Genomic DNA, 288,358 nt, shown 5'->3' on the forward strand with positions numbered 1-288,358 from the left:
ATTTGTTATCATTTCTTTTACTCATAATTGATGATGATTTTATTATTTTATTGTTTTATTTTATTCTCAGATTTTTTTGGTCTGTTGTGCAGTTTAAAATTGTGGTGTCATTCTACGTTTATTATCATTATTATTATTATTATTATTATTATTATTATACACCTCACAATTAATAGATTACTGAAGAAAATAATCAAAAAACTAGTCGACAATGGAAATAATTATTTGCCACCTATATGCAGTTTTTTTTCACAACATTTTCACTTGTTAAAGTAAAAAAAAAAAGCAGCTGTTACTACTGATTACATTGAAGTGTTTTTGAAATCTTTTTCATGTTTTTTTGCTGTGAAATGTCACATGCTGGGCAACAAAAATGCCACTTCAACCAAAAATAGCAGCTTAGTTGACAGAGACAGTAGCGGTTCACTTGTAGGACCAGCAGAGGTCGCTGTCGGCTCTCTGCCTCTGACAAACTCTTGTCTCAGCGCCTCCAGGCCTCATGAGGAGACCTCACTCTGACACTTTGACGTTTTGTCATGTTTCTGCAGAAACTCCTCCCCTTCAGAATAAGACACCTCCAAACACTACATCTCCAGTCACCGTCTGTGTGTGTTTTCCGTCCGCTCAAGTGATTGGAGAGGTTCAATCATGTTTCAAGTTTATAAATCCAACGCTGCTGTTACCATGACGACTGTCCTTGAATGTCCTGCGTGTCTGTCGGAGTCTTTAAGATCCTCATTTTCAGCTGCAGAAAAGGGGGATGTCTTGACCATTATGTTGTTGGGTTTTATTACTGTGTGCTTTGCTTTAGGGGAGCTTCTCTGTCTGAAGTGCTTTCCACCGCACGTGTCCTCACATTTCTACTCCTCGGCGCTCCTTCTTCTTTTTTTTCTTTTTCTGTTTTTTGTGTTGTTTTTTTGTCAGACACTAGCTGACTCAACAACAGTCAAACTGCACTATTATCTGCTGCAGGATATGCTTTTGTGCAATCGATTATAGGTGCGTTTTCTCCTAAAATATGACATTGTTCTTCCATTTTATTCTCAGATTTTCACTTTAAATATTAAATTCTACAATTTTATTGGCAAATCTCACTACATTGTGGGTGAAAAGGGCTCAGTTCCCTTTAGAGTATGGAGATTATGGACAGACAGGACTGACTAGTAAGCAACAAACGTAACATTTTCATTATAATGTCTGCAAAACGTAGAGAAAAATTAAATTTTCACAATCACTGTGTCCCAATGGGTTACAGTCATTGATTTTTAATGAAACTAGTATTAAATTGAGCTTTAATTTTCAGTGTTTCAACCTGTCTTTTGCATTTAAATTAAATAAATATGTTATTACTGCCAGTTTATTGACTTATTTGTTGCACATATTCATGAATCTAGTAGCAACTCACTGAATCTTTACCATAAAGCCCTGATAATAGTCATTATTTACAGTTATCTACGATGTTTTTCTCTGCTTGTTGAGGTGCAGCACAGTGGAGAATTGATATGAACATATTTTCATACCGCTTTAGGCTGAATGTGCATTATTTGAATAAAGTACATGATGTGTGTGTGTGTGTCTGTGTGTCTGTGTGTGTGTGTGTGTGTGTGTGTGTACACGCAGCCAAAGCTCCTCACGACTCTTGAAAGTCGGCTCTATTCAGAAGCTCTGACTCATTGCTTCTTGCCCAGGAGCTAGCCCAGGGGATTGTGGGAAATCAAGTCTGTGGGCAAGGAGAGAGGAGGAGATTTAGGTCAGCGGCAGGACAAGATAGAAGCAGGCTGCTGGACTCATTGCCAGGCTCGCCACCACCACTGTTACATGCAGTGTGTTTAAAAATAATAATAACGCTGGTTTTGTTTCATTCTGAATGAAGCGTCGCCTCATTTTTCCTTCCACTTCCTGGTTTCCCTGCTCCACCTCCCCCTTCCTGTTGACGCTAAAACATCTGTAAAGTTCATCCATCACACACCTGCGGTTCGGCTGTGTCAACTCCAGTGTGAAGCGGCGACTCATGTCCGCATACAGGTGAACTGTACTGTGCATTGCATTAATCTTCAAGTGATCTCATAATTAGGAACCCCTGCAGGTGAGTGGAGCAGCAGCAGAAACCATGGCAACCGAGGGAGGGAGGCACCTGATGCATAACGGCTCTCCTTGATGACAGACGACATTTTCCATCAAGACTGAGCCCTGCTGTGATCTCCAGGTGCTGCTGGCTTCACTCACCTCCACACCAAACGCATTTACTGGACTCCTAGTCTAGACGAGTTTGTGTAACCATTAGACTGTATATGTCGACGTATTTAGTATGTTATTGTCATATCTAATTCTGGAAAAAAATATTTATAGTAGTAAACTTGAATTTGACACTGTCATCTGTTTAAAAAAAGGAAAATATTTGTGAAATTTTACTAAATGTGCAGATGTATTTTAACACATTTAATGTCGAAATGTTTCAAATTACTTAAAGAAAAATCACAATTTTACAATTATTCAGTTACAGTATTTTTTACATTAAACTTCAGCCTTAAACAGTTTCAATAATTAAATTAAAAAGCAATATATGTGAAATTATGCTCAGTCTATAAATATTTAAACAGAGTTTTAATGTCAAAAAGTTTCAATTAAAAAAAGCAATTTTATGGTTATTCACAGTTACTGATTTTTGTTTCACATTAGCCTTAGACAGTGTCATCTATTAAATATAAAGGAAATATTTGTGAAGTTGTGCTAAATTTACCAACAAATTTAAACAACATATTGCCTTCATCTTTAGTCAGCTGGGATAGACTCCAGCCCCCTAATGAGGACAAAGCAGTGTATCGATGATGGATGGATTATTGGTCCTGTTTTGGTTTTGGTTATGTCAAATTAGCATCAAATTACAATCATGGCTGTAGGAAGATTTCCACACATCGGTAAAGAAAAGCACCTCCTTGTATTGAACATTTAATCCTCTTATTACCTCATTCTGTGTCACATCAATAGATCCTATAACCGAGTTTCACCAGAAAACGGTGTTGAAGACAACAAGTCTCATTCACAACATCATTAAACTGTGACTGTGTTCCAAATCTCAAACTTTGCCTTTTGTCATTACAAAGTGCATACTGCTTTGTGCAGTATGCATACTTCATTATTATATTGTAATATTGCATCTTAAACTTTGACCATCTTGCTTATATATCGCCTGCAGGCTGTAGTGTAAAATAGGCTGTCATCTGTCTTTGCACTCTCTGCAACTCAAACCCATTTATACTTGCACCAATCACCATGATGTAAATGACATATATCCTGCTCTGCAGAGGATTGTGGGTCACAATTACTGGATAAGCATGCTGGTTTACATTCTGTGAACAGTATGTTTTTGGTTGTTTTTTTTGCATACTGCGCTGGGACATACTTTTTTATTTCTGGCATGTTATCTGGTATGGTAGTACAGTTATCACAAGGCACCCCTGAGCATGTTCTGTTACTGTTTTCATTGACAGATCCCTAGTGCCAGAAACATACTGTGTGTTTAAAATTGTGCAACACAGTCCAACTTATCTGGTAATTAAATCGCTAGCTTGGAAACAACAGATTTGATGCCATGTTTTCGATTGGTGAAATATAAAAGCATCTTTCTTTTGCTGGTGAATATGCTTCCAAAAATATTTCACACAGGCTTCATGTTAAATATGGGTATTGCATGTCAGTATCACTTGCATGAGATAGCTGAATGACATTTTGATGCGTTTAAACCTTTTTGCTGACAAAAAATATTCTTTTTCTTCACTCCATACATATTTTTACATATTTATTTATTAATATTGAAAATAACCAGCCCTGTTAATCATGCTGCTTCAAAACAAACCAATCAAATCTGTTAAATATAATGTATGAACTGAATTTAGCTCATCACCATCCATCATGTCATCTTTTCATTTCCACATTATTGCCACATAGCTACATGCTTTGTTTCCCAGTACATATTAATGGGGGGGTATATACGGTGCCCTCTGGTAGTTGTTGTTTCTCTGTCTGTCATTAAGAAGCCATGATTTATTGCTGCTATCGTGCTCCTTCAACACTGAGCTACAAGGCTGGGAGTCATAAACAGAGACGTCTGCACACAGCTGCACGGCCGGCCACATGTGCAGGCGCAGATATAAACCGACTCCCACCTCGCTTCCACTCTCTGATTGCTTGGGATTGATGAGGTGATCAATGACCTATTCCCATCTGTCTCTGGAGAGAATACTGATTCACACAAGGCTGCCGGGTTACGTTCAAGGACTTGGTAAATCATCAAGGGCTGCCAAGGCGCTTTTGGTCCAAACATCCCCTCCGTGGCATTATGAGTTTATTAAAGCTGCAGCAGCATTTAGGAGATCACCCAAAGGCCTGTAAAGACGGTGTTTTATGTACAGCCTCCCTGTTAGCTTTATTATTTGTATGTGTACGTGAATTCTCCTTCAGTGTGACTCATCTGTGTGGCATCTAGCTGAACATGAGGGACTTACCCCCTCACTGCAAAGCAATGACGCTCCAGTCTGTGACGCACTACCTTGACAACAGGTGTGTGTTGTTAATGATTCATGGACTGTGTGTGTGTGTGATTGGCATTCAGAGCCGCATTGCTTTGACATTATCTCTGCTTTCTAAAATGAGCGTTTCCCCCCCCTAAAGGCCTATATTCCCGGCCCTCTTCAACGACTGATGAATCAGCCTATTAGATCCCAGGGCAGAATTAGTTAAGATGTCAGCTGCTGTCAGTTCACCAAGAGAAATGAAAGAGGCACGTGGAGTGAGAGTGGAAGAGGAGGAGGAGGAGGAGAACGCAAATCCATTATACTGATGAGCCACGTTTCTGAAGGGTTGTTCACAAATGTCACATATCTCTAAAGAAAATTGCAAATATAAGGGAAATGAATGGCATGAAAAACCCAAATCAGCATCTATTCTCTGACTGGCTTAGATGCATTTGATAAAATACCATCGGAGGCCAAACACCGCTTAGATTAGACATTAATAATGTAATTATATCAGAATTTATAGTCATATTTTGATATGCATGTAGTTCTTGCATGTTTGATCTAAAAGTTTATTTTTTAATATAAAAGGAAAGGAGTAGTTAGATTTCGGAGAAGGCAAGAATTAAAAAGAGGAAAGCTCTGGAAACAGATGCAGCCGAATGTGCAGAAATTGGAAACTTTTTCACTAAAGCTCGTGCTTTGAAACGACAAATGAGGACGAGGAAATGGATACGGACTTTGTTGAGCTTTGCAAACCACCGTTCAAGTTAATTATCAAGTCAATTAATTGTGTGTCATTGTGGCATAAAACAAATCCATATATAATTCTTATATAATTTAAATAATAGTATGATGCGACCACATAACTGGGAAACTTTGTCCTGTAGCCCCTCAGAGTCAGAAGAAAGATCCAGCACCAAGCAGCAGCCAAGAGCTCACAAGAGTGGGAGGTAGGATTGTTCATTGAATGAATACAATGAAGAGTCTGGTGTAGACCTGCTCTATATGAGAAGTGCCCTGAGATGTGAGATGATTCAGCTCTACATTCATGAAACTGACCTGACGGCTTTGTAAAAAGTGGAGATTTGTGCTGAGAATTTTGACCATTTTAAAAATGTGATTTAGTGTCAGAGGCAGAGCCAGTAGTGATGAGAGGATTACTGCTGTCAGTATGGAAGGAACAGGTGAGCTGTTGGAACAGAGTGAACAAGCAAGCATTAGTTCCAGTGCTTTCTATGCCTTAACGATAGTAGTGACCCATTTTATTTGTTATCATTAAAAGATAGTAAATACACAAAGCCCACAATTGAAAGGGAATAGGATCTGTCTCAGCTCGTTCTGACATTCAGCTCTGAATCAACAGCAGATCCAGTTGATGGTGATCCATGCTGTGGAAGTCTCACATCTCCTCATTTAATGGAGCTGCTTTGCACTTTTTACACTGTTTAATCACCAACACTTTATTTTAAAAAAAAGTCCCATCTAGTTTTTATGAGGAATGTGATGTTTTAATTTCTCTGTGAATAACTGCAGTCTAATGGAACAGCTGGAGTTGTAACATCTGTCCTGATATTGATGACAAAGTATTGATCAGAATACTTCTGGTTAGCAGTCATCCCTGAAGTTTTACATTAAAATCTTTTGTTGTGAACGTAAGAAGCAGAAACTTTAGCGTTGCCATGGATACATGAGTGTTAAATTCTGTCCATGTTTCATTTTGGGAAATGCAGTCCAGCAGATGAGTTAGTTTTTACTGACAGCTACAATTCAGTCTGAGATACTAAGAATAAATAAATGTGCATGATGTGGAAATAAACACATTCTATTTTTATTTATTCCAACAGCTGCTGCTGGTAAAGTTCCAGAATGTGAAGGAATTTATTCTCACAATCACAGACAATAAATATTATGTGAAAGTCGGGTTATTGTTGTTCATCAGCACAATACAAAAGATTAATGTCAGAAATATTCCCGTTAAGACTGTAGAATATCATGATTTATGTAAATTTACCTCAATATCATGAATGTTCAGCTTAAGATTATGCAGTGATATTTATTGTGTGAGTTTAGCTGATTAAATTCTATGACTCTGCACTACAATATTAATTATTTAAATTGACATTATTATAATATTTCGGGTCAGACTCTACAGTATTGAGATTAAGAAATCAAATATTCTATAAAATGTAAATACAACAAACTCATTTAAATATATTTAAGTGAGACTCTACAATATTATTTGACACAAATCTATCTAAATCAAAATTTTAATCATTTTTGCTCCAAACATTTTCTGGACTGATTTAAATATTAAAATCACTCCTTTCTAATCCTCTGCTGTACGTTCAAACCTGAGGCCTGAAATAGAAACACACAAGTATCTGTTTGGAGGAACTCCTGCAGAGTCCTGGTTCCAGAACATGATGATAGAATTATAGACAAACTTTAAGAAAAGCTGCCTGAGAGTTTACAGGTTTTATTTTAGATTTCTTCAGTAATTTAATGAGAGTTATCAGCAAAAATCAAGTGTTCATTTGATGAACTTCATTTCCTAAACATCCACAATTGGAGCTCATACCTTTGGCAGCTGTAAAGTTTCTGCTCCTTCAAAGTTCACAACACAATGAATGAATTCCTGAAACACTCTCAGTGCTGGAGAGCGTTTGTGATGCTGAAGCAGTGACCAGTTTTTCTCTTTCTTCTCTAGAGATGCACAATGAGGGACGTCTGCAGCGACTGAGAAAGAGTCTCACCACATCCTGACATGAGGAAAAAGACTTTATTAAAGACGACAATGAGAAAAACTATCAGACAGCAGATGGGATGCATTCAAGGTGAGCTATTGTAGACCGAACATGCAAGGCTAGAATTACATGATTTTAATAGTAATAGGTCATGATCTAAAGTGGGCCGGTCTGAGGCATGAAAGTCCAGGGCTGAAAATGAGTCCCACTTTGGCCCTGCACACTACCGTCCAAAAAAATTGGGATCACCCAGACAATTCTATGTTTTCCATGAAATCTCACACTTTTATTCATGTGCTCACATAATTGCACAAGGGTTTTCTACTCATCAGTTAGCCTTTCAACACCATTAGCTAACACAATGTAGCATTAGAACACAGGAGTGATGGTTGCTGGAAATGTTCCTCTGTACCCCTATGGAGATATCACATCTGAAATTGCTTTTCTTTTCAAAAATAAGGACATTTCTAAGTGACCCTAAACTTTTAAATGGTTGTTGAATTCGGGCTGTTTTCCCATATTTACAGTTTCTTTGCTAAGCTCATGGTCACTTTTGGTATCCAGTGAACAAATATAAAAACAGTACTGATGCTCCAAGCAGAGCTCTTCATCCATCCATCCATTCTCTGTACACCGCTTTATCCTCACTCGGGTCGCGGGGGGTGCTGGAGCCTATCCCAGCTGACTCGAGCAAAGGCAGGGGACACCCTGGACAGGTCGCCAGTCTGTCGCAGGGCTACATATACAAACAATCACATTCACACCTACGGGCAATTTAGAGTAAGCAATTAACTTCAGCATATTTTTGGACTGTGGGAGGAAGCCGGAGTACCCGGAGAATACCCACGCATGCACAGGGAGAACATGCAAACTCCATGCAGAAAGATCCCAGGCCCATCCCAGGATTCAAACCGGGATCTTCTTGCTGCAAGGCGAAAGTGCTAACTACTACGCCACTGTGCAGCCCTAGAACTCTTCATGTAAAACAGTATTTATATGTAAAACTGTAAAACTTTACATTCAAGAAATAATCCATATATTTACATTGGAGTGGATGTCCATACATTTGTCTCTTTGCTGTTTTCAAAGGGCCATACTGCACAAAATACAGCTTTTCATTGTTTTACCTCATGATTATATTGTACGTCCCCACTTTGTTTCGGTACTCACTAAATATGAGAAAAGACCATTAATTTGCTCCTTTCATTCTCCATAGATGAGAAAAAGTGTCAAAGCCATTCAGGTTTGCAGCCTGTTGTGATGTCACAACAGGAGAAGCCCTTCCCCCTGCTGGCTCCTCTCGACCATTCACTGAACAGAGGTGGTAAACCTGCTGTGCAAAATGTTTGTCTCCCCCTTCTGGTACAGAGAGTAATTACAAAAACACTATTGATGCATTCTTACGACGAATGTCGAATTTCTTTTTTATCCAGAGAATAAGAAGCTATTCTTGAATTCCTTGTAGTTTTTGTTTTTCCATTGCTTTTGCCACACTCCTAGAAGCCGTAGCTGACTTCAGTCATTGCTGGTTCATGTAAGTGTACTAGCGTGGGAATGTCACCTCTAAAAGTATATTTAAAACGCAGTTGAGAGATTAGCCTGACACTGACTCTGGCTTTATCAGCATTGTGTAAACTTGTTTTTCAAGGACTTGATTGGGCATTTAAATAAAGCTCCAGATTTAAAAAGGGAACATACTATGACCTCATTGGACCCCAAGTTTAGGTGGTTTTTCCTCCTGAAAAATCCTCCAAGTGTGTCTTCACTTCAGGCTGCAGCTTGTGTGTGAAATACGCTGCAGAAAACCTTGTTCATTAGCATGAGCCGCTGCCTCCATTGAACAGACATAAAAATGACTGGTATCCTCACAGGAATTCAAACTTCCAAGGAACTCGACATCAGAGTGCTGTCACACTGACTGATCACTGAGAAGTGCAGCGAGAATGAGCGCCACTGAGCACAAAGTGAAACTGTGGCTAGTTAGGGTGTTATTTGGATACATAACATCAGATGTTCACAGATGTTCAACGATAGTTATTCCATATTTCCATCTCACTGTTATTTGGCAAGAAGGAAAGGCTGCTGTTACATCAATCAGCCATTGGACGAGTGGCTTTGGAGATTGGCTTCCAGACAATGACCAGTAAATCCTATTAACCGTCCTGTTACCGGTTAAAGTCTCCTTCCCACGCCCTTCACCCCCACACCACAGCCACCTTGAAATTAATCCTGCAGACATTCCAAAAGTTATCATCTTTATCACCGAGAGCTAAGATTTGATTGATCTGGACAGACAGGAGAGCTGAAGGTGAGTGCAGGGATTCCTCTGTGATTTCATCCACCTTTTAAATCCACTCTGTCATGACAGAGAGATGAGGGTGAGAACAGGTGACGTAGGCCAGAGAGGCCGCTAAGTCTTGAGAAAGTCCACAATGTGTGATCTGGTTTTCAGCACATGCTGCTGACATTTTACACATTTCACACCGTAAAATCTCAGACGTTTTCCAGTTCAACACACACGCACACACACATGCATTTCTTTGTATTTGTGCTGCTGTGTGTATTTGTAAGAAACAAAGGGACTTATATAACTTCAACATTGTGTTGCGTCTCTGAATCAGACGCCTTTGTGTGTCTTCAGGGAGCGAGGAACATTATTCACTGAGAATTTCGCTGGAGGGAAGCTGCCTCCGCGTGCTCCGAGAAAGACGTTTGTCCTATTTCTTAAATACTGCAGAGCAATCATATATGTTTCTGTATTTCTGCAGTTATGTCATCCACTCCTATTGTTTGCGTTCAACAGATGATGGTGTCATGGCTTCTTAATGCAGCTTTGAAGGCATTTGCGAGGGAAGAAAAAGCCTTATGAGTGTAAAATGCAGTTTGCTAAGGGATGAATAATTGATGCCGGAGCCTTTTTTCTGCTTGTTTGTTTTGTTTTTGCAGTTGATTGCCAGTCGGTTAGCTTGACCCTCCGGTACGGCAGGAAGTTCCAGCAGGATGGTGCTCACATGCACTGTGTTTACAAGAAAACAGCTTACAGTGCAGAGCGGTGTGTGATTGGCCTATCTTCCAGGAGAAAAGAGGATTAGGGGGGGCTGCTTATGGCTGTCTTTGTCTGTGCGTTTGAATGTGTGTGTGTGTGTGTGTGTTGGCAGCAGGTGCGTTCGAGCACGCCTACCCGTGCACCCGCCTGAGTGCAGGTCGGTGGCAAGACGGAGTGAAGAAAGCAAAGGGAGCCTCTGTGACTTTAAAAATATTTTTAGTCTGCTGCGTCTCTGTGGTCAGGAGAAATTGTCGCTGAGGGCGGAATTTGACGTGTGCCAGGACTTTTAATAGGGATGAGGGAGGATCAGTCCTAATATACCAGAAATTAAACGTCACTTGCAAGTACAGCGTCACCTGGGAGCCGCCTCACCTCATCATACACCAACTCTGAGGGCACAAGCAGACACACACTCCTGCACATTAGCACAGGTATGTAACTTTTATTTGCTATTCGGAGGGGATTATGGAGTTAAAGCTCCACCAGGAAGGTTCTAGTAGTTTATGTAGTATTTTCAGTAGAATTTAAATAGTATAGTTTTAAAGATATCGATGTGGGAGACCTATCTTACAGAGTCAACCTGTTGTTGTGCTTTCAAAGCTCCTTTTAGTGCATTAAAATTGAGTTTTGCAGTGAAACTTATCTCTAAAGCAAACAAAATTGCCTTTGTTGGTTTCTTTGCCTCATACCCAACTGAGTATTCAAATTTAATGAACACAGCACGGCATGTGTTATCTGGTTACCAGACTCAAGTTACACTGGCGAAGCTACACAACACAAACACACATATTGATGCAGTTCCAGTCTGTAAATGTACAGGAGGGGAGTTGAGAGAGTTCATGTGGTGAATTAGTGCCGAAGTACAATTTAAGTACAGTTTTAAGGTGTTTATTTCCATTTTATGCTTCAGAGGGAAATGTTATACAGTTTAATCCCCAACAGCTATAGGTACACTTATATTAAAGTTTCACATGAAAACACATAAAAAAGTTAGAAAACTAAAAAGCCTTGTTAAATATTAAATCAGTGGTTGTCCTGTACTCAAAAGCAGCGTCTAGTTGGAGTCTCTTGTAACATTTAAAAAAAATAGAAGATGCTTGTACTCTAAACTTCTCAGATGTCTCATTTGAATAACACTTCAATCCCTAAAGAGTGCTGGACTTTAACTCAAAAAGCCATATTTTCAGAGTTTGTATTGATACATCTGCTTTAAAAAAAATTGAGAAAGTGGTTTATTTGTGCAAGTTTCTGTAGTGGATAAAAGTTCTATATTTTGGGTGCTTTCTATAACAGACATTTGCCTGAAGGGCCCTGATAGCACTATACTAATGAGTGTACTCTGTGTACACTGTATGCAGGTGTGTGTGTGTCTGTATAAATTGTTGGGTTTGCACATGTCTCAGAGAGTGCTTGTCCCCAGGCCTGTGTTTGATGTTGTGCCTTTACACCTGTGTGTGTTTGTGTGTTTGTTTGTGCGACTGTCTGCCTGTCCGTCTGTGTTTCTGGGTGACTGTGTTTGCTTTGCATGACTGGATCCTTCAGTCACTGTGTGTATGTGAATATGAGGGTGAGATATGCAGGGAGAGGGAGGGGGGAGAGTGAACATGCATGTATGGGCTGCTTCCGCCTCACAGCGTAGAGACGATCAGGCCATGCTTCAGCAGTCAGTGGGAAGAAGGGGAGGAACAGAGCAATCGCTACGCTACCATCGTTTATCACCGAAGACAGACACCGAAACTCACCTCGGCCCACACATACGCTGAGGTGAGGAGGAGGGAGACAAATATATATATTTAAAAATGAGGCATATCTATGCATAGCAAGAAGATGAGGTAGAAAATATGGTTCTAAAGGGCAGGAAGAAGGACTGAAGGCCAGCAAAAAAAAGCAAAGCTTGAAAGGAAACCGTGTGAATCTAGAATTTCAGCCCTGTCTGTAACATGCTCAACAGCAAATTCACCTAAAACCACTTACCGACTTCCAGCCCTGCATTAAAAACAATAATGTGATGCTTTGAGACACGTTTAATATCTTGCTGAGATATAAATGACAAGCTTGACGACAATTTGAAGTGACAGCCAGGACAGTATTAGCTTAGCTGAGCATAAAGACCGGAAACTAGGAAAAGAGTGAACTGATCTCTGTGTCAGGGTAATAAAATTCCATGCATCCTTAAGGCTCACTAGGTAACATATGTTTTAGTTGTTCAATCTGAACAAAATGACTTACTATGACTGTAATTCATTAAACTGCTTCTTTGTTTGTGCTAAGCTCAGCTAACTGTAACCAATAGTTAGGTAGATCCTTTCCTCCTTAGTGCCTGCTGATTCCGGATGAACCATTCAGAAAGAGTGTCTGTTTCAGTCCACCAGATTTATTTACTTTCTAGAGCTGCTTCTGCTAACTCTGAAATGTCTCATGGCTCACCAAATGTTCTGCAAGAGTGAACACAATAGTCTTCATACACTCCAAGCACCTGAGGAACTGAAGACCCAGTAAAACTTTTGATGGCAGTATCACCAAAACAACAGGAAAGCCCTTAGCTTTAGCACAGTGTGTTGCTAATGTGGCTCGATCATTTCATATTACCTTTCATCGTATATCCCAGAGGTCTGTGGAAATTGTAAAGCTGAGGAATAGTCAGAGATGGTAGAAACTTTAAGACCAATAAACAAGGACTGGATTTTCATGTGGCATGTTCTGCTACAGCACAACCAAAACTCTTGTTTGCTTTGTCGTAGTTTTTTATTAAAAGAAAGAACAGCATCAGTACAGACAGAAGATGTCTGGAGGGAGCCCGCCGATTGATTCCCCGCTGAACAATGGCCAGCGATCAGTTTTTATAGGTTTTCAACATATAGTGGGGGGGTCACAACTTATGGTTCTCTGTTGCCTACCATATAGGGAAGCAGGGAGCGTCGTCAACCAACCCCCCAAACTGTACAGCTCCTGAAGAGCCCCTAAATCAACGTTTTGGACAGAAAAACACTTATAAGGACTCCTCCAACAGGAGAACACATTCCATTCTACTAGGACACATTTGTTTCACTCAGATACCAACTCCTATCAGATACTAGAACAGGACAAACAGATTCTATTCTACTTAAGTAATACATGTCTCAGATCAGATACTACAGCTTCTCTCCTGCTCTCTGTGCTCTCATATACTGCATTTTTATGCAGCAGAATTCCGAGTGATGCTGTTTGTATTTATACTTTTCTTTCTGTTGTCATACACCTGAGCAAGTATGGAATAGTGACTGAAACACAACCCATTAAGGCTGCATGTTAACCAGCAGTCACTTCAGAACCATTTCCAAGCTGCTGCTAAATGACCAATTTTATTATCACAACACTGTCTGACAAATTGACCATACACAAGTTAAAACTACAGCTGTACTGTGGATTAAGTGATATTTCCATATGGGTGACTGCTCAGAGGGAAAGTTAGGATTGTTGGCTGTTGTGCCGTCAACTTTTTTTTTCCTCTGTGCTGTCAATCCCAGATGCAGAGAGAGTCTTCTTCCTGAAGGGTTGTGGACAGCGACTCAGCTGTATTTAAAGCTATAGACATTGAAACAGCACATTAAGATCAGGTGTAAAACGTGAGGCTTACGCAGTCATGGAAAAATGACTTTGCAGTATTTTGAGCTGAAAATTTGGGTAACGTGACAGAAGAATTTGCTGAAAGTAGGCACAATACAGGACCTTTAAAGCTCAATAGTTAGTGTGTCGAGTGATTTCCTTAAGTCCTCGAAGTCCAGCATGTAACCCCTATTAAACCTACAGTTAACCCTTTAGCCCTGACTGCACAGGATTTAAGATGATATTAATTAGTGAGCTTTAGAGGTGGATCTTGTTACTTTTGGCAGAGCCAGACTAGCTGTTTCTAGTCTTTATGCTACGCTAAGCATCATCTGGCTTCAGGCAGACGTGAGAGTGATACTGACCGTCTGGAAGGGAAAACAAATCAGCTAATTTCGTGAAATGCCAAAATATCCCTTCAGACAAACACACAAACCTTTTCTTTTTGTGAGTCGCCCCCATGATTTGGGGATTATTTTTTAAATCATATTTGAACCAAATTCAAATGATTATACTTTTCTGTTTGGGCTTACAACTGACGGTACATAAAAACAAAGATATATACACTGAACATCCATGTACAGAGGCTGCATCACATCTAAGACCTGGTTTAAATGAGGATCTGTGGTGTTATTCGGAAGCAAACACAGAAGCACTGGTCTCTGCCTTTATTCCACTTGATCCTGTCGCCCAGTCTTCCCCTCCACCCCTGTGCAGGTACTCAGGGCTCTGAGTCGGGTGCATCGAGGACGCATCTGCCCCACAGCTCCACACACAACAGAGCAAATGAGCATTTGCTGTCATATCACAGCACATCTCCTTGACGCACAGCAGAGCCGACGTATTTTAATATGCTACTTTCTGGATCTGGTGACTGCTGGTTCATATTCAGCGGAAAGTGGAGCTAAATGGGTTTGATTTGAAGCCATTTGTGGGCCGAAGTAATGCAGTTTGGTCTCCAGGTTCAGATCAGTGTGTGCGGTGTTGCCTTGTTTAAAAGGTGCTGCAGCGTCTGTGTTGTCTTTTCATTACGCTGCTTTTATATTACACTCATTTGATCCCATGCTGTGTTCTCTGTGATAACAGCAGCAATCAAATCTTCACAAGAGGAGAGGAGATAAAGAATTCATTGCGACTTATCTGGCAGCAGTCAGTGAAACCTGATTTTCCCACATGCTTCCGTCAGCCTTCATCTGCACCTTAATATGTCTGAGGATGTAAAGGGTTTAGATATGAAAGGAGGCATCCTACAAGAAAACAAAGCATTTGAGACATTATCCATCCTATTAGTCGTGTGTAAACCTGTACAGATGTATGTTTTTGAATATTTTATGATGGCGGATTCCACTAAAATTAGGTGAATTTTTGGATTCACACCCCTCTGATGTTTCTGTAGCTCTGTGACCTGAATGTCTGCTGCTGGATGGGTGCAGACACATTACTTATTTAGGATAAAGCTTGAAAAGCGTTTTTTTTTTCTTATCCAGAGACTTTGTATGTGATGGGGATCATACAGTATATATGAAGCAGCCCCAGATACTTGACCCACAAACATTATTTACATCTGTCTCCTCTGGTTTAACCTACTTATCTAACAGAAATAATAATAATAATAATAAAGCAGAGGATCAGTGACCCCTCTACTCAGCCTGGACTGCTTGGACATCAAACCAGACACATTTAACTGAGTTGGTCCCCTTTAAAAACATATTTTCCTCTGCTGATGTCTTCTGATCACCTGTCAGAGGCGGAACATGCGCGGTGAGCAGCAGAGGAGAGAAGAGAGGCTGCTGGAGGATGTGCGTCAAGATGAACACAGTTACACAGAACAAGACAGGAATTAATGGATTCTTCTCTTCAGTGTAAAAGCAGATAAAATATGTTGCTGAAATATATTTTAATAACTAACCTAAATTAACATCATAAGATTAGACAAGCTAATATCAACTCTGTGCTGTCAGTCATAGATGCAGAGAGAGTCTTCTTCCTGAAGGGACCATGAACAGCTGCATTTAAAGCTATAGACATTAAAACAGCCCATTAAGAGCAGGGTTAAAACCAGGGTTTATGCATTCCTGATAAAATTAAGCATATGTGCAGTGTTTTGCGCTAAAAATTCGGGGAACATGTGAGACCTTCAATAATTTATTTAAAAGGGATACAATATGGGATCTTTGTAACTCAGTAGCATGTAGAAATCCCTTCATAAGCCTAAAGTTAACCTTTTAACATTTTGTCATTTATTTCTGTTTGATATTTAAGCATAAAAATTCATCATAGTCAGGTAAAGTTGTCTTTTTTTGCCATCTTCTGTAGAGTTTTATGCCTTAAATGATTCGCCTAAATTCACATCATAAGTTAACATCAGAGGAGGTAAGCCTTTATTATTCCCAAAGTGGGTGAATCTGCAAAGCTACAGCATCAAAAGGGATAGAGCAAACAAGGAATGTGGTACAAAAATACAAAATAAACCAAAAAATATACATAAGTATTAGTTGTAGAAGTAACGGTATTGGACATGTTGGTGATGTTGCATGGATTCTTTCATGAACAGAAATACTGAGAGAAGCAGTAATATTGCACAGATTATTATCTATACTACACAGTTCTGTTCTTAAGTAGAAAAATAACACTACAGCACATATTCTGCAGAAAAGTAAATATTGCACCGGGTTTTGTTTTTAAATAGTATAACTTTGTAGGATCTTAAACTCCATCATATTTTCTATTTGAAAGCACTTTTGCGCAGTGGGTGTTTTAGATGGATTAGATAGGTAACAGTGACCAGATTCGACTGTGTAAATACCACTTAATTGGGGATTTTATTTTGTAAAGTCGTAAGGGAAGTTCTCTTTGCGTCTGTGCGCGGAAGTCAAAACGGAGACCCCCCTTCCACGGAAAACTGTGGTAACTGTGGTGTTCGGCTGCAGAGATGCTAGACACAGAAAAACAACGAGAAACGCGGGCAAGGGAAAGACGGGGAGACACGGAGGAGGAAGGAAACCAGTGAGAAACAGAGGAAAAAAAAACACTTGAGATGTTTCCACGCACCGAGGAGCACTGTCTGCGCTGCGCTCTTTGGAGATAAAAACGCGCAGAAGGAGCTCGGATCGATCCGAATTCGAGGAGGTGGTGGTTATTGGGGGGCGGTGAGGAGGAAGGAGGACGGGAGGGGTCGATCATGGGGAACGAAGCGAGCCTGGAAGGAGGCGAAGGGCCGCCGTCTGGGCTACCGGAGGGGCTGGCACCTGACGGGAAGGGCGGCTTCGTCCGGGTCTCCGACGGGACTCCGGTCAACCTGAGCGATCTGAGCGAGGAGCAGCGGAGGCAGCTCGCCGCGGCGATGTCAAGGGCGCAAAGCAGGCAGCCCGGAGGCGCAGCAGCTGCACGAAGGCAGGGCTTTTACACTGAAAATCTACCATGCACTTACACTAAAACAAGAACATTATACATGAGAGAGAGAGCCCTGAGTGGTTGTTTTACATGCAGCAGTCAGATCACACCCATTTTTGTCCCATTGTAAATCCTGCCACCAAGAAAACGATCTAATTCTCAGAGCTGACTGTATTAATGGATAATCAGCGACATCTGATGATCTGCATGACCGATCGCTGTCTTTCTGCACCGTAGCGGCATCTCTGAACATTCTGTATCTTCTATTAGCCTCATTTGAACTCGATTAATTTCGGTGTTTGACGCTCAAAGAAGGGATCGCTCAGCTGTTTGTGCTCCACTGTGAGATCAGTGAGTAAAAAGGGGAGACACACCTCCAGTATTTGTGCGAAATTTTCGAAATGCCTGCTGGGTAAGAGAATCTGTCGTGCCCAGTGTTTTTTTTTCTTCCTCCATTATTTGAACGACGCCTTATAACACCTCAGCTAAAGCAATCAGCTGCTGTGATCTCACCAACTATCTGTTTGCTGCTAAATTTCTCCAAATTGGATTTTAATGGTTGCTGCTGCTGTAAGATACAGAGAGAAAGCTGCCAGTGGAAACAACACACCGCCTGTTTCTGCCTTTCTATGCTTCAGATTTCCAATCCTGTTCATGTATTTATACATGTAATGGTGAACCAATCCTCCAGAGGTGTCAGATACAGTGTCATTATGTGCGTTTGCTGCTAATTGGCTCCAACTGAGGGGGGAGAATTGTTATTTATATCTGAGCCAGAGATTGGGGGGGGGGCATCAATATTAATATGACTATAAATAGAATCTCAAGCCTTAATGTCATCTCTCATAGACTTTCCCTCCTGCTGGATTCAGTGTTTTCCTTTTGATTTTGTTCTGTGGAAGCTGGATGCTCGCTGTCCGTGGTGCTGAAACACTCTGCAGTGGACCGACTGAGGCATTGCTACACCACTACTTGTGTTTTCCTCCTGCCCTGTGCAGTCACTCACTGTAAAAAAAAAAAAAAAAAAAAAAATGTATTCATTACAGCAGCATTAAACTTTATTGCCTCAGAATGTAATTGAATAATGCCAGAAGCATCAGGGAGCCTTAAAACTGCAGCCGAAGAAGCCAATACGTCCACATGTTGTCATCACAAACAACATCCATTCGTGCGTTTTTCTTCCGAAGATCACGTTGAGTTTGGTGCTTAGTGTAGTATGTTGCCTCTCAGCCCGAGCTAACAAAGACGTCTTAGCTTTCCCCCCCTCCTCGACCCCAATGGAGCCTGGCGTTTCTCTCTCTATCTCAACAATCTACACTCGGTGTCATTCAGCGGTATTCACTTTTCTGTCAGCTTTACCCCTGGGCTGCTAACTACACATTCTATGCTCACTGATGTGTTGAATGGGCCTAAGAGCTACTGCTATGGTCTTAGCATTTATTAGTAGTGCAGAGATGCTACGTTTGAGGCAGTGGAGTTAGTAGGCATTGGAACCAGTGAGGATTTAAAGCAGGCAAACAGTCCACATACAAAACAAAGTGGTGATAGTTATCCATATAGGCAGCACCATACTGGATTTTGGAAAAGACAGACAGTTTGTTTCTATCAGTGTGCAGCCTATGTGGAATTTTGTGCAACAGTTTTAGCTGCAGTTGCAGTGAAGATAGCAACACTTTTTTATTCTTAGTTTATTTCAGAAGATGTTCCTGAATAATTCAGCTCAAACAGTATAAAGTAATTATTTTTTAAAGATAGTGCACATTCACCAGGATCACTATAATCTGTGGCCAAAAGCTAGTTTTCAGCTCCTCCAAATGTTAAATTGTCCGTTGAAATTACAGTGATTAACAGAAAAGACAGGTGGAGATGGATCGAACTTCAGAACTTTCCGGATATTAAAGTCGTGCTCACTGTTAGTTTGTTATTTTTATTTTGGAGCTGCTTCAGCTGAGAGTTGCTGTGAACTCGGCTAATAAGATTTTCTCACACTGCCAATTTAAGCAGACAATACTAATAACTGATATTAAAAACTGTCTCTGTGTCCCTTTTTGTCTTTTCCAGAATTTCAGAATCTGATGCCCAGCAGCGTTCCCAGCAGGTAGGGGCCTCCAGGGGCCCGACAGGTCTCAGCAAAAGCCGAACTGTTGACGCCTTCAACCAGGGTCCACCTGGGAAACCCACGCCGGGCCGCAGCCCCTCATCTCTCAGCCTTTTTGAATCCAGATTCCGGCAGGAGCCTAAAGACCCCGAGGCCAAGTCATCCGGCATGTTTGGCTCCAGCTTCCTCAGCGGGGCCAACCCGCTCAACGCCATGTCGTCTATGACCTCCTCGGTTTCGTCCTCCATCACCTCCATGGGCGATTCTGTCAACATCCCCAAGTTTGGACTGTTTGGGGACGAGGAGGAGGGAGACGCACCTGCAGCACCTGAGGCCAAGCAGGGAGGGAAACCACCAGCGAAGGGCCCCCAGCAAGGGCCGGGGCCAAAGGGACCACAACAGGGAGGGCCCCAGAGACAGGGCCAGGGTCCTCCTGGACAGGGGCCAAAGCCTGGGCAAGGACCCCCTGGTCAGGGGCCAAGGCAAGGTCAGGGGCCACCAGGCCAAGGACCACCAGGTCAGGGGCCCAGACCAGGCCAAGGACCACCAGGTCAGGGACCACCAGGCCAAGGTCCTCCAGGCCAACAAGGACCCAGGCCAGGCCAAGGTCCACCAGGTCAGGGACCACCAGGCCAAGGCCCTCCAGGCCAACAAGGACCCAGGCCGGGCCAAGGTCCTCCTGGTCAAGGACCCCCTGGGCAGGCCCCCAGGCAAGGTCAGGGACCACCAGGTCAAGGCCCTCCAGGTCAACAAGGACCCAGACCAGGTCAAGGGCCACCAGGTCCAGGAGCCAAGCAGGGTGGTCCTCCACAGCAAAAAGGAGGCCCACCACAACAAGGACCTGGGAAGCCTGGACCCACACAGCAGGGACCACAAGGCCCTGGGGCCCGTCCTGGGGAGCCAGCAAAGAGTGGTGGGCCTCCTGGTCCGCAGGGAGCCGGAAAGCCTGCAGGTGGACTCTGTCCACTGTGTAAAACCACTCAGCTGAATACTGGATCTAAGGAGCCGCCAAACTACAATAACTGCACAGAGTGTAAGAACCAAGTGTGCAGCCTCTGTGGCTTCAGCCCCCCAGACTCAGAGGTAAGACTGTTGTCACTTTCTGGTGGTTGTTGTTGTTACTTTGTTCTGCTTGTTTTCCTTACATTTTTAGAATTTTAGAAAGGTTAATGATGACTTAACCGATAATAAGTTAATTTCATGTCAGCATGTTTTTTTATACAGCTGTGAGCCATCCAGATATCTGATTGTCAAACAAGACTCCAGTCCACAGGCAGCAGACTGGCATTTATCTGATAATACACCAGACAGTCCATGTTATTGATTGCAGAGGGTGGAAAAGGTCACACATTATTATATTTTCTATGTGAAATAACAAATTTTCACTGCACTGCACACTACACTGCAAAAATGTGATCCTAAAATGCATTCACTCTTATTGTTCAGAATTAAAATGATGTTGTTTTAATATTCTGCGAGTAAGAAGAATGATGAGTCAAGACTTCTCTTGTCCAGATTTAAATGAGCATCATAAAATAAATTGTGAACCTGTTTGGAAACAATGGAAATGAGCTTGGCATGATTCAAATGTTAGATAAAACAATGCGCATGAAAAATTCGACACAACAATGAGTTAAGATGCACATTTTCCAGTACATCGGAATCCAGCACTAGTCTGCTAGCAGCATATTGCTGTTCTGTGAGGCTGGCAGAGGGAGCACATCTCATAAGAGTGGCACATGATTTGAGAAACAGAGGGACCATATGGACGCAGGGAATGTTGATCAAGGTGACTCATGTCATGGCCACAGGAAGATACTGTGCCAGCCAGCGAGGACACTCAGATACACATGGGCTGTAAATGCTGCTGGGCCATGACTGTAGCACAACAGAACGCTGCTTTTGTCTGCAAAAATACAATATATTGGCTGATCGAAGTGTTTACATTCATGCAATAAGCACAATTATACACAAAAAATACACACATTGAAGTGTTCTAGATAGCGATCAAACTGTCAACACCGGACCTTTTACACGTTGTACTTTGCGCACAGTGGAAACCAAGGTGACGTCCAAACACTGACATAGAGCTCTGTGGTGTAGCCTGGCTTTATTGGGAGCAGCTCTTGATAGATTCTCTATAGTCAGACAAAATACAATTAAAAAAACACCTTGAATATGAACATTGTTTGTTTTTCTGACAGATTAGTATTCATGTAGGTGTTGCTATGTTTGAATTCTCTCATGTAAGAAGCAGTTCGGCTGGGGAAAACAGGATTCAGCATCATTTGACACACTATTTACTGGATGTGTCTTTGGAATTGTCTTTGTTTTACATTAAACAAAAGGAAAAGGGTTATTTTTTGGGTTTTAACTGGCTATGCTTGCTGGTGTGTATACTGTAATTGCGCATGCCATTGAGGTTTGTGCTCACAACAGTGTGGAAATGTGATCTAACCTATCTTTTGTTTCACGTACAGGGTAAAGAGTGGTTGTGTCTGAACTGTCAGATGCAGCGAGCGATGGGAGGAATGGATCCTCCTGGTATGACCAAACCCAAGCAGGGCTCGGCTCCTCCCTCGCCGCAGAGACAGGCGTCTGGCAAACCTGGCAAGCTACTCATAAAGCAGCAGAGCACCAGCGACCAGGGGTTAACACCACCGACCACACCGAGGCAGAAATCTCCAGGTCCCACGTCTCCAGGGCCGCTCTCTCCGGGTTCCTCAATGGGAGGATCCCCCAAAATCGACCCCAAAACAGGTCGCCCCATCCAGCAGAAGTCCAGCCCCCAGCAGTCTCCAGCTAAACCCAAGCAGGAGTCCAGCTTCTTCGGAGGGTTAGGGGGCATCAGTTTAGGAGGCCTCACAGATGCAGCTAAGCCTCCCGCAGCTGCTTCACAAGCTGCCGAGTCCGTCACAGGGAAGCTGTTTGGCGGCTTCGGTGGCTTGATGGATTCATCGAAACCTCCAGCGCAGGCTGCTCCAAAGCAGGAGGAGTCGGTGACCGGGAAGCTGTTTGGAGGTTTTGGAGGGTTGACAGAGTCGGCTAAACCTCCCGCTGCTGCTTCTCAAATGTTTAGCTTCGGATCGTCCCTCTTGAGCTCAGCCACCAATCTGGTCACCGGGGAGGACGAGCAAGCGGCTCCAGCTGGGTCACCGCCGGAGTCTCCAGTTGATTCAGGACCAGGTTCTCCTCCGGATTCTGACCCCGGCTCACCACCCGACTCACCCTTCTCTGCTCCTGGGTCACCGCCTGATTCAGACTCTGCTCCTGACACTCCACCTGCTAAGTCTAAGAAACCCCCCAGAACCATTTCTGTGGAGAAAGAAGAGAAGGTCCAAGCAAAGGAGCTGCCTCCAGCTGCCGCCAAGGCTAGCTGTCCTCTCTGTAATGTGGAGCTGAACATGGGATCGAAAGATGCACCGAACTACACCAACTGCACCGAGTGCAAGAAGGCAGTGTGCAATCTGTGTGGATTCAATCCCACTCCTCACTTAGGAGAGGTAAGAAACCCTTTTGTTGTTGCCGTAGTCTTAAGCCCCACTGCACCGACCAGTAATTTATGCATTCTGTTGTATATAAATAGAATGCAAACATCCTCTAGACGTTTCATTGAAATAGGTCACTGTAGAGATATAATCAGGAGTTTTCAGCTGTGCGATTTTTCCTACTAGCAACCAGCAAAGCGCTCTGAGAGGATGATACCATGTTGTTAGTTGTGCTCAGGACAGTAGTTTATCTCACCGTGTAATGATATCTGCACATATTTGACCACTGAATGAATAGATGTGGTCAGTTATGCTGCATTTCAAAATCCGTCTCATTACAATGATGCTTCCTTTAGTTGAGAGGGTGGCCAGAAATGCGAAGATGAATTAGCTGGTTTAAATGGAAGGTCTCGTCATTGTAGAGCACTTCAAACAATTGACACTTGACTCTGAAACTAAACACCGTGTGTACACTATCTGTGAGTGGGCCATGTGGTCGTGTGTGTAGAACGCACAGTTTCTCTCCTGTTGGGAGTGTCATTTTATTGTGAAATTTGGGCGCACGCTTGTACGAAAATATGCAAATAACCGTGCAAATGTTTGCTCGTTTGTGTGTGTGAGCGCGTGGAAACCAAACACTTTTGGCCGCCTTATCTCCTGAGGTGTGGGTGCTGGGTTGCTGGTGTTCCCACAGTGTGTCGTCTCATGTGGAAGCACCATCACAAGACTGTGTGTTGAGCTCCACAGAGCAGATGGTGCTCGATGGTGTAGGATCAGTCTATTATGGGAACAGAGGGCAAAAAGTGTTTGCGGTTGAGCAGCTTCTCAGGATGCGGGACTACATTTATTATTCCATGTGAAGCCTCCTAGTTATTTCCCTAATGCTGCATGACCCATAATTGACAGTTGCATTACGCGTTGTTAAGCTGAGTAACTAAAGCCGCTGGTGACTTTCAATGTTCGATTTTACCCTCTTGACATGGTCATGCGATTCAGGGCACATCACGTGTTCGTCAACTCGAAGCTCTATCCTCGCTTCACGTGTTAACTACTTTATTTAGCCGCTGGTTTAAGCGTGTGTTTGGTAATCTGCTGTGTATTTCTGGATCTCTGAAGAAGCCTTTTGAGGCAGTGAGTGGAACTTGGCTGGGAAGCACCTCTGACCTCCACCATATCCGTGTCCAGGAAGTGCTACGCTTTCAAAGAAATTTAATTTTGGAAGAATACTGATTTGCTTTACTTTACTTTCCACGAATATTTTTCAGATAAGAAAGGGGCACCTACAAAATGTGATGATACACACACTTTTCATAGGTCAGTAGAGTCTGCTCTGACATTTTGGGAAATATCCTCAGTTGCCCTCTTCTGGACAGTTAGATGAGAAAATTAACACTACTCACATATCTGTTATAGCTGGGTGACGCAGTATTTTTCATCCATCACTAGGTAAAACATCCAGACTAACCTTTCAGCTACATGTTCTAATTCCACTGGTGTAAGGGGAGACTCGACTTCTGCATCTCCTCTTCACTTAATAATAATAATGAAGTTGAATTTCTTTAATCTTTTACTTTACAACAATTGAAAATATTGAAATCAACATACACACCATTTACCAAGTGCCCACAGGTGTTCCTAATACTTGAGAGAAAAAGAATCAATTTCCAGCTACAAACAGCGTGCAGTTCAGTTAAAACGTAACTGAATTTTTTGTCATGCGACCATTGGTCAGAGCTCAGCCAGTCATGGCTTCTGGATTTCATCAAAAAAGTGCAGAATTTTTCATCATGAGTTCTTCTTTGAAAACAAAATCTGGTTGATGATGTTGATGAATTATCACAACTTCCAGCTTAGATTTTGTTAAGGTTTCTGAACCAATGGCACGTCGCAGATTAGGAGTTCATAGACCGTCAGATATTTCAAAATCTGACAGTTTCTGACTTTGATAATTGATCATCTGATCATTAATTTTGATATTTTAAAAGTAAGACAGCATGGTTTTTGGGTTCAGAATCTGCAAAACGTTGATGTTCTGGTTAAACGGGTTAAACAAAGAAAAGAGAGGTTCAAACTCTGTGAAGGCACAACCTAACGTTTGACTACTGTTGCATGTTTAAAGTGTGTGTATATACCTGTGGTTGTTTGGCCTAAGGACAGAGAGAAGAGCGGAGGGTGGCTGTATTTTGAAATTCTGTATTTTTATTATGTTATATATTCATTTGTCCTCTCCTAATTTCTAAACTAAACTAAATTCTACAGTTCACAATTGAGATTATCTCTGTTTTGGGTTTTTTTTCATTATTTCTTGATCCTTCACCCTATGGGAAAGTGAAGACAGACAGCAGAATGGGAGAAAGAGTTGGGAATTAGAGTAGCAACCTCCTGGGGACCAATCCTGGACCAGCCTTACAGCAGGGAACTGTTGGTTTTACTTTAATGTTTCTCCACAGACTAAATAAATGAGATGGAACAAGTTATTTGGCGAGTTTTAGTAGGTCCTGGTAGACTTGTTTTGTTACTTTGTGGTGGCATCAGACTTCTTTTTGCCCTAAGCTGTTGGACTGCTTTCTGTAGCTTCATATATGTGAACATTTTCATTTGGAAAGAAAGCGAATAGGTGTATTATTTCCTAGCTAACTGGACAAAAAAACAAAACAAAACTGGAACAGCCGTTTTCAAATTAATATTTTGATCTTGCTTCATATAGTTCAGTGTAGCTGCACAAAAAATATGAAACTTACAGTGATGTGACACTTGAGATTGAAGAGTATTTATTTGTCCTAGAGTATACAGCGATGAATGTCTGACATGTTCTGATGAATCTGTCCTCTACCACACTGCTAGTATTCCAGAACTAGATGATCCCTAGTAGCTCAGAGCAGTGACAGTGCGATTAAAGTTTTGTCCACTTCTGAAGCTCTGCTTTTCTAAATGCACATGCTTGCTGGGATAACGAAGAGCCGAATCACTTAATTGAGGCCAAGCACGAGGGAAAATGTAATTATGAAGGAGAGATGGGCACACAGGCCACTGATGCTCTAATTGGATATAGATTAGTCCTTTCAATACCCTCTTGTCTTGAGGCCAGAATCACGAACTTGGTTTTGTTTTTTAAGTGTTGTAACTTGAAATTAGTACAAGGACGATAGATCACTTTTTTTCTGTCTTGCAGGACTAAATAAGATCCATAATTAAGCAAAAATAATGGGATTGGATGTAAGTAGATCTTGAAACAGCAGTCCGGTGTGGAATATTTTGTACAAGACACACACAACACCTTGGTTGAGTCATCGACCCCCTACGTCGAGTGCCTTGCTTCTGTGTCATTCGCTGTCATAATGTCGGCTGTCAGCAAGGGTGCTTCTGCTGACGCATGTGAGTGGGTCACAGTGTGTGAGTGTGTGTGTTTCATTTGTAAGACTGTAGAGTTACTGAGCGTGACATTAGACAGGGCAGATTGGTGTGAGCTTCAATTTGTAGGTGAGTATCTAGTTTGAATGACTTGAAGAATTTCGACTTTTTCTGGTCCGTTTAGGTGAAGTTCTATGTGTCATTTAATTGGAACACCGAAGGCTGATCGTGCATGTGCAGGGTTATGTGTCAACACGTGTGTGCATGCATAATCTCTGCCTCCTAAAGGGATTTAAAGGCCAGCAGGAAGCTTGTCATTTCTATTGGGGCTTGATCCTAGACTCAGGTGTTTCTGCTTAATCCCCATCAATATGAGTTGTGAAAATAGGCACCCCAGAAGGAAAAGCACTCACCTTAATGTGTTTTCTCTTTCTTCTTTTACTTTCTCCCCATCTCACCCCTCCATCCTTGTTTCCCTGTCACCTTTTCTCGGAATCCTTTTATCCTTTCCAGCCGCTTCTTGTCTTCTTAGTATCTGTCAATCTGTTTGTGTCTCTTTAAGACTTTATAAAGTCCTGTTTTGTTTTGGTTTTGTTTGGTGCTACATCCTTCCTTTAAACACAGTATTTTCTGGGTGTCAGACTCTCCCTTAGCGGTGCTATCCCTCTGCTTCTCTTACCGTCGCTGCCTTTGATGTAGGGAAAGCCTGTGTTTCGACTGCTGCCGAGCGATGCTACTGTAGCTCAGGCTCCATGTCATGTTGCCCTTATCGGTAATGAGTGTGCTCGTTGGAGAAGTCTTACGTAAAATGGGAGCGGCACCACTTTGCTAACAAGCACAAATCAGAGGATCCGAGCTAGGAGAGGAGCTGTGTGAGTTACATCCTGCATCACCTGCACCAAGAAAGAACATCTCTGATTGACAGCATGTTTGCCACAAAACCGTAACCATAACCTGATAATTGGGCCATGAACACCAGGGTGCTGAGCTAATAACCTAAAGCGCAGTACTTGTATGGACTGCAACAGTGATGTGTTCACCTACTGTTGTACCCACTAAAGTGCATTTGAGTGATAAAGTTTGGGAAGGAAAGCTCAGTCAAGTAGGGACGTGGGGCATTAAAGGTCTTTTATAACTCATCAGTATTAACTTTAACTTAAGCCCAATCGTTTCTTTACATCTCTTGTTGCCCAGGTGTTGCGGTGGAAGAGCACAATTTGTGGCAAGACATTAATACCATAGATCTTATTTAAAAGTTGACATAAACCAATAAAAATCAATTCAGAACCAGTTCTATGTACCTCCGAGATCCATAAATGCAATCTGAGTCAATCCCAGTTAGTCTTGAACACATTAGCTCTGGTCAGAATTCTTTTAGTTTCACCGGAGTCTTTGTCATGGTGGCCCGTTGCTAACTGCACCCCCGCAATGCTCTCTGCTTGCCCAGATTAACATCTGTAGTCCAAGTGACAGCCTCTTCGAATCACCATGTTAAGAACACAAATTACGAGTAATTTTCTTGTTAAACAGTAGACATAATAAATCAGTTGTAAATACCTCTGAGATATGTGATTGTCATCTCAGTCAACCCCAATTTGTCTTAAACACATCAGCTCTCGCCAGTGGTCATTACGCATCACAGAAGTCTTTGTCATGGTGGCTGCTGCTAGCTAAACCCCCACAATGCTCTCTGCTTTCCAAGATGAACTGCCCATTGTCGGGTGACTGCCTCCTCGGGTTGTTACATTATTAAACAATAAGAGCTTCCAGCCTTGAAACCAGTAACTACAGCAAATCTACAAGACATTTTCTGTCATTCCTGGAGAGATCACAGGTTTTAGCATCTTTTGGACCTTGTTGAGCGGCACATAGTTTACCTCTGACACTACATTTCTGACAGTACCCCACATGATCACCTATGCAACATAAGGAAACAGCTTAAATGCAGAGATGCTATTCTTAATGCATTGCTGATCTAGTGTTTTTGAGCATATACACTGGATTGACTTTAATAACTTTATTGTAGTTGAAGTTTGTATTATTTTGGAAAATGGTAGTGAATTGGGACTCGATGTTGGCAGATAAGAATTAAATGACTGAGTCGGATTGGATCTGGGGCAAAAAAGACTCAAGCGATCTGAATAAATCATTGGCGTGAGCAAAATGATTTATGATTTCCACAGCGTACATCCAGCTTGTAACATTCAGCAACTAGAATACTATTTATGCTTTGGTATAACTGATCAAATGGTGTCCCTAGTTTTTAGTCCTGCTTAGTGAGACCACTCTGTAGGACATAATGTTCTGGCTGCACCACAATATCATTTTTCTGTAGGGGAATAAAGATGTTGTGGCTTTTTTGCATTTCTTTAACTAATCAAAGTTGTCTTGGGAGGAGTTAAGTAAAGCATGCAGCTTTGGTGTTTCCTCAAAATAGTAACGGGTGGAATAGTTTGGATTCAGGGAGGCAAGGGGGTTAAAATTAATAACCCACAGAAGAGAACAGATCAAATCCTGCTAACTTGATATTTTCAGTGTGGTAGATTGGTAGCCTGGAGCTTGTTGTTATTACCTGAAGTGAAGTGCATTTTGAAAACTGTAACACTCAGGTAGTGGAAGGAGAGGAGAAAGCAATCTGGCATGAGTGGGCCAGTGGCAGGCTTTTATCCACATCGGGCATCCTACTTCAGTGATACACATTTAGAAATTATTTGCATGAAAATAACCCATTCCTGCTTGAAAATGACTTGGATGTTAGATCACCCATACCTGCTCACTGCAGCTAAGCACATCAGCTCATATTCAGTACTGCTCAAACACTGTAAAAGGAATCTAGACGTCATTATGCTAAAATCACAAACCAATTCTGAAGGAGGATAGAACTATGGAAGCTTTGACCCTGTAAGTAGATGGGATTGGATCCTCAGATTTGTTGCGTATTAAACTCCAGAAGTCTGAATCCATGTTTTTGAGACTGCCATCAGGACACAGCATCGGCACGGTATGTCTTACTGCATATAAAACAAAACCCCATATGCACCAACCACCAGAGGGATTCATTAAATAAACAGGAGCTGAAACTTAGTATTTCAGATAGAGGGGGAGGAAAAGCCTTGCAGCAATATAAATATGAAGAAATATAATGTGTTTTTGAACATTATACAAGCAAACATATTCTAGTAGACCCCAAACCTGTGAATGTGCATAATACAGTATTGTCTCTTTATCCTGAATCCTGAAAAGATCCTTCAAAACAAAGTTAATAAAATGGCCCTAAGCTTTGGGAAGCAGGTCATTCCCATCTGCTGTCAAACTGGCATTCAGGTTATACTGTTTCACTTTCATCTTGTGGATTTGTTTAGCCTCAAAGACTTGAAACAGAGGAAAAAAGTGAGCGCTAAGCTAGCAGTTTCTTCTTCGCCTACTGCATTTGAATGCGCTAATATGTTGTTTATTGACCATCTTGTCGTCAAGCTCTGGGTCAGACAGGGAACAAGAGTACTTTGCATTCAGTTTTTATTTGTGCGTCTGCGTGTGTTAGTGTGCACATGAAATTCTAAAGATGACATTTATTCATGTGTTGTGGAGGCTTGTAGATTTCAAAAAAGTTGTGTTTTTAGTTAATTTAGTGTCTGAAGTGACAAACAGATGTGTTGCTGCAAATGTGTGTTTGCATATGCACGTCTTTGTTTGCACATACATGTTTTTCTTGTTTGTCACGTCTCTGAGGCGAACGCTCAGTCACTGCGTGGTGTTTCCTGTGTCCTCCTTCCTCATTGTTATTCTGTGGTCGTGCCCACACCTCCTCCCACAGTCTGAACCCTCCTGAGTCTGCACTGGCAGATAAAGCCTCGCTCCATGGTCATACAGACACTCATGGACATGCAGAATACACTCTGGCACAGCCTTTGGTATCATCCAACTGTCATACAGAGAAGGCCTTCTCCAAAGCCCCAGCCTGGGATGTTTGGCCCTTCTTTTTTACATCCCATCTTACACCCGCTTATTAGCCGAATCTGTTGCTCACTGCACTTTGATTCCTGTTTGTGTGCAACTCCGACTAGTCTATATCTGCTCCAGTTGCCTCACAGCTCTCCCGTCACTTGGCCACGAGGCTGAAGTGTACAAAAATAGTCACAGCCACAAAAGCGAGCCACAAAAGGGAGAGAGGGGAGAACACAAGAGACTGCAGGGCAGCTCTTTTGTGTTCCCTCTTTCATATTTCCTCCTTTAACAGGGTCTTGCTGCTGCACCAGGCAACCCACAGAGTCCCCCTCATGGCCATATTGGAAAGCATGAAACGGGTGGTATTTTTAGACATTAAGGTGATGCTGTGAGCTTGTCGGTTGGAGAGGTGTTTTTGCTAATTTGCCAGTGCGAATGCTGGCATTTGAATGGGAATATGCTGCAAATATTACATTCACTTTTTGCTTGGGTGATAAATCTGATATTCTGCTGGCTTGTTCACCATATTTGCCGGTTTCAGGACCTTGTTTGGACCGAATAGATTGAAATGAACTGTCCTCTGTTCTCCTTTTTACGCCGCTCTCCCTCCACCTCTAGTGATTCCCAGTCATCCACTTTCTAATTCATTGGTTTTTGCAGGCTTAGCAGGGGCAACATTTTAGCTACTGAGCCTTAGGTGCCAAGAGGGGTGAAAAGAAGCCAAGGCGTCAAGTGTGCCAGCACCGAGCCCTCATCAGACGGAGAGGACGATGAGGCAGGCAGGCAGAGACACTTGAAAACACACATTCTGGCACCGGCCTCATCTCGTTAGCACAGGCTGTTGTACCTACATCCTGACTGTTGCCGCTCGCTCTCTTTTACTCCAGTAACAGGAAACTGTCTGATGTGAGTCGAAGCAGCGAGCGGGTTCTGTTGAATCTGGAGTGTCTGACTTCTCCCCCTGAAAATTGATATTCAGTAGGTGAGGCCGACACCGCAGCTCGGATTAGGAGACGGTTTCACTTCCAGAAATCATTTTCGTACCCTGAAAAAAAAAAAAAAGAGTCAAGTGGATTTGCGTTTTTCCACATTTAAAGTAGCGCCTTTCATCCTGTTAGGAGAATGTCGAGAAGTGGCAAAAGGGAGTACAGCTGGACGGTTTGATTGACAGATTGTGAGAAACAGACGACGTCCTTGTGGCAAAGCGCTCCTGTTCATTCATAATTAAATGGTGGAATGTGAAATTGTGCGGAATCCGGGCTGAAAACTGTACATTTTTATGATGACGTAAGAAAAAGATGTGATATGAATAGCAAACACAGAGACAGATAACATTTCAATGCAAAGAGGAGGAGGAGGATCGTAACGGAGGAGACAAGAGCGATGGCCGTGACAGAAAGCGGAGTCCGACATGGGAGTGGAGGAGGAGAGGGGTGTCACAAAGGATATGGGTGCCAGCCTGTGCAGCCCGAAGCAGTGCAGACCATGACAACCTGACTATTGTGGTTTGTTTTAACACTTGTGACTCATGCTTCTGAGTCACATTAACAGCACCTATAGGCAAGATTTACTATCTGAGGAAGCAAGAACTGTAACATCAAAGAAGATTTGGGGAAGGTGAAGGAAGTCGGCCAACACGGGTCACAATAAATATCAGTGTTACTATGCAGCATACTGCTGTGTTTGGTCTATCTGTTTAGCGTCTGTGAGGCTCAGTTGTGTTTCCTTTTTTGTTTTGATTTTTTTATAAGGCCTGAAGACGATTTCTGTAAGACTGAGACTAACAGAGTTTGTGACTTCTGTTATGCTTTGCAAAGTGCTTCATTGTTAATACCAGGATTAACAGTTTATGGAATTGTAAATACAATTTTTCTGATCAGTATTGTGATTTTAAAAAAGGGAAACACGTTAAACATTAGTCTTCTTTAGACATACAACTTTGAAATATTTTTAAAAAAAAATAATATTAATATACACTAGCATTCAAAAGTTAGGGGTCATCTAGGCAATTTCATGTTTTCCATGAAAACTCACACATTTATTCATGTGCTAACGTAATTGTACAAGGGTTTTCTAATCATCAGTTAGCTTTTCAACACAATTAGCTAATTTAATGTAGCATTAGAACGCAGGAGTGATGGTTGCTGGAAATGGGCCAAGCATCTACATTTTTTTTTCCAGATTATATTTCAGTAGTTCATCTACTTTTTTGAATGCCATCTGCATGATATAAGCATAAATCATCCCATAATAAGCCTTGCAGTATTTGTCAAACACAGAGACTATGTGGTGCTGTTCACAATTATATGTTCATAAACATTTAAGATTTTTATTTCATGTCCAATTTTACACAGGTTCTGAATATGCTGCCCCAGTTCAAAGCTTGTGCACCGCATTAGCTTGTCATTTTCTCACTCCTTTCGTATTAGCACACACTCTTTTCTCTCAGTGTGTGTCTCCACCTCTTCACATCACATCTCCTTGAAACAACAGCAAGCATCCAAATGCCCACAGCTCATTAGGCTTAGTCTTTACACTGAATGTCTGATTCTTCCTCTCCTCCTCTGGTTCTCTTCTCCTGTCCACGTGCACTGCTAATGGCAAAGTGGGAAACAAATGTGTTTATTAGTAGACAGTGAAGCAATGCACATCTGATGGAAACTAGTATATTTAGGTGAACTATAACCAATAAAATGGTGTTTCTAGTTAAAGCTGCAGCAACTGTTTTTAGGCTACATGAGGCAAAATAGGCCCATAGGTACATATTGTCACCTTTTTTTAGGTGATACAAACAGCAGATTTTACAGCTGTGTTTCTGTCACCCAATGATTGCAACTGCAGGTCTCCTCGTCCTTCTGAGAAAACATCTAGGTTTTATCTAGATTTTTCACTAGTAGAACTGGTAAAGCAGCATTAATACAATATTTTTGGAGGGATAGGGTGGGGTGGGGGGGGACTTAAATGCAAGTCCAATATAAGTGTTGACCAATTATTGGATTCAGTATCTTTTTGCATCCCATCAAAATACATTCAACTGTGTTGACTCGAGCGCTGTCCCGCCCACCATGCTGTCTGACTGGTTAAGCATCAAAACAAATAGTCAATCTAGACTGCAGGATGAATGTTCAAGTTTTTTTTTATTTTAAAAAATGCAGTATGTAAAACCTACATAAACAAAGCCATATCAGAAAAATTTGTGTTGGAGCTGACGGCAAAATTTCCGTTCTAGGTATATGGATTCCTGATGTCATTTATCGGCTTCCTTAATTACTAATAAAAGGCGTTAGTATCAGCTCTGGAAAGAAGAAAAACATGTCAGTTGGCCCATATTCCAGTATTTACTCTCTTTTTTTAGACTGTGTTTCAGCATCTTCTAACTACAAAGAGAGTATCCAGCTCTGTAGCTGCTAAATGGTATAATTAATATTATAATAACCGGCTAATTGCGAACTTCATCTGTCTGCTATTTTGTGCCAAGAAGATAGTGAACATTGGAGCATTTTTTGCTGAAAGGAGAGTAAATATTGTAGTCAAACACTGTAACTACAGCTAAGTTGTACACTGTAAAACCAAAACAATGAGCTTAATGAATGTTAAACCTGACATAGAGCTGAGGGGAAGTGCGGAGTTTTGCATTACACATAGTGTTTTATTCCCATAAATAGTATTAATTGTTGCACTTTAATATCAAAAAATAGTGATGAGTGAAGTTCCTGTGTTAGGAAGTGACTTCTGTTTGACACAGAACATGCAGTGGACTGGCAACGTTTACTTTAAAGGTACTTAATAATCATTTAAATAAGAAGGAAAGGAGTCTTAAAATCCTGCCGCATCATAAGCAAAACCCAAACTTCTTCTATTTCAGATGGGAAACTGAGACATGTAGACAGTTTAGGACGTGGGTTGTAGATAAACAAACACAGATCCAGACAGAAAATGCCCTGAAAACAAAAGTCTCCCACTCCTTACTCCCTGAGCTCAGAGTATATATAGACCCTTTCTCACACCTCCTCCTTTGTGTCAAATCCACTTTAAAAACCATAAACTATTCCACACCAACACACACTTTGTCTTTCTGTTTGTCTTTTTCACTCACTTGAGATGGGAATATCAATCCACAGTAGAGTGACATATGCTGACACTTGTCAAGAACAGAAGCATTGATGCATTTATCTGTCATGTGTCAGCTTTGAGTCGGGTAAAAGATGTGTTTTCTGAATGGGATAATTAACTTGTTCAACCTTCGGGGAATATTTTTCATCACAGGACTCATATTTAGTTTCTGATCAGTGTAGCCACAGTCTTTTAAAGCTGGTTGAAAAGGCTTCTCTCAAAATCTTTTTGACAGCAGAATTTATTCAGCTTCCCCAGTCAGGTTTTGCTACTTCTTTAGGGATGAAAGCCAACAGTCTCCTGGTCTTGTGCCCAACCCTTAAGGCCATTACCACTCATTTAGTTCCATGATTCAAATGAGAATTAAATGAACACATGTGCGTGGAAATAAAAGGGTGAATTCGCCACACCGAAGCCAAGACGGTAACATCTCGAAGAGCGGGACATTTATTAGGGCAAAGATCTTTTTTGGCTTCTGAAGCAGCTGATGCTGGGATGTTCCAGTGCATTATAATTAAATTGGCCACTCAGCAACAGCCATCAATGAGAAAAGGGCAGCGGCTAACAGACTTTAATTTGAGCGAAAGCATTAGCATTGAAGGTGAGGTGAGCTGTGGTGCAGAACGAACTCCAGTCTCTACTCTTTGTCATTTTTCATATAATATGGATTATTTTGTATTTTCCAACATCTGAGCATAGCATTGCTAAGCCTTTTCATTTCAAAGTGATTACAAAGAGTATATCGTTGTATAATATGGCCACAAATATGTCATAACTTAAATTGCCATTCATCAACAACATTTCTCATGAGCGTTAGCCACATAAACATTGTTGAAGCCACATTGTTGCTGTAATTGTTGCCAGTAGATAGCTAAAATATAGATTGAATCCACCAGTATTGTGTGTAAAGGAAGAGGTTTTTATTTTGGAAGACATTCTTATTTGCTCTCTTGCCAAGAATTAGTTAAAAATATTTCATATTTGTGTGTTAAATATAAGACAATCCCAGCTGCTGGGGAGCTTAGCATAAGGACTGCATGGAAACATTTCATCTGGCTCTGTTTGAAGCGCGGCTGAATGATTTGCTGAAAATATCTAATTGCTATTTTTATGACCGATATTGCAAATGTGATGGGACCTGTGATAAATATGTAAGTCGAGCTTCAGTTCAGCCTTCACTTTGTAAAAGATCTACAATATATTAAACCGTCAAAAGGATAGCTGTCGCACAAGGAGGATGACATTGCTTTGTGAAACCGCTGACATGACTGATTAAACTCAGATGCTTCAAATTCCAATTTCAGTTTGAAATTGATTAGTTGCTTGGCCCTCGTCTCAACGTAACAAAATGTGCCTGCCAGCCTTCCTCTACAAAACTCACAAATGGACATATTGCTAAATGATCTACTTTCCATTTACTTGCGGAGTTTATATACCACATTATTTCTTGGACAAGTGCTGCTTTTGAGCTTTGACGTCTCTGTGAACTGGCCAGAAAGCCAGCAGAGACTCCAGGTGGTGTGCAGATTTTGCTACCTTCACACAGAATAAAGCAGGCTGTTTCCCTCTATTTTCAGTCCTAATGCTAAGCTCAGCTAACCAGGATGAGAGTATTATCAATTCTTGCACCGAACTCGAAGGAAGGTAGAAAAAAAGCCCAGCAATGTTGAACTTTTTCTCCACACTTTTCTGACAAACCGATGCAACTAAAAAAGCCCTCATTGTGCAATAATGCTGAGCAATCAAAGCCCATTAGATAACCTTGATGTGGGGCAGGACTTTGTGCCACTATATGTGTAAATGACGTCAAAAGCAGTCTGCACTGTAACATTTTAAGGCCACTCTTGGCAACTGCTTCACCCTTTCCCTCACTACATTTATGTTCCTTTTCTCCTCCTGTCTTTAGTTTGGTCTGTTTGTGATTCTCCCTACTTATCTTTCATCCTCCTGCCTGCTTCTCCTGCCTCTCACACCGTTATCACCCTTTTTTTCCTCACATCCTCACATTTCCTCTACCCCACTCCTTCTCCATCCTCTCATCTGTTTTATCCATCTGTCCCATCCTCGTCTAGATCCTCTGTTTAAGATAAGATAACAGTGTATTGATCCTTGTGGGGAGAATTCAGACATCACAGCAGCTGAGGAGGAATCCGTGTACATATAGAGAACAAAAACGAAAGGATAACATGAATTAATATGAGCCAGGATGAAAATGATGCAAAAATAAATAGAAAGTATATGTGCAAGAATAATATTTAAAGTGGATTACGAGGGAAGAGAGAGTGCCAGGCTCCGTCTAAATTTAGATGAGCAAAAACCCTCACAGGATCCCTCGTCTTAATCAAAGAGCGGCACCGACCTTCACAACACTCCAACTCCCTGCTGGAAACAATAAGCTAACATGGGTACGGCCCATCTCATCCCAATATCTGGTTCCCGTCTGCGGTTTTGTCTTCTCTCCGTGTCCTTGGAGGTAGCTTGAGGAAGATGGAAAAGTTTTGCAGCGCTCCCTATGAACCTGCCCTTATTCATTCATGGATGAGCTTGTATTTGTTAGAGAGTGTCGTGTAGGAAGAGAGAGCGAGTTGTTCTTGCCTTCCAAGTTATTTCATGACTTTAATCGGAGTGTATGTATGTCATCGGCACTGTCACAAACTCATCTCCGTGGGTGTTGGTTTGTGTCAGCTCTTTGGTATCGGTGCCCATGTGAAGTGAAAACGTCCTTGATGGTGATGTGCGTGAGTGACTCCCCTGCTTTTATGAATCATCCATGCTGCTGTTTACAGAGCAGACACAAACCTACAGAGGCACATCATGTTTATTTGAAAGCTGCAATATGAAGAACCATTACATAAAGCTACACCTGTTTCATTGGGTGTTAATTACAGGGTGAGACTGCAAGAGAGGAGTGAGCCATCCCATTAATTGATATGCTACTGCTTAAACCCCATTTTTGAAGTTTGTGATGGATGTGATGGCAGTTGTGAGGCATCTTCTCTGATGGCAGAAAAAAGCAAAGCTTGCAAGTCCTCAGATATTTCCTCCACCAAGGAGCGCGGTGGAGTTATGTGACGATCGGTGTTCGTTTGTCCATCTGTCTGTTCACAACATTACTCAAAAACAAACTAACGGATTTGGATGAAATTTTCAGGGAAGGTCAGAAATGACACAAGGACCAAGTGATTAGATTTTGGAAATGATGCGGTGTATAGTCTGGATCCACAGATTTGTTAAAGATTTCTGTATCATTGCAAGATAGCGGCATGGTGTCACTGTAACTATGACAACAAGTGAATGCTACGTCAGCTGCCTGCTACATATTTAGGTCATACAGTTCGGTATCTGTACACAACGTACACATGCATAATGCACGCCTGTGCTCAGTGCAAGGTCATTTTGTTTGTGGGTACATCTATATTAAATGACCACATTCTATAGTGCCGGGATTTCTGATCACCAATAACTAATGAACAAATGCTGCATTTCTGACAATGCTATATGGGGGAATGAATGGACTTGGTGGAGTACTGCACTCTCTGAGTGCTTTTCTTGTTAAGATAGGTATTCAATTTGCAATGATGTTACACAAAAATCTTGATGTATTGATTATAAAAATGATCTGTACATTGACTGATTCACTAGTTTCCAAAGTAGGTTTTGTGACTCTCGAAGGCATTGAGTTAAGATCATGAGGTGATTTTCAGAAATCAAATAAAATGTGAACACTTAGAAATAGCATATTTTAGCCAAATTTTTACAAAGGATGAAAAGTAGTAACTAAATCGATCAATTATATCGTTTTTTTTACTGTGTTTTGTGACTATTTTGTTGCATGTGTGAAGTCAAAACTATTAAGATATGGCATCGTTTACTTTTGCTATTCACTCCTGCTCTCTGTGCTCACATATACTGATTTTTAATTCAGCTGCATTCCCAAGAAAGCTTTTCTCACTTAAACATTTTTCTGTTTTTGGTGTCACACAAAAGAACAAGTCTAGAAAACGTGATGGAAATGCAACCCATTTAGACTAAATGTTAACCAGCAGTCACTTTAAAGCCATGTCCAACAGAAATGTTGTGTTAAAAAGCTGTGTTGTAAGTTCAGCAATATTTCCATGTAAAAAAATCTGGTCTTACACGCTTATCGATGTCTTTGTCAACTGCAGAGTGGTCAAAAGTTTTACATCATGCAGAGCGTCTTCTTCCTGAAGCAACTCAACTCTATGAAGCAACGACAGTGAAACAATTGAGCTGAAAAATTGAAAGACACATGCTGAGGACATATGAGACTTTCATGATTTTGCTGAAAGGGGGCACAATATGGAAGCTTTAGACTGAATCACTTCTAGGAAAAGCAAATACCTCACCTAACTGACGGACAGACTTGCTTCAACTGTGCAAAGCAGTCCTCCATATTCATATACACACGTGGACAAAATTGTTGGTACCCCTCAGTTAAAGAAGGAAAAACCCACAATTCTCACTGAAATCACTTGAAACTCACAAAAGCAACAATAAATAAAAATTTATTGAAAATTAAATAATCAAAATCAGCCATCACTTTTGAATTGTTGATTAACATAATTATTTAAAAAAACAAACTAATGAAATAGGGCTGGACAAAAATGATGGTACCCATAACTTAATATTTTGTTGCACAACCTTTTGAGGCAATCACTGCAATTAAACGATTTCTGTATTTGTCAATGAGCGTTCTGCAGCTGTCAACAGGTATTTTGGCCCACTCCTCATGAGCAAACAGCTCCAGTTGTCTCAGGTTTGATGGGTGTCCTCTCCAAATGGCATGTTTCAGCTCCTTCCACATATGTTCAATGGGATTCAGATCTGGGCTCATAGAAGGCCACTTTAGAATAGTCCAACGCTTTTCTCTCAGCCATTCTTGGGTGTTTTTGGCTGTGTGTTTTGGATCGTTGTCCTGTTGGAAGACCCATGACCTGCGACTGAGACCAAGCTTTCTGACACTAGGCAGCACATTTCTCTCCAGAATGCCTTGATAGTCTTCAGACTTCATCGTACCTTGCACACTTTCAAGACACCCTGTGCCAGATGCACCAAAGCAGCCCCAAAACATTACTGAGCCTCCTCCATGTTTCACCGTAGGGACAGTGTTCTTTTCTTCGTATGCTTGGTTTTTGAGTCTATGAACACAGAGTTGATGTGCCTTACCAAAAAGCTCCAGTTTGGTCTCATCTGTCCAAAGGACATTCTCCCAGAAGCTTTGTGGCTTGTCAACATGCATTTTTGCAAATTCCAGTCTGGCTTTTTTATGAGTTTTTTTCAGCAGTGGTGTCCTCCTTGGTCGTCTCCCATGAAGTCCACTTTGGCTCAAACAACGACGAATGGTGCGATCTGACACTGATGTACCTTGGCCTTGGAGTTCACCTTTAATTTCTTTGGAGGTTGCTCTGGGCTCTTTGGATACAATTCCAACGATCCGTCTCTTCAATTTGTCATCAATTTTCCTCTTGCGGCCACGTCCAGGGAGGTTGGCTACTGTCCCGTGGGTCTTGAACTTCTGAATAATATGAGCCACTGTTGTCACAGGAACTTCAAGCTGTTTAGAGATGGTCTTATAGCCTTTACCTTTAAGATGTTTGTCTATCATTTTTTTTCCGATGTCCTGGGACAATTCTCTCCTTCGCTTTCTGTTGTCCATGTTCAGTGTGGTACACACCTTTTCACCAAACAGCAGGGTGACTACTTGTCTCCCTTTAAATAGGCAGACTGACTGATTATGAGTTTGGAAACACCTGTGATGTCAATTAAACGACACACCTGAGTTAATCATGTCACTCTGGTCAAATAGTTTTCAACCTTTTATAGAGGTACCATCATTTTTGTCCAGGCCTGTTTCATTAGTTTGTTTTTTTAAATAATTATGTTAATCAACAATTCAAAAGTAATGGCTGTTTTTGATTATTTAATTTTCAATAAATTTTTATTTATTGTTACTTTTGTGAGTTTCAAGTGATTTCAGTGAGAATTGTGGGTTTTTCCTTCTTTAACTGAGGGGTACCAACAATTTTGTCCACGTGTGTATATATAAAGTGATGCATCCTACCTGGCAAGGTAAACACAAGTATGACGTACAGATATCTGAAATCTCTTGGTTTCTACGTTTTGAAGTCAAAGCTGCTTAAAAAACAAACATTGCCTTTCTGTGGTTAAGGAAATCCACTAAAGACTTATTAGTCCGCTGGCCTTTCAGGGTGATTACTGTAAGGCTTGTCAGTAGGAAATACGTCAGAAATAGCCACTTAGCTGTAGTGCAGAGTTATATTAACACGTCTGCTTCAGTGGAAAGGTTACCAGTGGCTTAAAAAGATGTGACTCAGTTCTCCTGACATGCTGTAACAAACACATTAAGTGTGTTTGAGAAGGCAGTAAAATCTTCTGGCGTGCCTGTTGTGATGTCTTGATAACGTCAGCAATAACTGGCTCTGAAGAGGCTGACCGACTGTCTGACTGAGCGGCTTTTCCGCATTTCCTATCGACGGCCATCTCTCCAGCTCTCAGTGGCTGCTCTGTCTGGTTTAACTGATGTAGCTGTCAAGATGGAGAAACTCCCCTCTCAAAAGTCCTGCCAGCAGGGACTGGTAGAAGGGGTCAAGTTGGTAACACTGGCACAGACACACAAACGCACCAGCATGTGCACCGGCATCTGTCCATCATCAAGTCTGAGGATTCACTGGAATCCTCAGACAAGTCTGTCAAGTTGGAAATATGCGTCAGCAAACCGTTGTGATGGGAGGAGCCCTGGCACCTTCATACATTCTCTTCTTCCAGATAATAAAAGCAGCACTTTCATTATTACTAACTCCATCTTCTGAGTCACAGTTTCTCAAACACTCTAAAATATTTGCCAAAACCCTTTTTGCTGCCTTTTTAGGAGTGACTATGTCTATGCCAGTGATTCTCTCTAAAGTGTGAACCTTCTACTGTTTGTGCACGGGCTGAAACATGGCGGTTCATGCCTTATTTAATCTGACTTTGCTGCTGCCACATTCCCTCTGTCATTTCCTTCCACCCCCCTCCTGTCACCCTGTTTCTTTCTCTCTGTGGTTGGAGAGAGGTTGGCTTGTCTGCTGCATGGCTTAACATGCGGGCTGCGATCTCCTCGGAAGTTTAGCATAAACCCAGATGTTAAGCCAGGCGAAGGCATTCATACGAGGGGGTCACAGAGGAATGTTGGAGCACTTGGCGAAATGTGAAATGAGGTCTTTGTGTGTGTGACTGTGGTTTCCATAATGCATGGTTTGGTTTGGTGTCATTGCAGTGAATAGGTGGGTGTGTTTGCAGTCCTCTCTAACCCTAGCATGTTGATTGTTTATCTTTTTCACTTAAAGCAAAGCAACACTGGATATTAAACTCCAATAATACCTGCAGCTCTTGAATTATAGCTCCCAGCATAGCCTTAAGTCTTGGTATGTTGCTCTTGAGTCCTGTGTTTAAGTGAGTACCTGGGAATATACAGTAATAATAGGACAACCATGGCAGGGAAGATTTAGTAGAGCTGTGAGATAACACATGAGAAGAATTGTGCCAACGAGTGCTTATCCAAAAACTACATCCCAGTTTTCTAAGGCAGGAATTATGGCAAATTATTGTATTTAAAGAAAAAACTGTGCTGAATATGTTCTTTAAATTGGCTTCTGATGGGCTTCACCATCTGAATAGAAATGTAATCAGAACTAAATGAGATGTTCAGGGAGCAGTGGGTCTTGAGAAAAACAGCTACAGTTCACTGACTCACACAACTGTCAAGCAGAGAGTCCTTGTTTTTTTTGGTTTTTTTTCTGTTGTGAATGTTTGAAGCAGTTGAATTACCACTGTAGGGTAAAAAACTTCAGCTATGAACGCATTTTATTCACAAATTTCAAGCATATCTGTGTATAGGGTGTGTATATGCATGCATACGGTCATAAAGACACAAATACACATTCAGACACAGTCTCTCTACATGAAACGTCTGCATAGGCCACCCAGACCTTGCTGGCTTGCCTCGGTAAACCCCTGTCCCATTACCATGCATTATGCATGGCTCTATCTCTTAAGTCCCACAAATGTAAAAGCCTCCCTTGAAATAGAAGAAGTTATGCAGTCACAGTGTCGTTTTAACTACGTAGAAGCTTGCTGTTTAATATAGCTGTGTTATTATGAGTACAGGGTCAGTTATATTTATTTGTGTGGATCTTTACGCAATTTTGTCAATCCATGCAAATCAAACAAAGCATTTTACACATACTCTGCATATACAGTAAAATACAACAGATCTGTGCCAGCTTTTATTTAATATACACTGCTCAAAAAAGTTAAAAGAACACTTTGAAAACACATCCTTATTTCAATGTGGGGAAAAACAAACTGGATATTAGCATTGATATGGACTGGATAATGTGTTAGGAATGAAAAGATGCCACATTGTTTGATGGAAATGAAAATTATCAACCCCCCAGGAGGGCTAAATTCAAGACACCCCAAAATCAAAGTGAAAAACTGATGTGACAGGCTGGTCCATCTTGCTGAAATTCCTTGGCAGCAACTCAAAATGGTATTCAGTAGTTTGTATGGCCTCCATGCGCTTGTATGCATGACTGACGATATCGGGACAAGCTCTGAATGAGACGATAGATGGTGTCCTGAGGTATCTCCTCCCAGAACTGGACCAGGGCATCACTGAGCTCCTGGACAGTCTGAGGAGCAACCTGATGGTGTCAGATGGAACAAAACATAATGTTCCAAAGGTTTTCTATTGGATTCAGGTCAGGTGAGCATGGGGGCCAGCTAATGGCATCAGTTCCTTCATCCTCCAGGAACTGCATGAGTTCTCTTACTACATAAGACCGGGCATTGTCCTGCACCAGAAGGAATCCAGGACCACTGCACCAATGTAAGGTCTAAAAATGGGTCCAAGGATTTCATCCTGTTACCTATTGGCAGTCAGAATGCCATTCTCCAGCCTGTAGAGGTCTGTGCATCCCTCCATGGATATGCCTCCCTACACCATCACTGACCCACCACCAAACCGGTCACACTGAACAATGTTACAGGGAGCGTAACGTTCTCCACGGTTTCTCCAGGCCATTTCATGTCTGTCACATGTGCTCAGGGTGAACCTGTGAAAAGCACAGGGCACCAGTGGTAGACTTGCAAATTCCTGTGTTCTATGGCAAATCTCAACCGAGCTCCACGGTGCCGATCAGCGAGCACTTGAGGACACTGGACCCTCAGACCACTCTCATTACATCTCTTTCTGATTGTTTGATCAGAGACATTCACACCAGTGGTCTGCTGGAGGTCATTTTGTAGAGCTATAGCAGTGCTCATCCTGTTCCTCCTTGCACAAAGGAGCAGATACCTGTCCTGCTGATGGGTTGAGGACCTTCTACAGTCCTGTCCAGCTCTCTTAGACTAACTGCCTGTCTCCTGGAATCTCCTCCATGCGCTTGAGACTGTGCTGGGAGACACAGCAAACCTTCTGGAAATGGCACACACTGATGTGCCATCCTGGAGGAGTTGGACTGTCTGTGGAACCTCTGTAGGGTCCAGGTATCACCTCATGCTACCAGAAGTGACTCTGACCCTAGCCAAATGCAAAACTAGTGAAAACAGTCAGAAAACATTAGGAAGGAAAAAAATGTCAGTGGCCTTCACGTGTAAACTCATTCCTGTTTTGGGGGTTGTCTCATTGTTCGCCCTCTCGTGCATCTGTTGTTAATTTTATGAACACCAAAGCAGCTGAAACTGACTAAAAACCTCCTCTGTTACTTACTAGTATCCCACATGTTTGACTAACTTGATGCAATACTTAGATTAAAAAGTGTTCCTTTAATTTTTTTGAGCAGTGTATATTTATATTCAAGGGGTTCATAATACGTACTAACAATCTGTTTTGTCTTTGTGTTACAGAAAGAATGGCTTTGCCTCAACTGTCAGACCCAAAGAGCCATGTCAGGCCAGCTGGGAGACATGCCGCCTCCATCCATGGCTTCCCCAAAGAAGCAACCACCTGCTCCTGCTCCTTCCTCCTCCCCTGCCCCTGCTGCTGTAGATAGCAAACCTGTAGTAGAAGCAGCAGACCAACCCCCACCAGCCTCTGAGGCCAAGGTAGTACCTTCAACTGTTCCCACAACCACACCTGATAGTGCACCAATTTCACCTGATCATAGTACCCCTCCTCCTGAGGACATCCCGCAGGAAACACTGCAGTCAACAGAGCATAGACAACCGCTAGCAGATAAATCAGTGTCAGAGAGTGTAATTCATCCTGAGCAAAAAAATCCAACTTCAGATGATTTAGCTGATAGTATTCCAGCAGCCCCACCAGTTGAGCAAGAGCAGAACAGCAGTGAGAAAATAGCAGAGGACCATCCTCACCCCGAGGCTCAGTCATCTGATTCTGATCAGCAAATGCAATGTACAACTGTCAGTGAAATCCCAGCAGTTGAGCAACAACAGAAGGTAGCAGAGGACGACCCTCAGCCTGATGCAGAGGTACCTAATGTAGAGCAACAAGCGCAGAGTGCACCTGTCAGTGAAACCTCATCAGCTCAGCAACAACAAAAGGTAGCAGAGAACCAACCTCAACCTGATACACAGGCAGCTGATTTTGATCAACAGCTGGAAAGTGCAACTGTCAGTGAAATCGCAGCAGTTGATCAACAACAGAAAGTAGCAGAGGACCATCCTCAGCCTGATGCAGGGATTTCTAATGTTGAGCAACAAGCACAGAGTGCACTTGCCGGTGAAATCCCAGCAGTTGAGCAACAACAGAGTGGCTCTGAGAATGTGACAGAGAACCTTTCTGTGTCTGTGGAAGGTGAGATGCAAAATCTGTTGACTAATACAGGTTTAGACAAGACAGCAGTCCCAGCAGAGGTAGAAACTGAGCCAAATCCCACGATTACTCAGAGTGGGGCTGCAGCTCCCCAGACAGATAATGAGAAAATAGAGCCCGCTCCAGAAAAGCTTCCAGAAGTGACAACAAATTCAGTTGAGCCAAAGCCTCCTGCCTTGATCCCTGAGGAAGTCACACAAAACGCTGGCCCTGTTCAGCCTGATTCTAGAGCTGCAGAAGTAAAAGAGGAGAAAGTGATCGAGGTCACAGCTGAGAAACCTCCAATAGATGAACCCCAACATGCTCCGGCAGATCAAACTCCATCAGATACAGTAGAAACAGCTGTCAATGAGGACAAAGCAGACATTACTACAAAACTTGAGCCTGATAATGTGACACCTAATGTTGAGAGTAATGTTACCGCAGAAATAATAACAGAAGCAGAACCAATAGCTCCTGTTGACAAAGCTGATGTCCCTACACCTGACAAGACTCAACAAGAATTAAACTCTGAACCAGAAAAGTGTGTAGAATCTGAGAGCCCTTCTGTGCAATCAGAAGCAACTCCTGCCTCAGCTTCAGAGGAGAAAAGTCAGGCAAATGCAGTGGAAAACAAATCCACAATAAAAGAAAACGAGCCTACTCTACCTAATGTGGCAAATAATTCTGGTGCTCCACTTGAAGAAGAAACTAAAGCCGTGGAAAAAGCAAATGAGGAGAAGGCTGTTGAAGATAAAGTTTCTCAGAATGTTGTTAGTAACGATGAAATAGCTAAACAGATACTACCTGGGAGGGCTGATGAGGAAACATCAGTCGAGATAAAAACAAACGCAGCTGCAGAGAGGGTTACTGAGGCAAAAGCTGACGAAGGGAAAGCTTCTGAAGAAGAGGCGGTTGAAAAGAAAACAGTTGAGACAGCAAATGACCAGAAACCTCTGGAGGAGATGGTTAATAAAGCAGAATCAAGTCCAGCCCTCAGCTGCACTGAAACAGAGAGCAGTTGTTTTGTAATAGAGAAAGAAGAACCAGAAACAGCAGGGGAGCCAGCTCCAGCTGTCCCTGAAGAAATGCCAAAAGAAAAAATTGAGATAAATAAAGAGATAGAACCAGGGACAACGTGTGAGCCTGCTGGGGAAAGCCATGTTGAGACAGTATCAGCGTCAGAGAAGTCGGAAGAGAAAGAGAAGCCTGTGATCGAAGTGGAGAGTGTGCCAGAGAAAGAGGAAAAGCAGACACCCGAAGCAGCTGATAAATCTGAGGAAGCAAAGGGTATCTCTGTTCCTCCAACCACTAACTCTGAGGAACAAGAAAAGGTCAATGTCAAGGTGCCAGAGCAGAGTGTTGAGGTGTCATCCTCCACTATTATTAGTAATACTCAAGTCAGCGATAAAACCTGTGAGGAGAAACTCCTCCAGGATGAGACAGAAGCTGGTTCACGAAGCACTAATGCTGAAAATCAACATGAAGTAGAGAGAGAGGAATTAGCCGTGACAGGCAATGATGAAAAACAGCCTAAGAAAGTTGCAGAGCCGTCGACCAGAGAGGAGGAAGCAAAACAGGACAAAAAAGAGGATGAGTCACCACCTGTTGCTGGCACCATCCTGGAAACTATTTCTGTATCAGAGGCAAGCACAGTGTGTGACAAAGATGGCACTGCAGAGCTTGATGGAGGAGAGAGCACAAGATCAAAGAAGAATCAAGTATCAGAGGCAGCTTCTGAAAATGAAGGTGCTCCCATATCAGTACCTTCAGTCCCTGTAACAGAACCTGAAATACTAGTTTCTGTAGTTAGTGAGCAGGAAGAAGCCCCAAAGGAGGAGAACATGGTGGAGAAAAAGGAGGCTGAAGCTCAGCCTCAGGAAAAGCTCAGCGGTGAAGCTGCTGTCTCTGAGGTGACTGTAGAATTTAGCGCATGTAGCATAGATCATAGAAGTATCCCTGAGTTCCATTTATTTGCTTAACAACAGAAATGTTAAACACATTGAGGGAGCTAAATATTACTGACTAAATATTCTGCTGTGTTGAATAATATTTATATCTAAACACTGAAATTTGCATTTGAATGATTTCATGACCGACTGTATGTATCATGTTTCTGAAAAGTGGAACCTACTGTTTGTGATAATTGTAGTTTTCTTCACTTTGTCAACATCAGTGGTTTTCTAGAAATAACTTAAAGTAATTAGCTTTTGCTATCGCCTAATTATTGTGTTTAAATAATGCACCACAATAGTTAATTGAAGTAATTAAAGTTACAGAATGCTTGTTTTAATCTCAATTTGTCATTCCTGAATTTATATGCACATAAACCTTGTGCACATACAAGCCCAAAACTTCTAGTTTAGAGAGTCAACTGATTATACCCGATTGCATCTGATACTCATGATTTTTCCAGTCATCTGTACCGTTATTCTTATTAACCCAGTTTTGATGAAGTGAATGAATTTTAAAATGTACTACTTTTGTTCTGATGCAGTCACCTCTCCTTATCTGTAGTCACCACTGTGTGCCCTGAGCAATGTCTGCCAGCAGTACAATCTACTCAGTTAAATGTCACAAGTAACAGCCTATCGACACTGAGGGACAAATGTTAAAAAATTCTCTTTTAATTAACCATCTGTGAAACACTTTTATTGCAATAAGTACTGAAAAAATGTTGTTGTCTTTTCAATCCCTCAGGTAAAACCAGTGGAGATGTTGAAAGAGCCTGGAGTGAAAGAAGTGGCTGCCAAAGAGGGTAGTCCCACCAGCCCATCAGACATAGCAAAGCTGGAGAGCACCGTCCTTCCCATTCTGGAGGCCCAAGCAGGCACAAAAGAAGAGGAGAAACAAACGGACACTCTAAAGAGCAGACGTAAATTAGAGGTCCTTCCTCTCTCTCCTGATTCACCAAGTTCAGAAGAGGACAGAGAACTTTTTGAGAAGAATGCCAAAGGGACCACAAAGAAAAAGCTGCTTGTGCCCATGGATATCAGGGCGGATTCCCTGGATGATAGCAGTGAAAGCTTTGGAAAAGAAAGCCCAGTGTCAGGAGATGATGAGGACTTTATCAGAAAACAGATCATAGAAATGAGTGAAAATGAGGATGCTTCTCCATCTGATGAAGAAAATCTAGTGCGGCGAAAAATCAGAGAGGAAGAGAAGAAACAAACAGAACAGAAGAAATCAGAGACTGTGGAAAAGAGTACATCAGGTAAAGTCAGACGACTTACCAAGAAAACCACAATAAGTCCAGATGATGAAGATAAGGAACTCAGAATGTCACTGGATAAACCTGATACAGACAAAGAGGAGGGACCAGAAGCAAAAGAAAAGGAGCCTCAGAGTGGTACTGCAGTTCGCAAATTCCAAACTATGGAACTGAATGCAACCAGCAGCCCTATCCGTATACCTAATGATGATGGCGAGCCTGAAATGGAAAGCCTGACAGACTCTCCGGATGATCGATCTAGAGGTGAGGGGTCATCCAGTCTACATGCATCCAGCTTCACTCCTGGAACATCCCCAACATCCCTCTCATCACTGGATGAAGACAGTGACAGTAGTAGTCCGAGCCATATCCGTTCTGGTGAGGGCAAACAACACAGGAAAGCCAAACACAGGCAACCTGGTCAAACATTGCCAACTATCGAAGACTCTTCTGAGGAAGAAGAATTAAGGGAAGAAGAGGAGCTGCTCAGGGAGCAAGAAAAACAGAAGGGCTCAGGAAAAAAATCAAAGAAAGACAAAGAGGAGATTCGAGCCCAGAGAAGGCGAGAGCGTCCAAAGACACCACCAAGCAACCTTTCTCCTATTGAAGATGCCTCACCAACTGAAGAGCTGAGGCAAGAAGCTGAAATGGAAGAGATCAGACGATCGTCCTGCTCAGATTTCTCCCCGAGTATTGAATCAGATCCTGAAGGGTTTGAAGTCCATGCTGCGAAGATTGCAGCAGTCCAGAAAACATACCAACTGCCTATATCAGTATCTCTTCACTCCCCAACAGATGATCAAAATACTGATAAATCACAGAAAAAACCTCTCAAATCTGCCGATGAAGCTTATGAAGAAATAATACTGAGGGCTAAATCACCAACACTTGACAAAAGTGAGATTCAACCAATAAAAGAGTCTCTTTATGGAGGCATGCTCATTGAAGACTATGCCTATTCATCTCTTATTGACAATTCAACAGCTGATCTAGGGGAGCCAGAGAAGATTGCTGTTCCTGCACAGCCCAAAAAGCTAAGATCACCAGATGAAGTTTATGAAGACATGATAAAAAAGAGGAAGGAATTCATGCAGCTGGAGCAGGAATACCAAAATATGCAGCCAAAGAAGGAAAGCATTGCCCCAGAAATTGTTCTACAACCTGCTGAGAATATCATCTCGAAAAGCAATACAGTAACGTTAGGCAAAGATGGGAAGCCATTGTTGGATGCTGAAACTGCCTATGAAGAGCTAATGAAAAGAGTCCTGACTCCTGGAACAAGTCCAACCCAGCAGGGGCCAGAAGTGGATGCCACTGCATCTAGAAAGGCACTCCACCCCATCCCAGACTTAAAAGTGACCCAGTGCTCTTCAGGAGAGTTGTCTTCTGATGATGAGAGTATAATTAAAAAGGAAGAGGAGATAACAGCAACTGACACTAAGCCTGTGAAAGAGATTTCTGAGCCTCCTCCATCATCCACATCAGATCAGCAACCTCACACCACAATCACAGCACCCCAGGCTGATGCTGTAGACTTGTCTGGTGCACTCACAAAAACATCAGCCCCTGTGATTACTAGCGTACCACCCTTGCCCACAGTCCCACAGTACACACCGAGTATACCCAGTGTAGTGTCAACTGCCCCACCTGTGCCCCCTAAGCCAAATGTCCTGCGTAGGGCTAACTCTCAGGAAAAAGCAGAAGAACCTGTTGCACCACCACTGCCTCCGCCCACCCCACCAAAACCTACTGTATTTCCCAGGAAACCTCCAGTTCCACTTCCACCTCAGGCTTCAGCAGCTCCAATAAGGCCAGAGACAACAACCCAAGGACCACCTATAAGACAAGTAGTTACTCCAACATACAAACCTCATGTTCCGCCACCTGTTCCCCCAAAGCCATCCATTCCTGCTGGGATTGGGGACTGCCACAGACCAGGATATGGTGTCAAACCACCAATTGCACCAAAGCCTGGCTCACAGCCTTCTTCACCTGCCCATGCTCCATATCCAACAAGGCCCACTGTACTTCCCACAAGTTCTAATGAGATCGTCCTGAATCTGAGCCCATCCTCTGAGAGCAAACCATTTCAACCCTCACCAAAGTCTCCTTCTTCTCCAAGATATGCCAGCAATCTTCGTGACACATACGTGGTTATCACACTGCCATCTCAGCCTAGCTCTCCAGTAGACAGTGTCACAACTCAAGCTACGTCTAGCCCTGGCCCAGCATCTCCTTCACGCCAACCACAGGATGGGAGTTATCACCAACCACCACCTCAACCTCAGTCATATTCACAGCAGCATCAACAACCAACTCATCCTCAGACAACCAGGGTTCCCCTGGCATACACACGAGTCACAGAATCCATTGAAAATCAAGAGATTTGTGGCCCGGAAAAACATGTATCCAGTTCTTGTCATATAATTGAGGCTGTATCTGCCTCAGCTCAGGCACCTGTGGTTTTGCCAAACCTCATCTCACAAGTGGTTACCACAGAAGTCCAAAGGACCACTGTCTCTGTTGTTCATGAAAGGACTTCACCACCAGTACCAGCGCCTAGGGCAAATGGAGTTCCAGTCTCGTTGGAGAAACCCAAACCCCAGTTGCATGCACAGAATGGTCAGACCTTCCAACCTTCTGAGGTGGTGGATCTTAGGACTATGAAAGTGGACCCCGAATCAGACATGAACGGTGTGGATCTGTCTGCTGGCCCAGACTCAAGACGTCAGTCCTTTGCAAGTGATGTCAGTCGTCATAACAGTGCAGTGCAGTCACCTGTGGTCAACCTCAGTGCTGAATCATCTACTGTTTCTATAGTGACGGATAGCATCACTATTGTGACTTGTTCTGCCACAATCCACCAACATGACAATGTGGACAGCAGTCAAGCATCTTCAGTGCCCCTTCAGTTAACAAAAAATAAGTCCTTTGAACCAGTTTCTCAAATTATATATCGGCCAATTGACTCTCAGCCCTTCACTCATGCTACCACAGAGATTCCTATTAACCTCTCAGTCGGATCAAGCACAGGTGGAGGAACTTTCCAGGCTATCCCTGTCACTATTGCGCCCACTTCTATTGCAAATTGTGTCGCCAATGGATTACATACTGGTACAACCTCAGTGGCAGGAGCTGTTGACCTCAGCACAACAAAACCTTTCAACACTGTGGTATCAGTGGATGCTACATCTGCAGAAGTGGTCACAGCTGTAATCACAGATGATGGCAAACCAGTGGATCTAACTGCAGGAAAAAGAGCTGTATGCTGTGATGTTGTGTACAAGCTCCCATTTGCAGGAAGTTGCACGACTCAACAACCTACCACACCTCTACCCGAAGATCGTTTTGGATATCGTGATGACCATTATCAGTATGATCGATCATCTTATGGCATGAGAGGGTTTGGAGGGATTAAACCATCAATGTCAGACACTAATTTAGCAGAAGCTGGCCTGTTCTTTTACAAGAGTAAGAACAGCTATAATTTCAGTGGCACGACAGAGGGTGCAGTAGATCTTACCTCAGCAAAGATTTCTGATGCAGGTCAGTGCAGTGACATTGCAGACCTGTCACTTAAATGTCACTTTGAACTGCCTCCACTTATTCATGGCTAATGTGGCATTTTAATATTTTTTTGATTTGTTTTTATTTTATTTTGCATGGACATTTTTTGTTTTTGTTTTCTGTCATAATGAGATTTTTGCATGTGCCTGCATGCTGTTATGCTTGTTGCACCTCAGTATTGGATTTTTTCCCCCTTGTTCCACGTTTTTCATAATTTGGATAAGGCATGGCTTGCTTCAACATTAAATAAGTCTGCAATATGGGACTGAACTGATATTTTTGATTTTTGACAGGTGAAGCTGTTGACTACTCCAAGAAAGGGGCTTACGCAGGAATGACTATTCCACCTTATTCTCAAGCCAGAGTCACAAGTGCTGCTGGTACACTCTTTGGTACAAGTAGTGTTTTAAGGTCTTCGAATGGAGTGGTCTATTCTTCTGTTGCAGCACCAATTCCATCTACATATGCCATTACTACCCAGCCTGGGTCCATATTTAGTACAACATACAATACTCTGTCAGGTATGCACACCAGCGACACCATGCCTTCCCTGTCCAACCTCCAAAACTTGCCACTTACACGGTCCCACAGTTTTCTCTCAACCATCTCCACTAGTGAAACAGAAGAACAAGGAGATGCCCCACTTAATCTGGAGATGTCTAGAGCAGGTACTACTGCTGTTAATGCTGCCACTACTGCAACAACCTCTTTATCCCTTGACTACACTGATGCATCCCTGGAGGCCATAGCTGCTTCACTGGAGGCTCTGTCTTCACCCATGGTTCCTGGGGATGGCCAATATCAGGCAGAGCGTGAAAGGCTAGAAATGGAGAAACTCAAGCAACAGCGCCTGGCTGAAGAATTAGAATGGGAGCGGCAGGAGATTCAGCGATTCCGTGAACAAGAACAGTTCCTGGTACAGAAGGAACTGGAAGAGCTGCAGGCCATGAAGCAGCAGATATTGTCCCAGCAAGAGGAGGAAAGACAAGCTCACCTTATGATGCAGAAAGAAACGTATACTCAGCAACAGCAGCAGCTTGAGCAAATTCAGAGACTCCAAGAGCAACTTCGTTTGCAACTGGAGGAGCAAAAGCTTCGTCAGATGTATCCTAGTGGGGACATGCCAGGGCATGGTGTGCAGGAGGCACTTGTCTTAGGACCTGATGGCACAGTACTAGCCAGAAAGATTACAGATAGTGGGTGCCAAACAGATGAAGAAGATGAAGCAGTCAGCAAAGCTTACACAGCAGGGAGAAAGAAGAGAAGTGCTAAAAAGAGTGTTGATAGTTGTGTACAGACCGATGATGAGGATCAAGAGGAATGGGAGGCTCAGACCAGAAGTCGACAAGGCCGGCCACGTACTGCCAGGGGTGATCGGGGTGGGCAGTCAGAGATGTCTCTTCAAGCCCACACTGAGATTTCTATACAAACAGATACAGAGGGGAACATTATAATGGACACCAGGATGGAGCTGTCAGACTCTGAAAGAACATCGCCAAAGAAACGACCTACTCCCCTAGAAATAGGTCAGTCTCCTAACCTCAAAGCTGATTCTTCTACACTTCAAGCCCATCCTAAATCCCCCAAAGTACTCTATTCTCCCATATCCCCCTGTATATCACCGAGTAAATCCCTTGAGTTTGTGTCCTATGATAAATCCCTAGGTGATACAAGCCCACAAAAGCAAAGAGGAAGTACGGATCCATCAAAAGCCTCTCCAGCAAGTCCCAGAGGGTCAAAATCCATGCAAAGATCCATGTCTGACCCGAAGCCCATGAGTCCAACAGGAGAAGAAAGAACAACGTCCGGCACGCAGTATGGTGATAGTGTAAGTACTATCAGTTTACACAAGTCAGTTCTTCAAGTATGTAAAAAAAAAAAAAAAGGATGCACAAAACAAAAACATTGGTTTATTTTCACTTTCACAAGATGAAGATGTGATTTGTGTTTAAACTTCTTCTTTTTCCAATAACATTTAAAATTTATTTAGATGTTTCTGAAGAGGTGTTTCCAGCTTGAGCCCATTTCTTGATAAAATACCGTGGGGTATGGAAGTCAGTTTTCTGCCTGAGCAATTCACCGTTGAGAATCTCATACATACATAACCAGATGGAAAACAAGCTGAGCTTGCAGGAAAATACTGAGCTGTCAGAGATCCATAATGCTTAATGCGAATAAATTACCTCTTTTTAGACTAAAGAGTGGATGTTAGTGAGTAGGCTGTAATACCTATAGGCAGGAATACATATCTTACTGAGACCCAGAACAGGTGGTCAGTCAACTGTATTTTTAATAGCCTTATATACACACACTACAAAACACCATGACCCCTTTTTAATTTTACAATGTAAATCGATTCATACAAATTATAACAAGTATTTCAAGTTAATGTTTTCTGGGTAACATGTTTCAGAGACAGTCATTCAGATTCTGAGGATTACACACCCAGTTGGCTGCTTTATTTTAGGGCTTCAGTTCCTATAGTACTAATATTTTTTTACTTACAGGGGAAAGGCTCAGGTGGTACACCAACAGGCACTCAAAAGAAGGTGAAGAGGACTCTCCCAAATCCACCATCAGAGGATGAGTCAACAACGACTGGCCAGACAGCATACAGCACTGGTTCTGCTCGCCGAAGAATGTGCCGTAACTCCAACATGGCACGTGCAAAGATCCTACAAGACATTGATCGTGAGCTAGATCTGGTGGAGCGTGAGTCCTCCAAGCTCCGCAAAAGACAAGCAGAATTAGATGAAGAAGAGAAAGAGATTGATGCCAAGCTTAGGTACTTGGAGATGGGCATTAATCGTAGAAAAGATGCGCTACTAAAGGAGAGGGAGAAGAGAGAAAGGGCCTACCTACAGAGTGTTGCAGAGGACAGGGACTACATGTCAGACAGTGAGGTCAGTAATATACGAGAGACAAGAGGTGGGCATGGAGGTGGTGAAGATGAGGAGATTGAAGATCATGGTCTTGAACGTCCCAGGACAGCTCCTCAGTCAGAACTGGACGACTTTGTCCCACCTCAAACCAAGCATGAATATGGCAAATACTCTCAGTACCAATACCCTCAAAGCCAATACCAGCAGTCTCTCTACCAGAATCCCCAGTCCTACCAGTCCCATTCGATCTACTCTTCTGTCCCATCACTCACTAGCTCCCAGCAGCAAAGTTACCACCAGATGCTCTTGTTGCAGCAGAAAGCTGCTAGACAAGCAGCCCTTCTCTCAGAGCTGGAGTCAACTAAATATGATGTCATTAGCCGTCAGCCTGATCCCACATCATCACCTTACCTGGGTGTCAAATATGACAAATATGGCAACCACCTTGACCTCAGAGCCTTGGAGGTGGGAAGTATGGCAAGTAGTCCAATGTCAGCTGTCTCTGACTCCTACTACACAGATGTAGAACACCACACACCTCGGAGTTACATGCTGCTGGAAGATGCTGCAGAACTAGCTAAAGGTTCCACGGGACTTTCTTCGTCTTATAGTCTGGCTGAGAGGGAGCTGGCTAAAGCAGAGAAGTTGTTGCGTAGAAGTGCTGCAGATCTAGGCTCTACAGACTATCTGGGTTCCACCTCCAGACTCCATACTTTTGGAAAGACCCCTGATGAAGAGGATACAATGGAGGAACCATATGAACTGAAACTTCTGAAACAACAGCTCAAGCAGGAATTTAGGAGAAGCACAGGTGGAACAGAAAACTTAGAACAACTGACAGGTCTCTCACAGCACTACTATACTCCAAGCTCTGGTATGTCAAGTTATTCCCAAAGACACTATCCAAAGTCAGAAAAGTACAGCATCAGTCGACTTACTCTTGAGAAGCAGGCAGCTAAACAACTCCCGGCATCAATGTTGTACCAAAAACACAAGACCCCACTGATAGATCCTAAAATCTCCTCCAAGTATTCCTCTATTACAGACAGCAGAGCTTTGGAGACAGACTATACCAGCTATCTTGGGTCTACTAGTGCATCCCCAAGATCAAGCAGGCTCATGCAGGATGAGATTACCTTTGGTCTTCGTAAGAATATTGCAGAGCAACAAAAGTACCTTGGATCCACCTTGGGTGCCAACTTGGCTGGGTCACTAAACTTGGGCCAGAGCTTGGGCTTGGACTCTGCTTATCCTAGTGGTAGCCGCTCAAGACCCTCATCCAGGCCCACATCTTGCTATGGTCTGGACTTGTCTATCAAAAGGGACCCTTCCAGCTCTTCACTAAGACTTAAAGGAGATGGAGAAGCATCTGGAGATGTACCAAGTTATCAGACCCCGTCTGGTCGCACCAAACCCACTAGCCTTCCCATTGTGCAAAGTGGGCGTGGCCGAATTCCCATAGTGGCCCAGAACTCAGAAGAAGAGAGTCCACTGAGCCCTGTTGGGCAGCCTATGGGCATGGCCCGTGCATCAGCGGGACCTCTGCCCCCCATCTCAGCTGATTCAAGGGACCAGTTTGGTTCTTGCCTGTCTTTGCAAGACTCCCAGCAGCAGCAACATATCAGGGAAGAGCCAACCAGGGGTAGGGGTTATGTGCTGCTGGATGACCTTCAGGGCACCATGTCAGATAGTGAAGGTAAAAAACAGACTTGTCACAGTGTTATTCTTTTCATATTTAATGTTTCATCACAAAGAGGTTTGGGTTATGGTGTATCTTGCATGCATTTTGTACTAATGTGGATAACATTTCGTTTTTGTTTATTAATTGAAACACTGCATGATTGTGTTAAGGTTTTTGTGAGTTTTTTTATGTGTTAATCTTAACTTTGGTGAATGTATCTTCTTTTTTTTCTTAATCAGTACATTTGGTCAATGTGTTGAGATCTGGTGTGCATGCATGCCTTTATACATTTTACTCCTATCTGCTTGAATGTATCTCTGCATGCTCTGTGTTTCCATCTGCATTCCAGATATTGTGTAACATTTCCTATATTAGTTCACTGCATGACACTGTAAACTCTAACTTCCTGTTTCTGCTATACTATGTGGGAGGCCTCCTCCATCAAATAGCACTTGCTCACTTATAGCAGTCTGCATTTTATTTCAAGCATGTTGTCATTTGTAGCTGTTTCAGCTCTTAGAGAAGATTTTCATAGCCTTTCAAATCCTGCTTGTTAAGCATACAAGGCTTAGAAAAATCCCTGAAAACTTAGGTCAGATTTATAAAACTTTCTCCCAACAAATGATACACTGAAAAAGTGCCTCAGTCACTTGCAAAATTTACCCAATTGGTTCAGTATTCTGCCAATTTAGACAGTTCTCTTAATATTTCTCTTCAAAATGAGAGTACATTGTCCGTAATTACATAGCCATTAGTACATGAAATATATTTTTGGATAGTTCATGTGAAATGTGGATACTGGATATACTTGGTGTATTTCATGATCATGTTTAAGTGTCTAATTATATTTATGGGTTAAAATATTATAACACCAAACTATAAGATAGATAAAAATGTTACCACAGTATAATGAGGGTCCTAGAAAAAATACTTTGCAGCAGGATGCTGTTGTCATAGTAAAGGGACTTTCATTATTTTTTTGAAAGGCATGTTATTTGGTTGCAACTCTTCTGTGTGTAATAAATATACAACTATAACTTGCATGTCTTGTCTTGAATGTTTGGTTTTGTGTATTGTGATACACCAGTGACTTTATGTTGCATGAAATACATTTATGCCATTTATTCTTTCTAAGCAGTTACTTTATACTGCATTTCCTTAAAGGTATCACTGCCTCACTTTATTCACAATAAACATGCACCGTTAGTTTTGCCCACTTTTTTCAATACATTTTTTATTTAAAAAACAAACTAAACAAACAAACATAAACATAATAGGAAATAATCCAGTGGAAAAAAAATCGATCAGGAAAGACTACCACTGAGACTGTTATTTAAGTTAACATGTGTCAACATGTGTTAATTATTTTGTCTGCAGTTTCGATTACTGAAAGTATATCAGCTGTCAGCACCAGCCCAGATTAGTAAAATAGCTGAACAGTGTTCTGTTACATCTAGGAGGAAAGCCACAAAACATGATTAAACATAAAGATACTGTCTGTGACTAAACTCTGTTCCATTATTTCATGTGTTTTAAAACATACATACTTAAAGCAGCATGGAACTGGTCAGTTTCCAAGCTGAAGACAGTGCTTTCATGAAACAGGATGCAAAATTAATGACGTGCTATTGTTTATCTTTCTGGTTTAAATGTTTAAAAATGCCACTTCTGAGTTGTCTTTAGTGCAGCATAACTACATGTTCATAGTTTCATATGAATCCCATTATTGTGCAATGTAAACCCATTTGCCTTGATTCCAGCCCTAAGTGATTCCCTGATGGCTTTGAACAGAGACGATGCAACCAATGGTAGAGTATTAGTTCAGTTCTCCAGTCATCCATAAGCTAATATATTAACCTGTTCCACAAACAAGCTGTATGTCACCATAAAATGATGACTAAATGTTGGGTAGGTTTAAGACATTTGTGGAAAAAAAAAAAAACTCTCTTAAATTTTAAATTTAAAACTCATTTTAATGGTTTTATAATTTCTACAAATGTCTTATGACACCATACATATGTTTTGGAAGAATCTTATTCACACTGAAGATTAATAATATATACATATGTATACCCAACATTTACATTCACAGAAAATGACTCACACCAGAGGTTTAGATCACACTACTATACTTGACCGTATTAATACTATTTTACTCACTCACAAATTGCCTTATTTTTCTGCATTTTTTTTATTTTTATTTTTTACAGTACCTGTGAAAATGTTGTGTTGCTAGATATGCTTTACCTATTTGACGTGAAAAAATACGTGAAATAATCATGACTTTGTTTGGCCCTTGTGCCTTTGTCATATGTTTTTCCTAATCACTAATTAAATTCTTGTTTTTAAAATGGAATTTTACTTGACGGCATGTAATCGCCTTTAAATAACCTGACACCCATCCTCTCTAGTAGGATGCAAAGGTCCAGATTCTCAGATTGTTTTTGAAACAGTGCTTGTTTTTGTCCCTGAAGCCTACCACCTTAGACGAGAAGAGACAGACTGGTTTGACAAACCAAGAGACGGACGGTCAGAGAACGGACAGGAGAAGAGACAGGTGAAACAGGAGCAAACATGCACATACATACACTTTCGTAAAGTTCCTGGATGTGTACCATGTACAAGTAGTAAAGAAATACATCCAGCCACACTCAATCACCTGGATATGTATATGTGGTATGTATGCACGAGTCGCTTGACATCTCACCATTGTGTATGGGTAACAGGGAAAAGGTCCATACTACCCCTTCCCTCATCTCAGGGTCAAACTGCAGAGGGATCCCAAAGACCGCAGTGTCTCAGGTAAAGTACTACATTTTACTATGGCTAAGTTCATTAACAGCTGCAGCATGATATATGTAGGAATGATAGGCATTCAGGCAGACATGTATTACATACAGCTAATGTGTTAATGACTGCTGTGCATGCATTAAATTGTATTGTGCCCGTTGCATCAAATGTGCACTGTTTGCAGCAATGACATTATTTTCTTTCAAATGATTATCAATCAAATAGTCAGAATTATTTAGAGAGCATAAAGAAAGCGAAATGCACACACTAATAGGGACCTTATTATTTAATTGCATGACTAGTATGCTTTACACATTTTATTTACTTGATACTCCTGCCAGATTTCAACAAAACTGGCAAGTCACTTCCGCTGCTATTACGTTCCATCACACCATTCCTCCAGGCTCAAAGCAGGCAGACATTTCATTTCCTGGCTTCCCTTTTGATTTGGCTCATCTCCACGCTCATCACTCATTGCCATGCTCAAAATGGCGTATCCCTCACACTCAGGATTATCTTATGCAATTAACAAACAGCCCACAAAGGAAGAATTTTTGCTTACGAGTGCCCGGTGCTGAACTGAGTCATTTTGCCTCAGTTATTTTGCTCTCGCTTCCAAAACCTTGGAAAAAGGTTTCATCGTGTAAAATGAGTAAGGGTCAGATTCTGTGCAGTTGAAGGCCTTTTTATGTATGAAAGGATGATGGACAGAGGGGTTTGCATGTGTGCTGGTGGCTTTAGTGTTCCACAAAGGCTTTGAGCCACTGAGAAACTGGTTTAAGCTGACCAGAAACTGAATGACAGGTTGCAACTTTTTAATGTTCCCGTGTGCTGCCATATAACCCACCAAAATTGACTTTCAACAAAAACAAACTATTTACTGACAAATTTGTTCTTAAACCTGTCTTTCACATATTTACATATATGATTTAAGTAACCTAACCACACTAAATTCCAAGTATTTCAAAGCCAAGATGACATCAGATAGCAACTTTTACCTGGACCTTAGCTGCATTTTCTCATCATTATTGGATTTAGCTGTTCACTCACTGAATTATTTTTAAAAAAATCAACTAAGCTATTAAGATAGTGTTTTTATGAAGAGGTCATCATTTAAATAGATGTTACAGCTGTGTAGAAATTAGTAAGTACATGGAGTTTCGCTAAAGTTACCTGTGGCTATCTCACCTGCTAGCTTTCACTTGCTCAGCCTTTCTTGGTTTGGCGAATTAACTAATTTTACATGCTATCTCTTGGAAATGACATATTACTTGTCCAAAATAATTTTAATATGATAAATCTGATACAGAAATGTTGTTGCTTAACGCAGTTTTGACCAAATCTGTTGTTCAGGCTTTACTTTGTAGGCTAGTATTGTGCCTCCACAATTTCTTCTTCTTTGACCATTTTGTTGAGTGTGCTCTGGTTATACAAAAGAAAGCTGGTATTTAGTGCTAATGTTATAGATTATGAAGTCATTAAAAATGCCGCTCACCGGTGTTTGTATTTGGGCAAAACAGGAAATGGTCTGGGTATCCGAGTGGTTGGAGGGAAGGAGGTGCCTGGCAGTAATGGAGACATTGGAGCCTATGTTGCCAAAGTCCTACCTGGTGGAGCTGCAGAACAAACAGGGAAGATTCTCGAAGGTAAAATCTTTGACTGACTTGAACCTCTCTTTGTGCTAGAAAAAACATGTTGCAGTCATCAAAAATTGTAGGTGTGGAGACATTATTCACAGATTAGATATAAAATTAAAGCTGTTTAGATGGGATTATTCATTCCATAATGTTGTTTTTGACAGCACTACCCCCACAACAACATGGAAATCCTTATTGTTAGTATGCTGTGTGACTAAGATAGCTAATGTTACCATTAGCTTTCACTGTATTCCCACAGGTCAAAAATCTGTGGAAGCTGTGGTAGAAACTTGAAGAACTATTTTAAATGAGGACTGGTTCAATTACTGTCTTCCTGTCAGCTGTTGTGCTGCAGTACAACCTAAGCTTGGCCAGTGTTTACTTCTCTCCTGCTCCCTGTGCTCACACTGCACTTTATTACAGCCAATTTCCAAATAATTTCTTCTTGTTAAAATATTGTTTTTAATTTATTTCAGAGGAAGGCAAAACAAGTAGAAAATGCATGTTGAACAGTCACAGAGACAAACTTGCCATATACATGAGTTAAAAACGCTGTTCAGTAAATTTGGCGATATACACACGTGGACAAAATTGTTGGTACCCCTCAGTTAAAGAAGGAAAAACCCACAATTCTCACTGAAATCACTTGAAACTCACAAAAGTAACAATAAATAAAAATTTATTGAAAATTAAATAATCAAAAACAGCCATTACTTTTGAATTGTTGATTAACATAATTATTTAAAAAACAAACTAATGAAACAGGCCTGGACAAAAATGATGGTACCTCTATAAAAGATTGAAAACTATTTGACCAGAGTGACATGATTAACTCAGGTGTGTCATTTAATTGACATCACAGGTGTTTCCAAACTCATAATCAGTCAGTCTGCCTATTTAAAGGGAGACAAGTAGTCACCCTGCTGTTTGGTGAAAAGGTGTGTACCACACTGAACATGGACAACAGAAAGCGAAGGAGAGAATTGTCCCAGGACATCCGAAAAAAAATTATAGACAAACATCTTAAAGGTAAAGGCTATAAGACCATCTCTAAACAGCTTGAAGTTCCTGTGACAACAGTGGCTCATATTATTCAGAAGTTCAAGACCCACGGGACAGTAGCCAACCTCCCTGGACGTGGCCGCAAGAGGAAAATTGATGACAAATTGAAGAGACGGATCGTTGGAATTGTATCCAAAGAGCCCAGAGCAACCTCCAAAGAAATTAAAGGTGAACTCCAAGGCCAAGGTACATCAGTGTCAGATCGCACCATTCGTCGTTGTTTGAGCCAAAGTGGACTTCATGGGAGACGACCAAGGAGGACACCACTGCTGAAAAAAACTCATAAAAAAGCCAGACTGGAATTTGCAAAAATGCATGTTGACAAGCCACAAAGCTTCTGGGAGAATGTCCTTTGGACAGATGAGACCAAACTGGAGCTTTTTGGTAAGGCACATCAACTCTATGTTCATAGACTCAAAAACCAAGCATACGAAGAAAAGAACACTGTCCCTACGGTGAAACATGGAGGAGGCACAGTAATGTTTTGGGGCTGCTTTGCTGCATCTGGCACAGGGTGTCTTGAAAGTGTGCAAGGTACGATGAAATCTGAAGACTATCAAGGCATTCTGGAGAGAAATGTGCTGCCTAGTGTCAGAAAGCTTGGTCTCAGTCGCAGGTCATGGGTCTTCCAACAGGACAACGATCCAAAACACACAGCCAAAAACACCCAAGAATGGCTGAGAGAAAAGCGTTGGACTATTCTAAAGTGGCCTTCTATGAGCCCAGATCTGAATCCCATTGAACATATGTGGAAGGAGCTGAAACATGCCATTTGGAGAAGACACCCATCAAACCTGAGACAACTGGAGCTGTTTGCTCATGAGGAGTGGGCCAAAATACCTGTTGACAGCTGCAGAACGCTCATTGACAAATACAGAAATCGTTTAATTGCAGTGATTGCCTCAAAAGGTTGTGCAACAAAATATTAAGTTATGGGTACCATCATTTTTGTCCAGCCGTATTTCATTAGTTTGTTTTTTTAAATAATTATGTTAATCAACAATTCAAAAGTGATGGCTGATTTTGATTATTTAATTTTCAATAAATTTTTATTTATTGTTACTTTTGTGAGTTTCAAGTGATTTCAGTGAGAATTGTGGGTTTTTCCTTCTTTAACTGAGGGGTACCAACAATTTTGTCCACGTGTTTATCCATGGAAAAGGATTAGTTCGAAGCAAAACAATGTCCTCGTCTCTCTCACTCATTCACGTCTATGCTGGCTGTTTTGCTCTGCGCTGTCACTCGCAGATGCAGAGAGAGTCTTCTTCCTGAAGGGTACGTGGATACCAGCCTCTCAGCTACATTTAAAGCTGCAGATACTAAAACAGCTCATTCAGAACTGGGAAGAAACAGAAGTTATACCGTCAGGATGAAATTCACCATCTGTGCAGTGTTTTGAGCTGAAGGGTCACCATGTGGGACGTTTTTAACATAACTCTTTGACATTTTGATAAGCAAAAGTCTTAATATTTGTGATGAGAGTTGGACCATGTCTGTCGTGACATAAATGTAAACTACCACCTGCAATAGGCTGCTAAGTTAGCTTAGCAAAAAGACTGAAAGCATGGGGAAATAGCTGCACTGGCTCTGTCCAAAATTAACAACGTCCACATGCCAGTATCTCTATAGCAGTGTTTGTTGTATTTGTACTACAGGCAAATAGACAAAAGCTATTCCATGTTAAATAGTAACCTTTATCGATATTAAAGAATTTTGTCAGCTTTGAACAGAGCTAACTGTTTTCTCTTGTTTTTCTGTCTTTGTGTTAAGCCTAGCTCACTATTGCTGGCTGGAGTTCTATACATGTACAACAAGAGTGGTTTTGCTTCTCTTGTATTTCTGAACCAAAGTACTCCTTTTTAGATTCTTGGACATGTCATTGTATATCTATGGTCATTCATACTTGATAGGCTGACAGAATTGAACATGCAGTTAGAGTGGGAGAAACAGGGCCATTACAAAAATAGGTCTTAATTTGCATTTAATTTTTATCACCTCCCGGCAATAGGTCGTGGTCATGAGAACTGAGAACAAAAAGATAAGCTTATGAGTTAGCACTTTTGTTCTTAGTAACATTAAGTATAGTCACCAACCTTTTGATGAATTCTAATGCAGATGCAACCTAGTGACTGCACCAAGAAAAAAGTCTTTATTTCACCACAAATAATGTATTATCTGATGAGGTTCCTCTGATGTGTTGTACTACTCGTGTTTCATATTGGTGGAAGCTGCAACAGCTATGGTTAGCAATTTAAACACGTCACCAAGTAACCATTATGCACTAACCCACAGATGTATGACCTGTGATTTCATCCTCACACACCTCTCACTGACACCACCTGCGGATGAATTGCTTGCGAGGTATATTAACAGGAACACATTTCATGGGGTGTTATTGATTTCATATGGGGGAGTCTGAGAACAATTAACCTCTTCACCCTCCTACTCTATCTGGATACTCACTGTCGCATTGAGGGTGTCGGGCAACTGTGGCCTGAGCCTGTTTAAAGCTGCCAAACTGGTGATGTGTGGACAGTGGAAAAAATTGCGACACCCACTTTGGACCTGAACATTGAGTGTGATCCATCTCCCCGTGCTCTGTAGATGTGTGGACATGCATCTAAGCGTGGCTGCTTTGTGGTCCTGTGTGTGTCGCCTTCTGTTTCCTTTTTTAACTATTGCATGGCTGGTTTTCTTTTCTGTTTCTCTCTCCACATCTTTTTAAGGACATTCTAAAAAGCTTCCAGTAGAAACTGTGTCATGAAAAGATAAAGATAAAAGATTAACGTGAACAGCGGCTGTGCGGTCTGATCTTTTTTTTTTTTTAACAGAAAGTTGCTAGAAATATTACTATCAATAAAATATTGTAAAACATGAATACTTTATTATAAAGAAGGGTGAAATGAGTGCAGAATGCTTAAAAAGAAGGCTACGGATCTACAGCTATGCTATGCTAGTGCCTTTGTGGGTCAGTAATCTGGAACAAAGGTTCTTTGATGCTGTAGTAATAATCAATACTCAGAATTGAGATTAATTATCACAATGGAACACAGGATTTTACAAGTATAATAACAGATGTAGTCCTGGCATGATGCTCACAAAAAAAGCTAATTAAGTTTTTTACAGAATAAATAATCAAGTAATTAAAAAAAGTGATTTTTGTGGTTTCGTATGGAGGATGACTTCAGTAATCTTCCAGCCTGAGGACAGAAACTGGTTTGACGTCTTGCTGGTACAGCAGCAGCTACTTCTGTATCACTTGCCAGATGGCAGCAGGGTGAACAGGCTGTGACTGGGTGGGTATTGTCTGTGAGTCTCCTTTGGGCTCTCTGCAGACACCTCATCTCACTGAAACCACTGATGCTCGGTAGATGGCTACCGGTGATGTTCTGGGCGGCTTTAATCACCTGCTGCAGAGCATTCTTTACTTACTCACCAGCTTGTGATGCTTCCAGTACGGCTGCTTTCTCTTGCTCCTTTGTAGAAGTTAACATGAATTTGGGATATTTCTTTGTTGTTTCCTTAAGAAATGCAGTAGTTTCTGAGCTTTCTTCACGAGGGTGGAGAGGTTTGATTGTCGTGACAGGTTCTCCGTGGTATTAAATTACAAAGAACAATGCTAACATGCTGTTTTTTGGCAGGTATTACGAATCAACCAACATGTGCTATTTAGGACTGATACCTATGTTGATTATTGGCAATAAGGAAAGGCAGATAGCTGATATTTGGACTTAATATACACTAAATGTAATGTTTTAACAGCATGTGACTAGGCATCTTCTGTGACTAACTGTGATTAAATTAGGACGCATTCTTTTGTTTATGTGGGATTAGCTAACATTGATTAGTTTGATTCCTGTAGCTACACCCCCTGTCAAAAGTTTTAGGCCACTTTCTCATTCAAATAAAGTAGAACCTGTCCTACAACTTTTGACAGGGGGTGTATCTACCAGATTTGGTACACATATGCAGCACATCAGGCTTAACAAAAAGGTCAGTGACAGCCACATTCCAAACCCAACAGGAAGTGAGCTATTTTGTGTTGAATGTCAGATTTTGCCCATTTTTCATTTTTTTTCTAGAGCGAACTCCTCCTAGGGGGAAACTCCAATTCACCTTAAATTCGGCCAGTACATACAGGAGGCCTTAATGATCCAAATTTATTAAAATCTTTTTCCAAAGTCAAAGGGCGTGTCCATGGCGGCCTCTGGAATTTTGATCCTTCGCCATGAAATTTCAAATGCTGTGTAAATGCCCTGAACATGCTCCAATCTGCCTGAAACTTTACATGTATGATCAGAGTCCTGCCCTGATCACATCCATATGATGAAATACACCCCCTGTCAAAAGTTGTAGGACAGGTTCTACTTTATTTGAATGAGAAAGTGTCCTAAAACTTTTGACAGGGGGTGTATATCTGCTGTTCTTCTCTATTTTCTTAATCTGTCACTGTTCTGTCACTTCTATTGCCCATTGATGTCCATATCTTAAAGCATTATTAATTATTGTTGTTCAGATATTATATCAAGCTTTTTTGTGGCTGCCATCTCACTTAGCCATTAGCGGAGCTTGAGAGACATTTGTGAGACCACAGAGTTACTACAGACATAGAGGAGGCTGCATCAGACCTGAAGTACAGCATTAAATTAATCAATATTTGGTTAATAAAAACACAGATAATCGAGACAATGCCAACTATTGACCATGATAATCAGCCAGGCCTATAACCGGTTTATCCCTGGCAGCTCTAGTGCTTAGTGTACACCCCCTGTCAAAAATTTTGTCTCAAAACTTTTAACAGGGGGTGTAGTTAGTTTAAAACTGGTTAATGGTGCTAAAAGAGCAATGCCAGTAGTGTGGCTACAGCATCAAAACAAATACCTCAAAATGAATCAGCTTTGATAAGCCTTGAGACCTGATCTTTGTCTGAAAATCTTGCCACATTTTTAAATGTACCCAGGCTTTTAGTAATACTGTTCAAAAGGCAGCTCTTTCTCCAAACACGACAGATTTAGATTTCCATATCCGTTGCTGTCAGCTCTTTCTATACAGTACTTTTCTCATGTATTTTATTCCAACACAGACAAGTCTACGGTATAGGGCATCCCTGTTGGTTATTGCTCAGTCCCAGACTCAAGATGCATCTGTGGTGTTGTTAGCCTCAAGTACAACTCAGCCATGACAACATCCAAGACAAATAACAAGTACTGTGGTTATGCCAGTGGGAACACGGCGCCCCAATCGCTCTGGTGTGAATATGGAGAAAATGCTGTTAGATTCAAGAGGTGTAGAGGCTTCGTGTCACAGAGGGACAGAAACAGAGAGTGTATATGAATGTGTGCTTGGTTGTCTGATCATTGAAATTCCACTTTCAAAGGCTACATTATACAGTGCAACCGACTGGATGACTAATATCAGTTTGAAACTACAGTGCCGCTTCCATGTCACTCACACTTGCAGCTCGAGAGTATCGTCGCAAACAGAAGACCCTCCTGATGAGCTGTTTCAATCTGTGTAAGTCCTGCCGGTGTGCAGGGTGCGTTTTGCAGTGGTTTTGCCGTGCTTAATGGATTCCTATATGAGCCTTCACTGCTGAAATAAATCTAAATAGATGGTCAGCCCTTTCTCTGAGACATTTGTCATCGCTTGAGTAGAGAGGACAAAACTGTGTCTGATTGGATTTTGTGTTCTTTTCAGACCTTAATGCATCATGTCTGAATTGTTTTCCTGCAAATTACAGTTTCATACATGAAATAACATGAGGGCTGTTTTGGGTTCATTTTTTACCTTGTTTTTGTGCCTGAGCGCTCCAATGAGCTGCTCTGTTGCACAGCTGCTGTTTGGGCTGCCACCGGCATTTATCTCTCCAGTTCTGGCTTGCAGTTTGATGCCCTTGTCAGCTGAGGAAGAATCAAAGCTTGCTCACCGTGTATTTGACCACAGAATGGATGTTAAACACCGAACTGGTCCCTCATTCTGGCCACCATGCATGGACTGATCCCTTTTATCATTTGAAGAGCTTCTTAAGGCTCACTTTGCCTTCTTTTTGAGTTTGAAGTGAAATGTTTGTAACATATTGCATATAGGAAACAACACAATACTGCGTTTCTGGTTGTTTTACTGTGAATCTGTGCAAATTGTGTTTAGGAATGCAAGTCCTGGAGTGGAATGGTGTTCTTCTGACGGGGAAAACCTATGAAGAGGTACAAGGGCTCGTCGGACAGCCGTGTAATGAGGCTGAAGTGTGTGTCAGACTGTGAGTATAACCTTTACCTTTCCCTGCTGCAATAGCTTGAGCTTTCTGTACTTGTTGTTCCATTCTGTTGTTACTCTGCCAAAAAGGTGGAGTTATGTGACGAACAAACGTTTATCTGTGGGCAACATTACTCAAAAATGGACCAACGGATTTGGATTCAATTTTCACGGAAGGTCAGAAATGACACAAACACCAAGGGATGCGATTTTGACAGTGATGCTGCTTATAGTCTGGGTCCACGGGCCATTGCAAGATAGCGGCATGTTGTCCCTATAACCATGACTACAAGTGAACGCTACATCAGTTGTCTGCTGATGATCACATGATTGCGAATGATACAAAGAACAATTGATTAAATTGTGGGGGTGTTTCTGAGTCCATTGATTCCCGCTGCTCGCTACATTTACATGACACCATTTGGTATCCTTACATAATGTACACATGCATAACACACGTCTGTGCTCGGCGCAAGATCATTATGTTTGAGGGTACATCTATATTTAATGTCCACATTCTATGTTTCCGTGATTTCTAATCATCAATAACATCTAAAAAAAATCTACAGAATCTACAAAAATATGCTGCATTTCTGATAATACCATGTGGGAGAATGAACAGCCTTATCAGAGTAATGTGCTCTCTGAGTGCTTTTCTTGTTTTATTTTTGTCTTCATTTCATCTTCCAAGTACATCTATGATCAATCTTCTTGACCTCTTCCTAATCAAAACCCTTTTATATTTCCTGCCTCTTTGTCTCCCTGACGTCCTCATCCACTCTTCTCTCTTTTTTCCAATCACTCTCATGACTGATTTCCCATCTCAAATATTTAAAGGCAAGTCATGATTGCTAGCTTTGCTGTTCCTTATCCAGCTTTTGTATTTTCAGTCCTGTTTTTGTGCATCTGCGCCAATGACAGATGTAGCCGGAGGGACGACAGTATGTTTTTGGATGGTCTGTCAGTCAAGCTGTCCGGTTATAATATTCTTTTGAATGCAATATCTTAAAATCAAAATTAGAGAATTTCTTCTAATCTGGTACAAATGTTAACTTAGATTTTAAGATTAACTGATTAGATTTTGGTGGTCAAAGATCAAATGTCTCATTGACCTCAGGTTTATCCTTGTAAAAGCAATGAATCAGGAATGCCTGGTAAGAATTTCTTCAAATTTGGCACAAGTTAAACTTGGATTTAAAAATGAACTTATTAGAATTTGGTGGCAACTGGCAACCCAATAGCCAATTGGTTAGGGTAGACACATAATGTGTGCAAATACTCTAAGCAATGGGTTTGATTCCAGGCAAGGGATCTTTTTCTGTCACTCTCTCTACTCTCTTTCCCCACAGTTCCTTTGAAATGAAATAAAGGGAACAAAAAAAATCAAAGAAAGAATTAAGTGGTTGAAGGCCACTGTGATCTCACCAAGCATGTTTTTGGCTATGACTCAAGTAATCACACATTAATTGTGACAAAATTTCTCCCAAATGTCTATGAGGATAAAATGATTAAGAGATGCTATTTTATATCCAAAGGTCAAATTCACTGTGGCATCATAATGTTCTGCAAAAACCCTGTTCTGTTTGGTATTTAACACCATATTCAGGAACAGAAGGGGAGATTGTGACATATTTGGTTGGACGCTGAACTGGCGAAACTAATCATGGTTGCACAGCTTGAAGCAAGTGATTGTATAGATCTTTGGGTTGTTGATGTGTCTGAGGGATGCACTTTTCTTTTTTGTAGCTTCTTTGCAGCAGCGTCTGTTTGAAACATTGTCTACTGTCACAGCTGCAACTGTCTTCTCTCAGAATCAGTCAAATCAAATCAGTTATTTATAAATCTTGAATTCACTAAATCACAAATGTCTTCACAGTCTGTATCACAAAATTCTCACTGGAAATTATTCACTTTAAACATTAATTCAAATACACTTAATATGTTGTATTAAATTCCTTCAAAGTCGTCACTGTATATTGTATATTATTTTACTGTGAACAGACCTGAATGGAAACAGAACTGCAACATGACTAGTTGGTAAATGCTCTCAACAACATGTTTATTCTGGCTTTTCTTGCTGCTTCTTTTCTCTCTTTCCTGCTCTTACTTTCTTCTTCCTTTCAAAGTTAAATGAAACACAATTTTCCCATCTGTCAGTGATCTCAACATGCTTGCTGAGTCTGAGAGTTCCCATCACCTGGACTTCCAGGAGCACAGCAAAAGTGAGTTTCGGTATTTTTATAATTATAGCCCTACCATGCCGATTGCATTGATTCTTCCTCACCACCATCCCCGCCTCCTCACGATTTCCTAATTAACCTTTTGTCTCTTGTAATTTTCAGACTCTACTCTAATATCACTTGATATCTACGGCTCCTTTTTTTTTCAGATTCAGTCATGCATTAGTTGTGGCCTATTTCCTCTCGTGTTACACAGAACCATTCTGGGAACATTAGATTGCTTTCAAAGGCCTCAAATCATGTGGTTCTGTAATTTTCGCTTGCGGTTTTCTTTTCATAATATCTGTTGTCTGCTCCTTTTCAAAAGAATGTGACCTAGAAGTTAAAGAAGCGGAATGATAACCAAAACACTGCTGATTTTAATCCCTGTGTGCACTGCAGGAAAATGTCAAGCATGTTTCATTAACTTTCCTTTGATGATTAAAAGAAAAAAAAAATTGCCTAATTTTTTATTGCATGTGTTGTGCGTGCTATTGTCCACATGCATGGGTTTAGTTGATGTGATGATGATGATTTGTGGTAACGGCTGTATGCGTTACTATTCAAGGCGACAGGCCTCCCAGGTCTCCAGGTGTTGATCCCAAGCAGCTGGCGGCTGAGCTCCAGAAAGTGTCACAGCAGCAGGCTCCCTCGTCCACCTCGTCCTCCGGCCTGCCCGCCACCACCTCAGCCACCTCCAGCCCCGGTCAGCCAGGATCCCCCTCTGTCAGCAAGAAGCGCCACAGCAGCAAGGCGAGTCCATGAGGCTTTCATTAGACACAGTTCAGAGCATAGAATCTTTTAGCTGATATCTCACATGGTCACGTTTTATAGTGGTTAGTTTTGGTCTACATATCCCCAAAGTGTTCGTACCATTAACCCTCTAAACCTTAAAACCAACATGTAGATTTGAAAGGCCTGTCATCTTTTTAAAAAGTTGTAAAAATGGCACAATTTATTGGCCAAAACATGTAAATAGAAAGAATCAGATTTTCAACTTTCAACTTTCAACTTTCGATCATTGAACTACTCATCTGTGTTGTGTTGTTTCATCTGAAAATGTTACCAAATCTAGACGTAAAAATGTGATTTTTCATCAAAATCACTTTATTCTACTCGTCTCTTTTACAAATTTGCCCAGAATAACTCCCTTTATGCAGGCATGAGGCCATTTGTGACTCAGCTATAACCAACAGCTACATGACAAATTCAGGAACTTTTCAGCTGAACTCTCGGTTGTGCATGCAGACAAATTAAAATTGTAAGTTGTAAAATATCTATAGTATCTAGAGCCACTATTTTTTCGAGTATTAGTAACAATTGTGGGAAACACTTGGAAAAATGTTAGACATGCTGATTCGAGCTTTTAAAATTTTGTAAAATACATTGTTGTTGTTGTTTTTTGTGTTTGTTTATTTTACGATTATATAATTACAACTGTGCAAAAATGTACAAAAGACATTTTTTAGTTCTCTCTCCTGCTAGCTAGGATTGAGGTTTTTTCCATAGAGGTGCAAAACTTTAGATTACACTGAAAAAGTAGTCCACAGTGATTTAAAATGCCCAGAAACCACTCAAGATTCAGCAGGTTAAGCTCACAACAGGGTTATGAGAGAACCATGTTTAAACATACAATTTGTGGAACACACTAAAGTAACACTTTGCGCATTTTTAGCTGCTGTGACTCATCAAAACGAATACTAAAACAGATGCACTGATTGCAAGAGTTGAGCTTATAGTTTAGACTCAAGCACTGCATAAAGTACAGCACAACATAGTACATAGTGTTCAGAATGAACACCCACTGGTACAAACAAAGTATCCACCTACAGATCTTTGGTGGCAGTATCTAAGCTTGTTCCTTTCATCTCTTGCAGACTTCAGAGGGAATGAAGACCCAGTCCCACCCCATCTCTGGAGAGATACAGGTCTGTGCAAGGAAAACAATCAACTCTGTAGTCATTAGGTACAAATATTAGATGTAGAAGATGCTACAAATTAGATGTAGGAGTATAGGATGTGATCAGATGAATGTAAGACAATGCCGACTTGTTCGTTGTTTCTGACATTCTTTCTCTCCTCAAATGCACATGAATCCATCGTAATTAAGTTGTGTCTCCGTTTGCAGCTTCAAATCCACTACGACAAGCAGCTCGGCAACTTGATCGTTCATGTCCTGCAGGCCAGAAACCTCGCCCCGCAGGACAACAACGGCTACTCAGATCCATTTGTTAAAGTGTATCTCCTACCAGGGAGAGGGTGAGTCAGGAGGGTGGAAACTGTAAGCTCACCATAATTAGTTCAGAGCAGGAACAAGATTAGTTTAAGATACATAACACAAAATGAAAAAAAAATGTAAGTATACCTAATTCTGTTCATTTAAAGAGATATAGGTGTGTAAGATGTGACTGTTGAAATCATGTACTGTCTTTTTCAGCCAGATTTACTCATCTAGGCTACTCAGGCAGCCTGTTAGTTAAGCTCAAACCTAATTTCCATTCATTTTAAAATCGATTTACAATTGATTTTGGCTTACCATGACATCTTTCAATGTGCAGCACATGACCTTTATTTGATATCAGTTCCATAGCACCGACACACAACTACACAACACGTCCATCAGGTGTGTTATAATGTAGCTCCAAGGCCTTCATTTGGAATGAACTCCTTGTTACAGGACTCATGTGGCCCCTTATCACAGCTGAATGACATGAACACTATGTAAATAATCTGAGGTTGATAGAGTATTTGTGTTGGCTCTGTTGATGGCTGTCCTACTGCAGGTGTGAGTGCAGTCAAAATCAATAGCTCTCATATTTACTCGCAATACGATCCACACGCCCTCGTAAGTCCACGGCTCCCTTCTCACTGTGATTGCGATGTAATGCAATTGACTCTCCCACCTTCTCTTCTGTATGAGATGAGGTCCCTCGAGAGAGTGTTTTTTTTATTTTGCCGGGAATCATTTCAGATAAAAAGCAATAATATATAGCTGTGGGCTTTTTAGCCACCATATTCGCAGGATTTCAACTTGACATAGATGCAAATACAACTGTGAGTTATAGACAGAGAGATTGGGGCTGTTCTAAAGAGAATGGCAGCCGCCAGCCCAAATGCCACTTTACAGAAAGTGGTAATGGAAACATGCACACTTAAGCGCATGTGTGCACATACTCGTGTATACGCTGTGTGTGTATACATGGACTCTCACAGCTATCAGCACCAACTGCGACCCATACGACAGAGGCTTTTCAGTTGCATCACTGATCTCCTGGCAACCGCATGGAGCTCCTGCAGTGGCTGGAAAACAATACACAGGTAGAATGAAGCTTCTCTGGGCTGCTGACCTAGAAATACACACAATGCCTGCCTTTGTGTAGGTTTGCAAAGACTGTTGTGTGTGTACCTGCAGAAGAGTTTAATTATTGTACATTTGTGTTCAAATTTGGATTGTTGCTCTGCATGAATCTGTCATTCCAAGCTCTGCTACTTAATAAAATAGTGTATTAATCCCTTAGTTTTCCAAATGTGAAAAAATATGTAGCTTTCTACTACAAATGCGGTAAAATAATGTTCTTTTTTTTCTAGCCAACAAGTTATGTAGACAATAAATAAGTAAAAATTTGTTTTTACGTGCAATTAGAATATATTTCTAATTGCATGTACTGGCCCCAGAGTAGTAAATCTCCATTACGGTTGCCAAAGGATGCATAGCATAACCTGAAAGTCCTCTCGGCACACATAGTGTACATGCAGCTCATGAAGCACTACAACACAAGCTGAGTCCACCACTGCAGCACAACACACCTCCCTGCTTTTGCCCCCATTCCTACATGCACACACTTAACAAAGCACGCACTAAACCTACTTTTGCAGTCAATCCCCCCTTCCCACACATGCACTCACAGTCCACAGACACTCTTTGACCCCCACCCTCCCTCTGACTATTGTTTCTGTATGTTGTTCTCTATATTTAATGCATGCTGGACCCCCTCAGTCAGGTCATGGTTGTCCAGAACGCCAGGTATGTGACTTGCCCACTTTGGCACTTTGGTTCTGTTTTGGTTGAAAAACTGGTTGTGAGTTTGGTCAAGGTAACAAAATGGCCTGATTGGAAGCTTATTGATAAAAGTCAACTAGTTCAGTCCTACTAACCCCCTTCACTCTGGAACAAATTGTGCATTTCCCCCCCGAGATCCCATACTCTCATTATGTTCCCTTCAACTTTCCGAGTGTCATTGCATTGTGTTCAGAAGGAGATAAATCCCTGAATCTTAACCTATTACCATCTTTTTAACCTAACACATGTAAACAACGTGCTAACTGTTGCCTTTTCCTCATAGATGGTCTGTATTTGTTCCTAACCACTGTAATTTGAAACCCAAACATTGAACCTGACACCCTTTAGCTTTTCCCTGTTTTGTGATTAAAACCCCTCGGTAACGTCCTACATTGTGCCCCGACATCGTATTGCACCCTCAATGCCCTTCCACATTTAGTACACACTCCTTTAATAGTAGTCCTTATCCATGCCATTGTTTTCCAGTATAGAGTTGATTGTTCTCGTCTTTTCCAAACTAACTTTTACAGACTTAATCATGTCCTAAAATCTTAAACCAAACCCTGCACACTGCAAAAAGCATCCATCCTAACAAGTCATTCACTCTATTCCAGTAAGATTTATAAGATGAATAATATTTTTTCTTATGTAAACTGACTTCTTTAAAGATTTTTTAAAAAATTATTTTGTGTAATGTGTTGCTCAGCGGAATTGGGTTACTGGCAAAACCAAAATTTTACGAGACTAAATGACTTGATGGACAAAATGGACTTTTTTGCAGCACACCCTGACATCGTACCCTGCCGTCCATGCACGTAGGCCCATACATTGTTCCCATCCAAACAATGTGCATCACATTCATTCTCTTCCCTCTACTGTCACATTGTGCCCTACTCCAGCATCTTGTGCTCACTACAGTGTGGTGGTCCACTAACCTGCAGGGCATTAGCATGCACGTTGACCTACTGTATATTGTTGTGGTGTGTTCCCCTTCAGTGCCGAAAACAAGAGGAAGTCCAAACACGCTGGCAAGAGTCTGAACCCTGAGTGGAACCAGACTGTCATCTACAAGAATATCCACCTGGAGCAGGTACTGTGTGGTTTTAGGCATCTTGGCACACATCTAACATCATTATCATTGTTAGCAATACCAGACATGGCTCTAGAGCAGTGTCTCTCCTGTCAGACTGAAATATCTCAACAACTACAGACTGAAATGTGCTGTCAAACATTCTACAGACATTCATGGTTCCCACAGGACAAACCCTACAGATTTTAGTGACCCTCTGACTTTTATTTAGTGCTGCCATGAAGTTGAAATCTGAGGTTTAGAGTGAAATATCTCAACACCTGCTCAGTGGAGTGCCAGTACATTTTCTACAGATGTTCGAGGTTGGAAATGGATAACTTGTAATGACTTTGGTGATCCCCTGACTGTGCTTTTAGTGCCAGTAGGAGGTCAAAGTTTACATTTTGTACATGGTTCTCGGACAATGAAAACATGAGGGTGTCATTATTGGCCCTTAGAGGCAACTCTGAACAACATTTGTGCATCTACATCTTAGAATCTGTAGCTTCTTTGCAGCAGCATCTATATTTGGAGCACCGTCTACTGTCACTGATCTGCTTTTTGACCAATAATGTGAAGATACAAGTAACTTGATTCTGTTTTTTGTTTCTCTCCATGAACTCACACACCGATACAGCAAACATACAGCAGAAGAAGGTCAACAAAGTTTGGCAAAGTCAAGTCAAATCAGAGCTACACACACTTTCTGATCTCCTGACACAACTCTCTCCTTCGCTTCCTCTGGTCCACGTTTAGCGTGGTACACACCATGTCACCAAACAGCACAGTGACTACTTGTAACCCTATAAATAGGCTGACTGACTGATTACAAGTTTGTGGACACCTGTGATGGTAATTAGAGGACACACCTTGATTGAACATGTCCCTTTGGTCACATTATTTTCAGTCTTTTCTTGGGGTACCATGTTTTTTTTTTACAGGCCTGTTTCATGAATTTGTTTTTTAAAATAATTCTGTTTAACCACGTTTCAAAAGCAATGTCGGATTTTCATTTGTTAATTTTCATAGAATTTTTATTTATTATTACTTTTGTCAGATTCAAATTATTTCTGTGACCATTGTGGGTTTTTCTTTCATTAACTGAGGGGTACCAACAATTTTGTCCACATGTGTATTTGTTCATCTTGAAATCACAAATCAAAAATTTGCCTTCACAATCAATGCTGTATTCATGTTAGTGTAGTGACAACTTGAATTTTCCCAAAAAATACACTTAATACCGACTATTCCTCCAAAGTCCTCCCCATATTTTCTATATTATGAGTCTGTACAGACATGAATATAAACTGAACTGTAGCTTGACTGGCTGGTAAAAGCTCATAACCACAAGATGAGAATTGTAGTCTTCATCTAAAACCATCTTAATTTTGTTATTTTAGTCATTTCTTTTCTCTTTTTAGTGCCAACAGCGGGTCAAAGGTTGCATTTTGTACATAGTTCTCAGATAACGACAACATGAGGCTGCCATTATTGGCCCTAACTGATGAAAGGGTCACCATAAAATGTTTTTCTTTATGTGTACACATGATGATCTAGCACCATCACCAGGGCAACGTTTTGGTTCGTTTGTTTGGTTTATGACTGAACACGAACTAGTTTTCAGTTTCCACACTGAGCTGATGAACATGGTCATCTTTATATATTTCCATCTTCTGAGCATCGCCATGCTAGTGTAGTTGTAATGAGCATGTTGGCATGCTAATGTTAGCATTTAGGTCAAATCACTGTTGGGTCAAAGTACAGACTAACAGCACCACTAGCTTTACCATTACTGTGAATGCAGAATCTTGTTATAGTGTTGAATGCACAGAAGCAGCATGTAAACCAACACGATGAACCCCAAATCAAAATGCATCTAAAATGCTTGAGTAATTTCAAGTCTGTTTAATTAATGTCCCAAAATCACATGAGTACGAAATTTTATTTACTCTATAAGTCAATATATGAAGAAGATAATGAGGGAACCCTGGATTTTTCAGGTTTCTTATTAAAATGACACAAACACAAAATATTGTTTTTCTCTGTTGGCATGCAAACTGTCATTGATTTTTCAGCAGAGCAGATGGAGATGCCACTGGGATTTAATTATTTCATCATAAATCCAATTTTAGATTCACTGGGCCTTTATCAGTCACAGTAAACTTTGCTTCTGTTTATCTTTTCAGGGTTTCTTTTTAGCTCTATGAATGTTTTACCTGCTTCATCTTTCAGCCCAGATCATATTTTTTTTTACCATATTTTTATTGTCCCCTTAGCCAACATGAGTTACTAAAAAAGAAACGCATTAACTCTCAAATTGTGTGTGCATTCCAGCTGAGGAAGAAGACTCTGGAAGTGAGCGTGTGGGACTATGACAAATGCTCCTCTAATGATTTCCTAGGAGAGGTAAACTCCTTTTACGGCTTCAGTTTTAGTTCAAAGATGAATCAACAAATAAAATTTCATTTGCATCTGTTAAACTGCTGTGTTTGTTTCCAGGTTCTTATCGACCTGTCCAACACCGCCCAGCTGGACAACATCCCTCGATGGCTGCCGCTGAAGGAGCAGAGTGAGGGGGACCACCACAGACGCTCCCACTCAGGCCAGGGCCGACACGGTTCCTCTAAACCCTCCTCACTGCACTCCTCCCCCAAAACCACTGCCTCCTCACATGATAATCAGGACTCCCCCAAGTCATCTGTCATCAAGAGCCGAAGCCACGGGATCTTTCCAGATCCGGCCAAGGGTAGGACACGATGAACTCCCCTCACTTGCTTGACCCAATCATCACCATCCCCTAACAACCGTCTGTACTGTTGCTCCTCTTCTATTTCTCTCTCCTTCCTCTCTGTGCTCTCTTCTTTCTTGTTTTCTTTATACGCACTCTTCCTGTCTCTGCTTGTCTATCTCAGTGTCTGCCTCTCACCACCTATTTCTCTCTCGGCAGTCTTGCCACCTGTATTACCATCACCTTCCTCTTCCCATTTTTTGCGCCCATTGTAGCTTCTGCTCCATGCTTTTTGCTTTCTCGTGGTCTGTTTTCTTGGTTGCCATGATGTCACCCAGCTCAGAGGCCAAGCCTTAGCTTCCCTCTATCTTTCTTCTAACACAGAGGGCAACAGGGCCGTGGAAGGCTTTGAATGATTCCCTAATTTAGAAAAATAAACGTCAAATTTAATGAGGATGCTATCATAGACTTATTAAGGCAGTTACCATGCTGGCTAGACTCAGTATCTCACTAGCCAGCAGCTCATTCACCATGAGTGATACAAAAGAAGTAACAGCCTCTAAGTTCACTAAAGTCAAAGATAGCTTTTTTGGTAATTTGGTGAATCTGGTTGTTTTAGATACACAGGTGCCCACTATCGAGAAATCTCACAGTAGTCCTGGCACATCGAAGCCTTCCCCGTCCGAGGGCCAGAGCCAAAGCCACAGCCACGGACACAGCCAACACTCTCGCTCGCACGGCACTTCACGCTCCAGCAAAAGCGCCGCACGGCAACACCATCAGGACAACAGCAATGGAAGCAGCGGAGGCGCTGCCATAGCAACGGGCGATGCTCAGCATCAGTCACCGCAGCAGCCGCCACAACGCCTCCAACCAAGTAAACCAAGACGCAAATAAAGCCCACGCAGCATGGCCTCCTCGCACTCATCTGTTCTACCTTCTCCTGAGTTCTTTCTTTTCTGTTCCTTTTGTTTCATTTTCTATTCTGAGTTTCCCTTCTCCTCTTACAAGCTCTGGTCCTTCCCCTGCTGTATTCACAGTGTGTCAACCTTTCATCGCTTCTCTTCTGTATGTATTCACAAGTGTCTAGAGCCAGCACCTCACCTGCACTGTAGCACACTGTCTTTGACTTTCCTAAGTTTGAACTCCTTTAGTGAACCCAAAGAGCCGTAATGGTTGCTAACAGAATGCAAGTTCCCAAGTTCCTTAAGCTACTTAAATTTGTCTAACCATTAAATATATAAAAGAGGCTTTAAATCACATTTTCTAAATCCACTTCAATGTGGCATTAAACAGAAAAAAAACATTTTTACCTCAATTGATGTTCGTTTTGATGTTTTCATCAACAATACTTAGGATGAGTCGAAATATGACCATCTGGAAAACAGTAAAAAGTGAACAAGAAAAAGCAGATGATATTCTAAAGAAGCAAATCCACAGTGTGTACCAACTAATGTCAGAACACAGTGACGTTTTCAGCTTTCCCAAATCACAGCAGTAGAAAATTATAAACTCTATTGGGAAAATGTTTCTATATCTGAGATTTCTGCCGTGAGCCAACAGCTAAATATTTTGGATTGAATAATCCAACTTTAAAAACAGAAGAAAGTTGCAGTCCTGCTCCCATCCCCAAGATATCATTAACCTCTTTTGGTATTTTTATGATTTTATTTTTTGGAGTTATTTATGATTTCCTTTGTTTTTGTTAACAAACAACGACCAGCTTTTCTGAAGCTCCTCCACTGAGATGGCTGTGCATGCAGTCTGCCACACCCCCTCCACTTCTTTTGTTTTTATGTCAACAACATACCGGACCCACATTGCACCTCAGTAGATGCTGCACACCGCCCCTTAGTGATATGCGGGAGGGGCACATGTGCACTGCACACTGTGGCTGCATGTGATTGACAGTCAAACTGGTTGCCATGGTGAAGATAAACCGCTCTCTGAATCTCCATCTTGCTCCTCCCTCCTTCCATCTTGAACTGCGACCCCATGACCTTTGTTACCTGGCGTTGACCCCCTCCCCCTCGACACCTGACCTGTGAAAACAAACACGTCCAGGCCAAAGAGGCCGCCTCACACTGAGGCACCAGAGACACAGCGTAGTGGGCGTGCTCACCATTCAGAGAGCCCAGTCCGATTGGCTGCCCGCCCTGCCGTCGGTCGTGTCGACCAAAGGGAGCAGAACAGACGGCAGACTCTTGACCCTCAGGAAAGCCGTGTCAGAAGAGAGGCCGCAGAGCATCGGAGGTGAGAGTTTGCCCAAGAGTCTCCACTCTGTCGTGTGACTGCAGCACAGATGGAGCAAGGAGAGAAAGAGAGAGTGAAAGAAAGAGAGGATGCGATACTAACGCACACCTGCAGAAAGCAAGAAAGAAAGAAAGAGGGGAGTCTTACAAGCTAAAAAAAAAAAGAAAGAAACATTAAGACAGAGAGAAAGTTGCACTCAGCCACATCAACAGAGATTCATGCAGCGAGACACATTTTCTTAATGGCCACCAACACAGTTCACTAATACCAGGAAATCAACGTCTCAAACTGTGATATGATTCAATGTGAGTTAACACCACATCTGCTGCATCACGACTCTCCCATTGCTTCATTGAAATGTTATTAGGGAGGTTTTGCAGTCCATCAGTGATATCGTGTTGAGGGGCCTGAAAGAAAAACGTGTCGGCATGGATCCTGTTCTGCACCGCATCCACGCATCTTACATCATTCATACTCTGTCACACTGCCTGATCAGCTGTCTGACAGCGAAGTGTTGAAATCTAAAACATTTAAAGTACTCTAAAATATTTTGCCTTTAAACAGGGTTGATTATTAAATCTGTAAAAGGCACAGTCATAAACATACTTTAAAGTCCTTCAGATATCAAACTACAGCATGTTCATATAATCTAACTGTTTAAACTAAACTAGTACTGAGCTTAAGTAAGACAAACACGATTAATATTTCATATAGATGACTAACAATGTCAGTAGGGTCTTTGTGCCTCTTGTTTAGTCTGCATAAACATATATATGTGATACTTCTCTGGATTTATTTGTCTGTGTTTTGTTCAACTTTGTATGTGACTTATTACTGTCTTGTCTTTGTCGAGAGAAAGATTGTAAATACACTGTTCATCCATATGCTTCTCGCTGGTCCTTGATGTTTGTGTGCTCTTCATTACAATCCGGTCTTGTGTGCTTTAAAGTAGCTTCTCCTTTTGACTGTGGCATAAATTATATGGAAAGTTTATTAGAATGGATTTCAGTTTGCTGCAGATATTAACTAATGCTTCTTGGCCCTAGTTTTTACTTTCTTGGACCCGGCAGAGGTGCAATTTTTCTTCCTTTCTCTTTGTCGTGATGGATGTGGTCGTATCTCTGCACAGCTCGGTCGAGCTACAGATCCGGCGACGCCCCGGTCACCGCGGCATCATTGGACAGCGGCCTGAGTGGCAGCGCCTACAGCCTGCTGGACGAGGAAGGAGAGATGAACGAGGTGGACAGTGCCATCTTCCAGGTGCCCCGATTGTGAGTCACTTTATTCATTTTAAAGGGATTCCTAGTTTTGCCAAATCTCACCACTCTTAGACACATCTGTCTCCACTGGAAACAGGAACACTGATACATAAAGTTAAAGTAGGTGCTTTATGAATGATGCATCCGTTGTTTGTGACCACGATAAAGTGAAAGAAACTTTGTCCACTGCAGTGTATCATCTATTCGTAAAACTATGACTAATATGAATACGAAAACAGATGAAAAATGATCTCTGCTGCCTGCTTTTTTAGCACTATGGAATGCTAGGATTGTCATTCCGTTTTGCTTCATGGCAGTTGGCATCAAGAAATTTTTTTCTGATCTTTAAGTGAGTAAAGTTTATCATATTGTGCCACCACAATTCACTGGTGATGGCAACAATATCATGCATGTAAATTATAGATGAGTTGCTCTCATGCATGAACACCCATCAGTAACACCCTAATTTTACACATGATATGTGATGATGAGGAAAAACACTCACTGGACACTTTATTAGGTACACTTTGCTAGAAAAATGTTGGACTCCCTTTTGCCTTCAAAACTGTCATAATTCTTCGTGGCATACTTTCAACAAGATGATGGAAACATTTCTCAGAGACATCCATGATGCCAATCTTCTGTTCCAACACATCCCAAAGGTGTTCTATTGGGTTGAGATTTGGTAATGGTGAGGGCCACTGGGGTACAGTCAACTCATTGCCGTGTTCAAGAAACCAGTTTGAGATGATTTGAGCTTTATGACGTGGTGCGTTATCCTGCGAGAAGTAGCCATCAGAAGATTGGTACACTTTGATAATAAAAGGATGGACATGATTAGCAACAATACTCAGGCTGGCAGAGGCATTTAAATGATGCTCAATTGGTACTAAGGGGCCCAAAGTGTGTCAAGAAAATATCCCCGCACCATTACACCACCACCACTAGCATGAACTTTTGATACAAGGCGGGATGGATCCATGCTTTTATGTTGTTTACACCAAATTCTGACCATCTGAATATCTCAGCTGAATTCGAGACTCATCATACCAGGCAACGCTTTTCCAGTCTCCTATTATCCAATTTTGGTGAACTCAGTTTTCTGTTCTTAACTGACAGGAGTGGCTCCCGGTGTGGTCTTATGCTGCTGTAGCCCACCTTCTTCAAGGTTGGACGTGTTGTGTGCTCAGAGATGGTGTTCTACATTCCTTGGTTGTAACCAGTGGTTATTTGAATTACTGTTGCCTTTCTATCATCTCCAACCAGTCTGCCCATTCTCCTCAGACCTCTCACATCAACAAGGCATTTTCGTCCACATAACTCCTACTCGCTGGATATTTTCTCTTTTTCAGACCATTCTCTGTAAACCCTAGAAATGGTTGTGTGTGAAAATTCCAATCGATCGGCAGCTCCTGAAATACTCAGACCAGCCCATCTGGCACCAACAACCAAGTCACTTAAAACCTCTTTCTTCAACTTCAGCAAGTTGTCTTTACCACGTCTACACGCCAAAATGCATTGAGGTGCGGCCATGTGATTGGCTGATTACCTATTTGTGTTAACAAGTAATTGAACAGGTGTATCTAATAAAGTGGCCGGTGAGTGTAGATGAATAGCATGGCAGTAAATATTATAGAAATTTCCCAAATCTTGTTTTCACTGTGCCAATGTGTTCTTAAGAGGAGCCAGCCTCCACCTGCTGTAGTTCACATGCTTATATACTGTCGCATCAGATGCTGTGTAATTGTATAATTTCAAGAATCTTTCCCCCCCCTCTCTTTTCAGTGGAAAAATCCCAAATGGAACAGACGTGATGAAATCATCAATGGGACACGGTGACTCCGAAGGTTGGTCAGACAGTATATGTGTGTTTTTGTGTATTCATAAGTGTGTCCATTCATGGAAGTAAAATACACAAATACAGTGGTATGAAAAAGTATCTGAACCTTTTGGAATTTCTCACATTTCTGCATAAAATCACCATCAGATGTGATCTGATCTTTGTCAAGATCACACAGATGAAAAAACAGTGTCTGCTTTAACTAAAACCACCCAAACATTTATAGGTTTTCATATTTTAATGAGGATAGCAAGCAAACAATGACAGAAGGGGGAGGAATAAGTAACTGAACCCTCTGCCTAAGGAGACTTAAAGAGCTATTGAAACCAATTTCTACCAAACAATTTAAGTCAGGTGTGTGCCCAATCACTGATGAGTGGCTTAAAGCTGCCCTGCCCACTATAAAACACACACCTGGTAAGAATTATCTTGATGAGAAGCATTGTCTGATGTGCACCATGGCTCGCTCAAAAGAGCTGTCTGAAGACCTGCGATCAAGAATTGTTGATTTGTATAAAGCTGGGAAAGGATACAAAACCATCTCTAAAAGTCTGGATGTTCATCAATCGACAGTCAGAGAAGTTGTCTACAAATGGAGAGAGTTTGGCACTGTTGCTTCTCTCCCAAGGAGTGGCCGTCCACCAAAGATGATGCCAAGAGTTCAGCGCAGAATACTCAGAGAGGTAAAAAAGAACCCTCGAGTGTCTGCTAAAGACTTACAGAAATCACTGGCACAGTCCAATATCTCTGTGCACACATCAACTATATGTAAAACAATGGCCAAGAATGGTGTTCATGGGAGGACTCCACAGAGGAAGCCACTGCTGTCTAAAAAAAACATTGTTGCTCATTTAATGTTCGCAAAAAGGCACTTGGACACTCCACAGACGTTTTGGCAAAATATGTTGTGGACTGATGAAACCAAAGTTGAATTGTTTGGGAGGAACACACAACGTCATGTGTGGAGGAAAAATGGAACAGCACACCAACATCAACACCTCATCCCCACCGTGAAGCATGGTGGAGGGTGCATCATGGTTTGGGGCTGCTTTGCTGCCTCAGGGCCTGGACAACTTGCAATCATTAATGGAAAAATGAATTCAAAAGTTTATCAGGATGTTTTGCAGGAAAACCTGAGGCCGTCTGTCAGACAGTTGAAGCTAAAAAGAGGATGGATGCTGCAACAAGACAATGATCCAAAACACAGAAGTAAATCAACTTCAGAATGGTTTCAGAAGAACAAAATACACGTTCTGGAGTGGCCGAGTCAAAGTCCAGACTTGAACCCCATTGAGATGCTGTGGCATGACCTCAAGACAGCGATTCATGCCAGACATCCCAGGAATCTGACTGAACTACAGCAGTTTTGTAAAGAAGAATGGGCCAAGATTAGTCCTGATCGATGTGCCAGACTGATCTGCAGCTACAGGAAGCATCTGGTTGAAGTTATTGCTGCCAAAGGGGGGGCCACAAAATATTAAATGTGATGGTTCAGTTACTTATTCCTCCCCCTTCTGTCATTGTTTGCGTGCTATCCTCATTAAAATATGAAAACCTATAAATGTTTGGGTGGTTTTAGTTAAAGCAGACACTGTTTTTTTTCATCTGTGTGATCTTGACAAAGATCAGATCACATTTGATGGTGATTTTATGCAGAAATGTGAGAAATTCCAAAAGGTTCAGATACTTTTTCATACCACTGTACATTACATCACAAACAGTTTGTTGCACTGATCAAAACTGAATTACCGGATTCAGCTTTAAATATTCACATTAAAGAAAATTTAAATTCAAATGTCCAGCAGTAGGGAGTCATAAAATGACTGATTAACACTAAGATTAATCTTTAAATATGTTCTTCATATGTGTATTTGACAGTAGATTTGCTGTAACTCATTGACATCAAACATCAGCCTGTCTACATGTGACTTCCATCAGTCTATCTTTGCTCATTTCTCTTATTCCTCCCTTGTTCTTGTGACGTTATGAATCATGTAATTATGACTAATGCAGTGGTGCAAAGATGACCTTAAAAAAGCGAGACAGACCTGAGATTTGTTATCTCACTCTAAGAATTACTGCAAAGTGTGAGACTGGAGCTTAGGACACACTCATTTATTTACACCTCCTCTTCATCTTTTTAGCTCTTTATCATCTGCTCTCAGTCTTTTTGTGTCAGTGTGTTTCTCTCTCGGTAACACACACACATTCAGAGGCTAAAGCTATTGTTTGCCAGGGTCTTGTTGACCCAGCTTTCAACTGTCATTTCCATTCAGTTGTCAGGGCAACTCGAGGCCAGGCAGGACTCATCATAACTTTTCATCATCTTTGTTAAACAAATAAATGTGATCGCCTGATATCGCTCGTCCTGTGGGTACATTTGGTGTCCAGTAGAGGGCAGACAGAGCAGATGCTGCATTTCAAAGATGGAGTGACTGGGATCAGACTAAAGAGGAATTACATTTCCAGTTGATAATCTACCTGAAACCCATTCATAAAGTATGCTTGACTTCCTTTGTGTGCATATTTAGGTAAGACCCAGGTAATGGGGGAGATCAAGATCGCTCTGAAGAAGGAGATGAAGACGGAGGGTGAGCACCTGGTCCTCGAGATTCTTCAGTGTCGCAACATCACCTACAAGTTCAAGAGTCCAGACCATCTGCCTGGTAATGAAAAATGTCTGATCTGTGCACATTACTGAACACATGTGTTTATACGCACAGAATACTTCACCCACCATACATGCTGTTATGATTCACGATAGCATGCATGGATGCTGAGGTCCACAACATAAAATTATTAATTCATTTCCCTCAGATCTATTATGGTGTTTTCCCACTTCTCTCCAGCCTCTTGTTTATGATCTGTCGCATTCAAGGAGCTCAAAGAGATTTTCCATGATACATATCATTTTTTACATTCGACAGCTGCGAAGCCCACACAAACACTTGTTCTGGCATCTGAAACACCACTAAGTGTTTGCCAGTTTTTTATAGATGCAGAACAACTAGTGGTGTCATAATGTTTCCCAGCCCACATTCCCTGGCAGAGTATTTACTTCTCCAGTAGTATGTACTCTATATATACAAGGCTAAAAACACTGTTGACACACGGGCAGCTCATTGATAAACACATGAAAATCGTCACAGCATGGCTATTAGTGTGATCTGTCACCATGTGCGATGATTACCAGCTGTGAAGTTCAACAATGTTTAGAGAGAATGAAAGAAAAATCGAGATAGAACTTAGATGAAACACACTGTATCTGTGTTTGACAGTTAAAGGCGGCTGTATACGTTATTATTTAGACAGACTGCATGCTAGCCTGACGGTATGAACGTCTCTGATGTACAACAGCAACATCATCTCTCTCCTTCGGCAAAACACAGATTGCTGCCCACCTCGCCTCCTCCTGTAATATTTACATCCCAATGCCCAAGCTGCCTGCCACTTGTTTGATTTGCATTTGCTTCCAGATGGGACCTGCACACAGAGCTTTTATTTCCATAGACAATATATGGTTGTTCTGCAGTGACTCATAGCACTAACACTTTGCTGTTATGATGGCTGTGTGCATCTGCTGCTCTTCCAAGAGTTAGGATGGTTTGATGTTTCTTTTCTGCATGTTGCTGACTTAAACACACCTTTTACTTTGTGTTTAAGTCAGTGTGAAGGTTTTCATACTACTTTATGTGCACACTGACTTTGCATACTGACATACTGACCGAAGAGGCAAAAGTTTGTATTGCAATTATGTAAATACACATGCGTTGCCTAATGTAGTGATTTTTAAATTTATGGTGTCAATTGGAGGATTAAGAGTTAATTTATGGTAAATGACCTAAATCCATAAAGTGCCTTTTTAACTGTACTGAGGTCCTACAAAGCGCTTTACAAAATTATTCTCATTTACTTAAAAAAACAAGAAAAAAACCAAAGCATTCACAGTCTAATGGAGCAGCAGATGCCCATTTGTATGCTTCTCAAACGAAACTGCTTTCACAAAATTGCAAACCGGCATGTTTTTATTTACTAATAAAAAGTTATTGATGTTCCATGAAATTAGCAGTGACAGCAACAATACATAAACAACATAAAAGGATAAAAATAGCAATGAACAATCTGCTGTGCAAAAAAAGTCATGCTGACACTAATGGTTATATAGAAGGCAAGGCTTTCCCTGCAGATGGGCTACTTCCAGACGTTCCCTGTGAACTGTGCCAAAATCACACTCAAACAAATTAAATACTCATTGCAATACAATACTGACTACACATGGATGTGTATCTGTGTCCTCAGATCTTTACGTGAAGCTCTATGTCGTGAACATTGCCACCCAGAAGAGGATAATCAAGAAGAAGACCAGAGTGTGTCGTCACGACCGTGAGCCTTCCTTTAACGAAACCTTCCGCTTCTGTATGAACCCAACCGGACACTCGCTGCAGGTGCGACCGCCTTCAGTAGCTTATATACACACACAAAAGGACGTTGGCTCCACAATATTGACAGTCTGTAATCATTCATACATTAGCAGCTGAAGAATGTGAACAGGAAGTTGATGTAGAGATTAAACCCACTCTTTTGTATGTGAAGATGAAGTTAGAAGCTTAGCATGAAGACTGGAAATCAGGAAAGAGCAAGCATGACAAATTAAAGGTTACCTCCATCTCAAACCATCAAACGTTTTGAACAATTTCTGATTTGTCCTAAAATGTTTACAACTTAAAATATGGATATTTATAGAGGCATTCGTACATTTTCAGCTTGTTATATTGCGCACTTCCCAAATTAGACAAAAATAACTTTCTTTTAATTTTTGGAACCTAGTTTTTTTTGTAACCTAGATTTTTAGTTTTAACAACTAAATATTTTATATGTTTGGTTTTATATTACTTACATTATTTATATTGTAAGTAATATGACATATGGCTCAGGAAATATTATTTACTGCATTATCATTTTTTTGTTCCTAAGTGCTGCAAGATGGAACTTACTCATGACAGCATACATTTTTTTTCATATTTCACCCGATCTTATAATCAGAGACTGAAAAATGTCTTTTATCTTTAATAGTTAAAATGAGTTTGTCATCCAAATATAGTCGTATGTTTCAATGTGCAAAAATATAATAAAATGAAATGGACAATTTAAAAAAAAATCTTGTAGCATACACTAACAGTCAAAAGTTTGGACACACCTTCTCATTCAGTGCTTTTACTTATTTGTATTAGTTTCTATATTGTAGATTAATCCTGAAGATTAACACTTTTTTATTTATAGCATAATGCCATATGTATTCTTTTATAGTTTTAATGTCTTCAGTATTAATCTACAATGCAGAAAATAATTAAATAAAAACCATTGAATAAGATGTGTCCAAACTTTTGACTGGCAGTGTATATAAAATGAAAGAATTATAGATACTGTTTTAAATATCAATAGTTTGTTATAAAAAAGAGTTTCAAGCTAATCTGAGATGATCAAGCAGAAGGCCCCCGATAATTTGCGATAGAGTAACCCAAAAGTATTACTTCTGATATATACCACTTTCTTGTAAACCTGCTGTATTCCTTTAAATACTCACTCATGCTTTCTTTTGTTTTCACACCAGCTGTTCCTTGTGTCCAACGGTGGCAAGTTTATGAAGAAAACTCTAATTGGGGAGGCCTACGTCTGGCTGGACAAAGTTGACCTACGCAAGCGAGTGGTGAGCTGGCACAAGCTGCTCGCCAGCACCGCCCAGATCCACTCATAGGAGGAACTAAAATAAACCCGAGAGGCAAAGAGGCTTCTACTATCTAGGGAAACTTTGGTCTAACATCTGTAACACTGATCCGCTTCTTGGGGTCGGGGAAGAGGGTGGTTTAGGGAGCGGGAGGGGTCCAATATCTCTTTCTTCAACCTTTGTTTCAGGGCTCGGATAGGTGGAGTTTTTGGAAGATGCCTTCAGTGGAGTTCTGATGATGACTTCTGTAGTGTTTGGAGGGAGTAGTTATGTGTTTACAGGAAATGAACACATGTTTACAGGACGTACAGTGTACAGTAGTGTAGCCGGGGCTGAGGAGAACACAGGTGCTGAGTTCAGAGGTGAAGCGCGGAATCAACCAGGTATTACACACTTTAAACCACAAACACACACATACACGGTTATTTTCGACAACTTTGCACACAGTCATTCACACAGAAGAGAAACCTTAATAGATACAGGGAATGGACACACTTGTAGATTCAAATTTATTTATTTAGATGTTTTATCCATGAAAGATTCTTTAAAAATGGGCGCTCCTCATTGCTTTATTATGAACAGCAAGATTTTATTGATTTACAGAGCATTTTTGGGAATGAAATATTGAAGACTCTGCTACAGAGACCTCTTATTTATTTTTGTATTATGATATTAGCCTAGAGTTCTATCATTTGTCTTCTCCTCAATTATTTAAGTACCTTAGAAATCTATCCTGGGAAGGAAGTATATTTTCTAACACACTGCCTAGCATTCCAGTTCACGTGAAAAGAAAAAAAAGATAGCAGCAAGCATGTTTTTGAATTTATTAACAAAAACTACTTGTTCCCCACCCTTTCGCCTGAGTTTTATCAAATGAACGTTGTTGTTTGATAAAGAATCAATATTAATATATATCAAATTGGACACTATATGTTGTGCGCATGAGTCTATCTATTTGGTATGCAGTGCCACATGTTCTGCACACACAAAAAAAACACTTCTAAGGTTCACTTTGTATATAGTAAAGTGTCATAGCTGGACATTAATTTTAACATATATAAATAGATATATATATAAATATCTCTATCACAGACAATCGAGTCTTGATGATTGTGACTTAGAAATTTTATTTACCCATGATGCCCCTTAGATCGTGAGACATTTACCATATGAGATTTAAGCATTTCATGTTTTTCTTTACGAGATCCCAGCGCAGTCTTATAATCAGTCTGTTCATGAGGGCAGTCAACTCAACAACGCACGCTTTTCTGGTATTTTGCACTTTTTCTGCTTAGAATGTAAACCTGTCATCATCATCATTATCATCCTGCTTAAAAGAGAGATTTTATTTTCAAGGTGAGGAAAGTAGAGAGGTAAAACAAAGCAGCATCAGGAGATGTTGTGGCGAACAAAAGACAAATGTGCCAGAATCTATCCATGAAAAAGCACTACGACCATCCTAAGATACGACGCCGCTATTGCAGTAGCATGTTGATGTTTTGTCCAACCTTTTTATTTGTCTTGATATTACCACTTATACTTTAATTTGTCAGTGTTGTCTTCAAAACGCTGTTATGCTGGTGAGAACCACGTGCTTATATGGGGGTCAAGAAACAGTACAAATGGTTCATTTAACATTTTCAGTCAAACTTAGCAGCGAAACTACACTTAATATCTGAGTGATTTCTATGCAACATCGACTATATAAAAGGCAGTGACTGCATCTTGACTTGCCCGAAATGTGACACTTGGTGGGAGAGGAAGCATTTATATTGATTTTTAATTTTGCACTGCTGTGTTTTCATGCCCTCCACGAAATGGTTACTGCTTTAATATTTTTTATTTTGATTTAAGGTGTGATTTTGTATTGCTCTATGAATCTTTATTTATTGCCTGTGAGACTGTTTCATATGTTGTTTTATATTTGTTTACGGTACATATCAGGTGTACAGCAAAAAAAAAAAAAAAAAAAGTTGAGAAATTTTGTTTTTATACACAATGTAGTGCTTGTTTACAATGTTTAGAGGGCCTGAAACTCAGAGAACCAACTTTTTTGCCCTTGTGCACGAACACACACACACGTGTCAATTCCACGTAGCTACGAATCAAGTTAACAGAAAAGAACATTCCTATTCAAACCATCTTTTTATGCACTTCCCCTTTGAATAGCTTCATTTTCCAGTACATCTATGAGAAATTACCAAAAAATGGCAACATTGTAATCAGTAGACATTATACCTGAACCGATAGTAGATTTGAGGTCGGCGTGCGTTTGTTTTTTGTTTTTCTTAATTTGATATCCACATGCTTCATATCAAGTCCATGCATGTCATTGGCTCTGATGCATTTCTCTTCTTTTAAGTGTTGTCTGTCTAAAAATATCAAGTCTAACAACTCTCGTTAAACACAGTGACTTACACACACTCACACATACACACAGATGCCATCTCTCTATTTCCAACCTTGTAAATACATAGTTTTTTTATGCGGGGGATTGGGGAGCAATAGGTCTTTTAGCAGACAAAAAAAAAGGTGTGTGATCATAGAAGTAACAGGAAGTTGTTTTTCTTTTGATCACTGTACAGTGGATAGACTGAGAAAGGAGCTTCTGTCTGTCTATAGGGACCCAGATTTACCCGACCCTTTACACCAAACAATAAAAGTTTACCAGAGTCTAACACGAGAAGTCTATCTTAACAACTCAAGTAGTTGCAGGAGAATTTAAATGTGCTCACACTGGATGTTGCATGTTTCGTTGGTGGTTCATACTATTTTTGTGTCCAGATATTATTAAAGAAAAAACAAGAATGAGGTAGAGGAAGATATAGAACAAAAATGTTATAGAGGAGGAAATTATGGAGAATAAATATTGATGATGTATGCTGACTGTACAAAGATTATGCTTGTAAAACCTGTCTGGTTTTTCACTTGTAAGTAAACAGAAAAAAAAAATCTACTGTCATGGTTTTGTGATTGTATACAGGAGGTATTGATAAATTATGCAAAATGTGCTGTAAAAATGGCTGTTGCCCCATGTCTAAATATTAAATATCAGTACAAATGAAGCATCGTTATTGTGCTTTGACTCTTCTGGATTATCTGGAATTTTAAACATGTTTGTGAGAATTTTAATAGATGAGTTGCGGATGATGGAGTAACACAATATGGCCAGAAGATGGAGCCATGTCACCTGAATGTTGGCCAGGGGATGCTGCATTCGATGACTACTGGGGACTCTGGAATTTCTAACACCTACAGAAGTCCATGTCTGCTATGTAAGGAACTGGCACAGGTGTGGGAGCAGGAGGTTGCTCCCTCTTCTGCTGCTGCTGCTTCTTCTTCTCCTCCTCCTCCTCCTCCTCCTCCCTCTGCTTCTTTTCTTCTTCTCCTCCCTCTGCTTCTTCTTCGTCCAACAAATAACACAACTTCCGCATTTTCCTAAAAAAAAAAAAAAATGCCGTAAGTACAACTTTTAACTCGTTCAATGTCTCAAAACATGCCACAGCATACTTCTGTACCTCTGTTTGCTCTTCTGTTTCTTCATTTAAGTGAACTATTCGCCTGCTGTTGGTATTTCATTCGCAGAAAAGCCAAAACGAACGAAAAGTGAACTAAAATGACACCTGGCCTCCACCTGTGACATGCATTGAGCAGCATGAGATAGGAGTACGTACACAACCTTATTGTTGTTTACGACCCTGAAGTTAGCTTCCGATTCAGCATTTACGGCTTATTTTGGCTGTTTCGTCCTCTTAAAAACCGTGTGTGAGTGTTCAGACGAAGCTTGTTGCCAGATTCTTTTGTAGTGTCACTTGGTCCAGTGTGTGTGCAGAATTTTTATGCTCACATTTGTTGGTTAGTTTGTAAAAGGGGCTCAAACGCTTTGCTATAGTGCAGATAATGTTTCCGACGCTCCATGCCTTCAACATGCCTGTAAAAAAGCTCTAGATTTCTGACCAATGTTGGTCCATTACTTGAAAATAATTGAATAATCATTTAATTATAAGTTTTAAAGTCAGCTTACTGTTTTTTTGGCCTGACTTTACTCAGAAATATGTTATTAATAGAAACACTGGCTGTCATCAGATGCTCCTAGACCCCTTTGACATCGAGTCCCTTTCTTTTCTATGGCCTTCTCGCGTTTGAGACCCGGAGGTCGGTGGTTCGAATCCCGTTGCGGCACTGATTATACAGGCGTACTATGATTATCGGGTTTGTGTGTCTCAGCATTTTTAATTCATATCGGCGGTGTTTCTGACAATAAGCACAGCTGCCTGTGTGTTTTTTTTTCTGTAGTAGTGATAGTGGTAGTGCTTGGCTAAAGCACACTGCTGAGTGTGGGTCTTCTTGTATGCACTGGGAATGAAATCCGTTTACTGTGTAACATTTAAAGTTGTATTGACTTGTGACTTTAATACACAGTTAAAAATGTTGTGGTTTATTCTCAGGGATTTATTTGTGACTGGCCCGAGTCCTCGATTCTCTGGCTGCACTGTCCATTGGTGCATACATTTACCAGGTGCTTTTGGAAGGTCTGTATTGGGAGAACGGAGGCGTGAGTTTAATTTCAGCAGTAAGGTTTTTGTTGAAATGACCAAAAAACTGGAGTATCGGATGTGAACAGAGCGGACTTACCCCAAACCCTCACGTCAGCAGAATAATTTCTTGAATTTCAGTAGCATTGCAAAGTGAAAATGCATTTTTTAACTGTGTTCCACAAATAATAAGGTCACACAGACTTCTCATTATTTTTTTGCCTGTTTAGAGTCAGTCTTCACATTTTTTGCAGGTGCTTTTGAAAGCTTTGTTGTGCAAGCTAACTCTACATACTTACATAATTTTTGAGGCATATAGAATTTTCCTTTTTTTTTTAACCTAAATATGATCTAAAACTTCATCAGATTTCCTTTTCCTGAAATCAGTTACAAAGAAGACAGTTATACAAATACTACAACAACATACTTGGTCATTTATTTATTCACAAAAAGATGCAATAATACCCAAGCATTAATGGCAAAAGTATGTGAACCTTCTGGATTAACAGCTAATATGAAATTGAAATTAAACTGTTGTTTTTCGTCATCAGAGTGACAATCACGTGCACCACTCTCGCAACCGGAGGGTTGCGGTTCGATCCCCCGGCCCGTCGTGCTCATGTCGAGGTGTCCCTGAGCAAGACACCTAACCCCTAATTGCTCCTGATGGGGCGTGGCATGCTTGGCAGCTCCCGCCATCAGTGTGTGAATGGTGTGTGTGAATGGGTGAATGTGTGTGCTCCAGGGGCGCTGTACCGCGGCTGACCCTGCGCTCTGACCCCCCCCCCCCCCCCAGATGGGGGGATATGCGAAAATCTGAATTTTCAGTCGTGGGATTAATAAGGGATATATATATATATATACATATATATATATATATATATATATATATATATATATATATATATATATATATATATATATACAGGTCTAAATTTGAAGTCCAGCATTTACACAGCTTTGCCAGCAGGTGGAGTCAGACACTCATTTTGCAGGTGCACCCTCTGGTCTGATTTTGTTGTGGATTTCTGTTAGATCTTTGACCTGAAGTATTCCCCCTCCTCGTTTAAGAAAGCGATCCAAAATAATCCAGATGCAGTGAATGAATTTTTATTTACTGCTGTGTTTTAATTTTCAGTGACTTACTGTGTGTGTGTGTGTGTGTGTGTGTGTGTGTGTGTGTGTGTGTGTGTGTGTGTGTGTGTGTGTGTGTGTGTACACAGCCTGTAGATGGATTATGTGTGTCAGCACCTGCCTATTGTTGACTCTGCATCTGCAAGAACCACCTGCTTCTGCCTGCTGAGTCTGCCACTAAATAGAAATGGGTTGGAAAGCTAGAACTTTTAAATATACACCACCTCAGCACCTTCTTCAGAGAAATATTTTAGTTTGGGTATGATATAAATCTTCAGCCTGTAGTCTACTGTTTATAGATTAGTAATCTGTTACCATCCTGGAATTTACGTGCACTCAGAAAGCATCAGCTACCATTGATCCTGATAAAACAAGGGATAAACTTGCAGTTCCAAATAATATATGTTTGTTGGATAAATGACACCATACGCAATAAAATTAGCTCTCTTGAAACATTCTAATCACAAGTCAGCGGTTTGCTTTTACTTGACAGTTTTTTTTTATTCTGTAGTCTTCCACCACCCACTGCAATACAATTTAAGCAGTTCAGCTACATTTTACAATTTAAATTTGGAGGCAAGTATTCACATTTGCAATTTTATGGATTTTACAGAAGTGCAGGATTACAAATGCCATGATGTGTTGCAGAGTCTCTATGTCATAAGATGTTCTGGAATAATGGTTTCTATGAAACTGCTGATACGAAGCTCCTCAGCGTGTATTTGTGCCTTTAAAAAAAAAAAGCACCAGAGCTGACCAGTGTCCAGTCACCATTTCAGAATAGAGTTGTCTAATTCAGTTCCTTCAGATGATTCCCTTGGCCTGCTCTTACATGGTGATGAAGAGACGCCAATCCGCCAAATGAGGCCAGATGAAGACTAATATAGACTCTTCATCATGGCTGATGATGTAATTGTCATCTTTGTATGGACACCTGTTGCAGACACTATAAATGGTTGTGATCACTGTATGAAGCAGCAGTAAGTCTCGTCTGTACTTTTAAATAGAGAGACACTTTAAATATAGCAGAGCACTAAGCTCTTCCTGCAAGCTACAGTGTGTTCATTGAGTCTGACAGCTGCCTGATATTCTCAGAGTCATAAGGTTGAAGAGAATTATTCACAATTAAAATTCTGCATATTTAAAAGACGAATTTGTGAAAATATGTGTATTTTCTGGCTTGCCGAAGATCCATCCATCCATTCTCTATACACCGCTTTATCCTCACTAGGGTCGCGGGGGGTGCTGGAGCCTATCTCAGCTGACTCAGGCGAAGGCAGGGGACACCCTGGACAGGTCGCCAGTCTGTCGCAGGGCTACGTATACAGACAATCACTCTCGCATTCACGCCTACGGGTAATTTAGAGTAATCAATTAATCTCAGCATATTGTTGGACTGTGGGAGGAAGCCGGAGTACCCGGAGAAAACCCACGCATGCACAGGGAGAACATGCAAACTCCATGCAGAAAGATCCCAGGCCCAGGCTGGGACACGAACCGGGGATCTTCTTGCTGCAAGGTGAAAGTGCTAACCACTATTCCACTGTGCAGCCCGGCTTACCGAAGATGATTTACAAAAATCTTTGCAATGCTAAGCTAACCTAACCAACTGCTAGCTATACCTTAATAGTAGCTTCATAGTTGATCAATTATGAACTGAAAAAGAAGCATGACTCTACTTAAAGGTTGAAAAAGGTCGCTGCTGTCCTTCAAATTTTATGCTAAGCTAACAGCCTGCTAAAAAGCTTCATATGTTGTAGGCCTAGCAGGTATTGCCATTGTCGAATAATCTGTTGATTGCTTTCTCTATTAGTTGTTTGTTCTGTAAAATATTAGCAAATGGTTAAAAATGTCGATCAGATGCAAAGATGACAAATAATCAAAATCGTTACTGATTGAAGTAATAGTTTACAGCTAATTGATAAATCATTGCAGCTTCAGCATTTAGCAAGCAGATATAAGCGTGAACAATTAATTTCTTTGTTTTTTTAATCTCTGAACTGCACATACATAAGATATCAAGTTACTGTAATTTCACTTAGTTTACTTTTATCCGTCTTCTAGGACTTTTCTAGTGAATTAACTGATAAAAGACCTATGATCCTACACCTGCCTGTATTATTTCTTTTTATGTTCGTGAGAGAAGATTGTGGAGCATTAAAGGACATAGCTTGATTAACTTTTCATGTGTTTCTTGCTGAAATCTGATCAAAGGATGCCAGGCTCTCCCTTCCAGAGCCGACTCTGTTGTCCACATTAGTCCCCTCTGTCTCCCCTTCCTGTTTTATGTTCCCTGTGTTGTCTTTTATATTCACCCTCTCCATGCCTCTTCTCAGTAGCTGCCCCTCTGTTTTCTCCCTCTCTGCTTCTAATAGATCCCTCTGATCCTTCACTTCTAAAGACGCGTTTGCTCCCCTCTTTTGCCTTCAAAGATGTGGCCTGCGTCAGACAGAGGCCTGGAAACACACCGCTGTCGCCCTGCGTCTGTGATTCAGTGAGCGATGAGGTGGATCAAAACGACAGATCAGGCGAGGCCACATCAGGCAGCGACGCCGGCTGCATCAGTTTATCCACGGCTAGACGAGGGTCACATTTCCAACTAACATGGCATGGTCTCCAAAGAGGAGTCCACTTGAGAGGTCAGCTGGAAATATTTATTCTCTGTAAAACTTTGTTTATTGCTGTCGACAGATTGGCACTGAATAAGAAATGCGATCAAACATGATCACATCCAGACTGAAATATTTCAACAACTATTAAACGGCTTGCTATTAAATTTTGAACAGACATTCATGGTCCACAGAGGCTGAATCCTCGTTATCCTGGGACTTTTACTCAAGAGCGCCAACACATCAAAGAATTCACTTATTCTGTGAAATCTCTCAATAGATAATAATTGTATTGGCTTAAAGTTAAGTATTCATGGTTCTCAGAAGATAATGACTTAATGACCCACCATGTTTTTCTTCTTCTGCCACCACGAAGTTGACAATTGTGATGTTTAGTAAAATTCAACTTGGTTAAAATATCCACAGGGTGGCCGTGAGTCCCTAAAAAGTTTTTAAATACACATTTATTAACAAAAGACCTTACATCATGTTAAATTTATTTACAATAACTGTAGATGTTAAAGGTTTTTCAGTCACGTCAATGAGAATTTGTGATACAATTGTTACAGGCCCTGCAATTTTTGGAAAGCAAATCAAATTTCACAGAAGAAGACCCAATCTGATCTACACTCCAATTCAGAAAACGGTGGTTGTGAACCAACAATCTGTTCTTCAACTGCTAAAAACATAGCTATAATATTAGGAAGGCAAACCTCAAAATTTAACAAATAACTGAAGAGTAATGATTACTCGTGATGGTTAAAGGAGGCACCTGGAATTGCTGATGAAGCTGCCTGCACTGTATGTCAAAGGTGTTTCAAACTTGGAATTATGGGGATGATAGTGGTGGTACAGGAGGCACAGAATTTACAAGAATCTACCAGCAGACTCCAGTTGGCCACTTCTGTTCCACTCTTTGCGCCACAAGCAAAATGTTAGCATGGATGTTACAAATCCAGAGCCAACAACATCATCATCTGACTTGCAACAATTTCTGTGCCAGCACTCAGAGTACAGATGATTAATGTTGAATGTCTTTACTTGGAAAAAGTTTGGTGTCTATTTCCATGGCAAGCTTGGTCTGAAATTTCATTTAAACAGGTTTTAAAAAGACTCAAGTTTAACTTCACCCATCCATGGTTTTGAAAGGAATGATATCTTTAAGAAATTACCAAAATGATGCTATTTATCAGAGTCAGGAACTGTAAAAACAAAGAATCGTGAAGTTTTCTATCGTCCGTGGACTACTTACCTGTGACATGCTTTTGTAATGAAGACACAACCAAATCTAACCTTAAAATCGTATCGTGGTATTTCATCGAAATCCTTTAATGAACTATTTAAGTATTCTTCAAAAAAGAACTCTTTGCTCTAACCAGATTCTATATAAACTAAAATTCTTAATGCAACTGTTAAATTATTATTGACCCGGCTGTCATAAACAGGTACAAGGTAAAAAGTCAGACTTTTTGGCTGAACTGTAGGCTGTGCTTACACAAAGCAGAAGGGACACAAGTACAAAAGCAAAATTAAAATGAAAGTAGTAAGATATTTCTAGTATGTAGAACCACTGTTTCCAGTGTGGTAGATGATGATTCAAGATTTATAAAGTATTTATAAAATAAGTCAACTTTTGAATTTCTTTCAAAAGTCAATATGTGCTTTATATACTGTATAGGGAATGCTAACATGCAACTCCTTAAAATGAAATAGTGATCGTAGTGGACATTTTACCTGCTTAACATCAGCATGTTGGCATACTAACATTAGCATGTAGCTTAAAAGCTTCACTGTACCTATGTACAATGTTAAAGAGCAGTGTAAACTCTCCGTCTTGTTGTATTGCAGCGGTAATTTTTAGCTTGGATTGTAAAAGTTTTAGATTAAGATGCAGTTCCTGAAAATTGTTTGCACACAACACAGAGATGAGCCTCTTGGATACAGACCAGTACAGCAGAAACCATCTGGATTTTGATTGAACAACTATAATCCTTTTCCTGTTTGGCAAAATTTGTTTTCTTGCTCCAAAATTGACATCTGGCAAAGCTCAGATGTCTAAATGATACACAGTCAGGGATGTGCTGCCTCTAACCAGTGACTAATGTCAGGGTCTTGATATTAGATGAAGCCAGTGTCTGGAAAACATGAAAGTGAATTAAGAAAGAGTGCCTGGCAAACGTCAAAAGATAAAGCTGTAGATCATGAAGTTCAGCAAAAGTGGATACATTTAAAGCAGGAGGTATACACACGTGGACAAAATTGTTGGTACCCCTCAGTTAAAGAAGGAAAAACCCACAATTCTCACTGAAATCACTTGAAACTCACAAAAGTAACAATAAATAAAAATTTATTGAAAATTAAATAATCAAAATCAGCCATTACTTTTGAATTGTTGATTAACATAATTATTTAAAAAAACAAACTAATGAAATAGGGCTAGACAAAAATGATGGTACCCATAACTTAATATTTTGTTGCACAACCTTTTGAGGCAATCACTGCAATTAAACGATTTCTGTATTTGTCAATGAGCGTTCTGCAGCTGTCAACAGGTATTTTGGCCCACTCCTCATGAGCAAACAGCTCCAGTTGTCTCAGGTTTGATGGGTGTCTTCTCCAAATGGCATGTTTCAGCTCCTTCCACATATGTTCAATGGGATTCAGATCTGGGCTCATAGAAGGCCACTTTAGAATAGTCCAACGCTTTTCTCTCAGCCATTCTTGGGTGTTTTTGGCTGTGTGTTTTGGATCGTTGTCCTGTTGGAAGACCCATGACCTGCGACTGAGACCAAGCTTTCTGACACTAGGCAGCACATTTCTCTCCAGAATGCCTTGATAGTCTTCAGATTTCATCGTACCTTGCACACTTTCAAGACACCCTGTGCCAGATGCAGCAAAGCAGCCCCAAAACATTACTGAGCCTCCTCCATGTTTCACCGTAGGGACAGTGTTCTTTTCTTCGTATGCTTGGTTTTTGAGTCTATGAACATAGAGTTGATGTGCCTTACCAAAAAGCTCCAGTTTGGTCTCATCTGTCCAAAGGACATTCTCCCAGAAGCTTTGTGGCTTGTCAACATGCATTTTTGCAAATTCCAGTCTGGCTTTTTTATGAGTTTTTTTCAGCAGTGGTGTCCTCCTTGGTCGTCTCCCATGAAGTCCACTTTGGCTCAAACAACGACGAATGGTGCGATCTGACACTGATGTACCTTGGCCTTGGAGTTCACCTTTAATTTCTTTGGAGGTTGCTCTGGGCTCTTTGGATACAATTCGAACGATCCGTCTCTTCAATTTGTCATCAATTTTCCTCTTGCGGCCACGTCCAGGGAGGTTGGCTACTGTCCCGTGGGTCTTGAACTTCTGAATAATATGAGCCACTGTTGTCACAGGAACTTCAAGCTGTTTAGAGATGGTCTTATAGCCTTTACCTTTAAGATGTTTGTCTATAATTTTTTTTTCGGATGTCCTGGGACAATTCTCTCCTTCGCTTTCTGTTGTCCATGTTCAGTGTGGTACACACCTTTTCACCAAACAGCAGGGTGACTACTTGTCTCCCTTTAAATAGGCAGACTGACTGATTATGAGTTTGGAAACACCTGTGATGTCAATTAAATGACACACCTGAGTTAATCATGTCACTCTGGTCAAATAGTTTTCAATCTTTTATAGAGGTACCATCATTTTTGTCCAGGCCTGTTTCATTAGTTTGTTTTTTTTAATAATTATGTTAATCAACAATTCAAAAGTAATGGCTGTTTTTGATTATTTAATTTTCAATAAATTTTTATTTATTGTTACTTTTGTGAGTTTCAAGTGATTTCAGTGAGAATTGTGGGTTTTTCCTTCTTTAACTGAGGGGTACCAACAATTTTGTCCACGTGTGTATATAACATAAATAGTAGGATAGGACATTTATTAGAGCTACCTGTTACATATGTTCCAGTTTACTACTGCACGTGTCCTGTCACTGTAAATTCTCTTGAGAATTAATATCAAATGAAAAAAAAACAGATCAACACAAAAGCAAAACATTTATTTTATAGGAAGGAGTCAAGATTTTGTAAGTTAAATACAAAATAGAACAGGACAGCTAAGACCCTTCATATCCAATCACCTCAGTTCCCCCCTGAAGAGAGCTTCCCGTCACTGGATGCCTGTTTCACCCTGAAGCCCTCCTTCGCTGGGCCATAACTTCTCCTCCTGACAGAATAGCTTTCACTAATAGTAATGTGATCAGTCAGTGCACAGAGGGGACCGAGGCTGCCCTTGTCCCGAGTCAGACATCATATCACACACACTCGCCATCACTTCTCTTTCACTGAGTCAACAAGGTGTAACCACGCCAACCGTCACCAAGGAGGAGACTGTGGTGCAAAAAACAGATGTAGGATTTTTTGGGTTTTTTTTTTTTGTGGTGACCTATAAAAGTTGTGTGTGTCATTACGGATAAAGTGTCAAAGACAAAAAGAGGATAACCGGCAGAGACAGTGAATTTGCAAAGACACAGACCTGAAGGAAGGAGAAATATGTGGTTTAGATCAGTCTTAAAGGAAGAGGGTTGCATTTTGGGGAAATTTGCTTATTCAGACACAACCAAATCTAACCTTAAAATCGTATCGTGGTATTTCATCGAAATCCAGTGCATTGTTCTGCTACGAACCTTCGGTCCTGGCATTCATATCAATGTGTCTTTGACATGTTCGACTCATCAAAATATTGTTGCAGACAAAGCACACACCCCCCACCATGGCAATGATGCTTCCTGCACCTTGTTGTCGAGGAACACGACCAAGAGCCTAAGCCATTCCCGGGATCCAAATTATACAAATCCCAATCTGATCAGGCACCGAAACAAACCTGATGCAGAGAAGCCCCATGCGATACCACCAGAGCGACCATGCCCAGTTGTTTTGGTGGCACAAAGAGGATCTTCACATATTTGGCAGGTGGTTTGAATGTTGTGACTTCTCTGTGGATAGAATGGAGACCTGTCCAGGGTGAACACTGCCTTCGCCATAAGTCAGCAGGGATAGGCTCCAGCTCCCCCTTGACCCTACACAGAGGATGGATGGATGGATGGATTGACGAACGGATGGACTTCTCGGTGTATATATATATATATAAAGCTAAAATTGAGTCCAATGTGTTGTATTTTTTAGATTATCTAAACGGTGTTTATCTAAACAGCACCTGTTTAGCCTCCTGACCAGGGTTATGTGAAACCATGACTTGCAGGTGGATGGATGATTGCACAAGCAGATTCAGTTCAAGTGAATATGTGGTTGTATGATCGCAACTCTGGGCAGAGGAATTCGTAGATCAATGGCCAGGGTTACAAGTCCAGTATGGACACTGCAGCTGCAGAAGGCTATGGAGGACCACTTCAGTATTTATTCCCAGTACAACTGTGAAATCCAGTCAACGTCGGTTTAAGTTTATGATCTGAATAGAGCCTTCAGGGAAGGAGATTATCTATGTTTTTTTTTTTTTTTTTAGAACACTTTGGCTCTGATGCAGCTGCATCTCTCTGTCATCACCACTCTGTGGTCTCAACCAGTGTCCTACTAACACTATCTGAGTGGTTACATGTCACGAGTAATGGCCTATCAACTCTGATAGATACATGCTGAAAAGTTTGTAGTTTTCTAAATTGTGACAGTGATCTTATACTGTACATGTCTGTTGCTTCCAAATATTGGTTACTGACCTCTTTAATTATTATTTGTAATTGCTATTGGTATTGGCCTTGTTAGCACAGAAAAAGGGAGTTGCTAGCATGGCTCTATCTGAAGGTAAAAAACATCTGCCTACCAGCTCCCTGAAGCTCAGTCATGTCCTCCTGATTTCAGTCTTTAAGCTAAACTGCGCTAACTGGCTGCAGGCTGTACCTTCATATTTAATGGACAGACAGAGTGGCATCGATCTTCTGAGTTAACTGTTGCCAGGAAAGTTAATTAGCCTGTTTTTCAAAACGTTGGACTGTACCTCCAGAACAAAGTGAACTTCCTCAAAAAAAACCCCACTAAACTCCAACTCGAATCACATCCAAATCGCCTCTTCGAAGCCTTTTGCGTCTTCTGTCGTGTTCCATCTTTCCTCCTTAACAGTTGGAACTGAACTGACAATGAAGAATGCATCCATGTCAGCTTATGCGGAGATAAAACACATGTCCCACCATCTTTGCCAAGAAGACACTGTGCGGGGGAGATGGTGATTAAACTTTAAACTTGGAAATCATTTGTTGCCACGGTAACACACTTGCCCAGAAGAATTAATAAATGAATTGCGCTTGGCAGCCTGTGGGGGAAGAGCGGTGGCGGTTGGGGGGGCTTATACAGTACAATGCAAGATTTTTGCATGAACGCACTTTGTTTGAATTTTTTGCTCTTCAGTGAATACTCAGCAGTTCATACATCAATTTGTTTGTCTTGCAGAATACAGAAAAATAGAGCGGTGACATTTTAACTTCTCAAGACAGGAGTCGGGTTTGACAGATGCTGCATCACATTGCAGCATGTGATGTCGCCTGGACTCCTCTCCGAATCCACTTACAACCAGCAATTTTTCCATTGATGTCAGCATTAGAAAAAGTAGCAATAAAAACGTCCAAGATGATCACAAACGTAGGAGGTAGTTTTTCTAACTTTGACTTTAAAGTGTAGACTGATGTGGAAAATGGCCATAGGTGTATTTGGATTATTATTTGAATAAGATGCAAAGGCATTTGCCCTGCAAATGTGTTTTAATGAGCTCCTACATTTTTAGAAAATTAAATCTTATTATTAGGCACCGCTTCCTCATCTCAGCTCTCGTGTTAAAAATGAGTTCATTAGAGCTGGCTGATTATTCATAGAGTCTGATTTTAACATGAAAAAGGATGTGTTTATATTTTTTTAAAGGTCAACCTAGATAAAAGTGTGACTGGAATCATAAACTGCCTGCTTAAAATGTAAAAATTCCAGCTTATGAAAAGTAATTCTTATTTTCTGTATTTCCTCTTGTGCTGCTCCCAACATGAACACGCTCACACGTAAGATGTGCACTCACTGGTTGGGAAAACAACAGCGTTGTTGCTCAGTTGTGAGGAGTCGGCGTGGAGACAGCGAATGAGTTGCTAGGCGACGGCAGCCCGGCAATTCCCTGGACAGGTGGGTGGGGTCGGGAGCTGACGATAGAGGCCACACCTGCTGCCTGCCAGGCACACAGACACACACAAACACACCACTGTCACTCTGTGTTACACACACACTTGCATTGATTTTCACCTCTTCTGCTGCTCTTTTCTGGAAACATGACCTGAAGCAAACTGTACTTTAGCGGTCAACAGGTTAGAGTGAAAGTGCAGTGAACCACATAACTGAGAACCACACAACCTTTAGACAAGGCAGAATCTGAAATGCCCGGTGAAAAGCATTTTTGGTGTCTGTGTCTATATTGTAGCTTGTTTTTTTCCAGTTATTTTTGTTATACATTTTTGCATTTGCTCATTATGCTGACTGACATTGTCACAATTGGTGAGAATTATTACTGGCCTAGAAAAAATAAAAATAAACTTCATGAATTGATCTGCGAACGTGATAGGATACAATGTTTACACATTCAGCAGATATAAAATAACACTAACCTTCAGTTCTAAGATTCCATATGATGAAAATGAATTTTATTGTGTTCCGTTTGTGTTTAAAATTTTGAGGTGTAAAGTAAAAGCTCTTAAAATATAAAGACGTTTACTTCTGCCATTTCTCAACCACCCCCACAACTAGATAGCCTCACAGCTTTACAAGCCAGTGAGAATTTCACTGAGCTGCTGCATTCCAACTGAGGAATCAGTGGTTGTCCAGCTCAAACTTTGTATAATTCTGCCCCCTCATAGCTCACTGTTTCCAGTTGAGCCACTCTTAAAAGTCGCTGCCGGCCGCAGTCCAGGATTTTTTTTACTTTCTAGAGATGCTTCTGCTAACTCTAAAACGTTTCAGCCACAAAGAAAGCACCAAATGTTCTGCTGTTGTCTACAAGAGTGAACACAAGAGTCTTCATGCACTCCCAGGATCTATGAAGCTGCATTACTTTTATTTCTAATGGTAATGTCCTTACAACAAAATGAAAATCCTTAGTGTCAGCACATGGTGTCGCTAATGTTACCATTAGCTTTGATCGAATCCCCACAGGTCTGAGCTCTGGAGAAATTGTAATGGTGAGGGACATTTAGAAATTTGTGGAAACTTTAAGGCTGATTTGAAACCATTAACCTTCTTGTCCTCATTTACAGGCATCAAAAAAAATATTGTTTCCTTTTCTGAAAAAAATCCAAAAATTCAGCAAAAGAATTCCTCAAATTTCTGAAAATTTGCAAAATCTACAGAAAGAAAATTCCAATAATTCCTTAAAAATTTCCCTTAAAAGTTTTATTTTGAAAAATACCCCTAATTTGGCAAGAAAATTCTTGTTAATATTTTCAAAAATGACAAATAATCCTAAAAATATCTAAAGTGATTTCATATATATCAGAAAAACGTCTCATATTTTCTTTAAGAACATTCACAAAAAAATGAGGAAATTTTTGAAGATTTTAAAGATTTTTTTGTGTGAATGTTCTTAAGAAACATTTTTAACATTTCTTTTTTTTCCACAAAAAATGTTCCAAGATTTCCCAAAAATGTTGAAAATGTGGACATCAGAAGTTTCACTGTAAAAATATTTTTTTTCCTCCACATTTTCAAACTTTCAAACGGGTCACTTTTGACCCGCAGGACGACGCAGGCTTAAACAGGCAATGATTGTGGATTACTGTGAGTTCTGTTGTGCTTCACTGCATCATAAAATCAGCCAGTATTTACATCTTTTAGCTCCTCTCTGTGCTCACATATACTACATTTTAATTCAACAGGAATCTCAATTAGGCAGTTTTCATTTACATATTTTTCTGTTTCTGTTGTCTGACAACTGAACAAGTATACATTAGTGACAGGAATGCAGCCTACTAAGACTGCACGATAAACAGCAGTCACTTCAGAGCAATTTCCAAGCGCACTTTTTAGCTGCTGAAAGCTTGTTTGTTTACTAGCTAGGCACTGACTGGTCCTGTCTGCTGTTTGGTGCAGGCCAGATAGCATACATTCATTTGTGAGAGCAGTGAGAGTAAACTAAAACATTTAGTGAGTGAGTAATCAAACCGAAACAATAAGCTAAAAGATGTTAAAATACGGTTTATAACCGAGATGAAGTGCAGACTTTGTCATTTTATCATATGTTGACATGATCATGCTGATTATGGCACCTTTAAGAATGAACTGTACACTGTGTGTCAGTAATCTGGTCATTTATTCAAATGGGATGGGTTTAGTCAAACTGAATTTGCTGTTTTTGAGAAGCTTTTGTAAGACACAACTAATCCCTGTGAAAATCCCATGTAATCCTGTTTAAGAGAGTGTTGCATTCGCTTCCCTGTGTCAAATACAGGAGCAGCATGAGGGATTGGTGTTGGACTGTTTGTTTGTGGGAACACATGGTGCATTTTTGTTCTGGAAGATGTCTTCAGACTGCATATAAATGTCATAATGAATGCTTATTTTTTTATTTATTAACTGATTGTTAAAGTGACTTAAAGATGTTCATCTTTCATCTCTGTATCTACAGTCTATAAAACATACCTTAAAGCCATCTTTCCTCTCTGAATGGCTGACACTCTCTCCTCTTCAGCGTTGCTCTGTAAATACACTCCTCTCCCCACCTCCAAGCCCTGCCTGGCAAGAGGTCCCAGAGGAGCAGCTTTTATATGAGTTGTAGTGAAACCTGAGAGTGGGAACGTGGACAGCTATTTGCACAGTAAATCTGTTTGTGTGATTCACATAATAGCAGGTGAGGAAAACTCTGCCTTGTTTGTCTGCTGTGACCCTCAATGGCAGTCACATTGAACTTCTATACACGCACACATCCATATACACACAAACAAGCAGGTAAAAATGAAACCCAGAAATAATAACTTTGGGGTTTCATAATAACTGATGAGCTCAGAGGAAATTAGTCAAAGATTAGGTTTGTATCTGACAAGGGGCTTTGGAGTGAAAAACAAATTACAAATTACAGTAGATTCTTCTGGTATTTACCTTGCTGATTGTCCCAGCAAAGGGAAATGTCACTTCATATTAAGTTTGCCACAGGCCTTGGAGCAAGCTGAATTTATTACCACATTTCTGCATAAGCAGAAGCACTGTGCTATTGAAAATTAAATGAAGGTTTAGTATGATATACACAATAAAGTCTTTATGAGATGAGAATTGTGAGGAGTTTGTTTTTCCTTAAGATGCTTGGGTGAATCTGACATGGACTGCAGCCAGGCTGAGGGCAGGAAATGCTCTCAGCGACACGTGACCAGACAGTAGCAAAGTTGTCCTTAAAATCACCTTACTTGGGGTAAGGAGAATGCAGAAGAGAGGGAGAACAAAATCCATCAAACAACCGTTCTGGAGGGTTTAATTTGGAGAGCGCAGCTCATTATAGGAGTGAAATTTAAAATGCTTCTTAATAACAAAAACAGTCTGACGAGTTTGTAGGCTGTGGAGAAGTGGAAAATGTATTCGTTTTTAACATGGTATACAAAAACAAAAAAGCAGGGATGTCACCTTCCTAAGATTGGAATCGGAGCTAATTAAGCCAATTTTTTACTAATTGGAATCGGCACAAAACGAAACACAAACCTTTCATTACTTTTGTTCATGTCCGCTCTCATGTAAATGTTGGATATTGACTAGTTTTCTTCATAAGTGCAGGATTATAAATCAGTATTGGATTAATTTACAATGCAAATTAAGCACACTAGATATTTACATTATGCCCATATGCTTTCTAAAGCCACAGATACATGATACAAGCTATGAACAGTCTTCGTTGCATATGTCACTTGGATATACAAGCGCTGCTGTCATAGTTGAACTGCCCCTCACCCATGACATCATCAAGATGTCACATGCTCATACAATACAGGCAATTAAAATCAAAGTGGTTGTTTCATACGACTGCCGAAGAACAACAGTATATAAAAACATTACTTAAAAGGAAAGAACAAATAGAATTGATTAATGTAGTAAAAAATGTCACAAGTCAGCGTGAATCTTAGATTGTGAGAGTTAAGAGTCAAAGAAGTCTTTGTCATGGTGCCCCTTTACTGGCGCTCTACCAACACAGAGCTACCAGGCTCTTCTCATTGCCTTAGTAGTAAAATATAACAAACTCCATCGAGTGTAACCATGACAGCAAAATATTAATGGATTGTGGCTCCATACTGTCACATACTAGATATTAAATCCATATGGATTGGGAACAAAAAATGATCAGAGCACCCCTAACAAACACCTAAAATGACTCTTGTTTGTATTGGTTGATCTTTAACCATCAGCTGGAGGCCATAGAGGGTTTTATGGGGCTGATAAAGAGAAACCTGCATATTACTCTGAATGGACACTGAAGACAGCAGACAGGAGGGTGACTGCATGTTGCTGAGAGATGCCGAGGCGGTGTTTGTCCGGTGCTTGGTGAGACTCCAACGGAGAGAGAGCCATGCGTAATAGTTGCTGCCTGTGGTGGTTAGAGAGGGGCCCGGAAACCCATTTGTGCGTCAGGAACGCAAACATTAAAACACACACTGTAAAAAATGTCTTCTACATCACTCTGCACTTCATAGTTGTCCATACTGTGTCTTCTAATATTATTTTCACGTGTTTTTTTAATAAGGGGAGTTTGCGTAATTGGCACAAATCGATCGACTTTTTCCCCTTTTTCCTTAAAATATGTGAATTTCTGTTGAAAGCATACACTAACAGGTAGCTTCTGAGCCATTTAGAGATTATGACTGAAATATTTCTTCCATAAAGGGTTAAAATGAATAAAACATGACAAGCTCAAAACCGATTTAACACACTTTCCCACGTGTTTAACGCAGCGAGCCGTCGGTTCGGATATTTCTTGCAGTGTGCGGAGTGGCACCGCTCTGCCGGGCCGAGCTGAAAGCTCTCTCTATGCGCCCTCCCCCTTTTTTCTCCTTTTTCTATTTCTTGACACACGCTGTAGATCTGCTCTAATAGCCTATCGCAGTTTGAGACACTCACTTAACAGTCACACACACTCTCGCTGAACCCAAAAAAAGCACACTCCTCAACTCCACCGGTGGGGGGGAACATAGATACCAGATGAGATTTGTTTCCAAACGCGCACCGATGGCGGTGTGAGGCGTTTGGCTGAGAAGTACGCACAGCCGCTGTGGATTTGTGAACATTTTTTTCCCCCTTATTATTGTTTGTGCATCTTCCCTCCTCTCTCTGGATCCTGTTTTAGGGGAAATTAACAAAGCTATGGATTACTCATTGTCTCTACTCTTACTCTTGACAACCATCTCGTCTGTGTCGACTGGACAATTCCCAACAGCGCAGATGTGAGTACAGCTTCAAAACAGCCTGTTGGCTTTTCAAAGTCCTGGGTGATAGTAGAAATGACAGCTTTGGCGTTTTCGAGAGTGTAATTTGACAGAATCAAGATATATTTAGATGTAAAATGTGTGGAATCGCTACAAGATTCTGCATTCAGTTTTAAGTTGGCGATTTACAGTCGGTGGAAAATTCTTTGAAGCGACTCAGCAGGAGCAGAAAGCGCCTTTTTCCCTCTTCTTCCCCAAGTGGTGATGATGATGATGATAATGATTGCAGATTACTGAGGCTGCAACTTCACTTTGTGAAACATGATCTTTAAAGCCACTGTCCTTTTATTACCAGCCTGCAGCAGTGTGACATGTGGCTGGCTGTCACATGAATCATCCCAGCAGAGCTCTGGATGTCTGAACTTTTTCTTCCCCATGTCCACACACAGTTCAGAGGGAGACACGTCTGAGCTGTTGTTTGTAATGGATCTGATTTATTTTAACAGTGCATGCACGTGGAGACTCCAAGAACGCATGCTGTTCAAAACCGTTTGGTCAAAAATGAAATAGAGTTGAAGTTATTAGTTGATGATTGAATAATCATTTGACGACAAATACTTCAGCTTTAATTAGAAATATTGATGTTTTTCTTACTTCTGTGATTGAACATCTTTGACCTTTGGCCTGTTGGGTTTAAGTTGAGGTTGCTTAGGGCTCTCTAAAGTTGTGATGTATGTTTTTTGGACTATTTTTAGGTGTAAAGTTTAGTTGATTTGTGAAGACATTAGCTGATATTTAGTCAAAACTTACCAGATGGTTTCTCAGCAGGCAATTGTTGAGCATTTTGCCATAACTAGGGACTGACTAACAGCCTGATTGATTATCAGACACAACACTCAGCATTTTTTCAGATTATTGGCACTCTTTATTGACATTTTTTGAACTAATTCCAAACAAAAAGTTAATTGAGGAAATGGGCTCCTATGACTCTGATGCGTCACCTCTCTGTTAAAGCACTGTCTGATTGGTTACACAACATGAGTAAAAGCTCATCAACACTGAAGGATAAATGTTGAAAAGTTCCAACTTTACTTTTCTGTTAAGTGGCCACACCATTTACATAATCAACACTGTCTCTGTTTCATCAAAAAAGACATTCAGCTGGGGATTTTGAAAGAAACAATTGCAGCTACAACCCAAAACAGTGGTAGAAGAAACAAACACACCTGCTTCATCTCATTCCTAGTTTTCTTAAGACATTTCCTTCCGGTACAGTCAGTTCCAAATGTCCAAATTTATACTGCCAGTGTACATGATAACAAGCTTTTTAAGAGGAATTTTAAAACTACTGAAGCTAATCAAACAATCAAAGAAGGAATTTCAACAAACAACAAGATTTTAATTATTAATACAAATGTATGCATGTTCCAAATATCAGCTCCGATATTGATATTGGCAGTTGATCTGTAGTTGTACCTTGTGCTCCATTGTCACAAATTATGTAACATCCCCCTTCTCCAAATGAAATTAGAAGCACTTGTCACATCCAACATGCAGACCAGTATTTCAGCTCTGCTCTGTTCTTCATTGCAAACGTCTTCATGGTTTGCCTTCCAACTATGAGGTGATGACTCCTACAGGAGATTAACTTGGATCAGAGCAGAGCTATCAGTGGCACAGTCGAGGTTTCACTCACCCCGTCTAAACTTGACTCCCACCCTCTATTTTTGCAGCACAGCATTAATAGGCGATATATCCACGGTCACTGGAATACAGCTCCCAAATGAAACAAACAAGTCGGTGTTCGAGGCTGTTCGGCCACCGTGCTGCACCTCACACTTAATCAACAGGTTTAAGATTTTCCAGATGGTTCTGCGGGAGCCAGGATGACGGGGTTTGGTTTTTGAATGCAGTCCAAGTACGGTCCCACAGCCATGATGGCACTTAGCCTAATGGCCGAGCACAATGATGTCAGACTAGCAGAGTGGCCTGCCCACTCCCTATATTTCATGAGCACTAAGTGGATTGATCTGTGGGCTGTGTACATGGTATTCACACAGGCTTGGCAAACAGCAGGGCCACAGTCACTGATGCTGTTGACTCTGTTTGTTTGAATTATGAGAAGTCAATTTAGGAGAACGGATGGCAGGATCAAATATTGCATTCATCATTGTTGTTGCGGTTTCCTCAGCTCTGACAAAAAGCAGACTAAATTTTCCTTTTCCTTTAATTCTCACTGTTTCATCGTGAGCAGACAGTCTTAAGTCTCGGCTGTCATGATGGTGATTTTGAGTGACAAGCTTCACATTGACTCCTCAAGGTGAAAGTCACCGAGAGAAGACAAGAAACTAGAAGGGGCAAGGATGGCGAGACTGACCTGGCGTGTTTTCCTTCAGGATATTTAGGAATGTGGATGAAGCGAGGTCTTAAATAGCTCGTTGTTTGTGACTGAAATAAGACATTTACAGACAGTATGTGACTGAATCATCCCAGAATATGTACAGTATATTTCTTTCTGTCTTTCTTTCTCACCTCCCTGTCTCATGGCTTAAAGTGTGACTATCTCTGGGCTTCATCACTAACCTCACATGCCAGCATCTGTCTGTTTCAGATCTTCATGTCCCCTCTCCTCCTCCTCCTCCTCCTCCTCCTCTCAGCCCTCCCTTCATCCCTTCTCACTCTCTGTCTCATTGCTCTCCATTTCCGTCTTGTTCTTTCGCTGTCCATCTTCTCTCCGTCCAGCTCCCTCTCTTGTTCTTTTCTCTCCTCCTCTTCTTTTTTTGCCACCCAGAGGCAGATGATTAACATCATCGAATCTGAAATGCAAAGTCTGATGTCATAGACTGCGCCCCAGAGATCTTGGCGCCATCTAGCACGCCGAGAGATCATGAAGGTTAGAAAAAAAAAGATGGAGATGAAGAGAAAAAAAGGACTGCTTGGCCTGCTGGATCCCATATGTAAATTGTATGTGAGCATTTTGATGAATGAATTCTGCTCGCGTGCAAAAACCCAAGAAATGCCCAAATCTTTTTGTCACAGTGTGCCACAACGTTGTGCTGAATTCTGCCCCCCAATCCAAGACTAGCTTCTTTCTGGATTTCAGACACAGTTTGTCACCATTGTTTCTTTTTCCACCGTTTCTGTCACCCTCTGCTCTGTTTCTTCCACTTGCTTTTTTTTTTAAGGCTAACTAGATTTCATGCTCAACCAGCTAAGAGCCATGCTTCTCGTGTTTGCGGCCTCGTCTCCGGCGATCAGTGGGCATAATGTGAGGAGGTGCTTTGTCGGAACAGAGAGCAACATGGGCAGTTATGAATAAGTCTATACAGAACAAGGTCAAGTTTCAGGCTCAGAGGGAAGACATCAACATCTTTTCTTTTTTTACTTTGAAGGAATATTTTGACATCTTGAGATTTATGCTTATTTCCTTTTGAAACCAAAATGTTAGCATTCCAAATTATGGTTTCAGGGAAGGATACTTATGGAGCGTAATATAGTAAAGCAAAAAAACTTTAACATTATTACACTCTGTTTTGGAAACAGAGCAAAGGGGATTTTCATCGAAGGCTGTGGCTTGATTTCACTTTCTACTTTTTACCAAGTAGTGCACTTTTTATCCCAAAACAAAAGCATCATATTCACCATTTTCTTTAAGTTAATTTATTGTAGAATTTTGAGCTTTTTAAGCATATGTAGCAGCTACAAGCACAAAAAAAACTCTCTCTACTTATGAATAGATGACACTTACAGCATGGACGTTTTGTTGTGCATCTTCCAAAAAAATTCTTGTATGTCTTCTCAGGTGTTCATACATTGTGCTGTGCTGCTGTAATTCACCATTAGAACCTTACACAGAGTAAAACCTACCTTTGTGTTTAGTGACAGTTTGAAAGTATGCAAAATGAGCATTTAATTTAAGTTAATCTTGCTGTAGTAAACTGTACGTCCATTATCCATTATTTCTACACAGCTTAATCCTCACTGGGGATGTGGGAGGGCTAGAACCTATCCCAGCTATAAACTGTATGTCATTGTTTTATTGAAGCATTATATGTAAAAGGAAAACCCCAGCATGATAAATAAATAGAAAAAAACGGTTCATTACTTAAATCAGTAATGCATTTCCAAAAATATCTATTAAACACCTTAAAGTGAAAATGTTCAGTTTGCATATTGAACAAAGGAGTCATTCCATCTCATTTCAACAAATCTGAGGAAATTTTGTTGCATGACCTCCTCTGATCATCTCCAAACTTTTTTTTTAACTATCCCAACATAAGAATAGATTACTTGCAAAGTTTTAACATCATATGATTGCTATTTGCTAAGTTATAAAATATTTAAATCCCTATTTTTCCACTCGGAAATTGATATGTTAGGTAGAAAGGCTTGATTTAGGAAGATAATACTGGGAACTGACTGATGATATAGACTTACAAGTGATCTGAAGGGTTCAAACACCTTAACAATAGAGCAGGAAAAAAAAAATTTGGAATGAATATACCCATTTCTCTGTGGTACAGGGCAATTTAAAAATTTGGCGAAAATGGCATTTTTCAAGAATTTAGGCATTTTTTTCACAAATTTTAATAAGTAACAAGGTTCATATGTTATAAAAATCTCAAAGTACCTTAAAAGTTCTCTCTAACCTAAAAATATCCAAGAGCTAGCTAGTCTCCTTAGACCTCAAAACGATGCCTATTTATGAAACAGACTGAAAAACACCATACATATATTGGCACAGAAACCAATGTGGGACATGGAGTAGAAACATGAAACTTTGTCTGTATAACAATAAACATCCGAATAATTGATATCTGAAGTATCAACATTGTTTCTTGAATCCTTCATGGCCAATTTAACCAAGAAATGCACTATGTTTTATAGGCGTTTTTTTAGGAATTCTAACTAATATATTGCAGTTAAAATGAGTTATATTGCCTTAGGTCCCATGTAAAACATGTAATTTGTCCCCAACTTATCACACCACTATTTCTGTCCTTTGAACTGCTTGAATTTCTCTGAAATCAGGCCATCATCTGCACCAGATATGTGGTACTGTCCACCACGGCGTGTTGAAGGAGCAGTGATTGGACAGAGGATGTGGGCTGTAGGCACCCACACTACGTCATCCTTTCTAGGCCATGTGAACTTCTTGCTGGGACCTTTTGGGTGCATGAATTTCACTTGCAAATCTTCAAATTCAGCTGATAAGTCAAATACGATACCGAGGCTGTCCTGAGAATGCAGTCTGGGAGTGATGCCATTTCTTCTTATTCAGTTACTGTATGAAAGAAAAAACAATGTCTATATAATAATTAACTTCAGATATGCCCTTTGTAACTTATACTACGATGCTGATGCTTCAGATTCATCTTTCATCTTTAGTTGGTCATGTAAATGGTTCCTAAAAACAAAAACGAGGATCAAAATGTATAGTAAATTGATTCAGCAGTTGCTCATCTTTGGCACAAGAAACAAATATGAAAGTAAGTTCACACATACTTCACACATACTAGTTCCTCCAAAAAAAATTTGAACCGCGTACCATGTATCCCACATGCACTTTTTAATGCCTAAAGTTAGGCTATTTTGGGTCTACACCTGAGTTCAACAGCCCATAAATCAATAAATAAGCTTTATTTTAATGTTTTAAAACTTTTAGCTTATGCAACTTTCATTAGTAAAGAAGAAAATTCATTCTTTCAATGTCTTTTCACAAGAATAAGTCCTAAAATAGAGGCATGAAAAACCCAAAATAAAGTCGCCCATGAAATAATAAGGATATTTTGGGAAATTCCACAGTCCAGTATTTTTTTATTTTCATTCATTTCTATACTTTTCTCACCAGAAGGGTAAAAGTTTTGGAAGGGGAAAAAATTCTGACCATGTAAAAGGAGTATAAATTGCTTTTTTTAGTAGTTTAAAACCCTAAAATCATAGGCGAGGATTAAGTTTGGACTGACTATGGGTATTAGATTAGATCATTACTGCTTATACTGTATGTTTATAACCATAATACTTTGCATTTGTTCATAAAATTACCCAAATAAAGCCCAAAAAATTTTTTGGGAGGATCTGAGAAAGTGGTGCAACAAGCATTTGTTGAATTGACATGGAATGACTCAAAGTGCAACACGGATACGGTGGATATTTTAAAAGCCAGCCAAAGCAACACCTTTTCTCCTTATTGTTTGAATTTTATTAAGATACATCTGAATGCACAGCACAGCTGTTGTCTTTAATTTATATGTAGTGAGTTTGTCAGACGATGTTGTGCTGATAAAATCAGGGTTTTAGTGGTGATGAGCAGCAGCTTGGAAGTGTGTGATGGTTAATTTGTCGTCTCAATGAGCCTCATTTCACTCTCTTTTTCATAATCATTCCGTTGTGTGGTGACAGAAGCATAAAAATATGTAAATAAGAACAATTTTACTGGGATTTCAGCTCTATTAGAATGCAGTATATGTGAGCACAGAGAGCAGGAGAGAAGCGAACAGACATAAAGCGCCTCCTGTGTGTTTTATCTGAAGGTGCTCGTGCTTTTCACAATATACAAACCATCGTTTTGTTCTCCAATAACTTGAAGTACTCACATGTTTTTGGAGCCTTGGAAACTTCTACATTGATTCCAGTTGAACACGCCAGTGGTCACTATCGCCTAAAACTTTAGTGCCAAGTGAAGCTGCCCAATGACTGGAGTCAAAAATGAGTGCTGTTATGATACAATGATTACATAGTGATATACAAGGAAAAAAAATGTCACAGTAAAGTGGAATAGAAACGTGCTTTAGCTAAAAGTATTGATGTCAACACATTTTTAACGTGGATGTCGTCAGTTTGCTGAGTTGTGGGTCTTTGGAAACTTGAACTGAATTGGACTCCACCGTAGCCTACATTTCCTACAACTGAGTTCCCTCAAACGATAAGTTAAGACCAAAACAGCTGACGTCATGACTCCACAAACACAGTCTTGTACAGAGTGAATAAATAAATTGACAATAAACTGAAGAAAGAAAAAATTTACAACATGCTGTAATTTAATATATTGATGCAGCCTCATACCCATCCATGCATTTTTTGCTATATTCTCTTATTCTTTTTAGGGTTGCAGGGGTCAGGAAGCTGATCACAGCTGACACTGAACAAGAGCTATGGTAGTTTCAAATAAATACCCTACAAATCAGATAGAAAATGTTAATTAGTGAGGTGCTTTTTTGTCTTCTTACTGTGATATTTTCCTCTGTTTTCTTCTTAAAGCAGTCTCAGCTAACCAGCAGCTTACTCAAGCGTCATATTTACCAAACAGATATGAAAGTGGTACCAGTCTTTTCATCAAAATGTCCACCTATTCTTTTATTTTTTCATGGGAAAATGAGTCATCCGTGTCATCGTCTGTTTTCGGTGTATCTTTGAGAATTTTCTTGAATCGGGTGTAATTTCTTTGATAGAGGTTTAATTTTCTCCCTTCTTTGTATTGTTCAATGTCTTTGTATTTTCTCGATACTTGTTTCATCCCAAGTGACTGGCAGCAGCAACAATGGCCTGCAATGACGACGCCACAGTTTCCACATGCAACCACACATATGCCTTGTTTCGTGACCAGATGTCCTCTGGATTCCACAGACTTTGCACTTACTGCTGCTAAGGAATTTATTCATAAGTTGTAATGTGGGCTACAACAAAAACCCTTTTGAATATGACGATCATGTTAATCATGACTTTAATGTGCCGTGCTGTGATCGGACACTTGCGTCATGATCTAAAAGTTTAGCTTGCAGCAAAGGGAACTTGCTGATGCTTTTACATTTGCTTCACGTCATCATTGTGCTAGAAAGGTTTAAACCAGAAAATGTGCATAGATCCCTGGAAAATCACTCTGGCTGCAGTCACGGTGGCCAACACATTTGTATTTTCTTATTATTATTTTATTTTTACAAATTCCATTTTATTTTAGTCAATGGAAAAGCCTCCAGGCTGTTTTTTGATTGAATCACGGAGCCTTCGACTCTTGTTTCTTGCTTTGGCAGAGACAGAGGGATAAAGAATGTGTCATCTAATATAAGACAACGGGAAAACCAAAAAAAAAAAGAAGATTTCTCTTCGGCTTTTATTCCGGTGTCACACCTAAAGTGGTAATATGGGGAGATTTGAAGAGGATAAATCGAATGTAATGAGCGGCAGATGGAAATGATCAGCTCGAGGCTGTCTAGGGTTTCCTAGGCTGTGATTTGCACCTCTTGGCCATAAGGGAGTTGGTGCTAGCAGGTATATTTCAGGAGGCATGCTCCTGCCCAGAATCAGGCAGCTGACGGTTATATCTGTTACACATGCAAGTATGCAAAATGTGTTCTGATATGGATAAAGCTGAGTTTTGACTCTCACTTTTACCTTCTTTTACCCATTCTTTCAGTTTTTTCTTTTGCTCTTTTCCTCTCACATCTCTTTTTATCATCCACTCTTCTCTCGCCTTCTCACCCACTCCTTCCCCCGTGCTCCCCCTTTCTCAGATCTGGCTATATTTAGCTAAGGCCGCTGTCTTTGGGGAAGGGGCGTTTAATGTCCTGACTCAGACATACAGATAAAGATACAGGACAGAAGGGGGGGTAATGTCGCTCATAAATCTCCCCTCCACTCGTTCACTGAAGTTTTGTTGACCCCTTCACTTATGTATGGCCTCTGAGTTTTCTTTAGTGTCCGGTTTAGGTTTCTCAGAGTACGTTCCTTTCAGAAATAAGATACTTGTACACAGTCTAACGTATGTGAAGAGAAGATTTGGAGGGAGGGTAGTGGGAGACGCAGCCCCAGTCCTGTATTATTTTGCTCGCAATCCTTTGCCACATGGAAATTCCCAAGAATTTTCCATTGCACCGTTGCCCAGGCAACCTTGGGAATAGCTAACAGCTGTTTGGACGAGGGCCCTGTTTGGCAGCACATCTGTATACCAAAAATGAAGAGCTATAGGAGTGAACTTTAAGGCTGCATTGTAAATCGAGCTCCCCTTAGGTTTATTTATTCATAAGCTTTTGTCACACATATGTAGAGAGCCAATAAAGTGTGCTGTAAAGTACTGGGAAGCCAAAAAGAGCAGAAGATACACAAGAGCAGAGAGACAGAGAAATGGAAGAAGTCTCAAGAATAAGGTTGTGTGTGACTGAAAGTTGGTTATTAAACACTGAGGCTCCTGTCACCTGTGGTTCCTGAGTATTTACATGGCCTGGATGTGTGATCGCGCTACAAGAACAACCTGATCATTTTATCAACCCTCTGTACCCCAAAACCTGCTGTCATGGAAGGCATGTTGTTGCACTAAATTTATAGCATTTATCAAACCCAGAAATGTTCAAAAACAGAATCATCAGACTGTTTGTGCATTACTTTTCATGTGCCATTCCAGTGGGGAACTTAACCACGCCTACACTTAAAGTTGTGATATTTCATCAAAATCAATTTGCATTCACCAGTTTCTGTAAAAAACTGAAAATTCTGCACACTTTGGCGCAAATTTTAAGCCATTAGTGACTCTGCTGTGACCAACAGTCACATCAAAAAAAATCTGCAACTTTTCGACTGAGCTACAGGATGTGTTTATGCAGACTGGATGGAATTAATTGACCATTTCGTAAAATCAATAATTAAAGAATTTCAACTTCTGTTTTTTTTTTCTTTTTTTGTGATTCATAGCTTCATAGCTTTTTCTAATTCTCTGTGCTTCTAGCCGTGGTTGTGCTGTTTCCATAGAAGTGCAGGTATTTATATTGAAGGCAGAAGGTTGCATGTTCAAATCCCTGCACTGACCAGCTGCCACTGTTGGGCCTTCGAGCACAGTGACTGACCCCAGATACCTGACAATTTGGGGTGCGTAAAGACTACATTTTGTTTGTGCAGTGACAATAAATTATAATCTTGTGTTATATTGTGGTGAAAAATGTGATGAGAAAAAAAAACGCCCCAAAACTGCTTGGTGTTGAGAAGTTTAAACAAATTCACCAATACAAATGATTACTTAAATAATACAAAAATATCACTACAGTTTAAAGACTAACCCTTAGTATTTTTTTTAAATATAAGTTTTCCATGAATAACTAAAATTGTGGTTGAGGACTAGGTAAGCCAGTTTATCCTAATCACACACTTGAGGCTTCAAGTGCATCAAATATCCGTGGTGAGACACCACAAGCCCATCTGATGTGTTATATTTTGAGAGGACTAACAAAAGTGGACCCATGATGGCCTGAGATGGCTTCTCTCGAGCCCTTTAATGGAGCTGCGTTGAGACATAAGAGCTGTTAATGGCAGTGTTCAGACTACACTGGACAGTGTGTAGCCATCAGGGAGACTAGTACTGCGTACAGCACTAGCAGTAGTCTGCTCGTGTAGGCGTCCAGATTGACGTTAATTGGACATTTTGGCCAGAGGGGGTTCTCAAATCTGTCTATTTATAAACATCATCCAAGACTGTGTGTGCGTAGCGAGGCTGAAGGGCAGGGCTGATGTATGGATGGATGGGTAGAGAGTTTGCGAAGAGAGTGCGAAAGTGACAGGAATGTGGAGGTTTAGTCATTTGAGCAGAGTTCAAAATGACATGTAGCAGAGAAAGACAGCTGCAGGGGTGAGGATGAGCAAGAAGGAAACACAGCGAAACAGAACTGAGTTACAGTTTGTTGTGTTCTGTGAATAATTTTAAAGACTAAGGGATTCAAAATTGTATATATATATTTATATGCATCACTGCATACCCAAACCTTCATTCTCTGTGAAGTTCTGTCAGGCTCCTGATGTTAAAGCTTTTTTATGCTTGAGATGACAGGTTTAATAATTTGCTTAAATAAGTTTTTTCTTTAATCTAGATGCTTCTTCAAGGAGAACATCACCAACATTAATTCTGTCAGACACAACTTGACCCATATTCCAAAAGGAAGAATGAGTCATTCTAAACTTTGTTGCGAAACTGCATATGCGTACACTGGAAGTGCCATATTAATTGAGTTATCGCTCTATTGCGACGGAGTCTCACCAGCAGGTGAAATTGCACTGCAGTGAGTGCAAACACTTGCAGGTGTCACAACAATTCTGTTTCCTCGGACTTAATGTGTCCGGACACCTGCGGGGAGAGGTGATACAATGGGAGCTGTTAGTTCTGTCAGGATGTGTATGTCGGTTTACGTAGAGGGTGTGGAGGAGGTAGACTTGGCGTTGGGGCGACGTCAAGTCGGTCCCAGCTCCAGTGGTCCAGTGTGCGAGGTCAAACGTGGGCAAGGGTAGAAGGAATGTGGACCCCAGGCTCTCTGTGGCAGTCTCATGTTTCCTGTGACAGACTGTAGCAGCGTTCACATAACCAGAATGAGCTGGATTAACTTTGTCTTGGCATATTTCTTGGGAATTTCTGTGAATAAATGATTGAAAGATGCTTTTAAAAATGTAATACTGTAAAATTACAGAAGAGAGAAGGCAGAATGTGCACTATTGTTCAAAAGTTTGGGGTCACTTAGAAATGACTTTATTTTTGAAAGAAAAAATGTTTGTTTTTTTCAATTAAATTAGCATTAAATAAATCAGAAATACAGTCTGGACATTGTTAATGTGGTAAATGACTATTCTTGCTGGAAACAGCTGATTTTTAATGGAATATCTCCATAGGGGTACAGAGGAACATTTCCAGCCACCATCACTCCTGTGTTCTAATGCTACATTGTGTTAGCTGATGGTGTTGAAGAGTTAATTGATGATTAGAAAGCCCTTGTGCAGTTATGTTAGCATGTTAATAAAAGTGTGAGTTTTCAGTGAAAACATGAAACTGCCTGGGTGACCCCAAACTTTTGAACGGTAGTGTGTGTAGAAAGACAAACAGAAAGCATGAGGGAAAAATTTAAAATCTAACCTTGAAAACGTGACATAATTAAAATGAAACTACCACATGTCTACATCAGAAAACATAAAAACAGTTTATACAATCACATGGCTTAAATTGACCTTTTGAACTCCAAGCAGTTTCTGGCCATTTTTTGCTCCTGTCATATTTTCACTCACTGTGGCTTAATTTCTCCTGCACCTCTATGGAAACAACACAGTCGTGACTAGAAGTAGAGAAAACCCCAAAATGTCTTCTGTGCAGTATGACACAGGTGCAATGTCACAAATAAGAAAAAATCAAAACTAAATTTCTTTCATTCCTTATTGGATTTTTTTTAACCCTTACAGGGCCATGTTTCTGAAGAAGTACATATACTAAAACATATACTAAAACCACCTAATCCATAAAAATATCGATCAAGTCTTGCGAGGTCGCATTGTCGTAGACGTTCACTATATTGAATTTCGGCTGGTACGCGGCCCCGATAAGAGCTTCATTATAACGGCTCATACGGCTTTATCATTTGAAATAAGCAAATTTGGGGCCAATGTTTAGATCGACTTAAACATATGGGTGTGTGCATATTTTATGTTAATTAGCAATCATAAACAAGTCACACATGTTGAGCCAAGAATGTTCGGTTTCGGCTGTGTGTACGAGTAAGCGTGAACCGTGTATACTCGGTCCCGGCTTTTTAAGGGTTAAATATGTGCAACATTTTCCAACTGTCCGCAGGTGTTAGCAGTAATTATACAATGGTGACTGTCCATATGCTCGTTTTTTTTTTTTTTTTTTAACATTTTTCAGCTGCTTCCATACCCGTCTCCTCTTTGCTCTGTGTAAACACAGCCTGCAGTTCATCCGAAAGTCCATGAATTTTTGTCACACAGCTGTTAGTTGTACCTATGTCACTGATAGCTTCTTGGTTGTGTTTAGGAATGCAGATTTTTTATTTTTTTTTGCAGAATCCCTGAGAACAAATTGTAATTTTTTGTTATTTTAAAAGAGCGCTTTAGAACAGAGTCACTTTGGTGAAATATCATGATTTTTGGCTTTAATTTGATGAATTCTCCTAACATCACATATGAGTAGTTCAAGGACCATCGGCAAGTTATTCTCTCTGTTTTTACAGTTTCTATCAGAACGCCGATTATCAATAATGACCACCTTAATTAAGGCGGAGTCATTGATTCTAATCCAAGACACTTTCTGTCAAATTTGGTCCACTAACTGTCTGTTCTTTGTGTGCACTGGGAAAAAATGCCCTTGAAATGCTCTTTTGTGTTTAGATTCTTGATGTTCTGTGCCTATTTGTATGATACACTAAAATACATCAATCTTCACTGGGAATGCAAATAAGTTTACTTGATTTTCAAGGATAATCTACTGATAAAGTCTGCTTCTTGTCACATTTAGAGTTGCCTTAAATGACTCTTTTCCTCATTGATTATTCTTTTCAACACATCTGTTTTAATTAACAGTATAAAATGCTTGCATGTCTAATTGGTAGTCAAAATTATGCAAAACAAAGAAGACCATGCAGCAAATCCTCAGGTTGGAGAAACTGGAATAGTGCTCCATCTGATAATTAATTATCAACACGGCTATTTTGTTTCTGTCTAGTAGCTGATAATTATTTAATACTTTTATAACCGTTTCAATTTTGTAACTTTCCAGCATCTTCTTACCACATAAACGTGTCTTCAGACTGAATACAAGACAAACACCTGGCACCGTCATGTAGAAAGTTTAGTTTGTGACACAAGTGAATGTGAACAGATGCCACTTTGCCTGAGCTGGTGTTTATTTAGGAAACGCTCATCATTTTCTACTTTTTGCTTGATAAAAAATGATAATTTTTAAGAACTGGCTCATCATGTTGGGGAAATCAATATCAAGCCAAGGAAGAGAGTCCTCATGAGTGAAGTATTTCCTGTTGTTAACCCTTTGATGCACAACATGGGTCAAGAGATCCCCATTTTCCATTGAATATGGGTCACTTCTGGCCCATGTTGTGCATCGAAGGGTTAAGATGAAGCAGCAGTGTTTTAAATCGACTTTTGCGTCTGCGAATATCAAAGTTACACTGTCCTCCCTCAGAATTAATTTCTCTGACAGTTGGCATTTTTCAGGCTGTCTTTTTGAGCTCGTCATCTGTGACAGCCGTAGTTTATGGCTGCCTGACAGATTTTCTTCTTGGTTAATTTTTGCAGGAAGGACACTAGGAGATGGTATGAAGTTGTTTTCAGCAATCATTCATTCATTTCTTCCGTGGCATTTCATTCTGAAACTCAGAAAAATCCTGTAAAGTCACTCGAAAACATGTTGCAACATGGCTACACGGTACTATCGGACATGAAGCACTCCACCTATCGTCCTCTTAACATTCATTTAACACTAACTGACTGCCTGTAATGTTGCTAGGGAGCTAATCTGAGCACAACAAGTCAATACGAGGCTGTTTATCTTTGCCTGTGTGTTCATCTGTCAAATCAATCCCGGTGGAATCGGCTTCTTATAACCCACACCTGCTCAACTCACCCCATTTTGTAGAAAAATAAAAGATCTTATACAATGTCAAGTCAGCTCCTTCGCAGTTGTAACACACCCTAACATCAGTGCCTGATAGAGAACGGAAAATACAGTTGTCAAGGCTTCACTTAAACATGGCTCTTTAGATCTAGGCGGGTGGAGAAGGTGGGTGGGGGGGCAGCTGTGGTAAAACGCTCCGACTGACTTGCTAAGAGGAAAATGTAGAGGAGAGGCAGAAACATCAATAACGTCTTTGCCATTGAGGATAATGAGGCTGAGAGACATTTACAAAGCCTGCAATTATGGTGTTATTGACCTCAATAAAGGAGGAGATATCATCACTCGTCTCCTTTTGTGCTTTGCGGTGATACATGCGAGAGGAGGGAAAGGAGTAGTTGGAGGGGCAAAGGGAGGAAAATCCTAGCATTACGAGTTTATTTACACTGAAACGAGCAAAGAATAGGCTGGAAATGAGGATATTGATCATGCGGAGTGTGTAAGATGAGAACATAAGCTTGCAAAGATGTAAAGAAAGCAGTCCAGAGTTACGTAATTACACCCAACAGAAGATAGAACAAATGAAGAGGAAAGACCTGGAATAAGAGCAAAAGAAAAAAAATGAGCAATAGGTGGTGGAAAAGGATGGAAAGAGAGGCAGCAAGTTGGCTTCTGTGAGTCTCCACTGCTTATTAGATGCATCGCCTCATAGTCAGAGCTCTTATTTGCTATCCCCCAGTGGCTCAATTACATCCATGCTGACATCCTCAAACATCCCTTATCTTTTTTTGTGTGTGTCTCTTCTGCTTCCCGTAATGATCTCAGCTTTGTTTCCCTCTAAGAACAGATTAGAAGCCCAAATTACTACTATTAGAGGAGGATTTAAGGTTTCAAACTGTCTCCCAGTGCTGGAAACTATAACTTCACGACTTGATAAGGCGGGAAAAAACTGGAAGAAGGGCTGTGTCTGTGTGTGAGTTTGCTGTCGGGTGCTTCTTCCGTGACGGTTTCGATGGAATTAAGAGATCAAATGTAGATCTGCCGACTGGGTTCTGAGTATAAAAACACGAGGATGTTTACACGGCGAGAGGGGCGCTGGAGTGGAAACTCTGAGATTGGATATTGAGCCCTGGATTCTCGTGGCCATGTCGGGCCCCTGAGCTGGTGTGAGGCTCACTTTTCAGTGATTCGGTCAGAATGACGTCCAACGTTGCTGGATCAATATTCCAGACTTTGACTTGGCTCAGGGTGTTTACATGGTGTCAGAAAGCAAAGAGAAGCAGAATATAGAGTTACAAGGCAATGGAATTAACATGGGTGCACTTTCCTGCTGCTGAATGTCAACGTCAGGTCTCGGGGGCGGGGGGGGTAAAATTATGTACTTCTTGTTAGATCTACTTTATTTTCTTCCCCTGCTGATTAAGGAATGTGGCATGTGTGCTGCATGAAATTAGACTATTAATACCATGGGCTTCAGCTGAGATGAGAAGACTTGGCTGCTAGCAAGCTACTAACAAGTGAGATGTGAAAAAAGTGTTTTATGACAAACTGTTCCGATACTTTGACAGCCCACAACATAAGAATACAGTCTACAGGGTATTTATTTAAAGTTCTCCCTGCTGCTTTCTTTCTAGTAAGGATATAGAAATAAGTTTGGTATTAAAGTACAGAGAGGGAAAAAGCTTGAAGGTAAAGTCTACCCATGAATTCCATCTGGGAACCGTCTTTTAATGCTGGATTACAAACTCCTCCAAACCCCTTGAAAAAGCCCGGCTGTGAGTTTTTTTGGGGTTTTTTTAATTATAAAAAAAATTTGAATGAAGTTACTTGTGATTTGAAAGTTAGACACAAAGTCACATTCAAGGACAGTTTGAGGCCAGTTTATATCTCAAGGATGATTCCATTGTAATACGCCTGTCTTATTTTCAACTTTCATTTTCATTAGCATAACAGCACGTATTGAAGTGCATAAATCTGTAAACAAATGTTCAGCGATGGGAACAGAAAGGTTGAACAAGGCGAAAATTTAACCAGACAATCATAACCGATTATTTAAAGGAGCATTACCCAAAATGTTGGTTTTAATCCACAATTTTATAGTAGATGCCAAACAACTGTGTGCACATAAGTCCAATAGGTCAGATAAACAGACTGTTAACCGAGATAGATGAGTTAGATTACAGCAAACATTGGATAATTACAAAAAAAAACTACTCAACCAGATGGAAGCGGCATTTGTCTAGTTGATGTGAAATTGATTTGCTGGCTTATAAATTGAAAACAGAAGTATTCTTGATCTTGGAACGAGCAGTTCAAAGGAATCATCTTCCGAATCAAACAGAACAAATACTGAGAGACCTTGTGTGAAGGTGTTTATCTTTACACTGATCAGCCACAACCTTAAAACCACCGGCAGGTGAAGTGAAAAACATTGATCATCTCATTAGAATGCAATGTTCTGCTGGGCAACCTTGAGTCCTACATTCATGTGAACACTACTTTGAAACGTACCACCCACTTCAAACATAGCTGCAGACCAAACACCCTTCCATGGCAATGGTACTTTTCACTGCCTGTCGCCTCCTCCAGCAGGACAATGTTCCCTTTTACTCTGCGAAAACTGCTCAGAAACAGCTCGAGGAACATGACAGAGAGCCCATTGTCTTGATACAGCTTCAACACTCCCCAGATTTCATTTCTGTGAACTGGACGCGTTACCTAAAGGATCTTCTTTTAGCATCCCAGCATCTCAGACACAGCAGGACTCCCCCTGTACATGACCCATTGAATCAGAGCTGCTTTGACAATAATAGTCAGGTGGTTTTAGTGTTCTGACTGACTAGGTTATGTCAGCTGTTACTCAAGGTCAAGAATCATCTTTCAGTCTTTTTGATTGTCTCACTGCTTGTATTTCTTGTCTCACTAACTTCTTTCATGACGGAATAGTGATAGAATGACGACCAAATCATCAAAAATAAGATCCAACCTATATTGCAGTGGATTCATCCTTTTAAATAATTTAATCCAATATGTGAATTGGAGCTGCTCTTCCTGTAACAGTCTCGAATTTCGTTCAATCTAAAAGGGTTCCTGACAGACTACTGGACTCAAGAGGCTTTAATAGTGAGTACTTTATACACCCTGCCGCACTTTCTCTTCCTAAGCTCGCTGTACAAGTGTGTTATCTGGCTAAAAGTGTATTAAACAGCTGCACAGCATCTAACATCTACGGGCTGTGGGTTTAAAGTGTACAAACAGAGAGAGAGAGAAGAACATAAACTGCCTCCTCCATAGTCACACATAACTAGACCGGAGGGGTTCATGTGGTCAGGAGTAAGACAGCAGTGCTCTCACGCTGAGTCATGGTCTCTATTCTGGGATTGTGTCCATTTCCGCGTGTTCACCCCTCGAATTTAACAGTCTGCTCCTAACTGGCGGAGCGAGGCTATTTACTTTTCATTAAGTCTGTAATGGTGAGTCAGGATGTTGGAAATCAAGATTTTCTTTCACCTCCTTAAGTTTTTGCTTTGCTGTTTTTCAGTTCTTTTTAGCGTTCTGAATCCCAAAACCCGCCTCCAGATTTGAAAGACATGTTGTTTTTTTGAAAAATGCCAAAATTATGCCATTTATCTGAGCCAGAAATGGTAAAAACTGAAATAATTATCAGACTTTCAACTTTATCTTGCCACTTAAAAAATATTCCAAAGATTCAAACAGACTCCGGCACACTGTCTAACTTGCTAATATGCATTTATTGGTGTAATGTTTGAGTCAAATTTCATCAGGAAAAAAAAAAAAGAACACAGATGTACAAAGAGTTCATGCGGACTTTTTATATAAATGTTTTAATGGTTTAGGGTGTTGTAGCTGTTTCATATGGTAACTTTATTTTTCAGTTTCCTTCTATTAGTCATGGTTGTGCTGTTTCCATAGAGGCACAGGACTTCATATTTTAACGAAAAATTAACCTGGAATGAGCAAATGTGGCGAGAGCAAGACTCCTGTAATAACTGCTTGGAAACTCTTACTTACTACACTAACCTCTTTACTCCTCTTCACAACAAAGTGATGTTACCCACATGTCGTAGTCTTTACTTCTTAGGTCACATATTTCAAATTAGACTGAAGAGCATCACATCACTAATAGATCCTAATAGGACACCATATATACAATTAATTAGTACTGCATTCTTTTTTTGCTCTATGCTCTAAGCACAACATTGTTAGATAATAATCTTATGGTAATGCAAAGTCCAATAGTCTTTAGTGAGCATTTCAGCCGCCATGTTGTTGTGCTTCTTGTTTCTACCAAATTTTTAGGCAAATATTTGTCCCTTTAGCTTCCAGCTTCCAGATGCTCCACATTGTTTGCACTTACTTAGCACTTGGTCCGCCTGTTCTGAGTAGAACATTGGGCCGCAAACTTTCTCCACTGCAATCGGTCCTGCGCCTGCGCCTCGGCATTGTCCCAGGTGATGGTTGTTCCAAGTTGCCAAGTTGCTATTGCTAGGTCTGCTTGAAATGTCCGTCTCCAGGTAATCCTTGGGCATCCTCTCTTGCACTTTCCTTCGCTTGGAACCCAGGTCATCGCTGTTTTTGCATGGCGTTGTTCAGGAAACCTCAGGATATGCCCAGCCAGCCTGACGCGAGGAAGTGTTATTGTTTCGTGTAGTGGCTTTGTGTTGGTTCTCTGGTGGATCTCTTCGTTAGTTATTATATCTTGGTAGCTGACTTTCAGGCTCCTCCACAGGCATCTTTGATGAAAAGTGTCGAGTTTCTTTTGGATTTTTGAAGTCCTTTTCCAGGTTTCGCAGGCATACAGCATCGTGGGTAGCACAACAGTGTTGTACAGCTTGAGCTTGATGGCTGTTGTTATTGTTGATGTTGACCAGATTCGATTAATTTTTCTGAAGACAGCGGCACCTTTTCCAATTCTGTAGTTGACGTCTGCTTCTACGCCTCCAGACTTGAGCTTCTACCGCCTCCTTCCTTACGCCAATTTGTAGTGGTTTCGTTGTTTGTGGTTTCTGTAGCAGTTTGAGCTTTTCCGGGAATGGAGTGCTAACCCATAGCCCAACTCGCCTTCTTTCTCAGCTGGGCTTGGGACCGGCTATGGCGGAGTTGTTCACATTGTTCACAAACGTGTTGCTATTTTTGTACTTGCAATCACTTGATGCTCAGAAGTGTACATCTGGTTTATCAGATCCTTTTGGCTGAAAACAGCTGCCTGCGACTGCTGATAAGAAGGTTTATGGGAGCAGTTTTGGCGCTGCAAACCACAACAAAAAAGCCAAAAGGTGCTAAAATGGAAAGAGGAAATACGGAGTCAAATGATAACGCTTTGCTGATTTTTTTTTTTTTTTTTAACCACAAATGTCACCTGTTACACTACACACAGTCATTCATGGTTTATATATAGATACTGATGAGTTCAGTGTTCATCTTTGAAATCTTAGCTGCTGCCTTCAGTGTTTCATCAGGTCCATCGCTCTACATGGTTGGTCAAACAACACTGATCCTCCACAAATGGATTACATGCATTTCATTACATTAAGACCTTATGCAAAAAAAGGTGCACCTGTCTCTTGGTGACCCCTGACCCCGTACATCCCCCTACGCCCCTCTGACAGACCCAGTGCTCTGATTACAGACAGACTTTGACACACATCCACACACACACATACACATGACAGCTGTCCTGATGGAGCCAGCTTCTCTTCCAGTCATTAGAGTGATGGAGGCTAAAAGGAGATGGGGGGGGGGGCACAACTTTATCGCCCTATTGGCCACTATACTCAAGGCCACGGGGTTCAAGCACAATTTAAGACATAAGTGGTCAATAGTCTGTTCAAGGAGTTAGCTCATTTAACAGTCAGGCAGTCTCACATGCTTCCTGACATGTTCACTGTGTTTTTCGGAATTGGTAGTGTGGTACGATATTGACACTGCTGACACTGTTGGCCAGCGTCTCATCTAATTTCACACCATTTAACTCGCTCATACATTTCTGGCTCGAGCTAAGGACATGGAAAGAACTTGATGAAGTTTTAATGCCATCCTTTCAGAGCTGGAGCATCAGACGACCTGTTTGTCTAAACTCCAACCAAGTGTGTCACCAGCTCTCAGTGAACCTGCGATGATCTGTACTGTGCACACACCGAGTCACATTTCACTGTCTTAAATAACATGCTGGAGGAGACAGGTATTAAAGCTTCTTATTTCATGTCAAACAAGTAGGAAACCATTCCAAGCCCAAAGTCTGTGCATGTTTAAGTCAGTGGCTCACTTCCTGCTCGGTACAGGGAAATCTGCGTGTTTGTGATATCACATAGTGACAGTGATATTGTGAGTGACCACAGATCAGCAAAGTGATATGCAGACTGATCAGTGTTTCCTACCTGCCTGATAAAGCTTACATGAATCTACCTTTAGTGAATTTTCAGTGCATTGCTGCTGTTGGATAGTCTGAAGAAGACAGTTTGTCTGGCTGCTGCCATTTCAGCTCATCTGTGCTGCTGACAGACAGCTGGTTCTGAGGATAGAGGTGCTCAACGAGGTCGAAGTCATTGTGGATGGACTGATCAAATGCTTCAGTAGTGCTTAAGTGCTGCTCACAACTTGCTTTTAGTGTAGACTCCCAGTGAGAGGTATTTAACTTTATTTGCCTGTCCTTTTAGTACAGTCACGAAAGAAAAGAATGGCAAAAAAAAAAGCACTGGTAAAGCTTCAGAGTCTGAGCTATCCTAGTTTTGCTTTATCAGCTCATTCTGTAGAACATAAAGGTCTGGGTGCACCTCGCAATCATTCTTTTATGGGGTAACTAGAAAACACTCTGGCTTTTTTGTATCTCTTTAAACCAGTCCACAACAATGTGCTTCAATGGTACCTCAAATTATGATTGTGATGACTGGAGCTTTTGTGGTGAAACATTTGCATGGAGGCTGCTGAGCACTGTAATTAAAATGGATAATCCAGTGCATAAAAAAACTAGCAGAGGTGCATTACTTCATGATCCAAATCCTGAGCAAAATCTTCAGCTTCATTTTCAGCGTGGTAGGTTGCAGCCCAGAGCATGTTGTTCGCAGATAGCAGAAAGGAGGGACAATGCCAACTGAGATTACCAGCCAATGATAGGCTTATGCTTGCAGTCTACATCCAGCAAGTCAGACTAGAGTTATCCTGACTCTAGTCTTAAATACAAGTCAAATCCCCAGAACATGGGGTGCTGCATTTCCCATAATGCAACTTCCCTACCTAGAAATGCAGGTAAACTTGGAAAACCTGGAACTCCTGCTAGAGCCACACAAGACGGTTATGCATCCGTTTTGATAGGCTGAGTAGTACTTGGTGTGGAAGATCAATGGACTGTACCTTTTAATTAAATCATCACCAAGCCACAACCTCAGGGGCTAAAAAAATTAAGCCAATGCTCAAGTCCTAAAAACTGCAGTTCCTCAAATGACCACTTGAGACTGGCTAAAAAAACAAGTCAGTGTCCATAGAACCCCATGTTAAAATGCACAACTTTACAGCACAAGTAAACATATTTACAGCCTGGTGCAATAAACAGTTTTGGTCTCTATAGCTAATTTCCCCATTTCTGACAACCATAAAAGATTGAATTTTTATACAAATCACCCATTTAATTTGTATTCATTTGTCTGAGCATTGGGTACCATCCCAGGACAATCCATGCACAAAAACTTTTGCATGGTCAGCCTCAGCACCACTTTCTACCTTGGATATTAATACAGATTATACAGTTAAGCTCAGAAATGGCCAGGTCTCACATGCTCTACTGGTCTGCACTCTCTCACACTGTCCTTATTCTTAGTGACTCAGCTGGCCAAAAGAACAAAAGGAATTAAGCAGGAAAAAGGGGGCTTCAACAACTGCCTGTCATAAAAACAGTCTGCTTCATAAGTGGGTGATATTAATGACTCAGTGAGACAAGTGTGAGAGGAAAGAGGCTTGCAATGCCAGCAGGTCTCACACTTGGCTGAGCTTCACATGGTTCCTCTCATTTCTAGCCCCGCAGTCTTCGGCCGCTGCAGCTGAGCGGCTCTGCATAGCTCACCAGCCATTTTGGATGGTTCCTTCCTTTCCCTGTCGCCCTCCTCTGCGATTTCCCCAAGGAGCAGGACAAACAGAATGAGAGATTGTGCAGAAAAGGAGTCAGAATGGGAGGGGATAGTGATGCTATCAAATTTTTCCGTGTTCTGCTCCAAGTTTCCATGCTGATTTGTTTTCTTTTTGCACATTTCTTTGGTGAGACTGACTTTCAGACCATATCTGTAGTCTGCTTCTCTATTTTAAGGGACATACAGTTAACTCAGTCTTCGCTTTAGAGGAAGCCACACATCCTGGTGTTACGCAGGGAATGCATCCTCTTTACTGATAAGAGGAAGATGCTTATTTGTGGAAGTGGCTAATCAGAACGCTGCTTAGCCTTTTAGCTGGTACTCGGGGGACTGTATTAAACCAAGATCAGAGAGATTTCAAAATAAGTGGAATGAGCCATTAGCGCTGAGTTTTATTATACGATGAGCTGACCTCATCCAGGGGCTCTACGGTGCTGCAGAAGCACGAAGGAACTAGCCACTTTTAATCACAACTTAGGTATTTTCCGTGGATCGTATTGTATTGTTAACTGCCCTCTCCTTATTAGAATCATGAAAAGAAGCGCTGCAATCCCAAGATTAGTGCCAGCTAGTTCATAAGCAGAGCTGTCTGTGTCTTGGAGCACGATGTTTAACATGGATAAGAAACTTGTTCTGAAAAAGTAAATTCCTCTCATTTAGTTTTCTTCAGAGGGATTAATAATTATCATGTTAATGGAGTTTGAACATTGAATTTTGCTCTGTTGTGTATTTGCAAAGCCAGAAACTGTTGAAAAATGTGCAGACAATGATGCTCAGTTCTTTGCCGGAGCACAACTATACCCCCACACACATGCCTGGTTTTCCCATTAGACACCTGTTGTCATGCTCCACTCTTCGTGCTTAAAGCCAACTTGGAAAAGTCACATGCATAACAACCTCAATACACACCTGCTTGCTGTGGTCAATGAACCTTAACTTCACCTCAGAGTTGAGTTCATGCAGACCTAAAAACTGTGACTCTGAAATATGAATCCAGTTTGAGGTCACTTGCAGGTGATTATTATGGGAGATTGTCGTATTTTTACATAAACCTGCAGTTTGTGTGTGTGCGGCTATGCGTGATTGTGTTGTGCAGGTTAAAAAGAAACCAATGTGTTGACAGAATGTCCATTCCATATTTGCCCTCAGCCACTAGCAGCTGTCTCTCTGATGGCTAAATATATTATGTGGCTGCTATGTCACACATTTCCAGGGTGAGCTCACATTACATTGTATTTTTTAAATCAGGTAACATAGACGGTGTTCTTATGTCAAAGGCCCCTCGGCGGTATGGGAGGTGAGGGGAGGTCACTTTGCACTGTGGGGGAGAAAGTGTAATTTTCTTTATGGATTATGTCATGTATTTTTTATTGACTGTGGTACAGGACAAAGGGGAGTGTGTCTAGGTGTGCTTACAGTGTATTGTTTTTAGATGTGCAGCTGAACAGGAGGAGGGTGACAAATGCATTGTGGCATGCCTCCAGACTCACTTCTTACATTGGTTGCACTGGTGCACTTGACCTTTTTTTTTTTTTTGCCTGCTCTCATACTAGCTCATAATGTCTTAAAACATTATATAAATGACTGTAAATGAGGATTTAGCTGCAAATAAGTGTGTACACATGATGTGGGACATAAAGTTAGGTCTTCTTTGGGTATGTCATACAGTAAGTTGTGTTAAAATGCATTATCATTTTTGACTCCTCACTTCTGAAGTTTGCAGTGACAGAAGAGGGCCGCTTTGCTGGACATGCACCTGTCACAGTTTGCAGGCATTGGATTGTTCTAATATTGCAGTTTGGAACTTGGAGGCCTTAACAACAAAAGCACTGTTGCTAGTTGTACATGCAATCCATAATGTTGGCTGTTTTGTCATATCTCAGCATTTAAAACAAGTCAAGAATTTACTTGTGGGGTGGTTTGCACATTGTGACCAATGTGCATGCTTGGACTTGTACAGTAGTAAAGATGGAAAGGGCAAAAATTAGGCTGAAACTACAAGTTACTGATGATCCAGAAATGCCTCACATGCATCAGTGGATGTTCAAATGTACCTATGTTCCACAAATATCTTTCATGCACTGATGGGCACAAAAGTGTAATACTGTTCTCTAAATATCTCAAAAACTTGGGTAGACATTTAAATGTATTCATGTTCTCTAAAAGCCTCACATGCCTCAGCAGACGCCACAGTTTACCAATATTCCCTAAGCGCCTCAGGCATGGGTTTGTGCTATAGGCAGCTGTGCACAGAGAAGCCTCTAGTCTCCCTATTTAGTTAATGCAGTGTATGCAACAGATGTTTGGCAACAAATTATGTTTAAAAAGAGTGACCTAAGTCATTATAATGAAATATTTCCTGTAGTTACAGCAAAAAAAAATTGTGTGTGTATATATATATATATATATATATATATATATATATATATATATATATATATATATATATACACACACACTTAGGTTAGCCACCGAGAAACACACATGGACAAACCAGCTAAATATTAAGCACAGTGTTGGGGTCCTGATTGCGGTTACATTTTATTACCTGTGGATATTGTTTGTGATTAGAATAATCCAAATCATCCCTTGATTAAACAATGCTCACTGAGATATGTCACTTTAAATAAAAGCTATAACCTGCAACCTGCTAGCCTAGCTTAGCTGAAACACTGCGACAGCTAGCTTAAACCAAAATGTAAAAGCAGCATGGATTGGCACATAACCCTTTGTAAAACCATGTTGTGACCTTTCTGTATTATTATTATTATTATTATTGTACATATTCAGCAATCAGATATTACATTCATTTGTATGATTTATGGGTCGTTGCAAAGGAGACAGGCAAGCTATATATAAGTCAGCTATTTGTAAACTAACAATTTCAAAACTTTTTTTTTTTACTGTTTGCTGTGACTGTCACTTCTCTTGGCTCAAGGTGGTTACATCTTTTATCAGCAAAAACCCAAAAAAGGTTTGTACTTTCAGCTAGAAATGTGTAATGTTTTGATGCTTAAATGTGAGCTGTCTATAGCTTCATATTTACTGTGTCAACATTAGAGTTCATCAGTCCTCTCATCTGCAAGAAAGTAGATATTTTCCAAAATTAAACCACATCTATGAGAGCAAATTGGTGTGTGATCAGGCGATACCAAATGCTAAGATTGAGATGAATTTACTGTGTATACATAAACCTAAATGACTTACGGTGCATGTGGGGTGTGTAGCTGTGTTGCGTCTCACCTGACAAGTAGACAGATTCATTGGTGTTTTGATAGTCAGAGGGATGGTGGGTCTCATGTAGACGCCACTAGTGCATGCACACGTATAATCTGAACTGAACTGAATGTCAAGGATTCCATATAAGGAGTCCGTGTCCTTAAAAACCCACAGCTAAGTTACAGGGCATTCATTTGATTTACAACAGTTTAGACATGCTGGTTAGTACTGTTTAGATATGTTCATGGACACACACAGACATCACAGGGAGGTCACAGAATGTCACTGTTTGTGTTTTTTAAAAGGCGACATGGCTGATAAAATCATTTTGATTTATGCAACGAGATCTCAGAAGAGCTCTCATGTTACTCGAGTGTACTAAATTTACATAATGAAAAGTCTGAACTCTGATAAATGAACATTTGTCTGCCTCTTGCTCCCTTATGTGTCTTTCTCTGTCCTCTTTCTCATCAGTAGAATAGATTAACCAGCATCTCACCCCTGAGGATGTGGCACTCTCATGCTAACAACTATGAATAGCTATTGCCTTAATGCACAGCTCATGTGGAGTAGAGCAATGTATTCACTTGGCTAAGCATTATTATTTCATGCTTGCCCTCCCTGAATCTCTACAGATACTTTAGCATATTGGTATAGTAAGCATTAAAGCTCAGTTTAGAGCATGTCATTATGTGGACCATATTCAAACTAAATGAAGTTAGTGTAGCTCAACAAATCAGATGAGGCTGTGCCGGCCAAACGGAAGCGTTCCATTAGATGAGGAGTAACTGTCTACTGCTTTTATGTGTGTGTTCGTAGGATAAAGGAATGGGTGGACCAGATGCAGAAAGATTTGATCACACTAACAGACACATCCAGCGGCATACAAAATCTAAAGCAGGTAAGTGACTTTCTGTCTCACACACAGTTGCTCTACAACCACAAAAATCGTGTTTTTTAACCCATACACTTTAAAGGTAAAGTGAAATTTAGTGCCTTTTTACTTTTGTGGTAGGTCATCTCAACTATACTGACGGGTAACTTATTGTGTATAACTTTCAGTGAAGTGTTTTTGACATATCTGTGGGAAAGATTCCTGAACTGCAGGGTTCTAGGTGGGTGTTTTCTATTACAGGAGTTATCTGACATTTGAAAGAAGATGCACTTACTCTTTTAAGCAGATGCTTCTATCACTAGCAATTTCAAGGTCTCATAGGCTGAAAATCTATGTTTATTTTGTTTTGTAGTTGTTGCTATGAAAATGTTAACATCTGCTGTTTGATAAACCCGCCTACAACTAGACAGCCTCCCTACTTTTCAAGCCAGTAAGAATTTTCCAAACGATAAGTGAAACTGAAGAACAAATAGTTGTCTAGTCTGAACTTTACATAATCCTGTTCCTTCCAGGTGAGCAGAAAGATTGTGTGCTACTGCCTCACAATCTGCCAAGTTTATTTACTTTCTGGAGCTGCTTCTGCTAACTCTAAAGCAAAACACACCAAATGTTCTACTGTTGGCTGCAAGAGTGAACACAAGAGTCTTCATGCACTCCCAGCATCTGAGAAACTTGAAAATCCAGTGAAATACTTTTGATGGCAGTGTCACCACCATAGTAATAGGAAAATCCATAGTGTTACCACATGGTGTGGGTAATGTGGCTAAAATTCAAAGAAAAAGCGACCTTTGGTCTCACATAGTCATTTATATCTATGTCAGCTGCCATGCATCAACATTTTCAAGTGCTTTGCTCAGTACTGTCAATCACAGATACAGAGAGTTTTCTTCCTGAAGGGGGTGTAGAAAGCAGTAGCTCAGCTGCATTTAAAGCTTCAGAAGCGGAAACAGGAGTTATATAATTGTGGTCAAAGCGGCAGCAATAAGCAATGCTAACAATTGGCAGTCAAGATGGACAATTTTCAGCAGCCTTCAGTCAGTACAGGAAGTCACCAATTTATGAAAATGTTGTCAGACACATATATCAGTTTGTACGCAGTTTCCGATAGTTTCAGTTCTGATCTGTGATCTCTGCTCATATTTTAGCCTCCATTTTGCATAAATGCTCATATAAATCGGCATCATATCACTTTGCCACTGAATATAAATCAGTTGAGCAGATCTGTCCCTCTGAAAATATGCATAAATACGCTGAGAATTTTAATAAATAGACAAATAGAGAGACAATAGCTTTCAGTACAGACCTGTCAGATTTTCAGACTGTCAGGCATGAAACATCTGTGCAGGCTTTATTTTAAGAATCTTTACATCCCACCTACCCGAAGTTTCTGTGTTGTTTTAATACATAGTTCAGTGTTAATATACAGTAGACTAGACTTGTGATATATTGGCCTGCTGTTTTAAATCCAGCTCCTCTGACTGATAAATGTGACCACCAGCTACACAACATGCAAACAAGAAATCTTCAAAATCCGATTAATGGAGGTGAAATCTCTTCTACGCAGGAAAAATTAAAAGTTCCATCAAACGTCATATAGTTGTCAGACCATTTAAGTCAAGAAGCTGTTAGATCAGGTGGCAACAAGGCATTTCTGATAGTTATCTGACCAGTATTGAATCACAATATAAAGTAAGATAGGCAATGCTAAAATCCCAGAGAGGTCCAACCAAATGCTAAAGTCAGCAACCAAGTAGCTAAACTGCTCTTATGGCCAAAGAAACTGAACTCTTATAACAAACTATCTTTAGACTCTCACACAGATATCATAGAGCTCAAATTACCAGTGCTAAAAGTGTGAGAAGGAAATTTTCCTCTTCTGTTTGATAATTACAACTTGAAAAAGTGTTTTTTTTTCTTTTCAGTTTGACTGAAATCTATGACATTGCCTCAGTATTGACAAGGATTATTACTACGACTACTTACATATTACTTCTCTGACTGTCATTAACCTTCCTTGCGCGACCTCAGCTGTCACAACATATCACCAGACTATATTTAGTAGCTTTCTCATTAGACATAACGCTGCATCATTTCATTCTGCCAGCACAATCTACACACTCAGATAAGATCAGCGTCACGACTTTTACTGTGATGGCTGCAGTCCGTACACACACACACACTTATACACCCACACACACTTCTACACCCACACCAGAGCCCACATCTGACAACAGAGAGGAAGCTTTTTAGAGCCACATTGATTGACATAATGCATCTGGCACTTTGGCTCCCTTTGAGAATAAAATCAGTCGGCTTTAAAGCATCACTAGAATCATTACAAAACATGTTTTTATTTGATGTGGCGGTGCGACTCGAACAGAGATGACAATTAAAGTGAATCCACTTTAACGTCTGCTTTTGGAAACAGTGAAATGGAGAAAGCATGTAGAGTTTAAAAGGAATGTTATGCAGCTTTATTAACAATGTACGTGGAGAAATTTTGCAGCTTGCCTGCTCAGTAAATCGTCTTAATTGCAACTATTGTTAATGATAGTCATATTTGGAAGCTGTTTGCACACAGGTGTACCTTTTATCAGAGGAAACTTATTAGTTTTCAACCTGAATATTGTGCAATAACACAAACCAAATCCAAAATGTTGTGGTATTGCTTTCCAATACTGCTGTTGAACTAGAGCAAAACACATCAGATGCCTGGAGGATGAAGACAAATACATGCACGTCCCTCAGTTCTGTGGTTTTGAATGCCGGGACAGTGAAATCCCTTTAGGCTGCTAAATAATTGGCTGTTTGGCATTTGTGTTTCTTATTCCTCCTGCTGGAGCATATTCCATCGCACAGTAAATGGTCTTGTTACATAACCTGACATTGCAATTTAATCAGTGGAAGTGTAGCTTTCTTTTTTTAATCGCTGTCCTTTGGTCATTGACATTCTATGGACAATAGAAGACTGTCAGTGGATAGAAAATATGAGACTCGCAATGTTAACCCTCTGAATTGCAAGCAGTTTCTGAGCGCTTCTGTGCTCCTGTCACAGTTTTACTCACTGTGGGCTCATTTCTCACAGCAGTATGAATTCCTCCACCTCTAAAGAAACAACAGAACCATGACTTTAAAACAATGTCTTTTTTGTAGTGTGACAAAATTAAAATCCCATAAATCATGAAAAGGAAAACATGAAAGTTTCACTTCTTTCTTTATTTCACAAAAAATTTAAACAAAAAACTGGAATCAACATGTCCCCCCCCCCCCCCCCCCCCCCCCAAGTACCAACAGATGTTACCAATTCTGGAAAAAAAAAAGGTGGATTGTTTACTACAAGTGCATAATTAAAGGACCTCTGAGAAGCTGAAAATCTGACAAAAATGTTGGTTTTTACAGTTTCTGGTTCAGGCAAATTTCTCTGGTAATTTTGTCAAATAATGATGAAAAAAAAGATAACATACACTTAAAGCCTACAGGTGGCTTTTGAGATTCAGAGGGTTGAAACTGCTTGATAAAGATCCTTATCGAATCCATAGAGTATGTACTGTCAAGCATAATAATGACATTGTGTTTGTGGTTGTGTCAAGGACCATCTCCATATGCACTTTCAGGTGTCTATCGGTATTAACACCAATTTTAAGACCATAAAAAGTACTGGCATTCTTGTTTCTCATGCTGTCAGTAAAAAAATGTTTAAAATTCTTCCTCCTTAGAATGTTGTACAGCATTTTGACAGCATCTTTCAGCTTACATTCCACATCTCTGACCCACGTTTTTTTCTCGTGATTCTTCTAGATATATCATCGACACAGAACTCACTTCAGTGTGGAGTTCAACAATGCAACACAACTGGTGGCAACGGCTGCTGGGAACATAGAGAAGCTGCTAAATAATCGCTCCCAAGCCCTGAAGGTGAGTGTAATCTGACACCCTTGTGGCGACATTTGCTACTTCTAGGAAATTAGTTAAGTGGAGGATGAAGCTTGTTGATTGCCTCTTTTATCACTGTGATGTAGCAGCCCAGTCTCACAGCAAAAAAGGTGTAATGGCTGCCTTTGTCCACAGCACAGAATGCGCAAATTTTACAACAAAGACTGCAAAGTTATGAGATCTTGGCATTTTTTAGGAGCTGTTGTTGTGACGGCACTTGTCACCTTACCAATGTAATTTACTTTATGCCAAACTATAATCATTTCCTAATTCTAACTGTGTAGTTTTGGTGCCTAAACTCAACCAAAAGCGAACAGTAGCCAAAAACGACAGCAAAGAGCATCAGAAAAAGATGAATGACACGTAAACAGGTGTTGTGTTCAGGCGTATTTTATTTTCTGTTCCCAAACATAACCACGAATTCTGGTGTGTGAGCTTATCAGAGTAGTCTTTAAGGTAAACTAAAGCAAAAAGTGACTGAAAACAGAAGTAAACTTCAAGAAAATGGCACAAAATATAGTGATCCCACATGGAACTCAAACTCCAGTCTTGTGGATAATAGTCCTGTGCTTTATGCCCTCCTTATGTGAGCTTTGTTGCACTTTTTATATGTAAAGTATAATAAACTTGCAGGTTATGTGTTGTGGATACAATTAAATGACAAGGAAAGACCACAAAACAGGCATCTCACAAATTTAGTCTTTACTGTAAGATTTATAGTCTTGCACCATGGAGCAGTGGAGTTATTACACAGTTTGGTGTGAAACTGTGTTGATTCTATTGCTTATTTGTAGCCATTGTGACCCTTTTATGTTGCTGATTTTATAGTTTGAGATGGGAAGACAAAATGTAAATTCTACATACTTCGTGAGATCAGATTCGACATCTCTCCAAGCATTGGGCCAGAGCTCAGGGAAACACACTGAAACAATCTGCTTCTCTTCATTTTACGTCAGAACAGACACTGGAGCACAGCGACAGCTTCAGGCCATGCACTGATCCAATGTAATCAGACATCCTCTAGCTAGATTACTTAATTCAAAGTTACCTGTCTGGGCTGCAACAACCAAAAAACAATCATAAAAAAACATCTCCAACTCCCCAATGCCTCCAACATGTATCACATTTTGTTGTTTTGACAAAAGGTCACAAATTACCATGTTTGGCTTTAACTTTCAGGAAACCTGTGTCTTTGTGACAACTGAGGCCTAATCTGCCCTCATATCTAACCCATACTGACTGCTTTTAGGGGTCATTTGTCTGAACCCAACAGAAGGAAAATGTTAGGATGAGCACACAAGCCAGTGCTTCCATGTTGTGGTAAAATGTTCCAGACCATAGTCACCTCATGTAGATGCACTCTGCCTTGTTAAATGGCTGACCAGACAATTAAGAGACCTTGGAAGAGCTGTGAGGTTGTGTCAGAATAGGTTTCTTTGTTTGTGTAAACCACACACAGCACCTATAGTTAAATCTTCTTATATTGTACAACCTTTTGCTAAACATATTATAATTTTAAGCATGCTGGCAGTGCAGCTGTAGAGATGGCAGTGTGGATCAGTCAGGTTGATCAAACACTTTGGTTCAGACTGAAATCATTCCACATCTGAGGGTTTTCTTGGCTCAGAATGGGCCTGGGGGACTGACTATGTATCACGGTAAGCAGGCAATGAGTCTGTGTTAGCTTATTTGACCAAAATATATTGATTTGCATGTTATTTTGGACTATTTCATAAACAAAAACTACTTTGATTCTTGATTAAATAAAACCCCAATTACCAAAAGTGGCTAAAGCATTTTAACACTGTATTTATTTTGAATTGTTGTCATTTTGACACTGATAATTTTTCTAGGGGCTGCCAAAAATCATCTACGCAGGAAGAGCTCGCAGCTATTACAGGGTTAGAAGATTTTTTTTCCCAGACATTCATGTTTCTACAACACGAAAAACATTTCGTGGTGAGCGGCACGAAAAACATGACAAAATCGTGTTGGTGCGCACGAAACCGAAACAAAAATTTACGTGACAGTTTCACGAATCCCCGTGAGACCGGGTTGTGCTGATTTGAAAGAACCCCTCTAACACAACCATGAGGTTCATGTGGTTGTGGTTTTGAGTGAAATACTTTAACACATGTTTGATGTTGTGCCAGGAAATGAGGTTCATGTATTTATGTTCTTCTCTAGAAGAACTGTGGTGATCCCTGAACTTTGCATCTGTAGTCCCTGTCAGGTCAAAAACAAGTATTATTACAGTACATTTGTTTATTAGCAAATGCTTAACAAACTATTGACACTCCCATTAGCCTCTACTATACTTGTGTTTATTGGACATTGATAGCATGCTAACTTACTAAGCTAGATTGGTGGAGATGGTAAATGTTACCTACTAAATGCAGAATGTCCTAATTAAGTTGTTTTGCCCCTGATCCAATCTGTGTCATTCAGTATGTTGTGCTATTTACCTAGATCGTACACATTTCACATACATCAGAGTTCTTAAAATCAGTTCAGTGTACATGCTTCACAACTGAATAGCTCTGCAATGTATTAAGCAAAAAGTACATTTCTGCATCCAAGTTATACCTTCGTGTTTTGTAGAAGGTTGCCAAACTTGTTGTACGGGTCTGGTGGGGCACTGTTTGAAAAGCGAAGACAAAAGCCTGTTTTTCTTCATACATGTCAGAAAATGTATTGTACATCAGCTGTAGTACATAGTTGTTTACTTTCTGTTCAATACTGTCGCGACTTGAGAAGACGGTCTCTCAGACTTCGGGTAGTTCCAGCTTGGCAAGAGAACATTGTGGTAGTTAAGCTAGTAACGGGCACCATGACAGAAACTTCAGTTACGCTTAATGTTCTCCAGCAAGAGCTGGTTTTTTTATGCAAAGCATTCCTCCAGAAATTGTACTCTGTTTCTGTGGCATCTGTGTGTCAGTGGATTCAAACAAGTAATTGATCTAATATTAGAGTTGATCTTAATCTGTGACATCAGCTTGTGGCAGTCTCTACTCTTAAACGTCATCATCCAGCATTGTTGTTGTGAAAAGATAAAGCTTTGCAGACTCTTCGTCTTGTTTGCCTGCATTTACAAAGCTATAGCAAGCTAAATTGATCCCCACAACCTTTCCCTGCTCCTTGCTTTAACAGTATCAGACCAACTGAATTAGGATCTCGGGACGCTCCCAGTCTCGATCAATTCGACTCAGAGAGCCAGAAATATCCAATTAAAGCCTGACAGCCTGTTGCCATGGCTACGTTCTCATTGATTATCCCATCAATCCAGCCAAGCATTTTGTTTTTCTTACATTCAAATAATTGCCAAGAGACTAGGGACAATTAGTTTTTGGTGTAGTTGTGTTGCACCTCGAGAGATAAACAACTACTTAGTGAATTGATGGCGACAGGATAGAGATGCTCTGTTCTTACATTCTATCAACACCATCTGCTGCGTATTTCACCTGTGCGAGATAATGGCTGTTGTTTACTTCTATACTGGATGTGTGAAATCAGTGAAGGAGGGATGATATCTTCCTTTTTTTTGCCAAACACCATATGCTTTGTTCCTCTCAGAAAGTATTCACTTGTTACTGCATTAGCGTTGAATAGTCGATGTCCTGTGGTGGCATGGTAGCTACTGTAAATGATGTTCTGTATAATGAAGTCGAATTGAGCCAGCTTTATGGCAGTCAATTTATGTAAGTGACCATAAATAGTCACAGGGTCCACTTAGCTGAATCATGAATTGAAATGGACATTGAGAATGGACGGCTGCAGCATCTGTAATGTTTTTGACCTGACCTACACTAATCTAATACTGCTCCATGAAGTAAAGGATCCCTGCCTTTGACTCTCCAGCCTTATCATCCTCCCTCCTGTGTTTCATCTCATCTCCTTGCCTTCTATTTCTTTCATCTTTGACTCGTCTCTTTTTGTACCTCGCCTCCAGAAGTGCTGATTGCACATCATGAAGTGATCATGTAAGAGAGCGTGGCTTTCTGTCTGAGAGAAATAAATATATTGAATTCCCTGGTGTATGAGTGTGTGTAAGAGAGAGAGAGATGGTGATGAGTTTAAAAGAGAGGAAGAGTAGTAGGAAGTCTATGAGTGCATTATGCGCCACACCTCCCGTGAGGCGGCATACAAAAGACTAGAAGCCTATTGCAGACCAGCCATCCATTAGTATTTTGGCCTCTTAATGCACAATTCAACAGGCAGCACTTTTCCCTTTTTTTCACACAGTGCTGCTTGAACCTTTGAAGCCATTATACTAGCTCACAGCCTTATTAGAAACTACACACAGAGAAATAAATGAGAAGGCGTATTCACATACATAAAGAGTATATGTACACCCCTAGGTATTTTATATTAAATGAATTCCAGTTATTTTGTGATTAAAGCCTGCTAATGGCATTTTTCAGAGATTTATTTTCCCCAAACATGACCCTCTACTGTAGACATTTTTCTTTGAAAGGCTGTTGAAAAAGTTATTCATATATTGTAATCTGTAATAATAATAAAAACAAGCTGAACACTAAATTCCACATTTCACTGAAGCATAGCATTGTTTTTATGCTGCCCGATGTCCAACATTACGTATTAGCAATGAAGTTCAGTATGGGGCTTGCAGATCAGTATTTGCTATCAATTGCAGTATGATGTGCAAACGTGTAAATTCATTTTAAGGATTATTATTAAGGATATTGAAGGTTAATGATTTAACCCAGGCAAGCAGTTCTCAACTTTGGGGTTGAGGCACACAAATGGACTCTATGCAAGTATTCAGACTTAATAATGCGAAGACAAAGATTAAGTAAAACAACTATTAGCATACTTAAATAAGATAATTTGAGTATTATGTGAGAATCTTCTTAAATAAACAAGTAAAGTTATCTATGCTGTCTATTACAGAAGTGAAAAACTACAAAGAAAAACTTGTTTTATTGTGCAGTAAGAACATTTTACACCTTTTCAGAATTAAATTAACTTCCAAAAAGTTCCAATCATTCCAATTTTGAAACAAAACAAAAAAAGAAAAAGACAGGTGATGCATTATTTAATACAGCTGATATCTAAATTGTAGACAGAAGTTGATTAATGTGGAGAATTCAAACTGTAAATTTCAAAATAAAAGATTTGTTTCACTGAACAATGCGATGTGTTTTAGAAGCTCAGTTTAGAAGTTTTGTATTAAAATATCTTTAAGTTTGACCCCTTAAGCCCTTAAAGTGTAGCTATATTTCAGCACAGGTCTCAGGATAAATGTTTAAGGTCACCAGATGTTTTTTGTTGTTTTTATGCATATTACATTCACCTTTTCAGCCATAACAAAACATCTCTCAAATGAAACCTGAATGGGCATACACTGTCCTTGATTAAACCTACACCTTGCAGCAGGTCTATACTTAAGCCATCTGTGAAAATTCATTTAAATTATTACCAAAAAGCCTACATGATATTGCACACATCACTTTTTACCCCTGGTAAATTCAAGTTGTGTTTTTTAAGAGGAAAATGAATCAAAGATAGTCAGCTAAAACTTACTGTTACACCTCTTTTTGTACTAAAGCCAAGCATCGCCCAACCTGTGTAAAGCCTGAACAGGAGCAGGTTCATTAACATAAAGACAGATAAGCCATGTTGTTTAGAGCACAAGCAAATCAATCAATCAATCAATCAGAGTTTATTTCTATAGCACTTTTCATACAAAAATAGCACAAAGTGCTTAACAAGTTAAAAACAAACAATAAAAACAATAAAAAGACAATGGCCCACATCCCTCCCAAACCCTGCCCCACAACATACTTCCTAAGAACACACAGACATACACACACAGACAGTCACACAGCCATGCACACACACACACACACACACACACACACACACACACACACACACACACACACACTTTAGTAAAAGAAATAATAGTGTCTGTGGGCTGAGAGCAGAAGCACCTGAAAGAGGAAACACCATCAATGAGAGCCGCCCGCACCCGGGGCAGCAGCAGGCCCCGTCAGGCCCAACAGGCCAGCTAGCTCCAGGGCCATTAGGCCCAGGCCCTGGCAAAGCCCCAGATGCAGACGGCTCCCCACCGAGGAAACACTGGAATCTAAAATAGATGTGTTAAAAATAACATGTAAAACTAAAAATTGAAGAATAAAATAGCTACTAAAAGATAAAGAATAGTAAAATAAATGATAAAATAGATAGTAAAATAAATACTAAAATAGTGAAATAATAAAATAGTATACAAAATAATCAAATAAATGTATAAATAAAAGCAAAACCAGGGAATAAACAGTATAAATCAAGGCATTAAGATAAAATAAAAGCATTATGTAAAAGCCAGTTTAAAAAGGTGAGTCTTGAGCCTGCGTTTAAAAGTCTCTACGTTCTCTACAGCCCTCGGGTCCTCTGGCAGGCTGTTCCACAGGCGAGAGCCATAATGTTGAAAAGCTGCCTCGCCATGAGTTACTGTATTCACCTTGGGAATTGTTAAAAGGCCAGTGCCAGAGGACCTGAGGGTTCGTGAGGGTTCATAAGGTAAAAGTAGATCAGACAAATATGAAGGCCCAAGACCATTAATACCTTTAAAAACTGTTAGAATAATTTTAAAATCTACCCTGAAGCACACAGGGAGCCAATACAGTGATTTTAAAACTGGTGTAATGTGGTCCCGCTTTCTGGTCTTCGTCAGGACTCGTGCAGCTGAGTTCTGCAATAATTGGAGGTGAGAGATAGTTTTTTGGGAAGACCAGAAAGCAGGGCATTACAGTAGTCCAAATGCCTGTTTAAAACACGCGTAAGTTCATTGATGATTTTATTTGTAAAAAACAATATGAGGGCAAATGACCTCATAGCAACTGATGTTGGCAACTCTAAAGACATTATACTGCATGTGGTTATAAATTAGCCAATATTTAAATTAAAATTCAAGCCATTCATACTTAATAAGCTCAGCTGGGTAATCTCACTATCCTCTGCATTGTATATGGCAAGAAAACCTAATTGACTCAATTTTTCTCATGTCTCTGTGTAACATGAGTCATACCAGTTCATGTACTCTCCTTCCACTTAATGTAGGTTCTACATGGTACTGTTACATTTTGCTTTAGAACATTCAGCAATTATTTAGAATTATTAAAAGATGCTTAAATAAATGCTACAGATGGCCACTGTTCTTTTCTTAGTGTAGGCTGTGACATGGTCTATGTATACAAGGGTCCCCGACTTACGCCAGAGTTCCGTTCCTACAGAGAGATGTAAGTCGATTTTCGCCGTAAGTCGGAACTCTGGCAAAAATGTAAACAAAGCCATTACATGCATCACGATATCGATCAGTTCTTTGGAAGAGTCATGAATACCAATGACTTTCATGCATGTATGAGTCATTTTACCAGAACGTAGCAGAATATTGTAACGGACTGGTATTGTTGCTGATGTTGAGGTTTCAATGGTTTTTTTCAGTTTGAGATTTACGAAATGTCAGTGAACGTGCCGTGTTTAGCTGGCTTCTCCGACTGACTGAGAGTCAGCAGTAGTGTGTGTGTGTCGATCGAGAGAGCTGGGAATGGAGGCTAATTCTGGAGGTAAGTCATAGGTTTTCTGTAGTTATTTTGGCATTGGCTACGGCCCACAGTAGCCTGTGTGAATGTTTAATAAACATTCATCACAGAGGGTCGCTACAATGTGTTATACTGTTTTTGCAACTTGACTGATGTTCGTTGGTGTTTCGCCCTTGCTGAGAGTTTTATTATATCTAATTTCACTTCCATGGAGATGGCTTACCTTTTCTTCGAAGCACTGTCATCAGATGAGTCAGACTTATGCTAGGAAGCCATAATGAAGGCAAAAAGTTAGCTAATGTAGCACAATCCAAGCCATCTTTTAGCACCGCATGACAGTGTATTTGTCCGCTCTGCTCCTCAGCTAGGTCCACATAACCAGTTCTGACGAAACGCAATAGGTAGAGGACGTCATAAACCGAGAACCCCCCCATATACATTAATAGGAAACAGACACCACCACAGAGCACACTGTGTAAAGATTGAATTGTCCTGTAGCCCTATAAGGTACAGTCAATTCCAGCCATTTTCAGTACAAAAAATCGCTAATATTTTATTTGTAAATAAAAATATGATGAGAAATACAGGGAATATTGGATGCGTATCGCGAGGTGCATTTCCTCGAAAACGACCTATTCGTGGATTATATACCGACTTCAAGACATGTTTTGGACAAAATATGTTACTGGCTTGTTTCGTCTAGATGTCCAAGGTTGGATTACAGCCGTTTTTTGTGGAATATTTTCATCTGTGTGTAATAATGAACCCACAAATGTGAGTCGCGCTGTGCGTTAAAGCCGTGTATAGAGAACGGATGGATGGATATTCGTTGTTTGTCGGACAAATGTGTTTATATTACCCGCTGTGGTAATCACATCTGAAAGTGGTTTATACCGGCGGATTCATGAGAATCTAAGCTTTCCATCGGTGTATAATGTTTCTATCATCGAGTTGGCAGTGTCGTTCTATTTCAAAAAATGCTTATGCAGATGTCAAAACGGCCGGCCTGCCCGCGGGCCGCTGAACCGCAACGGGTTAAATGGATTAGTACTGTTAAACAGCTGCAAACATCTGTATTTCCTCCTCCTGCAGCTGTACAATTTAAGCCCTGAAATAAACAGTTTGGTGGCATTTCTCTTTGCATTACTTGTCTCCTCTGGCGATGCACTTGAAGTGTTTATTCACATGTGTGCTCCTGTCCCCCGGTCCATATGTGAGCACCAGCAATTTTCAATGATCGCTGTCCCGTTAGAATGATGGCTGCTGTCATTAACTTAATCAGGGCCTGCCTGGATTTGCTGTCTGTCAACCTGACATCTGCCCATCCCGTCACCTCAATTCGATCACTGCGATTGACGGCGGTGCTCCCTTGATATGCAAGTTCTCTGATCTCGGCAGCTGTGGCTACTTAGGAGAGAGATTTTTCATCATGCCTCATCACGTTTTTTTTTTTTATGCTCAGAGTGGATCTAAGTCCGTGTTGTGTCGTGCAGAAGACAGAAATCACACTTCCCAAGACTGTCCTTCAGCTGTTGAATGCAAAGTGTTAACAATGACAGTCTAACTGTGGAAAAAAAAGAACCACCAATCAACACGTTTTAGGATGTCTTTGACAGACCGGAGGTAGAACCAGGCCTGTAGTAAGGAAAGGTGAAAGGGTACCAGTCTAAGGCCCATGCAATTGACTGTGGTTGACTCTTAAATGGGATCTGGTATGACAAGTGAATGAAGCCCAGTTTGGGAAACTTTGTCCCTGATTCTTAATGATTAGAGATAGTTGGAACTGACGGTAAGCAACAATATTCTGCGCCACAGTATTCAGCATTCAATGCATGCGTTGTCCTTAAAGAATGTCAAGTGAAGCTATAATTCCCAACAGGAAAGAAAACCACCGCAGTGCTGAGAGAACTGCAAAACTTTTTGCCTCAGTCAAAAGCCCTGAAAGTCTTGTTGTCATCTGCAACGTGCTGCAGCTGATTATTTCAAGCTTTTAGAGGGAGGTATTGATATGTGTAGATGTGTGTGTATGTGTGTGGCTGAGACTGGGACAGTTTTTCTCCCAGATCTCTTTGATACACCAGATGAGTCAGATTCTTTAGGCAGCTGCTGCCGTAGCTTAGTTTCACTGCTGATACAACTCTGGAGATTACAGTCGCTGAATCTTTACCTCCATGCCGACTTCACTCAACTTGTGGCCACTTGTATTCTCTCTCACATACACACTCACCTTTCATAACTTTTGTTAAGTTTTTCATATCCAAAATCATCTTTCTCCTCTTGTTCTCCATTCTTGTCACATATGGTGTTTTAGGTCTCTTGTTCTGTCTTTTTTCTTTCATCTGTGCCCTTCCAACAGCATTGCTCCTGACTCCCTCTTGACTTCATTTCCCATAACTCACTTCCTGCGGATTCTCAGTTTCATTTATGTTTTCCTCACTGTAGTCCTGCCCCATGTTCCTCTTTTCTCGCTTTCTATACTTTTTTATTTCCTCTCTTTTGGTTATGTCTTTGTCTAAGTTATCTCTCCATTTTGTTCTGTGCGGTAGTTTGTTTCATTGTGTAGATATTAGCACTGAATAGAAACTTTTCAATGAATAGTGTGATAATGGAAAGGCATTTTATTGTACTGCAAAGTTGCTAATCATTATCTTCCCCATTTCGTTCACATTGTTATGCACCAGTAGGATTCTGACCTCCTGCTGAAACATGAAATTGATAGAAAGAATATGTTCACCTTTCTGTGAATAACAAATTTCTATGTGGAAGGAAAACTCTGATTAGGAGAATTGCTGGGTTGGAGCTTAGGGGTGTGAAGTAAAGATATTGTGTGAGGTGACAGAGACAGGTACGTTTCAAAACAACTAAAAGTTTGTGTGTCTGGCTGATTTGGTCTACAACTTCTTTTAAACATGGCTCTCCTTCTAACACTCATAGGACAGATATAATAAGTTTATTTTAAGATACACAATTACTTTAATTTTTTTTTTACTTTTTGTGTCCAGGCAATCACCAAACATGATTGTTTGGTGATTTTGTAATTGTACTGACATTTTCTCGAAACTGCAATACCAACTAAAAACTGAAAACTGAAGGGAAACATGGCCTCTAGTTTGCTGGATAGCAGCTCTTTCTTTATCTCTCCAGTACAAATTCAATGGTTGCACATTCTTGTATGTGCTTTTCTGTTTTTTAGGTGCTTTAGTAGAAGTCAACTGGGCTTCTTTATTGGTTCTTGAGGACATTTCACCTCTTATGCAAGAGGCTTCTTCAGTTCTAACTTACTCATGGGGTATCCCAAATATATATCTTTGTCCCTAAAACACATGACTAATGGCCACTTATAGACCCAAAACAACATGCCTTCGGGTGTGAATGGTTGTTAAACTTTAAGATGTGGGATGAGTCAAGGTGTTAATGGTGAAACTCTTTGGGTAGGGATCAAAAGACAGCATTATAAGTACTTGATGTTGTCAACCCCCTGCTCTGTTTACGTATGACTGTTTCAGGTTAATATAGGTGGCTTTCTTTAGGTATGTTCGACAGTTTGTTGTGTTAGAAGAAAATCTTTCTAAGTTTCTCTGACACAATAGCTATATACAACAACATCGAATGATGTTGTTGTATCTATTTTTCTTTTCTTCTCTGTTAATTGTTGAGCTGTTTATTTCCAGATCTTTTTACATCGTAATGAAGGCCCTGTGGTTATTTGAGATAACCATAGGTTCTAAGTGCTCTCTAAATATGTTGTTCAGTGTGTGCAGGTTTCTGGTAAACTTTGACGTTGAGGTTTCCGTCCAAAAATGATTTGATGTTTGTTTTCCCCTCCCTTGTGAACTTGATGTTGCTGTCAACCCAACTGGTATGTCCTGTGAAAACTTCTACCTCTTGGGCTTTCATTTTGACCCAGGCGAACCTGGAGCAGTGGAAGTGTTTACTTGCACAGTGAGTTGCAATTTTGTACAAAATTGGAAGAACTTAGTACTTTAATTTCCACTTCCTTCATGTAGAGATCAGCCACAGTGGGTGACATGGCAGCTTTTTTCTATTGTGTTGTTTATTCGAGATAGTAGGCAAAATTCTTCTTTGTGTTGTAGGCTGTCCTTGCCATACAGTAATATTTTCTATATCGGATGCCTGAAGTTCTTCTTGTTTACGGACAGCAGCCGTCTAGCTATTTTGTGCATCGATTCCACCTTCAGTTAGAGAGTATGGAGAGTGTTGGCAAGAGATTTTTGTGCATAAAGTATACAAACATGAAAACGTGGATCGCTTCCACCCTCCAGGTCCACTTACTCATGCAGACAAAATATCAAATGCCCTTGTAGTTCTGATAAAATCAGTATCTCTGTTGTCTATTGTGAATGACTATGTACAATAAGAAAAGCACTCAGAGAACGCAGTACTCCGCCTATGCTGCTCAGTCATATCATTTCCAACGGATGAAATCTTGAAAGAATTCATAGCAGAAATCATGGCACTATAGAAAGTGGCCATTCAGTATAGATGTACCCACAACCAAAATGACCTTGCGCTGAGCATAGGCGTGTATTATGTATGTGTACATTATGTACAGATACCGGATCACGTGACCTAAATATGTAGTGGGCTGTGGGAACTGATGAGACTCGGAAACACCCCCAGAATTACTTGTATCAACTCCTGATAAGTCCACAGCGGTCAGTTTGTAGTAGGATTGCAATTATGATTGTCAGCAGGGAGCTGACGTAGTGTTCACTTGTTGTCATAGTTACAGTGACGCCGTGACGCTATCTTGCAATGATACAGAAATCTTTAACAAATCCATGGATCAAGACTATAAGCCGCATCACTGCCAAAATCTAATCAGTTGGTCTTTGTGTAATTTCTGACCTTGTCTGAAAATTTCATTCAAATCTGTTAGTCTGTTTGTCTGTTGTGCAGGGACAAACAAACACTGATCATCACGTATCTTTGCCGTTCCTTGGCGGAGTAAATATATTAAGAAATCTTTAACAGAAAGCATCTTATAACCCCAGAACCCACTTTACAATCATCATGTTTATAAGTTTCATCAAGTATCAAAGGTGATCCAGTGTTGGTGTTCTGTACATCCCTGAATACACTTAAAACAGGACTTGCTGATGAGTTAATTCAGCATATTTGTAATGGGTTCAATTTGACACAATGTAAACAAACATGATGTTTTTAGAGGGCTTCTCTGTATGATTTTTGTTGTTGTTTTAGCAGCGGTTAAGAATGATGGATTTTAACTTCTTTGTAGCATAGAAATGTTCTTGTGTTTTGATTGCCGTTAAAACACACAATACCTGGCATATATCGTTAAATAATAAAAATGTTTAGCTGTCTGATGCCGTTGTTGCCGTGCTGCCAGTACATCAACATGTCAGACTGTCCTCAATAAATCCGAATATTATGAATCATCCGAAAAGCATCACGAAAAACAAAGGAGTTTGAGGGTGCATCGCCAGTAGTTATTGAGGGATTTTTGTTTAGGATTCTGTTTACTTATTAATTAAAAAACTGACTCAGGAATTGTTCCCTTCCTTTGTTTCCCTCCTCTTCCACAGTTTCTGTCTCTTTGAGTGTCTATGACTCAGAGCCTCCTCCACTGTACATGCTCTAATTTCTTCCATCATGACATCCATCCTGCACAACTGAAGCTACAGTATAGATGTGACTTGTTGATTAATTGTGAATGAACTAACACATCACACACACTCAGAGACCTTCAGTCATTTGTTCTATACATTGACCCAAGCTTCTTTTTTAACCTGACAGTGGATAGCCTCTCTCTGATATTCCAGCCACCTCTGACTTCTCTGACTCCGTTCTCATCAATTATTGAACCTTTCCTCTTAACCAATACTCTTTGATGGAGCCTGTGGTTAACTTCCCCCAGAGGAATAGGTCATTTTTCTTTCCTGCAGCGACACGGCTGGAGATCTCCAAATATGTTCATTTATCATGAAATGGAGGAATATTCTGCGGTGGTTACAAAACAGAATTCCACAGTTGCTAATGCTGAAAATATGAGGAAAATATCAAAATGCATGAAAAATACTGTATGTTCACCCAAGTAAGTTGTTTTGAAATCATGTTAATAAGTCAATACTACATTCAACATCTTATTTGAAGACAGTTACACAGTGTATGAACTGAGTCAACTGAATAACAGTGACTATTATGCCGTGATTCAGAAGTCAGAATAATTAATTGGAAAATTAATTCAGTGAATAATTCAGTGGAAAGTCCTTGAAAAAATAGTAGCAAGATAAAACATCTGATATAATACAGATATTTTTGTGATTTGGTGGACACTAAACTCACAGTTTCTGATTTACATACTACTCAGCAGGACACACTGACAGTAATTTTTTTTCTTTTGTTATAGCTTGGATTAGTCCCATAGCTCCAGACTAAGTTGGTTGCATTGGTGTGCCTAACTTTTTTTGTGCCAAAACTTTCTTGTACCCAAAAGTTTTCATTGCAGGTAATGCATTTCAAGTGTTGTCTTTATCAGTCTCTTGAAGCATTATGTAAATGATTGTAAACAGAGATAAAGGTGCAGATCAATGTTGTGTGCATTTAAAGTATTCTTCTTCATAAAGATACTCTAGAATTTAAAGTGAGGAAAAGGCAGCTCTTATTGGCTATACTGTAAGAGGCGCTGCATTTTATTATTACTTGTGACTCTTCATTGCTTGCCTTTACCACTTCCTGGTGCTGGAATGCTGCAAGGAGGGGAACTACTCTGCCAGCCACACTCCTGTGACAGCACAGGACGGTCCTCAGCTTTGCTTTGGCTGCACGCCAGGTTGTTTTCTCAGGCTAGATTTCCAATTGTCCCCTAAGCAAACTGCATGCATCGATAGATGCAATGCAGCCGTGCACAGAGAAGCCTCTAGTCACCAATTTTTTTTTTACTGCAATGAGTCAGACACTCGTGTTTCCAAAAGCTACTTACAATTAGTTACTTAAAAAGAGTGAAATCAAGTGTTCTATTGTCTAGAACAGAAACCTAGTGATTTTATACATTGGCTGGGTTGCCCAGACACATCCAGTTCCTTGGGCAAGACACTGAATCCAAAGCTGCTCCTGACAACAGGTGAGCACCTTGCATGGCAGCTCTGCAATACTGGTGTGTGTGTGTGAATGAGTGCATATGAAGCATTATGAAATGCTGTGACTACGGCTAAGGTAGAAAAGCCCAATATAACTGTACTTCCATTTATTGTGCAGGGTTTTGGTTACATGTGTGACTAAAATGGCTGAATCAAGGAGCCTGATTGGTCATAAAACTGTTTTTCTGTAAAAAAAATATATGTATATATTTTGTGTCCTTTGATGCAATGTTGCTTAATATTGCACGACTGCAATCCTGGGCCAACATTAGCCAGTAGCCAGTGTTAGCTTTATTTTTCATATTTTGTTTTACCATTTACTCAAACTAATATCGTATGGCTGCAAACTGTGTCAGTCCATCCAGCCTGTGGTGATCCAATCTTCAGATGTTTTGACCTTTTTATGAGTGTTGTAAGATTACAAGAGAGATTTGTACAATACAACCAGGTGTTTTTTTGTTTTGATGCTATGCTTCATTACTTGTTTTGATGTAGTAAATTCACTGAATGTAACTATTGACTTTCATCTAAAAGCTGTCACAGCTGAGATGACGTGACTGCAAAGGCAGTGACACATCCTTTGTATGTCCTTTGAAATGTAAAATCCTGACAGTCTCCACTTTTGACATTATGAAAGCCAGGAAGTATTACACTAGCTGCCAAAACCAGTTTCAGCTGATGGATGGTCTCAAGATGGCCTAAAACTGAGATGAGGGGCTGAGTTGCTGGGGCAAGAGGAAGGTTATTCTGTGTGTTTGCCCTCGCGGAACTCCTTCTGATGCTTTGTATCCACCTTGAGGGATGCTTGTTGACAAAAGCACCTGCTTAGGGGGATATGGCGGCCTGCCAAGACCTCCCCCAGACAGACCGCCCACATAGAAGATATCAGGAAGAGAAAACGAGAATGAAATAAAGAATAAGGAACAGGAGAGAGGGAGGTGTCTTGACACATTTCTCTTGAGTTAAGTAAAAGAAAAAGACCAACAAAGAAAAGTGGCCATCCAAGAGAGAAAGGAAGAGCATAAGGGGAAGAGACGATGCAGGACTACAGAGCAGACAGCTGAGGACTGTGCTATTTGAATATTGATTGGTGAGGGTTATTTCAGGCCTAGGATTGCATTAGCACTTTGGCAGCGGATTCAAAAAGACTTTGGCTGCTCACCAGCGTCTGGGCCACAATCGGTGGCCATTTTGGAGACAAAAACAGTTGGTTTCCACCCTTGGCCACTTGCATTGGTTTAAATCACTCTCAGTGTGGTTCTCCATCGATAGGAAACCAAATTTCCTGAATTGTGAGTGGGCTCTTGGAGTTGGAACAGAGAAGCAGGTTTGAGTTGAGTGTTAATTGCTGAGGAGAAAGATGGCCCGTGCTACAGTGGGAAAATAATGAACAAACGTTTCTGGTCTCTTGTGTTGCCATCCCATGGGAGCGTTTGCTCACCACATTGCATGGACCATGGATGCAGCAGGTAACCATGACACCCTGGTTGCGAGGCAACGTGGGCATCATAAACAGATTTCTCACTCTGAAATGAATCACTACTGATTCTGTTCCCTTTTTTCTCTCTCTTCGTTTACCCTCTTGTACATACAATAGTGGGCAAACAAAATGAGAAAACTTTCATTCAAGTACCCTCCTCTACCTTAATCTACCATATGCATGCATTAAACACAAAACTGCCCGGCACTCGTGTTCATTAAACTGCCGAAGAAGGATGAGAGTGAAAGCGTGAGCACTTGAACAGATTTCTTTTAAGTGTTGTGTTATGCAGTGGTGCGTAATTACAGAGGAGTCACTGATCTCTAGTGTCTGCGAGTGTGTTATTAAACCGCCACTGGATGACATGCTGTGAGTCATTAGACACTGCTGTTAGAGTCCTAATCACAGGGTAGACACACACACACACACACACACACACACACACACACACACACACACACACACACACACACACACACAGTCACACACACACACACACACACACTCATTAGGTTCTTCATTCACACATTTTTTATTAAATTCTTCAATAAAGTGAAAAAAAAATCCCTTGTAAAAGTTGTCATGAGTATTTCCACTTGTATTCAAATATTGCACCCTATAATGATTTGTATCCTATTTCTGATGAAAGCCCACTTTACACAATGATGTCTGTTCCGGGACTGTCTCCCACCAACAGATTTATCGTCTCAAAATTGCTGAATAAACAACGTAAATTTTCCGACGTGTCGCATGCCAAAGGGTTATTATTGGCAGGTAATTTATGCTACGGGCGTCCGAGGCTTGAGTGGGCCTTTCAGAGTAACTTGCCTGTTGCAGTAGCATCTTAGTGGATATGATTAATATTGTGAGTATGCTTGAGATGTTAAAATATTGCCTCCCTCACTCACAGTTAAATTGAAAAGCGAAGGCAGAGTTTAGAAGACGCTGTTACTATAGTGGCTGAGAAGTGTATAACAAATATGTAAATTGTCAAATCTGTTCTTTAGTACATAATATGTTCATGGGTATAGAAACTGATTAAGATTCTGTATCACTGAAAGCCCAAAATCCATTCACATATGTGCATACACACATATATGGCAGATAATCCGATCTGATATTCAACATTTTTTGTAATTACAGTTTTTTTTTCCTGCCAATTCCTAACAGAGTAAATTAATTTAGAAATGCACCACTGTGCCTCTGCTGCAGCAGCTTCTATTTATCTGTGATCTTGAGCAATATCCTGCTCACAGCTCTATCTGATGTTTTACTAGTCACAATTAACTTGTCACCACTAAAGGATAAATGTTAGAAAGTTCTCTTTGAATTAAACATATGTAAAACATAAATAATCAAAGGCATTTCTTGATTTCAAATTGATCTCAGCACAGTCGGATCAGATGGCCCTTGATATAAAAATATGCAAAAACGTTTGCATCACAGTTAGTTAAATTAGGTTGATCTAGTACATTAAATTATACTTTTTCTTAGTGATTATTCTGAACATCATTCGATTATTCTGATTTTAAGCAATGCATTTTTCTGTATTGAAAGTATCAGAAAATAATGAAAAAATGCCCACAATATACTTCACAGAGCCCAGTTTGATGTCTTTGAAAGTCCAGTTTTGTTAAAATGAACAGTTCAAAACTCAGATGTATTAAATCAAAGAAAAAGAACAAATGCTCACAGTTTTAGATGTTGGAAACAAACGTTTGAAACATCTGAAATCTCATTTTTCACTGCAATATAAAGTCCTGAATGAAAAGAGGACAATTACTTGAGAGAACTCAAAAATGTCAGGAATCAACATACACCGTTTTTCTAAATTCCTACAGGCAACTCTAAATAATGCACATATTTTACTACTTACATTTAATTGTCTTCCATTCTTGTCTTCAGTCTGGTTTGTAGAAGCACAGCCTGCAGTTCAGCAAAAAAGTGCAAAATGTTTCTGTAATGCAGAGTCCAGTCAGAATAAAAGATTTTACTGAGGATTTCAAATGAGATACATAGAACAATATTATTTTGATAAAATATCACAATTTAAAGCTTGGAATTGACGACTTTTACGAACTGATCAACACCTCACAGAGGAGTATTTCATCCACTATCACAAAGTTAAAAATCCAAACATTTTCTTTCTTTTTCAGTTTGTGGCTCTAAGAAATCGGGTAATTGTGATTTTTTTTTTTTTAATGATCTTTAAAACACAGCATGCTTTTCCAGTCTACCGACAGATTTTTGGGATTCAGAGGATTTAATGATTTGATTTAAATGACAAATTAAATGACAATTCATTTAAATAAGCTGATTATTTTACTGCAGACGTACATTCAGCTTTACATTCAACCACATAATGATTACAAATAATCTAAAGCTGCTGAAATGCCCTGTGATTCCCATTTGGAGCTCCTATATTTGCTGTAAGGCTCAGGACGGCATACTCTGAGCCAAAGTGGCAGCTTTCCTGCTCTACATTCGTGTGCCAGAGGAGTATGAAACATATTTAAAAACAGCAACCTTAGCCAACAACGTATACAGTGTTAGCAGTGAGGGGGCCGCACAGTGGAGCTAAAAACAGATGGCTTCTCTGCAGAACTTTTACTCGGCATATTGCAAGATAATAAAAAACTTTTACATGTTTAAAGACAGGAGTGTGTTTTTTGTTGTTTTTGTAGATTGCATTTAATGAAAACACACGACTAGTGTTTGACTATGGGTAATTTCTTTGTTTGGCATGATGCAATATTGTGCAAACATGTTTCTGTCTGCCTCGCTTCAAAACATTCATATTTGATCTCTATAATGTTGCAGAAAATGTTGAATCAGTCAGACTGAAAGTGTGTGTGTGTGGTTTTGGCCACCAGTGACTCATTATTCACCACTTCCTGGACTGTGTGTGTGTGTGTGTGTGATGTGTGTGTGTCTGGCTGCTTTTGTCAGCCCAGCTGTCACACTCACAGTGTGTCTCGGCCGCTCCAGCTTTGTGTTTGTCATCTCTGTTTTCCTACATGAGACTTATCAGATGTACAGTATATTGCATACAAAGAGAGGTGTGTACATTTGATGCCTCGCTCATTACGAGCTGCAGCTGTGCTTCATGCAACGGGCAAAATGATAGCTTGCGTTCTCCTGTTGACCGTTTCCTGTCATTTCAAATCTGATTTTTTTTCTTCTTCTTGGTGGTTTGATGTATCAACAACAGCAGCAGCACTAAAACTGCAGCATGAAAAGATGGCAGACAATAAGTCTTCACGTTATTGTCACCAAAACAGTCTCCGCTCAGTCACACTTCAGGCTAAAGGAGGCACCACACAGCTAATTATTCTGGTGATCATCAAAGTGTGATATGAAATTGAAGGTGATGGAAATTGTGGCATTATTTGGACACATACAGTAAATCCGTAGGTGTTCATGGGCAGAACCGCCACGTCAACGTTGCAGCTGGGTACAGCTGTAATTGGGAGTTGTTTACAGCCAGCTGGCACACAGATAGCATGGTCGGCTGGAAGAGTTTGCTGCAGGAGAGATGAGCTGTCAAACCGGTGCACAGCGGTGGATCACAAAACTCGCACCGGGGTCTAACAAGTCCTGTGAAGTTGGTACATAGGTGAAGACTGTTTCCTCTGCAAAATGCCAGAGTTGGAGGGTTAACCTGTCAGCTTGCATGTTCTTACTATACAATTGTTTTCATTCCGGATTCTGTGTGTAATGTGTGTAAATGTATATCTTTCTTTCGCTCCACTCTTTTTTTCTCCCCCCCTCACCACTCTCCTACTGGCTCCCTACAGGCTGAGCAGGATAGATCTGACTAAAGTGCTGCCAGTCACAACAGCAGATGCTCATGTTTCCTCTGCTCTCCCGTGCCTCCCCACACATCAGTGAGATGGCAGGTGTGTGTGTCTGTGTGTATGTGTGTGTGTGTGTGTGTGTTGTGTCCTGGCAAGACTAGATGCTCTAATCAGGCTGCCAGGAGCGTGTATCAGAAAACCAAGCATGCGTGTTTACACAGTGCATCTCTGTGTGGCGCTTACAAAATACAGAATCACAGGCGCTGCAGAGCACAATGTTTTAAATCTGTAATCCGGCGTGCTTAGATCACAGACAAAAGGAAGCAGAGGGGGATGTGTGAGCTTTGCATGTGTGTGAGAGCGAGTGGAAGAGTTTACTCACATTAATCGATTTCATTTCTCAGCTACCTTTTGCGCTAAATCCTCCAACACCACACCTGCACCCATACATGAAGACAAATTAGACAAATCACTCCCGCATTAGAACTTAGCGGCAGCTGTCACCGATCCCTGGAGAATCCACAATTATCCTCCAACAAACACTGTAGGTAAAACAGTGACAAAATGTAACAATAAATCCAAAGAGCAAGAGAGAGATGGATATTTCATTTTGGGATTTTAGACAAATAAACATAGTTTGTATATCTTTTTGTTTTTCTTTTTACTATCATATAATGGCTGTAACTCAAAAGTCTACCTGTTCTTAATCATTTAAGTATAAAGGTCCTATTTGGTGAAAATCAATTTTTATTGTCTTTAGTGGTTCTTATAAACTTGGAGGTTTATAAGAACCCCCCCCCACACACACACACACACACACACACACACACACACACACAACTAGACAGCTTTCCAGCTTGACAGGGCAGTAAGAATTTTACTGAACTGCCACATTTCAATTAAGGAAACAGCAGTCGACTAGTTTAAACTCTTTTTAATCCTGTCACCTCACAGCTTGTGAGGTGAGCCATTCAGAAAAAAAACAGCTGCCTCACTCTCCACCAGATTTATTTACTTTTTAAAGCTGCTTCCCCTAACATTAAAATATCTCAGACATGAGCAAAGTACAGCAAATTTCCAGTGGAATACTTTTACATCCAGTAAAGCTGGTATAAAATAGTGACTGAAACGCAGCCCATTGAGGCTACTTTTATACGAGGACCATCTTAACAGAAAACACAAAAGTGGCGTCTTGTCATTTCACGTTTAGACGAGCGGTTTTGAAGGAAATCTGCGTATATACGGTGACTCTATAGTGTGTGGAATTCGATTGGATATGCATGCCAGGCAGCTGGGTGGCGTTGTGATAAAACTCCGCCATGTCTACGCGCATGCGTACTATCTCTCTTTTCGGATCTCCGCCGCGGTAAATGTTCATGAATGGAATCTGTACAGATTCTGTACGTTTGTTGGTACGACTCCTGTAGTGTACATAGAGCTGCCAGAGTTGCTTGAAGGTACGAAGGATGGAAATAATCACACATCTTTGTTTACTTCCTTGTACCCATAGATATATACAAACACTAGATGGCTCATGAGCGCTGTCAGCCTATGGGGAGCGACGTCGCCACATGGCGGTCATCTTGGGACAGGGCTGCTCGATCACTCATAACATTAAAGTCAATGGAGCATGGATTTTAAAATCACTGTAGATTGCTCAATTTTCAACCGATTTTAGAACAGCTTGGTTTGTTATAAACGTCAGAGATGTACTTCTTTTACTGCTTACATAAGAATAATTAAAACCATTGAATTCATATAATAATGAACACAGATATCATCTTTTTTCAGCATAAATGGATGTAAATGTAATTTTATTATTTAGCATTGCACTTCTTTATTACTATCAGCTTTCTAATGCACAGATAAAAACAAAGCTCAACCAAAATCAATGCACAACAAACAGAGATGTTGTCTTTTCTTTTCATGAACCTGGTGCCTACATTACCCACAATGCATTTCGGCTGCAGGCTAACTAATCCAGGCATAGATGTATACAAACAATAAGTCTAAGGTCTCAATCAGAGTCTCTTAACAAGCAAATAAATACAACCACAACCACAAAGAATGTAATTTCGCCTAAAGATTAGGTTCTCAAAAAACGTTGGTCTCAGGAAAACCTAATAATTGAAAATCAGATTGTGAGTAACACCATCTTCAATGTGAGTAGCCAGGCAGAAAAGACACACAACTATGCCGCATTTTTCAAAACGAAAAGCTGCGATTTCGGAATTGAGCCTGAATCATAGCCACGTTAATAAGGTTTGTCATAAACTAAACCGTTTGTAAATCAATCAAGAACTGAGTGAGTTATGAGTGTTAAAGTGAGGAAATCATCCACCTTACCATTGACTACAGTACAGTGCGCCAGAGCAGTCCCCTGTCCTAAGATGGCCGCCAAGTGACGACGCCGCCGACTCCGTCTTGAGACATCTAGCGTTTGTATATATCTATGCTTGTACCGGCCGGCAAACCAAAGCACCGGCGCACGTATGTGACGTAATGGCGTACGCGACGTGGTCAGATCTCGGCAAAGTTTTGCGTTTTGCTGTTTAGACGGAAACGTAACGGTGGAGAGTTGTCAACTTTTCCACTCTGGAGGCCGGTTTCAAATTTTTGCGTTTTTAAGCCCCCAAAACGCCGTCCTCGTATAAACGATAGGGTGTTTTGTTGAAATATTTTGACGTTTTTACCTGCAAGCGTCCTCGTGTAAACGGCCCCTAAGACTACATGTTAATCAACAACCACTTCAGAGCCACTTCCAAGCTGCCACTCTGCACAAGTTCTGTAGTGATTTGATAATCACAAAACTGTCTGACAAACTCACCAAAGACATGAGTAAAAAGCAGTGGCATTTCCACTTGAAACGAATGCTTAGAATGCTCAGAGATACGAAAACGTGAAAGAACGTCCTGATCTCTCACACTTATGTCTGGGTCAGCTGCCATTTTGTAGTCACAGATGCACTGAGAATTTTCTTCTTGAAAAGGGTGTGGACATCAGTGGCTCAGCTGCATTTAAAGCTACCAACATTGAAACAGTTCATTTAGAACATAGCTAAAACCATGGGTTATACAGTTATGGTGAAATGAATGATCTTTGCAGGATTTTGAGCTGAAAAATTTAAGACACATTCTGGTAATGTGAGATTTAATTAGTTTTCTGAGAGGGTGAATGATATGAAACCTTTAGGCAGTTCCCCACTAATATAACTACTTAAATGTGTATTTATCAGTACTTTCTGTCATTGTATATACAGTAATGGCAGTTCTCACTTTGTTTTGTTTTTTTTCTATCTTGCAAAAAAAAAAAAGGTCCCCAGAAGTCACATTTTTTGTATCGCAAATCATTCCACTTGGAGCTCTATCTAGTGACATCAGTGGGGAGATTAAGGCATTACAGAGGACATGATTCATTTTCTCTAAACAGAAGACTAACACGTGCAAACAGACAGTTTGTGCGAGAGCGTGCAGTGGATTTATGGGGGATCTGTTATGAAGCGGTCACTTGAAGCTTGTTAATTCTTTCACATTTGCTCATTGTCAGCAACACAACTCCGTTTCCTCTGTTGTTTCTCTCTCTTTCCTTTTAATGCTTTATACGTTTAGCACATTTGCTGCTAAATCTCGTATTCATGTCAGCTGTAATGAATGCACACGTTAAGTACATTTAACAGTTAAATACAAAAGTTGTTCCTGCTCTATGAAAGTGAGAGTAGCTGATTACACAGAAACCTGTTCCACTGGCTGAGTTTTTATTCTGAGGCATGAAGCTGCACAGCATGAACCACGCATAGATCAGTGTCATTATCTGTTCTGTAACCCGGCAATACGCTCTAATTAGTCATCCTATAGCAATATGCTGATATCATAAATTTGCATGCCAGTTCATTCGTAAGTCCATATTTTGTCATGCTTGGTTATTCTCATTTCTTATGGCATTACATTCATTACTTGCGTTTAAGATAATCTGTGTTACATCCCAGTTTTCCTGCCCAATTATCCAATATTGGCACTTCCAGGTTTATAATCAGTGAAAACTTAAACCAGTTAAATGTGAGGTCAGACCACGCGGTGAGAATCGACATTAAAGGGCAGCTACAAAGTGACAGAAACTGCAACAGCTGCTGACCTCTGACCCTCTGACCTCCTGATCTGCCACAGAGACCCTCCTTCATGAATGGCTGCTCCCCTGTGAAAGTGTTTGTGGGAGGGTGTGTGGAAATCTACGCTGACAGCTCTGACTGTTGGCTGAGCAGAGTCGTGACGAGGTCAGCAGGTCCCTTCTGAGTTTCCACCTGCAGAAGAATCACTTTAAGCAAAAGTAGACCAAGTAAAACAACAGTTAAGGTTGAGTGTGTCTGTGAGCGTCTGTCTGGAAGCGATACACATTGTGTGATGCATTTTGATGCTGCTACTATTTTCTGTCTCAACAGAATTTGTTGGTATAATTACTGTGCATATTTACAAATATTTTGTCTTTCTCAGTGTTACTTTGTCCAGATGGTCTTACAAACTTCTTCAAGTTGAATAATTTTTTTAAATTCATCATTTTTGTGCCACTTTCCTTTTAATAATTACATTTTTCTCTTTTTTCAAGTAAGTTTCTTTGGAGACGCATCCCGTTACTTCAGTTTAGCTGTGCCTTCATGTCTGTACTGTATACTGTATTAATTTCCATTGACGCAATAATGTAGTGAAATTAAAATGGAGGGGAGTATTATAAAACATGAAGCATCATGTAATAGTTATTGACCAATGTCTTGTTTTTTGTTTGTTTGATTTTTTTAATTTTCATGTATTTATTTATTTAGTTTTTTTAGTGCCGATACCGATGCCAATTAATGGCGACTGAGAAAGCCTGATATGAATTTAATGTAATGCATCAACAGCATGTAATAGCAGAGAATCTGTCATCCTTCATTAATAAGGATGGCTTTAACTATCTATACGCTGCTTAATCCTCATTAGGGTTCCAGGAGGGATGGAGCATATCCCAGCTATGACTATAATTGAATGTGTAAAATAGAAATAGTGATAGAAAAGAGTGACTTAATCAGTACGCTCTCCTCTGTTTATGTGAGATCAACTGAGATCGACGTGTTTGTCTCCTGCAATTCTGTCCGCTGTTCTTCTCTGTTTTCTTAATCTTTTACTGTTCTGTCACTTTTATTGCCCACTAAGTTCCATATCTTAAAACATTATTAATTATTGCTTTCCAGACTCATCATTTTACGGCTAATCTGTGGCTGCTTTCTAACTTAGCCACAAGCCGTTACCATAACCTTAGCCACTGTGAGAGCATCTAATTTCCTGGTTTGTGGCAACAGTTTGTGTTTCGTGTTCAGTTTTTGCAATCTCTGCTTGAGAGACATTTCTGATACCATAGAGCAGTGATCATCAACTGGCGGCCCGCGGGTCGAATCCGGCCCGCCGAACCGTCCAATCCGGCCCGCGACTGGATTCCAAAATTGTGAGGATCAAAGAGAAAATATCATGTGGTCCACACTATTAAAGCAGTCAGTCCAGTCATTATTAAAGGATCTGTTTTCCACATCAACTTTTCATTTTGTGGCCTTAGAGAGTGCCATTTTACCCGTGTTAAGAGGCCTTTTCCTGTCACTTCTGCGGTGTTTCTTTTTCAAGTGCTCTGTGAATAAAGTTGACTTGAGATGAGGCAAAATATCTCTATCACTCCGAGTGGTTGACTGTGGTACAGGTGATAGGAGCACTGACTCATAAAGGCTAAAAATGCCTTCAGTTTTGTAATGAAATGGAAAAAATATAAAAAAATAAACATCAAATAATAATGTTATGCCAAAATTCAATTTTTATTTAATTTTTGTTTGAGGGTCCGGCCCCCAAAGTGACTGTCCGGTAAAATTCTGGCCCTCTGGCAAATATAGTTGGTGACCCCTGCCATAGAGTGTCTACAGACAGATTAGAGGCTGCTTCAGACCCAAAATAGTGCATTTATATACTTCTATAGAGCTCCGGGAGATGACGTCACACAATCCCGGCATGCAACAGTCGAAATCAAAACACCGCCATATTGGCAGGAAGGCGCGCTGTTTAAACTACTGCCAGCTAACTCCTAAATGTTCTTCAGCGTTGACATCAGAGATATGGTGGACAGTTGTTGCGCCCCGGAATGCCAGAACAGCCGAGGACGAGCAAAGAGGAGAGCATTTTATCGGATTCCCAAAGATCCTGAAAGATGACAGAGGTGGATCACTGCCATAAAACGCGTAAGAAGCGAGCAGAAGAAAACGGAGCGGTGGGAACCTGCAGGCAACCGATTCCGCTTATGTAGCGACCACTTTGTATCATGTACAGAATCCGTTTCCTAAGCTTTATATCTGATCGCGGTGACAGACAGTGATTGCTTACGCTACACTGCTCGCTGCTCATGCAAATTTAATAGGACAAAGCTACACTTACCCTCCCAGTGACGACAGCGATATCCTTCGCAGGAAGACTCCAGATCTGAATCCTGCTGACAAAGTTAGCCTGTGTCCATTTATACCCCTCAAGGCTTTTATACGCTTTAAGAGATTCACCGGAGTAGGATGAAGGAAAATTTATCAGGTAATTGTAGATGTCAGGGTACCGCAGGTCCGGTAAAAGGTCCGCTCCGACCGCCTCAAGATTCTTAAATAAGATACCGGGGGCATGATATGGATCGGATATGTTTAGTTTGTCCAGTTTGTTTGTATATTTTATAATATCGTCTGATTTAAAATGAAAAGTAAACTCAGACGGTGTAAAGTTTCTACCAGCGCCATTCATTTTGAAGCGGAGTTTCCTGCCAACATGGCGGCGTAAACAAACGGAGTCACGTGACGTCCGGAGCTCTACAGATAGAGTATTGCCTGTATACTCTATTTATCATGTACTTGTCTATACTATCCTGGGATAAAATCAGCAGCAGCTCAGGCTTTAGTCCATATCAGTAGAATAACATTTTCCAAATGCATCTACAGTTATTTGTGCAGGTTTATGAAAAATAGACAAATATGATTTGAGCTGCACCCATGTGGATGAAGCACATGTGAAATGTGAGCCGCTATGGGTCATGGTGACGGGCTATATGTATTTACTGATCCTGAACAATATCTGTGAGGTAATGCGAGCCAGTAGAAGGACAGCTGCAACATAGAAAGCCTATTAAAAAACATATGACCGCAGTCACTAATATCCACACTCACCTGGTGGAAATTCTTTCCAAATTGCTTCAGAAATACACACAAACCTCTTGGCCTCTTATCATATTTCATTCCTTGGATGATGCTCTGAGCTGGAATGGGAAGTGCTTCCACAGTCGATGACCCTTTATGGATATGTGACCGCAGCAACAACACACAAGCCATTTTTTTCCCCTCTCCTGACTGGAAACTGACAGTATATTCCCATTAAGTCATTGCAGCTTGGTGGCCAGTGGCAACAGCAAACCAAATCTGCAGCGGCACTGTGTGTTTGTACATGTGCAGCAAAAAGACCACCACAACCCAACTGTCAAGATTCATCTTCCTCAAAAAAAAAAAAAAAGGAAACGCATAAATGCTTTTGCCTAGATGCATGGAGATTCACAAGCATAAAATTTGTAACGTGACAATGGCAGAATAGGTGGCCAGCTGGGAGGTTGCAAACCATCCATGCATTCAGATCACCAGTCTATCACAAGCGACACATAGAGACAAACAGTCACTCTCACATTCACACCTATGGACGATTTGGAATCTCAAACATGTTTCTCAACATGTTTCTGGACTATGGGAGGAAGCCGGAGAACCTGGAGAAAATCCACGCATGCACAGGGAGAACATGCAAACTCCATGCAGAAAGCTCTCAATCCCAGGCTCAGGCTGGAACCTTCTAGCTGCAAGGCAACAGTGCTAACCACCGACCACTGTGCAGCCCTGTTGTAAACCAGAAGTGTAATTTAAATGCATTTTTTTTTACCTCAAAGATGTTTATTATTTAAAATCCAGTGAGGCTTTTCTCACCCCTGACACAGCCAGAGCTCCATTTCTTCTTCTCTGAAAGGTTTTATTAAAGCTGCTGTTAAATTTCCTCCCTAATGAGACAGAACTGAGAGGTTGTGGAGGAAACCTTGTTTCAGACAACAAGAGTGTCAGCCCCCAGCATGCATTATGGTGTAGATGCACACTGAGTGATCTGAAGCCAGATCTGTGGGGAAGAAGGAGGGGAGGGATTGTGTAAGATCAAAATGTTGCCTCAGTGCCAACTGATAATGTAGGAAGGGAGTTTTCTTGATCATACAAAATAAGCATGATCAAGATGTTAAAAAAAAAATATTGGCACTGTTGCTGTAGAAATGTTTCTTTTATGGACTATATGTTGTGATCTGCATAGAAAGATTTCCCTTTAATTTAGCTTGACATTATTTGACATCTAAGAAAGTGGCCTAGTTTTACCTTTAATCTAAATCAAGCTCATTATCTGTGATCTTCATTAGACGGTTGTTTCCCAGATTCTTCATAAATCAAGTCTTTGTACTTGATTTTGTTGCGAGTCCACAATGACATTAGCTATCTGGTGTGATCTTCACTGATTTTGAAATCCAAAATTGGTCCATTCAACAAAGGAAAATGCACAGCTGGAGTCTTGTTTAAGATCTGCTTTTGCTCTGCAGCTGATATCCCTGCGTGTGATTCACACTCTGACTTTGTTCTGCTTCTCTGATTCTTGCGACTGTCTTGTTTAATTTCACAGCAGAATTAATTCAATAATTCATTGTATCAACCCCCTCCTCCTCTCATTTCATAAATTAATTTACTGCTTTGTCCCCATCAGATTTTTCGCTCTTTCTGTGCGACTTGAAACCCTCGGTGCCATACACATAAGCAGGAAGAGCTGGATTTGATATTTCTCAGGGGAAATTAATAGTACAGTGCATTTCTGGACCAGGTACAGATTAAAAACTGGGCCCATTATAAACCCATTAACCTAGTCATTAGCACCAGATCTGGGAAAAGATGGAAAAGGTGGGTGTCTAATTTTAGTGCAACATTGTGTCATCACTGGTCTTGATTCACATCTGCCAGTGCTGAGAGGAAATGGGGTGTTTTCCCTTGAACACGCTGCATTAGCAAGATCCTGCCTTCAGGTCAAACGGCAAGACTTTAGTATTTAGTGCTCCATTTTTTCACTGCATTTATTTTAAATCCTCTGAACCCCAAAAACCTCAGGCAGGTTTTAAAGGCATGTTACCTTTAAAGGATCACCAAAAATGACAATATTTATCATCAAACAAAACTGTGAAAGCAGAAAGATTTGTTAGATTTTCTAACATTTCCTGCTGTACTTAATGTTGAAATGATGGTGATGCAATGTTCCATCTGGAAAATTATCAAAATTTAGGCCAAGATGTCAACAAATTCACTCTATTCTGCATGTCACATTAAAAAGATTGTTAAAAATCAAGCATTAGCACTAAAAACCAAGATATTCTGCACCCCTCAATGCAACGTTGAAGGTAATAGTGACTCAGCTGTGATCAACAATGACATGACAAAAATTCAGGGACATTGTGACTGAAATAGGATGAACTGCAGGCAGTGTTTACACATAAAGGCAACTATAGAAAACATGTATGTGTAGAGTCACCATTATTTTCCATTATTGGTAGCACATGTGGGCACTGGGGATTGTTCAGTTTTCTCTACTTCTAGTCATGGTTGTGCTGTTTCTGTAGAGGTGCAGGATTTATTTTGCAGTTTAAAATGAGTCCGCAATCAGTAAAAATGGGACAAGAGCAGAAAAACTCAGAGAGAGAGAGAGAGAGAGAGAGAGAGTCTCCATCACATGGTATCGAGATCTCTCTGCCGATTTTTCAAATGACTAAAACTGCTCCAAAAAAAACCTGTCGTCCTTTAAGTCAGAGTTGTTCTCAGGATACTAACACTTAGAGCCCAAAATCTCTAAAGTTTTTACGAGAATATTAAATGTGGTCTAACACACTCTCCTCCTCCGTCTGTCCTTTTTTAGAGGCTGGCAGCAGAAGCAGAACACTTTCAAAAGCAACACGAGTGGAGGGAGGACAGCGAGGTGAGTCAGCGGCTGCTCCGAGTGCGATGCGATACGTTCATTAACGCTGGCTGCGTTACATACAGATCAAGTGGTGCTGTGAACTCCATATGTGCAGCGGGCGGAGGAACATGTTATTCATGATCCAATATGATTGTAATAATTGGATGGCAAATCTCATTACAATGACAATGTAATGGCTTTATTAAAGATGGGATTTCATTATTTTACACAATGAGCAGAAACACATATACTGCTCACTTTCTGATTCTGTCCATTAATCATAGTGTTGACGAGACATTAGAGGGGAACTTATAGCAAATAGTATGAACACTCTTTTATTTTACTCATTAGATCACTTTGTATGATTGGTAGCTCAGGGAATGCAATTTTTCATTCATTCCACAATTAGAATCGCAGTGGAGCTCTTTTGGCTATTTATTGCATTACTTTAGCTTTGGTCTTTTCATCATTAATGCAAAGTGTACATTTCCTTCCCCCCTGCAGCCATTTAACAAATGACATTGTGCGTGAATTCAGTGGTGGAGGAACTTCAAAGAAATTCAACTTTGCCATTTATCCTATTAGCTTAAAAAAAAAAACTCTTCACTGTTGTTTGCCAAATCTTAATGATTCTTTTCCATTAAACGTTTTCCCCCATTATTCAACGTCACGCATGCTTTCTTGTGCTAAGAAAACCGTGAGGAAAATGCTTCTCAGGGGAGAGATTGATTAACTCACTATATTACTCCCAGAGTTTGATATTAATTTGGCCTAGGATGCTTGGCTAGCAAATGTAATTAGTTTTTGGTTAATGTGATGGAGATTCCTGCATATTGGAACCAAATTAATTTTAATATGTCTCCAGGATGTCAATAGACATAGGTTTATATCATCTTTTTAAAAAAGATGACAGATTCAGCAGCAGATTACATGCGCTTATCTTACAGCCCTCACAATGACACTTTAATAACCGATAATGGAGTCAGTAGCTGACATTCTCAGCAGTTTTAGCATACTGTAAACTTGCAAATGAGTTGTTTTTGTCGTGCTGCTGTATGTGATAAAATCACATTAGGCTGTATTAAAGCTCGGTTAAAGCGCACTATGTGACAGAAATGGTCATTGTAATTTCATTTACTGTGAATGAAAATGTAAATGCACCGTGTACTATTTTTTTTAAATGTATTTGTCGCTCTGAACAGCTTCTCCCCAACAGAATCAACATCACTCAACTAAGAACGCACTATATTGGAAATGATTTTTTGCTTTTTCTGCATTTATATTTCTATTTTGTTTACTTACAGAGAAACTAGTTTACGCTTAAAGTCCATTTGCTCTCCAAATTCTTACTAACTAGTAACTAACTTAACTAGTTTTACACTTAAGTATTTGATGGTCAATTCAAGCCCTGTCTGCCTCTGTGACTGACAGACAAATCTCTTCCCTGTGCACAGATCTTGCCAGTGCAGATCTTGTTGTTTTCCTGCCTTGACGAGAACATGATGGCCTCGTATGTGTCAGCCCAGCTGCAGTGTAACTTCAAACTGTGCTGCCTTTGCCTCAGGATATTCTCTGACACTCAGCTTAGCCCCACATAAACCTCTATCTACCTTCAACACACACAGATTGTCTGTCTTTTTGTGTGCAACTGCCTTTAACAATAAAATAGATTTATACAGACTGTACACATATGCCTGCATGTGCATACAGTCTTATATGAGGCAGCTGGTCAGTAATATTTGTCAATCACTATTTTGAAGCAGCGAGTGGAGCATCCAGACTGTGGTTTGTGTGTGTTCATGCGCATGCGTCTGTTCTCTGTCACCTTTGATAACTGGGCCAGTACTACTGGGCACGTCTCCCTGCTGACTTTAAACACTTAAAAGCTGTGACTGCTGCAGCAACAAACACACACACTCGCATTTGACTGTTCAGTGCATCATAATTGCTGTAGCCCAATTAACAGAAACTGCTCTACAGAGATCCATTTGATGACTTTGTTCCTGTTTACATCTATATTTTATCCATGAGTCAGTTTGAATTTGGTGTTTAAAATTAAAATATTGCATTAAATGTGATACTTTTCTGATGATGTCAACAACTACTGTATTGAAAGACGAGTGTAACTAACAGGAGCATGAGCTTTCAGTGAGTAGATGGCATATTGAATGAGTCACTGGGTCTTTACAAATGTAGAAATGAACTGCAGTTACACCTGGCAGGAATCAGATTGCAATACATTAACAAGATGCAGATCATACACATGGTGATTTGGCAGCATATATCACACCCACCACGAGTACACAGTAACCTAAATGTATTTATTTATCTGTCCTTCCTCTTCCTTCATCTGCTTCCTCACACATTGAAGTTCCTGCACACTGTAGCCTCCCCTGAGGGCCGTGATGGTGTGATCTTAGTGTCATCATCACCTTTTAAAGTGCCCATTGTTTGCGGTAACTTACCTTGACAGAAAACATCGTGAGACAGTCTCCTGTTATCAGCTCTTTTGTGAGTAGATTGTTGCTTGCATGTGCATATATCAGCAAATGTGCCCTATCACCCACTCTGTGCACATATACACTCAGCAAAAATATAAACGCAACACTTTTGTTTTTGCTCCCATTTTTTTAATGAGATGAACTCAAAGATCTAAAACTTTTTCCACATACACAATATCACCATTTCTCTCAAACATTGTTCACAAATCTGTCTAAATCTGTGACAGTGAGCACTTCTCCTTTGCTGAGATAATCCATCCCACCTCACAGGTGTACCATATCAAGATGCTGATTAGACACCATGATTAGTGCACGGGCCTTTTATTGTGGGCAGTCTAAGGCACACCTGTACACTAATCATGCTGGCTAATCATGGTGTCTAATCAGCATCTTGATATGGCACACCTGTGAGGTGGGATGGATTGTCTCAGAAAAGGAGAAGTGCTCACTATCATAGATTTAGACAGATTTGTGAACAATATTTGAGAGACATGGTGATATTGTGTATGTGGAAAAAGTTTTACATATTTGAGTTCATCTCATAAAAAATGGGAGCAAAAACAAAAATGTTGCGTTTATATTTTTGTTGAGTCTCGTTGATCTAATCTTCAGCAGTCAAAGCAGCAAAACAGAGAGCAGATGCTACAGTTTGGCACAATTTACTTTGCTAAATCACCTTTTTTTAAAAATTTATTACAAACCCTTCAAGCTAACATAGCAGCAGTAGTGGCGGGAGCAGTAACTGTCGTGTTGGTGTGCTGCTCCAAAGGTGGTAGGCAGGTGGTGGGAGTCAGTGAACCAGCTCTGTGGCTGCAGGGCATCCTTACGTCAGCGGCTCAGCTAGCTCGTTAGCGCCCTGCTAGCCTGTGTACTGACAGCGAGGCCACCAGTGTAAGAGCAAAACAACACCACTTACTTCACTGATGCTCAGTGTCAAACACAGGCCGCTGCACTGTGAGGAAGCAAATCAGGCACAAATTCAATACAGATTTGCAGATTTAACTAAAGAAACGCTAAACGTGGAGGTTTATTTATGTTGTGTTGTGTTGAATTAGATGAAAGGCATTTTTTTAGACTATCATTTTTAGCAGTCAGTTTGCTCTTTATTCTGTGGGTATTTGTTGGTTTCTGATTAGGTATTTTAAAAACTAGCACCGTAATTTCCACCACATGAGAATGCAAACATTTTTGGGGACATCCCTTGCTCTATTTTACTATTGATTCATCTGACAGCTATTTTACAGATTAGTCAGTTATTCTAAAGCATTGATTTTCTTTCATACATGCAAAAATGACTTTTTCATTTCAGTAAATTTTATTATGACAAACTTTTTCACTGTGAAATGCAGCATAGTACAACAAAGTCAACAGAGAATTAAATACTAAAATGCAAAACTGAACTGGCAACTACAACCTGATAAATCAATAAAAATATATTCAAAGGTCTCATTCTTTATGTCAGTAGTGTAACTGCCAAAGAAATCCAAATTTAAGTAAAAAATTCAGTGTGATTTGGTCACGGTTGATATTTTACAAGCACAGGCCAGCTAAAGCAACTTTGTTTCTTTTAATTGCATAATTGTTGCAGTAACTTCAAATTCTATGAAAATATAGCCCAAGTCACAGCACAGCCATCATCTTTAACTCGTGTGCGGTGAGTTTTTTGAACAACCTCACCCAACCATGCCCATCTGTGATGATCATTTTTAGGGAGGCACGGTGATGGCATCATCATCGTCATCAACAAAAGAAGGCTGGAAAATTGACATGTTAACAGTGACAGGCAGATAAAGCTTGTTAGTTTAAAAGTTCACAGTTTTGAAATACGGTATGTATTAACTGTAATTGGGAGTAGTTTTCTTAAATTGTGCAGTGAAAGTGTACATTTGAAAAGCACTGCATTTTATGTCTGCGCCTGCCTGCACAGCAAGTGTAGCCATATTTGTTCCTTCCACCACAGGAGAGATTTGATGATCGCTGTAATTAGATGGAAAAATATGTGCATATATCAGTGTTTGTGTTGGGAATCAGCCAAAATGAGTAGTGACGTATGGGGGAAAATCCAATATCCTACACCCATATAAATTTTGGTGAAACACATTTTAAATTTTCTAACAGACAGAGCAGTGAAACACTTCTTTTGAGCCTCCTCAAACGTCTGTATGTGCTTTACTTTGTCACTCATTGTTCATCTCTCTGTTTCCATTTTGATCTCTTTTGCAGAGTGACAAGATCGTTTACTACAATGCCAAGTATGATGTAAGTAAAATCTGGTCAGCTTGATGTGATACAGATTCTCCCATAAAAACCCCACAAGCCGCCAATATCCAGCACTCCAGAGGTTATTACCATGGCAACAAATTTGATAGTAGGTTTTATTGATAGCCTATGAGAATTGTCCCCCTGCTGAGCCTAAAATCTATGAAATGAAGTCAATGTATATGTAAATATGTATGTTATTGTTATATTTATGCTGCAATATGATGTCTTTGTGTGAGTATAAGAAGCCGTCTTTTTTATACGTTAGGGTCAGTGCATGTTTTGGACCCCACACTCACAAACAAATGTATATTTGTGAGACACTGAATGCCTCCTCTGCAGGGCTCCAGACTAACTTTTTCACTGGTAGCGCCACATTTGGTTGCATTTTCCACATTGTCACAAGCAAAACATGTCACTTGCTGAACATTTTCACGACACGACAGACACTACAATTTACCGATGCTCCCTGAACGCCTCGCATTTCAGGCTGCGGCATCTCCTGCTTGGTGGCTGTGGTGCTCAGACAGGTGTGCGACCAAAAGTGAATTTGAAAAGAATAAAATTGAGGTGTTCTAATGTCAGGTTTGATGAAACAGAGTGATTGTTTTTTTGACATTCGCTTTTTTGTGAGTGTAGAAAAACAGCAGATGCAGGTGCACTCCATTTTTCAATACATATATATATATATATATATATATATATATACACACACACACACACACACTGTGGTAATTATATATATATATATATATATATATATAAATTATAAAAGTAAGACTTTCCACCACTGTGGTTAACACAGTTGCTGTTTGGGCCGGTGTTGTACCATAAAGTGATCATCTGCCAAAAACAAACTATGCACTTCCTTTATGTTTGTGGTAGCAGTAAAAGTGAAACTTTAATGAGCTTTCTAGCACATTGATTGTGACAGAAAATACTCTTTACCCTTTATGTGTTTGGTATTTCTTTGATATTTGTTGTTTAAATTATAATGAACATGATTTATGGATGGGTTCTTAGTCTAAAACAGAGAATGTTTCTCCTTTCCTATTATCCTGTGGGCTACAATCTTTAAAATATAACCCTCGTGAATTAAACCAAATCTTTTCGATGCATTTGTAGCATGCCAGTCACAATATTGAGGCTGCAGTCACTTTTTGTCAAGTGGAAAACATGATATGTCTTTAAAGATTTTTTCATCTTATAAAAGGAACTGTGATAATCTGTGGCACAGAGCAGATTAAATCATGTAGAGACATAATATCAATTGCTTCCAGCGATCATTTTTTGGCACAACACCTGTTAGAGCAACACCAAAACAGCTTAATGATCATCATTCACATGCACAATGCACCACTTTAAATTTCAACTTGCACACTCTCAAAAATAGGTGGTGGCAGTCTGGAGCCCTGCTCCTCTGGCCTCAGACGTCATCTATCGTCTGATAAACAAGAACCAGCATCTCATTCCTCACCACCGTCCCAGTGGGAAAGATCCACACACACCCACAGCCCACTAATGTCACTCTGTGTTTGACTGACACTCCTCTCGCCTCCTTCTCTGTCTCCATCCAGATGCCTGCATTTATCTTTCACTGCCTAAAATTTCAACTCAGTTTCTCAATCTTTATCTGCCAGTAGTGACATTTCACTAAATAAAATGAAAGTAATGTCAAGTATCTTATGGTCACACATTGTGAAAGAAAAAAATTGGTATTTGTAAAAAAAAACAAAAAAAAAAAAAACGTGGTCATTTTGTACAGTTTTGGTCTCCTTTTTTGCAGTCCACATGTAGATTTATACTTTTCTTTTTTAAATTAAGTATTTTCTGCAAAATAACAGTTCACAAAAAATAATGACCATTTATCAATCCTGAATACACGTTTTTTCAAATAGTGGAAAATGTCACAGTTTCTGATTAAATACAGTAAAATAGATGGAATTTAAGTTTTGGTTAATTTTTGTAAATGTTAATAGACTGAATTTTTGTTTCAAATTAGGATCAATATTTGTAAAATAATTACGTTTTTATTGATTTTAACACAGAGAAAAATAGTGGAATTGTACTGAGAAACATTGTAAAAGAAGGAATTACATTTAAACATTTATTTTTGATGTGGCTTTTACAATTTTGCTGTTTTTTATGGTAAGCATGCAAATTATTTTTTTTTATTTTAATAGATCTGTAATTCACTAAATGGGTAAAATATTATTTACCACTTTTAATTCTTAACAGCAAATTAAGTTACTTTTTTAGAATTTATAATCAATATTTGCTTATTTTATTCCAGCAAAAAACAGTGGAATTTTATGGTCAAATATTGTAAATAAACAAATTACCATTTATAAAAGTGCATATTTTTTGACATGAACATTTTTTACAGTTTTGGAGTTTTTTTTAAATAGCTAACAGGTAAATTCATCCTTTTTTCTGTAAATTTAACAATTATGTGGATTTTAACAAAAGAAGGAAAATCAATGAACTAACAGTAAACAGTTTAAAGAAATAATAATTTTATTGGTTTTATTTCTGGTTGGTTTTGCAATTTTAAGCCTCTGCTTTTCTTTTTTCTTTTGTGCAGCTAAATCAAACGGAGAAGAACCGATATGTTCCAGAGGACTTTCACACAGACCCCGACTTCAAACGCCCCGTCTCCTACAACACCACCGCCGTCCACATCCCCACTGACATATACGAAGGCTGTAAGTTGGAGCACACATTTACATGCATGATGGAAAAAAAATGCATAATCTATTACATAACACACACAAGCATATATTCATGTATATTCGCATATGTACCACCATCACCACCCCACCCTGCTTTCTGTCTCTCTCCATCCCTGTCATCACTATGTCCACTATCTCCACTATGCTCACATGATGTGCAGCTCAGCCTTGCAGCTCTGTCTACAGTGTAGACAGTTGCACACCAACCATTCCAGTCTATATATAACCCAGATGCCAACTACCCAGTGGTCAGCACACTCCAACACCCTCTTTACCCTGGTCACCAGCTGCTCCTTTCCCTCACGTCCAGCGTCGACCCCACCAACCTCCGCACACACTTTCACACAGTACTTCCACCACTGATGGACCTTTCTGTGGAAGCTTTGTGCTTAAGTGAAGCAGCTACATTAATGCATTTATCACACACTCATATTCAAGCTGTGTTTTATAGCATCTTTCAGTGTTGCTGTTGCTATGAAAGTCTCTTCAATATTGTGTGCACTATTGAAGTTTTATGTTTTCAGCCAGCTTTGTAGATGGTAGCGTTGGTTGGTCAGTGCTGTTGCAGAGTTAACTAGAAAAGCACTCAGAGTGCTTTGAGATTGCCACCAAAATTAAATCAGCTCTTCCTCTTACCATATTCTCCATCCCCTCAAAATTTCATCTGAATCTGCCCAGGCGTTTTTGAGTTATCTTGCTAACAGACGGACACACAAACGCTGGGTGTCACATAACCTCCTTGGCGGAGGTAAATATCTCAACAACTTCTGCACAGACATGGCTTTGATTATCTCCTGACTATTACTCGAGCACCACACACAGTGAAGTTGTGAATTTTGAGCACATGTCATCACTTAGCTTTTGATTAAGCAGCATCATTGTCATCAATATTTATTTTTATTACGACACCAAGGAACGTGGTGAAGTTATGTGAGTTATGTTATTGCTGATCACATTTTTCACTGCAGTAGAGGTAACTCAAACATGTCTTGTGTGCAGTGTGTCACAGTTCCAAGCTGAATTTCTGTTGTTATTTATTTGACAAAAATTGGGAAAATCAAAATAGCGACTCTTTATACTGCAGATATTCTACTGCTTACCTTTATACATATTTTTTTTATACTGGTTTCCTGTCTACTCTATGTAATTCATCTGAAAAGTACTTGAATTTTTGTTAAGTGAAGAGTTTTTTGTTTGCCACAGAATCTGATTTGTGCCCAATATGTTTTTTTTGTTGTTGAATTTTTAAATGAGACATGTGGAATGCAGGAATTTCGATGAAATATCACAATTTTCTCCTTAGATGTGGTTAATTTTAGCGATGGAGCCACACATTTGTCACACATGATGACTTCAAGAACTGTTTAAAGTTGAAAATCCGGTTTCTCGCTCTGATAAATTGTGTGATTTGTTATTTTTTTAAGGAACATTCCAGTGGGTTTTAGGGTTAAGAGGGTTAAACAAAGCAGCTGCCTGGCTGAGTAAGTGTATAAAGAGGGGGAGCTTCTGTTTGTAATCAACAACTTTCCACTTTTCTGTCCTTGTGTAAGCAGGCTATTACACTTTTTTGTTATTACTCATTTTTTCAAACCATACTCTCACTTCCTTCATTATGTCTTGTTTGTATCATTACACTTCTCGCACATCGAGCTAATCTAAAGTTAATCACGTACTGGGCGATAGCTTCATAGGGATAATAGTCCATCGCTCTCCCTCCTGGAGCCTCTTCCAGCGTGCAATGTTCATAACGCAGGAAAACAAACTGGACAGGCCAACAAATAAACTACATTTTGCCTGCGGTAATTAAATCTGGTATAATGAAGAATGCGATTACCGAATGTGGTCCGCCTTAAAGTCTCTGAGACAAATTAGAGTCATCAAGAGTCACATCACAGAAGTTTTGTCCATTACGACCCTCTAGTGTCAAAGGAACATTACTGTGGAATTAATGCCAATATCAGTTTGCATTGAAAGTTGTATATTTTAGTTTTGCTGGCAGTTTTTTGTATGTTTAAATGTCATATGCTATGTTTAATTTTTTTTTTTTGGCGATTTTCTTTCACACACTGACCTTTATTAGTCTTGAGGATGCTGATGAGCACAATGCAAAGACACTGACACACGTCTGGATACTCGCAAACGCAGAGAAACATACGTTACAGTTGTGTTACAGATGCTTTTATGCACACATAGCATGGTAGAAGATTTAGCAACAAGAGAACAGCATGAGAAAATGAACAACGCTACGGGAAGCTTGTAATGAGACAAGTGAAGATTAAATTAGTTACATTCGGTCTCACCAGGATAATCCTAATGAAATCTAGATAAATTTGACAAAAGGAAACATCAGCAAAGCCTTTTATAGTAACACTACATCACACTCTCCGCTTAACATGACACTTTATAACTAACATGCTATAATATTCTCTGATTTCATCTGGCTGCGCACAAATGCAGCAGGCATCAAAACAGTTAAATCATTACCCGCTATGCATGAGGTAATAAGCCTCCCTGGCATTGATAGGCATTGATTGAGCATTCAATATCAATTTCAGTAATGATCTTCACAGAGGGTCTGCTAAATGCGGCGGACTCGCTCGCATGACTTCAGTGCCCTTATTCCAGCAAGGCACTCGGGCCTCTGAGGCCTCTGACTGTGCAGACATTTTTGTCATCGCCAAATGGCCAAATGCACTCAGTTATTTTTACAAGCAGCAGTTATAATGATGAAAGGGGTGGTGGAGGAGGGGGTGCTGTGGGCTGGGGTGTTGCATGAGGGGGCTGTTCCCAGTGTGAGTCATCAGTCTGTCTTGTGCTCTTGTTTCTTTCAATTTTCCTTCTTTTTCTTTCTAACTTTTTAGCGAGGCTGCGGAAGAACTCGCACAACATGTGTGCATGAGGGAATAGTCCAATTTCTGGGTGGAAATATGCTTATTCTCCTTCTTGCCAAGACTAAGATCAATACATGACTGTACTGTAAATGTGCAACAACAGCCAACTTAGCTGGAAACCTCTCTCAGCTGTGTCCAGAGGTCGCGAAATCCGTTAAACTGCAGCACTTTTTTTTAGCTCTTTTGTCTGTTGCATATAATATCAAAGATGTGAAAACAGCAATATGAGTCGGAGCCAGGATAGCTGTTTCCAGTCTTCTTGCTGCCGTCTTTCTGGGTGACTGCGCATAATTTGAGGAGAGAAATGCCTCGAAGCCAGCACTGCTTTAATTACCAAGCTTTAGAAGTCCTAGTAGACATATTTCTGAACTTGTGGTGGCTTTTTCCGACAGTTTCCCGTGTTTCTGCTTAGCTAAATTGATCCCCTCTTGGTCTCCATTTGTGCTGTGTGTACTTATTGTGTAAAGGTGTTGGAGGGTGGGTCTGGGTGGAGTTAACACAGCAGTGAAGCTGTGCTGGTGTTGTTGCTTCCTCGCTCTCTTTCTATGCGTCTCTCCAAGGACATGCTGCCACATCGCTGCCTCTTTGGCTGGCCGGCACTGTCAGCGTTACCATGGCGATGTGTATCCGTGTGTGTGTGTGTGTGTGTGTGTGTGTGTGCGACACGCCCTGGTGTTCTATCTTGTTGTGTGGAGGAAGGACTGGTAACTTGATTATGGGACTTTGTCTAGACAAGGCTGGTGTCCTTGTGGCTTTTATTGATACTGAAGGAGAAATGTATCATCCGGCTCTTTAACCGCGCTACGCTTTCTCAACAACCTCTTCTCTCTTTTTCACCTTTGAGTTCAGTTTCGCTGCCCCTCTCCTCTTTATTACCTTGCTCCTTTCCATTTCTTACCCTTTCACCTCACCCCTCTTATCACACCACGCTCTCTTCCCACATCCCCCTCGCTCCGCTTTATTAAGCATATTAATAGTGCGCCGCGTGGAGACAAATGTGCTACTGTCTTTCTCCCCCGCATTAGTCCTGCTGATTGGAATCTATTCTCCCTGCTGATCCAGTGTGGGTGGTCAAACTGGGATTCATTATCGTGCATGTGCGCTGGAGATAAATCAGTTTGTTTGTGAGAGAGCAGAAGAAGGAGAAGAAACACTTGGGGTGTGAGAGTGTGTGTGTGTGTGTGTGTGTCACATCGTATGCACCTACTGTAAAGGGATCTCATGGCTGCGTACACATGTCTTCTCGTTCATTAGGCAGACTGGCGTGGATGCGATGAGAGGAGATGAGAGCAGAGCATGGCGGCCTTGGCAGGAGATCCGAGGCTCGTCTGATGCCCGTTTGCATCAACGCTGTGTGGCACCTGTCAGCCCGAGACATGCACACACAGTGACGCGCTGAGATACTGTGACATTGTGTGTGTGTGTGTGTGTGTGTGTGTGTGTGTGTGTGTGTGTGTGTGTGTGTTATGTTCCCTGTGGCGAAGCTCACAGCATATACACTTGATTTTCTTTACTTTTTGCACTCTTCTGCCACTCGATACACGTGCTGTTTCATTTACAGCGCTGGCAGCCAAACTCCGAGGTATCTCCATCCACAGCTCTCTCCGTCCGCATCCTTCCTCGTCTCACTGTTATTATGTCTGTCTCCTTGGGACAAGTTGGATGCCTTCCCGCAATGCTCTAATCAGCTGATTGGGATTCACATTTGGAATCTTCTCCATGCGAGAGAGTTTCTGTCTCGTAACCTCATTTCACTTTTCCATTAAACTTCTAAGAGATTATAAAAGGACTTTTCTCACCTTCTTGACCTCAGAAATAAATATAGCACACTGTCCATATGTCTTTATCTGTTAGCCCTGGCCACAGCAGATATGAGCATGATGCATGTCACTATGTTTTCTTATCACCGTGAGTGATTTTCACACATTTACTCATTATAGTTCCAATTACAATTTACTCCAGTGACATCCTCATCTATCCACATGCACTTATCTCACTAGAATATAACATTTGGAACATTGATCCTTCTCTAGTTTTATTGTCAAGCTTCATTCTTTTAGTTCTTTGGCCACCTCACATGTTTAAAATTTTTATTTCATTCTTTCATTTATTAGTCTAAATTAATCACGTTTCATTTTGCATGTGCAAACAGACTCAAGAAAGAAGAGAATATATGTGCACTTAAAGTGTTTATCAAACACCTTTAAAGGTTCATGTTCAAATCCCGGACTAACACATGCTTCATGTTAATGTGATACTTTAAGCTGAATGTCGGTCGACTGATCCGTCTAAGTTTTTTTTGTTTGGTTTTCAAATTTCCCACCGAGAGGGCCAACATGCTGTTTAGTCAGGCCCGACTGATATGGATTTTTTTAGGCAGATGCTCATTCCAATATTTGGCAGAAAAAAAATTCCGCTAAGTGATTAATCGGCCAGTTAATTTTTTAAAATATATACTGAATAAAATCTTCTTTTTTGGTCCCTTAATGATTAAAACAACACAGATATAAATTATAGGCAGAACATTTTACTGGTTTACAGTACTTTGTTGTTTAGTGTTTGTTTAACTTTACAACAGAGAGGAAATTTCAAGTGCAAAAACATGCAACAAAGCATTAAACCACTAGTAAATCTATAAATGAGTTATGAAATACACCTTGTCTTGTACTTTTGTACTCCTTATTGCTGCAGATTAGAGGTAGGTTTATATATATATATATATATATATATATATATATATATATATATACACACACACACTCAACAGAAATATAAGCGCAACACTTTTGTTTTTGCTCCCATTTGTTATGAGATGAACTCAAAGATCCAAAACTTTTTACACGTACACAATATTACCTTTTCTGTCAAATATTGTTCACAAACCTGTCTAAATCTGTGACAGTGAGCACTTCTCCTTTGCTGAGATAATCCATCCCACCTCACAGGTGTGCCATATCAAGATGCTGATTAGACACCATGATTAGTGCACAGGTGTGCCTTAGACAGCCCACAATAAAAGACCACTCTGAAAGGTGCAGTTTTATCACACAGCACAATGCCACTTAAAAAATGGGAGCAAAAAAAAGTGTTGCGTTTATATTTTTAAGTGTGTGTATATATATATATATATATATATGTGTGTGTGTGTGTGTGTGTGTATATGCTGTATATAAGCAACATAATGAGTGAAGTTACTGTAAGACATTATTTCTTCAACTCTCTGATGCCTTTTAATGTTAAATCACATTTTCTCTACTCCATTATTTTCTTTGCCATGAAGTGAGGACTCATGTGAACCAAATAAAAACCAGAGACCTTTGTCAGATGTCAAAACATGTCATCTTTGACAGAGATGCATTTTAAATCTATAATGGTCACAAATAGCCCAACACTAATGTGCCTCCATTACAACACACAGTGAGTTGCTGTTACAGCCTGGGTCACGTTCTAGTATTTTCTGACAATAAACCTAAGAGTGACATCATGACGGTTGCTGAAGACAGACAGTAATGATAATCATTTTCATTTAAGTGAAAAGGGAAACATGTTGAGTCATTGTTAATTTCACAACATCATTATAAACTTACCTGTTGGCTCAGCCCACTCCTGTAATGTTGCCTGACTATAGCTTACTCCTGTACGTTACTGAGAAGACAGCGGTGAGGACTGAGGATTGATTTTGAGTCAGAGCTCCATGTATTGGACAAATTGTGCAAGGACATCATTTTGCGTGACACTGAACAGCATTTACTGTTTTATGAGAAATTAAGAATATATCTGTGTTTAATCGGCAAAATTGATGATTGTTTTGAAAAGGGCTATAATCGACCAATTTAATCAGCGGGCCGATAAATTAGTGCTGTTTCGGTCTTCCATTTCAAGTTGCTTGGTTCTGCCACTACCGGATCAATTGCCTACTGCACATGCGTGACAGTAAGTCTACTTGGACAAACTACCCGAAATGCATTTTAGTTGTTTTGAGTCATTCTGCTCAGCACATGCGTTCATTACGTTTTTAATGAGATTGATCGTGATGATGGATTAATCTGCGTTAACGCATTAATTTTGAGAGCCCTCGTGTTTATGCAGACAGGGATGTCATCAGTATTGTTTGTCCCCATTTCAGCCTCATGGATAAATAGATTGAGCTGGATGGAGTCCATTCCAGCCAGGATCACCAGGGTGTGCACACATTATACGGTGTTTGATGCTCATGGCATGTTTGGACTACTCATGAAAAAGCCACTAGCTACAAGTAAATTTAGTGGAAGTTGATGATATGAAGCAAAAAATTGATGGCTGGCATTTGTCGACATGTCATGTTTTTTAGTACTCCATCAACCAGTCTTGTTTTTTTGTGTTTTTTTTTTTTGCATCATGATTTCCACTTCCTTTTGCTTCCTTTCACAATCTCCTATTCTGTTCTACCTAGGAAGTGGAAGAAAAATTATTTGTGTGTCTTTACACCCTACTCCTTTTTTCTAAACCATAATGTCAACACTTCAGCAAAGCTTCATCATTGACTCAACAACATTGCTCGCCCATTTTTCTAACTTTTCTGCTCCTATTCCTGAAATAGTCCTGAGCAATGAAATGAATAAAATGATATCAATGCCAGTAAGAAAATTGTTTGATGGATGTTTAATTTTTTTTTACTTGCCTCAAATGAAAATCACCATAAGAGTTCAATTGCAGAAACAAATCCTATATATGCTCCTCCCTGACTCATAACAGTTGTATTCCTTTTGTTCTGTATGTGTGATTACATTAAAATCCAAGCTAAGCCTGTCTTTCTGACAGCCTTTAATAAAATAGTCCATTAAAAAAGATTTATTTTGATTGATGTCAAATATTTTATTGTTAATTACTCTGCCTAGTTATAGTGTGAACTTAAAGGGGAACTTCGTTTTTTTTCAACCTGGGGTCTGTTTCCATATGTAATTTCATACATGTGAGTGATGGAGAAATGAATTTTCGACATAGCTCCAGTATTTAGCCCGGCAGGCAGCTTAGCAGCTCAGCTAGCAGCTCGGCTAGCAAAAAGTATGGGGCAGCTGGCCCCCCGCGTCAAAGTCCTCCCTAACGTGCTTTTTGCCCCACACTGACCGGCTCAGATAGTCTCAGTGAGTGTCCCACAACATACTAGAGATGAGAAGTGAACGAAAACCTCCACATTACCTGGTGATCGCTCTTTGTTGTGTTCTGTATCCAAATCTCAGGACGCTGAAAGCAAAATCTCGTTCCGAAATCGCGCGATTTCAACTGCCCCATACTTTTCGCTAGCCGAGCTCCTAGCTGAGCTGGTAAGCTGCCTGCCTGGCTAAATACTGGACCTATGTCGAAAATTCATTTCTCCATCACTCACATGTATGAAATTACATATGGAAACAGACCCCAGGTTGAAAAAAAACGAAGTTCCCCTTTAAAATCAATTACTCTGTCAATTTGCCCTCAGATCAGGTTGCTACCGATCGTTGTTGTTAACTTTATTTCACATGATTTTAGTGCTGCTTTTTTTATGAAATCCAATTTTTTCAGGTCTAAATGGAGAACACAGTGAAATAATGTGTGCAATGTCCAGCAGCTGTAGAACCGCAGCCTAAATGAAGTTTCCCTCATTTTTACATTCTTTCTATCAAAGCCCTTTCACTTGTTGTCCACATCTCACTTCACACAAATTCAAATTTACCACTTTATGTTGTTGCTCGGTCAATGGTTGCCCGGCAGTGTAACCCTTAAGTGCAATACACTGCGTCATTTGACACCCATAGTCGCCCACTGATGGTGCAATTCAGTCAGATAATGTAATCAGGGAACAGTAACTGGGATTTGTTCGTCTTGAGTAAGCAAAAGTTAATAGATTAAAAAAAAGGATAGTGGTTAATCTTGTTGACGTTTATGGGAAACAAGATCAACCTGGGGATCACATGCGTTTCCATAATACCTATGGTCCAGTGTCACATTGTCCTTTGTGTGTATGTAATTAATAAATACAGTTTTTTTCTGACAATGGAGGCAAAAACTGTGATGATGTGAATGTGTATATGCAGCTGAAGTGGATGTTCATGGTGTCAAAGGATGCGTTTGTGCTCCCGTCACAATCAGTAGTGAACAGGAAAGTATCGTTGAGCAGAGTTATCCTTCTGATATGATGATTGTAGGTTCTCACCACTTTAGCCCCCACCATGTAATTACTTTCAAATGCACAGGCGGTTTGAGCCACCAGCTAGCTAGCTGATGACAGGGAACACCACGGGGTGTCGCTTGACATGGCACTGTGCAGCTTCCCCTCCCCTCCTTCATCACCTCCCATGTCCATCACCCTCATCACTCACTGCCAGAATCCCATTTGATTTTTTTTTTTTTTTTAAAGCATCTGCAAGCCTCAGAGGGGCTATTTTGTATGTTCTTTTCCATATTCAGTCCCCATGTCTTCGTGACCTATGAATCATACTTCTGTTTTTTTTTTTTTTTATCTCACATCTCTTCTTGTATGATATTTGAATTGTGTGGTCGATGAGGCTGCTGCAGTTGTTTTCTGAATTCTTTATCGCCTGAAACAATAATATTTCAACCCTTGTTTTGGGTTACTAATGCTTGACGTTTTACTGCAGCAAAGGCCCAGTTAACCCCAGGTGGTGGCATGCAAATGAGTCCAAATGGAGTCCTGCAAAAAACAGTTAGAAAGTGCTTTTATCCAACCTTTAATGTGGCATAAAACAGACGAAATGAAAAGAAGCTTTTAGAGCTATTGTGACTGACTAATCCCATCATGCTCTTCACCTGGTAGCATGCTAGCTGCTATACACCACATTGCTCTGTGTTGTCCAAGCCCCTATCATCACCTATTCTGTGAAGATACATGGAGAAATTCAGTCGTCACTGTGGTCGAGCACTTACACTTTGAAACTGCAATATCTCATTGACCATCTGAAGAACACAGATTCAGACTTTTGTGATTTTATATGTCACAAATCTAAGAAACCAATCCTGTCAACATGCATCATGGAGCTTTCTGTATTCTTGTTATTCAGAACTGATTTCCAGATGGACCATGTATGGCTAAATTACTCCACTATTACAACTTGCTATTGTGCAAAGTAGAGTACTTTCACAGTGATTGGTTGGAATTGTAGGTGAGCTGGTGTGCTGGAGCTGCAGTAAAGAATGAGGGGTGAATGGAAAGAGAGGTTGGAGCTTCATAGATTTGCAGGAAAACTAAAAAAAAAAAAAAATCTAACTTTACTACACAGAGATGAGTTTTTAGGGGTTTAATCAATGACCAGAGAGGGAGTTTAACTGTTAGAATTGGAAAATGAACGCTCTACAACACAGCAGATTTCCCCTGTTTATTTTTGCCAAGACCATCCCCATCTAATTCTTTCTTTTTTGTTTTAAAAAATGCTGTGGGTAGTAAATAATAGTTTGTCCAATTTACACACAGGTTATAAATTACACCGTCAAGCCCTAAGTGCCAGCTGACAAACAAAGAAAACCATTACTTGTTTCCTTCCTTTGTCTGCCTCATTTTATCCCTCTTTTCTCCTTCTACACTTAAGTTGTTTAAGTCCCTTATCCTATCTGAATTGAAAGCTAGATTTTCTTTGAGACAATTGTAATGTCCATGCGTGTTGTTCTAAGTATGCAGACAAACAAACACGCATATCCGACCCCCACCCAAAGTCTCTGAGGACGTGATGCCACTCCTGACAAATAGAGCTGACGAGCGCTTGCATTTCGGCGGTGCTGCTTCTCATTTCTTCCTCTCATCGCAGTGACCTCGAGCCAGCAACAACAACATCAGCACAGAGATGGATCTGTTTACACTGAAACTGTGATTTGTTCCGGTATTTGGCTGAGATTAGAGGACACTGTCTCACAACGCCATAAAACTGTTGCTAAGGGCTCATCAGCAGCGTCTGACCTGCACGTTCGGTTGAGTGTATTTAGGTGTGTGTGTGTGTGCATCTAAATTGCCATGAGAAACTATAATGGGTTTGTCAGTTTTACACAAACGGGACACATACATGAGCACACACACAACAGGGAGTGAGGACACACACTGTGTGTCAATTATTTTTTGGACTCTCATCATGTATGCACATGGACACAAATCATGTAATGGCTTGGTCACTACATCGACTTCCCATAGTGGCAGCTGGTGAAATAAATGAAAGTGCCCCTGACTTGTTATTTCAGTGTTCAGTGTGAGAAGTAATCAGGGGAGAAAATACCAGTGCTTCCTGTATGAGGTCCTGCTACCCTGAGACTTCTTGTTACTGATATCACAGAAACCAGCAGGACTAATCCATTAAGGGCCATCCTCTGGGAGCAGAGAGATCAGGCCTGAACAAATTGTCACCACTTATCATTGGGACACACTTTTCTCTACAATACCACAGGGAGCCATTTAGGACCTTGCCTAAACTCTCCCTTTATCCTACAAAGCAAGGAAATAGAGCCTGATGGAAAGAGGTAGTTGTGAGTAAGGGAAGGAGTCGGAGGGAGCGTGAGAGCAGAGAAAACACAGTGGGAAGAGGAAGGGTCAGACAGGAACAATAATATTTGTCTAGGCTTTGTAACATTGATTATTCACATCACTATAAGAGCACACTTTTTTCCCAGGTCGCACTTCGAATGCTCACTATACTGAATTAAAACAGGTTTTAATCCTTTTTTAAAAATCATTTGTGTTTTGCATTGATGTGCAAAATCATTCAAACAGACCAACTACAACCTAACAAAAAATAAATAAATCAGACCTCTGACTCATTTGAATGGAGACAGACACAGAAAACTGTAGCCAAAAAAATGAACAAGACTCAACTTTGGCTACAGTCGTGCATAATGTCATTGAACAAGGTGCCTCACAAAAACACTGGCAGCAGTTCTGGTAGATTACTTTGTAATATGATGCTGAATTTGAACCTTGCAGCAGTCATGACAAAGCGTAAAATAGCTGCTGCAGATGTGATAATGTCCCAGAGTTGTAAAATTCATTCTGCAAATATTACAGATCATTGTGCAATGTGTTTTTGCATCCAGTAAGCCTTTAAACACTATCATCTGTTACTCAAACTCGACTTGTGCAACGGTATTTTGAAGGATTTTAGTTTCTGATTTTGTTTTGCAATAAATACTATTTAGGTAAAAAGAGATGTAAATGAGTAAGTTATATTGTATTGTGTAATGTAGTGTACTTTTTATAGTTTAGCTTTATTATGGTTGGTTGGTCGGTTGGCTGGCTTGTTGGTTCGCTGGCTGGTTGGTCGGTCGGTTGGTTGGTCGGTTGGCTGGTTGGTTGATCGGTTGGGTGGTTGGTTGATTGGTTGGTTGGTCAGTCGGTTGGTTGGTTGGCTTGTTGGTCAGTTGGTTGGTTGGCCTGTTGATTGGTTGGTTGGTCGGTCGGTCGGTTGGTTGGTTGTTTGGTTGGTCGATCTGCTCCAAACAAACTGTCACTAACTGAAAGAAATCATTGTTGTGGCTGCATTTTCTTCATCTGAATGGTGAAAAAGTCAAGTTTAAACTTGCGAACACAGCTTTGCATATCTCAGTTCAACATCCAACATAGTATATCATCTAAAAATGGTACTCTCACATTTCTGAATTATATTTCTCAATTTTTCTTGTGCCAGAATCTCGAGTTGATGTAGTTCTATTGGTGAAGTCATACGACTATGGGAACGTGCACGCTGGTCCACCTTAACATTGCGGTATAGCGTTACTGAGTAATCTGCAAGTACTAGCTTTTTATGTTTAGAATAAATTTAGGTTCTATCAGGCTGGAAGAATAGACTCAGTGCTTTTTTTCTTTACCAACTTTCAGCTCTTATTTTGTACATTTGCATATGTTTACATCCTAGTTAATTTCCACCATGAATAATAGCGTTGCACTTCATTTTTGATGGTAAAGACAAATAAATTTGATAATTAAAAGCATGAATCTGAGTTTGTGTGTTCTGACCTGACTATGTACTAGCTGAAAAGGTTTTATCAGGCAAACGTGTCAGTCAAATACATTCAATTAAATTCCTTCTCGCACGTTCTTATTCGTTTACTTCTGCTGCCCCTTTCCTGCTGAATATAATTCTCTAACCGAGCTACAGTTAGAGCTGCATCACACCAGCTTGTCTAACTCGGTTTTTACTGCACAGCCTCTTATGTGTCACATATGGCGTTTCCTCAGCAGACCCTGGATCTCCCAGCTGTCCACTGTCTCGCCCTGATGTTCCATATTTTTTTGTTGTTTTTTTTATTGTTCCTTTAATTCAGTTGCTCTTACAAACACACACACACACACACATAAGTATGAGTCACGCACAGCCTCCTTTTTTGACATGCAGCCTACTCTGCAGGCAGAACGCTGCCTTTTTGGATCAAACTAGATTGTTAGAGCATTAAGCCAGTAAGAGCTTCTGCAGACAAACAGGTAAACAAAACGTTTACTGTATGTCTGGCCACTGAGTACCCGGAAGGCGATTTTGTCTTATTCCAGAAATATCAAATTGAATCATTCTGCTTTACCTCCATCTGTCCTCTTTCCCCTTTCTTCTCTCTTTTGATCACTTTCCACTGTTGCAAAATTTGGAGTATGTTTTTGAGCACAAAAAATTTACAAGGAAAAAAAACGGAAATATCTTATTGCAGATTGACGTCAGTTTCAATATCAGCAAGGCGGCTTCGTCTCAGCTGTCAATGTCAAGAGCTGAATACTGCCCGATCTATGTTTCTGTGTGTCTGTGCGTGCATTCATGCGTGCATGTGTTCAACTTTCAAGCATGGTTTCTCTTTTTTCAGAATTGCTTTTTCAGACAAAATGGTTTTTGAAAAGCCTTGACATTTTGGGCTTGTGTAATTTTTAGGATTTTATACTTCTGACTTCTGCACAAATATGAGTCATTTAATCTTTGTGTGTGTGTGTGTGTCCGTGTCCATGTGCATGTGTGATTGCATGTGTGTTCCAGCTACCATCATTTTGAATGAGCTCAATTGGACAGAAGCCTTGGAGGACGTTTTCCGGAAAAACAAAGAGGAAGACCCCTCACTCCTCTGGCAGGTGTTTGGCTCTGCCACCGGATTGGCTCGGTACTACCCAGGTAAGTAGCCCAGTGGCCAGTGAGCTTACACCGACAGCCCACTGAGGCTCCTTTTCAACCAGGCTGGTTCCAGTGCTAGCGCGGAGCCAGTGCCTGACTTAGCACCAATTCTTTCTGTTTCCACCAAGTAAGCACTGGTTCCAGGCTCCAAAAACTGGTGCTTTTCGGGCACCAGCTCTTTGCTGGGCCAGAGTTAAGAACCGAGTACATCACAGGCTGGGAGCGGGGTTACAGTGGCCAACGATCGACGATAAAAACACAGAACCATCACTTTTAATAGTAGTAGTAGTGTTTAGTGTGATTAGTGAAAACCAGGAAATATGGATGCCAGTAACGTGATGGCGGATGTGACCAGGCAACAGCTGACCTCTGCCTCACAATTTACCGTAAGATCCTCTATAAAGATAAACATAGATATTATCATCAACTTATTGCGTTTGTTTAACCGCTATGTAATGGATGCAAACATAGCCAAAGCTAACGCTAGCAAGTTCACTATAAGAATCAAAACATCTCTGACAATTACCTTGTTCTTACGAGGCACGAGATTTGAACCAACTAAGCACTAGCACCGAAGTAGCACCTGGTTCTTTTTGGTCGAAAAGGGCTATGACTGTCTTATGGTGAGTCATGGACACACAAGGTTGACACCAAAGGGCCACTTTATCATACTGCAGGCAAATGCATACAACCGCATGCAGACTTTCCTAATCACAGTTTTTCGGACCTTGTGCTGAGAAACAGGTCATGAATCAGCTTTTCAAAAACGTGTATGTGGTCATTACCATTGTATTTGTCGTAACATTTAGCTGCCAATTACTCTGTTTTAAAAATTTATCTCAAAAGTCACAGATACGTTTTGAATTGTCCTCTATACCTTACTTCTTAAGCATCATATAGGCCCACTTTTTCAGGACTAAATGAAATCACATTTGAATGCTCTGGTACCCTTTACCATCTTTTTTTTAAGGTACAGGGTAGTCAGACCGATCTATGAAACTTTCTCAGCTGGTGCCATCACTATCTCTGCTTTTTAGTCAACCAGAAGTTTGCTCTGTACCATGTGCCTAATGTTGTGAAAGGGTATATTTTAAGCCAAACCATGTTTCTTTCTAAACCTAACCTGGTAGTTTTGGTGTCTTAATTACAGCTGTTAAGATTAGTCAGTATAATCAATGATACTGGCACGGATGGTTTCTTTTTTACTTTACTTTTTCCAGTATGGCTGCGTATTTTTTGTGTCATGATGTCAGTCAATTTCAGTTCCAGTCATTGGTTAGCTGCAGTACGCACAGATTCAGGACTTCAAAAGATTGTATTTCAAGTTGTCACAGACCAAACAGGTGGTTTGTTTACACTGCTGACTTACAGAATGAAACCTCTTTTTTCTTATTTATTATGTAGGTGTAGCCATTTAAACTATGGTGTGAATTTCGTACTGTGCTGCATCATACAATGACATATAATTTATCGAAATAGCATTAAATGAAAATTTGCTTTATTGGATGAAAATTAATGGTTTTGAATAATCAACAAATTTTGATCAAATCGATAAAATATGCAATAGTTTTATTAATGGAAAATGTGTTTATGAAGTCACAAAATAAAAGAAAGGTTACAAATTGGGGTTTAATACAGGACAGACCTTGGTTAGTCTCTTAACTGGAAATCCTGTGACTTCTATCGGTGGCACAGATGCTAAAAGACACCTTGTGTGATTCTCTGATTCACCAGTGGCAGTTTTTGACACTTTGGGCATGAGAACATGTTGTGGTAGCGCAAAAATTGGACTAAAGAAATAGTTCAGCATTATGGGGAATATCACACACAAGCTTTCTTGCCAAGAGCACATGAAAGGACCATAGCTGCTCTTGTGGCTGTGCAGTATCGAAGTAGCACCAAAAAGTGATAAATTGTGCTTAATTTAACGCAAAAGCTCAAAACTGTAACAGCTTCTCTGGCTCTATGTTGAGTTCAGAGACTTTGCTGATTCTCTGGCAAATGCAGAGCAACAAGACTTTTGGAAATCTGAGCGACTCTCGTTAAACATTGCAAGTTGTTGTTTTTACATTTTTATTTGTGTTAAGATATTGCACTGGTTAATAAGCTTTAGAAATTGATCTAAACTTAAGGTTGAACTTTGCAGTGAAACAGAGACTTTTTTTTAAACTCATTTTTTAGTCTTTATGTTAAACTAAGCTAAGACAACTGGATCCTTGCTCCACACTTAATGCACAGACATAAGAATGCTACTTCTCTTTTCATCTTTTGTCTTTTTCTTGACAAAAAAAGACAATGTGTGCCAAAGTGCTAACTTAATATAAATTAAGATCTAAGAATATACTTAATGAGTCATATGAAACCAAACCCAGGAATAAATATTTGATGTAAAGTCTTGTTAAATCTGAGCACCTCTAACTAAAACTTAATGTGAATTAAACACTTTTTCTTTTACCAAATTCTAGCGTCCCCCTGGGTCAACAACAGCAATTTACCCCACGAAGTGGATCTCTACGACGTGCGCAGACGACCATGGTGAGTATAAACGCTCATTATGGGATATGCAGTTTTGTGACAGCGTCGTATTGTCGCTCATTTCTCTGGTGTCTGTCATTTCAGACACGTGGATCGTTCCTTCTACTTGTGCAGTTGTCATATTAAACACTTGTTTGCAATAACTATGTTTGCATGTTGCATAAGAACATCTGCACACATACACACACACAGTTTGGAACAATGAAATCCAGGTCTCTGGGCAAAGCCAAACCCACTCAAACAAACACATCAGAGCAGTATGATGACTGCAGATCAAAGGGGAAGCAATACAAAAGCTTCATTAGCCTCCTGAAATGATTAAAATCTGGCTGGAAGCCACCAATACTCTTTTAAGCATGTTATTAAATTGTATTAGCTCAGATACTGAAGACTATAACTCTACGCAAAGACACACAACTGTTTGTTTATTAAAGAAAGGAGAGAAGCAATTAAAGACTACAAAGGTCTGATTGATTTTACATGCAAATGATATGAAGTGATATTTGTTTACTTGCTCAAAGAGAAGAAAGATGAATGTGATGAAACTAATAAATATGCAGTTTGAAATTTGTTTCAGTCTTTGAGTTTTGTGGGAAATAAAGGCATTTATGATAATAATAATAGTCTGTATTTCTTTTTGTGGGTGTGTTTTTCCACCTCAGTGCACATGTATATCTCTGCATTTGCTCAATATCCCTGACCTGTGTATTTGTGTCTCTTGTTACTCACCAGGTACATTCAGGGGGCGGCGTCACCCAAGGACATGCTGATTCTGGTGGATGCGTGAGTGACGACCACATGATTCATCCATTACAGTCAGATTTTATTTTCTTTTGCGCGCCAGAAGGCCCTGATGCTAACTCTCTGACTGGCCGCATCCCGCTGGGCGCTGTTGCGTTGTGTTCACGTGTGACACTGACAAACACAATGCAGTCAGCACACTGGGCAACCTCATTATTCACGGTCCAATTATTTCTTCCTGTTATGTACGCCCTAAAAATGTTTAGAAGAGCGATGGTGTTCAGAAAAGATTCTGCAGCAAAGACTGTTACGGCAGCAGTTCATGCTTTGATTAAATTAGGAAATCATGGGGCGTTTTTAGGGCAACAAAGCGCACATCTTAATTTTACTATACTCAGTTGTGCAAACCCTCTGAACCTGAAGCAGTTTCTGAGCATTGTCTGCTCCTTTTACATTTTCAATCACTGTAGGCATTTTTCACTGCAATAGAAAGTCCTGCACCTTTATGGAAACAGAACAACCATGGCTAGAAGGAAAAAGAACTTGAAGATGTCATTTTACTTACTACAAGGTTATAATGGCATAAACCATCATAACAAGAAAAAAGGAATGCTTAACCTGTTTGATTACTCATATTGCAAAAAATTAAAAAAAAAAAACTTTATCCAAGTGCTCTCAGGTGTTCAGAACACTAAAATACTAAAACAACGTGGCTGTACTTACAGTAGAGATTTTAGAACTTACATTTTTATCTAGCTCCATATTTGTCTCCTATCTGCTCTGTGAACACACAGACTGCAGTTCAGCCCAGTTCAGATTTTTTTTGTATTTTACAGAATCTGTTTTGTGCAAACAATTCATAATTGGCAGATTTGTAAATGAGAAATGCAGAATAAATGCATTTGGATACAATGTCATAATTTTCAACTTTGATTTGGTTACGTTTCCTCAACAAATGGCACATCACTGATGAGTAGTTCAAGGACTGTCTGAAAGCTTGAGTCCAACCATCCTCTTTGCTTTTACACTTTCTGGATCAGATAAATTATATAATTTTAGCTTTTTTTCAGGTGAGACATGCCTTTCAAACCTACTGGAATGTTTTGGGTGTCAGTGAGTTTAAGGACAAGCTCCACAGAATTCTGTATTTTTAATATTGTTACGCACACCTATGAAAAGAGCAAAATGTATCCTATTACAGAGATACATTTTTGTCTCTGAAAATGTGTCAGATAGCTACACCTTATGTATGTTTCTTTCTTGCCATCAAAATGGACACTTCAGCTTATTTTGAATTGAGGTTACATGCAGAACCTTTATGTTCTAAATGATCAACAACACACCAAATGTGTTTTAATCCACAGCTATAAATAGTTCTCAGCAAATACATCACTTTCTCTTGTGTCATTTTTGTAAGTGTTATGTTTATGTGCAATAATACACATCCTCAATGAGAAATACATTCAATAAGAAGGAGTTCATCACGATGCAAAAAGATCAGATAATGCCGTCCAATCTCTACAAGCTTAGCAACATTTTTAAATTGGTGTGAATTTGTCTTTAGACTGACAAAGATTCACTTTCACACAGTGTAAGAAGTGTGTGCCGCACACAGTAACATGTGATTGTAAGTGTGGAGCTGTGCATTCTTTTTAATGTCAAAGTGATTCTATTTCCGCTCAGGTGATGTTTCATTATAAATTACAGTCATGGCACAGCACCAGTGCTAAATAACTACGCAATATGATGAATGAAAAACTAAATTTGTCCACTTGCAGCTCTTAACACAGTGCTGGTAATTGGCACATGGATGATTGATGAGGCTCATTAAAAGCTCCCATCGTTACGCTTTTGGAGAAAAGAACATTAAAGGAGCTCCACTCCTTATTTTTCCAGGTTCTGTTCTTTTTCTAGTCTTTTACCTGCAGGAAACAATTAAGTGGCATATTTATCCATCCCTTAATGTGTTTTTTTTTAGCCTATGCTTATGGCTCTTGAGTAGGTTTCTTCTCCAGAGGTGGTTGGAAACCTGACCACACCGGGATGAAATTTGACAAGTGTGTTCGTGTTTTGAACACCTGCTGACCTTTAAGGTGTCTGCTCTCTAGTAAACATAATATTACTGTAGAGGGGCAAAGGTGCAGTCACAGAAGCTTTCAGCATGAGGTTAAATTGCAGTAACGCATGTTGCTGCACAGTTTTACATAGCAGAAGATTAGTTTTTGATTTATGTTTGATATTGATTTAAAACACACACTGTTTTTCCACCCTGCAGGAGTGGGAGTGTTTCAGGTCTCACCCTCAAACTCATCAGAACATCTGTCAACAAGATGCTGGAGACCCTCTCTGATGACGACTATGTGAACGTGGTTTATGTGAGTGTGCACGCAGCTGGTACTCTGAACTGATTGTCACTTTCAGCATTCACTGGAGAAATACTCCTAACTTCAATCTTCACTTCAGTTGGAAATTGTGTTTTTCTGCAAAATTGTTTATGATTCTGAATTGACTTTCCAGGCACACACATTGATGAATGTTAATGTGGACGTATATGTGGCCTGACAGTTTGAGTAGCTCTAACCCAGTTTGAGTCATCGGTTGAAACATGACCGTGACCTTTTTAGCAACATAATGTACCACACATGGATTCATCTTTATTGTGGCTGCATATGTGCAGGGATGCATGCATGTTTGTGTGCTCATTCATCTTAGCTCAGAGTGTCTGTGTGTGAATATGCAGTACGTGTGTTTATGTATGAGAAAAGCATCTTCGGAGCATCGGAGCTTAACCCAAGTATGTATGACTAATAGAGGGTGCACATGACACAGCTCGGCCAAGCCCTGAAATGCCACATGATAAGTTTGATAAATGAATGTGCGCTGCATTTATAAGCCACACTTTGAATCAGTGGCATGTAATGGAAAAGTACTTGCTCGCCCAATTGAAATTCTGCAGGAATCCCAGGCTTCAAAGTTTTGCTGGCTTAGGGATGGAGGAAATATTCATCCATCATCGTTTAAAGCTCCATCGCTTGGTCAGATATTATTTATGGAAAGAAAAATAACACACTTTTAAATTTCCCACAGCTGAGAGAATTTGTGAGTGATCTCAAAGACCTATTGGAGGCGATCATACTGGATGTAATTAGGTCTGAGATGCAAAGAGCATCACTTTAACCTGATTTGCAGCCTTTAGTGGTGCTGCTGGTATCCTCCACTTTATGCTTTTGCTAGGCAACCATGAAGCTCTGCTTCTGTCTGCTGCTTAGTGAGCGTAGTTGGAGGTAGCTAACGATGTTGGAAATCTAAAAAATACTTCTATTGTGTGCACAGAACAGAAAAAAGTACTCTGCTTTGGAAGTATCAAATACAGTGAAACGAAGGACACAAACACTTTATGGACAAATGTCAACGTTTCACCTTTAGATGCGTCTTCACAAAGTGTTTTAGCTACGTCTTTCTGTCGTCCATCTCACACATGTCCAGTGGAACATCAGCCATTTTCTTTTACTCTGTGGCATCCCAAAGTGTTCCCAGGCCAGGTGAGTTATGTAATCACTCCAAAGGAAGGCCCAAACCACCTTAGCTGACTACTTTTGATTCTCCTTCACATTAAAGAAGTTCCCTGTCCCTGTCCCAAAGGCTGAGCCCAGTCACCATACAGAGGAAATTCATTTTGGCTGCTTGTATTCACAATCTCTTTCTTTCAGTCACTATCCAGACCTTACGACCATGACTGAAGATTAGAACACAGATCGACCAATAAATCAAGAGCCAGTTTAGTGGAACACATAGACTTCTATTGAATCTAGCTTGCAACACCAACATCCATATAACATCTTTTCTTTTGCTCAAGCTATACACCAATAATTGTAATACGGAGGATATTTTTACTCTTTACACACTGCATTTCAAACATATCTACAGTGTTTGTGTATTGGGTCTCACATATCAGTCAAGATGTGACGAAATGATAGACGCACAACAAATCTCAACAATTCCCTTTGAGAAGCTTTTTGATGACAATGGGAAGAAAAATTCCTCTTTAACTGGAAGAAAATCTCTGGCAGAACCAGGTTCGGGGAGGTTGGGCATCTGCCTTGACCAGTTAGAGTGGGGATTTTTCAGGATTCATACCGATGCTGATTATTAGTAATCAAGGAGACCAATAGTCGATAATTGGAGCCGATATACATTTTCTGTAAAAATGAAAATCTTAGTAGAAAAATTAAGAACAACTTTTTTTTATTTATGTTTTACATGTGCTTTAACAAAGAAGAATTTTTAACATTTATTCTTCATGGTTGATATTGGACCTGATAATTGGCCAAACTGATGCTCATTGGACCCTTAATATGTGGATGATTTCTGATGTTCAGTCCTTGTTTCTTTAGTCAGCTTTTTCCTCTTTGTTTTCAGTCTTTATGCTAAGCTAAACTACACACCTGCTGGATGTAATGTTCTCCCAAATGTTGGCTTGAAGCAACTCATCTTTTTTTTCCATCATCATTCTTTCAGTTTATTTAATGTCATGAATCCTTTTTTTTTTTTTTTTTTTTTTACTAAATATCACATTGACATTCATGCATTGTTTTAATGTTCAAAATGGACACAAATCACAGGTGTTTATTAGGTCAACATTGGTATTCATGCAGCACACAGGTGGTCGTTCTGGTTGCAGACATCCCGGCTCAGTTTATCACTGCAGTTACTTTCATATTTGGCACAGGATACATCCTGTACTTGGATGTGGATGCACTTTGTCTGAAATCTCCTTTATCCTTATCTGCCTTCTCTTTGTCCTTCCTCCACTCTCTCCAAATGGCCAGTAGCGTGAATGACTTTCTGAATTTGCTTTTCCAGATTAATTTCAGTTAATTTCATTTTCTTTCACTTCCCCTAATAAAGCAGTGGTTTGTGTGTTTGGTGCTTTCAAATCAGCTAAGTGAACTGGCCTTTGAAGTTAATGAAATCAGGCATCAGGGTAATCAAGATATTGAGGGCAAGCAGCTCACTCTGTAGAGCATCCAGAAGCATTCGAAACTTTTTGAAGGTACAAACTTTTATAATAAAATAGAGGAATATCTCATTTCCACACGTGTAAATGATGCTTCAGAATACCTTGTTAATGCCAGCATGTTGCTATGACAACACCAGGGTGTCTCACTCACTCGCTCACTCACTCACTCACACAAACTGATAATTTTTATTACATGAACCTGAAATATATAGTTTGTACCATTTTAAAGAAGGAATGACTTAATATTCTAACACAACAGATTTTTATTAATTATGAGATCCTAAGTATTTATTTAGTGAGGAAATAGCAAAAAATCTGAATGAATGGGAAAAGAATGCATGTACATACATATTTATTCGCTATTTAAGCTTAGGACTATGTATTTGTTTTCCAGTTAGCTTGCTTGTAGACATATCTATTGGACGTTTTTGGAATCTTCTGCTACACTGGCAAAAAACTTTGACACCAAAAATTAATTTAAAATCCCTTACCAGTCATTTATCAACCTTTAAAACTTAACTCTGTGTTTGAAAGCTACTTATTTACAAGTTAATTACCATGAAAGTAATTGCTTTCTGCCTGAAAATGACTGAAATGCAGTTCTGTACCAGTGCTTCCTTTAAAAAGTACAGATGTGTTCAGTCCTTGCCTTTTTCTCCCCTCATCCCTTCGTATTTGCTGTAACTCGAGCATACCAGCTCACCCAGGATTCTGCTCAAGCAGAAGTAAAACTGTGCATTAGATTTAATATTTATTAATTTGGCTGTCCAGCTTTGAAACAGAAACCCATTTTCTAAGCAAATAATGATAGAATAGTTTTGTTAGGTTTGTGACATGAAATCCCAAAAGTCTGACTCTGAGATTTTTAAGACAGTCAACAGTACACTTCATTTTAGGGTGGAAATGTTCAGCTATGACACTAACTGCTTATTTTCAGCATTATATGTCCTCTAGAATATGGGTTATTCCACATTTGGAGGATATTTTACATCTCACCCATCAAATTTCAAATAGTCCATGTACAAAATACTAAAACATGCCGTTGTGTGAATTTACTTGTTCTGAGACCAAATCTAAAAAAAAACAGGAGACAAGAATGTTTGAAAGTAGTTTTTTTAAAAATACAACATAAGTCTGAAGTGCCCCTTAAATGTCATTTTTCTCTTGTCCCACCCCAATGGTGACCAAATGGAATCTCAAAGAAAACAGTTAAAAATAAATTTAAATGTCCTTTTTTTGCTATATTTTTTCATTGGTGTCTATTGTAACTGTAGGAACTTTATTCACACTTTGAGTGTGATTATACGTGCACTAAAAAGAGTTGTTCACAGTATTAGCATGGCCACAAGGTTGTTGGCAACAAACAGTTGGAGTCACTTTGTTACATACACAAACTTGTATATATATAGTCGGTGCCCACATACAGTATGTTGCTCTGCTGAGCTTCATATTACTGTGTCTGTGATATTTTAAGATGTGTATTATAAGTTCAATGAAGTTCAAACTGGAAGGGGCTTATATTAGTATGTGCATGTAGGAGTGTGTCTTTAACCCTTTAAGCTTCAGTGTACCGCCGGCGGTACACCTACTAATTTGCATAGGAATTTCAAGAATGTCCGACGGGTGCAAACGCGATTATACAAACACTATACACCGATGGAAAGCTTAGATTCTCATGAATCCGTCGGTATAAACCACTTTCAGATGCGATTACCACAGCGGGTGAGAAAAACACATTTGTCCGACAAAAACAAATATTCATCCATCCGTTCTCTATACACGGCTTCAAAGCACACAGCGCGACTCACGTTTCCGGGTTTATTATTACACACAAAAAAAAAGATTCCACAAAAAACGGCCATAATCCAACCTTTTACATCAGATGACACAAGCCAGTAAACTATTTTGTCCAAAACATGTCCTGAAGTCGGTATAAAATCCCCGAATCGGTCGTTTTCAAGGAAATGCACCTCCCGATGCACGTCCAATATTCCCCGTATTTTTCGTAATTTTTTTTATTTAAAAATAGAATATTAGCGATTTTTTGTACTGAAAACGGCTGGAATTGACTGAAGCTCAAAGGGTTAAAGGATGAATTTCTTGGCAGCATATGCCTCGAAACGTCTGCCAACATGTTGAATAGTTGCAAACCGTTGTCGCACACTGCAGCTTCCATCGGTGTTCTAAAAACATGAACCTGAGAAGACGGAGAGAAAACGACATTCTCATCTTTTTGCGTTCCTTATGTTACATCATTTTTTTTCTCAAAAGCTGTTCTCCAATTTGATGCATTCACTGTCCGAAACACTTCTCCTTGCTTCAGTGGATAACGTTGCAGGTATTTCGTGACTAATGCACCTGGAATAGTTGGGGTACTTTGCCCCTATTACACTCACTGCTGCTTTGACGACTCACTTAAACTGCCAGTCAGCTCGATAGGACTTCCCTTTGTAGCTGCGCTTGTCATTGTGGTTCAGAGATTACCCCATTTCGGCCTTTTTCTTTCAAGTACCAGCTATACTATTTTGTCACCCACATTTTTTTTGTGGAGAATTCCACCGAGCAGTGTGTGTGTGTGTGTGTGTGTGTGTGTGTGTGTGGGGGGGGGGGGGGGGAGCAGAATTTGAGCACTTTTTGTGTCTTTTCACATGTTGGAGCGTGTGTGTTTGTCTGCCTCGACACAATTATGATTAGAGGGGTGCAGTCAAGGCCAAAACAGATGTTGGGTATTAATGAGGCATGTCCCAACCCTCCATAGATTCTGCGTGTGTGTGTATGATTATATTTGTGTGTGTGTGCATGAGTTGATTGGGTTCCATCTGTTCCTCCACATTAACTATTCACCAATATTAAGCTGAAGATGCTTCACATGTAGAGCTGTGTAAATGTAATTTAACCAGTTACAGTAATGTCAGCCTCTACGGCATAATCCTTCTATAATCATGCTCTTTGTTGTTGTTGTTTTTTACCTCCTTATGCCACTGTTTTCACATCCCTACCTGCTCTCCTGCCTATCCTTCCTTCTGCTCCTATAGCTCCCTTCGGTCTGTGCAGATTTGATTAAAACTGATTTCATTTCACACATGACAGTTTGTGGAACAGTTGTCAATTAGTGTGTTTTTTTTTTTTAAATTATTTTCTTGGAAATGCAATCACTTTAATCGCTTTGTTAAAATGTTTAGAAGATCCTGAATGTTTCAGGGACACTGCATGGTTCTGCAACGAAGGGAAAAACAAAAAGGCCACATATTTAGTAGAAAATATGTGCAAGTGCCTTCCCTCCACTTCCCGTCATCCCTTCCTTCCCTCTTCCCTCCAGTTCAACGACAAGGCCACGTACGCGGCGTGTTTTCAGAACCTGGTGCAGGCCAACGTGAGGAACAAGAAGATTCTGAAAGATGCTGTGCAGAACATCACAGCTAAGGGTATCACCAACTACACAGGTGGCTTTGAGCTCGCCTTTGGGCAGCTGGCTCAGGTAAAGTCTCAGTGAGCTAACTTTGAAGACATTACAGACAATCTGTTGTATTTGATTACTGAATCCACTGACGCCCCTGGAAATATACAAACCAACCTAGAGGCTCTGGGAAATCTACTTTACAGTCTGATTGAGTTTATGCTCATTTACTTTATCTAATTAATTATGAAAATGATGGAACATAAAACGTACTGACAACTCAATCCCAGTGCGCTTCTCATGAAGAGTGAGCGTGTGTCGACCTCTACTGGTTGTTTCAAATGTTGCAGGTTTTATTTGGATCAGTGCAAAAACTCAGGTTTCTCCTGTAGCTGCATAACGTGCAAGCAAGCCACAGAATATTATTTTATGCTACCACTTCTGTAGCCTGTAACAAACAGAGCTTGTTGCTGTTCGCTTTTCTTAATTTTTTTGCCCCTGTGTCAACCAGATGAATGTGTCCAGGGCCAACTGTAACAAGATCATAATGCTCTTTACTGACGGAGGAGAGGAGAGAGCAGAGGAGATCTTTCGGAAATACAACTCAAAGCAGGCGGTAGGACCTTAAAGACACAGAAGATTCTTGGTGTAGAATACAGAAATTTGTGTCGCATTTAGTTTTTCTTGCTTTCTTCCCTTCACAGGTTCGCATCTTTACATTTTCAGTAGGTAAGCACAACTACGACAAAGGACCAATACAGTGGATGGCCTGCGCTAATAAAGGTACAAGATTCAATTAGAGGTCGTGTTCAATTCATTTGCCTGCTTTCAATTTTCTACTGAAGAATGAAAAAAATAAATAGCAATTAACTGTAGTAGGAATATAAAGTTTATACTTATGGTGCACAGATAAATTGACAGTATTATATTGTAAATTTAGCAAAAGCTAATTTAATTTATTGTCAATATATTTCTATTATTATTATTATTCATAGTGTGATTTACATTTATATAGAAAAAGGTGCAATATTTTTTGTATTATTTAGGGTACGTATGTGTAGTTGACAGACATGTGTAGTTAATATACCTATATCCTTATTTTGTATGATCAAAAACAATACAAAGTACCCGTAAGTGGCATAGTTTATACTTAATACACTACCTTTCAAAAGTCTGGGCTCACTTAGAAATGTCCTTATTTTTGAAATAAAAGCTGTATTTTTCCAATGAAGATAACATTAAATTATCCAGAGATACAGTCTTGACATTGTTAATGTGGTAAATGACTATTCTAGCTGGAAACAGCTGATTTTTAATGGAATATCTGCATAGTGCTACAGAGACCATCACTCCTGTGTTCTGTTGCTACATTGTGTTAGCTGATGTTGTTGAAAGGCTAATTGATGAGTAGAAAATCAGAATGCAATTATGGTTTATTTCATCTTAAATCATCAGGGACCTTCTGCTCAACCAATTGCGATTTGCTTGAAACATTTTTATCACAGACAATCAATATTTAAAATGCATCTGTGAAATTTTGGCTTGATATATGAACTTTTCTGTCGTTTTTTACACATTGAAATTAGTGTGATCAATTTTTGTAACCATTTGAACTGTTTAAATTTCGGTAGGAAAAAAATTATCTGGTTGGATGTTATTTTCTCAGTGTATTTTATAATAAACCTATTCCTCTGTCTTAGGTTACTACTATGAGATCCCATCTATAGGTGCCATAAGGTTAAACACTCAGGTAAACACACATTCAGTCATACTCGCGTACAGTATGTTTGCATCTCATCATCTTTCACCTCCTTCTTGCATCACTGAACCATTTGTCTGTTGCGCCCTCTTGTGGCAGAATGGCTGACGTGCAGACTGCAAAATCCAAGTGCTTCTCTTGTCTCCCTCTTGGCAGGAGTACTTGGATGTTTTGGGAAGACCGATGGTTAAAGCTGACCAAAAGGCCAAACAGGTTCAGTGGACCAACGTCTACATGGACGCTCTGGTATGTTGCGTGTTTTCTGACACACGTGGGAAAACAGAAGAGATGCTGTCATTTGTAATCCCACTGAACTCTGCAGAAATCTGTTTTGTATCATCTCAAATATTTCAGACAAGCTTTTTTGTTGTCTGGCCATTCTGGTCAACACAACTGTTTCAGCAGTAAGAAAATACAGTTTAAATTTACTTTAAAAATGCTGCATGAAGGCATTTTTCTTTGCTTCATCTCCTGTCAAGATATCCATTTAGGCAACAGTGTAGATAAGAAAGCGGACTGATAAAGGCAGCCAAATGGTTTGGATACTGTCAGACACTGTCAGCTTTTGTTAGTATTGAACTCGTCAGCACTGAAATGTGTCTGCCTGGGAAAATCTTACATTTAAGTTGCAGTTGCTGGTTTCTCGATGACGTAGTGACGCCTACGAGACATGAATGTCATCAATCATGAGGAATTGTACAAAAACAAATAACACAACTGGACATGTTTTGTATATTTATGACTAGAGATTGGATTTTGATAGTAATATTTGGCTCAAATGCTGATATTTGTTGAATGTGTTGTATGTTTGATCTTGTAGGAGCTCGGCCTGGTGATCACTGGAACTCTGCCTGTCTTCAATAAAACCAAGACAGGCTCCAAGGTATCCAAAAACAAACACATCTGAATTTATATGTTGCTCATTTGATTTCATCTGTATCTTATTTAATTTAGTAATATGTTGTTCTGGCACACTTATAATGCCCTTTTTTTTATCTTTACATACTATGTTTATTGTCTCTTAAATGTCAACTCACTCCATCTTCTATTACATCTGTCGTCTTTGCAGTTGACTCACTGCCTAAATTTACTGTATGTCTGACACTTCGACCCCATGAGAGATTTTAAGTCTGTGGTTTTGGGGACACCCCATAATGTTTACCAGACCCCCCAAAAAAAAAAACATGAATCCTCTCTATCATCCATGACTTTTATCTTCCGCTTCCTTATATCCGCTGTTGACGCTGAGCTCCCTCGAAAGTCTCCGCAGCAAGGGAATCTCAGATGTCACGGAGCAGGAATCGAAAAGAGATCAAACCTGCAGATCAGAGAGAGAAATGATCCGGTAGCTAAGTACTTCAAGATGAGTTTACATGTCTGTTTCGAAGGGACTCAGGGTTACCTTCCAGTATGACTGAAAACAAGCCTGGAAATGCCTTGTCAGTGACTCATAGCGGCACGTGAAGCTTTTGGGAATTCATCCGTCCAGATTCCTATTGCACCCCATTTCCTTGAAATCATTCAGAATGCACCGAGGGACTTGACTCATCCAGCAAGAACAGGACTCATTACAGTTACTCTTTCTACCGCTGACTGTCTTTTCTGTTTTTTTCTCTCTCTCTCTCTCTCTCTTTGTTTGGTTCTCTTAGAAGTCTCAAAACCAGCTCATCTTGGGGGTTATGGCTATTGATGTTTCCCTGGAAGATATCAAGAGACTGACGCCTCGGTTTACTGTAAGAGAGCCACATAAATGAAAATATTCATGTACAGATTCTGTTGTATTGTTACCACAGAGGTCACACTTGTAGCAGAACTTTTCATTGTGTCCTTAAACAGACGTTTCTCTTCTTTTTCCTCTAGTTTGGACCCAATGGCTACTACTTTGCCATTGATCCCAATGGATATGTGTTGCTTCATCCTAATCTTCAGCCACCGGTAGGTCAGATCTGTGGATTCTGTGGATTCTCTAATGTCATTATCACAGTTGAGTTTGCTCCTAAGATCTGGTTTGTTTCGCTAAAACCAATTAATTGCTCATTAACATTGTCAAACAGTCATTTGGCAACAAAAACACTGCATTCATAATTATCAACGGACTGTTCAGAGTGAGAACAAAGAGTTTCAGTGTTTTGCAGCCCTCGAGCAAACCTGTTGTTCCAAAATGTACCTTTGCAGAAATGTTGTCGTTCTGCACATTGTAGCATCAAGCTGCTTCTCACTTAACCTGATCCATCTCTGCTGCCAATACCACATTCAAATCAATCACTACTCTAATGATGTTTGTACTATTTGGCCGACTTTGTTCTTTGTATATCCCGATCATATGGCCTCGGGATGATGTTTGTTGCTGCAAGGCAACATGTTTCTCATTGACCTTTGAGATAAGCGCTTTTCTCGTAAATTACGTATGCACACCTTTGTAGCAGATGACTACAACAGAGACAAATTAATCCATAATTAGTTCCCTCTTTAGAATCTGTTTTTTTTAACAGAAGATCAATAACTGATGTTTACTAGTTGATCTTTTTTCCTTTCTTTGTACTCTCAGTCCTCCTATTATAAATTATTGTATCTAATAGTGACTAATTGTTTGCGTTTCCACTCAGACTGCCAAGTTTCATGAACCTGTAACACTGGACTTCCTGGATGCGGAGCTGGAGAATGAGATCAAAGTGGAGGTTTGGGAAATGCATTATTCTTAATCAGAAGTCCCCGGTATGGTGGATATATTTACTAATTTTGTGTTGTTTGGTTGCCAGATAAGAAAAAATATGATTGATGGTCGAACAGGGAATTACAATATATCGACACTGGTGAAATCTCAAGATGAGGTAACTGTGTTTGGTGACGTTCAAGACAACGATAGCATAAGAACACACCATCATAGATAGCATCTGTTTAGAAATCTCCATGTTTACTGACGATGCTCTCGCCCTCAAAGCGCTACATTGACCAAGGCCAGAGGACGTACAACTATGTACCAGTGAAGGGAAGCGACTACAGGTAAACAACGCTGTTTGAACATGCTTTGAGCAACGATAGACACGTTACATCAAGACAGAACGCTTTGCAAACCACACTCCACAAATAGAAGAACAGCAGATGTTTTGCATTAACACACTTCTCAAAATATTTGTCATGAAGCCATTTGGTTCTCCTTGAGACAGGAGTGTGGTCTGAGGATCAGGACAAACTCCAGACACAGTTTAGAGCATTGTAGGTGAGGCCAGGAGAGGCTCGTGTTCACGACCTATGTGTACTGTTTGGAAAAAAGTTGCCTCTTATTGAAAAGTGCTTCGCAGGACGTAATGAAAGATTTGCAGTGGTGCTACGGTGCAAAATGTAGAGGGAAAGTGTGTTTTTTTTTAACTGTTTTGTCCTCTCTCAGCCTGGCCCTGGTGCTTCCTGAGTACAGTATGCATTACATCCGTGCCACAATCGGCGACACAATCACCCAGGCTAAATGTAAGTGCCACTCTAAATCAGCTCAATCTCTTGTGCCCTTCTTGGATTTTCCACTCAGTTACATTTACTTTCCATTTGTACGGAGCATAGACAAATGGTGCTGTGTGGAAAATGTCTACTAATGTTCTCCAGTGACATTATTGCTTTCCATGTAAGGGCTGAGAAACCCTTGTGCCTCAGCTTATGGTTCGTATCTATCATTTACAGCACCCCACACACACATACGCTTACATATGTACATCTATACCCACCCGTACACATCTACACAACCTCTGCGTGTCCTTGCCACTTGTGCTGCTATGGCGAAGCACACCCTCAGTTGTGGTGCTGTTTAAAGTTTTTGACACCAGACAGCGGGACCAGCGGCTCCAGTGTCGCCTTTCACACATAAAATACTCATCAGTTCGTTGAAAACCAAATATCTCACTCTGTGTGTGTGTCTGTAAGTGGGTATTTGTGTGTTCAGTCCGATTGTGTAGTTTACAGTGGATCAGAGGGTCCATATGTGTGGCATCGATGTCTCATGTCTCTTTTCAGCTCCGTCTGTTCCCACTAGTAAAAGATGTCATTGACTCTTAGTGTTAGTCAGAGGACAGTTTTATTATGTGTGTGTGTGTGTGCACTGTAGTTAAGATGGAGCCATCTCAGCTTGGAGTCTCCCTCTGTTGAAGGACATTTAGCTGCTCTTGGCTTTTATATATATTCAACACACTTTGCATTATTATTATCAACCATTTTTAGAAACATATCGTACATTTTAAGACCCTTTCATGCCTCTTCTACAGCCGTTGTGTCTTCTTTATTTCAGAGACAAACAAAAAAGTGAGTTTGCAGAGACTTGAAGCTTACATGAAACTGGTTATCTGTCACAGGGAGCGTTTCATTTTTTTCAGTTTCCTTGGAAGGGCTTTGAAGGTTTTTCCAATGTATGAGACTTCCATGTTGGCTGAAGGGGGTCTGTTTTGAAAAAAAAAAAAAAGCAGAAGGAAAGAACTTTTAAGACAAATGTGAATGTTCTATAAGTAATGTGATGTTTTTATGACATTAAAGTGGTTGTTTTGCAGCTGTCTCGAAAAGTTTAAGATCTCAATTTAATCAACCGTTAGTTTCATTTTCGATTAATCTTCCTAATATTTTCTCATTAACTGGTTAGTTGTTCATTTTATAAAGTGTTAGAAAATAATGAAAAAAATCTCCAAAACCTGAGATGATGTCCACAAATGTCTTGTTTTATCCACAACCCAAAAATATTCAGTTTACTGTCAAAAAAAGCAAAGAAACCAGAAAATATTCACATTTTGGAAGCTGTAAATAGAGAATTTACACCTCTTTTGGCAATTAATGTAATAACTGGTGACTAATCATTTCAGCATTGTAGCTGTAATGCTCTAACGACAGCAGAGATACATAAATACGAAATAAAAAGATTAAAACGAGCAAAATGTATGACACATCTGAAGTAAATTTCATATCTCTGCAAGTGAAATTTGTGGCCAAAGGTGACTTGAGTGCCAGATGCCTGTAGATTCTGAAAACATGTGATTCCATTAGTGTGGTTCTTTAGTATGAATGTGACGTAAATATTATATGACAAGTTATGCTGACATTTCCTTGTGTTTCTGTGATGAAAGCAGAACCTACAATCGCACACGTAATTGTTCTATGACATTGTATAGACTTGCATTAATTTCCTGGAACCTTTCTGTAATCACAATCACGCTGGATCTGCAACTCTGAATCTAAATTTAACATAAACCGTAGAGTGAAAACTGATTTTTGCCAACTCTGAACTAAGTTCTAACAATGTGATGGCATAAACAGGTTATCATCCACACGTCATTACACTCACCTCAACCGAAACTACCCAAAACAGCCCTTCTATTTTCCACCAGTTGCTTACTTAAAGTTTAAGTGCTTCCTACTTCTGTATACAATATTCTTATTCAATGTCCATTTGAATAAAATATTGTGTAACCCTGTTGGCTTATTTCCTTTCCCACTCTCTTTTCCAATTCCTCTCTTTCCCTTCCTTGACTTCTGATCCTCCTCCCTCCTCCTGTTCTTCTCCTGCCCTCCTCAACTCTTGACCATTCCTGGTGTGTTGGACCCCCTGCAGCGTTTTTGGGCAAGTATTCTCCCCCTGTGCTTTTCCTCACTACCCCCATCAAATTGTTCTTTCTCTCACGCCACTGGCAGACTTTGGATGTAACTTAACTTCTGTCTCAGTTCGCTCTGTGTGGTGTTGCAGACTCACAAACACTGTTTTTCTTCGTTTACTGGCTTCTGATTAATAATGACAATTCTGTTACACTGAATCAAGCCGGTGTTCCCTCTCAGAAGCAGCGCTTCGCATGCGATGCGTGCCCGCAGTGCGTCGCAGACAGTGTGTGTGTCTGTGTGTGCATGTATGTATTTAACCCCCCACCTGTTCCAACGGCCCTCAGATGTGGTTTTGGCACTAACCCACTGTAGCAGCAACAACAGAGGACAGGATGTTTGCATTATTTAAAGGTGAAGCCATAAAGGAGAAAGCTGTGAGTCTGTACCCAAAACACGAGTTGTCTTTGTTTTCTTCGGTTTTCTCTTTTTTATGACTCACTTTGAGTTTTACAACCTTGTTAAATAACTCTTAATGAAAGACAGGATCCCTCTTAACACACTAAGCTCCGTCTCTTCTGTCTGTCCCACTGTGTGCTTTGTCATCACTTTTGTCTTGTTAGTGAGCATCAAGTCTCCACAGAACATTGTTAAGCTCTGTGGTTTATCTGAAACTGAAGCCTGACTTGTGTCTGTTTTATCCTCTCTGAGAGCGAAAATACTGTAAATGTCAATTTAAAAACTCAAGTGAAGTTGAAAACATATCATGTCCCAGATCCCCACATCTATTTGTCATGCATTAGTCAGGTCAGTGTAGGTTCTTGTCTTGCTTGTTTCTATGTGTGAGACTGATTCAGGCTGACGTTTTCAGTTATTTTGACTGAATTTTTCACTTTGAACAAATTCACAAAACTGGCAGGTGTAAAAAGGCGTGCGAGAGTGCTGAAAATAAATTCTCTCGGCACTCCCCAAATCTCTCTGCTATACATCATCATTAGATACTTTGTTGGATTAGAAAGCAGTGACCAGAAATCAAAGAGCAACCACATTGGTGCAATTATTTCCCAACCGTGATCACCAAAGAGGACAAGGTTATGTTGTCATGAGAACATTTTGCTGAACCAGATAATCCACAGGGCTTCAGAGAATGTCAAAAGAACATTAACGTTATGAGCTGTGGTTAATATTCCTCAGTTCATTTCAATACACTGTTTTGTAATGCAAATGCGTCACTTGAGTGTAGTATCGAAACAGATTTGCTGGATCACCAAAAGAATGCTAATACTAATGCTAAAAACACATCTCAATCATAAGTCTAAAAACTTCTAACCACGCTTTAAGCCTCTCTTTATGTTCTCCATCAGCACTCTCCATTTACATCCAAAGGCCTGAAAACCTTTTGTTGGGAATGCAATATTTCTATTCAGGACTCGCTCTGTGAATAAAATATTGTCACCTCTGGCCCCTGTGGTTTTACCCTGTCTTTTTTCCCCCTTTCTTTTCCCTCTCGTCTTTACCTCCCTGGGGGATGATTCTCTTGTTCGCTCACTCTCTCTCTGCTGGGATTTTTTCCACTCCAGGGAAAGATGGCAAGTATTTTTTCTTTACTTTCATGTTTCTCGTCCTGTTCTTGAGCCTTTACCCTCCTCCTTTTATAGACCTGATTTTCAGCTGTATCTTTACATGTGCAGTGTCGACAACATGGAGTCTTAATTTTCTAAGTTATGTGATAAATATAGCCCGTTTTTTAATTTTCCTATGTAATGTCTGTGAGTGCCAACCCCTGCTCTACTTTAAGCATAAGCCGGTCAGTGTTACATTTGTGGAATTATTCCGTTTTTCTCCTCTGACTGTCAAGAGACGGAATCAATTTGTGGTCGCTGTACGATTGCTTTCTCAATGGTGCACTGTTAAATATTCAACAGGTGTTGGTCTCTGCCCAGCAGAGCACCATCTCATCTGCATACAATCATTCTTTCAGCTTAATATTAACCTGCATATTGTTGGAAATCTCATAATATTTTATACTTACCATTAGTTTCTGAAAGCCTGATGGCAGACAAGTTTGATGAATATGGCTACACATTCATTGCTCCGAGGTAAGATAGCATTCAGTTTATTACTTTTTTTATGGCTAACATGACAACTTTGACTCGGTACGACTATAAAGTTATTTTGTTTCCCGCAGGGTGTACTGTAAGGACTTAAAGCCACCTGACAAGAACACGAACAACACCGAGTTCCTCATGGAGTTTAATAACTACATCGACACCAAGACTCCAAACAACCCCATGTGTAGGTATAATAAAATGCAAGAATGTTCTCCAGAATTCTCCTTTCCATATTTCATGCTCCAGGTTACGATGACGTTGTCCCTTAGAAGCTTTTATTTTGAATCTCTGCAGCAGACTTTGTTCTCACTAAGATTCCTATTTACATCTTACAGTGTTTGCTATAGTATGTTTATGTGAATCAATGTCAGCCATCTGGCTCAGCATTGAGGTGTGCATTTAACATTTAATGGAAGAGCGCCAACCCTGAACCTATTCCCAGAGGTCTCCCTTTCCAGTGAAATACAGGTCTGGCTGGATGGTTTGGTGTGCATGACCAAGCAAAGCTTTGTAATGTGGAACCCCTGTGTTCGTGTTACCCATTTGATGCTAACTCTAAAAGTCTGACCATCACACGGCTGACTGCACATGTGTGAGGCACGTCGACTTAGATGTGATGCACGCGCGCTCGCACACACACACAATATTCGTCAGTAATACGCCTTCCACACCCCACCTATAGCCGCTCGACCTCATCCAATTACTGTGTGTTTGTGAGAAAGAGCAGGACACGTCAAGCCGAGAGCGCGAGCGGAGCAATAAAACACAAATCAAGGGCCAGCGGACCTTCTCCCTAACATCTGACCAATGCATTAACATCCTTGCCACTTCTTGCATAAACTCATCGATATGAGTCACTCCAGGGTAAAACAAAAGGTCCCCAGATATTCATTATAGAGCTCCTTTATTGTGTTTCACAGTATAATTTGATGGTGTGCATTTAGGAACTCACTTCAAACATCTCGACATGATCAATCCCATAAAACTTTTCACCCAATTGAAATATTACTTTCACCGTTATTAGCTGCTAGTTTAATGGAGTCCACAGAGAGAGAGGGAGACGAGAGTTTGGCCCATGTGGACCATCGGCGGCTTGAGCATCGTTACACGCTTTGCTTGGTTAAGCCACTGCAGTGGCGAAGAAGTTGAAGTACATTAGGAATTCCTGGGCTGCCTTCAATAAAGAATCCCTAATGAAAACCACCGCACAGGGAGGAGGGTGGAAGGTGGGGACTGAGGGAAATAAAGTGTTACACCAGCTGTTTTCTCTGATGTGTGTGGTGTGTCATAAAGGTTGGAGGAGGTGGAGGGGATAGGGGGTGCATGGACGAGTCTCGATGTTAATGGACTGAAGCGGGTCGTCGAAAGGGTTCAAAGAGGCGGGCACTGCCGAAAAATGGGCTTTTATCGCCTGTTATGGTTGTCATGTGGTTGTTGGATGTCTGCGAAAATATTTTTTAATACCTTTTACCAACCTGCCAACTCCACCACAACATGAAGCGTGTCCGTTAAGAGGTTGTTGTAAATTAGAATGCATATCTCATGGCTTCACTGTCGTCATGAGATTGAGTTGGTTTTTAATTTGAAGAATCTTCTTTTGAAAGACCGTCTTTCTTAAAAAAAAAAACAACTACTCATCTGTCAGATTAGTTTTGTTCCTGTAGTGTGCTCACTCAAGTTTAGTAATATGTCACCTAAAGCTTATTCCCACATTGCACTCAATTTCCATTTGATTTTGGATCCTTAGATTGTGATGTAAATATTGCATTACATCCAAATCTTTCACCACTTTGTGGATTTTAACTTTACTTCTGTTTAATTTATTGGTTTGTGATTACTATCTTATTTCCCTTCTTTGCTTCTTTCACATTGTTCGTGTTGAGACATCAGTCTGTCACTCTGACAAATTCTGAACCAGCAGATTAAAACACATGTTCTTCAAAAGTTAGCATGTTGATATTTCTCTCTTCAGGTAATGAGGAGCTGGTGAACCGGTTGCTCCTGGATGCCGGCATCACCTCAGAGCTCATCAAGTTCTGGAGAGCTAACGAGTTGCAGTAAGTGAAGCCCCAATATTTGGTGTTTGGTAATGAATGTCAAGCGCGACAATTAAATACAGATGGTTCAAGTATTTCAGCATCACCAGTAAATGTCAAGCCGGCACAAAGCACATTCCAGATTTTTGTAACTGTGTTTTTCACAGCTTTATTTTCTCTGTTCGTCAGACATGGTGTCCTTGCCAGATTTGTTGCCACCGATGGAGGGATTACACGGGTCTACCCCAAAAGGTATTTGTCAAATGATGAAGGAGGGGGTTGATTTAAGAGCATGGGAAAGCGGATGTAAATAAATGTTTGGGATTATCTGGTAGAGAAAAATGATGTGGTCTGCTAAGAAAGCTGTAACTCCCCCATGTAGTGCTTTATGTTTTGTAAGTAATGGCATAACAGCAGATCTGCTGGATTTTAAACCTTCATCCATCCACTGCAGCATGTCTGTAGTGGTATAGGCTAAGAAAAGTAGCCCACAGGCCCTTAATTTTAAATCCCCAGTCAATTCTCTCAACTTCTCTTGGGGAATTTCGTGCTTTCCCAGGCCAGATTGGGTGTATCGTTGCAAGAAAAAAATCTGGGGCTCCTGGGATCCTGCCAGCCAAACAGGGCTAGAACACCACCGCAGAGAGGCATTCAAGAGGCATCAGGTTCAGATCAAATGGTTACTTTCAGTGCAAAAAGAATTGATTCTACTGTAGTTTCACTCAAGATATGTATACTTCTCACCCCTGATCATGAGCCCAAACACCCAAAGTGTAATCCCGAAGCACTAGCTAAAGCCCAAAATCATTTCTACATGTTGGAACATGCACTGACTTCAGTAGCATGTAAGATGTTATGAATGTTTGAGGATTTAGAGACTTGTGCTATATTGCAGTCGCTGTGAGATTAATGAGTTAAGATTGTGCTTAAAAGCAGAAGTTAGACAGAGGACATGAGTATAAATGCAGTGTTCAAGCTCAAGACAATTAAGCAGGATTATCTTGAAAGAAAGAGATGTAAATAAATATATTGTCTGCGTAAGAGCGCACTTAAGAAACCTGTTTGTTCAGGATATTTCCAAGAGGAAGCTCATGAAGAGAAAATGCATTGGGCCGAACAAATACTTGAGGAACCTCCTTATAGAGATTATGACGTCAACAGACTGTAAATATATATAGTTATATATTTATCTATATGTGTGTGGTTTGTTTTTATGAGGAGAGGTTTGTTCATGTTGACATTTGCCTGCATTTCTGTTTGTGTGTGTGTTTGACAGTGCTGGATTTTACTGGAAAGAAAATGCAGAGACGTACGAGTCCAGTTTCTATAAGCGCAGTTTGGACAATGATCTGTACATCTTCACTCCAACACCCTACCTTGCCAAAGAGAATGCCAGTGAGTAACAGCCACTATGTTGCACATACATATAATGAATAGAGTCTATATGAGGTGCGATCAAAAAGTTCTAAGACTGTGTCTTTAAATTCCAAAAACCACCTAATTTTTTATATTTGGCTGCCATTCTCTTGAAGTTATCTTTTCCTTCTCTGGACTTGTAACATCCCTGAAATCCCATTCTGTAACATATCGAGCACCATCTGGATCTTCTGCACTGAGGCAAAATCCTTCAACTTCAATTTAGCCTTTAGGGGTAAAGGAAATCGAGTTACAGGGAGCCAAATGTGACAAGAAAGTGGGACAATAGTCGTGTTGGTGCTACCCACAAATTTTCACTGCACTGTGTGCAGGACTGTAAAGACTGAGTGCATGATTACTATTGCACCACATGATGTTACAGTAGAACTAACATTTACAGTTTGTCCCTGGGGAACTAATACACAACGAACAACCTCAATAATGGTAAAAGGAGCAACAAACATCCTCTTTGATGCCCTCCTGATCAGACGTGCCTTCTTCAGTTTTGGAGACTGTGGGCTCTTCCACTAAATATTACTGTATAGTCTCTCATAGCTGCAGACCCACCATTCAAGCTTATGCCATCTCAGGTCTATAGACGGAGATCCCTGCAGATTCTTTTTATGGTGCTGGTCACAAATATGCACACAACACAATTCCAGCACTGTTGATCGTACAACATCATGCCTAAAGATCCTTTTCACACCTGTTCCACGTGCATGTCCATGCAGGAACAGAATCTGAACTTTCTGATCACACCTTCTACATATATTTATACTCTTGCCAAATTAAGTTTGTGGTGCTCTTAAACCTTATTGAATTCTCCACAAAGGTGTTTCTGTTCTTTAGCTTAGCCTCACTTTCTTAAATCGGTAGTCAAAATAATTGAAACACCTGTCAGTGTAACACAATACGGCAATTCAACGGCACCATAAACTGCAGTCTCCAAAAATTATAATAGAGTTGATTTGACGGCTCTCTCTAAATTAGTTTCGACAAAAATTGAACATCGTGAACTTCATGGAGGTGACATTTACTGCAGGACTGCTGTATTAGGCTGCATTAGTTTTAGCTAGGTGCTCGTACTAATCTAGTATATAGCCAGAGTGATTTAAAAGAACGTCACACCTGTGCGGGGGACACAATCAGCAGCAGTTTAGCAATTTGTAATGAAAGGGCCAATAACATTATTAGCCTTGTTGTAAAAATGAGTGAAGGTGCATTTTCCATACACTGTTTCCTTTGTTCGTGCAGCAAGTGACGACTCGGTCCTCGTGAGTAAAGCCGTAAACCTCAAGATTGATGGTATCGTACTGAAACCAGCTGGTAAGGACACACACACAGACCAACACAAAGAGTATTTACATTTTTAAATCTAATTTCTCACGTTGTATCTTTTTCTCTGCCCCCTAAACATAAACACACTCACAGCCATGCATCTTATTTACAGTCCTAAATTTAAAACCTTATAACCTTCACTATATTCATGCTTCTGCCTCTCCAGACAGTCGCAGGCTTTTATTTAATGGCCACTACTTCTCATTTGTCTATTTCTCCCTCATTCTTTGACATACGCACACAAACACACATACACAAACCACACATCAAGTTGTCTCGTCTCCTGTGATCTTTAGCCAAGTTTGCATTTTCTAAGTTCAGAGTGTAAAGTTGACTCAGAGGTCTGATATGATCTACGATCTTTGTGTTTTTTATCCCAGTGGTCGGCGTGAAGTTGGACATCAGTGCGTGGATGGCGAGCTTCATCAACACAACGTACAGGACGAACGTGAGTAGATTCTATCTTGCATGACGCGTGCGGACACACACTGGATCCACGCTGTAACTTTTGCTGCCCTTCTGTGTTTAAAGTGCAATGATGAGATCTGCGGCTGTCAGAGAAACAATGAGGTAAGAAGTTTTATCGCATATTTGTCATTTTTTGCGGTTACTTGAGGATAAGATTGTGGGAACGGAACATCGGTGTAACCTTTTCTGTGTGATTCCAGTACGTAGATTGTGTCATTCTGGATGACGGCGGCTTCCTGGTGATGTCCAATCGAGAGGAATATATAAGTCAGGTGGGCCTTTACATTTCATTTTACTCTCATGCATAAAACTGTTGAACAAGGCAGATAAAAAGTGATGTAAGGTGTAACAAAAATAAATCAAGTGTCATAATTTTCTCGCCACGCTTTCTAATATTTCCGAGTTCTCTAATGCCTCGTAGAGCAGAATGATCTATGATTCTATAATTCATTCTGTTAGTGACTTAACAGAATTATGTTGCTATTAGTTCTAACTTTGTTATATAAGATCCCTTATTACAAACTGAACCTATATTTATTTTATTAACCCCTTAAACTTCAGTGTACCGCCGGTGGTACATCTACTAATTTGCATAGGAATTTCAAGAATGTCCGACGGCTGCAAACACGATTATACAAACACTATACGCCGATGGAAAGCTTAGATTCTCATGAATCCGCCGGTATAAACCACTTTCAGATGCGATTACCACAGCGGGTGAGAAAAACACATTTGTCCGACAAAAACGAATATTCATCCATCCGTTCTCTATACACGGCTTCAACGCACACAGCGCGACTCACATTTCCGGGTTCATTATTACACACAGAAAAAAAGATTCCACAAAAAACGGCCATAATCCAACCTTTTACATCCAGATGACACAAGCCAGTAAACTATTTTGTTCAAAACATGTCTTGAAGTCGGTATAAAAATTTTTTTTTATTTAAAAATAGAATATTAGCGATTTTTTGTACTGAAATGGCTGGAATTGACTGCAGTTTAAAGGGTTAACTTATGTTTCCTTGTCTTGTGCGGCTATATCTGGTCCAAATATCTTGACATCATCGATTAAATATTTCTTTGTTTATAGAGAAAATACTTTTTTGTGGTTCTCATGCTGATTTATATCAAGACAGTATAATAATTTAATTGTACTGTAGCAGCATCATGGGATATCACATATTTCCTTGTGATTTATTTGTTAAAGATCAAGTGTGTCAGATTAGTAGTATTTATGGAAGAAATGGAACATAAATGTCATAATTATGTTTTCATTGGTGTATAATAAATACATTTTTGTCTTACTTTAATGAGCCCTTTACATCTACAGATAGTCCTATTCTACAGAGGACTTTCTTCTACCATAATGTTTGAACAGAAAATATCTAGTGTACAGAATGGGGAAAAAAATGCTGTTTCTAGAGAGGGCCTTAGCATTGTTTTTGCTTTTTTTTGTGGCCACTGTAGGTTCACTGACACGTATGGAACGGAAAAGGGTAGTCTTTTGGTTGTAATTTGCAACCTTACGGCCAGATGGGGCTAAATCCAAAATGTAAACTTTTTCGTTATGACAATTTTAAGGTCCATGTACTAGTTTTTTTCAGGGTTTCTATTTCACAACATTTCATCAACGAATGGATGTCATCAGCACACGCACATTTTTTCACCTAAAATAACCAAATCTAAGCATAAATTTGTGATTTATCATCAAAATCATTCTCCGCGTCTCATTTCAATGTTTGCCAAAATCGTTCGCGGTAACCACACAAGAGCAGCAAATTCTACACTCCTCAGAACAACTAAGTGACTCAAGTGTAACCAACAGTCACGTGGAAAACATTCACAGGCTTTTCAGCTGAGCCGGGCTGCACTGCAGGGTGTGTTCTCACAGAGCAGATAGGACACAAAACAACGCAAGTAGTGAAATATCTATGGTATGCAAAGACACCATTATTTTTTTCTGGTAATGTTAATAACTGTGGGCACTTGGAGAAGTGTTAGTGATAGAAGTGATTTCCGTGTTTTTTTTTTAGATTTTGTAAAAAATAAATAAATAAATAAATAAAAAAACTTATTTAAAAACTATTTTTAAAATGTTTCCAATAATTTGTGGCATTTCATCTGGGTTTTACTACACAGAAGACATTTTTGAATTCTTTCTACGTGTAACCGTGGTTGTGTTGATTCCATAGAGGTGCAGAACTTAGTATTGCGGAAAAGAAAAAGGGGTTAAAATACTTTTGTTTGAGAAGTATTCTTAATTTTTTTGACCTTAACTGAAAATCATTTTTGTCAAAGTGCCAAGAATGAGTTTCCACACCCAGAACACTTATTGTTCTCTGTAAAGCACTCACTGACCTTGTGGAACCAGTATAGTTTTGATCAAAGCACCGAAATCAATCATGCATTATTCACATCCTTAACAAGACACAGTTCAGTCCGAAGGATTCTAGTTGTTGTGGCCTTTCCTCTTTCCTCTTCTTTGAAGGCCACTGAGCTGCGTCAAGGGTTATTAATCGTACACGAATAAAAACATGAGGTGTACTTCAGTTTAACTGTTTACTCAAGAAAAAACAAAAATAAACAAAGATACATTCCGCATGTTCATCCGGTAGAAGAAATTATGCTCCCCTTCTTCGTCACAGCTCTCATGCTCATATGCAAACCTGTCGTAAGGACTCCACACAAAAGTAAAGGGGCATACACATACATTTTGTAATCAGGCAAACTAAAACCTATGCAGTTCAAAACTATCTACTAACTAACTAACTATATACTAACTTTAAAACTATTAACTTCTGATCAAAATTGCTATTTTTCAATTATGGCTCTTACACTAGTGATACTTAATTGTGAGCAGTCATATTTGTTGCGAATTTTGAGTGACTCTCAATTTTCCTTTCGCATCGCTAACTACAAATAATCAAATAAATCCAAATAAACACATTTTATCATTGTTTTGTATTAATAACTGTTACACAAACACAAACCCACTCGTATTTCTACCCACTACACCGTTGTCTTCTGGTAAAATTCTAACACTGGGCCCCTGCTGTCGACTGAGTAAATGTTTTTTCATGCGGCCTCAGCTCCTTCCCAATCAGGGCTGGGTGTGCGCTGGATAAATCAGTTGCCCTCTGAAGTTTGGCAGCAGCACTAAAACCCAGGGACCTTGTTTGGAAAAGGCTGTGTGCCCTCAATCATATTTCCTTCAGGAGCAAAGTTTCTTTCTCTCTCTCTCCCTCTGCAAGCTTCTCGCCTTCTCTCCCTCTTTATGTCTTTCTCTCTCCAGCTCATTCCTTTTCTTTCTCCCAAAAAAAAACCCTCGGGGAGTCTGCGGCCAACAGGGCTGTGACTGTTAATTCATTATTTGTGTTATTGCACAGGGAAAGAAGAGAAGGCTCCCTTTACCGTATAGACTGGAAGATTTATATATCCTTTGGCCGTTAGTCTAAAGAGGAATGGATATGTGGAGGACGGCTTGTTAACAGTGACCTTACGGAGTAAAAAGAAAAGGATAGTTTGCATTTCCTATAACTCACACACACCCCACTCCACACAGATGGATTCTACTCACTGTACACACTCCCTCCTGGATGCACAAGTAGTTAAACACTTCCATACACACGGTCATGTCACACCTCTGAGATGCCGAGACAAACTGCTTCCTCTAGGTGGAAATTTATGGCTGCCTGGTGGATTGTGTTAATCAGATTATACTGAAGTCTATCATCCTGGTTTGAGGTGATTTACTGTGTGTGTGTGTGTGAACATTCTCTGCACACATTCTCGACTGTTAGTATGTGTTGTGCAAGGAATTAACTCTTGTAAACTGAAGGTATAACGGCGTTTAAGCGCGCTGTAAATGAGAAATATTGAGGAAATCCCCATTCACCTGCGTTTATAATGTGTAATTTTAAAGGTTTGTGCTCCTACAGAGAGTTCAAACATTTCTCAGTGGGCCCTTGTTACTGAAATCATTTCCCCTTATGAAGTGGTGAGGTCAGGCACAGGCTGGTAGGTTTTGCCTCTGGGCTCCAGAGCAGGCATGTGTCCTATTATTTATACCATGATATTGCTCAAGTCTCTGTTCCTGTTTGGATTCTTGTTTCTCCCGAGTACCTGAACCCTGCTACATAAACACTTCCAACCCTCCTCTCCCCTCCCGACGTCAGATTGGGCGTTTCTTCGGCGTAATCGATCCCATCCTCATTGAAAAACCTGGTCAACTCGTCCCTGTTCACCTCCAAGAGCACCTACGACTACCAGTCGCTGTGTGACCCCGAGACAGAGAACAAGGCGGCTGCAGGCCTGCGATCCGTCTACGTGGTGAGTTACATAAGCCAGAAACCATCCACACACACACACACACACACACACACACACACACACACTTACATGTTCACACCTTTGGATATCCATACACTTCCCCTATGCGTGTACACATGCAGCCATTTCTACCTGCCTTCTCACACACTTCCACACACACAAAAAGCATCACTCACCAGGGAGCCATAAATCTGGACAGAGCAGATGAGAAGGGAAGCAGAGGGTATGGTGAAAGCGTTAGAGTGGGAGTTGCAGTAACAGTAACAGGATTAGGTGGTCCAGCACGCTTGGCTAACACAGCGAGTGATGTAGAAACAGGCGCTGTTTTTCATCACTTGCAAAATGTACAACTCGCAGCGAAATGATGCAAATTGTCTGCAGACAGATGATTTACCCTTGATGCTGGAAGGGCTCAGATTACAGGGGTGGTAAATAAGCTGATACCTAATAAAAAGATAAAAGTATGGCCTCGGTATTTCACAGTTCAAACATCCCCCCTCCCGCTCACTGAAAAGCCACGTCATTTACTGACCATAAACATGTACAATACGCTTGACTTGAGTGACTAAGGTGAGATGAAAGATGCAGATATGTTCTGATCAAAGACGCTGTCGACAGCCAGCGATGCCTCTAACACGGTTAGTTAGGACCCTTGATGACTCAAGCCGCCATCAAGTGAAGAGAAAGAATACAGCACTGATTCACCAAAACAAGGCCCTCGGCATGCTAACCATAATCAAAACAGCATGTTGGGCCTTTTATTCAAACCGTGTGCTACTTTGTTTTCTCACTGCTCTTTGTTTACATATTTATCCTCGCATCTGTTGAGGAGGATTGTGTTTTAATTTCCTCCGAGAGGGGAGAGAATAAAATCTCTGGCTGGACCTTTTGGTCTTTGTGCCTGGTGAAATTGGACAGTCTGCAGCCACTGTAAACACAAACAGGATGTTCAGAGTGGCTCAACCAGCTCAAAAACGCTTTCTTAAACTTCATTAGCGATTAGATTTGGTGCTTTTCTGATATTAATTCGCGTTTTGTTTGTCCCTCTCAGCCCACAATAGCAGATATTTTGAACCTAGGATGGTGGGCGACAGCTGCAACCTGGTGAGTCTGTTGTTTTTTTTTTTTTAACATGGTTGGCATTAGTGTCCTCCTTTTTTCCCCCAAATGATGAAGAACTGAAATATACAGTAAAAACCATCACTGTAAGTCGTTGAAGCCAGGTTCTAATGGAAAGCAGGCAAGGATTTGCTCCTCCAAAGGACATATAGCATCTGTTTAATAGCTGAATTGCTCCCAAGACAGTCAGCATTCCACAAAATCTTCCCTTGATTTATGCTCAGTCCTCACTGTCTTGATGCCATTAACAGCTTGTTTTACAATAAACTGCATTTTCAGGCCCCTGACGATGTGGCCGTATTCACAGTAATCAAAGCACACATTAAGGCGTTTTTAATTAAATGCCAAAATTAGAGTGCAACTCAAGCCACACATGCTGCTAGTTTAGTTTCACTGTGTGTTGTTCCATTGAATCCAGACATGTTTCATCTTTTGGGATTTGTTTTGCTCTTAGGTCAATCCTGCAACAGTTGCTGGTCAGCATCACGTTCCCCAGTTACATGGATGCAGGTGACTTCTCGTTTATTTCACAACAATTGCAGCATTTATCCAGCTGAGCCCGGATGTCGTCCCCGTGGAATCAAAATAGTGATTGATGCTTATTTTTAGTTCATTTAAAAAAGGCCTTTAAAGGTCTCTAACACGGTAGGAACAGCTCATCTTGAGAGGATTTCAGATGTCACACATGTGAGCCAGACCATGCGAGTGTGGAGTTGTGTATACTTTGTGCGTACACAAATGTGGGTATTAGAAATACAGATTACCAACCGCTTCAAAACCAAAGCTAAATAACAGGCCTGTTTGTGTGTTTTTTCTAAAAGACGTGTGATGGAGATGTTCTTTTAAACTGAAGCTCCTTCTGGCCATATGGACATAGTTTTGCTTTAATTTCCCGAAGTTTTGATACTTCTGTCTGCTAAATTTCTGCTGCCTCCAGAAACACTATGTGACGCTGAATTCATTACCCAGAGAAACTGCACAACCTTTCTCAAAGAAATGTTGTTTTATTTTCTAAATCGGTACCAACCAGTTTTATTCACCTTCTTTGTAATACATTAGTTACAAGAAGTATCCAAAACTATCACCACAGCTCAATACTACTAGGATTAGTAAGACAAGTTTATTTTGTTTTTTGAAATGTTTTTTTTGTGTGTAGTTTTTCCACATTACCAATAGATCAAATTACTATTTTAAAGAAATAATCTAAAAAACATTCTGATAAATTCACCAGCAGTTAAAGCTGACTGTCGTCTCCCTCTGCCTTACTGTATTAGTCGCATGTCAGATCTTTTAATGCATTGCTTTGGCTTTAAAATTGTCAATCTTACTGCAAGTTTCCAAAGCATCTCCCTCAAAAAATGTCTGATAGGTTTGATAGTTCCTCTGCATACTAGGAAGTTGAATGTATGTTTTTTTTTGTTTGTTTGTTTGTGTGGTTTTTTTCAGTTTGTCAGAGCTAATATCAATGATTTGCAATCACCAGACCAATGACTGATATGAAATGAAAATCTTGGTGGAAAAATTAGAGTAACCTTTGTTACACTTCCAAGGAACGCAGCAGAGTTATGTGACGATCGGCGTACGTTTGTCTATCTGTCTGTCTGTCTGTCTGTTCTCAACATTACTCAAAAACGGACTAACGGATTTGGATGAAATTTTCTGAGAAGGTCAGGAAATGACACAAGGACCAACTGATTAGATTCTGGCAGTGATGCGACTTGTGGGTCTGGATCACAGATTTGTTGAAGATTTCCATATCATTGCGAGATAGCGGCATGGCGTCACTGTAACTATGACAACAAGTGAACACTACGTCAGCTGCCTGCTGCTGATCACATGATTGCAATCCTACTAAAAATCCAGTTATTGGGACTTATCCGTCAGAAATCATACATCGACTGAGCATCAATTTTTTGCATATGTTTATTTTAAAAGATAACTTTTAACATTTGACTTTCATGGTTTCTTGACTATCAGTCATGATGTGTAGCTAATCAGAAGCTGTTGTGGGCTGGACATTGTGCTTTTAAATTATTTATTTGATCTGGAAATGAAAATATTCAGAAAAAATACAGAATATCTGATCCAATAATCCTTCAGATCCAATAATCAGTCCGATCTCCACTGCATGCTGCAAAGTTAGCAACGACTGTGAAAACGTAGGTGACCAAAAACACAGCTCTAAATGTCTGCAACCAATTTACTGAGATGATAATATGTCAATACTGAGTTTGTGTTATTAGATAAAGGCCTGAATATGTCTGCATGTCCTTCTACAGCTGAAATGGACGATGATGTATCCAATGACATGCGGAAGGAGGTTCTGCATCACGGAGCAAACTCAATACTTCTTTGAGACCGACAACCTGTCTTTAGAGGCTCGGTCGACCTGTGAAAACTGCTCCAGGTAAAACTATCCACAGCACACTTAAAACCCTTCTCAGCTCCACAGTGGGCCTTTAATGCACACGTGCACAGAGTGTAGCAACAGTCCAAGTTTGAGCCGCTGTGATACGCTTGCGTCCATGAGATATAAATGAAGTCCCCGGCGATGGCACTAAGAGAGGGCTGTAAAAATTCACATGCCATGAAGGTGAAGTCAAGTCACTAGCGTGGACCACCGTCTTGGCATGCTTGTGTGTGTGATGTGTGTAATGTACGGTGTTTTAAGGCCCCCTCGTGCGGCTAATGGAGTGCCTGCCCGCATGCCGCGCGGCGTTCCTGCACATTAGCCGCACACACGTTTCTTTTTAACGACCGCCATAAAAAGCAGAGAAATCATTTGTGCACCGACGACATGTGGGTTTCAGTAAAGTTCTCAGAGGACAGTGGGGTGGCACAGCAGGTTTTACGTCTAGTTAGGAATAAAAGCAGTCAGGGAACTTGACTGAGTGTGCTTTCATTGTGTTCAGGAGTATTGCTTAGTCATGTACGAGGGATAATTAGTCTACTTTTTGCCGAAGCTTTTGGAGAAAACTACATGAAGCAGCAGACTGGAGTTGCTCTGTCTTCTTTTCTTCTTTCTGGTTAAATATTCAACTTGGTGCATCTCTTGTGAGCATGTTGAGTGAAACTGTAATCTTTCCTGGACTCCAGCCCATGTGGTCAACAACTGCTCTTGTGTCTCTCGTGGTGTCTGTCTGCTCCTCTGCAGGCTCTACCATGCTGAAAAGCTGCCCCAAGACAAACCTGGTCTTTATCATCACTGATGCAAAAGGCACCTGCACATCATGTGACACGAAGCCGTTAATACAGGACGAGCAGCAGTGTATCCTTTTACCGAACGCAGCTGTCATCTGGCAGAGAGCGTTTGATTCAGTGAACAGATGTTTCAGAAACTTTTATCAGGACAATCACAAGTAGATGCTTAGATTACGGCTTCTAGCGATTAGCAGAATTTTCACCTCTCCTCTTTAGAGGAAGCTTGCAGGAAACAACAGAATGTCCTAAAAGGCTTGTTTTCCATCGCTAATAACTCCCCAGTAATCAGCGTTTCCCTCATTTGCGTCTTTAAATCCCACAGCGAGCATTTCCGTAGTAATTGACATTTACAAATTGGCTCATGATTCAGATTCGTCTGCACTGGGGTTTCTCTGTCTGTAGGGCAGATGGTGGTGTGGGATCAGTCTGTTGAATCGCTTACAAACAAATCTATGATGTTCTCTCGAATACACAGGCCTGTGGTCAATTACAGATAAGCTGCTTGGAGAACACAATGCTCGAAATGACTGCCACATCACTGAGGTATTGAGCAATGGGCTCGAAATCTAAAAGAGACAATTTGTTTGTTGTTTCACTAATCGTTTCCACAATTATTCGGGATATCCTAGATTTGGACATTAATCGAATGAGCATTAGTGATCTTCTCTAGTAATCAAGATGTTATATTACAATTTTCCCCTGCAGCAATCAGAGATAAATGTCTTTTGGACAAAGCACAGTTTGCGGCTGCTACTTCAAATGCGAATCACCCACAAGTTGTATTATTGTTCCTGACTTTACTCATCCAGCTAATGGGCCTAATCCCTGTGAAATGGCTCTGAACCCTCGCTACAGGAAAGGGCCTGCGGTTTGTTTCGATAACAATGAACACGTAAGTTGCTTTTGTCGACCCCGGACAGTCTGAACTGCACAATTTTTTGCAAACTGGTTGCACTATGTAGGGTTTCCTGTATTGTTGATGTGTGGTTATTTACATCCAACATTACGCGTTATTTGGCGATTTGTATTTGGTTACTTGAGGTCGGTAATACAAAGCAGGAATTTGGAATTATCTGGAATTAGTCAGATAATTTAGGCTTTTCAGAAATACAACAGTGGTTTCTTTCTTAGCATGCATATTCAAGGTTCAAGATAACAGAAAAATGCTTAAAAACCATCCAGCTGGCCAATCAGTCATCTGGAAAATGGCATCACCAAGTGAGACGGTCTTTTAGTAAGTTTAGGGAACCAATCTAAAACCCCTTTTTTTTCTGACTTGCATAGATCTGACAGATATAGAATGTCAGTGGAGAGGTCTTTAGTCCGTGCTGTATTTTTTTTTCCTGTTGACTGTAGGCAATTTTATCGTTCTGTAGGCGACAGAAAAACAAAACAGAAACTGATTAAAGCACTAAAGCCTTGTACTCGTTGACCTTATAAGATTTGCAAGTCAGCTTACTTGTTTGTTCTTTACATGCTCCCAAGACTGTTGCAGCTGAAATAATAAGGTGGAAATTGTCGTGCACACTATAAAACTGCATCTAAGCAACACATTAACTGAATGGAATGCAGAATTGTAATTACAGTCAGATGAACTTGTCCTTTAATGGCGGGACAATGATGCTAGCCTTTAACTTACACATTCCCACAATATGCTGTGTTTCTTATAGTCTGTATTGTGGCTTTAAACTGCTTATAGGGGTTTAGGATTATAGTTTGTTCTTCTAGTGAGAAATATGCGGCTCTATACCTGTTACGTTTGTAACTGGTGCCAGCACCATGCCTGAGGTGATAACCAGTTTAGTGTTTTTGTGGTTGTTGTGGTTTTTACAGGAAAGGAAAAGATGAGTGCAATTTGCTTCGTATTAGTGGCCTCTAGTGAGTGAATGGGAGGCAAATATTCCATGTCTTTTCTCCTCAGTTTTAGCTCTCATTACTGCTGAGAGAAATATTAGCCTCCTTAGCTGCTAAATGCTAAACAATATTCCCAAGATAGTCACTGACTTTATCTGTCTGCCCTTCTATAACAACTTTTTCGCTGTTAACAGGACAGATTAGAACAGATAATGTAAACCAAGACAGTAAGTAGTGGACTGTTACAGCTATTTGAGATGTTAGAACCCGCTATGCTGAGCGGAAAAGGAGAGACGGAGCAGTTTCTTTTCCCCTATTTACCTTACACACAATCATTTGATTCATTGTTAATCTTAAATTATTAAAGAGAGCAGCTTTTACTGAGAAGATCTGACATAAAACTGCAGGTTAAACCAACATATCTTTAACAGGCATTAGAGAAAAATGCTTTAATTAATTAAAAATAACTGATGCTGTGAAGGGAAATGTATGAGGTAACTGTGATCATATCATTCACCCAATCTCTAAATTGTGTGAAAATCATTTTTAATGTTTTTTTTTTTTTCACTTATTGCACACATAAATATTTAAAAGGAAACAGTTTGTTCTGTCATGACTTTTTTACCTGGAAAATAAAAGGTAGCAACAGCAAAACATAAGAGACCAATAAAGCCAGGAGCAGAAGGAGTTCATTCTAGTTTTAGTCACTGGCTAAAGTCCAAAATGCTTAAGCTGCTCTCCCAAAATAGAAACAATATATCAGTGAGGAAATCCTGCCCATGGCACCTTTCCATTACTAATATCTTTACATGGTGCATGTCATTTCTTTTTTTGTTTAGTTTTTTCGAAATCCCTCAAAAGCTATATGCGCATAGGTTTCCCATGCAAAGATAAGCAGTCTGTTGTTGCTTGAATTATGAGTGTCTAAGCTAAACAAACAGCTTTATGAGTTGCACAGCATCTCTGCGTGTGAAACCTCTGTGCTCCGATGCTCTGTTTGTTTTCACTCTAGTCTTTTTCCAGTGTCAGAGTCTTAAAAGATGAACTCTCGCTCACTCACACATATGCAAACGCCACACACTAACTCCTCCTCTCACTCTTGCCTCTCAAACGAATGCATCTGTCAACTATTTGTCGACTTGATCTAACTTTTCTTGCCTTTTCTGCTCATATTTGCTTTCTAACTATGTGGACCGTTTTGCTGCATGATTCTCTTTCTCTCTGTTTTCTCTGTTTCCTGCCTTGTGATTGGCTGTTGATGGTTAGGATGAGGCCATGTGCCGAAGGAGCGCAGGCTCCCCATTGGCTTCCTCTCTGCTCATGTTACTGCTGCCACTGTTCATGTGCTGTCTCGGGTCAGTCCCATACCGCTAGCTCTCTTTCTCATTAACACTTTGTCATTATCTTGTACTTGATCTAACAGCCTTTCGCCCGTTTCCCTCTGTGATGTTTCTCTCCTCAGTTTGTTTGCCTCACCTCATCTCCTGTCAATTTTTTTTTTTTTTACATCTCTGCTTTGTACCACTACCTCATGTGTTTTTCCATTGTTTCCCACGTTTATCCCTCTCACCTGTCACTTTCTCTTATATTATAACATCATCTGATTTCACCTCTTCAACTTACCTCCCTGTCTCTTTCTGTATCCTGTCATTTTCTCCGTCTCACCTGACTATGAACTTCAAACCGTGCTCTTGTATCTTTCCCCATCTATCATTATCGGTCTCCGGCTATAGACTCAATGGTCTCTACTGATTACTGATGTATCCAGATGCTAGCAAAAACAGACCACTCACTTCTTATTTGCATCCACATTTTCATCTGTCTCTTTCAATGTTTCTCAACTTGTTTTCTCTTCGCCAGAAAAATATCAAGGCAAGATATTCTTTCCCTTTTACCTCCAGATGCTAAGCATACGCAGAGTATCAGATCAGTGTTTTTCACACATAATGACTCAACGTTTCCCAGTCAAGTATAAAAAGTCATTTTGATACTTTTTTATATTTTCTGACCTTTTGTTTGATGCCGTCATACTTACAATGGACCGTTTGCTAAACCTTACTCCTCTTAGTTAGTACTGCTAACTTTCAACGCTTGTCAGACTCTCCACCATCACAATTCTACTAAATGGACTCATACTGCATCTATTGCAGCAAATTAATTAAGACTTACATGTCCTCAGAATGTGTCTAATTTTTCAGCTCACAACAATCATTCACCGTGACGATAAAACTTCAATTTGTAGTCCTGTTCTGAACTAGCTGTTTTAGTGTCTGTAGCTTTAAATGCAGCTGAGCTGCTTCTGTCCAAAGCCTCTTAAGGAAGGAAACTGTCTCTGCATCTGTGATTTACAGCATGGAGCAAAACAATTACATAGCAGATGTAAATGATTGTGTGACACTGGGACTTTGTATCACTTCACATTGTCTGACAACAAAAAAAGAAAAATATATTTTTTAAAAATGACAATAGCTTTTTTGGGAATTCAGCTTCTTTAAAATGCAGTTCATGTGAATACAGAGAGCAGGAGAGATGTCAACAGATAAAGTTTAGGTTGTGCTGAAACACTACCAGTGACATGAAACAAAACCAGTCTTTGTTTTTTGGTTTAAATCGGTCATAAAGTTTCCTCCATCTCTCAATGTCCCTCAACTTTACAGAGTTCTGTGGTAATGTTAGTCACATCAGCTGCATAACACGCAATACTTAAGATTTTTCTATTATTTGCACCAAGAAGCAATGGGGAGTGAGGAGGCAGGATTATACAAAATTTGAGCTTGATGACTATTGGTTACTGGTTTATAAAGTGCTTCTGTTTTACAGTTTTAAGTTTATAACAACAACAACAACAAAACACGAATATTTTCACCATATGAGACTTTGTAGTGCCGTGGTATGTATGCTTAGAATGTTAAAGGAACAAGACATACACAAAACAAGTCTTCAATGACTGACATTGGACACCATCAGCTATAGCTAGCTAACTAATTAAGCAAATGTCACCAACATCCCAATGCTTAAAAAAAGAAATAGATGAGGAAAAAGCAAGATCAGATTGATTCTCATATAGAAATGTAGTAGCTGTTTGTTTTAAGCAGAACATTTTATCTTTAACATTACGAGGGAAAAAGCTTTGGAAGTGAAGCTCGCATACTGCTGTTTAAAACTGCTGCAGTTGAGTCAGTGGTCAGGTGCATTTCTAGGAAAACCACAGATTAATATCTGTAAATACCACAAATATGTATCTGTGGTTTCACTTGGAATGCGGCAGATATATTTGTTATCAGTCAGAGATTTCTACACTTTGTAGCAGAATATGTACAAAAACGGTATATTAAATGTATGAGCCGGGTTTCAACATAACAGTTGGATATTCTGAAGAACCAGTATTACAGCTTTATGCAGCAAAATATCAATTTAATCAATTAATTTCATTTAACAGTCACTTTCACTTATTCTTGTTAACCTTTGAGGAGCTTACTTCTTGTATCAAATTCAACAATTTGGAGGAGTAAAATACTGTAAGATAACTTCTCGGCTTTAAAATTGTATTCCATTATTCTTGGTTTTGGCTTTTCTTTCAATATAACCACCAAAAGCAGCACAGAGGTCTGGCATGTTCTTCTGTTTGAACTGGCCACAGCCCTGCTGCTGATGATCTGCTGAGGCAGTAGTCTGTCACTTAGTTGGACACAATAATACGCCTTATATTACAGCAAACTGATCAATCAATTTCTTACACTTATGATTCCTGTGTTATTGGTTTTCACAAAAAGGCCAAAAACCACACACCGCCCTCCAAATTCATTAAATGTTGAGTGTAGCACTTACTAAAACCGCCACACATCACATATCACGTCAGCTCCTGGAAGAAGTCAGAGCTTTAAAGCTGGTCGCTAAGCTATGATTGGGGAGAGAGGTTTAGCAAACGGTCAGTCGTTATGTGTTGATTGTGTTGATTTTAACAAGCAGTAACTTACTTTCCTCCCTGCTCGGCACCAGGAGGAGGACCCTGACTGTGGCGGGGTGTCCGGCCTGAGTCCTTCCCTGTGGCTAATGGTGGCCCTCCAGCTGCTGCTGCTCTGGGTTGTGACCGAATCCAGACACCACGCCGTCCCATCATGACGTCTGAGCAACCCCAATCGCACCCTCTATCACCCTCCCTCCGTATCTCCAACATGGCAACCAGCATGCAGCGCTGCCACCGAAATGAGGAACGCCTGATGAGAAGCGCTTGTAACAAACTCAAAAAAACCTGTGAGCCCCACATTCTGCCAGTTTCTTCCTTCGATACCTTTATATTCAGGGGGTTCTCAAAGTGATTTCACCAGGGTACAAGTGACGAAAGAAATGTATATCAGAAGATAATGATTTGAATGATAAGAAAAGACCTTGACCTAGCCCTTTCAGTGGTCCCCGCCAGCTGAGATTAGAGGAATCTGGAGATTCATTTTGATTGGCGACTTCTGAACTTCATCTGGCTGGATGTCAATGATGACAGAGATTGGACTGCCTTATAGTATCAGAGGATTTAAAACACGACGGGGGGGGCTTGCTGTTTATTCAAGATGTTGAGCAGTTTTATCCACCACTGCCAGAAGCAGCGCTGCCCTTTGCAAAAACTTTACTTTGAATCGATTTGCAGTGGTTAGTTATTAGGTATTTATTGTTTTTCTGGTTGGGAATTTGGCTCAGATTTCAGTAAGAGATGCCAAATTGTTACATCACGAGCTCTTGCCCTTTGTTTGCCTCAGCTGGGTTGCTGACAATAATGTTGTCTCAGTCTGATTTTTTTCAATACCACCACCCAGAACATTTTCACAGTGTCTCTGAGGGCATCGCCTTCACTTCGCTCCACCGTTCTTTCGTGTAGATACTGTATTTGCAGTGTGGAAATCATGTTCATTGTTATGTTTATGCACAAACGCCAACCCTTCTACTGCCACAGAACGCTTGTTTATGAGTGTACAGATTTTAACTTCGTAGCTGATCATCTAACTATCCGCCCCGATCGGAAACAGTAAATGCGTCTCGATTTTCTGCCCTGATGTCGGATCGCTACGGCGAAAAATTTGCTGCCATAGCACGCATTGATCAATCAGGATACGCCTGGCTGGTGCCCTCTGCGTGCTCATTGGATGAAATCTCTAGTGCCATGTGGACTGTGTGACTCAGACGAACCCTTTTTAGACTGTCGCTTCTGGATGGGAAGAAGTGTAGTATTTAATTATTTTACTATTTATTGATTATTTGAATGAAGTGTCAGGACAGCGTTTTACTGTTTATTTTATGAAAGAAGCTGAACAAGGGGTAGTAGGAGAATTTGTACTCGACAGGTTGGTCTAAAAAAAGGGAAAATGGTACATGTGTATTCACTGCTGTCACTTTTTAAATTAAATGACTACTATCTGCACTGCATTTCAAAGTGCAGCTATTGTTTGTCTTTACAGTTTTGGTCTCCTCGCTGAAGAACTGCCTCTTTCTCTGCATAGAAGTAAATTTGCAGTTTATTTACTGTGATATCACCAAGTGTAAACCACCATAGAACTGCAGTCAGTCCGTGCTTATGATCCTTTTGACTCCATATATCCCATTCTGCAATATAAGTTTCATTTTGTGTGCCTTCTTCTTGCATTAGTTACAAAACTAAACAAAATTATGGAGAAAATGTGCTGATATTACTGTAAATGGTTTAATGGAATAGTGTCAGTTAAATAGATTTACCTTGTTTTTTTAAAAAATGCACTAATTAGTCAAATCTGCCAAAACAATAAACAATAAGGAACCAAAACTGGACCAAAACTGGACTCTTAAAGCAGCTAAAAGTTGAAGGAATTACTGGATTTCAGGATGTTCTGAAGATGCAACATGTGGAAACAGATTTTCCACGTTTGCTGTGTTTTTATGGTTAATGTATGTATTTACACAGTCTTGAGGATTAGTAGAATATAAAGACATGGCTCTGATTATCATTTAAAAATGTCATTTTTACTTAAAACCAGCTGCACTTGAAGCAGTTTGATCATTATTTCTGCTGTTCAGAACGGACAATCCCAGGTTAAAATCACTCATACAGTCTTCTCTGTGTGAAACTTTATCGGTTCACTCACAAAGGAGAGACGTGCCAGAGCCACGATTTTACCAACTAATTACCCCCCCCCCCCCCCAGAAACCACCAAATATCCTTCTAGTTCACAGTTCCATTTGAAAAAGTTCCTACATGTCGAGCATTGGCATCAAATGTTCTATTTCATTTGAAAATTCAACGCTTATCTGTGTTTGGCATTCAAAACATCAACAGGGAATGAAATCTGAGGATGCTAGTTACACCACTAAAACAAAACCAGGGAGGGCAAGCTTGTAATCTGTAAACACTCACGGATGTTTGCAGGAAGTTACTTAATACTGTGGGGAAGTGAAAACCACATAATGAAGCTATGTGCATCACATTACCACTAACATTTGCTTCACCCTCTTTAGATTTCTTGTTTTAGCTAAATAATTACATTACGCTAAATAATGTCAGTTTTTATATGAGAAGCATTCTTCCATGTCAAATCCAGGTTTTCTAGCTGCAGGCGTCTTTTGTGGCGAAACTTCAACCACTATCATTAAATCATCATCAGTAACTTTCCAACTAGTCTGAGGTGCACTCTTTACTCTGTGTTTTCCTCTATCTTTAACTATAACCGTTCAACAAAAACAATGTGGTGAAACTAACATGGTATTTATGCTCCTCTTTTACTAACTCTCAAGAATATCAAGTGCCATATACATGAGGACTCCTATTCTCTTGTGGAGAAACCTATTATTATCGTAATATAACATTTATGCAATGTTACCCAGGCAAGATGTAAGTCTCATAAATTGTTTCCCTGTGCTGCATGGTAATGGCTGATAATCTTTCTTAACAAAACTATCCGGTGTACTCCTGCTTTCGTGTGTAATGTTGGGAAGCATAATATCCTGAGTGTCAGGCATTTGTTCGTGATATAATAAGGTGTGATCAGCTAATACTGCCGTTCTCTTGGGGAGACAGCATTTGGCTCTGCCCTGAGTCGGCTTGGGAAGGCGAACCTGATTGGCCAGCGTGATGTTTGAAAGCACTCCTGTCTGTCTGACCGGTTCAAGCCATGTGTGATTCACTACAATTTAAAGAACCATACCAGCTATTTGGCTCAATGACTACAAATCATGATTCCTTTAGATTACTGCAAACTGCTTTGCAAACCATAGTGTAGTGTTTCAGAAATGTTCAGCAGTGACCACCACTTTGGGCCTGACAGAAATGTCTCCACAACTTTTGGATCGTTTGTCATTAAAAGTACAGAAATTGCACCAAACATGATTCCCAAAGGTGTTTTTGATCCCTTGATTTTTTTAAAATTTCAATCCAATTCAATCCATCTGGGGCTACACTAGACTGTGAATCTTTATGACTTTGATGTTCATGCGCAGGTTTCCTGAATAGTGGTTCTTTCTCTTACTGTGCTCACTGTTTTGCTATTGGAGTCACCTAGTGTAACCAGCAACAAAAGCTCTAATGACAACACGTCTGCCCTTGACAGACAGATCGACCTCAGGGCTTCACTCCAAGGAGGGATAGTTGACCGTGGTGGTATGAGATCATCAGTCAACTATTCCTCCTGAATCATTCTTGCTTTCTTCACAGGAGGAACTGCATTGCTTCTGCAAGGCATCCAGGCCACCTTGGTTAGCTGCTCAACAGCTGTCAGGCATTCCATACAGTAGCATATCGCCAAATGTTGTTACGGCCACAGTCTGGTTTGTGCGTTACACATTCGTAGATACATAAGCTGTTTCTGTGGCTGTCCAACTGTTGACAGTTAGGTAGTTGACTTTTGTGTAAATCGGGCTAATGTGTCAAGGTGAGCCTTATGGGTGTTCAGCTGGCATTAGCCTGTCAGCAGTCACTGCTATGGTCACAACTGACATTTATTAGCCTTAAGCCAACCAGAGCGAGGCAGAAATGATGGATGCTGAGTCCTCAGTCATGCCCTAGAGGAGCTTTTTAACCAAACTTGAGAGCGAGTACTGGGGAAAGGATGTGGTTGGCGATGCCAAATCTGACATGGAGGAAGAGTCAGATGACTCCATCTTCACAGCCAACTCTGCTATCAACAGAAAATATATTGTATAACGCAACCCAGCATTTTGACTCAGCGTGGTGACAGTGTAGTCACCATCTTGGCAGTGCCTGAGTCCACCTCGCTCTCAGCTACTCCAAAAATGACTGAAGGGGTGGACATTATTGAACTGAGGTGGGCCATGCAAACATGCAAACATGGACTGTCATGTGATGGCATGCATCAGTTACTCAAAGCGTCCTGGCACTTAATGATGTATAATTTTAAGCCCTAATACAATTTGTATGGATGATTTATCAAGGAGTTATCCCTCCGTGCCGTTGTCATGAACTGATGAATAACTATAGAAACCAAAACTAAATTTTGCACCAGACTGTAATCATGTATATTTCTGCTGTAAAGTTGGTCATTTTAACATAGGGTCTCTGGGGATAGACTCACTTTTTGAGTCAGCCACAAGTGGCCATGTGAGGAACTGCATTTTTTGGCACTTTGACCCATTTTTCAGCCCTCCTGACTGCTGGTTGGTTTTAGCCACTGGGTTGAATGACACGGAATTAGGTGTGCACATTTACGTCCCTCTCAGTATGAATTGAAATATCTTGTAATTCTCTGACTCTTCTTCTGGCACAATCATCTGATAAAAATGCTACTTTTTCCAAACAGCAAATGCTAGCTAACTAACTAAACAACAGTGGTGCTCATGATAAGCATACCTGATAGTATCAGCCAGTTGTCATTGTGAATATGTTACATGCTGACATTAGCAATTAGCTCAAAAGATCACTGTTCATAGTACTGTTTCTTAGAGCAACTAGTGTGGTTGCAGACACTAGTCTTGCTCCTCTTTCAGGAAGCCATTAATTTTCATTCATTTGTGTACAGTCTGATAATTTAGTGGCAATGGTAATCCATCCCAGTAAACCTCAAATTAGTGGTTCATTTAGTAGTAATTGATGTTTGATAACTGATGAGTTGTATTGTCACTGAGAGATGTCACCACACAGTAAATTAATGCAGATTGGATGTGGTGCATCCCACAGCTCAAGTAGATTTGAGGAGTATTCTGATTACATTTTATACTGTATGAAAATCAGTGGATACTAGTAGAACTGAAACAGAAAAGAATAGATCCAAATATCAAATAATAGGCCTTTTTGGCAGTAATTTTAGTCAAGTGTACATGAAGTGTAGTTATTACGGTCTAAATGCTGGTATGGTCATTCAAGTCCTTTTGGGCAGGGGAGTACACTGTAAAGATGAAATGAGTGAAAACACAGACCACCTAAAATGCTCCAAGAGGATCCTTTTGGAAATGCACAGAAAAACACTGGAGATTGAACTTGAGCTCCATAGTTATTCAGATGTTCCACCCTACTCTTTAAGTGCTAAAATCAGATGCTGTCACCTCAGGAATAATATACTCTCGATGTGATATGAAGTGTTTTTGATTCTGTTGGTGCTCTCCGTATGGATCGTGCGGGTTGGCCTTTTTATTTCAGGAATCTTGAGGACTGCTTAATGTGTGTGTGTCGGTTTCTTTTTTGTGTGTGTCTGTTACCTTGCTGCCACTCTTTGGCAGGTGACTGACAGAGTATCAAATCTTGCCCTGCCTTCGGTTTTACGGCGGGCTTTTTTGATGGAGGCATCCACCGAGTCACACCTCAGCAGCTTTGGGAGGGTCTTGGTGGGCCTCGCTGTCAGTCTCCCTCGATTGTGCTTTAACATGTTACACTTTAGTGGAACTTGATTCTCCAGAATCAGTCCTGTAAAAAATTGTACAAAAACCAATGTTGTTCTCAACAAAAAGAAAAAAGAACAATGTTTATAATCCTGGGGAGGAAAAAAAGTGTTTATTCATGTGCAAATAAGGTATATTCAGAATAAAAGTTTATGATTACTATATGCTGCTTCGCGTTTAGACTTCTGGCTGATGTCCTTTTTCTTGCAAAATACCTTTTTTTTTTCCACAGTAGATCAGATTACTAGCTTCTGTCACATGGCCAACACACATTTCCCATCCAAATGTGTGTGAGAATGAGAAGGAAGCACCCTGAGCCTGCTCTCCCAGTGTCTAGCCAACATCAGAACCTGACGTCCAGCCAAGATCAACAATGTCCAGGAAAAGAAACGAAGGACTCGTAGGTCCAGCCACATCTCTCCACAACACCGAATTTGGCTCAAGGACACATCCATTAACAACGGCCCGTAATGTGCCTCTGGTCATAAATTTACAGTAATTCCTGTTTTCCCTGTTGCATGTTGATCAAATGGTAAGTGACTTTCTCGTTAACGCAGCCCGCTTTACAATTGAACCTGAAACCAGCTGTGCTCAAGTCCAGAGTCTTAGAGCTACTATTCCTCACTGCCCCCCAAAGACAAACTACAGGCTCATTTTACTCTTTATTGTGGACATTAAAACCAACCCTGGTTCTGTATTGTACTGCAAAGTCATGAAGAATGAAGGAAAACTGAAATCCTTTAGGTGCTCGGGGACGTTTTAAATGAGACCAATTACGATGTCTTTAGTATTTATTTTTAATAAAAAAATGGTCTTTATTGTTGGTAGCACAGCTGCTGAACGGCTGCACGGAGACCAATAATATGTAATTATATATTTTACAGATCCTGTGACAGAAATTGATTACAGCATCGACCGAAAAGTACAACATGCACGACTCTGCAGCCAGCCCAGAAACTGAATTCAAAATATAATTTATCATCAGAGTAATGCAAAGAAATTACGCAGTGCATTTCTCCAGGACTCCAGCCTATACAGTAAGCCCATCTGTTGTGTTTTGTTTTTTTTCTTACCCGTAGCATATTTTTCACATGTGTAATCTCTGTTTTTAATGCGTTTTCTTTCCTTGAGTGAATATTGTATGAAAGATTTATTATCATGCTAAAAGCCGTGTTTTCCGGTGACAGCACCCTGTCTTTCTTGGACTCCGCTTTCGCCCCCCTCCAAACTCTTCCTCTCCAAAAGTGTTATTCCTTGTCTGTCACGGATGAGTTGCGATGTCAACAGCACTCGGTGGATTTCCTGCCAGGGGCTCTGGATTTCGTGTCTGGCAACAAGATGACCCTGTTGGTTTACACTGAGAGGTCACCCCTGTTGTGTTTTTGATTGTTATCCTAAGTCGCTGGGCTTGTGTCCCTCTGTCACTGATTGATATCCTGCCCCAAGTCCAATAAGTAAACGGCTTCTACAGTAAATATGAAAAGTTTATTATGTAAGTAATTACGTTTGTAAGTATTAACAGTCCTCTCATTACACCAGCAGATTTGTTTTTCCAAAAATTGGGCTCTCCAAGAGATGGTGTCACATGTCATTTGTGCACCAGAGTGAACCTTTAAGTGCTTTATAAAGTGAGATCCTGAATGCTGCAGCTCCTCACCACTTCATTTATATGCATGTCCTGCTTTCAGAACTCCCCTTCTCTCCCTCTTCTCAGCTAATGCTTACTCTTGCATTCCTCACCGTGCTAGATGAAGAAGATATGGGTTCTACCGTACATTCTGCTTTCCTGTTCCGTGAAAGCGATCTGACTTGGTTTTAGGTTACCGAAGAATACACTGTCCCCCACACGGAACCTGTTTCGTTCCCGCAGACAAACCCCGGCTGACCACCACTGAGAAAGTTTTGTTTCTGCGCAGATGTAGGCTACAAAGGACCCAGTAGGCACATGCTTGTTGGGAAAAAAGAACAACTTTGTGGGTTGGGGTTGGAAGAAACAGCATTTTGAGACCCAACTGACAACAAAGAGCAAGAATGAGACCACCAAGGCATTGTTGAGGTTTTGTTTTGTTCCACATCTCCTGCCTTTCAGCTTTTCTATGTAATTTTAAAGGTTTGACTTGGGGGCTCAGGAGGGACATCTGTAACTACCCCAATCCCCAAATGAAGTTCATACCCTTTCATTTAAATTTCAAACACCTCATAAAGGCATTTGTTTGGCAAGGGCTCAAAACCTAATCACAACTGCTGTCATAAATATCTTGTGATACTTACAAGGCACCAGGGGATCTCATTTAAGGGAGCTGAGATTGATATGTTTAGTTTGTTTTGGGGTTTTTTTCCACTGTGCCTCTTTTATTCAGAAAGTCTCTACCCCGAGGGTCAGCAGTCAAATGCATGCAAGTCCTGACATTCTTATGCCTTTTTTTGGATATTAGATTATGTTGAAGGTTACAGTAGAAGTAAGGCTGACTTTCATCAGCTCCTGGTAGCCTGTAGTTTCAAGAAAACATTACACTGCAGTTTATGTAAGACACTGGCACATTATCTGCCTTTACGTACCAGTTTTGGTTTCATTTCATTTCATTTATTTATTTATCAGGACAGTGTACAATGACATTAAGCTCAAGAGCAAAGATGTTTGTACCAGACTGTAGCTTTTCAAGCTAATTTAGTTTATCATCCCAATCATTACCACATGGAGGATTTCTTACAACTTCCACTGAGCTCTGACTAGTGGGCCTGTGATGAAAGCTGATGGTGACATGAGCCACATTAGCCGAACAACACTTATGTCCACTGGAAATATAAATAATCCCCTTTGTATTCAGTTACTTTTGATGCTGGGAGTGCATGAAGACTCTTGTGTTCAGTCTTGCAGCTACGAGCAGAACATTTGGTGTGTTGTGCTTGTGGCTGAGCTACTTTAGAGTTAACAGAAGCAACTGATGACTGTTAGTTCCTGAGCTGGCAGCAGCTCGATAAAATTGTTACTAGCTTGTAAAGCTGGGAGGCTGTCTAGTTGTGGAGGGGCTTGAGGGATGGTAGAAGTAAACGTTTTTATCTTAACAGCTCTTACTTTACACCTCCAAGTTTAAAACAACCGCAAAGCACAATAAAAGTCAGATTTTTACCATATGGGACCTTCCAAAGCAGTGGTGTGGGATTCACATGAGAGACAATGCCCAATAAGGTGCAAATTATCATTAAATAATGGATTACACGGAGGCCAAAACCATACTTGGAGTACATTAATTCCTGATAATGGACACCTGAAAAAAGTGGATTATCCAAGGCATTACTTGGTCACCTGCAAAAGACACCAAAAAGACCACTAATTTAGATTTTCAGAAGTCATGTATTCAGTCTAAAGTTTGCTCATACATGAGGATTTGACTGGCACCTGGAGCAATCATTACCATCCCATCAGAGTCTCATACAGTGAAAACACTCTTCACTACTACACTATTAATACGACAACCCTCTGATATGACTTTGCTGAGAGAAATTTTTAATTCAAGTTACCTTGCAATTATGAGCAGGTAAAGATAACTCGACAAACATTTTCAGTTGCATCTTTATGCAAGAATTTGAGCAACTAGGAAGGCAACTGTGGTCGACTTGAAACTTGGAACAAAGAAAATGTTAAGCTCCAAAGTGTGAAAGACAAAGACATAAGTGTCTTATATTTTCCATGTAAACAAATGTGTCATGTATGATCTACTTCAGAATGATTCTTGTGTGTAGAAACCCTGCAATGATGCAGTTCCTCCAGAAATTTGCAAAAAATTATTTACATGGTGTTTGGCAATTTGAACCACCTGAAAGCATCATGAAAAACCGGAGGTTTACACAATTGACTGTCGAAGTCAAAGCCTTTCCCTCGTATTTACCAAACAGCTCAAATTCCAAATATCCCCCACCTGCTCCGTTGTCTCTGCATCGCTTTGGATCCTTGTTGGGAGTCCTTTTACTTTGTGACTCATCTGCTGGTCATTAATGCCCTCACTTTGTTGTAATTGCAGCAGTCTGGTAGCATTGGCTTTTCATGTTCCTTTCATGTTTTTTTGGCCGCAGAGAAAGTGAGGCTAAAGCGGAGGCCCCAGCTGTATAGGGAAAACAGAAAAATAACCAGCGCAGATGTGGGGCGCTCTCGCTCATCGGACCGTGCAGTGACCAGTACCAGAGGTTTGATGTGGTTTTTGAATCACCATCATCGCCCACAGTTTTGTATCAGCTGTCCTTGACTGGAAATATGAGTTGTCCTTATCTCAGGGGAGAGGAGAGAAAACAGAGGAGCACTTCCAAAGATTTGCAGACAGGCTGGAGGTGAAAAAGAAACAAGCTGTCAAAACGTTGTCCTTAAATGATGGTGCCTGAAACGGGAAAGAGGAAAAATGCTCCTGAAGATTGATGGAAAAACTTCATAGTCCTGTGGAGTTGAAGTGAGAGTTTCAGGAAAGCCTTCATTTAGTTGTTATCGATTGGGCAATGTGTTTTAGAAATCTGGGGATTACAGTCTGTGTTGCTTTAACAGTTTATTTTACTGCAGACTACAGAATACAATTTGCCAGGTATTGAAAGATTACTACAAGGTGACTTTGGACTTTTTACTTCAATGCTGCCTTGCATTATTATTGCATGTCAAAGTGTGATTAAACACAATACTGTTGCATAAGCCACACACAACCCAGGACACCCAAATTTACTTGACCTTTTCTTTTCCGCAACAACAAGTTATAATTAAAAAGCAATAAAGCAGATGACAATATTGTGAATTTACAGTTCCGTCGAACATTTTGTTTTCACATTCTTGGCTTGCAACTCATCCTCGTAAATTAAGTGGCACCAGAAAATAGCAATTTTAACTGAAACAAAAAATATTAAAAATGACAAAGACCACACAAATACAGATATTTATCCGAGTGAACATTCTCATCTACATGTAAACACCTTTTTAGCTCACTCAGATAGATTTTTTTCGATTCAGTTTAGTCCCATTGTTGCTTTTCTTAATGAGCATTCATCTGAATCAGCAACACCACGGGCTGATATGTATACCAGTTTCTTTATGTTTTGTTTGCACTGGCAAGACGACTTCATTCGGCACTGATGCACCAGAAACCCTCTGTGTCTGATTTGCCCAATTTTATTTCATTTCAAGTTCACTAAAACAATGAAATGACAGAATGTTCTTCTCTGGCATTTGGCATGTGATTGATGCAGATTGGCCCAGCATGTTAGAATTACAATGCTTGTAGTCATTTGTGCATTCTCCCATGTGTGGACATGCTTTACAAAATGATGGCCGTGTTAACAGATTATCCACATTAGACTGGATAAGGCCTAATTCGGTGATCCTGCACAGAGCAGGGAAACAATCAGCAAAAGCTTGTCGTTCTCAAATGGTTGGTTAAAAGTTTCCAGACGTTTAGGTAGGTGTCGTGGTCTTGGTCTCTGGTTTTGTTTTGTAGCCAATCTCCCATGTGCTTTCCTTTTCCTCATGTCTCCTGTGTTTCCCTGTGTGCACCCTCTGTTTATCTATGTATAGATCCCGATTTTATTTTGAAGTTCCCCTAACTTTTTATCTCGGGTGCTTCTTGTTTTCGACTTTTTTTTTCCTGTCCCTTTGATTGCTGATCTGTTTCACCTGTGTCTCATCTCCCAATTAGCTCATGTGTGCATAGCTTTAACCTTGTTTTTCACTCTTTTAGTTGCCATTTTGGTTGTTTGCCTACCTGTGTTGCTTCTCTGTTGTTCTTTTGCCTTCATGTTTTTGACTCTTTTTGTATTATACTTCCATTGCTCACCTTTAGATATCTTGCTGAATTTTTTTCTGTTTGCTAGCTCCGTGTGTTGAATGTGGCTCCTCTCCTGACACCACACTAAACAAGTAGCTGTATGTGTTATATGCAATATCTTAGTGGTTTGTTTGTTAAACCAAGTGTGCACTACATTGGAAATGATACTGGGCAGATGGAATATGGGGTCATAAACCAGAAATTATAAGTCGCTGTGTCCAGCATTTGCATCACATTGTGCCAGACATCTTTGGCTCATGGAGTTAATGAGGTTGTCGAAGCTGTTTGTGGAATGCTTTCCCACTCCTCTTTGAAGGGCTTGGTGAAGTTGGCAGACATTTTGGGGGGATGGGATCATATTGTTGGACATGTCCTTTGAGAGCAGATTGGCAGATTGTCGTATCATGCTGTCTGAAATGGTTTTTTAGATGACAAATGGTAGAATTGTGGACATTCAAGTCCCCGGCTATGCCAACAGCCCATTCTCGTCTTTCACCTGACATCTGTGGTATCGCGTCGTTTAATTAATGCTGCATTTTAAAGTGTCTTTTATAGTCACTGGTCAAATGTCTGTGTGCTGTCCATACTATCCCATCACTGTAATTTCAAGACACTCCAGATGCAGGTGTGGATTAACTCAGTGGTTTTCACTCTCTAACTAAGAAAAGAAGCTACATTTTTTTATTCACTTTAAATTTATACCTTCATGCATCTACTCTGTTACTCTCAACATTGGTTATAATAAAATTGGGTCTTAATGATCAAAATCACAAATAAAATGCACTTAAAGGCATTAGAGAAGATTTAGTTTCCTACAACTTTGAACGTAGCATGCGCATGCGCACATACAACCTCTCCCTCACCCCCCTCTAACCTCCCCCTCTTAACATTTACGAAGAAACGCCCCCCTCCAGAAACTTGCGTAGCACTCGTGAAGTTGTCTTTTACGGCTGGGTCCCCCTGGATCTTTAGCTGCCATTATGTAAAAAAAAGATGAGCAAAACAAGTCGCCAGCTAACTACGAAGCTATACCAAAGCAACACATACACAAAACACGTAAGTCCAAGGCGTACGTAATCTACGTAACTAGGCCTGAGCCAGAAGATTTTTGATTGACAGGAAAGGGAGCAAACCAAACGCCTCGGTCCGAGCACATTGATTGGCTGATGGTTTTCAGGTCCTGCCATGTCCACAGTTTTTTTTTTTTTTAGAGACCATACATACAAGTCCACTAAAGGTCAGTATATTCATTTTATGTGAATCAGACAAATTAAACAAACAAAAAAAATCATCCTCCATAATGCCTTTAACCTCTAATGGATTTGAATAAAGACACACAGTTCTGGCAACTTAAACCAAAGCTATCTTCACTGCTAGATAACTGAGGAAGTAAGTGAGCAAAACTGTGTTTGCGTGATTCCAGTAATGCAGCTCTAAAGGAAATGATAATTTGTCTTTTGATAAGACTAAACTGCTGACAGGACAGTGATACAGAATGAATCACTCATTGAAACAGAGTAAATCGTAACAGTAAACTGGATTGTCTGTGATTTGTCAGCATCTGCATCTCCCCCCATTGTTATGACTATCGTTGACTGGCCGGCCGATTGCCCCCCCAGACTGACACACCAAACAAACAAATTCATCCTGAGAGTCACAAACAATGACTAACTCTCCCAGACGAGCAGCCGCGCAGACTTTAATGGGGTCTCTCAGACAGCTGCCTATCAGATAGATCCGATACAACTCGGTTGCATAACACAGATGTGAAGTCAGGGCAGACATGTTTTCTTGTGGTAGAGCGTGAGTTATTTCCGCTGCTGCGAGCCCCAGGTGTCTGATCAGGACAGCGAGTCAGCGTTTCGACCAAGTGGAATAACACCGCGTGATTAAGCGCCAAAGTCTGGCACACACAGAGAGCTGAATCTCTTAAAGATCTTCTGACACGCCAAGCTCTGTCTACTCCAGCTGCATCTCACAGCTGGAGCTATATGCAGATGCTTGCATTTCCAAGACCACACATATACACACATACAACGGATACACAACAGATAAACACACTTGTAAATGCATACACCTACACATATATAGAAACACTATAAATATTCTTCCATCCAGACTAAAAGTGATGCCTCTGACTCATTTACAAACCTTCACCTCTAGCGTAGACGACTCACGCAATCACACACACCACCCACACACACACAAGGAGAAAGGGAGAAATTACAAGCATGCAAACAAGAAAGTGTAGAAACTCCCTCACCGCAAATATCAAAGGGTTGGCATGTGGTCGACCTGTGCGTGCGTGTGTGTGTGTGGCTCTCTGATAATTACATGCTGAGTAAGTGCAAATGTGTGTTAATGCATAATTAGTGCAGTGGAAGTGAGCGAGAGAGTCAAAGGAACAGTTTAGCTTTTGGGGATTTTTTGAGAGCCAGATAAAAAGGCTAATCTCAATCTCATGAATCAGTTAACCAACCTCAACAAATTACTCACATTTTTTGGAAAATATGCATGCCCTTTCTCCCTTTTTCCAGGCTTTATGCTAACCAGCTGCAGGGTGTAGCTTCATATTTATCAGGCATTAGACAGACATAAGAATAGTACCACTTCTCTATTTCAAACTATTTATTCCTTGAATATATAGGCAGTAAAACCATAAACCTCGACAAAAAATACAACATAAGCAGCTTAATATTTCCCATAAACCTCATATGACGGCTTAAAACTTCATACTTTAAGTAAATTTTACTTTTTTACTTTGCTTTTAATTCAAAAAGGATCTGAATGTTTCTTCGGATGCTGCTTACATTTCAGTACAAAATTGTATGATGCAATTGCAGCAGTTTCACATCCAACAGAAAACTGTAGCATTAATGCAAAATTTTAGATATATTTCCACAAAAATCAACTAAAATATGTTTAGAGACTTTAGAATGTTAAAAGCATTTAAAGCACATTATAATGGATTTGATCTATCTTCATGGAACATTCTTTTGTTAAAAAATCACTATAATTATTTCAGTTTAACACCAATTGAGTAGCACATATTATCAAGCAAACTGTACCTGTGATGTATTTATGAGGTTATTTCATTTAAACTTATTTCTTAGTTATTATAATGTGCAAATACGTTGGGAAATGTAACACTCGAAAATTACAATTTGTGATTTTAAAGGCTGTATTAAAAGGTGAATTGTATTAGGTTCTCATCCACAGTCTGTGTTTTACCTGCAGTAGATGATGGTTTTCAGTTTATGAACCAGACATGAGGACCAGCATGGAAGCTAAGCAATAAACTCCTGTGGACAGAGTCAGCAACAAAACTTAATTTAGCCACCTAATAAAGCCCCAGCTTAAAAAAACAAAGCAAAGACAATATCAGTTTAAGTGCACGATAAGTTTAGAATCTTTTCACAGCTTCACCGTGCCATCGGACAGCGGGGAACTGATGCAGTTATATTGCTCTCTTCAGAGCCACGGGACTCAAAAACAATCATTTTACCTCACAAACAGCAAGTAGAACAGCATGTCCTGTTTTCTACAAGGTAAAATTACTGATTTTTATCAATGTAGTCTGGTGGCTTTGAAAAGAGCATTAAATGATAACAACTAAATTTGCCCCACAACACATGGTGTCATACAATGTACTAAAGTGGTAAAAAAAAATGGAGCCTACACTTAAACCGATGTTGATTTTTTTAAAAATATAGACTTTTTTTAGAAGTTTTGTTGCTTAATTCTGCAGTTCATTGCATAGCTTTCATCCTACTCCTCCTGTCTGGTTCCTCAAACTATAGACATACATTGACTGTTGATAAGTACCTCATACACCCCCACCTTAAAACAAATCAAACTATCCCTTTCAAGAAAGCTACATATTAAAGCTATTGCATGACACAAGTCAGTCCATCTTGTCAGCTGCTCTTTGCTGGAGGGGTTGTGTTGCTTTGACCTTTCTCTTTAACCCTCCTGTTGTCCTCATTTACGGCACCAAAACATATTGTTCCCTTGTCAGAAAAAAATCCAAAAATTCAGCAAAAAAAATCCCCAAATTTATAAAAAAAATTGCAAAATCTTCAGGGAAAAAAATTCCTTAAATGTTTCCCTTAAAAGTTTTGTTTTAAAAAAAAAATCTGAAATTTGGGAAGAAATAAAAATAAATAAATAATAAAGATTGGACAAATTTTCAAAAAAAATGAATAAAAATCTTCCAAAAATCCTAAAAATATCTAAAGTGACTAAATATATATCAGTAAAAATTCTAATATTTTCTTTAAGAACATTTGGGAAAAAATTAACCAAAATCCAGCAATTTTCGCTGGATTTCGGTTGATTTTTTTCTGAATGCTCTTAAAGAAACATTTTTTTAACATTTCTTTTTTTCTACCAAAAATGTTAAAACATTTCCCAAATATCTTTCAAATATGGAAATTTTCCCTGTGAAAATATTTTTTTTTTCTCCACATTTTCAAACATTAAAATGGGTCAATTTGACCCGCAGGACAACGCGAGGGTTAAAATACCAAAAGTGCTATTATGTTGGATTCAGGTCAGGCGATATATTTGGCCAGGTCCAGGTTGTGGTTTTCACTTTTTTCTTCGTTAGAAATTCTTGTGAGATTTTGTCAGTGTGCTTTGGATCGTGACCTGCTGGAATATTCCTCTTCTGCCAAGCTTCTTGTAACTGGGAGTCATGTTGTCAGCCAGTATTTTGGTGCCATCTATGAATGTCATCATACTGCTACCTCCGTGCTTCACTGTCAGGGCTACACCTTCTCTGTGGTAGTCCTCCAGATCCAAGTCAAACATGCTGGACCTCATCTGAACAAGATAAATTTGCCTTGATCTCATCTGACCAAAGAATGTGCTCCCAATATTTGTCAGGCTTCTTTTCAAGCATCTTAGCAACATTAGTCTTAAAGTTTTGTGCTAAAGGGCAGGCAATGGTGTTTTTCCTGGATGCCTTCCCTGGAGGCTGATGTGATGCAATGTCCTTCACACTGTCTGAGCTGTCACAGAAACCCTGATTTCCACTGGTCATTCCTCTGCCAAGTCTGTGCTACTTGCCCACCTGCTTTTCAGAGCCTGATTTTGCAAATAGCAAACTGTCCATGGTGTCATTTTAGGATGGCCATTATGGCTCTGAATGACGATTCTGTGGGTCATTCAATACCTCCTAATTACTGTGTCAACTGTGTTTTGACAGATTTTCCTGCTTCGTTTTCCAAATTTGTGAAGTTTTGCGGTCAAAATTTTCAGTTCCGCTGATAATTCTTTTCCATGTGGAGCCATGATGCAAAGAGGCACAGCCCATAGGTCCAAAATAATATAATTTATAACAGTGTTCATAAAATTAGGCTGGTTGAACGTCACAGTTGGACTTAGTTTTGTATCAGTGATCACAGGTTTTCTTACCTGTGTGTCAGCAATCACAGGTGTATTTTCTTTTGTTGCATTGACTTGGGATATATATTTTAACATAGCTTTTTTTGAAATATCTGTTTTTGATTGTTCATTGGATAAAACACTCTACTCGTCAACTTACGTAATGCAATTATAGAGCGACGATACAGTTTGAAATCACTGGACATTTAGATGAATTTGCACTTACCTCTGTTGTACACTGTAGCTCCAGCATGGACTTCCTGTTAAACCCATCCTGGATTTCTCTTTCTGTACAACTTCAAAGAAGTACAGCATTGCTAGGGGTGTTTTTGATCTTTTGGCAGAACCAGTCTAACTGTTGCCCCCTGCTTCCGATGTTAACGGTCAGTTAGTAGTGGTTCTAGCACATATAAGATTGTCATCAATTGTCACTTCTAACTCTGGTAACAAGCTTCCCCAAAATGTTGAACTGTTTGCTTAATGAGGGAAAATTTATATGAATGTGAGTTTGCAAAGGCATGTCACCCACAAGATGTATGTTAGTGCTGTGCAGGCGTCACCGTGTGCACACGTCTGTCCCAATAGGTGTGTCAGAATGTGTGTCACAGGCGTGTGTCTGGGGGGTGTGTTGAAGGGAGGTCAAACCTCGGTCCGGGTAATTTGCCACAGATGAAACTCGACTCCATTCCAGGGGACCAGTGCAAGTAAACGTTTCAAAGCTGCAGGAAATCTATTAGCACCTGGTGGGACTCCCCGCACGCCCTATTCTGTCCTCCCTCTCCACCTCCCTCCACCCTTCCATCCCTCGCTCGGCCATCTCACCTCTCCCCACCCTAGTTAATAAAGCCACACAAGACCACCACACTCCTGCTGTGCCACTAAAGCCTGGGGATTAGTGACTGTGCGTGTGTGTGTGTGCGCGCACGCATGTGTCTGTCTGTGGCGTGTGGCAAGGTGTGCATTTACGACTGTAATATGTGGACCTCGGAGTGTGTGTGTGCACAAAGTCGATGTAATGTATCTGGACCTGTCCTTTTCTGCACACGTGGAGCCAGTTAGCAGTGAATGAGGTGCCAGACAAGCATGCAGCAGCTGCCGCGCTAGAAACAATAGCTCATGATCCAGACACAGTAGGCTGCAGTCACTGCTGAGCGCTGCCTCTAGCTCAGATCATATGTGCTGCTCAAGCTGCTGGGATGATGTCAGTGTCCAGGGTCATGTGAACTGTGGTCAGTTTGTTGCTTTTCTTGTGTTTAACAGACCAGTTTTTGGCTGTGGTCAAGCCCAAATGAGGACAAAATATGTTGCTCTTTCATGGCCTCTCCGCACAGTGTTTGCATAATAAATGGTTTTCGCATAAAGCATTCAGAACAGCATGTAGAATATTTGAGCAGGTTATCGGTAATGTGGCAGTGTCAACCAAACTTTCCTGAACATTCCACAAACTCCAGCCAAAGTTGTATTACTTGTATAAACTTTTTATCTTTTGGCCTAAAATGATTTTCTTCTCTGAGAGTAAAACATGAGCTTAATTTATGAAACTCTTTTCCTAACAATAAAACAAAATGTTTTACAAAAAGATGGCAAATGATGACATTAATATAATACTTTATTGCAATGAACTTTGATACAGAGAGATGAGTTTTTAGGAGTTTAATCAACAACTGTAGAGAAACTTTAAAATTAAATGTCTGTATTGCTTGAAAATGAACATTTACAGACATAATGTTTGTTAATCAATCAATCAAAGTTTATTTGTATAACCCTTTACAACAGCTCAAAGGGTGACCAAAGTGCTTCACAGTAAAAAACAGAATATAACAACACAGTAACTTAAAACAGGACAAACAATCACACTTGCACCTACGGGCAAATTTAGAATAATCAATTAACATCAGCTTATTTTTGGCAGATAATTCCAAGTTTGCAGTTAAGTTTGAAAATCCAACATAAACATGAATATTACATGCTTTTCATGTAAATTAAAGTAGTTTTCATATTTTGTCTAGTGAATGTTTACACTTGAAAAGCATCATATTTCTTGTCAGCAGCTGCCAGAGTGACATGTAAGATAAAAATAAATAGTGTGTTAATTCCACTACAGGATACACCTGATGTTTTCTGCAGTTGGGTGTAAAAATAGGTGCATAAATTGGTGTGGGCGTTGGCAATCTCCCATAATAAGTTAGAAAATGTCAGCATATAGGATATTGGCAAACATCTAAATAGTAAACAGTCAGCAGAAAGGTTTATGCTGATGTTGGACTGGCAGCCTAAAATGATGCTTCCATATGAACATTGTCTTACACTTATCAAGGGTCACGTTGGCAGCCAGCTCAGTAGGTCATTCCAGAAGTCCCTGTCTCCAGCAAAGTTTTCCAGCTTCTCCTGGTGGATTCCAGTGTGTTCCAAGGCCAGATGAGATATGTAATCTCTCCAGAGAGTTCTCAGTCTACTCAAAGGTCTCCTAAATTTTGGACGTACCTGGAATACTTCCGAAGGTAAGCGCTCAGGATGTGTCTTAATTAGATGCTCAAACCACTTTACCTTGCTCCATTTGAAGTACAGGAGCAGCGACTCTTCTATGAGCTCACGCTGGACATCTTGAGATCTTGTTCACAAATGACAGGAGAATGGAGCAGAAGGAGAGACGGGTCGGAGCAGCATCAACACTATTTTGAGTGTTCTACCAGACTGTCGTGATGAAGAGGGACCTCTCTGATTCACCAGACGCTTTGTATTCCAGCGCTCACCTATGGTCATGAGCTCCAGGTAATGACAGAGAGAGTGTGGTCATGGATATAAGCTGTCAAAATTAAAGGATGTCTGCTCCATGCTAATACGTAATCTATGCTTACATGACGACCATGAAAGACACATTTTCAACTCAGCTTTGTAACTTAAGGATTGATTAAAAAAAAAAAGGGCTACATTTATCACCTGCGTGACTTTAGTAGTGCTGAATGTTAATCAGTTGGAAGCCATTTATCTGACTTTAATCAATTGGCTTTAGGTCTCTTTTCTAAACAATGCTTTGTACTTTTAGGAACAAAGAATCTTTTGGGATTTAGGATACCTCCCAGAGGAAACATGATTACAATGAAATTTGCTGCCTTGAGGTATATTAGCTTGGCGCAAGGTTCAAGCATGATCATTTAGTTTCCTTTATTTCATCCATGGCGGGTCATCTGAGGAGATACGTCCCAATTGATGTTTCAACTTTGGCCTGACATTCAGTCTTTTGGTCCAGTTCGGTGCAATCTGGGACATTTCTCACATGCATCTTCTCTCTTCAGTGTGGTCATTTTGACCACCTGCATAAAGAAAGTCCTGACAGCAAACACTGTGCAGTCAAAGCTCATCACCCAGCACAACTTCAAAACCAGACAAACCCAAATAGCTCAAATCCTGAATTACAACATTGGTTTACTTAAGCTTCAAAGGTCTTTAACTATAATTAGGTCTACATCTTCCTCAACCTGCTGTGAAAAATCTGATTATTTAAGTCAACTGCGTCTGTAGAGCGTTTGGGCGGTCGCGAGCACGTTCACCAGCTATAGCTCGTGTTCAGGGTCCGACCTAATTGGATTTATGTGCGGGAATGTTTTCCAAAGCCACACTTGTGAAATACCTCCACATCTGCTGCCCATTAGCGGTGGACATAACACACAACAGAGAGAGGAAAGCCCCCAACGCCTTGATTCATTGGACTGCAGCTCTGCTTTTATTGCAGCGGAGGAAAAAGGTTCGCTGCTGCGTTTCAGCACAGCGAACGCCGCCTTATCTATCTCTGTCTTTCGCCTCCCCTCGTCTCAATTTCAATTGTTTTTCTTTGGTCATTTAATCCGTCCATCCACTTGTCGTCTCCCGGTCCAACCTCGTGCTCCCTTTATGTCAGTCTTTCTGCAGCGTGATCCTCAGGTGCAGCCATTTCTTCTTAGGAGGTTTCAACTCTTTCTTTCATCTGCTTCATTCAGTCTCAACCTTCAACTTTCCTTCGCTTGAATCACTTTCATTCTCCTCAAGTCAGTCCACCAAGTCTTTTTTCCATCTGCTGAGCCTCTCCGCTCCTCACGCTTCTGTGCCCAGTTCTCGGACAGTCATTTATCTATGTCAGTGGGACTTCCATTCTCAAACCTTTTTCCTTGTCACTCCCCAAGGCAAGTACGTCCTCCCGTTTCATCCCTCGGTGGGCATGAGGAGAAACTAGCAAGGGGGTCTGACAACCCCCTGACCCCTCATCTGTCATCTGCAAGGGGAAAAGCACCCTCCTAATTGGGGGGGAAAGCGTCGAGGGGTTGGGGGGCTGGTATGGAGGTTGTTATTCTAGTGTTGGGCGGGTCAGAGGTGAAAAGGGGGAGATCACACCGGTGATTAGCCTCCTTCATGTGCAGGAATGGAGGGAAGCAAGGACAAGGCGGGAGTGTTTGTTGGGCAGCTGGGGTGTAAAGTAATTAGAGGGAAATGGTTAAGGTCCTGCATTGAGAACGGTCAGTGCTGTTAATGATATCGCCCTGGGTCAAGGTGTGGACACCTGGAGGCTGATAAGGTGAGGGCAGGTTAAATCTGTCACGATCAGAAATAGAGAGATGGAGGTATATGTAGTGATGCAATGGAAGTAAGAACTGTCCAAAAATATTTCAACTTGAATACAAGATATTTGACACACTAAGAGGGAATGTATATCATCTAAATATGTGTCCACTGGAGGCCTCATTGCAGTTTAATGCATTTTTTTTATTTGAGAATTGTGATTCTGGCCCTTTGAACTACATTCCCCCAAATGCTCATGATGTCAGTAATTGGAGACTCGAAGCTGCCAGCTGGACAAGAACATCAGCTTTGTGTAAAAATGCTCAGAATCACACATGTTGGCATCGTGCTGTAAGGAGCAAGTGAGAAAATGAGCCAAATGAGGCTGCATTTTGTGAATGCTGACAGGTTTTGGCCTCGGGAGCAGACAATCTCAAAAACCTCCCTTCCTCCCCGAGTCCACCTGATGATGAACACAACCACCCATCTCTGCGGGTCTCCCTCCTCCGCCTCCTCACTTCCCCCTGTCCACACCTCTTTACGTGGCTCAGCAGGTCATGAAATAGATGTGTGTTTATGTAGGCATAAAGCGCAAGGGTAAAAAAGAAGACAAAACAGACAGCCATGTACTCACATTAATGGTCACAAGAAAACAGCCTCTGAAGCCACTAAGTGTGGGGTTTTTGCATGTATTTGATGCTGCAAGTATTCAGATTACTCAGATGGTGTAAGTTTCTGTTCTTGTCAAATGAGGAAAATATGCAGTTTATTTCCACCGGCTTCTGGTTAGTGTATGTAAACCACCTAAACAGCAAACTAATAAGTCAGCTGGAGCTAAAGGCAGCTTAACATCAGCTGTATTTCCATGTAATTGTCAAGCAAATTTGATGCAAACTTCTTTTTTTTTTTAATTAACAAAAGGAAATTTAAATCACACCTCATTTCATTAACTTCTTATGAGCAAATAAATTTCACTACTTCTTGTTGTCAAGAAGCGCTGTTATGTTACATTACCCATAGCTGTAATAAACCGGTTGGTTGTTCACTGCTACAAAATGTTGAAGAAGCCGAAACAAACACAACTTTGGCCATCTACAAGAGAAAAACAGAAAGAAGTCTTTAGGAACCGTTTTCAGGATTGTTGTAATTATTCTCTTATGTACGCTGGTATCGGCCGTGTTTCATGCTGTCTGGAGGCAAAGACAATGAAAGAAACAGTGAATCAGTTATGGGAGTTAAATGTTTGCTTCAGAAGAGCTTCTTCAGAAAGGTGTTTCCATTTCCTATGAAGTGCTTTAACTCTTCAAAAAGTCACAAAACAACTCAAGCTTAATCTTCTAATTTGTGATGTTTTGTTCAAATTTTGCTGTTTCCATTAACTTTTTAATTAAAAATGCATCATGGAAACACTGCTAACGACATACAACCTGCTTATCAATGTTTGGATTCCAACCCTGATGAGAAATAAACATTTTATGTAAGGTGAACTCTGTAATTCTGACAGCATGATATGTTTCAGGACCACACTTACAGGACCCTTGTTTTTTGTGACAACACTGCATATCAGGTTGGATGATTGCTAATGTGTGCAACTTCTGGTTTGAAGGTTGATTTTAAATCATGATATAAGTTTATGCCATCCAAAATACCACATTGTGTCCAATTACTTTCAGTTTTTAAAGTTTATTCCACCAAAATAGGCCTTTCTTCAAACAGCTTATGGTATTGAAAGATTATTTTCATGCTTAAAGACTCTCATAGTTTGTTTTTCACACTTTGGCAAGCGCACAACAACTTTTCTTTTCAGCTGAAGACATCAGAACAGCTTTTAATGGTAAACAAACCAACCTTGATTCACATTCAGTACTCATGCTGTGATTGTCGGCCATCTTGGTTGAAAAGCCAATTATTGCTTCCTTAATAGAATAGAATAGCTTTATTGATGTCATACATGATTACATGACGAAAATATAAATGCTGCTTCCTTTGTTTTACAATTGTTGCTGCTGTCCTGAAAAATAGGAGTCATAGAAATAGTTTCCTACAAATGAGGCAATAAAATGCAGCCTTCTCTAATACAGACTCATGCTACTCAATTTTGGAAAAAGGTCTATAGGTGGCTTGCAAACACGTGACTTTAGCGGTGGCATTAACTTCCGGTTAATGAAGTGGTGGTCAGGCCAACCAAAATGACTGCCGCAGAGCAAGGAAAATACAACTTTTTTTCGGAGTATTTTCGTGCTTTAGATTCTAATTCTCAAACGTGATACATCAAAAAACTCAAATTTTGTAATGGCATAGATCCGTATGCGTTATCCACTAAGGATTTGACCTACGAGTTGGAAAAATATCCGCCAGTTCAGTTCCCTGATATCTCAAACTATCTGGTGCTACAAACAAGCTTTTGTACTGCTAAACAATGAAGGCTTGGAAAAGCATGGATTCATACAATTTCTTTGTCTGTGGATGGGTTAAAGAAGTCGGAGTTAAGATCCTGAAAGACAAATCCTGCATCATAAAAAGTCGTGTAAGTAACGAGTTATGTAAACTTGTACTTGCTAGGTGTGTTAGCTCGGTGGATACTAAAACGTGTTCTGCTGTTCTTTTCAGGTGAAACATTTGCAATGTTTATCAAAAACACCAACTCATACCTGGTTGTTGTTAAAAGAAGATGGAGAAATAATAACCGCGCACTGCGACTGCATGGCAGGGTAATAATTCTTCAATGTGACAGCTTTGTGACAGTAAACAAGCTAAAAACAGCGAACGTTAGCTTGTTAAGTGGGTAGTTAGTGTTACCAATCTTTAAAGAATGGGTCTTAAAACCAACACAGAAAGGCTCTAAGCATGTATATCATAATAATTCACTAACCTTTAACGAAGTGATCGCCACAGACTCTGGCATTCTTTGACTCCGCTCCCTTCGAACTTAAGGAAATGTTAGCGAGCCATTTTTCTCTGCGTCTTTTCGTAAAATCCTTAGTGCGAGGCCCTTTTTTAATCTCTTCACGAGGAAACTCTGAAGTATCCTTTATCAATTTCGCGATTTGATCGATTAGAAAACCTAAAACAATACATGCAAAAGGCATTTTTGACCAATGAGTGAACGTTAGCCACGCTCGCTGCAGTCAACAATTAGCTCCGCTGACCACCACTTCATGATAATGCATAGGTAATGAGGTGGATGTGACGTCATTTGCAAGCACCTATTGATTATTTTTGGCAGTTGGCATGTGCCAGGATTTGCTCTTGCACCTGCTGTCCCCTTTTCCCCATCTATACCCCTCTCCCCGTCCTGTGAATGAGCACAAACATGAACTAGATGCAGTAACAGTGTTATGTGGATCTTTCACAGCATACTTTGTTCCCCATTGACAAGCCTGGGGCGGTGCATGAACACTTCTTTTTTTCCCTGTTCATATACAGAACTGAGACCCTGAGGAGATATTGACTGAATTTGACAGAAAAATGTATTCGACTAGAATCACATACTCCACCTTTAAATGCCCTGGATACTCAAATGGAATATGTCAAGAAACGTTAGAAGGAACCTGCTCCTTGTTAGCTAACAAAAAGACTTCCTTTTGAAACTGTATGCAGGTTTCCAAGTGTCTTTTTGGATTGTGCAAAAGCAGAAATGTCAAAATCAAACACCGGTGATGAATTCATACGTAAATGGGGGGCGAAGTTATATCTAATGATTAATCACATCAGTTTCTTTTCTTTCATGGGAGCCCAACTTTACTATTAACTTAATTCTCAGTCTTTGTAGGTCCGGTCCTCCCTCAGTTCTGAAGAAACACTGAGATTATTCATCGAACACAAACAAGAATATGGACATTAGCGTTATCTCTCTGGATCCCTATGATGACATTAGGCTGCTGGAATTTGCTAAGGCTGATTCACAAATTAGCTGGAAAAGAAAACGCTTGTGGTTTTGCTTTCCATGAACTGAACCTTATTGTTACTGGCGGCTGTCAAATGTGTGTCAGTTACACTGATATCATCTTAAGATAGCATTTAGGTAAGTAGCTCATCATTGCTATCCATCATAACGCTACCAAACTTCCCATGCTCTAATTAACAGCACTGCAGAATGACTGACAGCTTGGAATCCTCAGGAACAGGCCTGGAGTGAACAAAATAAATCGTGGAAGGTAATACTCCCTTCGCTTTGGTGTGTTATGAAAGAGCACTCCCACTTCCAACATCTTCTCCCTTGATGCATAATCATCTGTCAGACCTAACTTATTTACCTAAGGCTTGTGAAGCACATGGGACAGGGCGAGCTGTAATTCAAAAGGTACCAATCTACAGAAATTTGCTCCAAGACAGATTTTTCTAAACGTCTGGATTTCCTCTTTCGGCTGACACTGATTGACGTTGCGAGTGTGATGTGTGTGTGTGTGTGTGTGGTGACCAGTGCCAGCAACACACACACACACCTCTACACCTGCTGGTCTGCACACACACATGCAGACCAAAGGGAGGAAAAGCGACCAAAGAAAAGCGAAATGACCTGCACGCGTCTTAATGAGGGAAGGCCGGGCGTCTGGCGTTTACCTCAAACCAATTCTTCCTCCTGCTGCTCTCTCTGGAGGGCTTTAAGCCCGCCGCCCGTTAACGGCTGAAGTGTGGATTTCCTGTCAAATAAGGGTTAGAGCCCAACAAAAGTCCTGTACTCTAGTACCTAAATAGGATCACTTCCAGCTGCCTCCATCTAAACACACACACACTGCATGTCTTACAGTGTCCCTATAGGGATTTATACTGAGCCTGTGGTGCTCAGCGTTGTCTTTATTGTGACCTTATTGTACCTTTATGATGCTTTAAACTCCTATAATCAACCTAACATTCCTATAATAAAGATACAGGACATTATAAAGTTGTATGCACAGTGTTCTCTGTGCTCTGTAGTTCTTAGGGCTTTACGAGATGTGCCATTGGACTATGCCATGACTCTGTTTTTACCCCTCATATCTCCGTCTCCTGTGGGGTTGTTGGAACAGCAGGACAAACATTCCCTCAGTCCCCGACAGATATTTTTCATCTTTGTCACGACTTGACTTTCATGAGAACAGCTGACCCTCTTTGAGAAAAGATGCTGTCTCATGATGTGGCACGGCACTGCATCACTAAATCGGGTTTGTGCAATTTCAGTCTCATGTGTGTCAATTTATTGAGCACATTAATCACAGACGGAGGCAGCGTACAAGTTATGACACTGACTGGGAAACAGCCTATATTCCTGTCATTGGCAGACGTGATTGATCGAGTGGAGCCCTATCAAAACCCAACGTCTCTTTGAATCAGTGGGTCCAGTTGGCCAGAGTTCAGTGTCAACAGTCTTTGCAGTTTCGATGTCTTTCTGAGGGACGCTTCAGCGAGCTATTTTCTGCTGGTTGTGTACCGTACAGGCTCCGTGTCTGTGCACTTTGTCTGGTGCTGCATTTGGGATTTTGCAACTGGCCAATCCTCAGAGGATGCAATCAATACTTGCGCCAAGTGCTCTGGCACACCTGCAAAGAATCCCATCTGCCTTTAGAGCTGAGCCAAAGAGAGGCGAGTGAGAAGAGACAGAAAGAGGATCTTGTCAGAAAGATCCTGCCTGATGACCGCCAGCCCAACACAGGTCTGTAAATTATTTTTATGGCCCTCTAGCACACGATAATGGAATAAATTGCTGAAAACGTACACTGTAAATACAATCTATAATTTCACAAAATCTGTCTTTTTTATTTTACGGAGTTAGATTGTGAGTTTACATATCTACTGTAATAAAAAAAATTAAAATTTAACTGTGAATAACGATAACATTTCAATTTTTTAAAGAAAACTGACGTGTTTTAGATATAGACTGTTAAAATATATCCTCAAATGCATCACAGTTCCACAAATATTTCCTATTTATTTAATAAATGAAGCAATTCTAACACTATAAACATATTTGCAAAATTAAATAGAACGTTACATGATTGGTTCTGTGGTTTTACATATGTTTGTTAAATGAGAGGTAACTTATCATTACAGTTTTCACTAAAAAAAAATGTTAAAATAATGTGTCTTTATCAGTGTATATTCTCTATAAACACTGGTAATCTGTCAAAATACTATTTTTTTTATCATTTTATATTTATTATTTATATATCCATCTATGTTTATTACATGATGGTCTCCCAATGAGGTGGTCCAGTGACTCACTAAGACAAGTTGTTGTTGCATGTTGCCCACATCACTTTGACTGTATGGCTCTCAGAGTCTTCAAAACCAACGTATATAAAAGACCGAACCCTGGACTGAAAGTGAACATAGTAATACATTATCTATGAAATGCATTGCATGACCAGTTTTGGTGAGAAAAAAAAATCTCCTGAGAGATATTACATTACTGGTAAAAGTGTTAGAACAATATCATTCAGGGGTTTTTATTATCTTTATTATTGGTCAAGTTACTGCATGTTGATTTTAATTTTTAGAAATGTTAAGTGCACTTTTTTTTTATATCTTCAGTTAATTATTGCATTGTTAGATAGAATAAAACACCGCCACCACTACTTCATTCTTATACTGTACAACCAGTGGAAAACAAACAAACAAACAAAAACTAAATAAAAGGAGCTGGAGTAGTGCGACATAGTAGGAAATCACCATCCCATTAAATATAACAATTTTACACACTCAAAGTATATTTTCAAGCAAACCTTAATTTTACATGAGATCATGTGTTGCTGTTTTGTTTGTTTGTTTTTTGATTGCTGTGTTTTGTTCTGTTTTTTTTTTTTTTTTTGCCTTTTTGATACATAGATAGAAAAAAAATCTATAAAATAAAGAGATACAATTCTGTAAAAGTGGTGGTTATAAGTATGTATTTTTTTTACAGTGTATCACCCTGTCTGACTTAATAAACCTCCTGTCAAAGGTTGAATGCCTTCTAACAAGGAATATTTCATGTTTTACCTTACTGATAATTATTGGATCATTTGCTGATGTTTCAAAAACAGATTTTCAAGGCTGCAAAAATCCTGTATGGCTGAAAGGATTTGTGCTACAGTGTCTTTAGAAGTCAGGTTAATCAGTCATTGTCTCAGCTTGCTGAAACAATGACTGAGACTTTGAATACTGTAATTTCTTGAATTTTGTGTTTGACACATTCCAACATTACCCAACTACAGCTGGATCGGACTGCAGCTGCCAGGCTTGTAACTGGTACAAAGAAAAGACAGAACATCACCCCAGTTTGTGCTCCTTTGCATTACCCGAGGAAATACAGAATTTAAAATTTTACTCTCTGTTTATTTAGGCACTTTTTAGCCTATTTAAGATAGTAAATTACATATCTACCTCATACAACTGGTTGGGTTTATCTGTAATATTTAATTTACTCCGGTAAAGTTACATCACCAAAACACTGTGGGTCTTAACCGTAATATTTACTTGTTTTTGAATTTGCAACGCCTATCTTTTTTCTCTACTCGAATGCAATCTGGGTCAACAGCTGCTCTTTAAAAAATATGTTATTCAAATGACAGTGAATTTACTTTCCAAAAAGCGGCAGTTTCAACAGAAAAGTCAGAGGAAAAAGTGGGTAACTGATGTGTGTTTAGCAACAATTCAAGTTTTTGCTTACAAATGTTATTAAGTTGTTTGTAAGTGGATCAACTGGCAGCTCTTCACTAGTGGCTCAGAAGTCACTTAGCATGGTGTAGTCAAGTGGTTTATCTGATCAACTGAAGAGCTGGGAAAAAAAACAAGACAAGTGGACAAACTAAAGCCAGAGAAAACTTATGTAATCTGGCAACTTTTCCCCCTTCAAATTAATGGTTTCCAGCTGCTGCATAAAGTTTTACTAAATTATTAATTCAATGTTTAATGATTACCATTTAGACTTACAGATCCTTTATAATGTGGTGCCATTTTAAAAGTGACTAATAAAATACATATCTAACAAATATTTTCAAAATAAAAGAACAGAAATATGTCTTGTTTGAATTGTGTGACAGTCGGAAGTGACGTAAGAACATCATTAGACTGTTTCATCAGAAAATAAACCCCATGACTCACATCTGCTTTTATTTTGAAAACGGCGGCTGGAAGGCTTACTTAAACGCTCTGCAGAGCTTGACAGCAGTGAGGAGAGACGCTGACAGAGAGGAGCACAAACTTCAGTAAAAAGGGGGTTGAACCGAGGACGTGTGGGTTCTTGGAAAAGTGGCATCTGTGTGAGGAAGTCTTCTGCTGATCATCAGGCGCTCTGGACTTCACACCGAGTCTGTCTGCCTCTCAATCCGGATTCTAACCTGCTCCAAACTTCTGACCATGAGGACAAACGTATGGATTTACCAAGCTGTGCTGTGCCTTGTGGTCACTATCATGGACACAGGTAAGATTAAAGAGCTCCAGTGGATGTTGAATATGTGCATGAGCTGCAATTTCTATAGAAATGATATCTGGTTGGTTTCCTTCTCTGGCTTTTGCGCAAAAAAGAGACAAATATACATGAGAAAGTATTGGAAATTACAGTAAATAATAAATAAAAAAGCACCGAAAATGCAACAAGTTAGAAAAGTAGACAAACGCTAACCCGCGTTTATCATTTTCTATTACAGGATTTTGACATTTTCTCATAGCTTTAGATAAAGCAGTTTTTAAAACAAATGTATACACAGCTGTATGTAAATAATCAATTTTAATTACAGATTCTGACCTTGTGTGACATTGAATGAACTTGATCATAGGCATGATCTTCCACTTTTGAGCTTTATGATAAGTCCACACTCACGGCTACTTTTCTGTCTGGTAACTTTTAATGACTCCAGTGCGCAATAAAACCCTGAATGAAATAATTGAGCAGGTCGTCAAACTCAATTTAATGCCCCACGAGGTTCCATTATTTCACTTTACTAGCTGTTCTAATAGCAAATAGATCAAGGGATCAGTTGGGTGTCATTAATATTCCAATAATTAATCATATTTGACGATCTACAAGTTTCCGTGTCCACATTAATGTCGCTATTCCATCTGCGTAAAACCGTGCCAAAGCGCTTTTCCCCCCGAAACGACATCTGCTGATGTTACTGCTTTGTCATTAAACCTTTTTATATAGGTCATGGCCATGTCAGTAATAGACACTTCTCAATCTGCTGGGCTGACGCCAGCTCCACAGAGGATGCCTTCCATGTTGTGATTTGGCAGCGCAGCACGGGGCGCACGCACGACCACCAGTCTTTTAAACGCATCCGAACGAGCTCCGTGCCGCCGCCGCCGCCGCCGCCGCCTCCTCCCCCCTGCCTCCTCCTTCAAGAAACGCACATTATCTGGTGGCTTTCAGAGGCTCACATCCTGCCCCGCTGACATGTCACTGAGTAAAGCACTGAATCCACAGTTACCACCTCCAGAGGGTGCCGACCCTGACCTTTGACCGAGGAGAGTTGGGGAGAGTAAAAAAAAGAAAGGAAAAAAAAACCCCGCGCCCCGAACTGTGGTATTCCTGCGTTTTGTCCCGGTAGAGAGATAGAAAAGGTGTGTGTGTGACTGAGAGAAAGAGAGAGCGAGAGAGGAGGGGGAATTTAGTTGGAGGGGTGAGTATGGGAGGGTAACATCTGGCTTCTGAGCCCACTACCACATTTTGCGCTCTCTGAAGCAGATGTAATGTCTGCTTAATTCCCAGACAGAGGCACACCTTTAACCTGTTGTCCCTGCACCATAGTTTTTCCTCCACACTGCCTGCAAATCTGTGTTTTTATGATAATTACTGCTACATGTTGACATATTGTTATCCAGGAAGGCACAACTAAAATACTTATCCAGCTGACACTTTAGTTCTTCGCTCAAAGGCACCTAAGTGGAAGTCTCTGAGCGAGGTCAAGGTGTCACTCCTTCACCTTTTCCTATCTGCATTTTTCAACCCAAACTAGACACTCGGTCTTGTTCCTCTAAGCCATAGCTGCCTCTTCTCATTAAATCTCACCTCGCTCACTCACTGAGCACCTTTTATTGTAATCTTCAACTTCAGCAAAATTTGGAGATAGCAGGAGTCTGAGTGCAAGGAGAGGAAGAGACTAAGTGAAATCTAATTGAGCAGCCTGGCCAGACATCAGGGCTGGAACAACACAGTGATGAGTGCCAGATGTGGTCCAGTGGAGCCCAAACATTAATAACACGTCCTCCCCAAAAACCATTTTCGACCACGAGGAGCCTCTAAACGCTCCACAGTTTACAATATCCTAAGTACACACACAACGTCTTGTGTCGGCCCTTGGCACAGGAGCATGTAGCTGTAACTCGGTAGCATGAGATTTTCCTCCGTGATTTATATCGCACTTGCCCCTAATTATGAACTTAAAACTATTGCAACTACACACTTACTGCCTCCAAAGACATCGCTGTCGCCTACGAAAACTGAATCTACAGTAGAGCCGTACTCAGGTGAAGGATTGGCTCTTAACTTTTTCCAGTGGGTAAAAATGAATGATTTGTATCACAGAGGATTTAGGCTTAAAATATGGGTTTGTCCTGCTTTTGAACCCAGTTGGATCACATATACACTATGCCACATCTTTGCAGTGATAGAATTTTCTTTTGATGTACTTCTTCCAAAGAAATGGCTCTCAAAAAAGGTCCATAAATAAAGCAAGAATGAATTATAATGCACCTTTGACAGGTTTCCATTTTTCCACACATACTGTATATGTTTTCTAGTATGTGTTGGGTGCCAACAGCTGAGAGATAAAATGTTGAACATAAAACGTTATTGTGTAGTAGAAATTATGAGTGATGTTACAGTTCTCCTGGGAAATAGGAATTCTGAATTCTTCATATTTTTATTTTTCCCCTCCAAAAAAGTTGTCCTTGTTGCTTGTAATGGAAAGAAATAAACTAAATGTTGCAGTTGTGAAACAGCAGGACCTCTCATAAGATTCTACAGAGTCACGGATGCAGGATTTTGAAATAGGTTTCTGAAGGAATCCACAGATACCTATTAAATTTATCTACAATAACATGAAACCATAGTAACACAAATACCACAAAGTAGTAAAAATTGATGGAAAAATCTGATTTTGGGCTCTTTCTGAAAGCAATAAAATATGAGCTATGTTTTCACGAGCATCAAATCTCCAGCTGAGGCACTGCAGTCTGTTGACGGACCTCATTGTGCTCTCTTGGCTTTTTTCACAGTTCAACACCCAAACTGAATTTCTTTCAGGCACCTTGGTTTGAAGCAGGACTGCTGGGGGGCATTTGGAGCCAGGCTTTGATCCTGGACACACTTCATACTTGCTTTTCCGACACATAAACTAGCTCCTTCCTCAGCTGAAGCAGTTTCTTTTTCTGTCCAGAACTGCCTCACAGCTGAGTTTGGAGAGGTTCAGACGTGCACAAAATGCTTCAGCGTGTTTCAGCAGGGTGGATGCTGACATGCCAACAAACACTGGGCTTGAAGCAAACCGTAGTTGAAGGATGCTTATATTAAATGCTGGCCACCCAGTTCAATGTACGACAGTGAAGTTGTTTAATGTTTCACCAACTCATCCATACACAAACCTAACTGTTCCAATGAAACTACCAGGGGAAAATTCCAGGAAAGAATCTCACCAATTTGTGACATGTTGCACCATGTTTTCCACTGTTTCAGTCATGTTTAATTCTTTGTTAATGGAGATGCAACATTTCTGTTTAGATTCTCAGTCATCCAAGTCATAGTAATCAAAAAGCTTTAGTCGAATTCAACTGGGATTCCTGTTTTTGTTCTTGAAGACATCAAAGAGGTTTCTTCCATTCAAAATTGAAGAAATTTCTTGGATGAGAGGTAAAGCGTTTTTAGAACCAAAAAAATAAGTCCAGTTTTCTTCTGCTGAAGCTCTTGGCAAGATGGAACATGAAACCAAGGACCTCAGCCCAAACCAAACCAAACCAGGGATGTCTTTATGCTCCAATGACAAGCAACACCGATGCAGTGTTCATATGACTGGCTGCACATAAAGATGGACAGACTTTTCGTGATATTACCCATGGATTTTCTGAAGAAAATAAGGACTGAGAACGCCCAACTGATATAAAAAAAATAGCAAAGAGATGAAGCATGAGTGGGGATGACATGTGCCTGTAGCCAACTGTCACTCAAAGCAGTCACTTCCTTAAATATACAGAACTTTAAGCCTAAATACAATTTAAATGAATGAGTTCTCCAAATATTCAACATCTGTCCAGTTGTTATGAATGGAAAGCTTAGCTATTGAGACCCAAACAACTTTTTTTGTTCTGGGCTGTAAACATGTTTATTTCTGCTGCAAAGTTGGACATTTTAACATGGGGCTCTACGGGGATTGACTCACTTTTGGAGACAGCCTCAAGTGGCCGTTGAAGGAACAACAGTTTTTGGAACTTCACACATTTTTCAGCCTTGAAAGCTCCCACGTGAGTCACAACATATGGAATGACCAGTAAAGAAGAAGCAAATGTTTAAAAAAAAAATGTTTCAAGCATTCACCTCACTAAACAACCTCTGACAGTCAATCATGTAAGTAAATAACAATTTTGTAGTTTGACTACATTGCACAATATTCACTAGATTTGGGTTTAATTAACATAGTTATGGACATGAGTGTGCTGATGTGTTGCTTGTTATTTTGTTGCCACTTCCATGCTATTAATACTCTCTGAAATCCAAGCAGTGTTTGGTTGTTTGTATGCTTGCTCCTGCCACATTTTATCTCACTGTGTGCTCATTTTTTTTTACCACAATATAAAGTTCTGCACCACTATGGAAGCATATCAACCATAGCTAGATGTCAAGAGAACTTAAAAATGTCTTTTGTGAAATATGATACAGATATAATGACATAAATCGTAAAAAACATAAAACTGAATGTAATCAACATCCACCGGTACAATATTTTCCCAAGCACCCAGAGGTAACACCAGCACTGGTAAAAGAATGGTCCTTCTATATACATTCTATGGGTATTTTACTGTTAACCTTTAAATTTCTTGAACTACTTGTCTCCTCTCTGCCCTGTGTGCACACTGAGTGCAGTTCAGCTGACACTTTTGTCATGTGACTGTTAGTTGCAGCTAAGTCACTAATGACTTCTCTTATTTAATTTATCGAAGGGAAGTCATACATGATTATATCAACAACCACCGGAAAGTTGGAAATCCAACAATTCTGCTATTTTTACAGCCTCTGGTACTGATAAATTATGTAATTTTGGCAGTTTAAAAAAATATATATGTCTGTCAAACCTGCCCACCAGCAAGTTTTGGGGTTCAGAGGGATAAACTAAGCTGGATACCAAGCAAAGTTTTCAAGTCATACTTTCAACTTTATTGGTGGCATGAGTGGTATTTACAAATCACAAGCATGTGCGACAACCCCAGATCTTCATATTTGAGTTGTCTTGTCTTCTCCTTAAATTTATTTAGAAGTTGATCACCTGCTAGCTGACATTTACACTGACTACTACTGTCCTGTAAAAGCTGATAATTTATGTCTTCTTAAGCTCTATTGCTCAAAATAAACATACAATAAACATCTGCCCTTACTTTGAGATATTTTTGCTGTTTATCGTTTGTTCATATCCCAACTACTTCCCCTGTGTTTCCCGTGGTAAAAATACAACAACTCCCTAAGATACGGACCAAACATAATCAGTCTGAACTCCTTGAAACATAGCAATGAATCTAATGGATGCATGCTGTCTCCTCGTGTTCTTGCAGGTTTCTGTAGAAAGGTCCCATCAGCTATTACAGAAGTATGAAAAGACTGAGAAATCATATGCTGGTTTGCACAGATGTCCTCACCCACGTTGGTACGGAAAACAGCCCGCTCGGCAGGAACAACTGCGCCCGAAAATGCAAAAAAGTCAAGAAAAAACTTGAACTGCAGGTGAGCCACATTTCCTTTCTCTGTTTCCCTGAAGTCCAGTGCAGGGTTTCTTCGTGTCTGCCCCACCCCACCCCTCGCTGTGCCTCTCCTTCTGTGTCTCTCATTGTATTTACATATTTTTGCTGTTTATCATTTGTTCATCTCCCAACTACTTCCCGTGTGTTTCGACAGGGCTTTCACTTCAAAGGCACAACAGGAAATGCACCTTGCTTTCTTTTTGACCGTTTCACCCACGGTGTGCAGAAGCAGGCCAACATCACTTCACTTTGTATGAAAAAAAAGGTACGGTCCCCAGTTTTATCCACTTCACTCTTCTTTTATTTCTCATGAGAACATTCAGATGCAGGAGGGATTTGCCCCAGGCAAACTGTTTGTTGTGTTTGTGCCTCTTGCCTTCGGCTCCTCACATTTTAAGGTCCGTGGTTCTCTGTTGACACAATAAATGCCAACCAAGCCTCCTCACCCTCGCCTGCTGTTTAATCACTTCTGTGGAGAGCGTCGCACCCATAAACATGTAGCGGGCTTAAGAGGAGTGTAAACAAAAAAAACATTAATTGTTTACAGTCGAGAGGCGCAAAACCATCCTCAAGCGCTGGCTGTGGAATCCAGCACTTTAGAATTTCCTGCTAAATTTACAAAAGCTCCCCTCGGTGACATTTAATGAACTTTAGGGAGTCGTCTGTTTTGGGAACAACACACAAGCTGGGACGTGCTACGCTCTGGCTGAAAAAAGTCTCTCTGACCATACATGGGAAAATGTATTCCAGGTGGTCAAGGCAGATCCACTTTTAATTGCCTGAATGCTGTGTGTGAATTGGCACACTGAGAATACACATGGACAGCAAAATGAGAGCATGAATGGATGTTTTCAAGTGTTTTTATGCCTTTCTTAGACTATATAAGGGAGTGCATCATCGGCACCAAGGACAACTACAGAGGGAGGCGATCTTGGACGAAGTCAAACATCACTTGCCAGCGTGGTCAGATAATAACATCAATGAGCACAGTAAAAGTCCTTTTTTTTAAATACATAGGCCAGCAAAAGGTACATTTTTATATCAGAATAGGGGATATTTATCATACAGTCACTCAACACCTTGAGGGCGTCTCAGCAGACACCAGTTGTTGTTTATCGTGAGCAGAATGTGTTCATCAGTCCCTCTCATTCCCAGATCTTGCCATCTTCAAAGCTTGCTTCTCTAATCTTTAGGCTTCCACCACTTCCTGGATGCACCTTCTCGATTTCTGTGTCTGATACTGAGCAGGCCCCAGTGGCTGATTTATTGGCGTTCAGTCATCCTGTTGCACCTCAGGGGTTAAGGAAGGTGGAGGCTCAGAGACAGCTGAGCGTTTATCCAGAGTTAAGTCAGATTTCTTTCAACACATGCAGGGATGTCCTCCCAATGAGTTTTTTCATGCGGCTCTGTAGGCCATCAGGTGTATCCCAAAGATGTTTTCACTCAGTTAACAGCAAGGCAAGGCAAGATCAGTGACTTGCAAAGATGGAATCTGTGCCAGCATCTCATAGCGGCGCTCATTAGTTACAAGATATTTTAACTGCGGCAGGGGAGGGGGAGACAGAGTAATAAGAGTTTGAAGAAGGTGCAGGGTGAATAATAGGGAGGGAGGTAGAATGAAAGAAGAAGCGCAAGGATTTATAGACTGAAGTCATGTTCTGTCTGATGTCCAGCTGAGCTCACACAGGCACAAGCATGCAGAGAGCAAACACAGGTTCCCCCTGCAATTAAAACAGATTGCAGTGTTCCCCACAGACTGCCCAAATCCTCTCATCACTTTCCCGAGAAGCAGTTGTTCACATTAGGAGTCCTTTGTCATTGTTTATTTGACACGTGGTCCCGATAGAAGGGGACTTCTACCGTCCTGAGTTTTGTCAAGCAACTTTTACTTTCAAAGGGTCAGAGAGAGGCTTTAACTTAAGGGAGATTTAGTGCCACCATGGGGTTACCCAACATGGGACTGCCCCGCTGTGTGAGAAATTACCACCAATAATGAACCAGCACCATTTGACTTTCAGGTGACTATTATTTTCATGCTTCACCGATCCACCATGGGGCAAGGGTGATTTCTCAGGAGTTCCCTTCCAGGAATGGGACTTCCACCTGTTGGTCCTATATTTAGGGCTTGAACCAGGGCTCTGAAAGAAGTGTGTATTGATGCCTGGCCAAGCGTGGAGAATGGAATGGAACATTTCACCTCATATTAATAATAATAGATAACACTGCCATCATTTTTCTACTCCTTTAGGGACATTCTTTTATTTTTCTACACTGGGCAGGCATGGAATACTTTCAGCTACAGAAACACACCCCTGCAGCTTTATTCATTTTTATTTAAGGGAAAATTTTGACATTTACAGAATAATGCTCCGTCTCTTTCTTACTGGAGTTAAGTGACAAGATTGATATCACTCTCATAGCTGGAGACCGTGCAGATAGCTTAGATTAGCAGAAAGGCTGGACACAGGAGGATACAGCTGTGAATCCAATCTGTTAATTTGTGAGTTTGAGATATGCAGGTAGGCAGACTTTGTTCCATTTTTGCAGAGCCAGACTGAGCCAAGTCAAACAAAACTAACCATCTCCTGACTGTAGCTTCTTAGTTAAAGCTGGGGTAGGCAGTACTATTTTGGCATCATTGTGCAAAAAATCCATACTAAAATTTCAATGTATTGTAATTTAATATGCTTCTGGCTTCTAAGAGGAAACTAGACTTCAGCACCTCCTTCTACTAGTTTTCAGTATTTAGAAATCTAATCCATGACAGGAGATGTCAACTGAGCACAGGATTTTTCCCGATCAGATGAGGCAGCTTAAATAACAGCTAAGTCCACAGTAAGATCAAGATTCAGGGGTGCAATGGGTGAGATGGAAGACTTTTAGGTGGGAGTATGGGGTTTGAATCCTGAGTGACGCTACATATATATGTTGTATAGCTGGAGTACATTTAAGCATCTTGAGCACATTTTCCTGATTTCTCTTGACTGCAGTTTTAATAGACAAAGATAAGAGAACCTTCAAGATTCTTCTCAAACTTTTGGAAACGAAGTAAATTAGTAAATTTCCCATAGTTTCTGCTAAGTCCTTTTAATCACAGAACACTGTCAAACCGTACTTCCAAAGATCATTATTAATGTATCTGCTTGTATCTGCTTGTCTTTTCCCTGAGTACTTTCTTCCATTGGATGCTGTAGCATTAAAGCGTGACATTTGTTCCACCAGGTGTGTATGACTAGTGATTTTGCCGCAGTTACTTCAAGCCTAGATTTCATCTTTAGTGGTGTCCAAAATCTAGCCAATATATTAAGTCGACCCAGAGAGCAAACGCCTGTGAGCATAGTGTCTGCCTGCGCTCCAGTGGGAACAGACTTGGCAAGGAGATGAATAACTGGCCAACATCTGTTAGCACAACATCATTATGGCTAACTTGCTCCCATGCTGCAGCCTTTTACGGAGTCTCACCAGATGCAACCTTCTATTTTTTTTTTGCAAAGCAAGGAATCTTGTAATTCCATTTATGAATTAAGGATAGTGTGTTATGATAGAAATACAGTATATTGAAGTTGTGAGTTACACACAACAGATGTGAGTTTTGGCCCTTGGCATAATGCTGCTTTGGAGAGGAACAAGTGTTTTCTTTTAGTTACATGCATAAGTGAAATGTTGCTCTTAGACTTAACCTTGTTGTATTTTGACACATGTAGGTATGGCTGTATGGTTGGAAGGTCTTTCTCACTTAAATGCCTGAGATTTCTTCCACCTTTGAGCTGAGTGATGTTGTGCATTATTGTAGAAACCTTGCGTAAGCCCCTTGGGCCACAGAGGGGAGAGCGCTGCAGACTCCCCCAAGAGTCATTGCCTGGGGTAGAGTGTTCAGACAAGCTGTTGAAGGGAGGGTGGACTGTGGCTCTTTTTTCTTCCTTTTTTTTTTTTGTGAATGTTTTCTTACATCATCAGTTAAACAGTGAACTCCCGCCTTTTGCTCACTCCGTCATCCTCTCTTTTTATTTTTTTTGCTTTGGTACAAAGTGATTCACTTGACTTGTTTCTTTTCACCCTTCATCTGTGCCCAAAACTTCTGTCTCCCCTCACTGTGGGTGGGAGGGGGACTGTGGTCAGCATGGATCAGGGGGTGCTGACATGCCAGCTTTTCATCATCCTGCCACGACAGAAGACAAATTTCACAGACTGTTCATTGAGTCCAGGGATCCCATGATGCAGCCATTTGTTTGGACTAGCCAGCTTCAGTTTCTTACAGTCTTCTTCGAGCTAACGTGATGTAGCAGATGACAGGGAAGGATTAAGTTTAAAGGTGTTCAAAGGTTGCCAGCGAAGGACCTGCTTGGATGCCTCCAAGTGGTCCATAACGTTGTTCTGTGCTGTTGGTGGTTACTGTGCTGTGACAGTCTGGCTGCTTCACACTTGAGGGAGTTGGGATATGGTTGGAACAAGTGAGGCGATCATGCAAAAGGTGCAAACCTGAAGAGAAGAAACATATTGATGACCTACTTTGCATACGAGTGCTATTACTGGTCATTCTAGGACTTAAAATGTAATCTGGTCACGCTGTAGGCACTCGCATTTCACAGAGTGAGATTTGCATCTTAATGTAAATGCCCTGATTTGTTATTGAGAGCACTAGCAGACAGGTACAGTACTGTATATATTACTGGAGCAGCCAAGTGTGCAAGTACTCCTGGATATTTATTTGTATAGCTTTACAGTATCAGCTAACACATTCAATAACCTCTGTCTGCTCCCCTGTAGGTTTTATCCAGATAGGTACCCGACGCAAGATCTGAGGGAGAACTTCTGTCGAAATCCCAACAATGATCCTGGTGGTCCATGGTGCTACACCACCGATCCCAATGTACGAGCTGAGGAGTGTGGCATACCGCAGTGTTCAGAGGGTAAAATATTACTGGACATTAAGATTCAGACAAAATAAAGCAAAAACCGAAAGGCCAATGAGCGTTTAATCAGTGTTCATGTGGTTTATTTCTTTCTGTAAGTCATAAGTTTTGTTTGCATTCCATTTAGAAAGTTTTTATAACTGCTGCTTGTTTGTTGACAGAAGTCTGTATGACGTGTAACGGGGAGGATTACCAGGGCAAAATGGACCATACAGAGAGCGGCAAGGAGTGCCAGAGATGGGACTCAGTGAGGCCTCACAAACACCACTTCCAGCCCAAAAAGTAAGCTGCAAATCACACAGAAATCTTTCTCACAGACAATACCAGCACACACCCATGACAGATGCTTAAATAAATGACGCTAATACTCCAGAGAGGTAGACCTCACCGGTTATTATGACTTACTTCTCTCCCCGCTTTTTTTTCTCCTTTCCATTGCATCCTATCTGGCCCTTCTCTTGTCAGGTATCGGGACAAAGATTTAAAGGACAACTACTGTCGGAACCCGGATAATCGTCTCCGTCCCTGGTGCTACACCATGGATCCCAAAACTCCATGGGAGTACTGTAACATCACCGTGTGTGGTAAGGGCCTATGCACTGTGTATACTACAGATCTGGAGCTCGGGCTTTGTGGAAAATGTGTTCAAACAGATTAACAGAAGACCTAATTATTGTTTTACTTCGATTCATGATTCTGTAGGTGGTTTCTCCTCAGCATCTATTACTCTTACAACCTTATGTCAATGTGTCACACAGTTAGGAATCTGTTTGAAATTTAGAAGTGAACATGATGATGATGGAGGATGCTTTGGTTTTTAAACTGACAAATGGTGGTTTTGTATCACCATCAAGTTATGCCAGGAGATTTGTTGCATACAGGACTTTGGTGGTTTTAGAGTACTTGTGGTCAACTGAGTACAAAAGCTCTCCTTCTCCCCTGCAGAGTCGCATAAGACTTTTGTTTACCCAACTGGATGTTTCATGTGGTGTTTGGCTTCAAATCCTTTTACCTCAACAAGGAAGAGTAAATAGGTTGTTTGTAAAGGGGAAGGTCTGACTTCAGAGAGCCTGAAGTGTTTTACTGAGGACAGTCAGGGCTATAAAATGGAGGATAACAATAGAAGCTACTATACAAAGATGCCTCACATAGGCGCTGGAAGGTCTAATCGCTGTTGTAGTGGTGTGAATGTTGCTTTTGAAATCATGACATATGTAGACGAATTAAAGGAAGGTCCTGAATTAATGTGCGAAGAGCAAACCAATTGCAGATGCTTCCTTACGGGGCTCAGGGGGTCAATGAATGATTTGATGAACACAAAAATGATGTGAATCATATGCTACGACTCTGACAATCACCAGATCTCAACCCAGCTGAGCAGCAATGGACCGACATGTTAGACAGCACACTCCTCCACCATTATCGCAACACCAGATGAGGGAATACCTTTAGGGAAATGGTGTTTTTTTTCAGTCCGAAAAAGAAATGAAGATATCACGATTAGAAATTGAGATGGACTTTTTTTACTGGTTTTGGAACAAAAACCGCAACGGATAAATCAGTAATGAAACTGTCAGTCATTAGTTACTCCACGTGACTCATGTCACAAATGGCAGCATCTGGCTGAGTTGGAGTTTAGATAACTTTTGCCTTCATTTGTAATATGAAAGACAGAGGTAAAGGAAAAACAGTGGAGAGCAAAAAGAGGTCATGCCATTTGAGAATATTTTCATTTTTTTGGAGAAAGTGCATTGAAATATTCCCACATGGACGCCCACAAACACACGAAGCGTCTCTCTTTGTCTCTGTCAGACACATACACACATGCAATTTACAGTACAGGTTATGATTTACCGCAAGAGTGGAGGATCTGCATTTGTCCAGATGTGTGTATCCCTCAATGCCTGCCCTCAGAAAGATAAAAACCACTGACCTGTACTACACAGTGCACACAGACACTGGCATGCATTACATCAAACCGAAGAATCCCTCTTTTCCACCCGCCTTCTCTTTTCAGCCTCAAAACATTCCCTTGCCTCCTCCATCTTCTCCCATCTCATTTGTCAAAGGCTAAAGAAACAGAGACAGAAATCCGGAGGGGAGAAGTTGCTCCCTATGAACTGCTACCCCTGCACTGTGAAAAAGCAGAATTCCTTCTGAAGATGTTTGGAATAGTTTGCCAGTGGATAGAGTTGCCCGAGCCAGTCTGGGCTGGATGTGATATCTTTCGTTGGCCTGCAATAAACAAATTCCCCAGAAACAGAATTGTGTAGAGGTAAAGGTATAAATATGATGATTGTAGCAAAGCTGTTGCTGTCAACAGGCTAAACAGCTCCTTATTGTTGTGGATGTCCTAATGCTCAAGAAAGTAGGGCACCAGTGCTAGGAATACAAAGAAAGTTTTCTATCCCAATACGAGCCGGGGGGAGAGCTACTGTTTTTGATCATCTGTCTCTATGTTAAACATGACACATTCTTCTGAGGATTAAAATCTCCCTCCTTCTCTCCCTCCCTCATTCCTGCCCCCACGTTCTGCACCTCACTTTTTTTTTAGTGATTTTCCCTTTTTACTGAAGCTTCCCCTTACTGTTATATCTTCCTGTTGCAGACTCAGACCCCAGCGAAGACGCTGATGTCAACATAACGACGTCCTGCGTCCAGGGAAAGGGCACAGATTACCGAGGCACAATGAATGTCACTCCAGAGGGTGTGACATGTCAGCGCTGGGACTCTCAGTTCCCCATAACCACTCCTTCCTTCCTCAGAACTTCAAGTGCAAGTGAGTAATGCTGTTTCATAGCTTGGATACAGTTCTCTATGCAGCATCAAGGAGAAGATTTTGTGTATTACAAATGCCTAATGGAGGAAGGCATGTGAAATTTGCTACCGCTGCTTTTAAAAATACAGTCATCAGCACCATCATTTAAATTGTAGTTTGTGTGTGTGTTATAGAGACCTTAGAGAGAATTACTGCCGCAACCCGGATGGTGCAGATTACCCATGGTGCTTCACTACAGACCCAAATCAGAGGATAGCCAACTGCACCCACATCCCCAGATGTGATGCAGAGGACACTCAAAAAATAGGTAAAATACTCATAAACATCCATGTTAAAGGAAAAGTGCAAAAATTTGGGAGTGCACTTGTTTGCTTTCTTCTTGTGAAATACATTTAACTATAAACAGCACCCATGTCTGTTTGTTAAACATGCAGATACATCCTGCCACTTGTTAGCTTAGCATACAATTTGAAAAAAGAAGCTATAGCGAGCCTGGCTATTATTATTATTTTTAAAAATGAAGCTGTTTATTGCTAAAGATCACTAATTAACATGTACATTTTGTTTGTTTGGTCCATACAGAAACAACAGTCTAAAAACAAGTCAGAGCTTTGTTGTCACTGTACGGTTGCTGAGCAAACAGTGGATGCTGATTTAAGGTCATGGCCACAAGAAAGCTAGCCCACACCTTAAAACCACAACGTGTTGTTATCATATTTTGGTTTTATAAGAATCAAAGCATACTGTGTACAGAGGTGTGGAGGTTCTTACCATCAGGCATTAGATCCAGGCTAACTGTTTCCCACTAATCTCAGTCTTTATTAGTTAATGACAGCAATTTTCTCACTAGACTCTTGCCAAAAGCATATTTCCCAAAATGTCAAACCATCCCTTTCCGAGTCCCAAATATCCACCAAATGGCAAGTATTGTGATAATTACTAACAAATTTCCATGTTGTTGCTTGAAAAACAAAATGCTAAACAACAGATGCTTTAAAAAACTTGTCATGTCTGTTCAAAGTGGGATTACACACACACTTTCTATGTCGCTCTCGTAGGACTGAGCCACTTGGCAGCGTGCTGCCCAATGAATTCCATTTCATGGAAGAACAACAACACCAGACTTTGGCAAGAGTGTTCGCTGTCATTTCCCATCTTTCTCTGCTTTACATTTCAGAAGACCACACGTGTCACAAAGCAGTCAGTTGGTTTGTTACTACAGGCTGATTCTGTTTAAGAACAGACGTAGTGAGGTTTAAATGTTATATTATATTTGAGAACCACCAGTTACACCGAGGCCCTCAACGTTAAATTGATCCAAACCACAAAGAGTAGCACACACCCAAATCCCTTCTTTGTGTCTGCGAGAGCATGAAAGTTTCTGTGAGTATGCCCACTTACTGAAGCCATTTAGGTGTTTGAAAAACTGCTGGGCTCAGTAGCTCTCTGCACTTCTGGGAATATTTATAGTGTGGTCTATAATAACGTTTTCTTGCTCTTCCTCAGAGTGTTATGAAGACAACGGAGAGATGTACCGGGGCACTTTATCCACAACTCGATCAGGGATTCCCTGTGCAGACTGGTCACATCACATAAACAGGTAACAATTTACTCTGCAGAGATTTTTGTTGTGTTGCCCGTCTTGCTCACCCCCAGTCCAGCTGCAGCTGTCCTGAGAAACACTGTTTCCTAGAGAGACTGACATTCTTTTCAGCTCAGTTGATGAGTGTTTGTTGACAGCTTAGCTCCCATTGCCTTGTGAAAATCCCTTTCATATGAATGAGGCTAAGTAGTGAAAACAAACAGCAAGAGGAAATCAGGGGGTTCCTTGAGGGTCAATAACAGGTCCAATTATTATTCATCTAACTGACGAGAGGAAACCCTGGGGTGCTCTGAGAGTGACCCATCTTGACGGGGAGGCTGCCCACTCCACGGCTGTTACTTCATGCCAAAGTCAGGCTGTTGGAATAACTTAATTTACAGGAATTTTAAAAGCCAAAATGGCACAGACAGATGGACATGTTCCAGAACCGACCCCTGACCCCAGGAAGTGCTTTCTGAGGAAAGTAGATCAAAGCCAATCAGCTCCCTCGCATAGACTGCAGCCAACAAGTCTACCCTGCTCAAGGTCAAGGGTCATCCAAGGGAGAACCGCTGAGAGCTCCAGCTTGTTTAACATTCTCCTGGGAAGCGGTATTATCTTCATTCACTGACAAATTGTTGCCCATCGCTAAGTATTATTTTTGCGTGCGTGTGTCCTAACTCCTACCTAGTAATTGCTTTTCGGGGATATTTTGGATATCTGAGAAGATTATGTTTAATTCTTGTAGAGCCAAGTGGAGCGCTGCAAAGAGACACCGCGATTAGATGTGAATTCCTACCAATCGAGAGCACAACCAAATCGTTCCATGGAGGATGTGGCTCCTGTTGGTCTGAGCCCTGCTGAATGCTTAGACTGCATACTTTCATACTCCCATGAGCACTCTTCGCAAAACTCTGTTTCCTTCTACGGACTCTGTGCAGCAAATGCAGAGGATTCCTTGCACTATAGGAAAGCCAGAGTCAGACTTTCCAGGCATACTTGCGATGCGTACGCGCTATATGTGCGTGACAGTGTGTGTGCGAAGGTCCATGTAAACACAGGCTTGTGTGTTTTGAGAGTGTGAGAGTGTGTGAATCTTTATGAGACGTGACCCAGTGTTAGTTCTGATACACTGTGTGCAAAATAACAAATGGAAAATGAGAATCTGTATTTGTGTGTTTTACAGTGGGGATTCTCACTCTACGGTATCCTATGTAGGGCTGGAGAAGAACTACTGCCGGAACCCAGACCGGGACAAGCATGGCCCCTGGTGTTACACCAATCCAAATAACCGCTTGGCCTGGGACTATTGCAAACTGAAGCACTGTGAGTGACATAAATAAGCTCGTATCCTCTAATGTCCAACTCTGTAAGTAGACACATCTGTGTTTAACTGAGGAAAGGGGTTATGAATTACGCACCTGATGCAATTTTTTAAAGCTGCAGAAGCCAGAAATATGAAAACAAAAATAAAAAAACAAGCAGAAATTGAAAATATACAGCTCTCCCCTCTGTGTTCTAAGCCCTTCAAACCAGACAAGCATGCACTCTAAACATGCAAAGATAGTCAAGATAAAAGTCAACATTCATATGTGGCTTCACTAAGAACTTAAAACCTACAATCATTAGTGAAAATCCTCCACCTCATCCTGCTGTCATAGTAGACTTTATTGCTATTTATTTTTATCTCACCTGCTCTAAAAAAGTGAAGAGACCTGTGACTGGCTAAAATCTCCCGTCACAGAATCGATTTTCTGAAGGCTCGAAACATAGCATCACAACACTTTTACAACCCCAAAATGTCATCTTTACTCATCGTTTTTTGTATGGACTAAGGAGATACAACATATAAATGAGTTTTACAGGTGCTGGTAGGCATATTTTCCTGCCAGAGACTGGCTAGCTTTTCCCTCTGTTTTCAGTCTTTGTGCTAAGCTAAGCTAAGCTAACTTCCTGATGATAGTTAAATAGTCTGTTAAAACCAGGTCAGAAATGTTGTTCACTTGTCCAGAAATGAGAGTTTGTTATTAAACTGAAAGAGGCTGAAGATAACTTGATTCCTTTACATGTACAACACAAAAGTTAAAACTTCATGAGCCTTTCAGATTGTTCAAACAGGACTTCTGAAAACGTATGTATTGCCAGAAGAGGACTGTTTGTTGTCTGCAGTGAAATAACACAAGTGCTTTAGGTTTGCGGCCTTTGCTGACTTCAACTGAAATGTCATAACTGTGTTTTTTACACAGCTTGCCTGGTGGCTTACGTAATGCTAGCTGCGGTTTTGTCCAATTGGCAGAGAATACACGATGCACAAACAGCAAACAGATGCGGGTCTCTGCTGCCATCCTTTTATTTGAGAAAACACACACTCGGACCCGCTGGACCCAACATTTTCTTTGGCTGGTTTCAATCTGGCTGTGCTGAAGAGCCCCTCTTGAATGGCCGCACAATAATTTCCATAATGTAAAACATGTCTTCCATGAAGTTTTTGAGGTCTTGAGCAAATTTATTTGCTGCGGTTGCTGACAGTGATAGCTTCCAAAAATGATTCAGATGCTGAGATAAGTCTTTATAAGTATAAAAGGTTGTATTTTTCACTGAGGTTTAAGACTTAGTGTGTCAATTTATGGTCTGCAGTGGTCTGAATTATTTCTTGCTGCTGTGTGCTGTGGGGTCTCTTCTCACTGTTGTGCTTTTCTTTACTTCTATTAGGTGAATCTACAGTGGCTTCTCAACCAAACAGTGGGTAACTTTTCTGCTTTTGAGGCTTTAAACAATCTCTTCTTATCTCTGATCTAATCCCTTTTCCTTTCAGTGTTTTTTATCAAATCCTTCTGTTGCTATTTACATGGCTAAACAAATCATATTTTATGGCTGCCTTTTGAAATTCTAATGGGGATTTTTTCATTGAAATGTAAAAAATATGCATCCATCTAACATACAGTATTGAATATATCTCCTTGTTTAGGTGTGACAAAGCCTAAGATCTCCTGCTTTGTGCATATAAACACCAGAATAGTTGGAGGGCATCAAGTGCGAGGTACAGACGGCAGCTGGGTAGTAAGCATCCAAAGAGAGTAAGTCATTTTATGAATATTTTGTGTGCATTTTTCAGAATATCATTGATGCTAAGTTATGTAATGAATAAAATCATCTTCTTAAATTTCTTTAGGAAGGTTCATTTGTGTGGCGGCTCATTGATCAGAGAAGACTGGGTTCTGACAGACCAACAGTGCTTCACTTCCTGGTATTATTCCACCTTCTGTTACTTCCTCATGTTCTCCGTTTGACTTAAATCTGCTCTTAATCTTTCAAACAGGCCCATTTCACTGTCTCTGTTTAATATTGTTCAGAGCTAACATGCACGATGTAATCTGTTTACTGGAAGTTATATACTCGCCGACAGACCTGCCCGAAGAAACGGACAAAATGTTTTAGACTGCAGATCTGTTTAACTTCTGCCAGTCATTTTATGCACATGATATCACAGTATCACTGCTGTCATCTGCAGCAGTAGCTTTAATGAAAAGTACCCAATCTCTGAGCATACTGAAAATATTACATATGGAGTTGATCAGCAGTGTGTAGTCTAGTGTAGTGTAGTGTAGTGTAGTGCTCCGGCTTGTTTTTTTCCAGCGTTTCATCCTTAAAAATGTTCATGTTTCCAGTAGCCTATGCCAAGGGTTATTACAAAATAATAAATTACCAACATCATGTTTGTCTTTGAAAAAGTTGGAAATCAATGAATACTGAAATGTGTTTGAAATTGTATTTGTTAAAAATTGTTGAAGGTGTTGCAGTGACTAGTTGCTTGTCATTCAGTGCAATAGATTTTTGCACCGTCTTAGAAGTGTTTGAAAGTAAAGCTGCTGTAGATGTGAAAAAAACTCATGTTCTTTACTGTGTCTTAAAAACCCCTCTCTAATTCTAGTCAAGTTATTAACTTTGTCAACATGTCTATATGATGTTTTTTTTGTAGGCTATAAGACATACCACGAGTGAAATAAGTAGTCATTTCCACCTTGTAACAGCAGTGTATCAATGGCCATGTCAAAAACAGAGATTCAGACTTCCAGGGGTTTTATATGTAACAAACCTAAGAAACCAGTCGGTCGGTGTCCACATTGAGCATGTATGACTCAATTAATCCCAAACATTGTAAGATTCTCTCTTACATTGGTCTTACTTTGGTCCTTGTTGTCGTCAGTGTTCCAGATCTCAGGGATTACAGCGTTCAGGTTGGTCTGCGCCACCTCAATGAATCTTCAAGTCACCCGAGGCTGCGGATCTCTCGCCTGATCTGTGGCCCCGAAGGATCCAATCTGGTTATGCTGAAACTAGCAGAGTAAGTACTCATCTAGTCACTAGGCTCCTACTGACTGAATCTTCTGATATTATGGTATAAACCAGTCACAAGGGATGTTGTATGTCATAATAAGTACCACTAGCATCAATTTATAGATGTTTAAAAGCATGAAAAGCCTGTTTTCACCCCATTAAAGATGTCTAGATACAGGTTTAATTGTTTTGCGAGACAATTTTATTATTGGGTTATTTGAAAAGGAACAAAATAAGAGCGATTTAGTGTGCAAACAATACTTTATGCCTGTATTTCATGACTATTCCTGTTTGTTCTAGTCCTGCCCCTGTGTCTGAGGGTGCCTCCACCATTCATCTCCCAGTAAAAGAGTGTCACATTACTGAAGGCACCAACTGCACCATGTATGGATGGGGGGAAACCAAAAGTACTGACTTCTTTCACCCACATGCCCAACCACTTTCCATGTTAATGATGACTTAAACAAAACATTTTCTGTGACGTTCATCACTCATGGTTTTTGCTTCCTTCTGTGTTCAGATACAGGATACGATGAAGCGCTCAACTCTGTGACCATGCCCATGGTCAACAATGACATGTGCTCACAAATCAAAGGGGATGCTGGGGAAAGCAGGATATGTGCTGGTGGCAATAGAGGAGAAGGTGTATGTGATGTAAGGATCATGATAGATTAAGACAGCATGAGTTTACAACACTTAAAGGGTCATTTCACCCCTCAAAAGAAAAAAAAAGCGATTCAGTGGATCTTACTTTTGGAAGAAATAGTCCCACTGAAAATGGTTGGCATTGCAATTTGTATTTTATCTTAACTAACTGTGACTTATTTTTTTATGTATTTCCTCCATTACCTTTTATTTTATTGGGGGTTGGGAGCAGATGTTTCAATAATGATCGTCTTAAAAACCTTTAGCCTCAGTACTTTTTTGAATCTGCTGAGGCTAAAATTGCAAAATCTGTTTTTGTAATCCGGATGAACTGACCTTTTAAGCATTGCGTCAGTGTTTTACACACAAATACAGATACTTTGCAGTATATTCATGCCCTTTGTACATTATTTTCTTGCAGAAGGACAACGGTGGTCCGCTCGTTTGTCAGGAGCATGAGCGCAAGGTCATAATCGGTGTGAGCATCCAAAGGACAAAATGTGCCTCATCACAGCCTGCGCTTTTTGTCAACGTTGCCTTTTACTCAGAGTGGATATATAAAGTGTTTAAACTTTACCCCAGTTTGGAGAGGAACTGATGGCGTGGTGTGAAAAACTACCCCACGAAGCCCACAAGAGGTGAGGGCCAGCTTGGGCAAAGAAATTCTGAGACCTCTCCAATGTGGGATGTGAGGGAGGAGAATTAAGGAAATTCCCTTCATGGAAAGTGGCCAATTTTGGATTTTGTTACTGAATTTGTCATTTTACGAAGAGGACAAAGACTTTTGTTTGGAGACTGGAAATGGAATCTCACCCCTTCTTCCACTTTGCAGATGAGAAGATCCAGGTAGTTAGCCTTAACGCCTTTTCTACAACCAAAGTCTTGGGCACATGGACAGCAAACAAATTGTACTTTGACATGTTCAGAGTTTCTGAAGCCATGAAAGAAAAGACAATGACACTTGTGATTCAGTATTATCTCCTGGAATATACTTGAACCCAATTCCTTGGTGGTTACCACTTTTGGTGGCCTTCTTCGACTGGGATTTTTCTCTTTTTTTTCCCAATGTGTTGAGCTGGACTGCAAAACATGTCTTTTTACTTTTTTTTACAAAAATGGTTCCTTCTTGATAACAAATCTGGTTTTAGGATACTGTACAAACTACAGCAATACCAAAAAGTAGGAAAATAGAAGGATGAAAGTGTCATAATGAACTCAGTATTAGATTCCCTTTGAGAAAATAGCGATTAAAGCAGAGGTTAAACTTTGTCTCCTGATTTACTAGTAGTTCTGTATGTAGAATGCACTGCTTGAATAGCCAACTGCAGCAGCCTTGGCAAACCTGGTAGTGCTAATTGTGTGCAGTAGCTGAACTACCTTTTCCCCAGTTAGCTGTAACTGTTAGTTTCCCCATGAGAGGGTCTAAGTAGGACTGAGCAAACTGCTCTAAATCTTATGCTAATATTTGTAGCATGAGAGAGAGAAGAGCCATGCCAAATATAACATGGCTATTTGGTCTCCGGTTTGGAGGGAACTGTGGCCCCTGGTGGGCTGTGTGTGGTCAGTAGGATGTTTTATACTTTATTTTGTTTCATGGAAAGTGACTCCGTGTGTACATACCTGCAGATTTATGATGGTTCTGCCGTGCTGTAAGATTTTATAGGTCTTATAGATCTGGAATATTGTGGACTCACTTAGTAATGTCAGATTGGCTTTTTTGTGCTTCTGATTATGTTTAATATTTAAAGAAACTGATAGCTTGTAAGTAATGTATATTTATTTTTTTCATTAGCAGAAAACATTGTTTGGAAATGAACCCATATTTTGATGTGATATTTAGACTGTGGTTTGTTCATTCTGAGAATTATAGGCACCCAAATAACACAGTGGTTACATTATATCTGATACAGACAGACTTCTGAAGTTGATTTAAACAAACAAATACACATGGCAATACAAAAACTATTGTCAAAGATTTATGTGCAAGGCATAAAAATATTAAATTGTGCCAATAAGCTAATAGACAGCTAATTCAGCTCAAAAAAGGCTCATCTATGAGGAACAATTATGACAGAATCGCGTTTTGATAAAAGTCAATTCTAAGTAAGATGTATGAGCTGTTAAACACAATCACTTTGCTTTTATTTAAGACTCTCAGAATCTGATTTACACAATTTCCAAATATACAAGACTTATCATAAATGCCTAAATGATGCTCGAGTGGCCCTGTGCTTCTCATTCAACAGCAGTGCAAACATGAAAAACTAAAATTAAATGAAAGATCGAAAATTACTGCTCTAAATATCACATTAAACTGGTGCAGTAGAGGAACAAATATTAAAACATTGTTGGGCTTTAAGACAGTGGATTGTTCTTTCCCAATGGAGAGGGACACTTTTGATTAGTGTTCCCGATACTTCTTTTGAAAGAAAAGAATCGCATACAATAGGGATGCACGATGATAGCGGCGTCATCATCACTATTGGCTGGTAAACACTTGAAAATGAAATAATGGAATCAGCCCAAAATGAACATTGACGGCCCGTGTCTTGGTTCACCTTTATAGATTGTCAGATCAAATCAGATCACACTTTACTGTCATTTGACTTTGGTAAAATGTTCCATAAAAACTAAATATGGCATGTATTAATATATTACAGTAGCTTTCTCTTGCATTCAGAAAGCATAATATTTTCTGGGCCTTCAAAATAAGAGTAGACACGGTATGTCAATTCCACATTGTAAAAAAAAAACAACAAAAAAATCCATTAAAAAAATTGCAGCCACTCAGAAAATATCCCTGCAAAATCAGTGAAAATAACAGAAAATTATGTGTAAATCATTCTTGAGGCTGATTTATTTTAATGATAATGTCATGGTCACCCGTAAAACTATTTGCAAAAATACATACTCTTGATGTTTTTTTTTACAGTTAACATGTAAATTGATACATTTGTCTCGTGATTTTACAAGATTTACCTGTAATTGAACAAAACAAGGAAAATCTGTAGGAAAAAACTGTTTAACGGGGTTTTTTTTTAAAAAAAACTGATTTTTCACAGGAGAAATCTTGATATTTTGCAATAAAGTGGAAAGAACATGTTCATATATCAGCATCTGCGATTTTCCAGAATGAGTCTGGCATATCTGATAGTTGGAAATATCCCGTATCGTGCATCCCTAATGTGTCATGTGAATGCAGTCCGCTAAGTTCTTGCACAGTTTACAACCAAAGTAAAAGTCTGTGAAGTGTCAGTTTAAAGGAAGGAAGCTTCATTACAGGTCATTGGCTGAATGAACAGGTGAAACCAAACGGCAAATATTCTTGTGGCAGATCACATAATTGTTGTGTAAAATGATCCGTTTTCTCATCGACCATGCTCTAAATAAGATGTCGTGACTGTTATTTAATTTACCTTCATGTAAATAGCTTCTTACATCCTGTAAATGTCAATTTGTAATTTTTGTAAATATCATACCTGAGTATTTTTATTTCCTGATCATTCTGTTTATATGTTTGTAAACTTTAAATGTAACAGCTGCTATTTTGTGTTAGTGAGTTGTTTTATATCAATGAATTTTGTAGCCTTTGTATTATTCTTATTTTAATAAACAACTTGACATTACATATAGCTGCATTCTGCACCTTCATTCTTTACGTTTGACTTTCTCTGATGTGAGGAATCTGCCAGAAACAGTCACCGTCTGGAGTCTGTTTACTCTGTTTTTGGCAGTTCAGGCCTTACATCACTCCGAGAAGCAAATTCTAGTGTATAATAAATATTCTTAAGTGGCTGAAGCAACAGGGGTCGTCCATACAGTCAGTGACATAAATAATAACATTTGGATAACGAATTTGGACATCGCAGACTTAAGGGAAAGACAGTGGAACTTGGATGTGCTTTTCAGCACTCGGTTGCTCAATATGAGATAAGATATGCTAAATGCTGCAGATGTGAGATTAATATTGTGTCAAATTGTTGCATTAAGGTTAAAAATAGCAGCTGGACAGAGCTGTGGGTAATCTGTGACCCAGAAATATTCAGATTTTAAGTTAAGAAGCGAAGACACAATGAAAAAATACTCTATTACAAATAAAATGAACATTAAAACAGAAATCATTCGACTTATTAAAGGAAAATGCTCAATCTACAGAAAAATGGCTGTTTGTTTGACAAACTATGACATATGTACAATATTAATAGATTCTTAATAATGATGGAGAAGTGCTTAAGCAAGTTTTTGCTGCTGCAGGAGAACAAGGAGGAGCTACTTTAAAATTAATCTTTTATTAAATATGACTACTCATGAAATAGAATTGGAAAGGGGAGAACACATCTGTATTACAACACAAATCTTTTTCCCTAATCAGAGAAAATTAAAACAGGAATGAAATGAGTTGAAAATCATCATGAACTGCAAACAGCCAAAAGGTTGGAAACCACACAATCCATTGAAAAAATGTATTTTAAATGCTGAATCCTGACCAGCAAAGCACCAAGTAGAGCTGTCAAATAAATACCATGTAGTAAAAAAGTTAGATTTGTCTCTTAAATGTAGTATAAAGTTGCATAAAATACTCAAGTACAGTACAAGTACTCCAAAAATGTCTCTAAGTACGATGTTTGAGTGAATATACTGAGTACTTCCACCACAGTTGGTTTCAACTTTGACTGTTTTCAGCAATGCTAAAGTTGGCCTCAGTTCATGCAAGATTCGAGAACATTTCAATAAAATAAGAAATGAAAGAAAGCAATTTGGGATCACAACGCTTACGTCCGCCGTCATGTGGAGATGTCATTTACCTATCTGGCTTCACGGTGTTGTATTCCAGCGAGGGTCATTTTGCCAGTAGGCCACTTCCACGCTGCTGACCAAGCTGTTTGCATTCTGATCCTGATCTCTCCCCCGGAGGCCAATTATCAAGAAACTGCGAGTCTTACTGTCTCTTCACTGTAGTAAAGGGATACGAAGGAACTCAATGCCTCTGCCCTGTTGCTCTCATAAAAAGTGATACCGAGCGGAGCAGATATGGAGTCATGTTTAGACGTTTTTGAAGCTTTATAGAATCTCCCACTGGCTCGCTCTGGACGGAGATCTTGGAAGGTTGCCTTAACCTCGTTCTGCACTTAAACAAACAGCGAAGCCCAAGACTATAAAAGAGATAACGTCCATATCATCAGGTGGTAACCTCAAATGATCCACGGAGCTGCGATTTATGTTACAGTCAACAAGTCGTCGAACATGAAATGAATGACCAGATACATGCAGTTAAAGTTGTTCTTAAACATGCAGACATAATTTATTTGGTTAATATTCTCTGGCAGTGCGAAACGTAGCCTCTAAAATCAACTCTCTGTCAAGCAGAGCCGGTGTTTATTGGATTAATTGGGAATCATACCTTATTTCCTGGAAGCATCACTGCTAATAAAAGGTTTATTACCATTTTATCTACTAGCTTTCATCAAATCATGCATCTACTTCGTCTTTTTACAAGAAAGTTTAATGGATTCATTTAAGGTCCATGTACGGATCTGGTAATTGGATTTTCCGTTCTGAAACGGGTATTGAAAAACAAAAAAACGAGTGGTTATTTGATTTTCATTTTAAAATACAAAAAATAAAATTGAAATACAAGGCGTTT

General features: G+C 40.2%; 4 protein-coding genes across 4 annotated transcripts; all 4 read left to right on the forward strand.

Annotated features, from left to right (window-relative positions):
* Positions 1-16,747: 16,747 nt before the first annotated feature.
* Positions 16,748-79,612, forward strand: pcloa (piccolo presynaptic cytomatrix protein a). Its single transcript, XM_051958160.1, has 21 exons — positions 16,748-17,285; positions 19,347-20,466; positions 21,864-22,886; positions 44,211-44,408; positions 47,818-51,874; positions 52,189-53,723; positions 54,403-56,473; positions 58,219-58,266; positions 58,933-59,015; positions 59,185-59,260; positions 60,769-60,894; positions 68,095-68,203; positions 70,357-70,421; positions 70,987-71,171; positions 72,296-72,346; positions 72,547-72,677; positions 74,416-74,442; positions 75,475-75,568; positions 77,882-77,953; positions 78,047-78,293; positions 78,895-79,612. Exons 1-21 carry the CDS (start codon positions 17,074-17,076, stop codon positions 79,170-79,172), a joined length of 11,808 nt encoding a protein of 3,935 aa, XP_051814120.1. The 5' UTR covers positions 16,748-17,073; the 3' UTR covers positions 79,173-79,612.
* A 322-nt stretch (positions 79,613-79,934) lies between these two features.
* Positions 79,935-92,417, forward strand: LOC127536819 (protein piccolo-like). The gene is made up of 6 exons (XM_051958163.1): positions 79,935-80,528; positions 81,658-81,799; positions 83,573-83,634; positions 86,159-86,293; positions 87,927-88,072; positions 89,239-92,417. The coding sequence occupies exons 2-6, from the start codon at positions 81,759-81,761 to the stop codon at positions 89,380-89,382; spliced, it is 528 nt and encodes a 175-aa protein (XP_051814123.1). The 5' UTR covers positions 79,935-80,528; positions 81,658-81,758; the 3' UTR covers positions 89,383-92,417.
* A 17,219-nt stretch (positions 92,418-109,636) lies between these two features.
* cacna2d1a (calcium channel, voltage-dependent, alpha 2/delta subunit 1a) lies at positions 109,637-238,998 on the forward strand. The gene is given in 41 exon segments (XM_051949713.1): positions 109,637-110,054; positions 136,599-136,680; positions 140,473-140,589; positions 170,581-170,640; positions 175,347-175,382; positions 177,967-178,087; positions 191,970-192,101; positions 194,567-194,636; positions 195,369-195,419; positions 197,653-197,752; positions 203,717-203,875; positions 204,306-204,410; positions 204,499-204,577; positions 205,495-205,544; positions 205,710-205,799; positions 206,374-206,436; positions 207,203-207,286; positions 207,414-207,488; positions 208,160-208,231; positions 208,313-208,384; positions 208,495-208,556; positions 208,942-209,018; positions 213,154-213,214; positions 213,304-213,410; positions 215,199-215,283; positions 215,452-215,514; positions 216,539-216,657; positions 217,933-218,004; positions 218,397-218,464; positions 218,548-218,586; positions 218,685-218,756; positions 222,663-222,698; positions 222,700-222,816; positions 223,868-223,920; positions 224,390-224,445; positions 226,215-226,258; positions 226,260-226,342; positions 227,090-227,111; positions 227,113-227,203; positions 227,946-228,028; positions 232,990-238,998. Coding segments are annotated over 41 exon segments (3,231 nt in total). The 5' UTR covers positions 109,637-109,974; the 3' UTR covers positions 233,113-238,998.
* Positions 238,999-273,255: 34,257 nt separating this feature from the next.
* hgfa (hepatocyte growth factor a) lies at positions 273,256-282,611 on the forward strand. Its single transcript, XM_051957671.1, is given in 13 exon segments — positions 273,256-273,367; positions 273,532-273,652; positions 273,836-273,954; positions 275,979-276,104; positions 276,107-276,149; positions 276,323-276,456; positions 277,656-277,749; positions 278,918-279,057; positions 280,444-280,473; positions 280,700-280,808; positions 280,904-280,978; positions 281,939-282,076; positions 282,370-282,611. Coding segments are annotated over 12 exon segments (1,284 nt in total). The 5' UTR covers positions 273,256-273,367; positions 273,532-273,539; the 3' UTR covers positions 282,533-282,611.
* Positions 282,612-288,358: the final 5,747 nt, after the last annotated feature.

This window comes from Acanthochromis polyacanthus, chromosome 1 (genome assembly GCF_021347895.1).
Source record: "Acanthochromis polyacanthus isolate Apoly-LR-REF ecotype Palm Island chromosome 1, KAUST_Apoly_ChrSc, whole genome shotgun sequence".
NCBI classification, from domain to species: Eukaryota; Metazoa; Chordata; class Actinopteri; family Pomacentridae; genus Acanthochromis; species Acanthochromis polyacanthus.

Coding starts and splice junctions, on each gene's coding strand:
- pcloa (XM_051958160.1), top strand. CDS start 17,074: ATGGGGAACGAAGCGAGCCTGGAAGGAGGCGAAGGGCCGCCGTCTGGG. Junction 58,267..58,932: donor CAGAGACGATGCAACCAATG/GTAGAGTATTAG, acceptor TTGTCCCTGAAG/CCTACCACCTTAGACGAGAA. Junction 72,347..72,546: donor CCATCTCTGGAGAGATACAG/GTCTGTGCAAGG, acceptor CTCCGTTTGCAG/CTTCAAATCCACTACGACAA.
- LOC127536819 (XM_051958163.1), top strand. CDS start 81,759: ATGAACGAGGTGGACAGTGCCATCTTCCAGGTGCCCCGATT. Junction 86,294..87,926: donor GAGTCCAGACCATCTGCCTG/GTAATGAAAAAT, acceptor CTGTGTCCTCAG/ATCTTTACGTGAAGCTCTAT. Junction 88,073..89,238: donor CAACCGGACACTCGCTGCAG/GTGCGACCGCCT, acceptor TTTTCACACCAG/CTGTTCCTTGTGTCCAACGG.